Here is a 251,790-nt window from a genome sequence, read left to right as displayed (position 1 = left end):
GTTCTCCTGCTTTCTCCCAGTAGCCTTGCACATGCTTCCTCTCAGATGGGAGCCTAACTCCCTTTCAGATGTCTCCATTGCACCTGCTTCCACCACCCTCTGACTCAGTGCGTCCCAATTCCCCGCAAACAGCTCCACACCTCTTTCTCATCTTTGAGACGCCACGAGCACCTTGACCCAGGTGTCACCGCTATCTTCTATCTCCCTGTGGGGCTTAAGACCGTAAGACATAGGAGCAGAAATTAGGTCATTCGGCTCACTGAGTCTGCTCTGCCATTCATTTATGGCTGATAAGTTCCTCAACCCCATTCTCCCGCTGTCTCTCCATAACTCTTGATCCCCTTGATAATCAAGAACCTACCTATCTCAGTCTTAAATGTACTCAATGACCTGGCCTTCACAGCCTTCTGTGATAGTGAATTCCATGGGTCAAGGTGCTGACGGCATCTCTGGCCGCAGAAGTTTCTCCTTATCTTTGTTCTAAAAGATCTTCCCTTAACTCTAAGGCTGTACCTCAGGTCCTAATCTCTCCTACTTATGGAAGCATCTTTCCAACAGCCATTTTGTCCAGGCCATTCAGTATTCTGAAAGTTTCATTTAGATTCCACCCCCGTCATCCGTCTAAACTCCAACAAGTATAGTCCCAGAGTCCTCAAACATTCCTCATATGTTAAGCCATGGGACCATTCTCGTGACCTTTGATGCTGATAGCTGTATGATTACACTCTGGTGGATCTGATCTTGGATCTGATTTTCACTTTGAGTGAATTTTTTTTCTTTTGATCTTGTCAGGGTTGGCTTTCTGAAAGGACAGTGTGGATTTTCTGCCGTCCTGCTGAAGGAGATTAGGAGTTAGCACAGGGACCACATTTGGAAAACAGCATCAGATCAGCCACTCATACCCCAGCCGCCCTGACCAGAAGCAGGGTCAATTTGGCAGTGCCTAGGTGCCCAGCTCTGGAAACTAGCCACTGGTAGCTGTGGGGTTGGGGGGGTGGTGGTATTGGGGATATGGGTTGCTGGTGGGGGTGAGGGGGAGGCATTAGATGGGACGCCTGGGATCTTCCTAATGACAGACACACCCTTTCCTTGCTGGCGCTGGAATCTCTCATTAAACGGGATTAGAGTTGGCCACCTACTTGCAGATTGGAACAAAAAACACTACAGCACAGGAACAGACCCTTCAGCCCATCAAGACTGTGCTGACTCATGACTCTTCACTAAACTGAAAACCTTTTGCATCTATACAGTCCATATCCCTCCAGTAAAGTTGCCTCTTAATCATTGCCATTTTAACCACCTCCACTGGCAACGCATTCCAGCCTACCTACTACCCTCTCACAGCTTAGCACCTTTTACCGTAAACCTGTGCCCTCTAGTAATTGATATTTCTACTCAGAGAAAAACATTCTGACTATCCATTATATCCATGCCTGTCATCATCTATTAGGTTGCCCTTCAGCCTCCAAAATTCAAATGAAAATGAACCATCTTTGTCCAATCTCTCCTCATTGCTGTTACCCTCTAAGCCAGGCATAGAATTGCTACAGTGCAAAAAAGAAAGGCCTTTCGGCCCATTACATCTGTACCAATTGTCTGTAGAGCATCGCACCCAGACCCATACTCTATCCCTGTAATTCTGTATTTCCCATTGCTACAACCCCTAGCCTACATATCTTTGGACATTTTGGTGCAATTTAGCATGGCCAATCCACCTAGCCTGCACGTCTTTGGACTGTAGGAGGAACCAGAACACTCCCACACACACACAGGGCAATATGCAAACTCCAAACAGACAGTCTCCCAAGGCCGGGATTGAACCCAGTCACTAGTGTTATGAGGCAACAGTGCTAACCACTGAGTCACCACGCTGCTCAGATAGGTTCCTGGTCAATGTTTTCCGTACCTTCTCCAAAGCCTCCACATTCTTCTGGTCCTGTGTTGACCAGAACTGTACACAATATTCCACAAGTGGCCTAACTGAAGGTTGGAGAGCGATAAAGTCTCCTCAAGCTCACAACTGCATGGGTCTGTTTAGATACCAGGGCATTCCCCCTCAACAGTGGCCATGTTGGCAGAGTCTTGGATAGAGTCTGGGATACATGATTGGTGCATAAGACTGAAGGATCCACTACAACTGCCATTTGATAGAAATGAAAGTAAAGTCACCTGAGAGGCATACAGCTTTTTCTTCTTTAGAGAGAGAAGACCAGTGGTGGTTGAAACGGAGGATTGTTGTTTGGGACACTCGGCATGACGACTCGATATCACAGGAACTTCTGTGAAGACCACTTTATTTTGGATTGATCCAAGAATCTTTATGAACAAAAGCAGGAGAGGATTGGTGGGGAAACCACATCCCCCGTTACAGCAGTAAGTGACATTTTAGGGGGCTTGATGTGGATGTAGAAAGGCTGTTTCCCGTGTAGACCCAAAGGGTATAAACACAGAATAAGGGGTTGCAAGTTAAAACAAGGATGAAGAAGAATTTATTTTCTCAAAGGGTCATGAATTTGCGGAATTCTTTGCCACAGGCTTTTGAGGCATGGATCATTGGTTTTATTAAATCTGAGATAGTCAGATTTTCAATTAGTAACTCCATTTACAAATTTGTTGATGGCATCACTACAGTGGATCAAATCTCAAACAATGATGAGACAGAGTACAGAAAAGAAATAGAGAGCTTAGTGGCATGTTGTAAAGACAACAACCTCCCCTTTAATCTCAGGAAAACAAGAGAGATGCTCATCGACTTCAGGAAGTGGAGTGGAGGACACACCCCTATCTATATCAATGGTGCTGAGGTGGAGGCGGTTGAGATCGTCAAGATCCTAGGAGTAAATGTTACCAACAATCTGTCCTGATCCATCCACATCCATGGTACATTCAAGAAAGCACACGATTGCCTGTAGCGTTCAGGGGGGTGTGGGTTATAGGGGGGGATGGGTCTGGGTGGGATGCTCCAAGGGGCAGTATGGACTTGTTGGGCCAAAGGGCCTGTTTCCACACTGTAGGGAATCTAATCTCTACTTCCTTGGGAGGCTAAGGAAATTTAGCACGCCTGCAGTGATTCTTAACAATTTTTACAGGTGCACCGCGGAAAGCATCCTATCTGGATGTGTCACAGCTTGGCATAGCAACTGCTCTGCCTAAGAGCGCAAGCAATTACAGACAATTGTGAACACAGCCCAGTCCATCATGAAAACCGCTCCTTCCATTAGCTCTGTCTGCTCTTCTTGCTGCCTCAGGAGAGCAGTCTACAAATCACACACCCCTCCCACCCTGGTTATTCCGTCTTCCACCCTTTTCCATTGGACAGAAGATACACAAGTCTGAAAACATGGACCAACAGATTTAAGAACAGCTTGATCCCCGCTATTATCAGACTTTTTAATGTACCTCTCATGCATTAGAATTGATCTTTCTCTGCACCTCCTCTGTAGCTATAACACTGTATTCTGCATTCTATTCTATTACCCTGATGTACTTACGTAAGGTATAATTTGAATGGTTAGCACACAAAACAATACTTTTCAGTGTATCGTAGTACATGTGATAATAATAAATCAAATCAAATCGAATCAGCATGGAAAGTCAAGGGATTTAAGGAAAAAGGAAGGTAAATGGAGTTGATGCCAATGTGGAATGCATTTTTGGAATGACTGCAGTGACTATAACCAATTGGAATAGGAATTTCTTGGTCATTATATCTGACACCATGTCTTCCTAATATGATTACATATTTTTCTGGCTTAAAAAGCCTATATATTGCAGTAATAATTGTTCTGCTTCTGTTTGCTGTCTGACTGACAGATTTTCCTCTGCTGATAGTTAAATTGGTAGATTCCTGCCTTTTCTTGCAGTTTAGGTAACAAGGTGTAGAGCTGGATGAACACAGCAGGCTAAGCAGCATCAGAGGAGCAGGACGGCTGACATTTTGGGCCTAGACCCTTCTTCAGAAATGGGGGAGGGGAAGGGGGTTCTGAAATAAATAGGGAGAGACGGGGAGGCAGGTAGAGGATGGATAGAGGAGAAGATAGGTGGAGAGGAGACAGACAGGTCAAAGAGGCGGGGATGCAGCCAGTAAAGGTGAATGTAGCTGGGGAAGTAGGGAGGAGATAGATCAGTCCAGGGAGGGCGGACGGGTCGAGGGGGTGGAATGAGGTTAGTAAGTAGGACAAGGAGGTTGGGGCTTGAGGTGGGAGGAAGGACAGGTTAGGGAAGTGGAGAAAAACTGGGCTGGTTTTGGGATGCGGTGGGGGGTAGATTTTGAAGCTTGTGAAGTCCACATTGATACCATTGGGCTGCAGGGTTCCCAAGCGGAATATGGGTTGCTGTTTCGGCAACCTTTGGGTGGCATCATTGTGGCACTGCAGGAGGTCCTGGATGGACATGTCGTCTGTGGAATGGGAAGGGGATTTGAAATGGTTCGCAACTGGGAGGTGCAGTTGTTTGGTGCGAACCGAGCATAGGTGTTCTGCAAAGTGGTTCCCAAGCCTCCGCTTGGTTTCCCCAATGTGGGGGAGGCCATAGCGGGAACAGCGGATGCAGTATACCACATTGGCAAATGTGCAGGTGAACATCTGCTTGATGTGGAAAGTCTTTTTGGGGCCTGGGATGGGGGTGAGGGAGGAGGTGTGGGGGCAGGTGTAGCACTTCCTGCGGTTGCAGAGGAAGGTGCCGGGTGTGGTGGGGCTGGAGAGGAGTGTGGAGCGGACAAGGGAGTCACAGAGAGAGTGATCCCTCCAGAAAGCAGATAAGGGTGGGGAGGGAAAAATGTCATTGGTGGTGGGGTTGGATTGCAGATGCTGGAAGTGTCGGAGGATGATGTGTTAGATCTGAGGTTGGTGGGGTGGTACATGTGGATGAGGGGGATTCTGTTTTGGTTATTATTGCGGGGGGGGGGGGGGGGTGTGAGGGATGAGTTGCCGAAAATGCGGGAGACATGGTCGCATGGTCGAGGGTGTTCTCAACCACTGTGGTGGGGATATTGTGGTCCTTGAAAAACGAGGACACCTGAGATGTTTGAGAGTGGAATGCCTCATCCTGGGAACAGATGCGGCGGAGGCGAAGGAATTGGGAATGGGGATGGCATTTTTTCAGGAAGGTGGGTGGGAGGAGGTGTATTCTAGGCAGCTGTGGGAGTTGGCTGGTTTGAAATGGATATCGATTTCTAGGTGGCTGCCTGAGATGGAGACAGAGAGGCCCAGGAAGGTGAAGGATATGTTGGAGATAGCCCAGGTGAATTTAAGGTTGGTTTAGAAGGTGTTGGTGAAGTGGATGAACTGTTCAAGCTCCTCATGGGAGCACGAGGTGGCGCCGATACAGTCATCAATGTAACGGAGGAAGAGGTGGGGTTTAGAGGCCAGTGTAGGTGCGGAAGAGGGACTGTTCCACGTAACCTACAAAGAGGCAGGTATAGCTTGAGCCCATGCGGGTGCCCATGGCCACTCCCTTAGTCTGTAGGGAGTGGGAGGAATCGAAAGAGAAGTTGTTGAGGGTGTGAATGAGTTTGGCTAGCTGGATGAGGATGTCAGTGGAGGGGGATTGGTCCAGCCTGTGGGACAGGAAGAAGCAGAGGGCCTTTAGGCCATCTGTATGGGGAATGCAGTTGTATAGGGACTGGATGTCCATGGTGAAAATGAGGTGTTGGGAACCGAGGATTTGGAAGTTGTATAGGAGGTGGAGGGCATGGGTGGTGTCACAAGTGTAGGTAGGGAGGTCCTGGACCAAGGGGGAGAAAATGGAGTCCAGATAGGTGGAGATGAGTTCGGTGGGGCAGGAGCAGACAGAGACAATGGGTTGACCAGGGCAAAGATAATGGGAACTGCAGATGCTGGAGAATCCAAGATAACAAAGTGTGGAACTGGATGAACACAGCAGGCCAAGCAGCATCTCAGGAGCACAAAAGCTGACGTTTTGGGCCTAGATCCCTCATCAGAGAGGGGGATGGGGTGAGGGAACTGGAATAAATAGGGAGAGAGGGGGAGGCGGACCGAAGATGGAAAGAAAACAAGATAGGTAGAGAGGAGAGTATAGATGAGGAGGTAGGGAGGGGATAGGTCAGCCCAGGGAAGATGGACAGGTCAAGGAGGTGGGATGAGGTGGTAGGTGGGAAATGGAGGTGCGGCTCGAAGTGGGAGGAAGGGATGGGTGAGAGGAAGAACAGGTTAGGGAAGCAGAGACAGGCTGGGCTGGTTTTGGGATGCAGTGGGGGAAGGGGAGATTTTGAAGCTTGTGAAGTCCACATTGATGCCATTGGGCTGCAGGGTTCCCAAGCGGAATATGAGTTGCTGTTCCAGCAACCTTCGGGTGGCATCATTGTGGCACTGCAGGAGGCCCATGATGGACATGTCATCCAAAGAATGGGAGGGGGAGTGGAAATGGTTCACGACTGGGAGGTGCAGTTGTTTGTTGCGAACCGAGCGGAGGTGTTCTGCAAAGTGGTCCCCAAGCCTCCGCTTGGTTTCCCCAAAGTAGAGGAAGCCACACCGGGTGCAATGGATACAATACCCTCATTTCCCACAACACATCCTTCTCACCCCGCCCCCACCACAACCGCCCCCAGAGGATACCCCTCGTTCTCACATACCACCCCACCAACCTCCAGATACAACGTATCATCCTCCGACGCTTCCGCCATCTACAATCCGCCCCCACCACCCAAGACATTTTTCCATCCCCACCCCTGTCTGCTTTCCGGAGAGACCACTCTCTCCGTGACTCCCTTGTCCGCTCCACACTCCCCTCCAACCCCACCACACCCGGCACCTTTTTTCTGCAACCACAGGAAGTGCTACACTTGCCCCCACACCTCCTCCCTCACCCCTATCCCAGGCCCCAAGATGACTTTCCATATTAAGCAGAGGTTCACCTGCACATCTGCCAATGTGGTATATTGTATCCATTGCACCCGGTGTGGCTTCCTCTACATTGGGGAAACCAAGCGGAGGCTTGGGGACCGCTTTGCAGAACACCTCTGCTTGGTTCGCAACAAACAACTGCACCTCCCAGTCGCGAACCATTTCAACTCCCCCTCCCAATGCTCAGACGACATGTCCATCATGGGCCTCCTGCAGTGCCACAATGATGCCACCCGAAGGTTGCAGGAACAGCAACTCATATTCCGCTTGGGAACCCTGCAGCCCAATGTTATCAACGTGGACTTCACCAGCTTCAAAATCTCCCCTCCCCCCACTGCATCACAAAACCAGCCCAGCTCGTCCCCTGCCCCCACTGCATCCCAAAACCAGCCCAGCCTCTCACCCATCCCTTCCTCCCACCTCAAGCCGCACCTCCATTTCCTCCCTACTAACCTCATCCCACCTCTGTGACCTGTCCATCTTCCCTGGACTGACCTATCCCCTCCCTACCTCCTCACCTATACTCTCCTTTCTACCTATCTTGTTTTCTCTCCATCTTCAGTCCGCCTCCCCCTCTCTCCCTATTTATTCCAGTTCCCTCTCCCCATCCCCCTCTCTGATGAAGGGTCTAGGCCCGAAACGTCAGCTTTTGTGCTCCTGAGATGCTGCTTGGCCTGCTGTGTTCATCCAGTTCCACACTTTGTTATCTTGGGTTGACCAGGGCAGGCAGGTTTGTGGATTTTGGGAAGGAAATAGAAGCTGGCTGTGTGGGGGTTGGAGGTCACCTGAAGTGATAAGGTTGTGAATGGTTTGGTGGTCGAAGGTGGGGTCATGATCAAGGGGTCAGTAGCTGGAGGTGTCGGAGTGTTGGCACCTGGCCTCGGCAATGTAGAGGTCAGTGCACCTTTTCTTGCAGCTTCACTGTTTGAGTCTTGTTTTCAGCAGTTTTAACAAACAAATGTCATTTCTTCCCTGAGAAAATGTCTCCCAGATGTTCTATCCTGGTAAAATCAGGCAGACTCAGGCTTTTAACATGCCTCATTGTTGCTTCAGACTTTGGCCTCATGTAGTCTCGGTCTCTGTGGTCTCGGATTGATATTTCCTTTGAGGCCTTCTCTGCCATTTTTCTAGCCATGCTTTGTGGCATTGGCATTGAGCTGCAATGCTCAAACTGAGCTGCAAGTGAATTTTTAACTGATTGCTTTTCCCATCTATGGTATGAAGCTGTTCCAAAGTTTCTCCTCGCCTACCAGAGATTTTAGACTTTATTCGTGGAGCTTCAGAAGTCTGTTTGCTCAGTGCTGAACTCCAACTCAACACTGCTCGTACAGACCTCTGGCTGGCACTGCAGTCTGTACCCACTTTGGAGTTACTAATCCTCGCTATCCAAGGAGATACTAACTCTCCTGTTACAGCCTTTCTTTAGCCGGTCTGGAAAGCTTTTCGCATTCTTCCTTGTTTGTCATGAGGGCTTTTTCTTTAGAGTTCTTAAATCTCAGGTTTTGTTCGCCACTGCTAATGATGCTGTAGAGTGGGGTAACTTAAAGCTGGGTCTGAAAATCTCACAATGCTGCTCGCTGTATGATGTATAGGCAGTTAAATCAAATACACATAGCAGCTCACCATATTGTATTTCCCCGCCAGCTCACTACACCATGCGCACTGCTGCTCATGATGACGCTTGCTGCTGTCATCCTTTCTGTCAGAAGAGAGAAGCCCTCCTTGATCTAATGTGGACGTGGAAAAACCTCATCTTAGGAGTGTCCTAGTGGCTTAGTGGTTAGTACTGCTGCCTCGCATTGCCAGGAACCTGGCTTCCATTCCACCCTGAGGTGACATGCTGTGTGGAATTTGCATGTTCTCCCCCTGTCTGCATTGGTTTCCTCCGGGTGCTCCAGTTTCCTCCCTCATCCAAAGATGTGCAGGTTAGTGTGGATTGGCCATGCTGAATTGCCCATAGTGCCCAGGGATACGCAGACTAGTGGATTGCCCATGGGAAAGCAGTGTACTGGGATAGGGTGGGTCTGGGTGGGATGCTCTCTGTAAGGTTGGTGTGGACTTGATGAGCCAAATGACCCGTTTCCACACTGTAGGGATTCTGTGATTCAAATCTATTGAGAAGAGGTTCTTGTATTAAACAAGATATCTCTTAATGTGTGTAGCAACTCATTACGACTTGAACTGACATCATAGAGAGCCACAGAATTGTTGCTACATAGAAAGAAACCATTCGGCCCATCATACTTGCACCGGTTCTATTGTCCTGCTTTTTCCTAATATCTCTGCTCACCATTTCTATCCAAACTATTTTCCAATTCCCTCTTGAATGCCTCAGTTGTACCTGCCTCCACCACATTCCAAACCCTAACTCCTTGCTGTGTGAAAAAGATTTTTCTCACATCACATTTGCTTCATTTGCACAACACTAGAAATCTATAAATAGTTAAAACTGATTAGATAAGCGTTGTTACGGAGTGTTTCAGGACAACCAGTGTTGAGATGTCATTCCTTCGAGACCCCACAATGTTGTACCCTGAAGTAGGGGGAAGCAATGTCTTCGTGTTTGGATGTCTGGACTGTTAATCCAGAGACCCAGATAATGTTCTGGGGACGCGGGTTCAAATCCCGCCACTGCAGTTGGTGGAATTTGAATTCAATAAATACCTGGAAATAAAAGTCTGATGATGACCATGAATTGCCAATTGTTGGGAAAAACCCATCTGGTTCACTAATGCCCTTTAGGGAAGGAAACTGCCATCCTTAACCTGATCTGGCCTACATGTGACTCCAGACCCACAGCAATGTGGTTGGCTCTTAACTGCCCTCAGTGCAATTAAGGATGGGCAATAAATGCTGCCTGGCCAGCGATGCTCTTATCCCGTAAATGAATAAAAATAAGTCCATATTGTATCACCACAGTGGCAGCACCTTATGGCACTCCCAGTATTAATATAGTGTAAATACAACAACTTTTGGAAAGGAAATCTGCTGGCTTACACATGACTCCCAACCCACAGAAAATTAGGTTGACTCTTAACTGAAGTGACCTGACAAGCGACTCAGTCTAAGGGCAATTGGGGATGGGCAACAAGATTAAGTCACACCTGTGCTTTCATCAGGAAGGACCAAGGCAGCAGATTCATGGGGCCATCACCCATCCAAGTTAACCTTGAATTAAAAAGATAATCGCCATTCCTTCAGTGCCACTGGGTCATAACCCACATTCGGTGAGAGGATAAAGCTAAATGAAAGCAACAAAAACAAAACAAAGAACTGCAGATGCTGAACATCTGAAACACACAAAGACGTTGCTGGAGAAACTCTGCTATTCTGGCAGCATCTGTGGAGGGAAAACAGAGTTAATGTTTTGAGTCCAATGATTCTTCTTCAAAACTAGACCTGAAATGTTAACTCTGCTTTCTCTCCACATATGCTGCCAGAACCGATGAGTTTCTCCAACAATTTCTGTTTTAGTAAAAGAAACTAGAAAAGTTGATGAGGGTCGAGTTGTGGATGTGGTGTATATGGACTTCAGTAAGGCATTTGATAAGGTTCCCCATGGTAGGCTCATTCAGAAGGTCAGGAGGAATGGGATACAGGGGAACTTAGCTGCTTGGATACAGAATTGGCTGGCCAACAGAAGACAGCGAGTGGTAGTAGAAGGAAAATATTCTGCCTGGAAGTCAGTGGTGAGTGGTGTTCCACAGGGCTCTGTCCTTGGGCCTCTACTGTTTGTAATTTTTATTAATGACTTGGACGAGGGGATTGAAGGATGGGTCAGCAAGTTTGCAGACGACACAAAGGTCGGAGGTGTCGTTGACAGTGTAGAGGGCTGTTGTAGGCTGCAGCGGGACATTGACAGGATGCAGAGATGGGCTGAGAGGTGGCAGATGGAGTTCAACCTGGATAAATGCGAGGTGATGCATTTTGGAAGGTCGAATTTGAAAGCTGAGTACAGGATTAAGGATAGATCCCTTAAAATGGCCACCCAAGTGGACAGGGTTGTTAAGAAAGCATATGGTGTTTTGGCGTTCATTAACAGGGGGATTGAGTTTAAGAGTCGTGAGATCTTGTTGCAGCTCTATAAAACTTTGGTTAGACCGCACTTGGAATACTGCGTCCAGTTCTGGTCGCCCTATTATAGGAAAGATGTGGATGCTTTGGAGAGGGTTCAGAGGAGGTTTACCAGGATGCTGCCTGGACTGGAGGGCTTATCTTATGAAGAGAGGTTGGCTGAGCTCGGTCTCTTTTCATTGGAGAAAAGGAGGAGGAGAGGGGACCTAATTGAGGTATACAAGATAATGAGAGGCATAGATAGAGTTGATAGCCAGAGACTATTTCCCAGGGCAGAAAAGGCTAACACGAGGGGTCATTGTTTTAAGCTGGTTGGTGGAAAGTATAGAGGGGATGTCAGAGGCAGGTTCTTTACGCAGAGAGTTGTGAGAGCATGGAATGTGTTGCCAGCAGCAGTTGTGGAAGCAAGGTCATTGGGGTCATTTAAGAGACTGCTGGACATGTATATGGTCACAGAAATTTGAGGGTGCATACATGAGGATCAATGGTCGGCACAACATTGTGGGCTGAAGGGCCTGTTCTGTGCTGTACTGTTCTATGTTCTATGTTCTATGTAAACAAAAGGATGAGTCAAGAGGAGGTGTAGATGGCACGAGTGTAACTCTTGTAAGCTCCTGCTCTGTGAGAATTTATTTTAATAATAGAATCCCTGCAGTGTGGAAACAGACCCTTTGGTCCAACAAGTCCACACTGACTCTCAGAACATCCCACCCAGACCCATCCCCCTATAACCCACCTAATCTACACATCCCTGAACACTATGGGGCAATTTAGCACAGCCAATCTACCTAGCCTCAACATCTTTGGACTGTGGGAGGAACTGGAGCACCTGGAGGGACTCTGCGCAGACATGGGGAGAGAGTACAAACTCCACGCAGGCAGTTGCCTGAGGGTGGAATTGCACCCAGGTCCCTGGAGCTGTGAGGCAGCAGTGCTAACCACTGGGCTACTGTGCTGCCCCTAAGAGAGAGGAATTTATGACTCCTCGATTTTTGTTTGGAACGAATGCTCTTTCAATCCATCCCAATCTCTCCATCTCGTTCTAACTTCAAATGAAATAACAACAATGGCCTCTCATGTTGTCTGTAGAGCTTTAAATGTTTGCCTGGGTGTTTTTGTATCAGGTTGTACAGCATGTAAATGCTAGGCAATGGAAGTGAATACTTGCATTTTATCAAAAGGATTAAACATGTAATTTTGTCACTATAAATACGCACATCAATGGAACCAAGAAATACAAGTCCGACTGACAACGATTCCCTCGGTGCACTGTGTTGTAAGACATTATGAAGTGTAAAATGAAGGGTTTTCAAGAAGATTTGCAACCCAGCAGGATTGTTTTGGAGCTTCCAGGAATTAAAGATTAATCTCTCATGGAGAAAAATAATGTTTCAATATTTTCTTTGAATATTTTCAGCTATTTATAATGTTATAATACATAGATTAATTGAGCCGTACAGTGCAGAAAAGGCCCGTTGGCCAATCAAGTCTGCACTAACATAAAGAACAGAAAACATCGAACAGTACAGCATAGTACAGGTCCTTTGGCCCACGATGTTGTGCCAATCTGTTGTCCTACTCTAAGATCAATCTACCCTGCATACCTGACGTTATACTATCATCCATGTGTCTATCCAAGAGTCGCTTAAATGTCCCTAATGTACCTGACTCCACTATCACCACTAGCAGAGCATTCCACGCACCCACACATAACAACCACTAAGGGCAAACAAATCCCAATTTCCTGCATTTGTCTCATATCCTTGAAGTTTATGCTATTTTAAATGCTCGTCCAAATATTTTTTAAAGTTTGTAAAGTTTCCAGCCTCCACTACCTTCCCAGGCATTGCATTCCAGGCTCCCACCACCCTCAGAGTGACTAAACTTTTTTCTCCAATCCACTTTGACTTTCTTGCTCCTTCCATTAAACCAAGCAGAACACGTGCTCTCTGTTTACCCTGTACAAACCCCTCATAATCTTATACACCTCAGTCATGCCCACCCTACCCCCTCTTCAGCCTTCCCTTCTCTAGAGAAATCAATCCAAGTCTCTTTAGTCTCTCGTTACAGCTCAATTTCTCCATCTCAGGCAACATCCTGGTGAACGTGCTCTGTACCCCCTTGATTGCTATCACATTCTTCTGGTGGTCAGGTGATCAGCACCCTGTACCCCAACTGCAGGCTGACCAACAGTGTACAACTCCAACATTACCTCCTTGCTGTCATACTCGATGCCATGACTGGTGCAAGCAAGTTTTTCTCAAGAAGCGTCTAGCCACGAAACGTCAGCCTTCCTGCTCCTCTGATGCTGCTTGGCCTGCTGTGTTCATCCAGCTCTACACCTTGTTGTCTCAAGTTTTCCATGTGCCTTCTTAACCATCCTAGTCACGTACTCTGCCGTCTTCAGGGATCTGTGAATAATTACCCCATGATCCCCCTGTTCCTCTAATGGTGTCCCACCATTCATTAAATACCCTCACACCTTGCTTCTTGATCCAAAGTGTGTCACCTTGGTACTTGTCAGGGTTAAATACCATCTGCCACTGCTCTGCCCATCTGACCAATCCATCCGTATCTTCCTGCGACCTACAACCATTTTCTTCTCCATTAACCACCCTACCAATTTTGATGTCATCTGCAACTTTGCTTAACATGCCCCCCAGATATTCTCATCTATATGATCTATGTATATAATAAACAATAAGAGCTCCAGTACTGTTACACCGCTGGACACTGGCCTCCAGTCACTTGAACTTCTATCGCTACTATTTGTGTTCTATTACTAAGCCAATTTCTGATCCATTGATGCTGCTTGGCCTGCTGTGTTCATCCAGCCTCACATTTTATTATTCTGATCCATTTTGCCAGGTTTCCTGAATTCCACCTTCTCAATCAGTCTCCCATGTGGGACCTTCTCAAAAGCTGTGTTAAAATCCATATAAACTACATCAACAGAACTTCCCTCCTCCACACACTTGATCACATTTTGGTAAAATTTGAAAAAAATTGTTTGGCGTGACCTCCCTTGATAAAGCCATGCTGACTGTTCCTAATTAGTCCATACCTTTCCAAGTGGATATAAATTCTCTCCTTTAGAATTTTCTCCAACAGTTTGCCAATTACTGACATGAGACTCATCGATCTGTGATTTCCTGGTTCATCTCTACTGCCTTTCTTGACAAGTCGAACCACATTAGCCATCCTCCGGCACTCTGGCACTTCCCCGTGGTCAGGGAGGAATTAAAATTTGTGCCAGAGCCCTTGCAATTTCCTGCCTCACTTCCCACAGCAACCTGGGATTCAATTCATCTGGACAAGGGGATTAGTCTGTTTTTAAGCCTAACGGAGCCTTCAATACCTTTCCATTTCCTATATCAAATTGTGCAAGTTCCTCACAGTCCCTTTTCCTGAATACCATATCTACGTTCTCCTTTTCCAGAATGAAGACTGAAGAGGAGTATTCCTTTAACACCCTTCCCGTATCCCACTGGCTTCGCACACAGGTTTTCCCCTTGGTCCCTCATGAACCCTAAACTTTTCCCAGTCAACCTCTTCCCTTTAATGTATTTATAAAATATCTTAAGATTCTGCCTAATCCTGTTGTAAGTCCTTTCTCATGCCTCCTTTTTGCTCTTCTAATTGTTTTCTTAAGTTCCTTCCTGCACTTCCTATATTCCTCTGGGAATTTCTCCCTTTGGACTTGCTAAAATGCCCTACCTTTCTCCTCTTAATCAGTCCTGAATTTTCCTAGACATCCAGAGTTCTCTGAACTTATTGCTGCTACATTTCCCCCTAAAGGGTACCTGTACTCTCCCCAGCTCCTATTTGAATGCTTTCCATTGCTCTGACATACCTGCAAGGAGCTGTTCCCAGACCACCGTGGCCAGATCTCGTATTATTTTAATAAAACCTGCCTCCCCCAGTCCAAAGCTGTCTTTTGCCAACCATCTTTCTCCTTACCCATAGTAAATGTAAACAATTGCTGAAATAGTCCTCCAATTCCACATTGAACGCTTGCCCTACTTCTTTCCCCAGAACCAGATCCAGCACTGCACCAAATACAACAGATGGTAGAAAACATTTGGTTAATTCATGGTCAAGGATCGTCCAACTGAATAATGATCAGGGCTCAGCTGTGGCTGTCACACTTGCCACATGATCAGGAACATTGGCATTTGAAGTGGGAATAGGAAATTCAGCCCTTAGAAGGTCATGGGTTGAAATACCACTTTAGACACATGGACGCGCAGTTTCGGGACTGATTCCCGAGTGCGGTACGAGGGAGAGCTGTTCTGTTGGAGGTGCACAGTCTTTCAGAGATTGTTAAACTGATGACTTGTCGCCCCTTTCAGGTGAACATGATTTCGACTCGGATTTTATTGTCATGTACTCAAGTGCGGGAGTACCGTGAAAGATGTGTAATATCACCACACAGCATGGTGCAGCAGGGCAGCACAGGGGCACAGTGGCTGGAGCTGCTGCCTCACAGCGCCAGGGACCGGGGATCAATTCCACCCTCGGATGACTGTGTGGAGTTTGCACGTTCTCCCTGTGTCTGCATGGGTTTCCTCCATGTGCTCCAGTTTCCTCCCACAGTCCAAAGAATGTGCAGGTTAGGTGGATTGGCCATGCTAAATTGCCCATAATGCCCAGGGATGTTTAGGTTAGCTGGGTTAGACATGGGAAATGCAGGGGAATGGGTCTGGGTGGGATGCTCTTCGGAGGGGCAGTGTGGACTTGTTGGGCCAAATGGCCTGTCTCAAAACTGTAGAGATTCTACATAGCACCATCTCAGGTATTTAAGAGTTAGGAGCAGGAGTGGGCCATCCGGCCCATCGATCCTGCTCCACCATTCAATATGGCTAATGTTTTCATGGACTCAGCTCCACTTAACCCCCCCCCCGCCAACTCACCATAACCCTTAATACCTTTACTGTTCAAAAATCTGTCTACTTTTGCCTTGAAAACATTCAATGAAGTAGCCTCAACTGCTTCACTGGGTGGGGAATTCCACAGATTCGCAACCCTTTGGGTGAAGAAGTTCCTCCTGACCTCAGTCCTAAATCTGCTCCCACTTGTTTTGAGGCTATGCCCCCCAGTTCTATTTTCACCCACCAGTGGAAACAACCTCCCTGTTTCTATCTTGTCTATTTCCTTCATAATTTTATATGTTTCTGTAAGATTCCCCCTCATTCTAATGAGGATAGTCCCAGTTTACTCAATTGCTCCTCAAAAGGCAAACCTCTCAATTCTGGTATCAACCTAGTGAACCTTTTCTGGGCCCTGTCCAGTGCCTGCACATCCTTCCTTAAGTAAGGAGACCTAAACTGTACACAACACTCCAGGTGTGGCCGCACCAGCAACATAGACAGCTGTAGCATAACCTCCCTACTTTTAACTCCATTCCTCCAGTAATGTAGGACAATATTCCTTCTTAATTACCTACTGCACCTGCAAACCAACTTTTTGTGATTCATGCACAAGGACACCCAGGTCCCTCTGCACATTAGCATGCTGCAATTTTTGACCATTTAAATAATGGTCCATTTTGCTGTTATTCCTACAAAAATGGATGATCTCATTTATCAACATTGTACTCCATCGGCCAGACCCTTGCCCACTCACTTAACCTATCCATATCCCTCTGCAGACTTTCAGCGTTCTTTGGACAATTTGCTCAGCTTTCAATCTTAGTGTCGTCTGCAAATGTTGACACACTACACTTGGTCCCCGATTGTAAATAATCTATGTTAATTGTAAACATTTACAGTCCCAGTACTGATCCCTGAGGCATAGCACTGATCTAAAAACTGAAAAACACCCATTTATCCTCACTCTTTGCTTTCTGTTAGTTAACCAGTCTTCTACCCATGCTAATAAAAGTTCTGGTCACCACACTACCAGAAGAATGTGGATGCTTTGGAGAGGGTGCAGAAATGGTTTACCAGGATATTTCCTGGTATGGGGGATTTTAGCGATGAAGAAGGGATGGATAGATGGGAGGCTGGATGAACACAGCAGGCCAAGCAGCATCTCAGGAGCACAAAAGCTGACGTTTCGGGCCTAGACCCTTCATCTGAAGCTTGATACCATCCAGGACAAAGCAGCCGCTTGACTGGCACTACATCCACAAGCATCCACCACCAACCCTCAGTCACAGCAGCGTGTATTATTTACCGAAACGTCAGCTTTTGTGCTCCTGAGATGCTGCTTGGCCTGCTGTGTTCATCCAGCCTCACATTTTATTATCTTGGAATCTCCAGCATCTGCAGTTCCCATTATCTCTCATGGATAGATGGGGTTTGTTTTCACTGGAACACAGGAGGTGGTGGGGCGAAGATTGTGAATAGCATAGATAGAGTGGAAAGTATGAGGCTTTTCCCCAGGGTGAAGGGGTCAATTAGTAGGCGTACTCCTGTTCCTATTTCTTAATATCTAGAGGTCTGCTGAATCATCAACTTGAGGCATTAACTCTATTCCTCCTCACAGAGGCTATCTGGCCTGCTGAATATTTACAAATTTAACTCCAAAATATATTACCCAGTCAGTTCTGAAGAAAGGTAACTGAACCCAAAATGTTGATTCTGCTATCTCTTCAAAGGTGCTGCCAGACCTGCTCAGTTTCTGTAGTAATCCCTGATTTAGTGTGATATAAATGCATGTTCTGTTTTGCAATCAACTGAGTACATCATTTAGTCAAATTGTGCATCGTACTTAAATTCCAGCAAGTGTACCTTCTTTTAAAGTCACTCATGGGATGTAAGCATTGGTTTCTGGGCAAGTATTTATTGCCTGTCCCAAGTTGGAAATGGTCATGCGTTTAGAAGGTGCTGTCTAAGGATGTTTGATAAATTTCTACAGTGCATCTGGTAAATAATACACGCTGCTGTGACTGAGGGTTGGTGGTGGATGCTTGTGGATGTAGTGCCAGTCAAGCGGCTGCTTTGTCCTGGATGGTATCAAGCTTCTTGAGTGTTGTTGGAGCTGAACCAATCCAGGCAAGTGGACAGTGTTCCATCATGCTCGTGACCTATGTCTTGCAGATGATGGACAGGCTTCGGGGAGTCAGGAGGTGAGTTACTCCAGCACTACTCCTACCCTTTGACCTGCTCTTGTAGCCACTGTGTTTATGTGGTGTGTCCAGTTGAGTTTTTGGTCAATGGTAGCCCCCAAACTGTTTGGAGTGCGGGATTCAGTCATTGTAACATGATTGAATGTCAAGGGGTAATGATTAAATTGTCTCTTGTTTGACATATTCATTGCCTGGCATTTGTGTGGTGTGAATATTACTTGTAACTTTTCAGCCCAAGCCTGGATATTTTTCAGATTGGGTTGCATTTGAACATAGACTGTTTCAATATCTGAGGAGTTGCAAATGGGTACTGAACATATATAATGTCATTGTATCTCAAAGTGATGTCGAAGGAGGCCGGTCAGCTGCTCCTGCCTCTGCTTGCCCTTACTAAATGCCTCTCACCCACCTCTTCTTAAGGCCCTGAAAATGTTTCCTTTGCAGACACTGATCACATTTCCTTTCAGAAGTCTCCATTGACCAAACGTTTTATTCACATTCAGGCGGTATATTCCAGATGCGAATTATAGAAATCTTTAAGCCCAGAGAGTGAGTTTTGGAAAGATGTTTGAGCTTGCGGTTCCTCATAATGGACATTGTTACAAATTAATGATCGAGTATCTTCAAACTGGATAAACTCAGCAATGATCATGTCTCTTCCAGGCCCAGTTTAATTCCAATTGATGCCAGCAGCAGCTCGACATTTGCTGAGTTTGGTAACCAACTTTGAAAAGGCCTGCATTGATCAATTGATACTGTTTCAACATTCTACATGCAAGACAAGCCTTACTAGCTAAATGGAATTTACTAAAATGCCTTACGATATATTTTTTAAAAATTCAGTCACGTGATGAGGCCATTGCTGGCTGAGCCAGTATATTGCCCGTCCTTAATTGCAAATGAGAAGGTGATGATGGGCTGCCTCTTTGAACCACAGCAGCTCATTTGGTGTAGGTAGACTCAGAATGTCTTTGGAGGTGGAATTCCAGGCTTTTGACTCAGCGACACTGAAGGAATATCGATATATTTCCAAGTCAGGATGGTGAGTGGCTTTGTGGGGAACTTGCAGGTGATGGTGTTCCCATGCATCTGCTGCCCCTGTCCTTCTAGATGAAAGCACACCTCTGTCTTGGATCTCAAGCAAGGTGGCTCAGTGGTTAGCACTGCAGCCTCACAGCACCGGGGACCCGGGTTCGATTCCAGCCTTGGGCAACTGTCTATGTTGAGTTTGCACATTGTCAGCGTGGGATTCCTCCAGGTGTTCTGATTTGGTCCCACAGCCCAAAGATGGTTAGATCTATTACAAATTGCCCCTAGTTGGGGCAGGGATGTGTGGGATAGGCATATTAGCCATGGGAAACGCAGAGTTATGGGGATAGGATTGGGGGCTGCAGGTCTGGGTGGGATACTCTGAGTCAGTGTGGACTCATTGGCTGAGTGGCCTGTTTCCGCATGGTAGGGAGCCTATGAAGGTTGAACAGCTTTCTGTCACTTTTAGCACATTCTGTAGATGACCTGATGGTACAGCTGAAACAAAGAGAATATGCCAAAGCGGGAACATGGAAGATCTCAAATGGTTCTGAATTTGTAATGTTATATTTCTGACCTTACCAATCATGTTATAATGAGAATGGAGATCACATTCAGCAGTGTTGGTGGGAAGCCAATTTTCTGCAGCAACTTGTATAAACTGCTTCTTTCTCACTCTCGAATGCCTCAGTGAGATTGGTTAATGGCTGTATTTTATAATCTGATTTGTTCACAGCAGGTCTCTTGCAGCTGCTGGACTGAAGATCATATCAATTCTAGGGTGTGCACTCTAGCTTTATTTTTCATGGAGCTTAGAAGAATGTAAGGTGATCTCATTGAGACATATAGATTTCTTTGGGGTGTGACAAGTGTTGAGAGGTTGTTTCCCTGATTGGAATTCTTTACTGCCGACCACAGTTTAGGCTGTTAAGTACATTCAAGGCTGAGAGAGTTTTCTTTTAGAGCATTACAGCACAGTACAGGCCCTTCATCCCTCAATGTTGCTCCGCCCTGTGAAACCAAGATCAAGACTGAGAGGGAAAGGCAGAACATTTAAAGATTATCAGATAAGCCATGATCTCACTGAATGCTAGGACAGACTCAATGGGCTGAATGGCCTCCTTCTGCTCCTATCTCTTATTATATTATGGCTGGATGGTCGAGCACCTAGGGCTAGGTCTGTTAGGGGTCAGGTATGAGATTAAATTTCAACAATTAAAAGATCACGAAACCTCTTGTCATGGTGGAATTTGAAGCTGGATCCTGAGGACATTCCCTGGGTTCTAGATTAATCAGAGATAATGGGAACTGCAGATGCTGGAGAATCCAAGATAATAAAGTGTGAAGCTGGAGAATGTTGCTTGGCCTGTTGTGTTCATTCAGCTTCACACTTTGTTACCAGAGATAATGGGAACTGCAGATGCTGGAGATTCCAAGATAATAAAGTGTGAATCTGGAGAATGTTGCTTGGCCTGTTGTGTTCATTCAGCTTCACACTTTGTTATGTTGGCAGGAACCCGGAACCTTTGTCTGGGGGCAGCTGTTGAAGGCCGGACGCTCACAGTGCGCCGGCGCTGTTTCCGGTAAAGATGGCGGCACCCAGTGGCGGGTGGAGGCCGCCGCTTTCTCTCTGGAGCCTGGGGATTGTTTTGGTTCTGCTCGCCAGCCGCGGCGCTTCTGGGGCGGAAGGAGTGCAGGTAGAGGGGGAGGGCTGCGCTACGAGCTTCGGTTCCCGCCGAGAGGCCGGGTGAGAGTTTAGAAGCGTTTCCATGGGCCCTGTCCTTGGGTTGGGGGGTGCGGGTCAGCCCCGCGGGGCTCCTGCTCCTCTCAACTTGCCCGAGAGAGGGGCCGGACTATACTTTAAAGCCAAGCTTTCGAGAGTATTGACCCATGTTCACTCCGACTGGGGAGGGAACCTGTGGATGATGATGCACTCTACAGTCGAATAGTGAGAGCGCAAATTGCTGTAGATGCTGGGATGTGTATTGAAAGCAATAAAAGTTATTAAAGAATTTTACAGCACTAGGTTATTGCTCATACAAGCAGGGAGATCAATTCAATTGTGCTAGTCCTATATAGATGTAATTTTTGGAAATTCAGCAATCATGATCAGGAATTAAACAGTCCTTCCATAAGCATATGGATGATGATGGGATAGTGTAGAGGGATGAGTTCACAGGTCGGTGCAACATCGAGGGCCGAAGGGCCTGTTCTGCGCTGTATTGTTCTATGTTCTATGTTCTAAATGCTGGCGATCACAGCGGGTCAGGCAGCGTCCACGCAGGGAGAGCAGACTAACGTTTTGAGTCCAGATGACTGTTCATCAGAGCTTCACATCACTGATGAAGAGTTAACCAGACTCGAACTGTTAGCTTGCTTTCCCTCCATGGATGCTGTTTGACCCACCGGGATTCCCAGCATTTTCTTTCTTTTATGGAAGTGTGTATTGGTTAGCTCAGCAGGCTGGACAGCTGGTTTGTGCTGCCAGCAGCATAGGTTCAAATTCCCATACTGGCTGAGGGAGGACTTTCCTTCGCAACCTAGTTGTGATGATGCTCAGATTAGACCACCACCAGCTGTCTCTCTGAAGAGAACAGTCCTCTGGCCTGGTAAGGCAATATTGATAGTACCGTTAATGGATGTGGTTAACAATTCAATAGTGATTTGATGATCTGGTTTGTGATGTTGATTGAGGGATAAATGTTGACTGGGGTACTATTCTGGTTCCATTTTTATCTATTTAATTGGAGCAACAGAACCACTTACATTTGCTTCCCTTCCTGATCCCTCAGCATTACCTCTCATGTCTCCCAAGGACTTGCTGTTTCCATCTTAATTCCCATTTACTTGCTACCTCTCAGTAACATCTTCCAAATGGATGTTGATGCATCTAGCTCTGCCTCACTATCAAACCACACACACACACACACACACACACACACACACACACACACACACACACACACACACACACACACACACATTGAACCAAAGACAAACAGGCTGACAATTAAATGCTAGATATGTAGAAATTTCCTCCCAACTAACTATTGGAAAAGTGGTAACCATTGTCTTCTATCAATGCTACAAAATCTGCTGTCTAGCTGGGAGGTGCAAATTGCTGCAAACAAACATGCAGCATCCATGGAGCGAGCTCTCGCAAGTTACTTGGTTTCTTTCCCTCGTAACTACTTGAGCCAAAACCAGTCTGTTTGCAACCATGGTATTATTCTGATAAATGTTAAATGATCAATTTCCTCTCCTGATTTTCAAATTCTTCTGCTCCCTGTCCCATCGAGCCCCAACAACCATTCAGAATATCTGCACGTCAGCAACCATGTCCTCCTTCATCTTTGGCAGCATGCCTTCAGCTTCCTACATCTTGAACTCTGGAATTACCTTCCTAAACTTCTGTGCCTTGACTTTCTCCTAAAACAGACTCCTGAAAGCCTAGCTCATTCACTGTCATATCTGTGTAGGCTGGGTGTCTAATCAAGTTTTATAATGTGCAAGTGAAGCACTCAGCAGTGCTTTATTGTGTCAGATCCAAGGTACCTGCTGTACCAGTCCTTCTGACACTATGTTGTCCAAAGTAGAAAAGAATTTCTTGCATCCGTCACTCCATTTATTGAGGAGCAGAGAGAGAAAAAAAGTTCTGAATAGACTGTTCTGGAATTTGCCTAAAACATCAATCATACAATCGGTTGGAACTGAGTCAAAAGCATAAATATTGAACTACTTTTGAGAATCATAGAATCCCTACAGCATGGAAAGAGGCCATTCAGCCATTGAGTCTGCACTGACCCTCCAAAAAGCATCGTACTCAGACCCAGCCCATACGTCCCATTCCCAGGACTAGTGGACCTAGCCTGCACATCTTCAGACTGCAGGAAGAAACCAGGGTACACAGAAGAAACCCATGCAAACAGTCACCTGAGGCTGGAATTGAACCTGGGTCCCTGGTGCTCTGAGGCAGCAGTGTTAAACTCTGAGCCACTGTGTTGCCCTTCGCATAAGTGTACTAAAGAATAATTGTACTAAATACAGTTACAATCATTGAGTTACTGAGGCTGCAAGAAAACACAAAATGTGAATGTGACAGCACGTGCGTTCCGAGTGAATCAGTTCATGTAGTTCCGTAAGACATAGGAGTGGAAGTAAGGTCATTCGGCCCATCAAGTCCACTCCACCATTTAAATCATGGCTGTTGGGCATTTCAACTCCACTTCCCTGCACTCTCCCTGTAGCCCTTGATTCCTTGTGAGATCAAGAATTAGTTAATCTCTGCCTTGAAGGCATCCAACGTCCATCCTGGCTCCTACCTGTGTTCTGATATGATTGGATAATATAGGATCCTCCAAATACATGGAAAATGGTGAAAAGTTTATAAATAGTTTATTTTTTAAAGAGTGTTGTTCTGACAACACATTATAAAGGACCTCATTATAAAGGACAGAAGGATTAAGCAATCTGGGGTAACTACTCCAGAGAGCCCAGCTGGCTGAGGTTAATCAAGTTGGCACCATACTAATGAGGCTGTGGATCAACTGGGATATGAACATTGTGCTCAAATTAAATTCAGAATCTCATTTCTAGGAAAATGATGAGGCTTAATATGTGGAGGTGCAGTGGCTCTAATTTATTTTCAAAGTAGTTTCTCAATCACTTTGATGCACAATGTGACTGTACTCGATCTTCATGAACTGTGAAGTGTTTTGAGATCTGCTTGTCTTGAAAGCTGCTACATAAATGCGAGGTTTTATTCATTTTCATTATAGATTCTGGAGTAGAGTGAAAATGGGGTGGAGGAACTAAAAGGGGGTAGACAGATGGCATCTGCAGGGTTGTAACCGATAGTTGTTACACATTATTAATCCTGACCGTCGTAAAAAATATCTGTGGTATCCAGATGTACTGTGTTGATGCTGTTAGCGTGACTCAGTATTTCGGTCTCTGATTTGGAAGAATCAGCTTCAAGTCCTACTTGAGAGACTTGAGGCTGACCATGCCAGGGCAGTAATGAGGGAGTGCATTTTATTTGTTAGGATATATTTTGAGATGCCTGACCAAAAAACGTGCTATATAAATACAAACTTTTCTTCCTTTTCATTTGTAGAACATTTCACAAATGGAAATTTACATTTTAAAGCATGAGCTCGATTTGAATATTCAAGGCAAATCATGTTCGGTGGTTCTCTTCCTAAATCTTTCCATCGTATCATCCCTGTGCTCCCCTGCCCTTAAAGGTTGCCTCTTTAACCAGATTGTGGTCAATAATTGCTGTACTCAGCTTGTTCTGTGTAAGCAATGTGCCTCGATGAACAGGCCAGTTACAGCCATCAATACTGTGTTTATTTGAATGTATTTCTGAGCTGATTTTAACAGAATCACAGAAAAATTCTGGCAAATAGATGACTCAAAACATCAGCCTTCCTGCTGCTATGATGCTGCTTGGCTTCCTCAGAATATTACCTGGGTCTCTGGAATAATAGTCCAGCGATAATGCCACTAGGCCATTTGCCACCCCCCGCCTGCATTTAGCGATTTACTTGTGTTGCCCTAACCTCCAGGACTACAGGCAAAGAACAGGAATATGGGATGAATGTAGTCAGATATTTGTTGACTGCTATGGGCATGATGAGCCAAATGGCCACCTTCTAAGCTGTAAGTGTGTTTCTATCGTCTTGTGTCTGTCTGTGTCTCGCATTCTTTCTCTCTCTCTCTGTCTGCGTCACCGTCCCTGTCTGTCCATCCTTGCCTGTTTGCGTCATTCTCTCCATCTACCTGTCAATGTTACTCTCTCTGTCTGCCTGTTGGTGAACCACATGGATTTATACAGAAATTGATGATCCTGTCACAGTCAATATAATTGAGCTGAGCTTTATTTAACCAACTTATTTTTTCATTAATTGAATTTAAATTTCACCATCTATCATAGAGAGATCTGAACTCATGGCTCCCAGAGCATTAGCCTGGGATAACAAGGTCTAGAGCTGGATGAACACAGCAGGCCAAGCAGCACCAGAGGAGCAGGAAAGCTGACGTTTCGGGCTGAGACCCTTCTTCAGAAATGGGGGAGGGAAAGGGTGTTCTGACATAAATAGGGAGAGAGGGGGAGGTGGACAGAAGACAAGGAGAAGATAAGTGGAGAGGAGACAGACCGGTCAAAGAGGCGGGGATGGACCCAGTGAAGGTGAGTGTATGTGGGGAGTTAGGGAGGAGATAGGTCAGCCTGGAGATGACAGACAGGTCAAGGGGGTGGGATGAGGTTAGTCCGTCGGAGATGGGGGTGGTGCTTGAGGTGGGAAGAAGGGATAGGTGGGAGGAGGGACAGGTTAGGAGGCAGGGACAAACTGGGCTGGTTTTGGGATGCGGTAGGGGGAGGGGAGATTTTGAAGCTCATGAAGTTACATTGATACTATTGGATTGCAGGGTTCCCAAGTGGAATATGAGTTACTGTTCCTGCAACATTCAGGTAGCATCATTGTGGTACTGCGGGAGGCCCAGGATGGACATGGTGTCTAAGGATTGGCAGGGGAGTTGAAATAATTTGCGACTGGGAGGTGCAGTTGTTTAATGTGTAAACGAAGTGTAGGTGTTCTGCAAAGCGGTCCCCAAGCCTTCGCTTGGTTTCCCCAATGTAGAGGAGTACACAAGGGGAACAGCGGATGCAGTATACCACGTTGGCAGATGTGCAGGTGAACATCTGCTTGATGTGGAAAGTCATCTTGCCTGGGATGGGGGTGTGGGGGCAGGTGTAGCACTTCCTGCGGTTGCAGGGAAAAGTGCCAGGTGAGGTGGGGCTGGAGGGGTATGTGGCGCAGACAAGGGAGTCATGGAGAGAGTGATCCCTCCAGAAAGCAGATAAGGGTGGGGAGGGAAAGATGTCTTTAGTGGTGGGGTCGGATTGCAGGTGGTGGAAGTGTCGGAGGATGATGCATTGGATCTGGAGGTTGGTGGGGTGGTATGTGTAGACGAGGGGTATTCTGTTTTAGTTATTGCGGGGACAGGCTGTGAGGGATGAGTTGCGGAAAATGCGGAAGACACGGTTGAGGGTGTTCTCAACCACCGATGCTACCTGAAGGTTGCAGGAACAGTAACTCATATTCCGCTTGGGAACCCTGCAGTCCAATGGTACCAATGTAACTTCACAAGCTTCAAAATCTCCCCTCCCCTTACCGCATCCAAAACCAGGAGAAGTTGCGGTCCTTGAAAAACGAGGACATCTAAGATGTACAGGAGTGGAATACCTCATCCTGGGAGCAGATGCGGCAGAGGTGAAGGAATTGGGAATAGTGGATGGCATTCTTGCAGAAAGGTGGGTCGGAGGAGGTGTATTCTAGGTAGCTGTGGGAGTCGGTGGGCTTGAAATGGATACCAGTTTCTAGGTGCTTGCTGGAGATGGAGACAGAGAGATCCAGGAAGGAGAGAGAGGTATTAGAGATGGTCCAAGTGAACTGAAGGTTGGGGTAGAAGGTGTTGGTGAAGTGGATGAACTGGTCGTGCTTCTCGTGGGAGCAAGAGGCGGCGCCGATACAGTCATCAATGTAACGGAGGAAGAGGTGGGGTTTGGGGCTTGTGTAGGTGCGGAAGAGGGACTGTTCCACGTAACCTACAAAGAGGCAGGCATAGCTGGGGCCCATGGCCACCCTCTTTGTCTGTAGGAAGTGGGAGGAATCGAAAGAGAAGTCGTCGAGGGTGAGGACGAGTTCGGCTAGGCGGATGAGGGTGTCAGTGGAGGGGGACTGGTCGGGCCTGCAGGACAGGAAGAAGCGGAGGGCCTTTAGGCCGTCTGTATGGGGAATGCAGGTGTATCTGGTGTCCATGCTGGACATCCATGGTGAAAATGAGATGTTGGGGATCGGGTAATTGGAAGTTCTGGAGGAGGTGGAGGGTGTGGGTGGTGTCACAGATATAGGTAGGGAGTTCCTGGGCCAAGGGGAAGAAAATGGAGTCCAGATGAGCTCGGTGGGGCAGGAGCAGGTGGAGACAATGGGTTGACCAGGGCAGGCGGGTTTGTGAGAGGTCACCTGAGGTGATGAGGTTGTGGATGGTTTGGGAGATGATGGTTTGGTGCTCAGGGGTGGGGTCATGATCAGGGGGCAGTAGGAGGAGGTGATGGAGAGTTGGTGCCTGGCCTCGGCGATGTAGAGGTCAGTGTGCCATGCTACAACTGCTCCTCCCTTGTCCGTGGGTTTTATGGTGAGGTTGGGATTGCAGCGGAGGGCTGCACGTTCTGTGGGGGAGAGGTTGGAGTGGGTGAGAGGGATGGAGAGGTTGAAGTGATTGATGTCTCAGATTCTCCAGTATCTGCAGTTCCTACTATCTCATTAACCTGGGACTCTGGTTTACTTGTCTAGTGAAATCACCACAAAGTCACTGTTTATTTCAGTATCTCTAAATGTGCGTGCAGTCACACATGTCTTTCTCTTTGTGCCTATGTGTGTACTGACCTCTCTGTCTGCCTGTGTGTGTGTGTGCATCTCTCTATCTGTGTGTGTGCACATGTGTGCATCTCTCTGTCTGCCTGTGTACGTGTGTATGCATCTCTCTCTCTGTCTGTGTGTGCGTGTGTGTGCATCTCTCTCTCTCTGCCTGTGTGCATGTGTGTGCATCTCTCTCTCTGCCTGTGTGCGTGTGTGTGCATCTCTTTCTCTGCCTGTGTGTGCATCTCTCTGCCTGTGTGCGTGTGTATGCATCTCTCTCTCTCTGCCTGTGTGCGTGTGTGTGCATCTCTCTCTCTCTGCCTGTGTGCATGTGTGCGCATCTCTCTCTCTGCCTGTGTGCGTGTGTGCGCATCTCTCTCTGCCTGTGTGTATGCCTGTCCGTCTAGTGTACAGTTGATGCAGTAACAGTGTTTGTGCCATCTCCTCATTTTGCATTCCCCTTATTGTTGAATAGCCTGCTGATGCTTCCAATAAAGTCTTGCTCATGACGCTTACTATTTGAGACCAAGTAATGAAAGCCGCTCAGTTCCTGTGAAACCTGCAGGATTTTCTCAGTGCAGCCTGTTGTTCACTTTCTGAGAAATCACTTAACTATACACTTGAGGATCTCTGCAAAACCTGAATGAAAGTAACTTTTGAGGTTTGAAATGTTCTTGTTTAAATATGCATATTCTTTTGTGAGAAACAATTGCGAAAATAACCAGAAGCAAACACGTTGCAAGCAGTGTAATAAAATGTGAGCTGGATGAACACACTGTTGTGTTCATCCAGCCTCACATTTTATTATCTTGGATTCTCCAGCATCTGCAGTTCCCATCATCACATTGCAAGCGATGTTTGGCTTTCAGTTTGGAATTGAATTGTGAATGATTTCTTTTGATCATACAGGCTCGAGTAAAGCAGTTCTTCAGGAGCGGTCACACGAACAATTGGGCCGTACTGGTGAGATCTGATAAGTTATTGGAAAATTCTCTGTGGTTTTAAGCCTGTGGATAGTGCATGCCCCAACAGCTTGGCAGCTTTGTGTTTGTTTTCAAATTTCTTAAATTGCATGATTGAAGTTGCCTCCTCTCCAACATCCTGTAAGCTTACAGCTCCCCAATAACTCAGCATCGCTCCAGTTCTGGCCTTTTACACATTTCCAGTTCCTTGCTCCTGTTAGTAACAGCTGCCAAACACTGGAACCTGAGAATTCCTCTCCCAGCCCCACGCCATCCTGACTTATAATTGTATCAACATTCTGTACCTGGTGCATGGTGAAAAGTCTAGGATTCCCTCTCTGTCAGCTGTGCATACTTAGTACATGAGCTGCAGCTTTTCGAGATGGCAACTCACCATCACTTTCCTGAGCACAGTCAGGGATTGGGAATAAACCCTGGCTAAGTCGATGACGCCCACATCCTCTGAATGGACAATATCTACTCGTGTAGTGGGAGCTGCCGATGCTGAAGAACCTGAGATAATGAGGTGCAGAGCTGGATGAACACAGCAGGCCAGGCAGCATCAGAGGAGCAGGAAAGCTGACGTTTCGGGTCTGGACCTTTCTTGGTCCAGAAGGAAGGACAGGGTAGAAGGATCCAGACCCGAAATGTCAGCTTTCCTGCTCCTCTGATGCTGCCTGGCCTGTTGTGTTCATCCAGCTCCACACCTTGTTATCTTTAGTCAGGTGTATCTTGATGTCAGATGTTGTTTGGTAGCACTCCTGTAAAACTTAACTTTTTCTTTTCCTGTGGTCAAGGTGCTGTATGAATGCAGGTTGTCGTTGAATGAGACAACATGCTACTACTGGGGATTGGAGGGTTCTCTCAACTCCTCTCTGGCCAAGCATAGTAGTTTGATGCAGAGGGAACACCTCTTCCCAGCCCTACCCATTATGGTAGGGGACAGCACGGGGAGGTATAACGTGCCCTTTTATATTGAGTTGAGGTGTAATGCAGCAAGTTGAGGGTTAAAGCTCCTGGGCACCGTCTCATTCTCAGCTTCTGATGCCCTGATGTAGGGAGAGGTATTTGAACCAAAAAAAGATAGAGCTCTGGACTATAACTCTCAGTGACCTGACTAGGATGCCTCGTCCAGTGGGTTATTTGCAGTATCCCATGCTGTAAGCTCCTTGCCGGCAATTTCACTGTAGGAGAGGAATTTGCTGCAATCTGATTTTGCCCCTTGTCAGAGCTGGCTGGGCGCCTGTGTTGTGCTATTAATTGTTGTGTCCCTTTTTGCACCTCAGGTGTGCACATCTCGATTCTGGTTCAACTATCGCCATGTCGCCAATACACTGTCAATTTATAGAAGTGTCAAGAGACTAGGAATCCCAGACAGGTAAGGAAACCCAGAGGAATTCAAGCACTGCCTGCCTCATTGAAGCCCTGCAGAAAATGTGATCGGACAGAAACTTGACAGAGCTGTAAAACATACCGCGCTATCTGCTATTGCGGTGATTGTATTTCTGTTTGTTAATGAGACTTGCTTTGAGTTGGAGAAAAGAATGAAGTTGAATTTATATAGTGCCTTTAGGCACCTCTGGAAGTCCCAAAAGGGCTTTGCAGTTAACTAAGTAGGTTTGAAGCCTGGCCACTGCTATACTGTACAAAACAAGGTAGCAGATTCGTGTGCAACAAGTCAGAAAAACAAGTGGATAGTCCGTTTCTGTCACTTTGGTTTAGAGATGTATAATAACCAGGAGAATTGTACCGTGTGATTTTTATGTCTGTGTGAGAGGGGAGATGGATTCAGTTTAAAATGTCCTTTGAAAGATGCAGTATTAGTTTGCTGACTTAGACTTTGAGCTCCACTCTAAATGGACTGGGTGTTTCTGTACTACAGCAATGAGCTGCAGTGAACTGCAATCCACGTAGGTGCATTACTGGTACTGCCGTATTTCTTAACTTTTCTAATTTTGTTTTGTTTCCTTAAGAATTTGATCTGAAGTACCTGTACCTAGGTACTTTTGTACCAGAGATGATGCTGTAAACTTTTCACTATATCCATGTGACAATAAAGCTAATTCATTCATTCATTCATTCATTGATGTCTTGTGCAATGCATTATGTACTAAATAACTGCTTCCAGCATTTTTAGCCACGTCAGTTTTAATCCTGTCCCCCCTCTTGTGAGCTCCTCTGCATCTCTACCTTGAAGGATTTTGTTCAAGTGGGGCTCCCATCTCTCTCACAATGAACTTTATTCCATGTGTGCATCTTGATAGAAAATGTGAGCTTGACCTGCTATCCTCATCTTAACAATATTCCTGCATGTTCACTCAATGGCAGTGGATATTAGAAATGTAGTAAATAGGAGCAGGAGTAGGCTGTTCGGCCCTTTGAGCCTGCCTCACCGTTCGTGGCTGATCATCCAACTCCGTGCCCTGTCCTGCTTTCCCCTCACACCCTATGATCTCTTTAGCCCCAAGGACTATATCTAACTCCTTCTTGAAAACATTTAAAGTTTTGACCTTGACTTTCTATGACTGAGAATTCCAGAAGCCTGCCACTCTCTTGGTGAAGAAATTTCTCCTTATCTTAGTTCTAAATGGCATACCCTAGTTCCCAGTCATCAGGAACCTTCTTCCTGCGTTTTTCCTGTCTATTCCTATTACAGTTTTGTTGGTTTTTATGAAATTATGTTGATTCTTCTCAACTTCCCTTTATCCTTTGATCCATTCAACCTTAAGAACTATATCTAACTCCTCCTTGAAAATATTGTGTTTTGCCTCAGCCATTTTCTGTGACACAGAATTCTCCAGGGTTACAGTGTTACATCTTCTCTCCCACTTATCCGCCCCATCCATTCCACTGACCAATCCCCATCACTCCCTATCTATACTCCCCTGTTACCATCCCACCTACCTTCCCCAGCTTCACCTCTCCTCTTTCTATTTATTTCCAAACTCTGGTCCCCCTCCCCAATTTTGAAGAAGAGTCCTGGCCCAAAACTTCAGCTTTCCTGCCCCTCTGATGCTGCCTGGCCTGCTGTGTTCGTCCGGCTCCACACTGTGTTGCCTCTGACTCCAGCATCGGCAGTTCTTGCTCTCTCCAAGGAAAATCTCCCCCTAGGATATTCCAGTTGTATATGGTGACTGTAAATTGCTATAAGTTGATCTCAGAAACTGATGGTAATTTTTTTTTTGCCCTAGTCACATTGTGCTGATGCTTGCTGATGACATGGCATGTAACCCACGAAACCCCAAACCTGCCACTATCTTCAGTCATAAGAACATGGAGCTGAATGTCTATGGAGACAATGTTGAAGTGGACTACCGAGGCTACGAGGTGAGGGATCTCTTTCCCGCAGTGAAAATTTTAAATGCCTTTTTTAAGCTTCATTGAGTAATGTGAAAAACTCGTTTATTTATGGAGCTAGGTGTTTAGTGGGATGGACACTGGTCTTTGGGAGCTGGGTTGGAATCTGACCACCTCTGTGTGGGCCATTGTATGAAGTGGATTTGGGTGATTCACAAAATTCCTTTCAATTAGGCTTCCTCTGCTCAGGGCTGGTCACCAGATGAGCACCATTTGCAAAGTTCCCTCATCACAGTGGCCAACTCTGGTCTCTCAAAATATGATGGGATAAATCGAGGTCTACATTATGCTCGATGTCATAGAATCCCTACAGTACGAAAACAGGCCATTCGGTCCATGGAGTCTACACCGACCCTCCGAATAGCATCCCACCCAGACCCAGTCCTGACTCTGTCCCTGTCCCCCTGCATTCCCCATGGCTAACCCACCTAGCCTGCACATTCCTCGACACTACAGGGAAATTTAGCATGGCTAATCCACCTTAATCTGCACGTCTTTGGACTGTGGCATGAAACCCAATCAAACACGGGGAGAATGTCTGTGAGGAGTTTGCACAGTCACCCGACGCTGGAATTGAACCCAGGCCCCTGGTGCTATGAGACAGCAGTGCTAGCCACTGAGCTACCATTCCAGCCTATGTTGATTTGAAGGAGGGATGTTGGCCAGGTCTGTGGGGTGAATTGGGCTTCAGTTGTCTCTGCTTTATTCTCAGGTTACTGTTGAAAACTTCTTACGGGTGCTCACAGGCCGACTGCCTCCCAGCACTCCCCGATCCAAGCGCCTGCTTTCGGATGACAGGAGTAATGTTCTCATCTACATGACAGGTAGTAATGAAAGTTGAGCATGTGAGTGTGGAGGGGGAGGGAGAGAGAGAGAGGGAGAGGGAGATGATCTCTAAACATTGGACCAGCAAGAAAGAAAGAAAGAGTTTAAAATCTAGAGAAGTCCTAAACCACTTTACAACTGATGAAGTCCTTTTGAAGTTTAATCATTGTGGTCATGTAGGAAACATGTTGCCAGTTTGCATGCAGTAAGCTACCGCCTTCAGTAATCTCATAATGGCCTTGCAATCTCACTGAGTGGTCCAGATTTAGGAACAACCATTTTGGCAGGATCCCAGGAATGACCCATCAATTGTACTTCGAATTGTGCTATGGCAACTTTTACAGCCACCTTACAGAACGTTTTCACATAACGCCAGCATTTTTGACAAAGCAGCAATTCCTTAGTTCTGCACCGGAGTTGTTGACCTAGAGTTTCATGCTCAAGTCCCTGGAATGGGAATTGATATTGCAGCATTCTAACATGGATGAGGATGCTACCAACTGAGCCACATCCAACGCTGTTCGGAGGTGATTCGTTCAGTCCTCAGTGCATTTCTGAAGTCTGCACTAACAAGTCATAGTTATCCTTAGTTTGTTATTCCTTCAAAGAATGTGATCATCAAAGGTGCCTATCCCTAATAGTCATGGAGAAGGCGTGAGCTGCGTCCTTGAACCACTGTGGTCCATGTTACATAGATACATCCGCAATGCTTTTAAAGAGAGAGTTCCAGGACTTTGACCCAGTGACACTGAAGGACTGGTGATATATTTCCAAGTCTGGATGGTGATTGGCTTGAAGGGTAACCTGCAGCCGATGGTGTTCCCATGTACCTACTGTCCTGTCCTAAATGGTAGTGGTTGTGGATTTGGAAGAAGCCGTGGTCAGTTACTGTAGTGCATTTTATAGATGATAACAGCTGTCACTGAATGTTGATGATGGAGGGACAGAGTATTTGACTAGGATGTTGATAGCTGGTGATTCAGTGATGGTAATACCACTGAATATCAGGGACAATAGTTTGTTTCTCTCATTGGGCTTGGTCATTGCTTGACATTGTGTGAACGTGAACGTAATTTGCTACTTATCAGTCCGATGTTGTCCAGGTCTTGCTGCATTTCAACATGAGTTGTGAAAGGTGCTGAGTTTTGTAATCATGAGCAAATGCCCCACCTTATGTTGGAGTGAAAGCCATTGATGAAGCAGCTGAAGATGATTAAACCTAGGACACTGCGCTGAGAAACTCCTTCAGGGGTGTTCTGAAACTGAGAAGACTGATCTCCAACAGCCACCACCACCTTGCTTTTTGCTAGCCATGACTCCAGTCAGCGGAGAGTTTTCACCTTGATTCTCAATGACGTCAGTTTTGCTAGGACCCTTGTTACCATATATGTAACCTGGTCATTTTTAGAATCATAGAATCTCTACAGTATGGAAGCAGGACATTTGGCCCATTGAGTTCACACTAACCGACTGAAGAGCATCCCACCAAGACCCAACCCATACCCCATCCTATTCCTGTACTCTGCATTTTCCAAGGCTAACCCACCTAGCCTGTACACCCCTGGATGCTGAGTGCAGTTTAGCATGACCAATCCACCTAACCTGCACATCTTTGGATTGTGGGAAGAAAACAGGGCACCCAGAGGGGACCCACACAGACACAGGGAGACTATGCAAACTCCACACAGACAGTCACCCGAGGGTGGAATTGAACCTGAGTCCCTGGCGCTGTGAGGCAGCAGTGCTGACCACTGAGCCACCAGGCTGTCCTTTTGAGCCGTGCTTGGTTATCAATAGTAGAGGAATTTTCTGTCTTCTCGCACAGAGGTACAGTATTGTACAGACCTCTTTATAAACCTCATCTGTCCGCATTGTGAAGACTTTGGGTGACACCGAGATAATCCTTCATGTAAGAATGCAAAACTTTGCGTAACAGAGCCTGGACTCTGACTGTCGCAAACATTCAGGGGCTTTCCATTTAAAAAGCCTAACTCCAGTGGCTTTTGTATACAAATGCAATGTTGAGAAAAAGTCACACTGTCAAAAGCACTGCCTTTTGTTTGAGATATTAACCCTTCTCTTCCCCTGAAGATCTAAGTTAAAGATCCAAAGGTGCTGCTGTGAAGAAAAGCGGTGGAGTTTCTGCCAGTCTCCTAAACTTCTAAAACAGATGACCTGGTCATTATCTGATTGTTATTTGTGCCTGTTGCTGTGTGTAGATTAACTATGAAGTTTCCTTTATGACTAACAGTGACCACACTCAAAAAGTACTCCATTGGCTGTAAAGCTTCAGGGCAACATGATATTTGAAAGGTATGACATAAATTCATCCATAGGCCAGGTGGCATCCAAGGAGCAGGAAAGCTGACGTTTTGTGTGAGGACCCTTCAAAACGTCAGCTTTCCTGCTCCTCTGATGCTGCCTGGCCTGCTGTGTTCCTGCAGCTCCACACTGTTATCTCTGACTCCAGCATCAGTAGTTCTTATTACCTCTGATATAAATTCATCTTCTGTTTTGATGTCTTTTAAGCTATAGCTGTATAATAGCACATTGGCCCACTTAGTGGAGTCTGGTCCGGCTGCTCTTGGTAGTTAAACAATCTGAGATATGCAAATGGTTTCATTGTCACTGCACATTTTGAAAAAAAATCTGGAAAGACCATTCTATTATGAACGGATGAAAAAAAACAAAAGACAATTATTACCCGATCTCCTGTGAAAATGATGGATAGGTATGTCAAGTTACTTGGATGACCAGAGATGTTGTGACCTTGGTCAGAAAGAAAAAGGAAGCATACATAAGGTCTTGGACAACAAAGCCCTTATATAAGGAAAGTAGGAAAGAAGTTAAACAAGGAATGAAAGGGCTAAAAAGGTTCATGAAAAGTCATTAACAAACAGGACTAAGGAGAATTCCAAGGCTTTGTCAACAAATATAAAAAGCAGAGGATAGCCTGGAAAAGGGTTGGCCCATTAAAGGACGAAGGAGAGAATCTATGTGTGGAGCCAGAAGAGGTAGGTGATGTCCTAAAGGAATACTTTGTGTTTGTATTCACCAAAGAGAAGGAATTGGTGGAGGATGATCTCAGGGAAGGGAGTGTTCAGTTTCTATGCTAAGCTGCTATTTAAAAAGGAAAGAGGTGTTTTGTGTCTTAAAAAGTATTAAGATAAGTCCCCAGGTCCTGATGAGATCTATCCCAGAATATTGAGGGAGGCAAGAGAACAAATTGCTGGAGCATTGACAGACATCTTTGTATCCTCATGCTCACAGATCACTGAAGGTGGCAGCACAGGTAGGTAAGGCAGTTAAAAAAGGGCCTATGGCATGCTTGCATTCATTGGACGGGGCATTAAGTATAAGGCTAGACAAGTTATGCTGCAGCTTTACAGAACTTTAGTTCGGCCACTCTTGGAATATGATGTCACCACATCACCAGAAGAATGTGGATGCTTTGGAGAGGGTGCAGAAAAGGTTTACCAGGATGTTGCCTGATATGGGGGATTTTAGGTATGAAGAAAGTTTGGAGAGAGTGGGTTTGTGTTCTCTGGAGGGGCGACCTGAGAGATGTTTGTAAAATTGTGAATGGCGTGGATAGAGTGGAAAGTATGAGGCTTTTTCCCAGGGTGGAGGGGTCAATTGCTAGGGGACACAGGCTGAAGGTGTGACGGTGTTGGAATTTCAAAGAGATGTGCGAGGCAAGTTTTTCACACAAAGGGTGGTGAGTGCCTGGAACGTGCTGCCAGAGGAGGGGGTGAAAGCAGACACAGTAGCAGCTTTCAAGAAACACCTGGACAAATAAATGAATAGGAAGGGAATAGAGGGATATGGATCCTGTAGGTGAAGACCGTTTTAGTACGGAAGGAGACAAAATGTGTCAGCACAGGCTTGGAGGGCCGAAGGGCCTGTTCCTGTGCTTTGTTCTTTTGTTCTTTGTTCTTTTTGTATCCAGGTTAATTAATGGTCTGGGGCACAAGATCAAAACTTAGCATTGCAGCTGGTATAACTTGAATTCAATTTAAAAATGTCTGGAATCTCATTGTAAGCTCAGTATTGTGCCTAAGTAATGATTGCTGATATTCAGAAATACCCATCTGGTTCGCTGTTGTCCAAATGGGAAAGTCACTGGACCAGTAATCCAGAGGCCCAGGCTAATGTTCTGAGGACATAGGTTCAAATCCTACTCTTGCAGCTGGTGGAATTTAAGTTGGTTCTTAATTTAAAAATCTGGAAGTTAAAGCCAGTCTTTTAAGCATGAAACGATCGTCAATTATCGTGAAAATCCATCTGGTTCATTAACACCCTTGAAAGATGGACATTTGTCATGATTTTCTGGTTTGGCTTACATGTGACCCCAGGCCCATGGCACAAGGTTGACTCTTATCTGGTCTTGACAGATGAGAAACATGCAGGCCCTGTCAGCTGTGGTTACATCCTGTGAATGCTTAAGGTCAAACAAAGAACTGTGGATGCTGGAACTCTGAAATAAACAAAAAAAAACAGAGATTGCTAAGAGCAACTCAGCAGGTCTGGCCACATTTGTAGAGAGAGAGAGAGAGAGAGCAGAGTTAACATTGCAAGTGGTGTTCAGAGTTTTGAAGAAGGGTCACAGGAACTTGAAACTTCAACTCTGTTTTCTCTCCATGGATGCTGCCACACCCGCTGAATTTCTCCAGCAATTCCTGTATTTGTTTCTTACTGGGAAAGCCTTCCCATTAAATTTTCATTGTCAACATTTAGTACTTCTTGCCTATTCCTATTTGCCTGTGAGTATCAGGCCATTTCAGAGGGCAGCCAACCAGATTGCTGTGTGTCTGGAGCCATGGATGCCAGACAGGGTAGGGATTGGGTAGATTTCCTTCCCTAAAGGACAAGAGTGAACCAGACGAGTTTTTATCTCAGTGAGTGATAGCCTCATGGTCACCATCGTTGAGACTAGCTTTAAATTCCTGATTTATAAATTGAATCAAAATTTCACCACCTGCCACAGTGGGACTTGAACCTATTTTTAAAAATTCATTCACAGGAAGAGGGCTGTGCCTGGCCAGGCCAGCATTTATTGCCCATCCATAATTACCCAGCAGGCAGTTAAGAGTCAACCATGTTGCTGTGGGCCTGGAGTCACACGTAGGCCAGACCAGGTAAGGATAGCAGTTTCCTTCCCTAAAGGGCATTAGTGAACCTAGATGGGTTTTTCCTGGCAATCAACAATGGATTCATAGTTGTTGTTAGATTCTTAATTCTAGATATTTTTTGAATTCAAATTCTACCATGTACTGTGGTGGGATTTGAACCTGGGTGCACAGAACATTATCTGGGTCTGTGGATTAACAGTGCAATGATAATATCACTAAGGCCACTGCCTCCCCCTTGTCTCTAGCATGTTAACCTCTGGATTATCAATCCAGTAACATTGCCAGCATCTTCTTACAATCAGAAAGCATATGAACAGGTAGATGAAATTGTCGTGTAATGTCTCATCTGGGCACCTTGATGGGTATTGCAATTTGATTATCCTTAATGTTAGACTTGTTCTGAATTAAAGACAAGCGGATAGCCCAATGACGATTGTCTGTCTGCGTCATATCATTGTTTTGTGCTGTTTTTATATTATTAAATTAAAGGACATGGCGGCAATGGTTTTCTGAAATTCCAGGATTCCGAGGAAATCACAAACATTGAACTTGGTGATGCATTCGAGCAGATGTGGCAAAAACGAAGGTAAAGGATTGAGCAAACTGCTGTCTTAGTTCACTGGTTCAGACTGGAGTGATTCACAATCAGTTGCTCCTACAGGCCATGGTAGAGCTCCTGGAGCTGGTGCAGGCACGTAACCCATTATTCTTTGCTGATGTCAGTTGATTTAGATGTGTAGAAAGCTACTAATTGTCCATTTCTGGTTTTCACACATCTGTTCATTTGGCTGAGGCTCTGTGCTGTGAGATTTTCTGCACACTGTGCATTCTTTCTTCTCAGGTCCTGGCAAAAAGCAATCAGAATCCACTGTTTAAAAAGAGAAGTATTTCATCAGTAAGACCCTAGGGACCAGGAGCAACAGTAGCCCATTTGGCATCTTGAGCCTGCTCTGCTGTTCACTTCATTAATTCAGCTGTTCAGTGGTTGATCATTTGTTCATCATGTTCATTTTCCTGCCCTTTCCCCGTAACCCTTGATTCTTTGACTGATCAAGAGTCTATCCGTCTTAGCCTTAAGTATGGTGTGGAGGTGTTAGTGTTGGACTGGGGTTGGATCAGGCAGATGCATTGGGAGAGCTCAGAGCTTCAAGCGTTTGCTTCTCATCCATTTAAATTCAAGACAAAGGTGAGCTTCAGACTGTGATTTCTCCACCTAAACACCCTGAAAATACCACTCCTTGCTGAAGTGCCTGACCTGGAGCATTAGTTTCTTAGAAAATACTGGCAGTTCAGACACACATGGCCAGAATAATTTCAGTTGTCTGACTTCAGCCCGAATGTGTGCATGGTAGTTCGGCTTGGCTCTGTGACTGTACTCTTACCACTGAGCCAGAAATTAGAGTGCTCAACTCTCATTGCAGAAACCTGAGCGCCCAATCCAAACTGACACTTCAGTGCAGCATGAAAGAAAGCCCTGCATTTACATAGTGCCTTTCGTGACTGCTGAACCTCCCAAAGCATGTTACAGTACTTTTGCAAAATAGCTATATGTAATAGGAAAACGGTCACCGTTGTGTGCTCAGCAAGTTCCCCCAGACTGCTGTTTGACAGTGGCCAGATATCTGTTTTGTTGTAGTTCATTGAGGGATTGTATGTTCCATCTGAGAGGAGCAGGAGTGGCCTAGAATTAATGTGACATTCAAAAGCTGCCACCTCCAACGCTGCAGTACACGCCTCAGTACTGCTGTCAGCCTGGACTTGTCTGCTTGGGCCTTGAGTGTGACTTGAATCTCTGCCCTCGTGACTCAAACGAAAGAGCCACCATCTAAGCCCCTGAACTTCCTGCCTGACCTGAGTTTCCCCAGAGCGACAGGAGCATGTGATGATTGCGATAAATCATGCCCACTTACCCCTCAGTCAGTGTGATTACTGCACTCGTTACCTCATCAATTTTATAAAAGAAATTAATTCATGGGATGTGGGCGTCCCTGGCCAGGCCAGCATTTATTGCCCATCCCTAACTGTCCAGAGGACAGGTGAGAATTAGTCAGGCCAGTATGACAGTTTCACGAATGAACAAGATGGGGTCTTCCTGACAATTGACAATGGTTTCATTAGTCTCTTAATTCCAGATTTTTATTGAATTCAAATTCCACCATCTGCCATGGTAGGATTTGAACCCCAGAACATTTCCTGGATCCCTGGATTAACAGCCCAGCGATAATACCTCTTTGGGTATTGCCTCGACAAGCACCCAAAGTGTAAGCGAGGCAGGTGGTCCAACCTCCTGGAGTGTAAACAGGAGCATCGCGATTGGGATTATTACAAATTTGAAGTTTATGTGAAGCGTATTAAGGGGTACAAGAGGGAGATGCACCTGCTGCTGAGGAAGAAGGAAGTGAACAAGAAGCAGGCAGCATAACCAGAATTCCAGGAGCCACCGATTGCTGGTGGTTTGACTCTCCTCCTGAGACCAGCATCCCAATCTGGCCTGGTTGTTCTGCGGGTGATTTTTATTTTTGTGTATTATTCTCAAATCTCCTAACATCAATGAAACGTTCAGTTATCAACTCAAAAACAAAATGCTGCCAACGGAGAGTGCTATCATGTCAAAGGTGACGAACAAAGTTTGAACAAGTGTTAAATTGATGCTCCCTAAAGTTGCTGTGAAAGATCTCATGGCACTATGGCTGCTTGTAGGAGTTTACTGTGCATGAGTTTGGTCATCACATTTCCAATAATTGCTGTCCTAAAGTACCTCTGGTGTTAAGCTGTTTAGGTGTCTTGAGGTTGTGAACAGCACAATATAAATGCAACTTCTTTCCTTTATTAACTTTCCTGCTTTAATGGTCTCAGAGAAAGGGGACACTGCATAACCTGTTGGCACTGAATGAAAGGAAACTGATGTGTGTCTGCTTTCTTCAGGTACCATGAATTGCTTTTTATCATCGACACTTGCCAGGGGGCCTCCATGTATGAAAAATTTTACTCTCCAAACATTCTGGCTCTGGCCAGCAGCCAGATTGGGGAAGACTCGCTCTCAGTAAGTTTCCAGCTCTGTTGAATCTACTCTTGATGATCTTCTGTGTAGGAAAGGGATAATTGAGAAAATGTGGACCTGAGCTGAGATAAGGCAGACATTTCTGCTTCCTGCCATTGTAGAATCGGATGTTGCAGGAAAAGAGGTTGTTCAGCCCACAGCCTTCGCAGTAATTCTTGAAAAAGCCGTCCTGCTTTAGCCCATACCGTCGCATTTTGTCCTAATTCACCACCTTCAGCTGCCTGTCCAAGTCCTTTCAAAAATTATGAATGACAATAGACAATAGGTGCTGGAGTAGGCCATTTGGCCGTTCGAGCCAGCACCACCATTCATTATGATCATGGCTGATCATCCACAATCAGTATCCTGTTCCTGCCTTATCCCCATAACCCTTGATTCCGCTATCTTTAAGAGCTCTATCCATCTCTTTCTTGAAAGTATCCAGAGAGTTGGCCTCCACTGCCTTCTGGGGCAGAGCATGCCATATATCCACCACTCTCTGCGTGAAGAAGTTTCTCCTCAACTCTGTTCCAAATGGCCTACCCCTTATTTTTAAACTGTGTCCTCTGGTTCTGGACTCACCCATCAGCGGAAACATGCTTCCTGCCTCCAGAGTGTCCAATCCCTTAATAATCTTATACGTCTCAATCAGATCCCCTCTCATCCTTCTAAACTCAAGTGTATACAAGCCCAGTCACTCCAATCTTTCAACATATGATAGTCCCGCCATTGCGGAAATTGACCTCGTGAACCTACACTGCACTCCCTCAATAGCAAGCATGTCCTTCCTCAAATTTGGAGACCAAAACCCCACACAATACTCCAGTTGCGGTCTCACCAGGGCCCTGTACAGCTGCAGAACGACCTCTTTGCTCCTATTCTCAATTCCTCTAGTTATGAAGGCCAGCATGCTATTAGCTTTCTTCACTGCCTGCTGTAGCTGCATGCTTGCTTTCATTGACTGATGTACAAGAACACCCAGATCTCGTTGAACTTCCCCTTTACCAAACTTGACTCCATTGAGATAGTAATCTGCCTTCCTGTTCTTGCCACCAAAGTGGATAACCACACATTTATCCACATTAAGCTGCATCTGCCATGCATCTGTCCACTCACCTAGCCTGTCCAAGTCACCCTGTGTTCTCATAATATCCTCCTCACATTTCACACTGCCATCCAGCTTTGTGTCATCAGCAAATTTGCTAATATTACTTCTAATGCCTTCGTCTATATCATTAATGTATATTGTAAACAGCTGCGGTCCCAGCACTGGACCTTGTGGAACCCCAATGGTCACCGCCTGCCGTCCCAAAAGGGACCCATTTATCACTACTCTTAGCTTCCTGTCAGCCAGCCAATTTTCAATCCAACTCAGTATTTTTCCCCCAGTACCATGTGCCCTAATTTTGTTCACCAATCTCCTATGCGGGACTTTATCAAAGGCTTTCTGAAAGTCCTGGTACACTACGTCCACTGGTTCTCCCTTATCCATCTTCATAGATAAATCCTCAAAAAATTCCAGATTAGCCAAGCACGATTTCCCCTTCGTAAATCCATGCTGACTCTGACCTATCCTGTTACTGCTATCCAAATGAGTCGTAATTTCATCTTTTATAATTGACTCCAGCATCTTTCCCACTACTGACGTCAGGCTAACCGGTCTATAATTTCCTGTTTTCTCTCTCCCTCCTTTCTTGAAAAGTGGGACAACATTAGCCACCCTCCAATCCGCAGCAATTAGCCACCCTCCAGTCCGCAGGAAATCAGCTCACAACACCTCGAGCAGGGTCACAGTAACCCTGAGTGAATGTGCTTCTCCTTCTCTCCCCTCTAGATTTCTTGTCCATAATTTTAAATCTTTGCATTCGTTTGTTTACCCATTCAGCGGAAGAGAATGTCTTCCAGGACTAGGCCTTTTGAAACCTCTCATCTCGGCTGCATCTGTTCAGTTGCTTCTCATCCTCCTCCTCTGTTCCAAGGAGAACAGCCTTAGTTATTCAACTCTCCTCTCATAACCTGAAGCCATTTGTCATACAGCACAGAAACAGACCCTTCAGTTCAACCAGTCCATGCCGAACAATTCCAGACTGAGCTAGCCCCACCCTCCTGCTCCTGGCTCATATCCCTCCAAACCTTTCCTATCATGTACTTGCCTGAGTGTTTTGTAAAGGTTGTAACTGTGCCTGCATTGACCACTTCCTCAGGAAGTTTATTCACCATGTGAACCACCCTCAGTGACAACATCCCAGTAAAATTCCTCTATACTGTTTCTAAAGCCTTCATAACTTTGCAATATCCTCTCCAAACCCCTCGCTGTCTAGGCTTGGAACTGTATTGCAGTTCCTTCGCTGTTGCTCGGTCAAAACCCTGGTGCTCCCTTCCTTCCTGACAGCACTGAGAGTGCCCCTGCGCAAAGGCAACAGTGGGTCAAAAAGGCAGCTTCTGCCGGGCAGTTGGTGATGGGTAATAAATGTTGGCTAATTAAAGGAAAATGTTTGAGTAATATCAAAGTACATGTGGATGCTGGAAATCTGAAATGGAGGATCTCAGCAGGTCTCGCAACGTCTGTGGAGAGAACATTAATGTTTCAAGTCCAGTATGAACTACCTCCTTGAGTTCTGAAGAAGACACATCCTGAATTTGAAATGTTAACTTTGTTTTGCTGTCCATGCGTGCTGCCACACCTTCTGAGATTCTTCAGTATTCTCTCTGTTTGTTAAAGAAAAATAATTCTTGAGGGCTACAGCCACTGAACAACCTGAGGTGAGACTAGTTCTTCTTTGGTGAACAAAAACAGTTGTTGCTGGAAAATCTCAGTAGGCCTGGCAGCGACTGTGAAGAAAAGATCAGAGTTAACCTTTCAGGTCCCGTGACAAAGGGTGGCCCGAAACATTAACTGAGAGTTTTTCCTTCACAAGTGCTGCCATACCTGCTGAGTTTTTCCACCAACTTCTGTTTTAGTCCCTGATTTACAGCATTTGCAGTTCTTTGGTGAAGTTTGACTTCTTCTATGTCACAAGCTTTGAACTTGGTCCAAATCTCAGTTTTCTCAATGACCAATTAACATTTTAATCACCTTTCTGTTAGCATCAGCCAGATCTCGCTATTGGGGTCCACCTGATGGACAGATACACTTACTATCTCTTGGAGTTTCTGGAAGATATTCATCCAGCCAGCCAGAATAACATGAACGACTTGGTGAGTAGCCTTGATGCATTATTCCCATGAAGGAGTTAGCTGTGGCCAAATCAGTTGCGCTGTTGCCTCCCAGTCAGAATGTTGCAGGGACCAAGCTCCCCTAATAAACCAGCTGACCCTCAGATACAGGACTGAGGGAACTGGAGGCCCCCGTCTTTGGGTTGAGATGTCAAGTCCAGGTCATACCTGACCTCTCGGGTGGATCTGTGAAGTCCCATGCCATTATTTGGAGTAGGACAGAGCCACTCTCCTTGCTGCCCTGGGATTGGTTTAGTTTCGGAAAGTTGGTCGGCATGGACAGCTTGGACCGAAGGGTCTGTTTCCACGCTGTATGACTCTATGACTGTGTGATATAAGCAAATAATCTGGCCACTTATCTTGCTGCTATTTGTAGAATCTTGCAATGCTTCATCTGACTGTCTTGTTTCTTCCACCGCAACATAATTACATTTCAAAAGTACATCTTTGGCTGTAAAATTGATTGGGATTTCCTGCAGTATTGTGTTAACACAAACCTTCCCCAGAAATATATCCTCATGCTCTGTTGTGTTAGGGATTAGATAGGAAAACTAGGAGCAGAATTTTCCAATTGCTGACTCCGGTCCTGGAGTGAGAATGGACTCCCGAACTTGCGTGGAATACTGAGGATTCCGGCCTCTCGTCTAGAGTCAGACTGTAGAATCCTCAGGTCTGCAGCTACTCACGAGTCAGTGTTGTTGATTATAGTTGCATCTCAGAAAGAAAGGCAGCAAGAGTCAGGTTGGGTTTTGAGGCCTGCTGAGGACTGCAGTGTACAAAGACTCCTGCCTCTGAACAAAAGCTTCTTCAGGTTCAGGCCCACACGACAAGAACTGATGGCTTAGGAACGGAAATTGTGATATTGCAGTCAAACAGCTTGGTTGTCAACCTGCAAATCCTTCCAACACCTGCAAATAGTGGGTGGTGAGAGCAGGAGAGATTGCTGACCGGCCATGTGAGGGGAAGAATGCTAAACCTATACCGTCACTACCTGAAGCCTTTCAAAATGAAATCCCAATTTAATTCACAGCTAATGAAGCACTTTTGAGATGTAATGCTACCAGGACCTCAACTTGGAGCAGTACAGCATAGTACAGGACCTTCACTCCATGATGTTGTGCCCAACTTTTACCCTAATTCTAAGGTCTACCTAACCTCCACCCCTAACTTATGCTATCATCCATGTGCTAAACCAATAGCCGCTTAAAGGCCCCTAATGAGGCCGACTCCACTACCCTCTCAGGCAATGCAGTCCACGCCCCAACCGCACCCTGAGTAAAGAACCTACTGGATGTGAGTTTGCTCGCTGAGTTGGAAGGTTCGTTTTCAGACGTTTCGTCGGAGGCTCACTGATGATGTTACCTAGAATGGTGACGAAACGTCTGAAAACTAACCTTCCAGCTCAGCGAGCAAACTCACATCCAGAACCTCAACCTGAGCTACAAATCTTCTCAAAACTCGCTAAAGAACCTACCTCTGACGCCTCCCTTATATCTACCTCCACTCACTTTAAAACTATGCCCCCTCGTAATAGCTATCTCCACCCAAGCAAAAAGCCTCTGGCTGTCCACTAGATCTATACCTCTGATCATGTTGTACACTTCTGTGAAGTCACCTCTCATCCTTCATCGTTCGAAAGAGAAAAGCTCTAGCGCTCTCAACCTTTCCTTGGAAGATCCTCCCTCCATTCCAGGCAACATCCTGGTAAATCTCCTCTGCAGCTTTTCCAACACTTCCACATCTTTCCTGTAATGAGGCGGCCAGAACTGGACACAATACTCCAGATGTGGCCGAACCAGGCTTTTGTATAGCTGGAGCATAACTTCACGGCTCTTGATCTTTATCCCTGTATTAATGAAAGCTAACACACCATACGCCTTCTTAATAACTCTATCCATCTGGGTGGCAGCTTTTAGGGAACTGTGGACATGAACAATAAGATCCCTCTGCTCCTCCACACTGCCAAGAATATTTCCGTTAACCCTGTATTCTGCTTTCAAGTTTGTCCTTCCAAAATGAATCACCTGACACTTTTCAGGGTTAAACTCCATCTGCCACTTCTCAGCCCAGTGATGATGTCCCAACTTCTTTACTCAAATACCTGAGCAATGAAGGCTTGTGCCAAATACATTCTTAATCATACCGCAGACGTTCCGTTACCGTGCTTGGTAACATCCACAGTGCAGTCTCTGATGAAGCTTCGGTGTGTTTTCCCACCTGGCTTTTAAACCCTGGGGTCTATTGCGATGGATTGCCTCACTTTCGGGTTTCCTCCATAGTGGAATGGGGTCGAGTTCGATGTGTTTATTAATAGCCCGCTTCATGGAGTGCCATGCTTCCAGGAATTCTTGTGCTTGTCTTTGCCTAGCCTGTCCCGGGATCTTGGTGTTGTCCCAGTCGAAGTCATGGTTCTCCTTGTCCATGTGGATTGAGATGAGTGAGTATTGGTCGTGTTTTTTCGTAGCCAGTTGGTGTTCATGTACTCTTGTTAGTTTCCTTCCTGTTTGTCCGATTTAGTATTTCTCAGTCTCTGCAGGGGATCTTGTAGATGACGTTGGTCCTGTCCATGGCAGGGAGTGGGTCTTTAGTTCGGGTGAGCACTTGTTGTGGGGTTGATGTGGGTTTGTGTGCCACTCTGATACCCAGCGATCGTAGAAGTCTTGTGAGTTCTGATGTGTTCCTGATGTAGGGTAGCATGATGAGTGTGTCAGGGCGTGTAGAATCTTTCTGATGCTGTTCCTGTAGGCATCTCCTGACCCAGTTCTTTGGATATCTGTTATCCTTGAACACTTGGAAGAGGTATTCCTCCTTCTCTTGACATAATTCCATGTTGATGCAGTGTGTTGTTGCTCTTTTAAATAATGTTAGCATGCAGCTTTGTTTGTGTGTGCTGGGATGGTTACTATTGAAGTTCAATATGTGGTCTGTGTGTGTGGCTTTTCGGTGTACTTTCATTTGCAGTTCCCCACTTGTCATGCGCTCTACCTTAACGTCCAGGAATGGGAGCTGCTTGTTCTTCTCCTCCTCTCTGGTGAATTTTATTTCGGTGAGGGTGTTGTTTATGAGTTTGTGTGTTTCTTCTAATTTGATCCATTTAATGATGACACAGTTGTAGTCTACGTAGCCTGTCCGTAGTTTAGATTGGATTTGCGGAAGGGCAGCCCTTTCCAGCCTTTGTATCACTGCTTCTGATATGAGTCCGGATAAAGGCAATCCCGTAGGTGTCCTGTTGATTTGCTCGTACGTTTGGCCGTTGAAGTGGGTGGTCAGGCATAGGTCCAGTAGTTTTAAGCATGTTGTCCTTGGAGATGGTTTCACTGGGGTCGTGTTCTCGTTCAAATAGTGTTGTCATTGTTTCCCTTGCTAATGGTATGTCTATTGATGTGAAAAGGGCGGTGACATCAAGCGATATCATGGTCTCTTCATCCTCTATCTTTATGTCTTTGATGGAGTTGAGGAATTCTTGGGCTGAGTGGATGGAGTGTGGTGATTTGTTGACTTGGTGCTTGAGTCTTCTTTGTAGTTCTCCGGCTAATCTGTGTGATGGAGTGTCTGTTGGGAGACTAGGGTTTGAGGGGGCCTTCCGGTTTGTGCACTTTAGGGAGGCCGTAGAATCGGGGTGTGTTGTTTCCTTCGGGTTTCATTCTTAAGTCTGCTTTGTTGATCTGCCCTGTTTGTTGAAGTCTTTGTAGCGTGTATAAGATTTTGTTGCCTAGTTGTGGTGTCAGGTCAGTTTGTACTGGCCGGTATGTGTTCTCGTTGGCGAGCAGTGCTTGTGCTTTGGAGATGCCCTTTTTATTCATTATCACTGTCATGCGCCCTTTGTCTGCAGGTAGTGTAGTGATGTTCTTGTCATTCTTTAATCAGTCCAGGGCTTGTCTTTCCCTTGTCTTTCACCTACCATCTATAATGCAAATTTGAAAGAGTAATGTATCTGAGTCCCTAGGTCTGTCTCTCCTACAAAACTACACAGGGTTCTACCATTAACTGTGTAGGCACTGCCCTTGTTTGTTTAACCAAAATTCAACACCTCGCATTTATCCAAATTAAACTCCTTCTGCCGTTCCACAGCCAATTGACCCAAATGATCAAGACCCCTTTGTAATCTTAGGCAGTGATTAAAGACCAAAGGCAATGGCTTCGATCTTTCAAATATTTGATCGAATGAAATTTCTGTTGATCCCTTATTGGATTTTGGATTACCAGTCTGATATGAATTGTGAATGATGTCATATAAATGCTAGTTTTTCTCGAAGCATTTTCTTCTCCATCTTAAGCACCACATCCTTGTGTAATTAAGTTAGTCCTTAAATTTACATAAGTTTTTGAAAGCGAATAAATATGAAGCCTGAGTGATGAATAACTTTTTCAGTGGAATTTTACTGGTAAAGTTAGTGCCTTTAAAATTTTCTATCAGTGTTTGCAAATAAAAGGCGTTTTAAAAATTTGATGAAGTGACAACATTGACTTTGGATTAAAGTCAATATCTGAACTTTGGTTTAGTTAGCTGATTTCAATCCTTGTGTTAATAAGGCTGCAGACACATGTTGGATTTTAATCATCTTGTACTGAAGGTGAGAGATGTTCCTGCTGGGGATTTTCACACTTTCCACTTTGAGTGGCTGGTTTTGGCACTGAATACTGCCAGGTTGGATGCAGATAACTTTACTCTGCTGCTGTGAGGCCTCTTGGACCTGAGTTCTAAAATATCCCCTGCAGCAGGTGTGTGACATTTTCTCATTCCCAATTTTGCATCAGCTGTCAGGTGACTTCTTGAAGTGAGGGTGCCAGTAGCCATCATTTTGCAGCTCCCTTCCTATCTGCGGTGGTGACATATTGGACTCGATGTTAACTCTGTGTTGGCCTCCATAGATGCTGTCAATCCTGCTGAAGTTTCTCCAGCACTTTGTTTTTATTTATTCCAGTTTTCTGCCGAGCTGCAGCAATTTTGTGCAGGGCGTCCATAGCCCAGTGGAAGTAGGGTGGAAAATGCCTCTGTTTTTATTGTCCGTATTGTGAAGAAGCCGCAATGGGAAATTAAGTGCGAGAATTTGCATTTATATAGTGCCTTTCATGAGCTTGGGATGTCCCAAAGGGGTGCAAAATCAGTGAAGCGTTTTTTGTGGAGCTTTTTGGGAAACGTGGTAACCAGTTTGCAAAGAGCAAGATCTCTGAAGTTGCGGTGGGGCAGTGGTCTCATGACTCGTTGTTTTAACCATGTTTACAGAGGGATGACATGAATCAAGGGGCATTGAGGGAATAGGTAGGAAGTGGATTTGAAGTCACAATCTGACTAGCCATGGCCTTTTTAAACAGTGTGGAGGGTGTGAAGGCCTCAAATGACCTCCTCCTTTCCCTAATGTTGAAGTGAATTGAATTAGCTTTATTGTCACATGTACTCAGATGAGTACAGTGAAAAGCTTACAGCTTGCCACTTCCGGTACCAAGGTACAGATTCTTCAGCATAAGTTCTTTGGGGGAAAAACAAATAGAAGAATAAAACATTAAAGGTCCAGCATTGCAGATCATGGGAATAAGTTAGAAAATAGAAATAAAAGGTCCAGAACCCAGTCCCAGCCAGCACCTAGCCTTCAGTCTGCCAGGCTTCACCTCGAGGCTTTTGAAAAATGCATATGTTCTTATGAATTGACAGCCTGTATTATACACTTAGGTTGCTAGAGTGGGATTTGCATCTATAACCTTTTGATTCTGAGACTCAAGTGATGCCTGCTGAGCAATGGCTGACAGATGAAACGTTATGAACCGACATAACATTTTGTGACCCTAGAATTGAACAGTTTCCCAGGAATCAGCTGTGTGTTCATGCAGCAACATATCCTGCAGTCATTCTGAGTGTCACTTACACAGAACTCGCCATCAGTAAAAGGCTGTAATGTTTTGACAATCTTCATGCAGATCCATAAGAAAAGAAGTTATCCTCTCTGCAGGAAGCTCAAGAACTCATTTAGAATGTGGTGTCTTTCTTTGAAATTGTGTTTTTTATCATGAAGGAACACTTTACAAAGTAAAAGCCCATAAAGACTGATAAAAATCTATGGTTGAAAGAATTCAAACACAATCAGCCTCCTGAAGAATTGTGTAGTGAACTGAGAAATATGTTTCACATCAGGAGTGCTGTGCAGATGTGACTTGTTTTGTAGATGAGCGGTGAGCTTTAATCTTGTCCCGTTATCATATTTCTAATTCTGAGAAAGCCAGATGAAATATCTCGCTCACTTCTTTGAGCGGTAGACTTGAAGTTTAAGGTTTTTGCTGATTCAAAGTCTGTTCCCAAGTTCAGAGAGACTGATCTGGTGAAGGAGGTTCTTACTAGCATCAGCTCATCTCCTATCCAAGCCAGAGCTGGGCCTACGTATGAAAACAAACCAAATTTGCTGACTGAACGAAGCTAACTGTGAAGACTCAAGGTACCAGGACAGTAGTTTGGGGAAAACATAGGCATATCAAAGAATTTTTGTCAGCTCAAAGTTTCATGACAAAGCCTGACACTAAATCAACACACCCGGTGTGATTTCTGAATGTCATTCCATAATTCCTCACCAATTTTACAGATGCATGGTGGCATTAGTGTGCACTGCCCACAAGTTGCAATGCAGTAGTTCACCAAAGCACCTTCCAAACCCACAACCACTGCCATTTACAAGGACAAGGTCAGGTGATCACCACTGTTTCCAAGTTCCCCTCTAAGCTGTTACCATCCTGATTTAGAAATAAATCACCATTCTTTCACCTTCACTGGTTCAAAATCCTGGAATTCCTTCCTGATCAGCGCTGTGGGTATCCTTATACCACAAGAACCACAGTGCCTTGTTGCTCACCATGGCTCTTTTCAGCAGTTAGGAATGGACAATGAATACTGCCTGAGCTAGCGACTCTGACATCGCATGAATGAATTAAAAACAAAGAATCCTTAAGGAAGGTTAAAAAAATGTCCAGAAATTACAGGAAAAACTCAGGGCAGAATTTATATTTTGGGCCCAGTGATCCTTCTTCAGAGTAAAGTGGAGGCAGGGTTAGTGTGGGCATTGAGAAAGGCATTGGATGTTTATTTGGATAAAATGGTCTGCAGGGAATTGGGGACAAGGCAGAAAATTGGCACTAGGTAATAGATGGACCGAATGGCATCCTTCTGCACTTTTTTAAATTCTTAATTATTTTACTGTTCGTTGAGCCTTACCTTGTACAGTTTGGATCATAACTAACCTGTGAGATGCTTGTGCACAGTATAAATGGTGGAAATATACTGTGGCGCTATTAGAAATACAGCCTGAGAATGCGGCAAGAACAGATGCATGTGGCAAATATTTGGATAAAAGTTAATCTTGTGTGAAAGCTGACCCCAGTTTTCCAATGATCAATCAATCAGTGGTCAATTATTCATTACTTACTGGTGCTTTCTACAGTTTAACAAAAGCCACGCGTAGAACGTAGACCATAAAACAACAAGGAACAGGCCCTTCGGCCCACCATTCTAAACTAAATCCATCTGCCTGCTCGTGTGTCTGTCTAACCACTTCTTAAATATTGCTATTGCATCTGCTTCTACCACGTCCACTGGCGATGCTTTCCGGGCCACTCTCTGTTAAAACACAAACTTGCCTCGCACATCTCCTTTAAACTCCACCACCCCCAGGCTCCCCTTTTACAGTTTCCTTCTGCCAGCCAGTCAACACAAGTGATGTGTTGCTCATGACTTATCATTATGGCTTTGAAGAACAGTAGTAAATATACAGCTCAATTTAAATTGGAAAATAAGTGGCAGAACGAGTTAGTGAGCATTGACTAAATGGTTCTGCTATCAAACACTGAGCCAACAACTTAACTCCCTTAGAAAGGTGAAAAAGCCTCACAATACAGAGCGAATGTAGGTGCATTTCATGAAAAGAAATGATTTAGTACTCACTCAGAAAGCAAAATTTCCCAGTGCAGTAACTAATGAGTTCAGCCAGGTGAAACTTGCAGGATAAGTTGCCTGATTGGAACTGTTAACCTGGTCCAATCAGAGGGACTTGGTTGACAGGTAAGAACAGGAGTGTCCCTTCTTCTATGCCTATGTCTGTGCACTGATGTCCTTGGAGAAGGAGCACGCGATATCATTTGGCGCTCTTGATGCCTTTCGGGAGCGGTGGGCCCTATCACGTGTGGACAGCTTTGTTTCCTCCACAATCTTTACTTTGATTTGATCTCTACCGTTTTCCTTCACTTTCTTTCACATAGGTTTGCCCCCTACAGGAACTCTGCTTGATACTGATATTATGATCACATGGATGATTTTCGTGGTGGTGGTATGTTAATAAAATTATTTGCGTACCTGGTGTCTTTTCTTAAAAAAAACAAAAAGGAACAGGAGTGTCAGAGGCTCTGTTCACCCTGAGAGTTGGCTCTGACGGAACTAGATCAGTGTCACATGTAAATAAAAGGTGACTTGGTGACAGGATACCAGCCTCTGTAGACTTATTGCATACAGCATCTGCTACTGAACCCTGAGGTATAGTCATCAAATTCTATCATTTTGTCACACAGTGTTGTGGAATGAATATGTATCAGTTATCCTGCTTTGGAAATCTGGCAGAAACACCAATTAAATTTCAGTGTTCTAACAAATGAGACTCTTACCAAGACCGGTTTAGAAACTTGTAAATGCGAGTGGTCATGCAAGAACATTGTTCCATTACATGATGGATGGCACAAAACCTAAGGCAGGAGAAGATGGTCAGATGTAAAACTCTTCCCCACAGGGAAAACTTTCAGAAAGGCGTTATTGTCCTTGTCCATGTTCATGTGAGAGGCTGCATGGATGAAGGCGATTGTAACAAATGAATGAAAGAAGTGTGACTTCAGACCAGGAAGTCACACCTTATTGATCATGTCAGTGACATAAGGTCCATCAGCACCAATGTGGCAGCTTTGGTGTCGCTGGTTTTTTTACTTTTATTACGGTGTTCTTTTAAGGGGCCCAAATTGAGTGCAAATGCCGATCCCTCAGAAACATTACCAAATCTGTTTAAATGGTGTTCCTTGCTAAGTGTAAACACCCAATAAATCTGTATATCCTTGTCTGCTATGACCTGCCTGTACTGCTTACAAAACAAAACTTTTTCCTGTATCTTGGTACATGTGACTACAATAAATCAAATCAAAGGATCGTGTGTGACTTGGAGGGTATTGTGTAGGTAGTGGCGCTCACACAGAGTCTCCACTTTCTAGGAGGTAAAAGTTACGATTTGGAATATGTTTGAAGACTCTTCGATGAATTGTTGGGCGTATGTCTTAGGACTGTGCACATTGGAGCCACTCTACACCAGTGGTGGGAATATGACTTTGACAAAAATGTGCACTAATGCATTTGGAGTGATTGAAAAGAGGTCAGTCAGGTGGACCTCATAGAATTTGGGTTCCCTGACTGGACCGGGTTAACAGCTGTAATCAGAGAGCCCTGGCTGACAGATAGGAGCAGGAGTGCCAGGGATTCCGTTCACTGTAGGAGCCGACTCTGAGCTGTCTGGGTCAGTGTCATGCACTAGGCATGTGTAAATAAAAGGTTACGTGGTGACGGGATATTAGCTTCTGTGGAGTTATTTTAGCATTCTTCTAAAGGTATGATATTTACCCGTTATTTTAGATGAAAAGGATTGCGTAAGCATTTGGGCAAAATGTTTTGAATCATTTTTTTTTAATTTAAAAGTGGCTGTGAAATGGATCGTTTTAAGAACGGCTTGGTTTTGATATTTTTTTGAATCAGATGAAAGCAGTAACTTCTCTTCAGAAGAATGATGGGATGTTGATGCTTTATTGATCAGTAAATAAGATAAATGCAACGAGCTGGATTCTTAAAAGTTATGCAAGTGCAATATTTAAATAGAAGACATTACATTTATCTTACGACTGTCAGAAATGCTTCAAAAAGAATTTATATAAAATAAATTACTTTGAGGTTCATTGATTCATACAGGATATTCTGGTATTTATCAATTTAAAGATGACCTGAATAATCTGTTCCTTGTCATATTGCTTCATGAGAGAACTTTGGCTTAGATTTTTGAACTTTCTGCTCCTTAAGTATTATGCTGGCTTCCTTCACTTTCTGAGCCATTGGAAGAGCAAGACTGTACCTTGCTTTAACTTCTTCACAAAGTAAGGTTTCTGACAATGCAGTGTTCCAGGTATGAGCCTGGATTTTACATCGCAGTCCCAAGGTGAAATTTGAACCCAGCTCTTTCTGACTTGGAGGAAACAGCTACCTGACCTGATATGTCCAATTTATGCTGAATGCATTGGTGTAAAGCAACTTAATTAACAAGAACTGCATCGGTGGACACCAAGGCTTGGACATGTTGCACTATGTTCACATTTTGTCAGTCTTCCATACTGACTTAGCAAACACCCTGGCTGAATCCATCACTGCTCATTAACACAGCTGTACCCCACGTGAAAATGCTACTTGGCTACATTTCCTGAAGTTTTGCCAGTTTTGAGGGGTGTAAAATTCGCACACTAAATTTCAGGTGCAGTTGCATATAATTTTGTGGCTGCTTAGGGTAATTATTTTTCCACATTGCTGAGACCTGCACTGTAATTCTTGTGTCTGTGCAAACATCCATTGTGACTAAATGTATTCACACTAGCTTCTGCAACTGTGTGTACGTAAATGTGCAGAAATGAAGACTTCAGATTTCAATACTTAATGTTTTAAGGAATGATTTAAGGAAGGAATATGGCATACATTCAGAGCTTCCAGGAGAGTCTGACACAGTGGCTACTGGCTGAGCAATCATGAGAACTCGGAGCTTTGCTTTGTACTTGGAACGAGAACATGATTGTGATTACAGAGACTTGGCTGAAAGAGAGACTGGCTTGGCAACTGAATGTCCCAGGATTTAGATGTTTCAGGTGAGGAAGAAAGGGATGTAAAAGAGGTGTAGGAGTTGTATTACTGATAAAGGAGAATCTTGTAGCTGTTGAGAAGGAAGGATACAACAGAGGACTTGTGTAGTGAGGTAATATGGGTAAAAATCAGGAATAGGAAAGGTGAAATACCAATGCTGGGGGTATACCACAGCCTCCCAACAGCCACCTGGAGACAGAGGACTGAAGTAGAACAGTACAGCACACAACAGGCCTTTCGGGCCACGATATTGTGCCGAACTTTTACCCTATTCCTAAGGTCTATCTAACCTCCACCCATACCTTATACTATCATCCATATGCGTATCCAATAGCCGCTTAAATGCCCCTAATGAGGCCGACTCCACTACCCTCTCAGGCAATGCATTCCACACCCCGACCACTCTCAGTAAAGAACTTACCTCTAACGTCTCCCCAATATCTACCTCCACTCACTTTAAAACTATGTCCCCTCATAATAGCTACCTCCACCCGAGGAAAAAGTCTCTGGCTGTCCGCTCGATCTGTACCTCTGATCATTTTGTACTCTTCTGTGAAGTTACCTCTCATCCTTTGTCGTTCAAAAGAGAAAAGCTCTAGCGCTCTCAACCTTTCCTTGGAAGACCTTCCATCCATTCCAGGCAACATCTTGGTAAATCTCCTCTACGCCTTTTCCAACACTTCCACATCTTTCCTGTAATGAAGCGACCAGAACAGGATACGTACTCCATATGTGGCTAAACCAGGCTTTAGTATAGCTGGAGCATAACTTCATGGCTCTTGAACTCAATCCCTCTATTAATGAAAGCTAACACATATACGCCTTCTTAACAACTCTATCCACCTGGGTGGCAGCTTTCAGGGAACTGTGGACATGAACCCCAAGATCCCAATGCTCGTCCACAGTGCCACGAATCTTTCCGTTAACCCTGTATTCCGCTTTCAAGTTTGTCCTTCTAAAGTGAACCACCTCTCACTTTTCAGGGTTAAACTCATCTGCCACTTCTCAGCCCAGCTCTGCATCCTGTCAATGTCTTCTGGCACCATACTGGAGGACAGTGAGGAAGAAAAGATCATCGCCAAAGGCCCAGTGATCTCTTCCATCCCTTCCCGTAGAATCCTTGGATAAATCCCATCAGGCCCAGGGGATTTACCTATCTTCAACTTCCTCAGAATTCCTAGTACATCCTCCTTACTAACATCACTCTCCTCTAGCTTACCAGCTTGTTTCACACTGTCCTCCCCCTACAACTAGGTCCCTCTGAGTTGTGAATACTGAAGAAAACTATTCATTAAGGACCTCTCCTACCTCATTAGGCTCTGTGCACAAATTCCCTTTACAATCCTTGATCGGCTCTACCCTTCCTCTGGCCATTCTCTTATTCCTCACGTACGTGTAAAAAGCCTTGGAGTTTTCCTTGATCCAATCTGCCAAGGTTTTCACAAAGCCTCCTTATAGCTCTCCTAAGCCCTTTCTTCAGCTCTTTCCTGGTTAACTTGTATCCCTCTAGAGTCTTTTTCAATCCCTGTTTCCTAAACCTTCTATAAGCATCCATCTTCCTCCTAACTAGTCGTTTGACCTCTCCTGAGAACCAAGGCTCCCTCACTCGACCGCATCTTCCCTGGCTGCTAGGGACAAGCATATCGATCATACGCAGTATGCATTTGTTAAACAATCTCCACATTTCTGTAGTGCTGTTCCCTGACAGCATCTGTTCCCATTTTATGTTGCCCAGTTCTTGCCGAACAGCATTGTAATTACCCTTCCCCCAATTATAAAACCTTAGCCTGATGTATGTACCTTTCCTTTTCCATGACTATTGTAAAAGTAACAGAGTAATGATTGCCGCCGCCAAAATGCTGTCCTACCAACAGGTCTAACATTTGGCCTGGTTCATTGCCAAGCACCAATTACAAAGTGGCCTCTCTTCGTGTTGGTCTCTAGACATACTGTGTCAGGAATCCTCCCTGAATGCACTGGACAAAATCCGCTCCATCTAAACTCTTACAAATAAGAAGTTTCAATATCAATATTTGGAAAGTTGAAGTCACCCATGACTACCACCCTGTGACTTCTGCACCTTTCCAGTATCTGCTTCCAAGCCGCTCCTCTACTTCTCTGCAACTATTAGGGGGGCTGTTTTAAAAAAAAACCCAAAAAAGTGACTGCTCCTTTGTTGTTCCTGACCTCAACCCAGACTATCTCTGTAGACAACACAGTGTAAAGTTCGATGAACACAGCAGGCCAAGCAGCATCAGAGGAGCAGGGATGCTGACGTTTTGGGTCGAGACCCTTCTTCAGAAATGGAGGAGGGGAAGGGGATTCTGAAATAAATAGGGAGAGAGGGGGAGGTGGATAGAAGATGGATAAAGGAGAAGATAGGGTAAGAGAAGACAGACAGGTCAAATAGGCAGGGTTAGAGTCAGCGAAGGTGACTGTAGGTGGGGAGTTAGGGAGGGGATAGGTCAGTCCAGGGAGGATGGACAGGCCAAGGAGGCGGGATGAGGATAGTGGGTAGGAGATGGGGTGGGGCTTGAGGTGGGAGGAATGGTTAGGGAGGCAGGGACTAGCTGGGCTGGTCAAGTTTCCTGCTGCTCTGATGGTGCTTGGCCCGCTGAGTTCATCCAACTTCACACGGTGTTATCTCAGATTCTCCAGCATTGGCAGTTTCTACTACCTCTGACTCTGTAGACATATCATTCTCGAACTGCCTTTCAGTAGCTGCTACACTAGCCCTGACTAGCAATGCCCACTCCCCCACCTCTTTTTCCACCCTCCCTATTTCTTTTAAAGCACCTAAATCCCGGAACTTCCAACAGCCATTCCTGTCCCTGAGTTACCCAAATTTCTGTAATGGCCAAAACACCGTAGTTCCATGTACTGACCCATGCACTAAGTTCACCCGCCTTATTTCTGATACTTCTTCAAACTATCCCTGTGTCCACAATTACGCTCCATTGACCGCATTTCTTTATCAACTACCTCACTCCCTGTTGTGTCTGTTGGAAGGCTGAATATCTCATCCTCTGAATTATAAATTTGGTTCCCCACCCCCTGACAGTCTAGTTTAAACCGTTCTGTACAGCTCGAGCAAACTTCCTGCCCATGATATTTGTGCCCTTCTGGTTCAGGTGCAACCAGTCCTTACTGTACAGGATAATAAAATGTGAGGCTGGATGAACACAGCAGGCCAAGCAGCATCTCAGGAGCACAAAAGCTGATGTTTCGGGCCCAGCTCTTCCCCCCCACCCACTGCATCCCAAAACCAGTCCAACCTGTCTCTGCCTCCCTAACCGGTTCTTCCTCTCACCCATCCCTTCCTCCCACCCCAAGCCGCACCCCCAGCTACCTACTAACCTCATCCCACCTCCTTGACCTGTCCGTCTTCCCTGGACTGACCTATCCCCTCCCTACCTCCCCACCTACACTCTCTCCACCTATCTTCTTTACTCTCCATCTTTGGTTCGCCTCCCCCTCTCTCCCTATTTATTCCAGTTCCCTCCCCCCATCCCCCTCTCTGATGAAGGGTCTAGGCCCGAAACGTCAGCTTTTGTGCTCCTGAGATGCTGCTTGGCCTGCTGTGTTCATCCAGCCTCACATTTTATTATCTTGGAATCTCCAGCATCTACAGTTCCCATTATCTCTCTCTCTCCCTTACTGTACAGGTCCCACCTTCCCCAGAATGTGCTCCAATTATCCACATAATGGAAAATCTCCCTCCTACACCACCCCTGTAGCCACGTGTTTAGCTGCACTCTGTCACTATTTCTTACCTCGTTATCACGTGGCACTCAGAGTAATGCAGAGATAACTACCCTGTTCGTCCTGGACTTCATCTTCCACCTAACTTCCTGTGCTCGTTTTTCACATTCTCAGTCCTTTTTCTACCTGTGTTATTGGTGCCAATTTGTACCATGACTGCTGGTTGCTCACTATCTCCCTTAAGGATCTTGAAGACATGATCCAAAACGTCATGGACCCCGGCACCTGGGAGGCAACATACCATCCATTTGTTTCGTTGGCGTCCACAGAACACCTGTCTGTGCCTCTTACTATTGAATCCCCCACTACAATTGCTCTCCTATTCTCCCCCTTTCCCTCTGTGCCACAGAGCCAGGCTCGGTGTCAGAGACCTGTTCGCTATGGCCTTCTCCTGGAAGGCCTCGTTCCCCCAACAGTATCCAAAATGGTGTACTTATTATTGAGGGGAACGGCCACAGGGGATCCCTGCACCGTCAGCCTATCCCCTTTCCTCCTCCTGACAGTCAACCAGCTACCTTTTTCCTGTACCTTGGGTGTGACCACCTCCTTCTAACTCCTCTCTATCACCCCCTCAGTCTCCCAAATGATCTGGAGTTCATTCACCTCCAGTTCACTAATGGGGTTTGTGAGGAGCTGGAGTTGGGTGCACTTCTCGGAGGTCAACTCAGACGGGATACCAGCAGTGACCCTGACCTCCCACATCCTGCAAAAGGAGCATGCAATTGCTCTTGCTTCCATTCCCTCTAGTCTAGATTTCCAGAAGAATAAAAAACAGAAGCCTTACCTTACCAACCTTCCACACCAACTTCTGTTTTGGTTAGAGGTTTTGGGTTTGGCCAGTGCCTGAATATATTAGTTCACTTGTTCTCTCCACTCCCGCTTCTGAGAGCAAGATTTTGGAAAGATGTAAGAACATCACGGTTGTTGTGGTGGGTGATTTTAACTTCACCTATATTTATTCGGACTCACTGTGGACTCAAGTGCGAGGGGCTTGGATGGGGCAGAATTTGTAAGAACCACTGCAGAGGAATTCTTGACCCAGTATGTAAACGGGGAGGGGTTATACTGGACCTGGCTTTGGAAAATGAGCCCAGTCAGGTGAATGAAGTTTCAGTGTGGGAGCATTTCGGGAATAGTGACCATAAAACTGTGAGTTATGACCTTGGTCAGAAAGAAAAAGAAAGCATATGTATTAGGTTTAGGAGGATGGGAACTGACAAAGCCCTTGAAGTATATAAGGAAAGTAGGAAAGATCTTAGGCAAGGCATTAGAAGGGCTAAAAAGGGTCACAAAAAGTCATTAACAAACAGGACTAAGGAGAATCCTAAGGCTTTTTATACATATAAAAAGCAAGAGAGTAACGAGGGAAGAAGTTGGCCCACTCAAGGTCGAAGGAGAGAATCTATGTGTGGAGCCAGAAGAGGTAGGTGATGTCCTAAAGGAATACTTTGTGTTTGTATTCACCAAAGAGAAGGAATTGGTGGAGGATGATCTCAGGTAAGGAAGTGTTCAGTTTCTAAGCCAAGCTGCTATTGAAAAGGAAAGAGATGTTGTGTGGTGTGTTTAAAAAGTATTAAGATAAGTCCCCAGGTCCTGTTGGGATCCATCCCAGAATATTGAGGGAGGCAAGAGAACAAATTGCTGGAGCATTGACAGACATCTTTGTATCCTCTGTGGCCACAGGTGATGTCACAAAAGACTGGAGAATGGCCAGTTTTGTCCCATTTTTTAAAAAGGGCAGTAGGGATAATCCTGGAAATTACAGAGTTGAGAGTCTTGCGTCGGCAGTAGGGAGTTTATTGGAAAAGATACTCAGAGTCTAGATGCATTTAGAAGCAAATAGACTTGTTAGCAATAAACAGCATGGTTTTGTGGGAGAGATCATGCCTCACTAATGAGATGGCGTTTTTGAGGAGGTGATGATGATGATTGAAGGAAAAGTTGTTGAACTTGTCTATATGGACTTCAGTCAAGCCTTTGATAAGGCTCCTCGTGGCAGACTGGTGCAGAAGGTGAAGTCACATGGTATTGAGGTGAGCTGGTAAATTGGAAACAGAACTGGCTTCGTCATGGGAGACAGAGGGTAGTGGTGGAAGGATATTTTTCAGAATGGAGGGTTGTGACCACTGGTACTCCACAGTGATCAGTGCTGGTACCCTCTGCTGTTTGTAGTTACATAAATGATTTGGAGGAAAATGTAGCTGATCTAATTCGTAAGTTCACAGATACAAAGGTTGGTGGAATTGTGGATGGTGAGGAGGATTGTCAGAGGAATCAACAGGATATAGATTGGTTGGAGGCATGGGCAGAAAAATAGGCAGATGGAGCTTAATCCAGACAAATGTGAGGCGATGCATTTTGGAAGGTCAAATACAGTTGGAAATTATACAGTGAATGTCAGAACCCTTAGGGGTATTGATATGCAGAGGGATCTGGGCGTGCAGGTCCACAGATCACTGAAGGTGGCGGCGCAGGTAGATAGGCCTTGTTCACCACCTTGCCTTCATTGGAAGGGGGACTGAGCATGATGTTGGTAAAATATTACCAAGTACAACAAGTATAAGGATAGACCAATTACTCTGCCGGCTTATAAAACTTTACTCAGGCCACACTTGGAATATTATGCAGTTCTGGTCACCATACTACTAGAAGGATGTGGATGCTTTGGACAAGATACCGAAAAGGTTTACCAGGATATTGCCTGGTATAGGGGATTTTAGCTCTGAAGAAAGTTTATATGGACTGGGTTTGTTTTCACTGGAACGCAGGAGGTTGAGGGGTGAACTAATACAAGTTTATAAGATTATGAATGGTATGGATAGGGTAGAAAGTATGAGGCTCTTTCCCCAGATTGGAGGGGTCAATTGCTAGGGGGCACAGGCTGAAGGTGCAGTGTGTGGGAAGTTTAAAAGAGATGTGTGAGGCAGGTTTTTCACACAAAGGGCGGTGAGTGCCTCGAATGTGCCATCAGAGGAGGGGGTGAAAGCAGACACAGTAGCCGCTTTCAAGAAACACCTGGACAAATACATGAATAGGAAGGGAATAGAGGGATATGGATCCTGTAAGAGAAGACCGTTTTAGGATGGAAGGGCAAAATGTGTCAGCACAAGCTTGGAGGGCCGAAGGGCCTGTTCCTGTGTTGTAATGTTCTTTGTTCTTTTTGTATCCAGGTTAATTAATGGTCTGGGGCACAAGATCAAAACTTAGCATTGCAGCTGGTATAACTTGAATTCAATATAAAAATGTCTGGAATCTCATTGTAAGCTCAGTATTGTGCCTAAGTAACGATTGCTGATATTCAGAAATACCCATCTGGTTCACTCAGATCCTTTAGGGAAGGAATTCTTACCTGGTCTGGCCTACATGTGACTCCAGACCCCCAACAATGTGATTGACCATTACCTACGCCCTGAAAATGGAGCAGTAGGTCACATCAGTACCAGGACTGTGAAGAATAAAGTAAACAGACGCTGGCTGTGCCAGTGATAACCACATCCCATGAAACAGAATAAATTTCCTCATAGTGCAGTTGCTTACACTGATTTAGCAGAATTGTAAAGTTGCAGAAGGAGGCTATTTGGCCCACCTTGTCTGCGCCTGTTCTCCAAAGGAGAATTATGACTTAATGTCACTCTCCTGACTTTTATCTGGTACCCATACAGATAGTTTCTATTCAGACCACAGTCTCATACCCTCTTGAATGTTTTGATTAAATCTGCCTTTACCACACTTTGCAGTAATGTGGTCCAGAGTTGAACCATGCGCTGCATGAACGCATCAAATTTTCGTTTTTTTGCAAATCATTTTAAACCTATTCCCATTTCCGTTAAATGAAAAACAGAAGGACTGCGGATGCTGGAAGTCAGAAATAAAAACAAGAATTGCTGGAAAAGTTCAGCAGGTGTGGCAGCATCTGTGGAGACAAAGCAGAGTTAACGTTTTGGGTCCAGTGACCCTTCTTTTGAAACGTTAACTTAGCCTTCTCTCCACAGATGCTGCAGAATTGCTGAATTTTTCTACTTTTGTTTTTTTGTTCCCATTCCAATAGTTCTGTGTTAGTTTTAAAGTTGTGGTGCTTTCCAGTAGTAATGTGGTCTAGTAGTGAATTGCATTGGTTTTAATTTGAGGGATTTGGAATTCAAAAGTATAGAATTAATGGTTCAGTTACAGTCTTGTCTAGACCTCGAGTGGACTGCTGCATGCTATCTTTGGCACCGCAATTTCAAAAATGAGATTCGGTGTTAGAAAGAAACAATGTACAGATTCACTAGTGTTACACCAGCCTTACAGGCAGTTTGATTTAACTTTGCTTGCATTCCCTTGAGCTGAGAGATTGAGTTATTTAATTGAAGTTATCGAATCATACATCATTCAAACAGGCCTTTTGGCCGACCTATCCGTGCCAACCAACAAACATCGAACTATACCAACCACATTTACTGGGGAGGTGATGGCCTAGTTGTATAATCATTAGACAGTTAATCCAGAGACCCAGATAATGTTCTGGAGACCTGGGTTCGAATCCAGCCATGGCAGATAGTGGAATTTGTCTCTAATAAAATATCTGGAATTAAGAATCTAATGATGATCATGAATCCATTGTCGATCGTCAGAAAAACTCATCTGGTTCATTAATGTCCCTGAGGGAAGGAAGCTGCCAGCCTTACCTGGTTTAGCCTACATGTGACTCCAGACCCACAGTAATGTGGTTGATTCTGAACTGCCCTCTGGGCAATTAGGGATGGGCAATGAATGTTGCCTAGCCAGCGGCACCCTCATTCCCTGAATGAAAAAGAAAAAAAAATTTATGTGCTCTGGGTCTATAGCCTACTTTGCCCTAGCATTTTAAGTGGTCATCCAGATGCTTCTTAAATGTTGAGAATCCCTGACTCCAATCCCCTTGGGGAGGACGTTCCATATTTCTGCTACCCTCCGGGTAAAACGTTTTTCCGCAGATCCCTCTAAACTACTTGCTCCTTATCTTAAAGTTATGCCCTCTGGTCTTAGAAACGTCTGCTATGGGAAAAGATTAATCTGATCTACTCTATTCATCTCAGAATTTTGTATAACTCAATCAGATTCTCCCACCCCTCCAAAGCCTCCTCTGCTTCAAGGAAAACAAACCCAGTCTCTCCTAATAACAGAGCTTTTCCATCCCAGGTAACATCCTGGTGAATCTCCTCTGCACCCTCTCCAGTGTAATTTCCTTCTTCCAATAGTGTGGTGACCAGAACTGCACGCAAATCATGAAACCACGAAAGAAATTGATATCAGGGCAGCATTTGAGCAAGTATGGCATCAGAGAGTCCCAGCAAAACTGAAGTCAGTGGGAACAGTGGATGGGTGACGTGGTTTGAGGGAGAAATATCCTCATTGATTTGAGCCATACCTAGCTTAAGGCAAGATGGCTGTGGTTGGAAGAGGCAAATACCTCAGTCCCATGACAGGAGTTCATTGGCATACTGTCCAAGACCCAGCCATCTTCAGCCACTTCATCAATTTGGAAAAGAATTAATTTATTAGGGATAGTCAGCATGGCTTTGTGCAGTGGAGGTCTTGCCTCTCAAATTTGATTGAGTCTTCTGAGGAAGTGATGAAGATAAGTGATGAGGATGAGGCAGTGAATGTTGTCTATATGAACTTTGCTAGAGCAAGATATCAAAGGCAGTCACTCCCACCTCACTTCAGGAGCTCAGCTCTGACTCGCTTGGTCAGAGCAAGGCTGTAATGAGATCAGAAGCCAACTGGCCCTTACAAAGTCCCTCATGGTAGGCTTGTCCGGAAGATTAAGTCACATCGGATTGTTGGTGAGTTGGTAAATTGGATTCAGAATTGTCTTGTTCATGGAGTAGTTGTGGAGATGTGCTTTTCTGATAAAGAATGTGGATGGCGTACTTGCCTTCGGGTGGGCCGTTGACTATAAAAGTTGGCAAGTCATATTGCAGCTGTCTAAATCTTTAGGCCACATTTTAAGTATTGTGTGCAGTTCTGGTCCCCATGCTGTAAGAAGGGAGCCCTTGAAGAGGATGCAGCTGGTTTACCTGGATGTTGCTTCGACTGGAGTGTATTAGCGACAGGGAGCGAATAGACAAACTTGCATTGTTTTTGCTAGACCTTTGGAGGCTGAGGAGGTCCCTGGTAGAAGTAAATAAAATTTTGAGGGGCATGGATAGGGTGGATAGTCACAGTCATTTTCCCAGGATGCAAATGTTAAATACTAGGGGACATGGGTTTAAGGTGAGGGGGCAATGTTTAAAGGAGATGTGCAAGGCAAGTATTTTACACAGATGCCTGGAATGTGATTCCGGGGGAGGTGGTAGAAGCAGGTACAACAGCAATGTTTAGGAGACATTTAGACAGATACCTGGACAGGTAGAGTACGGAAGGATATGGACCATGCGCAGGCAGCTGGGATTAGTTTAGAATGGCATCATTGTCAACACAGACGTGATGGGCTGAAGGCCCTGTTCCTGTAATGTTCTTTGTTCATTGTAACATTTGAAATGGAGCTGTATATTGATGATTGCAGTGTTCAGTACTATTCAAAACTCTTCAGATAATGAAGCATTGCAACACCACATGCCACAAAAATCAGTGTTACAAAAGTGTAAGACAGTGGCAGTCGAAGGGAATTGTGCTCAGTACCTCTTGCAGTTCCTCAGACGCTGAAGCTGTGTCCAAATGTAGCAAGACCTGCGCAGTATTCTGGTGTAGGCAGGCAAATGGCAAGTGACCATGCCCTACAAGAGAACCTAACCATCTCGGCTTGCAATTCAATGGCATTTCTGTCACTGAACTCCCCGGCTGTCAGCATCATGGGAGTTGCAATCGACCAGAAACTGAAGTGGACTGGCCTTTTAATACTGTGGCCAATATTGTAGCTCATTATGCTGATTCAGGAAATTGCTGGACCTGTACTGAGCTCTGTGCTCTTTTGTGCTTGTAAGCTTGTTACAAACTTGTTTATGTTCCAATGTCTATGTGATGATCACCTTGCTTCTGTTTTCTCTTGTCCTGCAGTTCAAAGTTTGCCCTCCAAGTCTGTGTGTTTCTACCCCAGGGCACAGGACTGATCTCTTTCAGAGAGACCCCAAAAGTGTTCTCATTACAGACTTCTTTGGCAGTGTGCGCAAGGTGGAAGTAACAAGTGATATCATCCGACTCACCCCGAATGACACTGAAACTGAACAAAGGTAAGCGTGTGAATTGGATACCTGCAAATGCTTGTGTCTGTGAGCATCAAGTGTTAGCATGGGATCTGGAGGCTTATTTGAATTGCTTTTGAAAAATACATCGTAAGTCTTTTTTTCTGTAAAACCACAGCAGCATGACTTGCAAAATGTTAATGATAGGGCAGCATGCAGTGATGTAGGCGTATGAAGACATTTTTATTCTTTCATGGGATGTGGGCATTGCTGACTAGGCTGGGATTTATTGGCTAGATGCCCCTGAGAAGTTGGTGGTGAGCTGCCTTCTTGAAATGCTGCAGCACGTTTGGTGTAGGTACACCCATCTGCACTTAGGGAGGATTTTGACTCAGCAACACTGAAGGAATGGCGATATATTTCCAAGTCTGCATGGTGATTGGGTTGGAAAGGAACTTTCAGGTGGTATTCCAATCCAGCAGCATTGCCCTTCTCGTAGATTTAAGTGGCCGTGGATTTGGAGGATGCTGTCTAAGAATTTTTGGTGAATTTCTGCAGTGCCTCTTGTAGATTGTACCTACTGAGCACCAGTGGTGGAGGGAATGGATGCTTGTGGATGTGGTGCCAATCAAGTGGGCTGCTTTGTCCTGGATGATGTCCAGCATCTTGAGTGTTGTTAGAGCTGCACCCATCTCGGCAGGTGGGGAGTGTTCCATCACACTCTTGACTTGTGCCTTGTAGTTGGTGGACAGGCTTTGGGGAATTAGGAGGTGAGCTACTTTCTGCAGGATTTCTAGCTTCTGAACCGAAATTTCCAACTTGAGACAAAAACATCTGGACCAAACTGTACTATTTTTGACTTTATCAACTGTTGACTTTATCAATTGCCAGGAAAGTATTCTGACAGATGTGGGCAATGAACATTAGTTGACTGTTCTGTAATAGAAAACTTGATTTAGACAACAGAACAGATATTGGTCAGGTGGTATCTCGGCTTTGCTGAGTGGTCTGGGAATATGCTGTTTTAAAGCTTTTAATTCACATTAAAACCTTGATAATTTGTGAATTGTAAAATGCACAAATGTGAACTTATATGGTCAATGCAGTTGCAGACATAGCTCAGCTCTTAGACACCTGACGAAAAGGAGGTTACATCTGAACATAGCTGGATGTCTCTTGCATGTTGAGGTAATAACATGGGTGAACAAATTCATGAAAGATATAAAGCAAGCCCAGGGGTCACTGAGGAATAGAATAAATAAAAGAAGTTGTTTTTTGATTTCCGTGAAATAGTAATCTGAAGTGTTGACATTTTCATGTCCAAATCTTTTATACTGAGTGACAGGCTCCCAGCATGGATTTCTGTGAAACTGCATTCCTACTGCCATTTTGAGTAATTAAGTTTGACCCCTGCACTCTCGTTTCAGTTTTTGGAGGATGTTTGCTATCAGTTCTTCTGCAGATGAACTGATTCTTTTCTGATCCTGAATACTATGGTACATTTGGCAGTGTCTGCTTTAGCAGTGTTTTTGCCAACTGACAGAGAGTGCATGGACAATTTTATTTGAATGGAGAGAGGCTTTATACATACCTTATATGTTGGTATTTAGTGATAGATTTTCAGATACAGCCAAATGCAGCATAAAAGTTTTCTTTATTAATATGTCGCACTAAGTTACAACCCCCTCTAGTGTGTTCTTCCTGTAAATATTTAAACACAGATTTCAATTTGTTAGCATTCCAGGTGAGAATATTTCTGCCACTCTTGTTTTCGACTATGTTGTTCAACATTCACTTTACCTCATTGCTCCATGTTTGGCATCGATTCTTCCACGACCCCAGAGGATCTTGCAACTTCATCCTTTGCAGTTTTAGCAGCATTTACAGAGTACATTTGTCCCGATAACTGTGCTATTTTTCTGCCCACTTAAATATTTTGTCTCATGTACCCTGTATTCTTGAGCTGTTTCCTGCAAATTGACTATGTTAGCATCAGCTGTGAATGTTACCAATTTACATTGAGCTTTTACTTCTATAATTAATGTTTGTTTCTCTAGTTTGTCAGTTTCACTCTTATTTATTTCAGTCAGAGATGTTACATATTGTTGCAATCATATTGGTATTGACCCATTGTCTAGTGTCTCTCGTAAATGGTACTTATTGTTTCAAATTCCCGTGTCCTTTCCCTCTTGGTGCCCTGCCATACAATTTATCTATCTCTAATAAGTTTGTTGAGTTTGAGCTGGTTTCACTTGTCCAAAGCTTGGATTCTGCCTAAGGCAGGGTATAGTACGCTGTTCAAGCCTTTCTCTGTAAATATTGTTACCATTGAGGCTGGAGAAATGCACCTATTCCTTTTCAGTCCTCTTGTTTCACCAGTCAAAACAGATATTTAGTTCAACCAGGTTGTTGATATTGTCAATTTATATTTGTCTCAATGTATTTGAATCGTACTAAATGGAATAGAATTAAGCTGGCCATTTCTTTAAGCCAAAAAAAGAATAATGACGTTATTAAAAATAAACCTTAATTATAGAAACAAGTAAAGTTATTGATTGATAGAAAGGTTTAGACTATACAAAGGTAGCTACAAGTTCTCTTCTAATATCCCCAACTTAATATGAAGCAAATATGAGTCTCAAACTATGGTTGGATACTCTTTAGAACACATCATTTGGCTGGATGGCTGGTTTGCAATGCTGAGTAACATGAACAGTGTGGATTCAGTTCATGCATTGACTGAAGTTACTGTGAAGGACTCTCTCTCAACCTTTCCCCTCTCCTGAGGCATGGTTGCCCTCCAGTTAAACTCGCCATCAGTCAATGAGAGAGCAGCCCTTCTTCACTGAGATAGCAAGATATAGCTCTCTGATGAAGGGTCTAGGCCCGAAACGTCAGCTTTTGTGCTCCTGAGATGCTGCTGGGCCTGCTGTGTTCATCCAGCCTCACATTTTAGCAAGATATAGAGTTGGATGAACACAGCAGACCCCCCCCCCCCCCCTCGTTCTCACACACCACCCTACCAACCTCCGGATACAACGCATTATCCTCCGACACTTCCGCCATTTACAATCCGACCCCACCACCCAAGACATTTTTCCATCCCCTCCCCTGCCTGCTTTCCGGAGAGACCACTCTCTCTCCGTGACTCCCTTGTTCGCTCCACACTGCCCTCCAACCCCACCACACCCGGCACCTTCCCCTGCAACCGCAGGAAATGCTACACTTGTCCCCACACCTCCTCCCTCACCCCCATCCCAGGCCCCAAGATGACATTCCACATCAAGCAGAGGTTCACCTGCACATCTGCCAATGTGGTATACTGCATCCACTGTACCCGGTGCGGCTTCCTCTACATTGGGGAAACCAAGCGGAGGCTTGGGGACCGCTTTGCAGAACACCTCCGCTCAGTTCGCAACAAACAACTGCACCTCCCAGTCGCAAACCATTTCCACTCCCCCTCCCATTCTCTTGATGACATGTCCATCATGGGCCTCCTGCACTGCCACAATGATGCCACCCGAAGGTTGCAGGAACAGCAACTCATATTCCGCCTGGGAACCCTGCAGCCATATGGTATCAATGTGGACTTCACCAGTTTCAAAATCTCCCCTTCCCCTACTGCATCCCTAAACCAGCCCAGTTCATCCCCTCCCCCCACTGCACCACACAACCAGCCCAGCTCTTCCCCCCCACCCACTGCATCCCAAAACCAGTCCAACCTGTCTCTGCCTCCCTAACCGGTTCTTCCTCTCACCCATCCCTTCCTCCCACCCCAAGCCGCACCCCCCGCTACCTACTAACCTCATCCCACCTCCTTGACCTGTCCGTCTTCCCTGGACTGACCTATCCCCTCCCTACCTCCCCACCTACACTCTCTCCACCTATCTTCTTTACTCTCCATCTTCGGTCTGCCTCCCCCTCTCTCCCTATTTATTCCAGTTCCCTCCCCCCATCCCCCTCTCTGATGAAGGGTCTAGGCCCGAAACGTCAGCCTTTGTGCTCCTGAGATGCTGCTTGGCCTGCTGTGTTCATCCAGCCTCACATTTTATTATCTTGGAATCTCCAGCATCTGCAGTTCCCATTATCTCTGATAACAAGGCCTGGTGTGTGGGGTAGGGAGCTGGGACATGGGAGAGTTTAGGCCCTAAAATTACTTGTTTCAACGCTCTTTAAAAAAAATTGACCAGTTTAATTCTGAAGCAATCTAAAGATGCCAAATTTATCTGTATCTGTAATCTCAGAGGAGCAGGAAAGTTTGACGTATTGGGCCGAGACCCTTCTTCAGGAACAGGGGAGGGGAAGGGGATTCTGAAATAAATAGGGAGACAGGTGGAGGTGAATAGAAGATGGTTTTTTCGATCTGAAATGTCAAACTTTCCTGGTTCTCTGCTGCTTGGCCTGCTGTGTTCATCCAGCTTCACACCATGTTATCTCAGATGCTCCAGCATCAGCAATTCCTACTGTCTCTGTATCTGTAGTCTGTTTGCCTGACTGTAATGTGTGTCCTTTTAATGTTATTTATTATTTTCTAACTATACGATGAATCACTAGGGTAATGTCACTATTTTCTTTATTTCTCTATTTGTATCTAAGATTGGTACCTGGATACTTTATGCCTAGGATGAGGGGGTGAATTGCAAACTTTTTACTATACTCTTGTATTTCTGAATACATGTGATAATAAACCTAATGCTAATTCTAAAAGTAGTTTGGAATTTAAACTGCTGGAAGACATAATAAAAGAAGTAAGATAACAAGGTGTAGAGCTGGATGAACACAGCAGGCCAAGCAGCATCACAGCAGCAGGAAAGCTGACGTTTTGGGCTAGACCCTTCTTTACCCTTTGAAGAAGTGTCTAGGCCCGAAATGTCAGATTTTCTGTTCCTAAGATGCTGCTCGGCCTGCTGTGTTCATCCAGCTCTACACCTTGTTATTTCAGATTCTCCAGCATCTGCAGTTCCTGCTGTCTCTGCTGCATTAATTTCTGGATTGCAGTGAAGATGCAGGATATTTTCTGCTTCAGATTTTGTCATGTGATTTTATGTTACATAAAGCGTTTAATACACAGAGGCGATCGTTACCATACCAAGATTTACTATAGAACACATTTGCTGCGGGGTACCAAGTCACAACTCTTATCCAGCAGGTGGCCTCAGCTCCCCTTTTATCGGGCACTGAGAGATTTTCGGACAATTTTGTTTGTAGTGATTCCTCGCTGTGCAAGCCATTGAAGCAGGATCCACTACATCACAGGATTGCAAGACAATGATGTGAAGAAGCCATTTAGCCCACTGTAGGTCATCTGCCTCGGATTAACAATAACCTGTATTTGCATAAAGCCTTTAACATAGCAAAACATGCAGAAATTGATACCTTGTGGAGTCATTATGGCACAGGAGGAGGTCACTTTGCCCATCGAATCCAACACGAGTTGTTCGGGCATGATTAAAACCTTTTTTGGATGAAATCAAGGTTCCATTGCCTTTTTAGGGAGAGAAATCTGCCATCCATGCCTGATCTGGCTTGCTTGTGACTCTGGACCTGTAAATGTTAGTCGCCATAGTCCTAATAAAACATAAGGCTGCCCTCTGATTAGGGAGAGAGAATGTGTGGTGCTGATTTAACCTGAGGGTCACCACAGCTGAGATATGCAAAGAGTTTGGGAAGGCAAGTCCTTCGCAGTAACCTTAACCAGTGCAGGGATTGAACCTACACTTCTGGTGATGCTGTGCATTGCAAACCAGCTGACCAGCCAGCTGAGCCAATTGAACCCTGATAATCAGCAGAATGATTGACTCTTAACTACTCACTAGTCAGTTAGGAATGGGCAATAAAAACGCTGCCGAGCCAGCAACACCACATCCTCTGAATGAATTAAAAAGAAAACAAAGTTTAAAGTGGTCGAGTAAGCTTTAGGGGGAATTCCTAAAGGCATAGCTGCCAGTGTTGGATTGACAGAAGTTGGAGATGCACAGGGGACTGGTTTTGAAAGATGGCAGAGATTCTGGAGAGCTATATGACTGCAGAAGGATACAGAGGCCAGGACAGATCGTGACAGCATCTACTTGTACTTTGGCTGACCCCAGTATTTCTCTCTCCACCAGCCTGCCTTATTCCGAGCGTTTACTAGCATTTACATATCTGATATTATATTAACTTTTCGTTCCCCTAAAACATTGCCTCTCGTTCCCTCCTGCTTGTAGAAATGTGCCGATTAAAAAAAAAACCTTTTCATACATATTAAAAACAAAATAATTTTTTTTCAGCGCAGCAAGTTGCCTCCAATCCTGTCACATTAATAACCTGAGAGTGCCCATTGCCCCCTGGGTGGCAAACACTAAGGGGTTAAAGAGGTAGGTGGGAGGTGGTGGATGAGGGAGTAGGTGGAGGAGAGGTGAGTCTTTTTTTAACAGGTCTGAGGGCTTGACTGTAGCCACTTGAGCTCTTAATGATGCCTCGCCACAAATAACTGTTGAGGTAGAGGCCATGCTTACGGTTAACATGGAATTGGATAAGGATTAGAAATGCATAGCACGGTGGCTCAGCGGTTACCCCTGCTGCAGATCTAGGTTCGATTCTATCCTCAGGTGACTGTCAGTGTGGAGTTTGCACATTCTTCCTGTGTGTGTGTAGGTTTCCTCCCGCAGTCCAAAAATGTGTAGGTTAGAGTGGATTAGCCATGCTAAATTGCCCATAGTGTCCAGGGATGTGCAGGCTCAGTGGGTTAGCCATTGGAAATTCCACGAATGGTCTGGGTATGATGTTCTTCGGAGGGTCGGTATGGAGTCAGTAGGTCAAATGGCCTGCTTTTGCACTGTTGGGACGAAATGGAACCGGAACGTTTAGACTGGGGAGGGAGGTTGCTGGAGGGAATTGCTTCAGTTGTGGAGATTTATTTAATTTCAGAATTTGATTCAGTTCAGGTTTCACTATTTACCATGTTGGGACTCAAAGCCTTCATGCCAGATCAGTCTTGGCCTCCCTGCTCTCAGAAAGATATTATTAAGCTGGAGAGTGTTCAGAAGAGATTTACCAGGATGTTGCCAGGAATGGAGGGTTTGACTTGTAAGGAGAGGCTGGATAGGCTGGGACTTTCTTTCACTGGAGTGTAGGAGTGATCTATAGAGATTTCTAAAATCATGAGGGTTATATGTGGGGTGAATGGCCAGTGGCCTTTCTCTAGAGTCAGGGATTTCAAGACTAGGGGGTAATAAAGTGTGAAGCTGGATGAATACAGCAGGCCAAGCAGCATCTCAGGAGCACAAAAGCTGACGTTTCGGACCTAGACCCTTCTTCAGAGAGGGTCTAAGCCCGAAACGTCAGCTTTTGTGCTCCTAAGATGCTGCTTGGCCTGCTGTGTTCATCCAGCTTCACACTTTATTATCTTGGATTCTCCAGCATCTGCAGTTTCCATTATCTCAAGACTAGGGGGCAGTTTTTAAGGTGTGAGGAGGCTGATTTTTAAAAGAAACATAAAATCATAGAAATGCACAGCATGGAAACAGACCCTTCGTTCCAACTCGTCTATGCTGACCAGATATCTTAAATTAATCTGGTTCTATTTGCCAGCATTTGGCCCATAACCCTCTAAACTCTTCCTGTCCAGATGCCTTTTAAATGTTGTAATTGTACCAGCTTTCACCACTTCCCCTGGCAGCTCATTCCAAACATGCACCACCCTCTGTGTGGAAAAAGTTGTTCCTTTTAAATCTTACCCTCTCACTTAAACCTAAGCCTTCTAGTTTTGGACTCGACCACTCAGGAGAAAAGACCTTGTCTATCTACCCTCTCCGTACTCCTCATGATTTCATAAACTTCTGTAAGGTCACTCCTCAGCCACATTCGCTCCAGGGGAAGTAGCCCCAGCCTATCCTGCCTCTCCCTATAGCTGAAAGTCTCCAATCCTGGCAACATCCTTGTAAGTCCTTGTAAATCTTTTCTGAACCCTTTCAAGTTTCGCAACATATTTCCTGTAGCAGGGAGACCAGAACTGAATGCAGTTACTGACAGTGACCTAACCAATGTCCTGTACAGCTGCAACATAACCTCCCAACTTCTCTACTCAATGCACTGACCAATAAAGGCAAGAACCGCCTTTACTATCCTACCTACCTGTGACTCCACTTTCAAGCAACTATGAACCTGCAGTCCAAGGTCACTTTGATCAGCAACACTTCCCAGGGCCCTACCATTGAGTGTGTAAGTCCCAGGTCAGTGTTTTTTTTACATATAGGGAGGTTTGTGTGTGGAATGACACAAAGATGGAGCTGTGGGTACAGTTACAATGTTTAAAAGATATTGAGATAAGTACATGAATAAGAAATGTTTGCGGGGGTTGGGGGGAGGGGGGGGCGGTTATAGGCCAAGCCCAGGCAGGTGGGGACTAGTTTAGTTTGGAGGCATGGTTTGCATGCTCTGGTTGTACTGAAGGGTCTGTTTCTGTGACGAATAACTCTGTCTCTATAATATTATCACATTGTTTTAAGATGCTAGCTTATGAAACTCATACTAGTTTTGGAGTAGTAGTCCAGTGATACTGTCATTGTCCCACTGCTTTACCCCAAAAGCAAATTCTCCAGGGACTGGAAATTTGAAATAAAAGTCAAAGGTGCTTTGGGACCATGATGGTCTATGATATCAACACTGGATTGTTAATCTAGAGATCCAGGTAATGTTCTGGGCATTCAGTTTCAAATCTTGCCACGTCAAAGGGTAGAATTTTACTTCGATTTAAAAAAAGGAAGTCTTGAAATTAACAGTTTAATGATGACTCTGAATCCATTGTCAATTGTCAGAATAAGCCCATCTGGTTCACTGTCCTTTAGGGAAGAAAACTGCCATTTTACCCACTGCCTACATGTGACTGCAGACCCACAGCAGTGTGTTTGGCTTGTATCTAATCTCTGGGCAATTAGAAATAAGCAATAAATGCTGGTCTAGCCCGCAATGCCTGTGAATGAATAAAAAGAAAATGCTCAGCAGGTCAGGCTCATGCTCATAGTCAGTGATCCTTTATCAGAGGATTTCGACTGTCTTCTGTTTTATTTCAGCATACTCCAGAAGCTGCCTGGCCGGAGCTTTGGGCAGCTGTAATGTAAAACTTGCAGCGCTTTCTACCTCTCTACATTAAACAACTTTTCTGTGGGAAGATTGACTCTCATCTCCTAAAGTGATCTGTTAATATGATTTATCATGATCATATGTACCTCAGTGCAGCGAAGCTTTGTTTTGTGTGCAGTCCAGGAAGATCATACCATATTCCGCACATAAGGGTAATAGAACAGAGCGAGGACTACAATGTTATGGCTGCAGAGAGGGTGCACAGAGAGCAAGATCAACATTTAAACGCAAAATTTCAGAGGTCCATTCAGAAGACTAATAACGGTGGAGTTGGGGGGAGAAGCTGTTCTTGAATCTATTTGTAGGTGTATACAAACATTTCTCTTCTGCCTGACACGACAGGGTAGAAGTGAGTATAACTGGGTTGGGAGGGGTCTTTATGTTGGCTGCTTTCCCAAGGCAGAGGGAGCTATAAGAGATTTTGTTGGACTGATGTCCACCACCCAAGTATTATTTTGGAACGCCCATTTTTCTGGATGGTGAGTGATAGTGATCCAGTGTTGAGAAACTTTCATGATGTTTTTGTTCCCTGTAACCAAGGGGCACAGATGGTGACTATCGCACCTCGCAACTAAATGCCTCTGTTTGGGTAACTTTGTGCAGGCAGTAAGAGTGTAAGGCACTTCAGCCTAAAGGTTGACCTTCCGATTAGGATGAGGCCAGCATTTATTTTCTACCCCGGAGGGCAGTTAAGAGTCAACCGTGTTGCGTGGGTCTGGAGTCACATGTAGTCTTCAGGTAAATACAGCATTTTCCTTCCCTAAAGGACATTAGTGATTTGGGTGAATTTTCCAGCAATTGATAACGGTCATCATTAATTTCGGTTTTTTAAAAACTTAATTCAAATTTCACCATCTTCCATGGCAGGATTTGAAGTCAGATCCCTGGAACACTCCTGGGTCTCTGGATTAACAGTCTAGTGATAGTACCACTGGACCATTGCGCCTCCGATTTATTCTGTCCCTTTTCCCATTATGATATGAATTTCTCCTTTTTTTAATGTTATTATCCAGTTCTCTTTTAAAATTAGTATTGTATCTGCTTCTACCACCTTTTCAGGCAGAATGTTACAGGTCAGAAAACATTTCTCCTTCACTATGTTGGTTCTTTTGCCCGTGATCTTAAATCTGATTTTGTTTTGTAATTTGCTGACCCTCCTGCCTGTAGGAGTTTTGTTCACTTCATGAAAGTCCCCATAATATTTAACATCTCTATAAAATCTTCCCTTCACCGTTTCTGCTTGTAGGTGAATAACCCCAGCTTCTCTCAAATCTCTCCAGAAGAAAAAGCCCTCAGTCCTGGTGCTGTTTTGTGCATTTTCCTTGACATTTTTTCGAAGTATGGCTTCCCAGAATTTGCCACAGTACACGCACTGATGCTGAACCAGTGCTTCATAAAAGTTTAACTTACATCCTTTTGTACTCTGTACCTTTGTTTCCTGGCCAATTCCTGTTCTCAATGTTGATACTGATCGAGTATTGTTGTTCAAAGCTCCACTCGTCATTGCAATAGATATGGCAGGACCTGTGGCAGTTTGGAGCATAAATCCATTTGTTTCTGTTCGCTCCCTTGTGCACCCGTATTAGTGGCAAACGATTTTCAATGTGCAGTAAAATTCCAGCGCACATTAGGAATAAGTGGTGCCAATTAACCAAAAATTGTTTAAGGAGATGGCCAATTCAGATCAAATGCTCCCTTTAATGGGTGGAGGAGAAAGTCGAATGGTCTGGTTAAACCCCTTCTAACCCATTTCAATGAAAAGTGATTTCCGAACTCCCCAGGCTTTTTGGGAAGTTTCAAAAAACTGTTACTGCCTCTGTTTCTCAACATTTTCCATTTTTATAAACTCGACTGTTACTATATTCACTGTCCTGTGATCTTAAGAGGTCTGTAATTTCAGGATTAATTCAATGATTGATGCCTGGCAACCTTGCTCCAGTCAAACTGCCTCATTTTGTTGGTTCTCCATTCTCGGGATGAACTGGTGCTTTTGGGAGTTGGGCTATGTTGGAACAGCTGGTACAGAGTGAGCTCTTGACTGGAGCATGGGGTGACTGCATTCAACCATTTAATCATCATTTCCATTTTGTTATCAAGTTAAATAACAGTATTCTTCACTGAAATCTAGATAGAGTTTGCATTACTTGTACATACTTCACTTTACAAGCACTGCTTTATTGGTAAAGAGACAAAATTGAGCAGTCTGAGTCTGGGAATTCTAGTTGCTGGGGAATTCTGGTTGGTGCAGTGCTGGGTAGCACAGATTTTGCCATAGTTAAGTATAAGGTGCCGGATTTTGGTGTGAGAAATAAGGTGGTGAGCTATTCTTTAGACAATTAAAAGTTCAAATGGGTAGACAAGCAAAGGATCCCCAAGCGTATCAATTTACTAATCATTAAAAGTAGCAGCTCAGGTTATCACAGCCCAAATAAGTCCAACTGAAGCCCAGGATTCATTTCTATAGAGATAGACTGAAAAGTTACATTAAACTCATATACATTGGTTTGACAGCACTAAGGGAGTGCAGGACACAGTTCATATTTTACAAAGAGTATGGAGATAGTAGCAAGGTGCAAAATAAGACTCTCAGTTACAGCATTGGGGTGGAGAGGACATACCCATCTGAAAAGGCTGAGATATTATTGTGTGGTTGGAGGGGGGAGAGGGTAGTGATCTTTTCTGTTTTGGGGAAAAAAAAGAAAGCTGACAGGCGGCCTGATAACAGTTTTAAATGATATGGCCTGACCTGGGTAAATCTGGAGAAAATTACATCAATAAGAACAGAAGGGAATGCTATGTTATTGTGGTTGAATGATGTGGGATGCAATGAGGTGTCATGAAGTATAAAAACCAGAATAGACTGGACAAAGTGCACTGTTTCAGTGCGATTCTTATCTAGTTAACCATCTCAGCCACTTCACGTGATCACAAGTTGTGCATTCTAACCACACTCTGGCTAAGGAGTTTCTCCTGAACTCCCGGCTGGATTTATCAGTGACTGTCGCATACTTGTGGTCCCTAGTTGTGGTCTCAATCACAAATGGAGATGAGGTAAACACAGAGATGTTATTGAACAAGTTCATAATCTTTGCATAATTGTAAGTAGCATTAGCTTCTGGATGACTCGATGATTTATATTTTTAAGGAAATATATTTTCATTTAAAATGAGCTGGCATTACATTGCTGTTTATAATGCATAATAGAAGCAGTGGTTTCCCAGGAAACGGGCCATTTTATGAGTCAGTTCTGTAACTCTGTTTTCCACAGAGGAGATGATTTATTAGGTTTGATGGTGGCCTGTTTATCAAAATCATTACTTTCTTTTGTATCCTTTATGGAGAGGATGATGACATTTTCCTTGATGGCGTTGTGAATGAGAAATTCAAGCAGATTTATCTTGCTATACCCAGTATTTGAGGCAACGCCCTAAGCAATTTTAATAACATGAACAATAGTGGGTCACCCAGGGTATTGCCTCTGACTCATTTTGTGGCTGTAATGTTTATCTTTTAGGGACATAACCTGAGATTGTGTTGTGAATCTCTGTTCCTGATGCCGCCATTACTGAGGCATATCCTACAGGGAAATTATCTGGCTGAAAGAATATCTACATAAGTGCTTTTACAAAATCCTGTTAATCCGTGGGCAGGGTAGCTTCTCCAGTACCAGTGTCTTCTCTCAGACTGAGCATCTCTAGTATTGTAGCACTGGGTACAGTCAATTAGCTGTGATGACCAGGCCACATTGTCTGCATGTCAGATGCAAAGCGAGCTCTGTGTCTCCTGACAAACTATTGTCACGGGAGCGGGTTAGCGGGAGAGCAGGAGAAGAACATTAAGGATGTTCGTAGTGCCTCCCTGAGAGAATTGCAACGTTCCCACCGGCCCATGGGAATCTCTCACCTGAGATTACCCAAATTGGAAAGGAAACATTTCTACAAAGTGTCAGCCATTTCGGGCATCTCCAGATAGAGGCCAAGTGAAACAGCAGGTGGAAGCAGAGCATCCTTCCCAGCTGTCCACCAATCCAAACATAAGACCATAAGGCATTGGAGCAGAAATTAGGCCATTTGGCCCTTTAGGTCTTCCCTGCTGTTCAATTGTGGCTGATCTGTTCCTTAACCCCATTCTCCTGCTTTCTCCCCATAACCCTTGATCCCCTCGATAATCAAGAACCTGTCTATCTCAGTCTAAAATGTACTCAATGACCTGGCCTCCACAGCCTTCTGTGGCAGTGATTTCCATAGATTGACCAGCTCGGGCTGAAGAAGTTTCTCCTTATCTCTGTTCTAAAAGGTCTTCCCTTTACTCTAAGGCTGTGCCCTTGGGTCCTAGACTCTCCTACCAATGGAAGCATCTTCCCAACATCCACTTTGTCCAGGCCATTCAGTATTCTGAAAATTTAAATTAGATCCCACTTCATCCTTCTAAATTCCAATGAGTATAGTCCCAGTGTCCTCAAATGTTCTTCATATGTTAAGCTTTCCATTCCTTGGACCATTCTAGTAAACCTCCTCAGAACCCGCTCCAGGGCCAGTACATCCATCCTGTGATATAGGCCCAAAAACTGCACTCCAAATGTGGCCTGACCAGCTCCTTATCCAGCCTCAGTAGTGCATCCCTGCTTTTATATTCATGTCCTCTCAAAATAAATGCCAACATTGCATATGCCTTCCTGACTACTGACTCAACCTGCAAGTTTACCTTGAGAGACTCCTGGACGAGAACTCCTAAATCTCTTTGCATTTCAGACTTCTGAATTTTCTGCCCATTTAGAAAGCAGTCCATGCTTTTATTCTTTTTACCAAAGTGCATGACCTCACACTTTCCCAAGTTGTACTCCATCTGCCACTTTTTTGCCCACTCTCCTAACCTGTCCAAATCCTTCTGAAGCCTCACCGCCTCCTCAATGCTACCTGTCCTTCCACCTGCCTTTGTATCATCTGCCAACTTAGCCAGAATGTCCACAGTTCCTTCATCTACATCATTAATGTACAAAGTGAAAAGTTGTGGTCTTAACACTGACCCTTGTGGAATTCCACTTGTCACTGGCTACCATCCTGAGAAAGACCCCTTTATCCCTACCCTCTGCTTTCTGCTAGATAGCCAGTCTTCTATCCATGCTAGTACCTTGCTTCTAACACCATGTGCCCTTATATAACTTAGCAGCCTCCTGTGTGGCACCCTATCAAAAGTCTTCTTGAAGTCCAGGTAGAAAACATCCATTGGCTCTCCTTGGTCTACCCTGCTTGTTACTTCCTCAAAGAATTCTAGATTTGTCAGGCATGACCTCCCTTTGATGAAACCATGCTGACTTTGCCCAATATTATTATACATTTCCAAATATTCAGAAATCTCATCCTTTACAATGGACACCAAAATCTTACCCACAACCAAGGTTAGGCTAATTGGCCTGTAATTTTCCATCTTTTGCCTTACTCCCTTTTTAAACAGGGGTGCCATATTAGTGATTTTCCAGTCGTCTATGACATTCACTGACTCTAGTGATTCCTGAAAGATCACCACTGACACCACCACTATCTGTTCACTATCTCCTTTAGAACTTTGGGGTGTAGTCCGTATCCACCTTAGGCCAATCAGTTTTACGAGCACCTTTTCCTCGGTGATAGCCACCATACTCAGCTTCGCCCCCTGACTCTCTTGAATTTTTGGATTTTACTCATGTCTTCTACCGTGAAGACTGACGCGAAGTCATTATTCAGTTCCCTAGCCATTTCCTTGTTCCCCATTACCATCTCTCCACCGTCATTTTCCAGTGGCCCAATGTCCACTTTTACTTCTCTTTTGCCCTTATATACCTAATTAAACTCTTACAGTCTCCATTTCTCTTACTGGCTAGCTTACCCCCATATTTAATCTTCTCCCTCCTTATTTCTTTTTTTGCCTCCTATTGGCCTTTGTAAGCTTCCCAGTCCTCTGGTATCCCACTGCCCTTTGCCACATTATATGCTTTTTCTTTTGCTTTTCTGCTATCCCTTTCTTCCTCAGGCAGCCATGGTTGCCTCATCCTCCCTGTACCATGCTTCTTTTCCTAGGGATGAATTTTTGCTGTGTCTCCTGAATTACTCTCGGAAACTCCTGCCATTGCTTTTCCACGGTCTTTCCTGCTGGGCTCCTCTTCCAGTCAATTCTGCCCAGTTCCTCCCTCATACCTCTGTAGTTACCTTTATTCAGCTGTAATACTGTTACCTCTGAGTAAATTCTATCATCTTATGATCACTGTCTCCTAAGGGTTCCTTTATCTTCAGCTCCCTGATCAAGTCTGCCTCATTGCACTGCACCAAATCCAGTATTGCCTGTTCCCTTATGGGCTCCACCACGAGCTGCTCCAAAAAGCCATCACAAAGACATTCCACAAACTCCTTTTCTTGCAATCCACGACCAACCTGATATTCCCAGCCCACCTGAATGTTGAAATCCCCCATAATCACCATAACTTTGCCTTTCTTACACCCCTTTTCTATCTCCTGGTGTATTTTGCGTCCCAGCTCCTGATTACTGTTTGGAGGCCTGTACATAATTCCAACTGTGGTTCTTTTTTAACCTCTGCGGTTTTTATAAACCCTCACAGATTCTACACCATCTGACTCTGCTTTGTTTCTTCCTATTGATTTAATTTCATTTCTTACTAATAAAGCAACCTCAATGCTTCGGCCCACCTGCCTATCTTTTCCATAGGATGTATACCCTTGGATATTCAGTTCCCAATCCTGATCCCCTTGCAGCCACATCGAATTGGTGCCTACCGTATCATACCTGCCAGTTTTGATCTGTGCCACAGGCTAATTTACTTTATTCTGTATACTGTGTGCATTTAGATATAACACCTTCATAGAACATAGAACATTACAGTACAGCCATATTAGTGATTTTCCAGTCATCTATGACATTCACTGACTCTAGTGATTCCTGAAAGATCACCACTGACACTACCACTATCTGTTCACCATCTCCTTTAGAACTTTGGGGTGTAGTCCATCGATGTTGTGCTGAACTGTTGTACCGATCTGAAGCCCATCTAACCTACACTATTCCATGTACGTACATATGCTTATCCAATGACGACTTAAATGTACCTAAAGTTGGCGAATCTACTACCGTTGCAGGCAAAGTGTTCCATTCCCTTACGACTCTCTGAGTAAAGAAACTACCTCTGACATCTGTCCTATATCTTTCACCCCTCAATTTAAAGCTGTGTCCCCTCGTGCTCGCCGTCACCATCCTAGGAAAAAGGCTCTCCCTATCCACCCTATCTAACCCTCTGATTATTTTATATGTTTCAATTAAGTCACCTCTCAACCTTCTTCTCTCTACTGAAAACAGCCTCAAGTCCCTCAGCCTTTCCTCGTAAGACCTTCCCTCCATAACAGGCAACATTCTAGTAAATCTCCTCTGCACCCTTTCCAAAGCTTCCACATCCCCCTTGTAATGCGGTGACCAGAACTGTAGACAATACTCCCAAGTGCGGCCGCACCAGAGTTTTGTACAGCTGCAGCATAACCTCTTGGTTCCGGAACTCGATCCCTCTACTAATAAAAGCTAAAACACTGTTATGCCTTCTTAACAGCCCTGTCAACCTGGGTGACAACTTTCAAGGATCTGTGCACATGGACACCGAGATCTTTCTGCTCGTCTACACTACTAAGAATCTTACCATTAGCCCAGTACTTTGCCTTCCGGTTACTCCTACCAAAGTGCATCACCTCACACTTGTCTGCATTAAACTCCATTTGTCACCTCTCAGCCCAGCTCTGCAGCTTATCTATGTCTCTCTGCAACCTACAGCATCCTTCGTCACTATCCACAACTCCACCGACCTTAGTGTCGTCTGCAAATTTACTAACCCATCCTTCTACGCCCTCATCCAGGTCATTTACAAAAATGACAAACAGCAGTGGATCCAACACTGACCCTTGCGGTACACCACTAATAACTCGTCTCCAGTATGAACATTTCCCATCAACTACCACCCCCTGTCTTCTTTCAGCAAGCCAATTTCCGATCCAAACTGCTATATCTCCCTCAATTCCATTCCTCCGCATTTTGTACAATAGCCTATTGTGGGGAACCTTATCGAACACCTTGCTGAAATCCAGATACACCACATCAACTGGTTTACTCTCATCTACCTGTTTGGTCACCTTCTCAAAGAACTCAATAAGGTTTGTGAGGCACGACCTTCCCTTCACAAAACCGTGCTGACTATCCCTAATCAATTTATTCTTTTCTAGATGATTATAAATCCTATCCCTTATAACCTTTTCCAACACTTTAGCAACAACTGAGGTAAGGCTCACTGGCCTATAATTACCAAGGTTGTCTCTACTCCCCTTCTTGAACAGGGGAACCACATTTGCTATCCTCCAGTCATCTGGCACTATTCCTGTAGACAATGATGAGTTAAGGATCAATGCCAAAGGCTCGTCAATCTACTCCCTGGCTTCCCAGAGGATCCTAGGATAAATCCCATCCGGCCCAGGGGACTTATCTATCTTCACCTTCTGAAGGATTTCTAATACCTCTTCTGTGTGAACCTCAATCCCACCTAGTCTAGTAGCCTGTATCTCAGTATTCTCCTCGACAACATTGTCATTTTCTAGAGTGAATACTGTTGAAAAATCTTCATTTAGCGCTTTCCCTATCTCCTCTGACTCCACACACAACTTACCACTACTATCCTTGATTGTCCCTAATCTTGCTTTCGTCATTCTTTTATTCCTTAAATACCTATAGAAAGCCTTAGGGTTTACCCTGATCCTATCCGCCAACAACTTCTCATGTCTCCTCCTGGCTCTTCTGAGCTCTCTCTTTAGGTCTTGCCTGGCTACTTCGTAGCCCTCAAGTGCCCTAACTGAGCCTTCACATCTCATCCCAACATAAGCCTTCTTCTTCCTCTTGACCAGAGATTCCACCTCCTTCGTAAACTCCGGCTCCCGCACTCTACAGCTTCCTCCCTGCCTGACAGGTACATGTTTATCTAGGACACCCAGGAGCTTTTCCTTGAATAAGCTCCACATTTCTAATGTGCCCATCCCCTGCAGTTTCCTTCCCCATTCTATGCTCCCTAAATCTTGCCTAATCTCATTGTAATTGCCTTTCCCCCAGCTATAACTCTTGCCCAGTGGTATACACCTATCCCTTTCCATCACTAAAGTAAACATAACAGAATTGTGATCGTTATCACCAAAGTGCTCACCTACTTCCAAATCTAACACCTGGCCGGGCTCATTACCCAGTACCAAATCTAATGTGGCTTTGCCCCTTGTTGGCCTATCTACATACTGTGTCAGGAAGCCCTCCTGCACACTCTGGACAAAAACTGACCCATCTATAGTACTCGAACTATAGTGTTCCCAGTCAATATCTGGAAAGTTGAAGTCCCCCATGACATCTACCCTGTCTCTGTCACTCCTATCGAGAATCATCTTTGCTATCCTTTCCTCTACATCTCTGGAACTGTTCGGAGGCCTGTAGAAAACTCCCAACAGGGTGACCTCTCCTTTCCTGTTTCTAACCTCAGCCCATACTACCGCAGTTGACGAGTCCCCAAACATCCGTTCTGCAACTGTAATACTGTCCTTGACCAACAATGCCACACCTCCACCCCTTTTACCATCTTCTCTATTCTTGCTGAGACATCTAAATCCCGGAACCTGCAACAACCATTCCTGTCCCTGCTCTACCCATGTGTCCGAAATGGCCACAACATCGAAATCCCAGGTGCCAACCCATGCTGCTAGTTCACCCATCTTATTCCGGATGCTCGTGGCGTTGAAGTAGACGCACTTCAATCCAACTTCTTGCTTGCCGGTGCCATTTTGCTTCCCTGAAACTTTATTTTGGAGCACCCTACTCTCAACCTTTTCTATACGCGAACTACAATTTTGGTGCCCATCCCCCTGCTGAATTAGTTTAAACCCACCCGAACAGCCTTAGCAAATCTCCCCCCCAGGATATCGGTACCCCTCTGGTTCAGGTGAAGACCATCTTTCTTGTAGAGGTTCCACCTACCCCAGAAAGAGCCCCAATTATCCAAGAATCCAAAACCCTCCCTCCTGCACCATCCCTGTAGCCACATGTTCAACTCCTCTCTCTCCCTATTCCTCGCCTCACTAGCACGTGGCACGGGCAACAAACCAGAGACAACAACTCTATTCATCCTAGCTCTCAGCTTCCATCTGAGCTCCCTGAATTTCTGCCTTAAATCCCCATCTCTCTTCCTACCTATGTCGTTGGTGCCAATGTGGACCACGACTTGGGGCTGCTCCCCCTCCCTCTTAAGGATCCCAAAAACATGATCAGAGACATCACGCACCCTGGCACCTGTATTAACCCTCCCTCTTCTCATTTTCATTCGTTTTGTCCAGTGTTTGATTACCAGCCTGTCCCAAACACTCTGTCCTGTTTGTGTCTGTGCTGGAGACCTTAATAACCTCTCCTGAACTCTCCTTCCCGGCCATTTCCTTCCTATTGTTCCACCACTACAGATGTTAACCTGCTGCTTTGAATCCCGCTGAAGCAAGTCTTCCCCCCCACCACTTTCTACTTTAAAGTTCTGTTGATCAGCCTATTTTCCAATGGCACCTGCATGGCCGAGTTGGAGTGAAGGATATGTTTCCATGCTTCTGACAATATGTGCAGGTCCATTGTTAGACTGTTTAGCTACCTCAAGGCCCACAGCACCGGAATCCATCCTGAGGAGTTGTCTCAGAAGAACTGTCTAACCAGGCAAATTGTGCTGAAAAGTGAAGCAAGTGCTTTTCATGACCTAAGGGCATCTCAAAAAAAGTGTGCTTTTCAACCAATGAAGCAGCCAATTTGAGTGCAGCCAGTTCCCAAAAACTGCAGTGATTTTCTTTAAAAAGAGATTATTGATCAAAGCATCCCCTGGCCTGTGTCGAAAGATTCAAAGAATATTAGTTTAGACAGTGAAACGTTCTCTTATAACTGAATTGAAAAGTCCCCCACGTCTTGTGCTCAAGCCTCTGACTCTATGAACCCACAACCTTCTAATGTGAAGTTGTGAGTAATACCAACTGAGCTAATGCTGGCAGCAGTGTTTTACTGCGACCTCCAGGACAGTGCACTCAAATGCTATTGATGTTCTGTGAACTGGTGCTATCTGTGCGAAGACAGTGCATAGCTGAGCTACACAAACCAGAAGATCACCAGTCTGCGTAAGTGGTCATGGGAATATTAATTTGGTTTTAAGAGTCATGGTTTTAGTTAGAGATGATCCTATCTGTTACTGAGACTGCCACTTTCTACCACTGTAACACTGCCCACCAAAACCCATCAACTGCTCTCTCTTGTATCTAATTGAAGGTTCTTTCTACCTTCCTGTTTCATTACAACCCGATATATGATCCTGCCTCCCCCATCCCTTGAGAAATGACCCCTTGGGGCCCTTGACTCACTAGGGTTACTGAGGATTTATTGATTGTTCAGTAATGTACGTTATTACTTTATTTCTTTGTAATGACGTATTAAACATCAGAGACCTGTTTAAGCGGCCAGTTGATTCAGACAACGAGTCGATGAGCCGATTGGGTTTGTGTTCTCATGCTGTGGGAAATGGCAATGTAGTGGTAATGTCACTGGACTAGTAATTCAGAATCCCAGCTTCATGTTCTGGGGCTATGTGTTCAAATACCACCAGAGCAAATCGTGAAATTTGAATTAAGTAAAAACCTGAAATTGAAATCTAGTTTAATGGTGGCCATACAATTGTCATGACAAAATATCTGGTTCAATAAATTTGGAGAAAGAGATCAACCGTCCTTTCCTGGTCTGGTCTCTGTATGACTCCAGACCCATCTCAATGTGATTGACTCGTAACTGCCCCCTGGATAATTCAGAATGGGCAATAAATATCAACTTATCCAGCAATACCCACATCTCATGAATGAATGAATTAAAAGAAAAATGATCTCAGCCTGAGTTAGCTGAATGCATGATTTGCTTGGATCACCACCTCTGTGCTAATGAAGGAAACATTCTCCAGACATTACTCATGACAGGGACCGTATCACTCCCTCTATGAGGGAGCTTTGTTTTATGCTTGGTGAGACGGTGCTGAAGTGCTGATATTGATAATCCAGAGGCCTTGGCTCCAGCTCTGGAAGCACTGGTTCAGATCTCACCGCAGCAGCTGATGGAATCTAAATCCAATGGATAAGTCTGGAATTGTAATCTAATCTGATTAATGGTTGCCATGGCAGTTATCATTGTTGCAAAAGTCTGTCTGGTTCATGATGCCCTTTAAGGAAATCTGGAACCTTACATGATTTGCCCTGTTTTTGACTCCAGACCCACAACAATGTGAGAAATCACACGATACCAGGTTTATTTGAAAACACAAGCATAAGCCTGTTGGACTATAACCTGGAGGTTGTGATTTCTGACCTTGTCCACCCCAGTCCGAAGTCAGCATCTCCTCCTCACAGCATAGTTGATTCTTAACTGTTTTGTGAAATGGTCTATTGAGATACTTGGTTAGGAATAGATAACAAATGCTGGCCTTGCTGGTGATGCCCGCATCTCGTAGAAGGATAAATTTAACAAGTGCCATCACTGGGTGCAGTTGTATTTGTTCAGTGTGCGATGGCCCCAGTGGTTGAATTACTTTCTTGTACGTTTTGTTTGGCCTCATGCACAAAGCCAGGAGGACAAATGAGGATCTGCAGGTGAATCTGGATTTAAAAGAGTTGGCATCTTTGAGAGAGAGAGGATGAAGAAAGGAGCATTAATAGCTCATAAATAACGGAATATGATTGATATTCTGTCCATGCCTGGAAATGCAGACACGTTTCAGAAACAAAATGGTGTGGTAAATGACATGCCAGATGCTCTTCATTTAATTCTAATTACGATAATGTAGGGCTTATATGAAGATTAGTCGTTACGTCTGCTCGGGTTCATCTGTCTTCCGAGAGTGCTGTTTGCGTTTGGAACTTCATTAATGGCAATACCTTGTAGAGCCCTAATGAGCTGCAGCCATTTGCTGCCAACCACTTCCTGGCTCTCCTCCAGAGTGTGGACCCCCTTCCATGGTTGCAAAGTGGAAGAGACAGTAAGTAGTCACAGTTAAGAAGTTAAGTAATGGATTGTTCTTGGCAGATCTGGGGGGAACTGGGGGGAAGAGCAGAGTATTTGTGGGGAAAGAAAGAAAGACTTGCATTTCTTAAATATCTTTCTCCACCTTTTGGAGCCACTAAAGTACTTTCGAAACACACTTCTTTTGTTATAGGAAGGTAAGCAATAGGAATAACTTATGTGGCCCCTCAGTTCTGTTCTGCCATTGAATACAATCATGGCTGATCGTCTGCTTCAGCTTCACCAATCCACCCTCTCCCCATACCACTTAAAACTTTGAGAGATCAAAAATCTGTGCCTCAGTCTTGACTACACTGAATGATAGCACGTCTGCAGTGCTGTTGGGTGGAAACTTCTGAAGGTTCAATGACCTTTCAATAAAGAAGTTTCTCCTTATCTCAGTTGCAAGTGATTGTCTCCTTACCCTGGGACTTTTCTTCCATGTTCCAGGTTCCCCAGCCAGGGGAAATGACCTCTGTGCCTCTACTGTGAAACACTTTCAGTTTGGGTACACAATACTAATTCATATAAAGCAACATTCTACACTATTACACTGTTTGACCATCTGTTTTTAAGTCTTGGTTGAGGGATAAATATTTGCCAGGGCTCATCTTCATTTCAATTTAATATATACAGTAATTCACCACTGGAAACCATTGTTTGCCTGAGAGGATGAGGTGGAACGGTGTAGTGCAGACTAGCCTTGGTACATTAACTGAAAGACAGGTGAAAGTCAGATTAATGAACAGCTTCTGCAGAGACCATTTGGTTTGTGATTGTAATCTGTGCTTGGAGTTGCCGGGTCAACTGAAGAGTTGTTTGGATCGCCGATTCAATTACTCCCTCAGAAACACCACATGGCGCCGAACACAGAAACTCCTGATTTTCATTGTTAGGTTGTGAAGCAGCAAGTGAAATGTGTGGTTCACGGATGCTCTTTATTCCTTAACCTGAGATCTCTGTAATATCAATGTGATTTTTATGAGCCATTGAAGATCGTCGGTTGCTGTTGGCAATCACTTTTGTCACTGGTTTCTCCTGATTTGTCACCTCTGCATTTTAATCCATTAATCACAACTGTGCCACTAGTTTTGAGCATTTGCTAATTTATGAGCTTGCCTGATTAGATTTGTGCCTTACAATTGGACCTAACATTATTTGTTTTTCTCTGTCCGAAGACCATAACATTTATTGATAGCTTAGAACTAAATCAAAAACACCAGTAAGCCAGCTTCATAATAGCCACTGTGAACGGTTCAGAAAATCCTATAAGAGGAAGGATGGGTATGGAGGGCTGTCGGTTTGGTTCTCTATGAGCAAGCAGTCCAATTATGACCTGTAGGCTGGAGGCACTTCTTTATTAATCAGTTGTACATTCAAACTGAATATTTTTTTGTGTACAGATCCGTAAATGGTCACACAGCCTGTCCTTTATCTGTCATCAGATACGACTGTTTTCACCCTTCTTTTGGTGGTGGCCATGCCTCAATTCACTAGGCCCCAAGCTCTAAATTTCTGATGTTCTGTTCATCATTCGCTCTTTCCCTTTAAGATTTCCCCTTAAATCCTGTCTCTTTGACCATATCCCTATTATCGTCGAATATGGCTCAGTTTCTAAATTTTATATCGAATCAGATATTGCTGGAACTACTCTGCAGGTCTGGCATCATCGGTGCAGAGTGAGCAGTGACCCTTCTTCAGAACTTTTGTTTAGTGTCTAACTGTTGCCTGATCACACTCCTGTGATGTGGCTCAGGACACTGAAGCTGTTGAATAAATGTACAGGGCTGAGCGGTTAGTCACCATGGACCCATGATGACAGTTGGGCTTTTGGGCATTGAGAGATTTTCTGAGACTGACACACAGGGAGCTCCAGTGGTGTTCATTGCTTTGGGTCTGTCTGGCAAGTGGGAAAATTCACTGTGCCAGAGACCAGCTCCCACATTGAAACCTGAACTTGAGACAGAATATTATGGCATTTTATCTTCTAGCAAAACTTTTTTATAAAAAAGGTTCGGCTCATGTGATTCATAATTGCGGGCCCAAAGTAAACGAAAATTATCAGGGGAGGTGATGGGCCTAGCGGTATTATCGCTGAACTATTAATCCAGAAATTTAGCTAAGTTCTGAGGACCTGGGTTGGAATCCTGGCATGATAGACAGTGGGAATTGAATTCAATAAAAATCTGGAACCTAGGGACTAACGACCATGAATTCAATGTCAATTGTTGGAAAAACCCATCAGGTTCACTAATGCCCTTTAGGGAAGGAAACTGCCATCCTAACCTGGTATGGCCTATGTGTGACTCCAGACCTACAGCAATGTGGTTGACTCTTAACTGCCCTCTGGGCAATTAGGGATGGGTAATAAGTGCTGGCCTGGGCAATAACACCCTTATCCTATAAATGTTTGTTTTTATTTGATGGTGTGATGGTCTTTGTCTGTGTGTGAAAGTTGAGAGATTTTAATATAGAATGCACCATTCTCCCCTCAGATATGCTAACAAAATAATGTCTGAGCTTGTGAGGAAAGGTAGTGGGCCTTCCCGCTGGATAGATCTCAAATAATATGGACTCACTTAGTGGTTTATAAAGCTTCAGGTTGAATGCTGCATGCAACAAGAGGGTGATTTACTTATTTTCAGTGATTTCCTACTAGGCATCTGTTTGCTTTCTGAAAAGAAAAAAGTAAATTCAAAGGTGGAATGAAATGATAGGAATTCGGGAATATGCCCCTGGAATAAACTGCTTTCTCGTGTTTAGCAGGTGACAACAGCACCACAACAGCATCAGACACCTGAAGGGAATTGATTCTCTGAGTCCTGGGTTTACACATGCATTTAGGAGCTGGCTGTGGTTTGTGATGGTGGATATTATAGAAAGCTCGTTTTCAACGATCAGTGTTGGGTGGGCAGCAGTTGCACTGATCTCCTCCCTCTCTATCGTTGCAGATTTAGCAGTGCAAGCTGGCCAGAAACTAAACAGTCAAAAAATATTAGAATCACTGGTTTCTCCTGATTTGTCACCTCTGCATTTTAATCCATTAATCACTCGCATTGGATCATCAGAATTACTTTCCTGCCAGCTTATTTGTCTCAACTTTGAGAATGTCAGACAGTTTTTGCATGACACAAATGTAATTATATCCTTTCCATTCAGAATTTTATACAAATAGACACAGCCCACACATTTGCATTTTGATTTCTAATGTTCTAATTCTAATGTTATTTTGTGAAGTTCCCATTGGAAAAAAACATGCTGCTTCAGGAGGGCTATGCTTGTATTGAAAGCAGATCAGAAGAAGCTTCCTTGGCTGAGGTTCGTTTGTTGGGTGGTACAGTATTTGTGTGGAGTTTGTACATTCTCTCTGTGTCTGCTTCGGTTTCCTCCAGGTGCTGCGGTTATTTTCCCTCTCAGTTCAAAGATGTGCAGGTTAGGGTGGATTGGCCATGTAAGTTGCCCATAGTGTCCCCGGATGTGCAGACTAGGTGGGTTAGCCATGAGAAAATGCAGGCCAATGAGGCTAAGGTAAGGGAGTGGGTCTGGGTGGCATGGTGGTGGAGTGGATTCAATGGGCCAAATGGCCTGCTTCCGTGCGGTAGGGATTCTATGATTCCTGGAACGAAGGGATAGTCTTATAGGACGAGATTGAGGGGGTTGAACCTACATTCATCAGTGTTTGGAAGAACAAGAGGCTATCTTTTGACACCTCTATGATTCTGAAGGGGTTTTGACAGGGTAGGTGCTGAGAGGATGTTCCCATTTCATGGGCACAGTTTCAAAATTACATAGTTTCACATTTAAGCAAGAATTTCTCCTCCGACGATGGTTAGTATTTGGATTCTTCCCCATTGGAGAATGGATCGTTGAATCCATACTGGGGGAGTAGGGGTTGGTGAGTGTGATGGTTCCAGACATGAATGTAAAGTTAAGGCTGCAGTCAGATCAGCTGTCCTCTTATTAACTCAAAAGACTGAACGGCCTACATCTGTTCTTAATGTTGCATTTATTATTTGTGTTGGTCAATGTAGTTTGTTTTGGTGGGGTGGAAATAATGTTTGTTACATGCGAAACAGCAGGCCAACCATACTTCCTGTGCAAACCCCTGCTCCCAAAGAAAAGTTAGTAAACACTTCCGTCCAAACACGTACTCAGCAAGAACTGGCCTGTTGTTTGGATTCCGAACCGCCCCACCTCCAGGATTTTAGCACGTGTTTGGCTCAGCCGACCTGAGCAGCTGTCTCCGAAATGGAGTGAGAAGGGAAATACGTTTAATTCCTTTCGTCACTATTTCCTTGTGAGCCACATGAGTTCTGTACCAGCTACCAGAACAAAACATTGGCCCTCCCCTTGTCCAAGGTTCCCTTCGCACCACACTCCTTCGTCCTGCTTCTCTGAATCCTGGGGACAACTTTGTAAAATCATAGAATTCCTACGGTATGGAAGCAGTCCATTTGGCCTAGCAAGTTCACACCGCCCCTCCAAAGACCAGTCCACCCAGATCCCCCCCCCATCCTATAACCCTGCATTTCCCGTGGTTAATCCACCCCAGCCTGCACGCCCCTTGACACAATGGGCAATTTAACATGGCCAGTCCACCTAACCTGCATACCCTTGGACTGTGAGTGGGGTGCCTGGAGGCAACCCACGCTGACACAGGGAGAATGTGCAAATCCCATGCAGGCAGTCCCGAGGATGGAATCGGCTCCCTAGCGCTGTGAGGCAGCAGTGCTAACCACTGAGCTACCTCTTTATCAGAAAAAGAGGGCATGGCCATGTACCCCACCTGAAACTTCTAGATGCAGAGTAAAGATCCCACTTTGCTCCACAAAATTGTGCCTGTACCGCAATTTTCCTATCCCACTTTGTATTGCTCTGCTTGAGCTTCAATCCTGATTTTGACTGTTTTGTGTTTGGGCAGTGCTGACTGGGGACTGATGAGATTGTTCAAAATGAGACTCCGTTTAGGATGGTTTATGTTTTAAAACTTTGGGCTTTTGGTTGCTGCAGCAATTTGCTAACAAATGGTTTGTAACATTCCTGTGTTTATTTTCAGCCACTTAACGGAAAGCCAGACAGCTCCAGTGCTGAAATATGTGGATCAACTTGCTGTGGCACAGATAATTCATCAGGTATGATTCAGCCTTCACTGTTTGAATGTTGTAGCAGTTGATTTAACTCCAGGGCCCATCTATTTTGCAAGCAAATTCTATTTCAGCACATCATGCATTCACTTGCCCTGGATGTTTTTGACACTGAGTTCAAAATACCATATTTATACGTGATTCTCTTTTCTTTTTGCACGTTGGATGCAGAGATGGACCTGAACAGTGGGTCTTGTCTTTGCTTTCCACTGGTCTGGGCGAACTTTTAAAAATCGACTCCCATTCCTCCATCTCCAACCTCTCTTTCTTCTGTAGAGTGTAGATTGTGATTAACCTACCAAAACTGACCCTATCTTTTCCTGCAATTGGAGTCCGTCCAATCAGATTTCTGCTGCAGCAGTGAAGCAGTGCCTTAAACGACGTCATTGAAGACTTCATGTGTGACTGATGAGTTATCCCATCTCGTCCCTCTCGATCTGCCTGTAGTCGTTGATACATTTGTGTCGACTGGCCTTTTCCAGCACTTTGCTCTGTTTCCTACCTGAAAATGAACCTGCCACCAGGGCATTGGTGATAACTCCCTGGTTCTCCTTCCAGAAAGGGCCAGGGGATGGTGTCCATCTACTTTGAATATCTTGTGTATGTGCCTGACTCAGGAAGCCATTGGAAAGTCACCCTGAGGTGATGTGCTCAGGTGTCTGAGAGTGGGGCTTGAACCTCTGACTTGCTGTGACCTGCAGAGATGGTATTTCATCGCTGACACCAAGATGTTGTGGCTGCTGTTTGAGGCAGAGCCAGAATTCATCCCGGTTCCATGACCCAATGTTCCTGCCCTCCATTAACACAGATAGTGTGTTTGTTCACCCAGTCACTGTTTGCGGGCATCTGCTTCTGAGGAATTTTTGCCACCTGTACTGTCAGCGCAGTCACTGTTAAATACGATTGGAACATATTGGGCAATGCGTTAGTGTAAGATCCACCTCCAATGTATAAAGTGATTGTTAGGTCGGGGGGGAAAATGATGTCAGCTTTAAATGCAGTTTAAGATTGTTAGGTCATGGGGCATTGTCTAAGGTCATATAAATTGCACGCATGCTGCTGACCAAAGGCTCAAAGATCTGTTTAATAAGCAGCTTCCAGTCAAATTAATAGAGTGCTTCCTGCTGATTCCTTTTAACCTGTAGCCAGTCAGCAGCCCCAAACAGGTGCAGCATTTGCTGGCTGCACTTAAAGCTTCCAAAAGCAAGGTTGCAAGTTTGACACAGGGTTCCCCTGGCATACAGTTTACTATTGTCAACTAAATTACCAAATAGAAATTGACTAGCTGCAGATCAATCAGAATGTATTTTTAAAGAAACAGTTACCAGTGAGTGCAATATTGCTTCTGCAGGTTAGGGGACCAAAGGATGGCAGGCTCATAGTTAAATTGAGCAAGGTGTAGAAAAGATTTACCAGGATGCTACCGGGATGCTAGGATTTTACTTATAAGTTTAGGCTGGATGGGCTGGGACTTCTTGCTCTGGAGTGTAGGAGATGACCTTGTAGAGGTTTATAAAACCATGAGGCACACAGATAAGGTGAATCACCAAGGTCTTTTTTTCCTCTTAGGGCAGGTGAGCTCAAAACTAGAGGACCTGCTTTAAAAGTGAGAGAAAAAAGATTTAAAAGGGACCAGACGGGCAACTTTTTCACCCAGAGGGTGGTTCATATGTGGAATGAACAGGCAGGGAAAGTGGTAGGTGCAGGTACAGTTACAATATTTAAAAGCCATTTGGACAGGTACATGAATAGGAAAGGTTTAGAGGGAAATGGCCTACATGCAGGCAAATGGGACTAGTTTAGTTTAGGACACTTGGTCAGCATGGATGTGTTGGACCAAAGGGTCTGTTTCCATGCTGTATGACTCTGACTCTATCTGACAAGTGTTGCAGAATAAGGGTAGGAAAGAATTGCAAGGATTTTTGTGGAGAATCGAGGGATTTGATCCCATAAGAGCAGTCTCTGCACTTTGCAGTAATTCACTGTAGTTGAAGTTGCTCTGAGCTATTGCTGAGAGATTTGTCAAGGTGCTGTCTTTCTTTTGAGACAGTGGTGTCAACGACAGATAAAGGTTCTAATTGCCCACAAAATTGGTATAGTTTGATGTAAAGTATGTGTTGAATCTTTTGTTTTGGCTTGAAGCTGATGATTCCAGCCTTCTCCAGGTCTTTGATTGACTGTTTCACCCCCAGGAAAATAATTTATGTGCCCAGCCAGTGGATGATTGAAAATCTGATACATCTTGCGTGACAGGAAGTCCCAGAGGTTTTCAGAGATTCCGATGACCCAACCCCCTCCAAAATGCCACTTGCTTAAAATTCACTGTTCACGGCTGGATCATCTGGTAAATGAAATGAACAGCAGACCAGACAAGTTGTCAATATATTTTCAAAGCAGGAATGAAGACAGTAATGAATTGCACCACCACGCAGTATAGTATTTTCACTGCTACTGTTGCAGTGTCACACAGGGAATTGGAGGTGGCATTAAACAGTGTTACGGCAACCCAGTGTCAAAGATGCAACTTCGCGTCCGCAATCTTAAAAAGCAGCCAGGGAATCTGCACCTCACTGGGGCTTTCTAATACACAAGCTGGTTAAAGTGGGTTTGACTGGAAGCTGCTTACGAAACAGGTCGACGGAACTTCTTGCAATTAATATTATCCTTAAACATTGTCCCGCTATCTCATTAGCTTAATAGTGCAGCTGACAACCATTTGTATAGACCACTACAAGATAACCGTCTGCATGAACAACAAAAATCAAAGTTGCTGGTTGTCGTGGGCAGAAATGGCCATCTCTGCAGTCTGGCATCAGGATTTCATAAGTCAGCCAGAATGGATCAGATTCACCAAGTTTAGAGCTTGTATGATAGTCAGTGCTACCGCATGTAGTAACTGCAGAGCTTAATTGTTCCGATGTAGCATTTTTCTTTGAAAAGGAGAGAATGTTTGCAGCATGTTTCATTTTACAAAGTCTAGTCCACCATCTATTAGGCACAAAGTCAGGAGTGCAATGTAATACCATCACTGAATCCCGTATTATCAACATCCGGGGGGGGGGTTACCATTGACCAGAAACTCAACTGGACTCGCCACATCAGCACAGTGGCCATAACAGGCCAGTGGCTAGGAATCCTGTAGCAAGTTACCAACCTCCTGACGCCAAGCCCCCTCCCCCCAGAGCAAGTCAGGAGACTGAGAGAATACTCCAGGACAAAGCAGACTGCTTGATTGGCATCACATCCACAAACATGCAAACCTTCCACCACTGGCAGTATACATTATCTACAAGATGCATTGCAGAATTTCATCAACAATCATTGGACAGCACCTTCCAAACCCACGGCCACTTGCATCTAGAAAGAGAAGGGCAGCAGATACGTGGGAACATCACCCCTTGCAAGTTCCCCTCCAAGCCACTCACCATTTGAACTTGGAAATCTATCATGGTCCTTCTATGACACTGGGTCAAAATCCTTGAATTCCCTCCCTAAGGACATTATGGGTCAACCACAAGGTAGTCTGCAGTGGTTAAAGAAGGCAGCTCACCACCACCTTGTCAAGGGCAACTAGAGACAGGCAATAAAAGTGACACCCACATCCACAAGTGATAAAGAAATGAAACAAGAATATAGGATATCCCAAAATCTTTTACAGCCAATCAAATGCTAGAACATAGAACAGTACATCACAGCACATCCCCTTTGGTCCACAATGTTGTGCTGACCCATTATTCTACTAAGATTAATCTACCCTGCAGACCCTACATTTTACTATCCTCCATGTGCCTGTCCAAGAGTTGCTTAAAAGTCTCTAAAGTTTCTGACTCCACTAGCACTGCTGGCAGCACATTGCACACGCCCACCACTCTCTGTGTGTAGAACCTACCTCTGACATCACCCCTATACCTTCCTCCAATCATCTTAAAATTATGCCCCGTCATAATAGTCATTTCCACCCTGGGAAAATGTCTTTGACTATCCACTCTATCTATGCCTCTCATCATCTTGTACATCTCTTTCAAGTCACCTCTCGTACCTTCTTTGTTCCAATGGAAAAAGCCCAAGCTCCCTCAACCTTTCCTCATAAAACCTGTCCCCCAGTCCAGGCAGCATCCTGGTAAATTTCCTCTGCACCCTCGCTATAGCTTACACATCCTTCCTATAATGAGGTGACCAGAACTGGACACAATATTCCAAATGTGGTCGAGCCAGACTTTTACAGGGCTGCAGCATAATCTCACGGCTCTTCAACTCGGTTCCCCTGCTGATGAAAGCCAACACACCGTACACCTTCTTTACAACCCTGTCAATTTGGGATGCTTTGGAATGTTAGCTGCTTTTTCATTGTCATCTCACAGCAGCTAACTCAAATATTTCTTAAGCATTCACTCCTTCCACCACGGGGACACAGTGGCAACAGTGCGTGCCGTTTACAAGATGTACCACAGCAACTCTCCAAAGATCTTTCGACAGTGCCTTCCAAATCCTTGCCCCTCCACCATCTTCAAGGACACGGGCAGAAAATTGAATTCCAAGAGGAAAGTTTCCTGTTTTTCCTGCCAGTAAAGCTTGTACCATAACCCGGTGATGCTAACATTGTCATATAGCATTAACCCATTTTATCAGCCAACAATTGTATCTGGTAATTTGTACAGCATGCCTGCTATAAATAGAGTGATCTGTATTGTGTTGGAATTCTCTTACAGTGAATCACAAAGACGAGGCTAGCATCCAGTAATCTGGAGATGCTGCACTGTCAGAAATGCTGTTTTTCAGCTGATGTATTAGACTGAGACTATTTTTAAATTGTGTGTGAAAGACCCTGTGACACTATTTCAAAGAAAAGCAAAGACATTTACCACAGTGGTTTAGAAACATAGAAAATAGATGCAGGAGTAGGGCCCTCAAGCCTGCACCACCATTCAATATGATCATGACTGATCATGCAATTTTAGTATCCCACGCCTGTTTTATCTCCGTACTCCTAGATCCCTTTAGCCGCAAGGGTCACATCCAGCTCTCTCTCGAGTATATTTAACGAACTGGCTTGACTGGTACTTATCCCACATCCAACACTAAAAACACACTCATAAAAGCAGAATTTACAGGGAATACTCAGCTGCTCTGGCAGTGCTTTTGAATTCCAGTGAAATGTCATGGACTCGAAACATTAATTCTGCTTCCCTGCCTGCAGATATTGCCTGATCTAGCATTTTATGTTTCTCTTTCGAATCCGCAGTTGTTCTGACTAAAAACAGGTTATCTGATTGTTTTCACATTGTGTGAGATTGCTCTGCACAAATTGGTGGCCTGGCCTGACCCATATTTTACAGCAAACTGAGTTTTTGAACTAGTAGCAGAAAGTATAGTTGAAATAAAAGTCTGCCAAGTATAGTAGAATTACTAAACAATTGTCACCACTTGCATGTTTCTCATGGTTCCTGTGGCCTAGTGATATTATTTCTGGACTGTTAATCCAGAGATCCAGGTAATGTATTGGTGGGATTTGAGTTCAGTTAAAAAAAAAAGAAAATCTGGAATGAAAAGTTTGATGATGACTGTGAATCCATTGTCAATTGTGAGGAAAAAACCCACCTGGTTCACTAATATCCTCTAGGGAAGGAAGCTGCCATCCTAATGCAGGGTCTAGGCCCGAAACATCAGCTTTTGTGCTCCTGAGATGCTGCTTGGCCTGCTGTGTTCATCCAGCTTCACACTTTGTTATCTTGGATTCTCCAGCATCTGCAGTTCCCATTATCAGCTGCCATCCTTACCTGGTCTAGCCTACATGTGACTCCAGACCCGCAGCACTGTGACTCTTAACCCTTGGTATTCCGGGATGGGCAATAAGTGCTAGCCTAGCCAGCAACACCCTTATCCCAGTAATGAATAAAAAAAATCCAAAGACTAAGGGGTAAGCAGTGTGTGCCATCTGTAAGGTGAACTGCAGCAGCTCAGCCAGGCTCCTGCAACAGCACCATCCAAACTGTGACCTCTGGCACCTCGAAATATGAGAGCATTTGATGAATTGAATTGCCACCTGTAAGTCCCCATCCAGGTGACACACCATTCTGATTCTGAGCCATATCACTGCCTTCACTGTCATTGGGCCAAAGTGTTGGAAGCCTCTTCCGAACAGCACCGTGGGTGTACCTATGGCCTGGGAACTGCAGTGGTTCAAGAAGGTGGCTTGCCACCATCTTGTCAGGGATTGACCAGTCAGTAATGCCTGCATTCCATGATAAATGTTTAAAACAAAAATCACCTTCTCTCTATCTGAGACCTGTGGAGTTGCTGAGAGAACCTTTCACCTCCTTACTTTGGAGGGTGTTATAGGATACAAGTACTTGGGAAACCATGGGAAATGTAGTAAATTCTTTGTGCGCTCCTGTGATAGTTGATCACATTTAATCATCCAGACTGTGTTTTAGGGATGTCAGGTGCCCTCCCCCAAGAGTTATTTGACTTTCCCCAAGTTCCTAATTCTGCTAATCCTTTCCTGTCTTCTGCTGCTAAAAATAATTTTAATATTAAGAGAAGGCAGCCTTTCCTTCAGTAATGGTTGGGTAACAGTCTGAAATTATGCCTTCAGAGAATTCTGTCTGTATAAATCGGAAGGGGTGAATGAATTTAATAAGATTTGGGGACTGTTTTGACAGTTGAATATAATTGCATTCCGTACACCTCAGGGCTGAAAGTTTTCTTCAATCTTACTTTCAGTTCACTGCGTTAATGTGAATTCATCAATAATAGAAACTGATGGAGCTGTGTGACATTTTCTATGGCTGCTGTGTTTCCTGCATTATAACGGTGAATACACTTCAAAGGCACCTCATTGACTGCCTGAAGATTTCTGGGACATCTTGGGGTGCTCCAGGTGCTTTGGAAGTGCAGGATCTTTCATGCAATCATAAGAGTCCAACAGCACAGAATCAGACCCTCTGTCCAACCTAACCATGCTGACCAGACATTGCAATCTGACCTAGTCCCATTTGACAGCATTTGGCCCATATCTACCTAAACCCCTCATGTTCATATATCTATCCAGATGTCTCCTAAGTGTTGTAACTGTGCCAGCCTCTGCCACTTCATCTGGCAGCTCATCCCATACACGCACCACCCCATGCATGAAAAATCTGCCCCTCAGGTCCCTTTTTAAATCTTCCCCCTCCCACATTAAACCTATGCCATTTAGTTTTGGGCTCCGCCATCCAAGGAAAAAGACTTTGTCTCTTCACCCTATCCATGCCCCTCATGATTTTGTAAACCTTTAAAAGGCCAACCCTCAGCCTTTGATGCAGCAGGGCAATTAGCCCCAGGCTTTTCAGCGTCTCCTTGGAGGCCAAACCCTGCAAACCCAGCAACATACTTGTAAGTCTTTTCTGCACCTTCTGAAGTTTAACGACATCCTTCTCATAAAAGGACGACCAGAATTGTATGCAGTAGTCTAAAAGCAGCCTAGCCAATGCCCTGTACAGCCGCAACATGACATTCCAACTCCTATACCCGATGCACTGACCAATAAAGGTAAGCTTACCAAACATCACCTTCACCACCCTGTCAACCTGTGACTCCACTTTCAAGGAGCCATGCACCTGCACCCCTAGCTCTCACTGTTTGCCAATACACCCTTACCATTAAGTGTATAAGTCCTGCCTTGGTTTGCCTTGCCAAAATGCAGCACCTCACATCGTTGTAAATTAAGAACAAAAACAAAGTTGCTGGAAAAGCTCAGAGGTAATGGGAACTGCAGATGCTGGAGAATCCAAGATAATAAAATGTGAGGCTGGATGAACACGTCAGGCCAAGCAGCATCTCAGGAGCACAAAAGCTGACGTTTCGGGCCTAGACCCTTCATCAGAGAGGGGGATGGGGTGAGGGTTCTGGAATAAATAGGGAGAGAGGGGGAGGCGGACCGAAGATGGAGAGAAAAGAAGATAGGTGGAGAGGAGAGTATAGGTGGGGAGGTAGGGAGCGGATAGGTCAGCCCAGGGAAGACGGACAGGTCAAGGAGGTGGGATGAGGTTAGTAGGTAGATGGGGGTGCGGCTTGGGGTGGGAGGAAGGGATGGGTGAGAGGAAGAACAGGTTAGGGAGGCAGAGACAGGTTGAACTGGTTTTGGGATGCAGTGGGTGGAGGGGAAGAGCTGGGCTGGTTGTGTGGTGCAGTGGGGGAGGGGACGAACTGGGCTGGTTTTGGGATGCGGTGGGGGAAGGGGAGATTTTGAAACTGGTGAAGTCCACATTGATACCATTGGGCTGCAGGGTTCCCAGGCGGAATATGAGTTGCTGTTCCTGCAACCTTCAGGTGGCATCATTGTGGCACTGCAGGAGGCCCATGATGGACATGTCATCTAAAGAATGGGAGGGGGAGTGGAAATGGTTTGCGACTGGGAGGTGCAGTTGTTTGTTGCGAACTGAGCGGAGGTGTTCTGCAAAGCGGTCCCCAAGCCTCCGCTTGGTTTCCCCAATGTAGAGGAAGCCACACCGGGTACAGTGGATGCAGTATACCACATTGGCAGATGTGCAGGTGAACCTCTGCTTAATGTGGAATGTCACCTTGGGGCCTGGGATAGGGGTGAGGGAGGAGGTGCGGGGGCAAGTGTAGCATTTCCTGCGGTTGCAGGGGAAGGTGCCGGGTGTGGTGGGGTTGGAGGGCAGTGTGGAGCGAACAAGGGAGTCACGGAGAGAGTGGTCTGTCCGGAAAGCAGACAGGGGTGGGGATGGAAAAATGTCTTGGGTGGTGGGGTCGGATTGTAAATGGCGGAAGTGTCGGAGGATGATGCGTTGTATCCGGAGGTTGGTGGGGTGGTGTGTGAGAACGAGGGGGATCCTCTTTGGGCGGTTGTGGCGGGGGCGGGGTGTGAGGGATGTGTTGTGGGAAATACGGGAGACGCGGTCAAGGGCGTTCTCGATCACTGTGGGGGGGAAAGTTGCGGTCCTTGAAGAACAGTGATCGAGAATGCCCTTGACCGCGTCTCCCGTATTTCCCACAACACATCCCTCACACCCCGCCCCCGCCACAACCGCCCAAAGAGGATCCCCCTCTTTCTCTCACACCACCCCACCAACCTCCGGATACAACGCATCATCCTCCGACACTTCCGCCATCTACAATCCGACCCCACCACCCAAGGCATTTTTCCATCCCCACCCCTGTCTGCTTTCCGGAGAGACCACTCTCTCCGTGACTCCCTTGTTCGCTCCACACTGCCCTCCAACCCCACCACACCCGGCACCTTCCCCTGCAACCGCAGGAAATGCTACACTTGCCCCCGCACCTCCTCCCTCACCCCTATCCCAGGCCCCAAGGTGACATTCCACATTAAGCAGAGGTTCACCTGCACATCTGCCAATGTGGTATACTGCATCCACTGTACCCGGTGTGGCTTCCTCTACATTGGGGAAACCAAGCGGAGGCTTGGGGACCGCTTTGCAGAACACCTCCGCTCAGTTCGCAACAAACAACTGCACCTCCCAGTCGCAAACCATTTCCACTCACCCTCCCATTCTTTAGATGACATGTTCATCATGGGCTTCCTGCAGTGCCACAATGATGCCACCTGAAGGTTGCAGGAACAGCAACTCATATTCCGCCTGGGAACCCTGTAGCCTAATGGTATCAATGTGGACTTCACCAGTTTCAAAATCTCCCCTTCCCCCACCGTATCCCAAAACCAGCCCAGTTCGTCCCCTCCCCCCACTGCACCACTCAACCAGCCCAGCTCTTCCCCTCCACCCACTGCATCCCAAAACCAGTCCAACCTGTCTCTGCCTCCCTAACCGGTTCCTCCTCTCACCCATCCCTTCTTCCCACCCCAAGCCGCACCCCCATCTACCTACTAACCTCATCCCACCTCCTTGACCTGTCCGTCTTCCCTGGACTGACCTATCCCCTCCCTACCTCCCCACCTATACTCTCCTCTCCACCTATCTTCTTTTCTCTCCATCTTCGGTCTGCCTCCCCCACTCTCCCTATTTATTCCAGAACCCTCACCCCATCCCCCTCTCTGATGAAGGGTCTAGGCCCGAAACGTCAGCTTTTTTGCTGGAAAAGCTCAGCAGGTCTGGCAGCATCTGTGAAGGAAAAAGAGAGTTAAAGTTTCGAGTCAAGTTTTTTTTAATCTAAATTAACCTCTATCTGCCCCTCCTTGCCCTATTGCTCCATTGTCCCATCTAATCAAGGGCCCATTGTACTTTGCAATAATCTTCTTCACTGTCCACCACACTAACTATTTTGGTGTCATCTGCAAACTTACTAACCATATTTTCTATATTCACATCCAAATCATTCATGTAAAAGACAAAAAACAGCAGTGCTGATCCTTGTGGCACACCGCTGGTCACAGGCCTGCAGTCTGAAAAGCAGCCCTCCACCACCACCCTCTGTCTCCTACCTTCAAGCCAATTTTATATCCCATTGGCTAGGTCCACCTGAATCCCATGTGATCTAACCTTACTCGTGCGGAAACTTTGTTGAATGCTTTGCAAAAGTCAATATAGACAACATCAACGGCTCTGCCTTCATCAACCTTTTTTGACACTTCTTCAAATGATTCAATCAAGTTAGTGAGACACAATTTCCCACACACAAAGCCATGTTGACTGTCCTTGATCAATTTTTGCCTTTCCAAATGCATGTAAATGCTGTCCCTTGGAATCCCCTCTAACAACTTAGCCAGCACTGATGTCAGATTCACTGGTCTATGGCTCTCTGTTCCTTGCAGCCTTTCTCAAATAATGGCACCACATTAACCAACCTCCAGTCTTCTCGCACCTCAGCAGGGGCTGTTGATACAATCGCTCAACAAGGGGCCCAGCAATCACTTCGCTGGCTTCCTGTAGAGTTGTAGAAAACACCTGATCAGGTCCTCTTTACCAACATTTTCTAGTGTGTTGCATTTGAAATGAATTCAGCTTTTCAGTTCTTCCCACCAAAGTGCGTGAGCCCATATTTACTCCACAGCCACCTTTCATTCACTCATTTAACCTGCTTCTATCTCTTAGAGGTCTCTTTGTGCTGTCCTCTCAGTTGACTTTCCCACTTAGATTTGTAGTGTCAACAAACTTGATTGCTTTACCCCTCTTCTCATAAATTGTTGATATATTTTCTAAATAGCTGAGACACTAGCACTAGTTAGAGAGCCTGGAAACTTGAAAATGATGCACTTATTTCTAATCCTGTTTTTCTATCCATGCTAATATGTTATCACCAATCCCATAAGCCCTCATTTACTGCAGGTAGACTTTAAGACTTAAAGGAGGAGGGATCCAAAGATAGAGGTATAGGGAGGGACTTCCAAACCTTTAGCACTGCAGACAGCTGAACGTACAGTCTCCAATGGTCAGGCAATGGAAATCGGGGATGCTGCCGAGAAATATAAGAAAGACATGCGCAATAAGCATATCCTTTTGTTTACTTAAAGACATAGAGATATAGAGCATGGTAATAGACCTGTTGGTCCAACTCATCCATGCCGACCAGATATCTTGAATTAATCTGGTCCTATTTGCTAGCATTTGGTCCATTTCCATCTAAACCCTTCCTTTTCATGTACCTGTCTGGACACCTTTTAAATGTTGTAATTGTACCAACTTGCACCACTTCTGGCAGTTCATCCATACGCACACCACCCTCTGCATGAAAAATTGCCCCTTAGGTCCTTTTTAAATCTTTCCCCTCTCACTGTTAAACCTCTGTCCTCTAGTTTTGGACTCCGCTATCATGGGGAAAAGAGTTTGGCTGTGCATCCTATTCATGCCCACATGATTTTATTAACCTTTATAAGTTTACCCGTTAGCCTCTGACGCTCCAGGGAAAATATCTGTAGCCTGTTCAGTCTCTCCCTATATCTCAAACCCTGGCAACTTCCTTGTAAATTTTTCTGAACCCCTTTTGAGTTTCAGAACATTGTTCTTAAAGCAGGGAGACCAGAATCGACTGCAGTATTCAAAAAGTGGCCTAACTTTTATCCTGTATAACTTCAAATTCATGTAAACCCTTGTCCTACACCCACGGTCTATTGGATCATGTGGGCTTCATTCATATTAAGGGCACAGTTAGGACTGGAATAGCTGCAGAAGATGACACCAAGTTCAGCCTCTTCATTTATACCTCGATAGTGTGCAGATTTCAATTGAAGTTGTCAGCAGGTTAAAAAGAATGGCGTTTACCGTGTCAGAATGTAGCTTTCGTCTAAATAGCTAATTACATTGCAATTAACTGCCAATTTCTAACACTGCCATGGGCAGTAGTAGCTTAACAAGAGAAAAAAAGATAATTACTATTAAATTGTCAACTGTGAAATAATACCTTTTCTCTTTCTTAATGATAGACTAGGATCGCATCTTTGGTTTCATATCGCTTTCGGATTTTAGCAGCAAATTACATTCACATTTGTCATTAGCGTAGCTTGGGGCTAGTTTTAAAAGTTATTATGCATAAAAGCCTGTGCAGTTAGATATCACTGACAGTGAAAAGATTTATAAGTATTCAACTATGTATGAAATCACCTCGGGCTTTGTTTTGTCTCAGTTGAAAATGCACCCTGCAGGCACTTTGCGGAACGAAAGGCTTGTGATGTAGTTTCCCTCTATTGTGAGTATCAGAATTGGAGATATTGGCTCTCCAGAATCATAAATTGTACAAATATACAGCACACAGGGAGACCGTTTGACCCATCATAATTGTGCCAGCTCTTTGAAAGAACATTGGTGCTTATTTGCCCATTCCTGCATTCTCTGATCCAGAAGGTTTCTCAGCTTCAAGTGCCTGTCAGTATTTATGGAATCAGCTCCAACTTTTTGGTATAATGTTCCGGATGCCCTTGTAATTTCTTTCCAATGATTCTGAATCGATGATTTCTGGCTATCCATGCACTCGACAGAGAGAGTGTTTGTCCTTTATTTACTATATCAGTACCTCTCATCACGTTGAAAGCTTCTATTTAGTTTGCCATTAGCATCTCTTCTCAGAACTTAACCTCTTCCATATACATAGTGGTTACATCTTTCCCGAAATGTGGTGCCCAGTAGTGCCCGTGATACTAATGCCATTAGACATAGGTATAGAATTAGACCATTTGGCCCATCAGATCTTCTCTGCCATTCAGTGAGATCATGACAGATCTGATAAAGCTGAACTCCACTTTCCTGCCATTACCTTCATTGCTTTTGATTCCCTTAGTGATTATAGAACCAGAAGAAGCACTTTCTAGATGGCAAGTGGTAACAAGTCGGGTACCAGAGGGTTTGGTTATCAGTAACCTTAAAGTACTAGTGTGGTCTCTTTACACTTTTATTCTGTGTCTCTATTTATAAACCGAGCACCTTGTACACTTGGCAACTTAGTTCATCAAAGTGTCCTGCCACTTTCAAGGATTTATTTTTATGGAACCAAGGTCCTTTTTCTGATCTGTACTTTTAAAAAACCTGGTATTCATGTTTCCTTTCTTCTGGGCTGGCTTGGTTGACAAATCATGAATTAGATGTACCTAGAATGTCAGCATTTTCTCTTGGAAGGTGTTGAATCATCACGTCCCACCTCTTTCAATTGAAACTTTTTTCTCCTTTATTCATTCACGGGATGAGGGCGTCACTGGCCAGGCAGCATTTATTGCCAGTCTCTAATTGCCCACAGAGCAGTTAAGAGTAAACCACATTGTGGTCTGGAGTCACATGTAGGCCAGACCAGGTAAGGATGGCAGTTTCCTTCCTTGAAGGACATGAGTGAACCAGACGGAGTTTTCTAACAATCATCATTGGATTCACGGTCATCATTAGACTCTTAATCCAGATATCTTTTGAATGAAAATTCTGCTGTGGCGGGATTCAAACCCAGGTCCCCAGATCTATGTTCTATATTCTAACATTAGAGATGACACGGTGTAGAGCTGGATGAACACAGCAGGCCAAGCAGCATCAAAGGAACAGGAAGACTGACGTTTTGGGTCTGGACCCTTCGTCAGAAATAGGGGCAGGGAAGAGGGATCTGAAATAAATAGGGAGAGAGGGGGAGGCGGATAGAAGTTGGATAGAGGAGAAGATAGGTGTACAGGAAACAGACCAGAGAAAGAGGCAGGGAGGGAGCCAGTGAAGGTGAGTGTAGGTGAGGAGGTAGGGAGGAGATGGGTCAGTCCAGGGAGGACGGACAGGTCAAGGAGCCAGGGTGAGGTTAGTAGGTAGGAGATGGGGGTGCGGCTTGAGGGTGGGAGGAGGGGATAGGGTGGGAGGATGGACAGGTTAGGGAGGCGGGGACGAGCTGGGCTGGTTTTGGGATGCGTTAGGGATAGGGGAGGTTTTGAAGTTTGTGAAGTCCACATTGATACCATTGAGTTGCAGGTTCCCAAGCGGAATATGAGACACTGTTCCTGCAACTTTCGGGTAGCATCATTGTGGCACTGCAGGAGGCCCAGAATGGACGTATCATCTAAGGAATGGGAGGCGGGAATTGAAATGGTTCACGACTGGGAAGTGCAGTTGGTTAGTGCAAAGTGAGCATAGCTGTTCGGCAAAGTGGTCCCCAAGCCTCCACTTGGTTTCCCCAATGTAGAGGAGGCCACAACGGGAACAGCGGATGCAGTATACCACATTGGCAGATGTGCAGGTGAACATCTGCTTGATGTGGAAAGTCTTTTTGGGGCCTGGGTTGGGGGTGAGGGGGGAGGTGTGGGGGCAGGTGTAGCACTTCCTGCAGTTGCAGGGAAAGGTGCTGGGTGCGGTGGGGCTGGAAGGGAGTATGGAGCGGACCTGGGAGTCACGGAGAAGTGGGATTGGAGATGGCAGAAGTGTCGGCGGATGATACATTTGATCTGGAGGTTGGTGGGGTGGTACGTGAGGACAAAGGGGATTCTATTTTGGTTGTTATTGCAGGGAGGGGGTGTGAGGGATGAGTTGCGGGAAATGCGGGAGACGTGGCCGAGGGCGTTCTCGACCACTGAGCGGGGGCGGTTGTGGTCCTTGAAAATTGAGGACATTTGAGATGTACGGGAGTGGAATGCCTATCCTGGGAACAGATGTGGCGATGGCGAAGGATTTGGGAATAGGGGATGGCATTTTTGCAGAAAGGTGGGTGGGAGGAGGTGTATTCTAGGTAGCTGTGGGAGTTGGTGGGCTTGAAATGGATATCGATTTCTAGGTGGTTGCCGGAGATAGAAACAGAGAGGTCCAGGAAGGAGAGAGAGGTATTAGAGATGGTCCAGGTGAACTTAAGGTCAGGGTGGAAGGTGTTGGTGAAGTGGATGAACTGTTTGAGCTCCTCGTGGGTGCACGATCAAAGTAACAGAGAAAGAGATGGGGTTTCGGGTCAGTGTAGGTACAGAAGAGGGATTGTTCCACATAACCTACAAAGAGGCAGGCACAGCTTGCGTCCATGTGGGTACCCATGGCCACTCCCTTTGTCTGTAGGAGGTGGGAGGAATTGATAGAGAAGTTGTTGAGGGTGAGGATGAGTTCGGATAAGTGGATGATGGTGTCATTGGAGGGGGATTGGTCGGGCCTGCGGGACAGGAAGAAGCAGAGGGCCTTTAGGCCATCTGCGTGGGGAATGCATGTGTGTAGCGACTAGACGTCCATAGTAAAGATGAGGTGTTGGGGACCAGGAAGTTAGAAGTTCTCGAGGAGTTGGAGGCCGTGCGTGGTGTAGGGTGTTCCTGGACCAAGGGGGAGAAAATGGAGTCCAGATAGGTGGAGATGAGCTCGGTTGGGCAGGAGCAGGCGGAGACAATGGGTTGACCAGGGCAGGCGGGTTTGTGGATTTTGGGAAGGAGATAGAAGCGGGCAGTGTGGGGTTGGGGAATGATGAGGTTGGAGGCTGTGGGTGGGTGATCACCTGAAGTGATGAGGTTGTGGATGGTTTGGGAGATGATGGTTTGGTGGTCGGGGTGGGGTCATGATTAAGGGGGCAGTAGGAGGAGGAGTCGGAGAGTTGGTGCCTGGCCTCAGTGATGTAGAGGTCATTGCGCCATACTACAACTGTGCCTCCCTTGTCCGCGGGTTTTATGGCGAGGCTCGGATTGGAGCGGAGGGTGCGGAGGGCTGCACGTTCTGCAGGGTGAGATTGGAGTAGGTGACAGGAGTGGAGCGATTGAGGCGATTGATGTCACGATGTCAGTTGGAGATGAAGAGGTCGAGGGAGAGTAGGAGGCCTTGGGGTGGTGTCCAGGAAGAGGAGGTGTGTTGGAGGTGGGAGAAGGGGCCAGTAGAGGGAGGGTTAGGCTCACGGTTAAAGAAGTAAGCACAGAGGCGGAGGCGGTGGAAAAACTGTTCTGTGTCCAAGTGTGACTGGTATTTGTTGATATGTGAGTGGAGGGGGACAAAGGTGAGCCCCCTACTGAAGACTGACCAGTCGTCCTCAGTAAGGAGCAGGTCTGGGGTGATGGTGAAGACTTGGCAGGGCTGTTTGCTGCTGTCTCCTCAGGAGCTGCTGGCTGTGGAGGTGGTGGGCAGTGTGACGTCAGTGTCGGCTGTGGGTGGCATGACATTGGCGTCGGCTGTGGGCGGCGTTACATCCAGAACATTATCTGGGTCGCTGGATTTACAGTCCAGCGATAATACCACTAGGCCATCGCCTCCCCTAAAATTCTTCAGTGGTGGTGAGATTTTAGGGGGTAGAAGAGGAACAGTAGGAGAGAAAACGTGGGAGACATTGGAGAGAGAAAAGGTCAGCAAAGTCCAACTCGTCATGTGACACCATGACAGTGCGTAAGACCAGAGGAAAAGAATTCGGCTAATGAGCCCATTGAATCTGCTTCGCCATTCATTGATGAAGGTCATGGCTAATCTAATAACCTTCAACTTTACTTTGCTGCAGAGATATGCTGTGCACAAGTGAGTGGCTTGAACAAGGAGCATCCATGATTTAAATAGCACAATGTTCATACAGTCCTTTACAAGAACTTTACAGGAACTCCGGTCAAGTTAGAAAATGCCGCAAAATGCTATACAGAGAGAGGAGAGAAAAGAAAAGCAATAAAAGAAATGGACATTGAAGTGAGAGAATAATGAGAGATGATTGCCCAGCTGAAGGGCTAATAACAGTTTTAAGGATAAAGAGCCAGATAGGAAATGGAGGAACTTCGGGAATTCTAACATAAGGGACTGTGGCTTAGCTGCAGGTAGTTGATGCTACAGGAGGTTTTGTATACCTTAATAGCACTCTGCTGACTCACAGCGTCCAGCTGTCTTTGAATATCTTTAATTACTTTGCCTCAGTTACTCACTTCTGGTAAACTGTTCCAAATGTTTCCCATTCTTTGAATAAAATGAATCTCGCCTGATAGCTAATGCTGCCCTGTTTGGGTATGTTTCCTTGGCTTAACATTCTTGCTTTTCCTCCTGTATACCATTTATCGTTTGAACTGCTGGCAGGTTTTGTCTGCTGGGAGCTCCATTGGAATCTTTATTTAAAGAATTGTTTAATTGTTTTTGACTGTACAGCTCTCGAATGCACAAAACAATTTATACTTTTGCCCAGAAAGCAATAAGAATCTTGCTTTTATATGGTATCTTTTGTGTCCTCTCACTGATTGACCAATTTACTTATGCTTGACATTCATTGGTGTTACCATCACTGAATGCCCTGCTATCAGCATCCCAAGGGTTACCATTGACCAGAAACTCAACTGGACCCTCATATAAGTATAGCGACTACAAGAGCAAGTCAAAGGCTAGCAATCCTGCACTTGAATCTCTAAATCATTGCTAATACTTACAAGGCACAAGTCAGGAGTGTGATGGAGTACTCTCCACTTTTCCGGATGAATGCAGCTCTGACAACACTGGAGGTTTGATGCTATCCAGCCAAAGCAGTCTGCTTGATTGGCACCACATCTACAAGATTTCAAACACTCCACCACTGACACTCAGTCACGGCAGCGTGCACTATCTACAAGATGCACTACAGAAATTCACCAAAGATCCTTAGCCAGCACCTTCTAAACTTAGGACCACACTTCCATCTAGAAGGACAGGATTTGCAGATGCATGGGAATGCCACCACCTGCAAGTTCCTCATCAAGCCACCCACCATCCTGACTTGGAAATATCTTGCTGTTCCTTCAGTGTTGCTGAATCAGAATCCTGGAATTCTCTTCCTCAGGGAATTGTGGGTCAACCTACAGCCCATGGACTGCAGCAGTTCAAGAAGACAGCTCACCAACACCTTCTCAAGGGCAACTAAGGGCAGTAAATGCTGGCCTAGCCAGAGACACGCATATCCCGCTCTCAAGGTTTTTTTGTTAATACTGGTTCTCTTGGATGCATGTTCAGTTACTGTACATTTGATAAAATTGTAATATTCAATATGCTGACATCTAATGATTTGAGTAATTTACCGGAAAGAACACACACAGTTAACCCTTCTGCAGCATTCAAGATGTCTCCAATGTTCACAGTGATTGAATTACTTATTGAACTCATTATACAGACAGAAACAGTGACCATTTTGTACACATCAAGTCCTACAATTGAGATAAATCGCCCAGTAACCTGTTTCTCGTAATGGTGACTGAGTAATAAATGATGGCCAGGATTTGGGCAGAATTCACTCTTTTTCTGAAATAGTGCCTTGGGATCTTTTAATATAGAGTACATGTATAATTCAGATGAGATATATCTCTAGTAAGATATATATCGTGCTTGAACTAACAAGCCACAGGAGAGGATAGTCCTTCCAATGTTTGGCTTTAAAGGATTTTGAAAAGGCAAGGTGACTAAAGGAAATATGAAATGAAGTGATGTTTATTTTTAATTGTAGAAGTTTGACCATTGATTAGTTCAGAAACATGAAGCTCTGGCTCAGTGGGCTGAGAGAAGTATGTTAACTAATGTTTACAGTTGTGGTCAGATTGCATTTAAGAAAAAACATGATGAGAAGGAGTTGGTTCTTGACATGTCTTGCCTTGAGTACTTAGTATATGTAATTAGTTTCACTGCACTGGTTGATCAAAGTGGAAATAACTAAACAGTGATGACCTAAATTCTGTTCCTGGTCTATTAATGCTGCTGATTTAAAAACTCTCATCCTTCTATTCGTATCTGTCTTAAGGTCTCTGTCCTGAATAAATCCTGTGACCTCTTTCAGCGCTGTGGCCCTCTGATTCCTGCATTTTTCGACGTCTAGCCTTGCATACACCCCAGGATTTTCTCCTGAAGAAGAGTTATATGGGACTGAAAACATTAACTGTGTTTCTGCCTCCACAGATGCTGCCAGAGCTGCTGAGTTTCTCCAGCACTTTGTTTTAATCTAGATTTCCAGTGTCCACAGTATTTCACTTTTATCCAATATTTTTCTTTTGCTCTTTCATGAGTTGTGAACCTCACTGGTTCAACCAGCATTTAGTTGCCCTTGAGATTTGATTTGATTTGATTTATTATTGTCACATGTACTTAGATACAGTAAAAAGTTTTATGTTGCCTGCAGTACAGGCAGATTGTACGATACAACGTGCATAAGGGTTATAGAACAGAACGAGGAATACAATATTACAGATGCAGAGAAGTTACACAAAGCAATATCAACACCAAGTTTAAAATTTTAGAGATCCATTCAGAAGGTTGATAACAGCAGGGAAGAAGCTGTTCTTGAATCTGTTGGTACATGTTTAAGCTTTGCCTCACAGATGAGGTTGGAAGAGATTATAATTGGGCTGGGAGGGGTCTTTGATGTTGGCTGCCTTCCCGAGGCAGTGAGAAATAGAGATTGAATCAATGGATGGAAGGCTGACTTGCGTGATGGAATGGGATGTATTCACAACTCTGCATTTCCTTACTGTCCTGGGCGGAGCTGTTGTCATACGAAGCTGTGCACTTTCTATGGTGCATCTGTAAAGTCGACAAGAGTCTTCATGGACATGCCGAATTTCCTTAGCCTCCTCAGGAAGTACAGGCATTGTGTTTTCTTGACTGTAGCGTCAACATGGGTGGACCAGGAGAAGAAAGTGTGAACTGCCTTCTTAAATCACTGTAGTCCATTTGGTTTAAATAGCCCCACAATGCTGTTAGGGAGAGCATTCCAGGATTTTGACCCACTGACAATGAAAGAACTGCGATTATATCTTCAAGTCAGGATGGTGAGTGGCATGGAGGAGACTTTGGAGGGGATGGTGTTCCCATGTATCTGCTGTCTTTGTCCTTCTCAGTGGAAGTGGTTGTTGGTTTGGAAGATGCTATCTGAGGAGCCTTGGTAAATTTCTGTAGTGCATGTTGTAGATGGTACAAACTGCTGCTACTGAGTGTCGGTGCTTGCGTCCTCCTTAGAAACACTCTTTAAAACACAGATGTGTACTTTTATAATGAAGGAGAATATCATTCAGCTCAAAATGTTAGTGACACCTGATAGGGTTACATGTAGGTTTAGGACAAGTAACTCTATCAGTTGCTGTAGATCAAGTCCTTATCCAAATGTTACGTGAGTGGGATGAAATTTTGTGCCTCTGTCATCTTTCAGTAATGAGTTCCAGACCCACCATCCTCTAATCCTTCTACCAATTATTTTATCTTTATTTTCTATGATTAATAATCTCTCTGCTAAGGGAAATACGTTCTTCCTATCCACTCTATTGGGGCCATTTATAACTTTATAAACCTCCATTAAATTTCCCACAGCCTACCCTTCTTGTAAAGAAATCAACTGCAGTGTAGCCAACCTTTTCTTGTAGCTAAAATTCCCCATTCCTAACGGCGTTTACGAATCTAGAAGTGAGGCTCGCTGTTTAAAAATCAGGGGGTTTTGTTTTGAAGCAGAAATGAGGTGAAATGTTTCCTGGGGGTCATGGAGCTCTCTTTCTGAAAGGATGGTGAAAGCAGAGTCTTTAAGTTTTTCTGAGCCAGTGGTGGGTAGACTTCTGCTAAACAAGGGTTTGAAAGGTTGTCAGGATTAGGCAGGAATGTGGATTTGAATTGACAATCAGATCAGCCATTATTGAATGGAGCAGGCTTGGGGGTCTGTTTGGCCCATCTCTGCTACTGATTTAGAACAAAGAACAATACAGCACAGACAGGCCCTTCGATCCCCCATCCTGTGCTGGCTCATTTTGCCCTTCCGTACTAAAACGGTCTTCACTTACAGGATCCATATCCCTCTATGCTCTTCCTGTTCATGTATTTGTCCAGGTGCTTCTTCAATGCGGCCATCGTGCCTGCTTTCACCCCGTCCTCTGGCAGGCACTCACTACCCTTTGTGTGAAAAACTTGTCTCACACATCTCTTTTAAACTTCTCTCCCCTGCACCTTGAACCTATGTCACCTAGTAATTCATCCCCCACCCTGGGAAAAAGTATCATACTTTCCACTCTAACCATGCTATTCACAATCTTATAAAGTTATATCAGGTTGCTTCTCGGCCTCCTGAGTCCCATTGAAAACAAACCCAGTCTACCTAACCTTTCTTCTGATTTAAAATCCCCCATACTAGTCAAAATCCTGGTAAACCTTTCTTGTATCCTGTCCAAAGCATCTACATCCTTCTGGTAGCGTGGTGACCAGAACTCTACACAATATTCCAAGTGTGGCCCAACTAAAGGTCTGTAAAGCTGCAGTGTAACTTTCTATCAGTGATAATGGGAACTGCAGATGCTGGAGAATCCAAGATAACAAAGTGTGGGGCTGGATGACCACAGCAGGCCAAGCAGCATCTCAGGAGCACAAAAGCTGATGTTTCGGGCCTAGACCCTTCATCCTCTCTGATGAAGGGTCTTAGATACCTGTCTGACATAAGCAATCCTGAGATGCTGCTTGGCCTGCTGTGTTCATCCAGCTCCACACTTTGTTATCATAGTAACTTTCTATCCTTATTCTCAATGGCCCTTCCAATGAAGGCAAGCATGCCATAGGCCTTTTTCACTACCTTATCCAGCTGCACTGTCTCCTTCAATGATCTGCACACCCAGATTCCTCTGCATATCAATACGCCTGTAAGGGTTTTGCCATTCACTGTATAATTTCCAACTGTACTTGACCTTCCAAAATGTATCATCTCACATTCGCCTGGGTTAAACTCCATCTGCCATTTTTCTGCCCATGCTCTATCCTGCTGTATCCTCTGACAATCATCGTCGCTACCCACAACTCCACCAATTTTTGTATTGTGTGCAAACTTACTAAATAGACCAGCTACATTTTCTTCTGAATCATTTACGTAGATCACAAACAATAGAGGTGACAGCTCTGATATCTGTGGAACACCACTAGCCCTAGCCCTCCATTCCGAAAAGCATCCTTCCACTGCCTTCCTCTGTCTCATATGACTAAGATGTTTTTCATTCACCCCTTCCAATTTATACAGAGAGGGTGCAGCTGGCTAAGCAGCATTTATTGCTCAGAAGGGTAGTTAAGAGCCAACCTTGTTACTGTCGGTCTGAAGTCATATGTAGGCCAAAAAAAGAGGTAAGGATGGCAGCTTCCTTCCCTAAAGGGAATTAATGAGCCAGCTGGGTTTTTCCTGACAATCGACAATGGATTCCAAGGCCATCGTTAGCTTCGTAATTCCAGATATTTATTGAATTCAAGCCCCACCTCTGCCTTGGGATTTGAACCCTAGTCCCCAGAATGTTATGTGTATCTGGATTAGTGGTCCAGTGATAATACCACTAGGCTATTGTCTCCTCATACCCATCTTGCCAGCTCATACCTGATACCATGTGACTTCACCTTTTGTACCAGTCTGCTGTGAGGGACTTTGCCAAAGGCTTTACTGAAGTCCATGTAGACAACATCAACCGCTTTTTCCTCATCAATCATCTTTGTCACCTCCTAAAAAACTCATTCAAGTTGGTGAGGCATGACCTCCTCTGCACAAAACCATGGCGTTTATCACCGGATAAGTCCTTCTGCTTCTAAAAACATGTAGATCTTGTCCCTGAGAATCTTTTCCAATAATTACCCTAACACTGACATGAGGCTCATAGGTATGTCATTTCCTGGATTATCCCAGCTACTCTCCTTAACTAATGGAATAACACATGGACCATTCTCCAGTCATCTGGAACCTTACCTGTGACAAAATAGGACACAAAGATGTCTGTCAAAGCAGATTTTTTGAGCCAGATTTAGGTAGACTTCCGTTAAGCATGGAGTGAAAGGTTATCAAGGATAGGCAGGAATGTGGATTTGAGGTTACAATCAGATCAGCCATTAGTGAATGGAGCAGGCTTGAGGGGTTGATTGACCTAACTCTGCTTCTTGTTTGCAAGTTTGTAATATCTTCTCAAATCTCCCTTGTACCATCTCTTGTTCACATCCTTCGTGTAATACAGTTTGCAGAATCAGAATTAGATACAGTGCTCTAGCAGTGTTCTATCTAGTGTTTTTACACAGTTCTAGCTGTAGATTTATGGATAAGATTTTTCCATCAAATGGCGGATTTCTGACATTGTGGTTTTGGAATTTTGCCATTGGCATCACCTTTTCAAATCTTCAGATTTTGAGAATGGGAGCTGGGCACACAGCAGTGATTGGAGAGTCAGCAAACACGGGAAGGCAGAGCTGCTCCTTCCATCACGGTCTGCCCCTCTCTCCTGATCTTACTTTACCTGCAGAGGCAGAATCTTGGGCTGGGGTTTGTGACAGGCCAGGGGTGGGAGTATCTACCAGGTGAATAAGAGCTGGGATTTCTGTCAGGCAACGTTAGGATGGGGGTCTGCACTAGGCAGGGAGCTGGTGGGTGAGGTCTGTACCAGTGGGCAGTCAGGCCTAGTGGCTTGGTACTGGGATGCTGTCACTGTGGAAGTTTGGACCTCCCGGTGGTTGAAAGTTGGAACATGTCAAGAATTGCTTTGGCAACCCCTGGGAGCCCTCCCTGTGCTTCAGAGGATTTTGCGTCTTTTGAAAGCAATGGGTCAGTGAAGGGATGATGATAGTTACAGTTGTTACTGAGGGATGACACACTGTTGGAGATTGTAGCTGCCCTCATTCCCAAAGTTGTACCATCTGATGCTGCAGCATAGTTCAAGTAAGTTTGTGAAGCTAACGGGAATAAGCAATTAAACCTGGGAACGAACATGCTGACTTGAGGCTTGTGGGCAAGTTGCTGGGCCTGTGCGATCTCGACTGCTGCTTTCATTCCAAACAAACCAGTAGTGTCAATGGCAAATGAGAAGAATTATGCGGTCGCTCTTTTCTTATGTGTTCATTTCTTGGACTTAATAGCCTGAATGCTTTGCTGAGCTATTTCTGAAGTCTGGAGTCACATATTGGCTAGACCAGGCGAGGGTGGCAAATTTCCTTCCCTGCAGTGTATTGGAACAGTTGAGACTTGGTCACCACTAAGTTAACCTTTAACCAGATTTTAGTGAACTGATCTGCTGTATTGCAAATAGAACTCACAACACCACGTTTTTAGCCTGGGATTTGAGGATGATCCTGTCCTAATTGACAGGAAGTGTCAAACAGTCATTAGGTGTGATAGTTGCTTCTCATGCCTGCCTGATTCCCGATTCCGTTGCATCAAGCAGTTTAAATCTGAGCTGAATCCAGTGAGTTTTGAGAAGATTTGTAGCTCAGGTTGAGGTTCTGGATGTGAGTTTGCTCGCTGAGTTGGAAGGTTAGTTTTCAGACGTTTCGTCACCATTCTAGGTAACATCATCAGTGAGCCTCCGACGAAGCGCTGGTGTTATGTCCCACTTTCTATTTGTCTGGTTAGGTTTCCTTGGGTTGGTGATGTCATTTCCTGCATTGGTGATGTCATTTCCTGTTCTTTTTCTCAGGGGTTGGTAGATTGGCTCCAAATCAATGTGTTTGCTGATGGAGTTCCGGTTGGAATGTCATGCTTCTAGGAATTCTCGTGCGTGTCTCTGTTTGGCTTGTCCTAGGATGGATGTGTTGTCCCAATCAAAGTGGTGTCCTTCCTCATCTGTATGTAAGGATACTAGTGATAGTGGGTCACCACGCTTCTACAGACTACCAAAAATTCACAAACCAGGAGCCCCCCTCAGACCCATAGTGTCACTACCTGGAACACCAACCTACAGATTAGCCAAGGAACTACACCAAAGACTAAAACACCTAGTAGAAGACTCCCACCACTCCATTCGCTCCACCCAAGAATTCCTGAACACCATCAAAGACACCAGGATAGAAGAGGATGAAATAATGGTCTCCTTTGACGTAACAGCCCTGTTCACATCCATCAACATCAACCTGGCCAAAGAAACACTGACTACACTATTAGAAGAACCGAAGACACATACACCAGACACCACCAACCTCATCAGCAAGGACAACATCATCAAGCTAGTGGACCTATGCCTCACCACCCACTTCACTTTCAATAACAAAACCGACAGACAAACCAACGGTACACCCGTGGGATCTCCGATATCAGGGTTCTTAGCAGAGGCAGTAATGCAGAGACTCCAACAAACAGCTCTGCCAATCATCCAACCCAAACTTTGGGTCCGCTATGTGGATGACACCTTTGTCATCACTAAACAAAACAAATTAGAGGAAACTTTCAAGACCATCAATAATACCCTTACTGGCATAACATTCACAAAAGAGGAGGAAAACTACAACAAACTGCCATTCCTAGATGTCACAGTAGAGCGAACAGTCAATGGGGAACTTCAAACCAGCGTCTACAGGAAAACAACACGTACGGACCAAATACTGAACTACAGGAGCAACCATCCCAACACCCACAAACGAAGCTGCATTAGAACATTATTCCAACGAGCCACCACACACTGCAGCACAGAGGAACTACGCAGAGCAGAGGAAAATCACGTATACAGCGTATTCAAAAAGAACGGGTACCCAATGAACACAGTCCGCCGATTTCTCAGCAATAAACCCGAACAAACAGACAAAACGGGCTCAGAAACCATAACCACTCTCCCCGACATCAAAGACATTTCGGAAATGACTGCCAGACTACTTGGACCTCTTGGCATCAGGGTAGCCCACAAACCCACCAACACACTAAAACGGCAGCTAATGAACTTAAAAGACCCTATACAGACAACAAACAAAACGAACGTCATGTACAAAATACCTTGCAAGAACTGTGACAAACACTACATTGGACAAACTGGCAGAAAGCTAGCCACCAGGGTACATGAACATCAACTAGCCACAAAACGACATGACCCTCTATCACTCGTATCCTTACATACAGATGAGGAAGGACACCACTTTGATTGGGACAACACATCCATCCTAGGACAAGCCAAACAGAGACACGCACGAGAATTCCTAGAAGCATGGCATTCCAACCGGAACTCCATCAACAAATACATTGATTGGGAGCCCATCTACCACCCCCTGAGAAAAAGAACAGGAAATGACATCACCAACGCAGGAAATGAAATCACCAACCCAAGGAAACCTAACCAGATAAATAGAAAGCGGGACATAACACCAGCGCTTCGTCGGAGGCTCACTGATGATGTTACCTAGAATGGTGACGAAACGTCTGAAAACTAACCTTCCAGCTCAGCGAGCAAACTCACATCCATGAATCCAGTCTTAGGCTATTGTCGTAAATTGGGAGCTGCATTTAGAATCCAAATTTAGGAGAAAATCGTGAGGACCTAAGGTAGGATGGCATCATGAGCCGCTTTAAATGATGGCCGCTGAATCACCTTCCCTTCATCAGTGATGAAAGGAGACCTTTCACATGGCAGTTTTAGCTCCTGGGTGTTGCTACCTTACCCCCTAACTGAATCTTCCCTGCTTCTGATGTACATAAATCAGCAAGGTCATGTCTGTTCTTGGTGTGAACTTTGTCCAGTATTACATGCATTAGTTGCATGAAAATCTGACATTTTGAAATGCTGAGGACGCCTCGGTGATTTTACCCAAGTGCAGTGATTCACAGCCTTGTCAGCGATAGAAGGTAAACAATGGGGATACTAATGCTTCTACCCAGTTGTAATCTGATAATTTCATCCATTTGAAGTGGCTTTGAAGCATTTGTATTTCACATAAAAAGTGCTATAATTTCCAGCTCATCTCACTGGAGTGACTTTGCTGCTTTGCATTCTCATCTTTACATGACTGTCATCACAAAGACTTTTCAGAGCTTTTTGATGCCGGCTACTCTCACCTCTGTATATTTTGGACCTTGACAAGCAAAGGAGTATACTTTACATGCTTTCTAAAGCTTAGTGTTCTGTGGTTGTACATTCTCAAGATCTCTGTGTTCCTCCACAGTTCTCAGTATCTTATGATTTACTCTTCCCAAATGTATTGCATTGCTTTTCCCCGGAATGGATTACATCTGCCACTTCTCCATCTATTGGCCAACCCATTGATACCTTCCTGCTTTCTTCCCAGCTCTGAATCACTTCTTTGACTGAACTTTTGTTCACCTGTCTTCCTACGTGGTTCTATGTGGTTTATTATCACCTTGAGACAATTTACTCTGTTACAGGAGCTATATAAATGCAAACTGATGTTGATGGGGAGGTTCATTAATGTTCTAAACAAATTCTGTTGAAGTACATGGTGTACATTGTGCCTCTTCTGTAAGTTGAGAGTATTGCAGTCTGTGCTTTGGTGACCTTATTGAAATATACAAGATTCTCAGGCGCTTGACAGGATATGTGCACAAAGGTTGTTTCCCCTTATGGGAGATTCTTGGAACAGAATAAGGGATCACCTGTTTAGGAAGAGATAAGGAGGAGGAATTTCTTCTCAGAGGGTGTTGAATCTCTGGAATTCTTTCCCTCAGAGGGCTGTTGAGGTTAAGTTGTTAAGTACGTTAGAGGCTGAGATAGAGAGAGCTTTAGTCCGTAGGAAAGGAAAGACAGGAAAGTGGAGTTGAGGATTGCCTGTTGAAGAGTGGAGCAGACTCGATGGGCTGAATGGACTGCTGCTCCGATGTCTTACGCTGGCTGTTTGTGATATACTTAGCCTAGTAGATTGATAAGAATGGGGGTGGACCATTCAACCACTGAACTCTTTCTCCGCAAGTCAGTTGGATCCTGGGTCTCAGTACCTTGATTCCATTTACCTATCTTCACTGTGTAACCCTCAGTCAATAAAATCCTATCAGTTTCATTGGATTGGACATTCCTAGAAAGAATGGCTTGGCCTCTGAGTAAAGCTGCAAATGGGTTGATTAAGATCTACAGAATTTTTAAAATTTGTTTTTTATTCTACTATTCAGCAGCACAGGCTGCAGCAGTTCAATACATCTCTCACTCAATTTCTCTATTAACCAGGGCTATAAATTCTAGTAAATCTTTGTTTGTAGTTGAAAGAAATATTGTTTGGATCCACACATTATTGTGAGTAAGAAGATACTGAAGCAAGAGATTTGACGATCCAGTTGTTGTCGTCCATGTTGGGACAAACAACGCAGGCAAGGCTGGGAAGGAAGGACTTGTTTGGGATTTATCAAGCATTAGGAGCAAAATTAAGGAACAGGCCCTCAAGAGTTATAATCTCTAGATTACTATCGAAGCCACATGCAAATTGGCTTAGGGATAAGAAAATTAGGGAAGTAAACACGTGGCTAAGGGAATGGTATGGGAAAGAGGGGTTCCATTTCATGGGGCATTGGCATCAGTTTTGGAGCAGGACGGTTCAGTACTGTTGGGATTGTCTCGACCTGAACAGATCTGAGCCAGTGTTCTAGTGAAAAAGATAAATGGGGTGATCACTGGGATTGTGAACCAGTGAAATGTGGGGGAAGGGAATGAGGAAGAAAAAACAGGAAGTATAATGGTAAATTGAAAAGAAAGCAGCAGGTTAATGTGTGTGCAGTTGGGTTTACCTACATCGAAGACTTTGAAAGAAATTAAAAGGAAGGAAAACTCAGGAGATATTATTAATGGAGATGTTAGAATTCAAAAAAAGGTTTAAAAACTAGCATAAAGGCACTTTACCTGAACGCTCATAGCATTCAAAACAAGGTTAGATAAGTTAGCAGCACAAATCATGGTGAATGAGTATGATTTAATAACCGTTACGGAGACACAGTTGCAGTGTGGTCATGACTGGGAATTAAATATGCAGGGGTATCAGACTATACCAAAGGACAGATAGAAAGGTAAGGGGGATGGTATAGCTCTGATATTTTAAGGATGACATCAGAGCAATAGTGGGAGATGATACAGATTCTGTGGAGAATAAGGTTGAATCTATTTGGGTGGAAATGATTAATTCTATGAAGAAAAAGTCACTGACGGGCCACCAATTAATAACATCACATTGGGCAGGCAGTAAACAAAGGAATAACTATTGACCGTAAAAATGGTACAGCAATTATCATGGGGGATTTTAATCTGCCTGCGATTCACCGAACCATGTCGGTCAAGGCAGCCTTGAGGAGGAGTTCATTGAATGTATCGATGATAGTTTTCTAGAACTGGTCCTAGATCTGGTCCTGTGTAATGAAACAGGAATAATTAATGATTGCACAGTTAGGGATCCTCTTGGAAGGAGCAATCAGAGTGTGGTTGATCTTAGAAGACAAATGGAAAGTGAGAAGATAAATTAAATGCCAGGGTCCTGTGCTTAAACAAGGCAGACTGCAATAGGGTGAAAGAGGAGATGGCTAACGTAGACTGGAAGCAAGGACTTTGTGGTGGGACAGTGGAGGACTTTCGGAGCAGTTTTTCAAAGTGCTGAGCAAAGATGTGTACCAGTGAAAAGGCAGGACTGTAGAAAAGCCATGGATGTCTAAGGAAATAAGGGAGGCTATCACATTCAAAGAGAAGGCATAGAAAGTGGCAAAGACCAGTGGGAAGCCAGAAGATTGGGAAAACTTTAAAGGTCAGCAGAAAGAAATGAAAGATAGATTATGAGCGTGAACTGGTTCAGAATGTAAATGCAGCTGGCAAGAGTTTCTACAAATATACAAAATGAACAAGAATGGCTAAGGTAAACGTTGGCCCCTTAGAGGATGAGAAGGGGTGATTTAATAAAGGGAAATGAGGAAATAGCTGAGGTATTGATCAGATATTTTATGTCGATCTTCACAGTGGAGAATTCAAATAACATACCAGTAATTGATTACAAGGAGACAAAGGTAGGTGAGGACCTAGAAACAATCATTATCACGAAAGTTAGCGTTGGGAAGCTAATGCAGCTAAAGGTAGACAAGTCTCCTGGCCCTGATGGCATCCCAAGGTATGAAAAGAGATGGCGGGAGAAATAGCAAATGGGCACAAGGTAATTTTCCAAAATTTGCTGGATTCTAGGGCAGTTCCAGCAGATTGGAAAACAGCAAATGTGACAATAGACAATAGGTGCAGGAGTAGGCCATTCGGCCTCTCGAGCCAGCACCGCCATTCATTATGATCATGGCTGATCATCCATAATCAATGACGTCACTGTTTTAAAAAAAAGGAGGCAGACAAAAGACGGGGATTTATAGGCCGATTAGCTTAACTTCTGTAGTGGGGAGAATGTTTGAATCTATCATCAAGGGAGAAATAGCAAGACATCTAGATAGAAATTGCCCCATTGGGCAGACGCAGCTGGGTTGATGAAGGGCAGGTCATGTTTAACCAATTTACTGGAATTCTTTGAAGACATTACAAGTGCATTGGGTAGCCGGGACCCAGTGGATGCCGTGTATTTTGATTTCGAAAAGGCATATGACAAAATGCAGCATAAAAGGCTGCTGCATAAGATAAAGGTGCATGGCATCCTGGTCAAGGTATTAGCATGGATAGAGGATTGGTTAATTAACAGGAAGCAAAGGGTGGGATAAATGATTGCATTTCTGGTCAGTGGTCAGTGACTTGTGGTGTGCCTCAGGGATCAGTCATAGAGTAATACAGCATGAAAACAGGCCCTTCAGCCCAAACAGGTCCACGCTGACCATGGTGCCCGCTCAGCTAATTCCACTTACCTGTATTTGGTCCATATCCCTCTAAAACCTTCCATTCATGTACTTATCCAAATGTTTTTTATAATGTTGCTATTGTACCTGCCTCAACCACTTTCTCTGGCAGCCCATTCCATATATGCAGCACTCTCTGTGTGAAGAAGTTGCCTTCAGGTCCTTCTTAAACCTTTCCCCTCCCACCTTAAACCTGTGTCCTCTAGTTTTCAATTCCCTATCTCTGGGAATCCTATCTGTGCCCCTCATGATTTTATATACCTCAAGGTCACCCCTCATTCTTCTACGTTCCAAGAAATAAAGCCCTATCCTGACCAACCTGTCCCTATCACTCAGGCCTTATAGTCCCGGCAATGTTCTCGTAAATCTTCTTTGCACACTTTCCAGTTTAACTATGTCTTTCCTATAACAAAGGTGACCAAAACTGTCAGTACCTCAACCAATGAAGGTTGGCATGCGAAATGCCTTCTTCCCTACCCTGTCCACCTGTGACCCCACTTTGAACAAACTACATACTTGTACTTCTAGGTCCCTCTGTTCCACAACACTCCTCAGGACCTTACAGTTTATTGTATAAGCCCTTACCTTGCTTTGACTTTCCAAAGTGCAACTCTTCACACTTAGCTGTATTGAGTTGCATTTGCCAATCCTCAGCTCACTTCCCTACCTGATCACGATCCCTCTGTAACTTTTGATAATCTTCTTTGCCATCAGTGATACCTCCTAATTTTGTATCATCTGCAAACTTATTAATCATGCCTTGTACATTCACATCCAGATCATTTTTGTAAATATCAAGTACTAAGAGACCCAGCACCGACCCCTGTGGCACACCAGTAGTTGACAGAATCAACCTTCAACCAACATCTTCTGCTTCCTACCATTGAGCCATTTTGAATCCAATTAGCTGGATCCCATGTGACCTTACCACCATGACTAGCTTGCTGTGCAGGACCTTGTCAAAGGCCTTACTAAAGTCCATATAGACAACATCCACTGCCCTACGTTCACCATCCTCTTAGTTACCTCTTTGAGAAACTCTAAAAGGTTTGTCAGACATGACTTCCCGCCCACAAATCCATGCGGACTATCCCTAATCAAACATTGATTATGCAAATATTGGTTGATCCTGTCCCTCAGTATCTTCTCCAATAATTTGATGTCAGGCTCACTGGCCTACAGTTCCCTGGCTTGTCTTTGCTGCCTTTCTTAAACAATGGACAAACATTAGCCACACTCCAGTCTTCCAGACTTCACCAGTGGCTAAAGATGAAGCAAAAATCTCTGCAAGGGCCCCTGCAGTTTCTCCCTTAGCCATGCACAACATCTGCAGATGGACTTGATCAGGCCCAGGGGATTAATGCGATCTGAGGCAGCTAACACCACCTCTCTGGTAATGTGTATGTTGTCCAAAACATCCTGACTTTCTTCCCTTATTTCCTTAGCATCCATGAGTCTCTCCTCAGTAAATACAGAGGAGAAATATTCATTAAAAATCTCCCCCATTTCCTGTGGCTCTGCACAGAGATGACCATGCTGATCTTTAAGGACATCTATTTTCTTCCCAGCCACCTTTTACTCCCAAGAGAGCTATAGACCCTCTTGGGATTATCTTTGATCTTATCAGCCAGATTCATCTCATACCCTCTTTTTTTTCTCTTCTGGTTTCCCTCTTAAGTGTGCTTCTACACTCTTTATAGTTATCTAAGGATTCACTTGAGCCCGTTAGCTTAAACCCAATGAATGCCTCCTTGTTTTTCCTGACCACCGCCTCAATATCCCTCATCAGCCAGGGATCCCTAAACCTGCCAGCTTTTCCCTTCACCCTAACAGGGACACACTGTCTCTGGACTCTTGATATCACACTTTAAAAACCCTCCCACTTGCCAGTCATTCCTTTTCCTTCAAACAGACTCACCCAATCAACTGCTGCTAGATCCGGCCTAATGACCCCAAAATTGGCCCTGCTCCAGTTCAGCACCTTAACCTGTGGACCTGTCCTCTCTTTTTCCATAACTATGTTAAAACTAAAAGAGTTATGGTCACTACACTCAAAGTGCCCTCCGACTGACACTTCAGTCACTTGTCCGACCTCAATGAACATAATCCCAGTCTGCTCAGTCTCTCCTCATAAACCAACTCTCTCAACTCCCGAATCAACCTAGTGAATCTCCTCTGCACCCCGTCCAGAACCAGGACATCCTTTCTCTAGTAAGGACACCAAAACTGTACACAGTCCTCCACGTGTAGCCTTACCAGCATCTTGTACAGCTGCAGCATAACGTCCCTGTTTTTAAACTCAATCCCTCTAGCAAAGAAGGACAAAATTCCATTTGCCTTCTTAATTACCTGCCTAAGTTGAGCTCATATCTGAGATGGCAAAATTCTGATTGATGGTGACATCTTTCTGTAGCATCTATAAAATCTCACAAATCATAGAGCATAGAACATAGAACAGTTCAGGCCCTTCGGCCCATGATGTTGTGCTGACCTTTTATCCTACTCTAAGATCAATCTACCCTGCATACCCTATGTTTTACTATCCTCCATGTATTTATCCAAGAGTCGCTAAGTCTCTAAAGTCTCTGACTATCCACTCTATCTATGCCTCTCATCATCTTGTACACCTTTCCAGAGGACAAGAGAGGAGTCCACAGTATTGTTGCAAGAAAAATAGAGGGTGTTTGCCTGGTGTCCTGGTCTCCCAATTAATGCTACAAAAACAAATTTGTTGTTTATTGATCTCAGTCTTCACATTTCCCTCCAAAGTAACTGTGGGACAGACTTCTGAAGTACCTTGGCACGGTGGCTCAGTGATTAGCACTGCAGCCTCACAGCGCCAGGGACCCAGGTTCAATTCCAGCCTCGGGCGACTGTCTGTGTGGAGTTTGCACATTCTCCCCGTGTCTGCGTGGGTTTCCTCCGGGTGCTCCGGTTTCCTCCCACAGTCCAAAGATGTGCAGGCTAGGTGGATTGGCCATGCTAAGTTGCCTGTTGTGTTCAGGGGTGTGTGGGTTATAGGGGGGTGGGTCTGGGTGGGATGCTTCAAGAGGTGGTGTGGACTTGGGCCGAAGGGCCTGTTTCCACACAGTAGGGAATCTAATCTAATCCCGAGGTTAAAGGTGCTATATAAATGCAACTGCTTTTTTTGTTTCTTTCTGCGTCTGATGTGATGGGAATCTTGAGTGGGGTGGGCGCTCGATGAAATGAACCAGTCACTCTCTATCCAGCCTTTGATGGGTGTGGGTGTATCGCACAAAACGATCCCAAATCCTGCAATAAATCAATAAACTTGCAAAGTGGGAAATGGAGGGGGGGGTGCAAGAAGAGACACATAGAAAATAGGAATGGGGTGGGTATTTGGCCTTTTGAGCCTGCTGAGTTTTTAAATATGATGTTTATTGGGGATGAATAATGAAGGAGCCTCACTGTGCATCCAGTGGCATAGTTCCTATCCTGATGACACTTTGAGATCAATAATGGGTGCCTGAAATGGAATATGTTCTGTTCCCCAGAACTAACAATTCCTGCTTCGATGAGCACAGAAATACGTTTCTGTTGAGACTTTGCAATCCTGGCGGATTGCCACTCGCAAAATTGAATTTGAATGGTTTGCAGATAGAGTGAAAGATCAAAGAACCTGCTGGTAGACATCTTGAGTCTCATCTAGTTGTGGCCAATTTCATGCTCGGTAGTTGCATCAGCAAGTTAGTGAGGTTTGATTTAACAGTTTGAAGCTATTGCAGTCAAAAGAAAATTAGTGTTGCCATGTTGGTAGATGGCTCCAGTGTTATGTCAGTACATCAAAAATAAATGTATTTGTTGGACTGTAAAATGTTCTGGCAGCTGTGGCTCACTGAGTGTCCCTCTTGCTTCTGAGTCAGAAGGTTAGGAGTTCAGAGCCTGCTGCAAAGGGCTAGAATGCAAAAACGTGACTGTCATGTCCATTGCAGAGGTGAGGGAGTACTGCAATATCAGAGGTGCTGTTTATTTCAACTCAGATGTTGAACTGAGATGTTGTAGTGATGAAGAGAGATTGGATAAACTGTGACTGTTTTCCTTTGAGCAGCAGAGACAGAGGGGTGGGCATAATTGAGGCGTATAAAATAATAAGGGGGCCAGAGACAGGAAGGAACTTTTCCCCTTGGTGGAGGGACCAGGAGCATGAAGTTAAGGTAAGGGCAGGAGGTTTAGAGGGGATGTGAGGAATTCTTTTCCTCACCCAGAGGGTGGTGGGGTTCACTGCTTGTAAGGGTGGTATGGGCAGAAACCCTCGTAACATAGAAGATAGAACTTTACAGTACGGTACAGGCCCTTCAGCCTTCGATGTTGTGCCGACCTGTCATACTGATCTGAAGCCCATCTAACCGACACTATTCCATGTACGTCCATATGCTTATCCAATGACGACAAATGTACCTAAAGTTGGCGAATCTACTACATTTAAAATGTACTTGAGTATGGCTGAAAAGAAAGAGGCTGTGACAGTGTTTTGCCCTGCATTCATCAGGACAGATGCACGAATACTGTATCTCAGATGGAGCAGCTATTTAAACTGCATTGGAGCAGAGAGTTGATTGGCTCACAAGTTGATTCTGTCAAACCAGTCAGCACCCTTTTCTGATGCAGTGTAAACTCTGTTGAGTGTGGGGCAGAGTTTCGAGAGCCTGCCTCTCCTTTCTCAGTAGCACGTCAGTAATGCTTAATTGACTGTAAAATACTTTGGGGGCATTCTGAAAGGTAATGCAAGAATCTGAGAGTCCCCTTTTGTTTTGCTGACAAGGGAGAAGTGAAAATGCTGTTATGTTGCAGTGCTAACCCAACAGTTGTCACCTCCAATCCAGGCCTCACTGATGCACTCCACATCCCCATTCCTGAGTTCTGTTATCCCTGCGTTGTCTTCCAACCTTGTATCCAGGACTCTGTTTGCTTTACAAACCTGGGAAGGCCTACGTGTCACATGTCAAATGACCAGATAAGGAAAATACTGAATAAACTTCACAGTTTGAGCAGCATCTGTCAGGAGAAACTGAAGTAGAGTCTTATTTTGAAATGTTAACTCTTTCTCTCTGCACAGATGAGTTTCTCCAGCATTTTCTGCTTTTATTTCAGACTTCCAGCAAGTGCTGTATATCAGGGAACAACTGTGGTAAAGTGGATTGGGGTGAGTTGGAAATAGGAAATCACATGATACTCCCTCCTGGAATCTGTCCAGTTAAAAGTCAGTGATCCTGTCTGGGCCGATTGTGGTGCTTTAGTTCAATCATGATTGTAGGCATTGCTGGGTAGGCCAGCATTTATTGCTCAGTGGGCAGTTAAGACTTAACCACATTGCTGTGGGTCTGGATCAAATGTAGACCATAGAACATAAAACATTACAGCGCAGTACAGGCCGTTTGGCCCTCAATGTTGCGCTGACCTGTGAAACCAATCTGAAGCCCATCTAACCTACACTGTTTCATTATTATCCAATGACCATTTAAATGCCCTTAAACTTGGTGAGTCTACTATGGTTGCAGGCAGGGCATTCTACACCCTTACTACTCTCCGAGTAAAGAACCTACCTCTGACATCTGTCCTGTATCTATCACCCTTAACCATGTATAGATTGCAGTTTTCTTCCTGAAAGGAGTTGAGGAACCAGACAGGGGTCTAGGCCCGAAACGTCAGCTTTTGTGCTCCTGAGATGCTGCTTGGCCTGCTGTGTTCATCCAGCCTCACATTTTATTATCTTGGATTCTCCAGCATCTGCAGTTCCCATTATCACAGGATTTTAATGAGAACTGACACACCACCAGGCCAGAATTTTCTGGAATTCAGATTTCATAATTGGCATAATCCCCAGAATATTAGCTTGGGGTCCTGGGTTACTCATCCAGTGATATTGCCATTACACTACCATCCACTTTTTTTAAACAGTTCTGTTGGATCTTGGAGCTTCAAGTTCCTAGGAGTAAACATCACCAGTAATCTGTCCATGACAACACTACAGTCAAGAAAACACAACACCTCTACTTTCTCAGAAGGTTAAGGAAATGCAACATTGCCACAATGACTCTTAGCAATTTTTACAGCTGCACCATAGAAAGCATCCTATCACAGCTTGGTATGGCAACTGCTCTGCCCAAGACTGCAGGACATTACAGAAAGTTGCCCAGTCTATCACGAAAGTGAGCCTTCCTTACATTGACTCCACCTACACTTTCTGCTGCTTCTGGAAAACAGCCAACATAATCAAAGATCCCTCCTACCCAGGTTATACTCTGTCCCCCTCCCTCCCCTTTCCATTGGGCGGAAGATACAATCAGCTGTATGTACCAACCTCTCGTATTTTAGAGTTAATCTTTCCCTGAACCTCCCCTGTAGCTGTAACACTATATTCTGCATTCTGTTCTATTACCCTGATGCACTTATGCAAGGTATGAGTTGTTTGGTTAGCATGCAAAACAATACTTTTCGTTGTATCTCCGTACATGTGACAATAATAAATTAAATCAAATCATCCCAAATGGGAAAATGGGGCAGTAGGGTTTACTGTTTCATCCAAATGGCAGCAGTTTTGACAGGGCAGCTGATCCTTGCTGGTGCACTGGAGTGTCATCCTAGCAGGAGTGGGGACAGAAATCATAAACACAGTGCAGTTCCTGATCCAGGAATCCAGCCACTAGCTGGACACTGACCCTCCAAGGACCCCTGCTGTTGAGCTCTGATCTAGCTCCCTACCCCAATCCCTGGAACCCAGACCTTTTGACTCCAAGTGCTACCTACTGAGTCACTTTGTTGGTGGGAACTAGACAGAGTATTGCAAATCTCTGGAATATTGTATTCGATCGCCACTTTAAAAAGAGGCATTTGGATGGCAGGAAGCACGGTGAGTTAAACTAGAAATAATGAGGAATATACAATTATACAAATGGTGTCAGAATACCATTTCTCTAATTTGTATGTCCGTAGATCTGACCATCGAAGGCAGAGTTAAATCCCAGCAGAGTTCAGGAGCTGTAGGCAGGTTTTTGGGACCCCCTATAATGTAAGCCATTTGACATTTCAGAAGATAGATGTGGAAATGGCTGGGATTTGATGGCTTGCTGTGCTGGTTCAGTAAACTTTCTGGTAGGCTTGTTGTTGAAATGTTGATGGTGATTATTGCCTCAGAAAGGGCAGCACGGATGATAAAAGGTTTTTTTTCTCCACCCCTCATCCCCATGCTCATTATTGCTGATCTCAGTACAAGGTCACTCGCCCAATCTGCAGTGTTCACAAAGGGACCTGAATGTTGTTCAGATTCAGAGCCTTTGACACTTTTCTCTGACGCTGTGTGATGCAGAGCCGGATAACCGGATTAATAGACAGAAAAACCCAGGGCTGAGTTGGAAGAGTAACTAATGAGGGATATCACAGCTGGAGTCTTATTCGTTTGGGTTTGATCATTTTTAATGTTAGGATTGCACTCTTGGAGGCGAACAGAGTGGAAATCTACTAAGTCCAGCCAGTTCCTACCTTGTATCCCTTCATCCAAGGACATACCTCAGGAATAAAAGCCAGAGTTTGCATTTATATAGGGCTTCTCAAGATCTTAGGATGCCGCAAGGCACTTTGCAGCCAATAAATACTTTTGAAACACAGTCTCCAGTGTAATGTGGAAAGCCGGCAACAATTTGTGAATGGATAGATCCCACATTTAAAGTAAAACAAATGTCTTGGGGATACTGCAGTTAGCACACTGTCTGCAATGGGGAAATGCATTACGCCAAAAGGACATTATAACCACCCTCCTTCATTTAAGCTAAGGTTGTTGGCAGGGGTATTGGATTTATTGACTGACAGCCACTTGCTCCCTTAGAGGGATCGCCCCTCAATTCAAACCGATGTCCCCTCGTGCTAGCCATCTCTATCCGAGGAAGTCCACCCTATCTAATCCTCTGATCATCTTGTATGTCTGTATTAAGTCACCTCTTAACCTTCTTCTCTCTAACGAAAACAGCCTCAAGTCCCTCAGCCTTTCCTCATGAGACCTTCCCTCCATACCAGGCAACATCCTGGGAACTCTCCTCTGCACCCTTTCCAATGCTTCCACATCCTTCCTATACTGCGGTGACCAGAACTGTACGCAATACTCCAAGTGCAGCTGCACCAGAGTCTTGTACAGCTGCAACATGACCTCATAGCTCCAAAACTCAATCCCTGTACCAATAAAACCTAACACACTGTACACCCTTCTTAACAACCCAATCAACCTGGTGGCAACTTTCAGGGATCTATGCTACTTCCCCGTTCTTTCATTCACACTCTCTTGCTTCAGTTAGTCTCTCTCCTCCAAGCCTTTTATGTAAAGGAATTGATCCTGGATTACCTCTAAGCTGTGATTCTGAAATCTCCATGTCCTGAAAGTACTAGAAGTGCCATCTTTGCAATTGCGAAGTGATTGTATGTGTGTATAAAGCAGTGATGGCAATCTGTACTACCCAGCTTGCCACTATTACTGTCCTTTGAGATGTGCAGGAGTCGTCCTCATCGCTAATCCACTATAGGCATCAGGGGTTTCTTTGCGATCTTGAAGAGCAATGAGAGCCTAGATGAGAGAGAATAAGAGAAATGTGCTGCTGATGCAAAACTTGATTTGCATCTGACTGTGCCTTTTAAAAGAAAAACAGATAGTTAGTAGACAGTAGGACACACAATTTGGTTGAGATCGCTTGGTTTAAAGAATGATGTGATACTCCATTTAGTGCCATTAGGCATTCTGCTCAATTTTGTGCTGGCGGATTTCTGTCGGGGAGTAGAATGCATAATATGGTGGGATGATTAACTGCGCCTTTCACTGTCATCACAGCCAGGGGATATTTAAAGTAGCACTGGGACCTATAAGACAGTTTCATGTCAGAGCTGTCTGCCACTGTGAGGACAGACCAGACTGCTTCCAATCTTTGCTGTGATGATTGGCTTGGCAGCAAATGTTATTTATGCAAGGCAGATAATCCCATGTGTTTTCTCACACGAGCGTATCACTCCATACCATTAAAGTGGCTGTTTGTAAAAGCACAGCTACTGAGAATGGCTGCATAGAAACCCTAGGCTATTCAGCCCAACTGATCTGTACTAGTTTGTGGTCACTGTGCATGACTTTTCACATCATTTCATCAAACCCTATCAACCTACACTTCACTTTCTCATTACTTATGGACCGGAAGATGTAGGAGCAGAAATGGACCACTGAGCCCATCAAGTGTGCTCCACCATTTGTTGAGATTGTCGCTGATCAGATAATCCTCAAATCTGCTTTCCTTCTAACCCTAGATTCTGTCACTCATGTTTATCTTAGCCTTGATGGTAGCACACAACCCAGCCCGACAACAGTAAAGAATTCCTCATATTCACTACCTTCTGTGAAATTCCTCCTCATCTCTGCCATAAATTCCTCATTCTGAGATTGTGTCCTGTGATCCAAGACTGTCTCAGAAAGGTTAACAACCTCTCCGCATCTACCCCTAAGAATCTTGCATATTTCGCTATTTGCCTGAGCAGTTCCTTGTGGCATTAGCTACCACATTTGAGCTACTCTGTAGAAAACAGGATATTTCTGAATTTCTTATTGGGTTTTCTTGTAGTTATGTGGAAGCATTGTCTCTATATCTACCCTTTATTAAACCCCTTTCCTTTTATTCTGTCATGGGATGTAGGCATAACTGCCTAGACCAGCAGTTATTGTTTGTCCCTAGTTGCCCTTGAAGGTGGTAGTATGATGCCTTCCTGAATTGTACCTGAGTGCATACCAGTACACTTCTGACTTGTATCCCGAAGATGATGGACAGATTTGGCGAGTCAAGAGGTAAGTTACTTCAGGATTACTAGCTTCTAAACTATTCTTGTAGCCACAGTATTTAACAGACTGTTCCAGTTTCAGTTTCTGAATTAGTGGTAACCCCCAAGATATTGATAGTGGGTTATTCAGTAATGATAATCCCATTGAACGTCAGTTAGGTTCCTTCTCAGTGGGAGATGACCATTGTTGGATCTTCAGTGAATGACTGTTAGTTGCCACCTGTCAGCCCAATCCTGAATGTTGTCTAAGTCAGAGATAACAAGGTGTAGAGCTGCATGAACACAGCAGGCCAAGCAGCATCAGGGGAGCCGGAAAGCTGACGTTTCAGGCCTGGACGCTTCTTCAGGAAAAAAAGGAGTCATGCTAAGTCTAAGTCTTGCTGCATATAAACACGGACTGATCGAGAATCTAAGGAGCTCGGAATGGTGCCGAATATTGTGCTGTCGTCAGTGAGCATGAATTTAGACCTTTATTGGGCAAAAGAGCTGCAGTGTGTTCAGATATGTTGGTTCTGGTATCATTCTTGAAAGTCCTTTCTTGCATTTTCTACATAGTTTTTATATCATTTTTGTACTGTGGAGGCCTCAACTGTGCACAGCACTCTCGCACAGCTCTGTGTGGTCTATCAAATTTTAACATAATCTGTTTGCTTTTGAATTCTGTTCTTATTAAAGAGAAAATGAAAGCAAAGGCAGAACATATTAAGTTTGAAGCTGAAGTTTGGTGAGAACTCTCTTAGCAGGCTGTCTGTTTTAATCCTATTGTCTTTATTGTTTGCTATATTGTATTTTCAAAATGTCCATTAACAAAGAATCTTTTCTTTGCATAGTGCCTTTTGCTGCCTCTGCACATCAAAAAAAGTCTTTTCAGCTATTGTATTATTTTTAGACTGCAGTAATATGGGGAAAGCAGCTGCCAATTCCTGTGCAGCAATCTCCCATTATTAGTCCCACGTTATGGTACGGATAATGCTTCATTAGAATTTCAGAGCGAAGGCAGCTGAAGACACAAGTGCGTGTTGGCGGAAATTGGAGATGTGCAAAGGGGAGCAGCGCACATATCTCCAAAGATGATACAGTTTGGAGCTGGAGGAACACAGCAAGTCGGGCAGCATCGGAGGAGCAGGAAAGTCGACGTTTCGGGTTTACGCCTTTCATCAGGACTGGGGAGAGGGAAGGGAGCTGGGATATAAATAGAGGGGCGTTGGGGCTGGGGGAAGGTAGGTGGGATGGCGATAGGTGGATACAGCTAGGGGGTAGTGGATATAGGTCAATGGGGAAGGTGGGGTGGATAGGTGAGAAACAAGATGGACAGATTGTGTCAGGTTGAAGGAGGCGGGAATGAGAGGGAGGGTTGGGCCGGGGGTGAGGCTGAAGGTGGGGAGATTTTGAAACTGTTAAATTCTATGTTCAGACCATCGGGCTGTAGACTTCCCAGGCGGAGTATGAAGTATTGCTCTTCCAGTGCAGGTGGTGTCATTGTGACACTGGAGGAGGCCCAGGATGGACATGTCACCCAGGGGCTGGGAGGGGGTGTTAAAATGGTTGGCAACCGGAAGATGTTGTCGATTACAACATACAGAGCATAGATGCTCCACAAATTGGTCCCCAAGTCTATGCTTGGTCTCACCGATGCAGAGGAGACCATATTGGGAGCAACGGATATAGTAGACCAGGTTGGAGGATGTACAGGTGAACCTCTGTCGGATTTGGAAAGGTTGTTTGGGGCCTTGGATGGAGGTGAGGGGTGGTGTGTAAGGCCAGGTGTAGCACTTCCTGCAGTTGCAGGGAAAGGTGCTAGGGGTGGTGGGTTTAGTGGGGACTGTGGAGCAGGTGGGGGAGTCATGAAGAGAGCTGTCCCTACAAAAGGCAGATAGAGGTGCGGAGGCAAGCATCTGTTTGAAGGTGGGGTCGGATTGCAGGTGGCAGAGGATGATACACTGGGTGTGGAAGTTGGTGGAGTAATATGTGAGGACAAGGGGTATTCTGGTGGAAAGTGGAAGCGGAGGAATTGGGAGTAGGGGATCACATTCTTGCTGGAAGTTGGGTGAGAGGAGGTGTAGTTTAGGTAGCTGTGGGAGTTGGTTGGTTTGAAATAGATGTCGGTGCTGAGACAGCTCCAAGAGATGGAGACAGAAAGGTCCAGGAAGGGGAGGGAGGTATTGGAGATGGTCTAGGTGAATTTGAGATTGGGGGTGAAAGGTGCTGGTAAAGTTGATGAACTGTCCAAGCTCCTCATGGAAGCATGAGGCAATGCTGATACAGTCATACATGCAATGGAAGAAGAGGTGAGGGATGGTGCAGGTGTAATTTAGGAAGAAGGACTGTTCCACATATTCTGTGAAGAGGCAGGCGTTGCTCGGAGCCACATAGGCACCCCTTTAGTTTGCTCTCTCCTATCGCCAATGATTCTGGAACTACAGGAGGCTGCAGAATGAGGAATGGGGTGAGTCCGTGGAGGACAATGAAAACAAGCGTGAGAATGTTAAAATCCTGGTATTGTCAGGCAAGGCACACGTGTGGGTCAGCAAGCAAGAGGTGGTGAATAAGTGATTGAGAGTAAGGATAGTGAGCTCAAGATTAAAACGGACTGAAGGTTGGGATGCCATTCGGGAGAACACAGCATAGGAATCCAGCTTTGCGCTGGCAAAGCCGTAGATACTTAACCAGAAGATGAGCTGAGTAAAAGGCTGAGATGGGGAATGTTACAAGGTGGACATGAATGGTCTTGGAGATGGGGTAGCTAAGGGATTGGAAGCTCAGGTTTGGGTTCATTAAGACCTCAGTATTGTTAATGATCTGGGTCAGCCTCAAGGCAGTGGTCAGGCTGCTGGCTGGAGTCAGTGGCGAGGGAATGGCATTTACAGTAGGTTCAAGAACAATGGCTTTAATCTTCACAATATTTAGTTGAATGAAAATTCCTGCAATTGACAAGCAACTACCACCAGCAGTATGTTAACTCTTTCCCTGCTAGATCCATGTCCACATGGAAATCGCTGTCTTACTTTGGCACCCTGAAAATGGCCAGATTTTATCTATCACATAAAAATAGCATTAATTTTTGTGTGTTTGACAGAGATAATTATCAGCACTTTTCTGAGGGAATTGATTGTACCCCAAAAATGGGAGCTCACTCACCATCTGATTCAGTGTGAGGTTTGTGAGATCAGCTGGAACTATCAGGGTCCCTTGTGTGGTAGATAATGGAATCTTTGGGAATTGTGTTTCAGACTTTGAAAAGGCATTTGGTAAAGCTCTGCATCAAAAAGTAGGAGTGCCCAGCAATGAAGGGGTTGATGTAGGTTGGCAGTTAATCATGGGGTTTCTAATCTTGACATGATGTGACAGACATGTTCCACAGGTAGTTGAGTCAGCAATTTCTGTTTTTGTTTCAGATTTCTAGCATCCACTAGTTCTTTATTTTCTGACGGCTGTGTTAATGTTGTATCAATTACATTAAGGTAAAGATAAAACAGTCGGTGACTGTTGGTTGTCTTAATATCTTATCGCAAACAAAAAGACTACTTGTGGCACAGTCCCTACCTCAAGTTAGAGGTTCAAGTCCCATGTATTCTAGAAGTCTGTAATAACATTGCTGAGCAGGTTGATTAAAATATCTCCTCGTGGGGCATGTGATTGGTCTACCCAATTCCCTGTGGTTGTATCCATGTCGAGTGCTCCTTGCGAAGGAGAACAAGTACCCATTTATGTATTTGAGACCATCCATGACCAATGGGTATACAGAAATTAGAATAGACCATCCCCTCCCCTGACAAACACAAAGCCATTATTTTGTTTAAATGTGCTAAGCTTCCTTTCACAATTTGTCTTTCTAGAGTTGTCGCTAGTACAGTTTGTTTTGATTTTTTTTCCCCAAAAGGCCCAACAGTGTACTTTCAGCCTCCCATGACTGGTGGAACCACGGGGATTTGAGTGCACCAATCCTGGGAATGCTACTTAATATAGATGTTGGGAAGTCATGTTGAGATTGTGCAGGACATTGGTGAGGCCTCTCCTGGAATATTGTGCACAGTTTTGGTCACCCTGTTACAGAGGGATATTATTAAGCTTGAGAGGGTTCAGAAGAGATTTACTAGGATGTAAAAACCAAAAGAATTGTGGATGCAGGAACAAAAACAGAAGTTGCTGGAAAAGCTCAGCAGCTCTGGCAGCATCTGTGAAGGAAAGAAACAGAGTTAACGTTTTGGGCCCGGTCCCCTCTAGAGTTCTGAGGAAGGGTCACCAGACCTGAAATGTTAACGCTGATTTTTTTCTTCACATTTATCAGGATGTTGCTGGGTATGGAAGGCTTGAGTTATAAAGAAAGGCTAGATACACTGGGATCTTTTTTCACAGGTGTATAGGAGATTGAGAGGTGACTTTATAGAAATTTATAAAATAATGAGGGGTATAGATAGAGTTATCATTCCTTAGGTTGTGGGATTTCAAGACTAGAGGGTGGAGAAAGATCTATAAAGGACGAGGGCAAATTTTTGACAGTGGTTTTTCGCATGTGGAATGAACTTCCCGAGGAAGTGGTGGATATATGTACAATTAATATTGTTTAAAAGACATTTGGACCAATACATGGACAGGAAATGTTTGGACGGATATAGGCCTGGAGCAGGCAGGTGGGACTGGTTTAGTTTGGGATTATGGTCAGCATGGACTGGTAGGACTGAAAAGTCTGTCCCCATGCTGTACGACTCCATGATAAACTTCCTTTCAAGTTTTTATGTATTGATATAGAACTCCAAGGAGCTGTTAAAAACTCTCTTCTAATCAACCTGTTCAGAAGTATTATTACACACTTATGGAACAGGTACGACTTGAGCCCCTGTCTCTTAGGTCATTTTGTTCCTCATCAGTTTGAAAAAAAAAGCAGCTTCGGGAGCACTTCCCGTTTGAATGATTGTCATTCCTTAATTTCTTAATTTGCATGAAAGAGTATGGAGCGAGACAGGGGTGCTTGTAATGTTGTGTTAATGTCCCTCCCTCTGGGCCAGGAGGCCTGGATTCAAGCCCCAACTGCTCCAGAAGTGTATCTCAATATCCCTGAACAGGTTGACTAAAAATAGTTATAAAGAGAGACAGCTGGGGCACGGAACCATTGGTTGGTCGGAAGCAAAGAGGCGTAATAATATATCCGTAAATAAGCCTATCAGGAAAAGGATCTGTGCCTAGTTTCATGTTTCACTATCTGGTTTGGATCCATTTGACATCTGACTGGGATAGCAGCTTTTCACCTTGTGTATTCATGACTTGGACATAAGAATAATGTGTTGCGTATTCATGTTTGCAGATCATAGTAAGCTGTGTTGATAGGAGCAGGGTTACAAAGGCTAGTTGCCAGATTCTGAGTTGATTGCACAGAAGTGTCAAGTCATTTAGTTGCAGTCGAACAGAGACAGACTGGAATGTTATCTCCATATTTAGAGACTAAGAGCTGTGGACAAACAAAGGGAATTAGGCTTCCTTGTGTTGAAAGGAAACCAGTGCAAAATACAGAATATAAGCTCCCAGGCAAGTGAAATGTTGGCTTTTATCCTGTTATAGAAAACAAAAGTGAGATAGCAATGGTCCATATCAAACTCTTTCTGAAGTACTACCTTCATTTCTGAATATCGAACCCCAGGAAGGATATATTGGCCATTGAAGTGTTACAGCACAGATGAAGCAAAATTATTGAGAGCCTAAGGGTTATATTGTGAGGTGATGTAGCAAATTGATTTGTGTTCCTTTGAGTGTAGAAGATTGATGGGGAAGTGGTGATCTCATTGAGATGTTAAAGGTGATGATAGGATTTGATTGCAATTTTATTTTGTTCCATTCAGTCCCATTTTGTAAGAGTCACTGGTACAGCCAGCATTTATTCCAAATTCAAAAGTGCCTATTAGCAGGTGACATTGGGCTGCCTTCTGGACAATAGAGTGTCTCGCTGGCCATTTCAGAGGACTGTTCAAGCCCACAGCAATGTTGGGTTGCTCAGTGTGGACGAGCTAAAGACTGCATCTCTGAAGGATTTTAGTGAGCCATTCCTCAGGTAGATAAGGGGAATTCTAACTGGGAAATCCTAAACAAGGAGGCAAACTTGTAAATTTAAGCAAGACCCTTTTTTTCACTATGTGAAGAGCAATGGAAATCTACAGTCTTCTGGTCCCAAAGGCTGGGCCACTGAAACTCTCAGGACTGAGCTTTTGGTGAGGTTAGGCTGTCAAGACTTTTAGAACAGATGGAGATAAATGAATCCACCGTGATCAATAAAATATTGCAACAGGCCAGAAGGGGCTGAATGTCCTCCTCTTGTTCCCAGTTTCCTGATATCCTGAAGCCTAGTGAGTGGAGGAATGGGGCAGATTTGTGGCAGAGCATAAGTTGGTTCCAAATGGAAGAAGTGTAGGAGGAGTGTGAAGACTAATTGCAATTTTAATATCATGTCAATTATTTTGAGAATTATCACTTTGCCAAAGGTGATATTATTTGACATTCAGTGATGTTACCATAACGGAATCCACTGCTATCAACATCCTGAGGATTACCATTGACCAGATCAGAAACTCAACTGGACCTGCCATTATAAATACATTAGCTATCAAGAGCAGATCAGAGGTTAGGAATACTGCAGCAAGTAACTCACCTCCTGACTCCCCAGAGCCTGTCATGATCTACAAGACACAAGTGAGGAGTGTGATGGAATAGCCTCCACTCGCCTGAGGTGGGTGCAGCTCCAGGAACACTCAAGGAGCTTGACACCATCCACGTGTTTGATACCACATCCACAAACGTCCACTCCCTCCACCACTGACACTCAATAGCAGCAGTGTGTATTATCTACAAGATGCACTGCAGAACTTCTCCAAGGATCCTCAAAGCACTTTCCAAACCCCAACTGCTTCCATCTAGAAGGACAGGGGCAGCAGATACATGGGAACACCAACCCCTGCAAATCCCCCTCCAAGTCACTCACCATCCTGACTTGGAAATATATCGCCGTCCTTCACTGTCACTGGGTCAAAAACCTCCCTAACGGCATTGCGGGTCAACCTACAGCATGTGGATTGTAGCAGTTCAAGAAGATACCTCACCACCGTCTTGGGGGGCAATAAATGCTGGCCCGACCAGTGAACTCATCCCATGAGTGAACGGATTAAAAAAAGCCCTGGATAGGTGGTGGTGCATTGGTAATATCACTGGGCTACTATTGCGGAGCCTTATGCAAATGTTCTGCTATGGGTTCAAGTCATGCCATGGCAGATGTCAGAATTTGAATTCAACAAAAAAAGTCTGGCATCTAAAGCCAGCCTATTGGCAAGCAAGTCAATTGTTGTAAAAATCTATTATTCAACTAATGTCCTTTGGAGAAGGGAATCCGATGTCCTTACCTGGTCTGACCTACACGTGACTCCAGACCCACAGCAATTCGGCTGTCTCACCTCTGTCCTTTCGATTGGTCCTTGGTTGTTTGTCTCATTCTTAGGCAAGCTAGGAAATAGATTACCGTGTGTTATAAATTAGTGAAAAGAAAGCTTACCCGTCGATTGTAACTTTGTGTAATAGCCACTTTCGTATTGTGTTAATTCCTAGATATATCTGATAAAGACAATTGATTGGAAAGCTGGGCTGGCTTCCTGCTGTCTCCGAGCCAATTTTGATTTATTTCTTGGAAGCGATAAGGATAAAACTTGCTGAGCAAACAAATCAGGCACTTTACCCTTACTGCCAGTGCTGTGTGGGACATGCTGTGAGAAATTGACTGCACGCACAATTTGAGAGAATAGTCATCGGTGCTATTCTGCCAAGGTGGTTAAAGCTTCACCCTCTACACAGAATTAGGTGGAGTTCAGAATTGTAGCATGGCTTTTGGCCAAAGATTCTGGACAAAGATTTTAACCCCAAGGAAAGAACTTAGATTTTATGAGTTAGGACAATGATGTAATAATTAGTTTTACAGAGATATTGAGAAATAGTTGTGAAGGTGGGGGACAAGTTACAGCTGTCTCCTTGCACTTGCATTAGTGTGAATTTATCTTTTCAGCTTTGAGCGCAGGGACGGCTCCTGTTTAATGGCTCATTAGACAGATGGCACCTCTGCCAATACAGTATTCCTTCCAGTCAGTACTGCCTGAGTCGATATTTAAACTTTAATCTCCAAAGAAGAACTTGAATCAAAAGTCTTTTGACTCAAAGGCAAGAGTTGGCACTCTTTGAACCACAGCTGACACTTACTTAAGTTTAGACCTTGTCGGTAGAAATGGACAGTTAATGCGGCAGAGATGTCTCTCAGTTGGAGATAACAAGGCATAGAGCTGGATGAATGGAGCAGGAAGGCTGACGTTTCAGGCCTAGACCCTCCTTCAGGAAATGTTTCCTAGGCCCGAAACATCAGCCTTCCTGCTTCCTTGGTGTTTTTGAGGATGGTCCTGTCAGACAGAGCAGTAGGCTGGGATGGCAGGGCTGGATGGGGCAGGGTCTGGTGGTTTTTGGGAGCAGGGAGTAACTTGCCATCTCCGCAGGCAAGAGAGGGGTGTTCGGGAGAAGGAAGCCAGGCCAGGGAGGGCCGATAATGTTCCTTGAAAAGCCAGGACAAGAAACTCCAGCCTACACAAAAATATCGAAACTCAGCAGGTAGGGCAGGAATGATCTGTAGCTTACACGTATTCAGTGCCCACACCTGACAGAAATCTGCGTATAGTTAGTTTGTATCATGTTGAAAAGATTTGCCAATGGCCATAAGAAATAGGAGCGGGAATAGGCTGTTCGGCTGATCTAACACTCCCCAAATCCATTTATCTGCCCTTTTCTCCATTCTTTCAAGATTCCATCTATCTCAGCCTTAAATATACTCAAGGACTCTGCCCCCACAGCTCTCTGTGGCAAGGAGTCCCAAAGACTGTCAACCCTCTGAGAGAAGAAATTTCTCCTCATCTCAGTCTTAGATTGGTGCCGCTTCATTCTGAGACTATGCCCTCTTGTCCTAACCTCTCCCATGAGGGGAAATATCCAAGCTGGCCACTTCATCAACCTCCAACCACAAACTCATAGAAACCTTGAAAATTCTAACAGGACTAGACAGGGTAAGTGCAGAAAGGCTCCACAACCAGTTTAAGGATGTGGCATAGGCCTTTCGGGACTGAGATGAGGAGAGATTTCTTCACCCAGAGAGTGGTGAGCCAGAGAAATTCTCCGTCAGAGAAAACTGTTGAGGCCAAAATATCGAATGTTTTCAAGAAGGGGTTAGATATAGTTCTTGGGGCTAAAGGCATCATAAGGTATAGGGGGAAAGCAAGAGCAGGGGCCTGAGTTGAATGATCAGCCATGGTCATATTGAATGGCAGAGTGGATTGAAGGGCCGAATGGCCTGTCCTTTGTTTATGTTTCTGTGTAAATCAGAACAACAGACACATGGTTGGCCTCCCATCCACTGCCTTTTGTAAACTCAAGTCTGTCCAAAATTCTGGTGCCTGTATCCTGGATTGCAGTTCCCACAGATCCTCTTACTTCAAATCCTCAAACCCTTACTTGCTGTGAGGCCCCTTGTCTCCACCTGCCCAACTGCGTCAGCCAGAGCCCAGTGGTCAGCTCCCTTGCCTCTGAGTCACCGGTTTGGGAGTTCATGTCCCTCTCCAGAGCTTTGAGCATAGAAAAACATGGTGTATATTTCAGTGTAACTCTGAGGGAGCGCTCCACCATCTGAGGTGGCGTCTACCAGATGCTATTGTTCGCTTGTCTGTGAGACGCTGTGGAGCAGCCTGCAGCTTGTTTACACACAAGCTCCTCCGTCTTTAATCGAGAATCAGCATCACCTCGGCTCTGATGCCCGAAGTGACCAAACTCATTAAAAATGTGTGCCTGCTGAATCAAAACAAAAATATTTGAATTCTTCCAGGCGAGCGGCTAAAAGACTGGGATGGACACAAGGTCATCGATCAGATTGTTTAGGCCGCACTGTGTGAAGGTGCTTCACAGCAAAATGGCCAAGGGTAGAGGCAATTTGTCAGAGAGGTCAGGTGCCACTTATAGGGGAGCACACATCTGATGCTAATAAATGGAATGATTGATGAGACAAAGTGGATGATGAAAAGTGCAAAGCACCCTCTACAATGGACTTGCATGTTAATTGGAAGATTTTAAATGCAGCAACCGCACAATATAGATTACTGTTCGAGACTGGCTATCCCAACAGAATGTTAATAGGCTGTGATTTCCAATTTCTCTCTTTCCCTCCATGTGTATGCACCGTTTTCCAAAGTATTTGAAGTGTGAAGCATTGCAATGAAAGCAGGTGGCTGCTGCCACATAATTGGAGCTGAAGTTCAATTTAATCCCACAACAGGATTTGAAATGCGTTTGCCAAAAAAAAATCTGCGCACCTCACCGAGCACATAGGATATTTTAAAGAGCAATCTCCCGTTGAATATGGTCAAATTGTGCGTTGTAACTGGCTCAGATTGAACTCTGACGGGTTCAGTGCTATCTGTTTCAATGGCAAACACGGACGACAGTGGCTGAACTAACACAACGCTGCATGCATAAAACAATTTCATCTCGTCTTTGTTTTTTTTCTGCCTGAACTCTGCGCAGCTTTTATTTTGTTCAATGTTTTAACTCTTTAAAGGCCAGAATCTGTCTTGCATACAAGTGCAATAATGGGTTTCAATACCAATAAGACCTGACAGTCATACCCACAACCTTCAACAGAGGCACAACCAACATGCATCTAAATACTGCCTTCAACCTGCTGAAACCTTCAGAGGGCTTTCCTACCTGACTGAACACTTTACCTAATAGGGCAAGTGGCTGAACGCTGAGTCAAAGAGGTACTTGAGTTAAAGGATAGGGGCTTAGTGGGTGGTATGCTAGAGCCTAGGACCTAAACTGGAACAGACGAGTGATGGAAATTGATGCTGCACAAGACGAAGAGAATGGAGTTCTGAAGGAGGTGACAATTGAGCCAAAAAGGTGCTCACTGCTTCCGATCGGGGAGAGAGAGATTATGTGATTTAGAACGTAGAACATAGAACATTACAGCACAGTACATGCCCTTCGGCCCTCGATGTTGTGCTGACCTGCCATACCAATCTGAAGCCCATCTAACCTACACTATTCCATGTACGTCCATATGCTTGTCCAATGATGACTTAAATGTACTTAAGGTGGGCGAATCTACTACCATTGCAGGCAAAGCAATCTATATCCTTACTACTGTCTGAGTAAAGAAACTACCTCTGACATCTGTCCTATATCTTTCACCCCTCAGTTTAAAGCTATGCCCCCTCGTGCTCGCCGTCACCATCCTAGGACAAAGGCTCTCCCTATCCACCCTATCTAACCCTCTGATGATCTTATATGTCTCAATTAAGTCACCTCTCAACCTTCTCTCTAACGAAGACAGCCTCAAGTCCCTCAGCCTTTCCTCATAAGACCTTCCCTCCATACCAGGCAATATTCTAGTAAATCTCCTCTGCACCCTTTCCAAAGCTTCCACATCCTTCTTATAATGCGGTGACCAGAACTGTACACAGTACTCCAAGTGCAGCCGCACCAGAGTTTTGTACAGCTGCAGCATAACCTCTTGGTTCCGGAACACGATCCCTCTATTAATAAAAGCTAAAACACTCTATGTCTTCTTAACAGCCCTGTCAACCAAGGTGGCAACTTTCAAGGATCTGTGTACATGGACACTGAGATCTCTCTCTCATCTACACTACCAAGAATCTTACCATTAGCTCAATACTTTGCCTTCCGGTTACTCCTACCAAAGTGCATCACCTCACACATGTCTGCATTAAACTCCATTTGCCACCTCTCAGCCCAGCTCTGCAGCTTCTCTATGTCTCTCTGCGACCTATAGCATCCTTCGTCACGATCCACAACTCCACCGACCTTAGTGTCGTCTGCAAATTTGCTAACCCATCCTTCTATGCCCTCATCCAGGTCATTTATAAAAATGACAAACAGCAGTGGACCCAACACCGACCCTTGCAGTACACCACTAGTAACTGGTCTCCAGGATGAACATTTCCCATCAACTCCCACCCTCTGCCTTCTTTCAGCAAGCCAGTTTCCGATCCAAAATGCTATATTTCCCACAATCCCATTCCTCCGCGTTTTGTACAATAGCCTACTGTGGGGAACCTTATCGAACGCCTTGCTGAAATCCAATTCCACCACATCAACTGGTTTACTCTCATCTACCTGTTTGGTCACCTTTTCAAAGAACTCAAGAAGGTTTGTGAGGCACGACCTACCCTTCACAAAACAGTGCTGACGATCCCTAATCAATTTATTCTTTTCTAGATGATTATAAACCCTATCCCTTATAAACTTTTCCAACACTTTACCAACAACTGAGGTAAGGCTCATTGGTCTATAATTACCAGGGTTGTCTCTACTCCCCTTCTTGAACAGGGGAACCACATTTGCTATCCTCCAGTCATCTGGCACTATTCCTGTAGACAACGACGAGTTAAAGTTCAATGCCAAAGGCTTGGCAATCTCCTCCCTGGCCTCCCAGAGGATCCTAGGATAAATCCCATCCCGCCCGGGGGACTTATCTATCTTCACCCTCTGAAAGATTTCTAATACCTCTTCCTTGTGAACCTCAATCCCACCTAGTCTAGTAGCCTGTATCTCAGTATTCTCCTCGACAACATTGTCATTTTCTACAGTCTATACTGTTGAAAAATATTCATTTAGTGCTTCCCCTATGTCCTCTGACTCCACACACAATTTCCCACTACTATCCTTGATTGGCCCAATTCTTGCTCTTGACATTCTTTTAATCCTTAAATACCTATAGAAAGCCTTACGGTTTACCCTGATCCTATCCGCCAACAACTTCTCATGTCTCCTCCTGGCTCTTCTGACCTCTCTCTTTAGGTCTTTCCTGGCTTCCTTGAAACTCTCAAGCGCCCTAATTTAGCCTTCACATCTCATCGTAACATAAGCCTTCTTCTTCCTCTTGACAAGAGATTCCACCCTGCCTGACAGGTACTTATCTAGGACACCCAGGAGCTTTTCCTTGAATAAGCTCCACATTTCTAATGTGCCCATCCCCTGCATTTTCCTTCTCCATCCTATGCTCCCTAAACCTTGCCTAATCTCATCGTAATTGCCTTTCCCCCAGCTATAACTCTTGCCCAGTGGTATACACCTATCCCTTTCCATCACTAAAGTAAACATAACAGAATTGTGATCGCTATCACCAAAGTGCTCACCTACTTCCAAATCTAACACCTGGCCGGGCTCATTACCCAGTACCAAATCTAATGTGGCTTCGCCCCTTGTCGGCCTATCTACGTACTGTGTCAGGAAGTCCTCCTGCACACACTGGACAAAAACTGACCCATCTATAGTACTCAAACTATAGTGCTCCCAGTGAATATTTGGAAAGTTGAAGTCCCCCATGACAACTACCCTGTCTCTCTCACTCCTATCGAGAATCATCTTTGCTATCCTTTCCTCTATATATCTGGAACTATTCGGAGGCCTATAGAAAACTCCCAACAGGGTGACCTCTCCTTTCCTGTTTCTAACCTCAGCCCATACTACCTCAGTTGACGAGTCCCCAAACATCTTTTCTGCAACTGTAATACTGTCCTTGACCAACTATGCCACACCTCCACCCCTTTTACCATCTCCTCTGTCTTACGGAAGCATCTAAATCCTGGAACCTGCAACAACCATTCCTGTCCCTGCGCTATCCATGATTTCATTTGATTTGATGTATTGTTGTTACATGTATCTGAGTACAGTGAAAAGCTTTGTTTTGCAAGCAGTACAGGCAGATCATAACGTACAAGGACATACAGATCATAGGGTATTTAGACAGAGAGCGATTTTTACAGACCTAAAATTGAGGTTTAAAAGTACGGAACGGCTGTAAGAAATGTGAGAGTAACATCTGTTGTAGAGAGTTTCCAATGAGTCGCTCAGTGTCGGTGCCATCTCATTGGCTCCTCCTTTAATCTGCTACTTTTACTCCATCTCCTCCATGATGCTTTAAAACCATGGCCACCTGTATGCTGCTGCTGCTGCATTCCAGCCTTTAGTGTATGTGACAGATTGTATGCTGTCCATTCAGACTGCTGTCTCCCTACGCACGGTGGCTCAGTGGTTAGCACTGCCACCTCACAGAGCCAGGGACCCGGATCAATCACCCTCGGGCGACTTTCTGTGTGGAGTTTGCACGTTCTCCCTATATCTGTGAGGGTTTCCTCCCATAGTCCAGTAATGTGCAGGTTAAGTGGATTGGCCATGCTAAATTGCCCGTAGTGTTCAGGGATGTGTAGCTTAGGTGGGTTATAGGAGGATGGGTCTGGGTGGGGTGCTCTCAGGGTCAGTGTGGACTTGTTGGGCTGAAGGGCCTGTTTCCACACTGTAGGGATTCTATGATTCTAAACTTTGGTTTTATCTCTATTCAAGTCTGGCAATGGTGGCTAGTTATCTCCAGCAGTCCGAAACAATAACCATGATTCCTTTACAACCTGAATTCTCTGATTTGAAAAATAACATTAATGGGATAAGTCATCATTGGCCATGCCAGTATTTATCGTCCATCCCTAATTGCCCTCAGGGTAGTTTAGAGTCAGTCATATTGCTGTGGGTCTGCAATCAGACCAGGTGAGGTGTCTTTCCCTGAAGGACATCAGTGAACTATATATGTTTTATAGCTCTTTGCTCCAGATTTTATTCAGTTTAAATCATGCCATCTGCCCTGGTGGGATTTCAGTCAGGTTTAACACTGCTGTACACTAACCCATGTCACCTGTGAATTCACCATAGTCCTAGAGGAGGATAGAGCTGCTGTTTCTTTAGACAGAGAGACAGAGAGAGACAGAGATGATTGGTGGTCATTTAGTCTGAGACTGTGAATTCCTCAGAGTGATGGGAGAGATTGAGAAGGACAGCCCTTCATGATAACCTCAGCCAGAGCAGGAATTGTACCCATGTTGTTGGCATCACTCTGCATGACAAACCAGCTGCCCAGCCAAATAAGCTAACCCACTTAAGTGCACAAAAGCTGACGTTTCGGGACTAGACCCTTCATCAGAGAGGAGCCTCTCTGATGAAGGGTCTAGGCCTGAAACATCAGCTTTTGTGCTCCTGAGATGCTGCTTGGCCTGCTGTGTTCATCCAGCCCCACACTTTGTTATCTTGGATTCTCCAGCATCTGCAGTTCCCATTATCTCTGAAGCCAACCCACTTCCCACTTATCGCCTTAACCCAACCCTGGTCTTTCAGCAAATAATCCAGTGTTTTCGGTTTCCTTTCTACTGGTATGCTTGTTTCAAAAAAACACTTGGTGTTAAAAGTCCATGCAGAAAAGCTTCAAATACCTTCTGAAATGTGGTTTTTAAAGGCTGGCTGGTTGACTGTTTCTGTTGAATTGTTTTACAGAAGCCGAAGCAAAAAGACTGGCACCCGCCAGACGGCTTTATCCTGGGCCTTTGGATGCTGATCCTGCTCGTTTTCTTCAAAAGCTACGGGCTGAAGCACCTCAAGCACGTATTTTGAGAGACGTAACAGAACTGGCAATGAGAGGGGCTGATTTCCTTGCCCCAGCCCTTCAAGAAAAGATCAAACACTGAAGCCTTTTGACATGATGCACTGCTGTAAATTATTCTTACTTGGTTTTCATGGAGATTTTTTGTATCTATTTTGGGGTGTGGTTTGAGGGTGGCCCGATGGAAAATGGGGTGGGTATGAGGCTACCATGTGTACCAGTTGGTTGTTGTGTAAACATTTGACTGTAGGTTGGTGCAGAGTAAAGATTCTCCTCGAAACAGAGAGGGTCCTACTCCATTTGCATCTAGTGCTAAGTCACACTGTGGTGTTGGATTCAGATTCCATGACCTCCCACCACTGGTGCAAAAAATGCGATTGCACAGAGACTGCATCTATTCCAATGAAGGTGACCAAAAAATAAATGCTTTGAACTGCAGGTTACATAGGAATAGGAGTAGGCCATTCAGCCCCTTGAGTTCTTTCCTCCATTCAGTGACATCATGGCTGATCTGTGGGCTCGCTCCATGTACCTGCCTTTGGTCCATATCCTTTGCTTGACAAAAGATTATCTATCCCCGATGTAAAATTAACAACTGACCCTGTGCCCATTGCCATTTGTGGAAGAGATTTCCACACATCTACCACCTATAATTGCTTGAGATATTAAACTATATTCTGTAATGCTTGATAAATGATGTAGCAATGTTACCCATGAAGTTTAATTCTTCTGTCTCGACCTCTGGCAGTAAGTTTTCAAAAATAAACAAAAACAGGAAAAGGAATCAAATAACGGCTGAAAGGAGTCTTTTTTTTTGTTGCTTTGGAAGGTGAATGAGACCTTACTTGTGCCTGCGCAATCATGTCACCCGGAACAGTTTTCCCCGTGCTCCCCAGCTCACAGCCACAAAAGCATTGACTTTGAGGGACAGCAACAATGCCAGAGGACCTGTCTTTCAGACCACAAATTAAGGCTCCTCCTGCCATCCGAGATTCATGGTAAAGATTCCCTGGCACTACTTTGAGGCGATGAGCCATTCTTTCAAGTGTTCTGGTCAATATTTATCCCTTGAATAAGCCACCAAAATCCTTGACAGATCATTTGTACACCTATCTTTTTGTTCCTGTGACCTTTGTACCTGGAGATTCACTGTTGTATTTGCATGCATAACAGCTGTTGCTGCACTTTGAGAGTAATTAATGCTTTTGATGTGGTGAGACAATATATGAGTAGTTCAATCTGTCTTGATCTGTAAATTTGTTTAAGTCGCATTAACCTATATTTTTTAGAATAATAAAGTCATGCTGAACAGTGTGTACCCACTGGTGCTATGAAAGCACTGTTCAATTCGTTCTACTTTCCCTGTAGCTCTGTATACTTTTGCTTTATAGCTATCTAACTCCCTTTTGAAAATTGCAATTGAATCTGCTTCCATCACCCTTCCAGGCAGTGCTTTCCAGATCACAACAACATGCCTTGCTTTTTAAAATAAAAAGACCCTCCAGCTCCCCTCTGGTTCTTTTGCCAATTGCCTTAAGGCTCTGTACTCTTGTTACCATTGCCAGCGGAAAGAGTCTGTCGTTGTATCAAAGCCCCTAATAACTTTGATTAAATCTCTCCTTGAACAAATAAGTCTGAGTGCCAAGATTATGGGATCAAGTCACCTCATCAGGCTTGAGCTCTGAATACTGAGAAAGTACAGAAATCAGAAATAAGAATAAAAGCAGGTACAATTCAGCAAGTCATGCAGCATTTGTGGAGAAAAAATTCAAACACGGAATGCTGGGGAAGCTCAGAGGGTCTGGCAGCACCTGTGGAGAGAGAAGCAGAATTAATGTTTCGAGACTCCTGTTCAGAACTCAACTGTGAAGCAGAGTCATTACCAGACTTGAAACATTAACTCATCCAGCCTCTTCTGCTCCGACATCACCAAGTCAGAAACAATGCTATTCTTCCCAATATGTTTGATGAACGTCTCTGGTGGCAAGTGGGATATGACTAGCAAATGATTCTTTGCTATGTCTAAGTGGCCTGTGAGGAAGCAGGTTTGTGAATCACTGGTCTAACTGAGGGGCAAAACAGGTTCAGGGATCTGAATTGTACCAGTGATAGTGGGAACTGCAGATGCTGTAGAATCCGAGATAGCAAAGTGTGAAGCTGGATGAACACAGCAGGCCAAGCAGCATCTCAGGAGCACAAAAGCTGATGAAGGTTCTAGGCCCAAAACGTCAGCTTTTGTGCTCCTGAGATGCTGCTTGGCCTGCTGTGTTCATCCAGCTCCACACTTTGTTACCATGGATCTGAATGGCCTTCTTCCAAAGGAGACCACTTGGCCCATCGCCTCTTGGCTAGAGCAAATGAACTGAATTCCAATCAGTGGTCCCATTGTAAATTCCTGTACTTTAGTATCTTCCTGAGAAAGCGTGACGTTGTCCCCCTATTTCACACTGCAAGAACTCCAAATTCAGACACATTTCCTAATCCCGATCGAATCTAATCCCGTCCTTGTCTGTCTTTCACTCAAACTAACTGACTTAAGGTAACATACTTCACTCCTCCTCAGTTGTTAGGAATAGCCGTATGTCCGGATCAAAGTATTTTTGTGAATTCTTTTTAACACCTGATCTGGGGCACAGCTGCTGACTGAATTAAAATTCTATTGACTAATTTGTTGTTATTTTACCTTCAAGGATTTCTTGAGGCCCTGAGCATTGTGATTGTTTTTAAAATCTGCGTTTTTCAAGATATGTTTCTGACTCCAGTCTTTGAGGAATAAGTGGAGGGGAATGTGGTTGAGGTCAGATGTTCTGGGAAATCAAAACTGAACGCTTTAAAGGGGGAGCTGGCACAATTGATATTCTGGGTGGATGCAATCATTGAGGCCAAAAAGCTACTCCTTCTCACCCATCTCGTGAGATAAAGCATCGGGAGGTTTTTTGTTAGATAAGGATATTGAGGGCAAGTGGATGAATGGATTTGAGGCACAGCTCAACGATAATCCTATAGAACATCTGAATAAACTCAAGGGATTAACTGGCCAACTCTTGTTCCTAAGAGATTTGCAACTCTATCTGCCTTGATTTTTCAACCGTTGCCTCAATAAACACGCATCAGTAGCTTTTGTACAATTGGCTAAGTTTATGAAAGTTTGATTCAGTTGCAGTGTTTACTGATGTGCAACTATTATCCCCCTCAGATCTAAACCACGTTTACTTGCAAATAAAACTGTTGTACCATATCTTGTCAATAATAAAAGCAATTGCTTCTATGCAAATTGTTTCTAGATTAATTTACTTAACAAGCGACACTTTAATTAACCCGTCATTTATGTACAAATGATTTATTTGTTCGATACTGAAAGATGATGATGCTGTCAAATCTTTTTATTTGCAGCAAATTAAAACCTTTTGATGGTTATAGCAAGACAAGCTGCCACTGAGCTTTGCAGACGAACCTGGCAGCCTTCCATGCCATCATTGCAGTGACTGGTTAATGTTGTTCCTGTAAACAGTGGCCACTGGCAATGCCATCCCTGAATTATAAAAAAAAGGAATGGAACTGGTGATTACAGTCTGATCTTTACAGTGCAACACTGCCTTGGTGCTGCACCTCAAAGTGCACTAAAGAGCTTTAACCACCCATCTCAAACATTTATTCAATCAAATTTATCACCTTGTTCATCCCAATTAGACTGGTGACCATGTTACTTTCAGATTAGTGACACTGCAGTCAGACCGGTCACTGTCTGTTCTTCTCTAAGAAGCTTCTTAAGAACAACTACTTTGGCCAGGCTTTTAGGCAGCTGCCCCACTATTTCTCTGTGGAGCTTAGAGTCCAAAAGACCAAAATGTTTCTTTCAATACTCTCTTGTGCAATGCTGCGTCTACACTTAAGGTGCTGTGGAAATGCAAGTTGCGATTGCTGTGCAGCTAAACTCCAAACTTGTTTCATTGATCTGAAATGTAGGCAATATATAATCTGACATAAATTCAAAGTGTGACAACTCAGCATATCTTAGGATGCATTATAACGTCCCTAAAGCGGTGTCTGAAAATCCTGTTATGGTTTCTAACTTGGCAGTACTTGGTTTGTATAAAATTTGTACATCGACTTGTGATGTAGAGTAATACCTTCTAGTGCCCCACAGAGACAAAATCAAACACAAATGAAAATAAAAATGGACTTGGAGGCAGAAGTGTTGAGAGCAGTAAAAGATCGGTGAGCAGAGAGAGCATTTTCAGGAAGGGTACATGCACGGGGAGCCAGGTGTGGCAGGTGGCAGCAGGAAGGCAAACACACAAGGTAACAGTGAGAGAATCAGCGACCTGATAGGTGGGAAGGGAGAGGGGCTGTCCATGACACTCACTGTAGAAATGAATGTTGCTAATCTAAGCAGTTTTTTGATGATACAGAACTTGAATATTATTGAAAAGAGAGACCTGTTACTGAAGCTTTATATCTTGCACTCATCAGGAAACATGCAAGGCCCATTGGGACATGCTATTTAATCTCCCCATTGAGCATGGGTTCCCTTGATAACGGACAATGACCTGGCGAGCTGGAACTCATCACCTGAGACCTCTATACAGCAGACTCCAGGGGCTTTTGCGGTGCACTGCTAGTGTCTCCACCTTGGAGCCAGAAGGCCCAGGTTCAGGTCTCAGAGGTGTGTAGTAACATCTTTGAGCAGTTTGAGGGGGAAAAAATGCAGCAGATCCCAGGACGTCTTGTGGTAAAGTGGTAAACTTACTGAGAGGCCCAGATTTGAGACCTGGGTTCAAGTCCCACATGTTCCTGAGGTGTGTAAGGACATCTCTGAGCAGGTTGACTAGAAAATACATTAAGCAGACCTGGTCTGCCTCTCTTCCATGGTTATGTTTGAGCTTGGGTGTTGCTGAAGTGGGAGCGTGTGAGGTCAATCATAGCTACAGCGGAGATATTTCACCATGAAATGCACTTTGGAGAGTCGGTGTAGATTCGATGGGCCGAATGGCGTCTTTCAGTCAGGATTCTATGAGTATCATTGTGGCAACACAGCCATCCCTAAAAAGCTACATTACTTAGAAGCCACCACAGTTTTTGTGCTCTGTAAATCTCAGAGAGACTGAGTTTTGGTCTAAGATAATAAAATGTGAGGCTGGATGAACATAGCAGGCCAAGCAGCATCTCAGGAGCACAAAAGCTGACGTTTCGGGCCTAGACCCTTCATCAGAGAGGGGGATGGGGTGAGGGTTCTGGAATAAATAGGGAGAGAGGGGGAGGCGGACCGAAGATGGAGAGAAAAGAAGATAGGTGGAGAGAGTATAGGTGGGGAGGTAGGGAGGGGATAGGTCAGTCCAGGGAAGACGGACAGGTCAAGGAGGTGGGATGAGGTTAGTAGGTAGATGGGGGTGCGGCTTGGGGTGGGAGGAAGGGATGGGTGAGAGGAAGAACAGGTTAGGGAGGCAGAGACAGGTTGGACTGGTTTTGGGATGCAGTGGGTGGAGGGGAAGAGCTGGGCTGGTTGTGTGGTGCAGTGGGGGGAGGGGACGAACTGGGCTGGTTTAGGGATGCAGTTGGGGAAGTCCACATTGATACCATTAGGCTGCAGGGTTCTCAGGCAGAATATGAGTTGCTGTTCCTGCAACCTTCGGGTGGCATCATTGTGGCACTGCAGGAGGCCCATGATGGACATGTCATCTAAAGAATGGGAGGGGGAGTGGAAATGGTTTGCGACTGGGAGGTGCAGTTGTTTGTTGCGAACTGAGCGGAGGTGTTCTGCAAAGCGGTCTCCAAGCCTCCACTTGGTTTCCCCAATGTAGAGGAAGCCACACCGGGTACAGTGGATGCAGTATACCACATTGGCAGATGTGCAGGTGAACCTCTGCTTAATGTGGAAAGTCATCTTGGGGCCTGGGATAGGGGTGAGGGAGGAGGTGTGGGGGCAAGTGTAGCATTTCCTGCGGTTGCAGGGAAAGGTGCTGGGTGTGGTGGGGTTGGAGGGCAGTGTGGAGCGAACAGGGGAGTCACGGAGAGAGTGGTCTCTCCGGAAAGCAGACAGGGGTGGGGATGGAAAAATCTCTTGGGTGGTGGGGTCGGATTGTAGATGGCGGAAGTGTCGGAGGATGATGCGTTGTATCCGGAGGTTGGTGGGGTGGTGTGTGAGAACGAGGGGGATCCTCTTTGGGCGGTTGTGGCGGGGGCGGGGTGTGAGGGATGCTACTTTTTCGTAACCTATTCCCATTCTACTTTTTCTGGAGCTCCAGGTATTATTGATCAGCAAAAGCCATGATTATTCTGCATTCTTTTAATGGCAATTAGTTCCAGGTTGTACAGTATGTAAATCCATGACAGAGGACAGAGCTTTTAGGTACCTCTTCAGTGATTGTGGAGTGCCTGGACAAGTGCTCAATTGCTTTGAGCAGTTGCTAAGAGCAACCTTCAGCTGTTGGAGTATGGAGTCCTCCACAGAGAGGGATGTGATCACTCACATCTATCTGAGAGGCCAGAGGGGTGAGTTGGTTTATCCTCCTAAGACAGTACCTCCATCAGCACTGCATTGAAATGTCAACCTGGAATATTCCATCAAATCGCTGGGGAGGGTGATTCAACTCAGAAGCATCTGATTCTGGGGTAAGAATGTTATAAACTGAGCTAAAGTGTTGTGCTACTGGAGTCTTACAATTCAGTATTGGAAGTCTTCCCTTAGCCCTTGTTAAATCCTCTGTATTATAACATCCTAATTTATGTATTTTGAAAAATTGTGTTTTCCCTCTGTGATTTCTTCCCTAATCTCTTACAATGGTACTATGTTTGCTGAGCAGATTAGCAGGGAGTGACTTATCTAAAGCGATGCCATACAAGCCACTGTCAAAACTGCAGTCAAATACGAGATTAATATGGTTCGACTCCTTGATTTATTGGCTTCCATCAGCTGTTGCAGTGTTTGCTGAGATTCTCGAGCTGCCATTACAGGATAAGTATTGATCAAATAGAGTGCCGACATTTGAACTAATTTCTTCATTGACTGGATTCTATTAGCATCCTCCAGTTTCAGTCAAAAGGTAGGATTTAGCTTTTGAGTCAGACTGGAATAATACAGGACACTCAGCACAAAGAAACTGGGCTCTGCACCCAGCTTGGGGGCTTATGTTGCACATGAGCCTCCTCCAACCTTTTACATCTCATCAGTATATCCTCTCTCTCTCTCTCTCTCGTGCTTATCTAGCTTCTCTTAAAATGCGTCATTGCTGTTCTATCCAACCCACTCATTGTGCTACAAATTCCACGCTCCTGCCATGTTATGGGTGAAGGCACATCTCTTGAATTCCGGACTGGTTTCGGTTGTGACTGTTCCACATCGAAGGCCCCTCCCCCGCCATTGACTTTGAATTCTGGTCGCCAGCCCACCCCCGCTGGCTGTAAGACCACAAAAAATAGGAAGAGGAGTAGGCCATTTGGCCCTTTCAAGCCTGCTGTGCTGTTCAATAGAATCGTGGCTGATCCATCACTCCCCACGCCCACGTTCCTGGCCTTTCCCCGTAACCCTCAACTCCCCAACTGATAATCTATCTATCTCAGCCCTAAATATAGACAAGAACTCTGACTCCACCAGCAGCAACCCCCCTCCCCCCGCCGACAGCTCTCTTTGGCAAGGGGATCCAAAGACTCACAATCCTCTGAGCGAAGAATTACCTCCACATCTGAGTCTTAGATAGGTGCCTCTTTCACCCGTGTTATGCTCCTCTTGCTCAATGTGGGAGCTCAGGGACACGGCTGATGTCCCTGCCTCCTTCATGTGCAGGAAGTGTGTCCAGCTGCAGCTCTTGTTAGACCACATGACGGCTCTGGAGCTGCGGATGGACTCACTGTGGAGCATATGCGATGCTGAGGGGGTCGTGGATAGCACATTTAGCAAGTTGGTCACACCGCAGATTAGGATTGCTGAGGGAGAAAGGGAATGGGTGACCAAAAGGCAGAGGAAGGGCAGGAAGGCAGTGCAGGTGTCCCCTGCGGTCATCTCCCTCCAAGACAGGTATTCCGTTTTGGATACTGTTGGGGGAGATGGCTCACCAGGGGAAGGCAGCAGTAGCCAGGTTCATGGCACCATGGCTGGCTCTGCTGTACAGAAGGGCGGGAAAAAGAGTGGACGGGCGATAGTCATTCGGGATTCAATTGTAAGGGGAGTAGATAGGCGGCTCTGTGGTCGAAAACGAGACTCCCGAATGGTATGTTGCCTCCCAGGTGCACAGTTCAGGGATGTCTCAGATCGGCTGCAGAACATTCTGAAGGGGGAGGGCGAACAGCCAGTTGTCGTGGTGCAAATAGGCACCAATGATATAGGTAGAAAACAGGATGAGGTCCTACAACCAGAATTTAGGGAGTTAGGAGCCAAGTTTAAAAAGTTGGACCTCAAAAGGTAGTAATCTCAGGATTGCTACCAGTGCCACGTGCTAGTCAGTGCAGAAGTGAAAGAATAGCCAGGATGAATGCGTGGCTTCAGAGATGGTGCAGGAGGGAGGGGTTCAGATTTTTGGGACATTGGAACTGGTTCTGGGGAAAGTGGGACTATTACAAATTGGACGGTCTACACCTGGGCCGGACTGGAACCAATGTCCTTGGGGGTGCTTTTGCTAATGCTGTGGGGGAGGGTTTAAACTAATGTGGCAGGGGGATGGGAACCAAATATTGGACAGAAATGAGGGAGTAACAAAAGCCTGGAGGGAATGAGATAATGAAGACAGCATGACTAAAGGGAAGAGTAGGCAGGGAGCAGATGATGAACACAAAGAGACAGGTGGTCTGAGGCGCATTTGTTTTATCGTGTGAAGTGTAGTAGATGAGGCAGATGAACTTAGGGCTTGGATCGGTACCTGGGAGTATGATATTATTGCAATTACTGAGACTTGGTTGAGGGAAGGGCATGATTGGCAACTAGATGTCCCAGAATATTGATGCTTCAGGAGGGATAGAGGGGGAGGTAAAAGGGGTGGAGGAGTAGCATTACTGGTCAAAGATGATGTCACAGCCGCACTGAAGGAGGGCCCCATGGAGGACTCAAGCAGTGAGGCAATATGGGTCAAAATGGAGCAGAATTCGTAAGGAGAATCCAGCAGGGTTTTCTAGAGCAGTATGTATGTAGTCCAACTTGGGAAAGGGCCATACTGGACCTGGTGCTGGGGAATGAGCCCGGCTAGGTGGCTGAAATTACAGTAGGGGACTACTTTTGAAATAATGACCACAATTCCATAAGTTTTACAGTACTCATGGACAAAGATGAAAGTGGTCCTAAAGGAAGAAATCTAAACTGAGGGAAGGTCCACCATGCCAAAATTCGGCAGGATCTGGGGAATGTAGATTGGGAGAAACTGTTTGAAGGTAAATCCACATTTGATATGTGAGAGGCTTTTAAAGAGAGTTTGATTAGTGTGCAGGAGAGACATGTTCCTGTGAAAATGAGGAATAGAAAGGCAAGATTAGGGAACCATGGATGACAGGTGAAATTGAGAGACTAACAAAGAGGAAAAAGGAAGTGTACAGAAGGTCTAGGCGACTGAAGACAGACGAAGCTTTGGAAGAATATGGGGAATGTAGAGCGAATCTGAAACAAGGAATTAAGAGGGCTGAGGGAACATGAGATACCTTTAGCTCATTGTTAAGGAAAATCCCAAAGCCTTTTATTCAGAAATAAAGAGCAAGGGGGTAACTGGAGAAAGGATTGGCCCACTTAAGGACAAAGAAGGAAAGTTATGCATTGAGTCAGAGAAAATGAGTGACATTATTAACGAGTACTTTGCATCGGTATTCACCAAGGAGAGGGACATGACAGATGTTGAGGTCAGGGATAGATGTGTGCTTACTCTAGGTCAAGTTGACATAAGGAAGGAAGAAGTGTTGGGTATCCTAAAAGGCATTAAGGTGGACAAGTCCCCGGGTCCGGATGGGATCTATCCCAGGTTATTGAGAGAAGCGAGATAGGAAATAGCCAGGGCCTTAACAGATATATTTGCAGCATCCTTAGACACGGGTGAGATCCCAGAGGACTGGAGACTTGCTAATGTTGTCCCCTTATTTAAGAAGTGTTGTAGGGATAATCCAGGTAATTATCGACCGGTGAGCCTGACGTCAGCGGCTGGGAAGCTGCTAGAGAAGATACTGAGGGATAGGATCTATTCCCATTTGGAAGAAAATGGGCTTATCAGTGACAGGCAACATGGTTTTATGCAGGGAAGGTCATGTCTTACCAACTTAATAGAACTCTTTGAAGACGTGACAAAGTTGATTGAGGAGGGAAAGGCTGTAGATGTCATATACATGGATTTCAGTAAGGTGTTTGATAAGGTTCCCCATGGCAGGCTGATGGAGAAAGTGAAGTTACATGGGGTCCAGGGTGTGCTAGCTAGATGGATAAAAAACTGGCTAGGCAACAGGAGACACAGAGTAGTAGTAGAAGGGAGTTTCTCAAATTGGAGACCTGTAACCAGTGGTGTTCCACAGGGATCTGTGCTGGGACCACTGTTGTTTGTGATATATGTAAATGATCTGGAGGAAGGTGTAGGTGGTCTGATCAGCAAGTTTGCAGATGACATGAAGATTGGTGGAGTAGCAGATAGTGAAGGGGACTGTCAGAAATTACAGCAAAATATAGATAGACTGGAGAGTTGGGCAGATAAATAGCAGATGGAGTGCAATCCGGGCAAATGCGAGGTGATGCATTTTGGAAGATCTAATTCATGTGCAAACTTCACAGTAAATGGAAAAGTCATAGGGAAAATTGATGAACAGAGAGATCTGGGTGTTCAGGTCCATTGTTCCCTGAAGGTGGCAACGCAAGTCAATAGGGTGGTCAAGAAGGCTTACGGCATGCTTTCCTTCATCGGATGGAGGGCTACGAGGAGACATGAGAAGTTGTTGGTGGATAGGATCAGGGTAAACCCTAAGGCTTTCTATCGGTATTTAAGGAATAAAAGAATGACGAAAGTAAGATTTGGGCCAATCAAGGATAGTAGTGGGAAGTTGTGTGTGGAGTCAGAGGAGATAGGGTAGCGCTAAATGAATATTTTTCAACAGTATTCACTCTAGAAAACGACAATGTTGTCGAGGAGAATACTGAGATACAGGCTACTAGAGTAGGTGAGATTGAGGTTCACAAGGAAGAGGTATCAGAAATCCTACAGAGGGTGAAGATAGATAAGTCCCCTGGGCCGGATGGAATTTATCCTAGGATCCTCTGGGAAGCCAGGGAGGAGATTGCTGAGCCTTTGGCATTGATCTTTAACTTGTCATTTTCTACAGGAATAGTGCCAGATGACTGGAGGATAGCAAATGTGGTTCCCCTGTTCAAGAAGGGGAGTAGAGACAACCCTGGTAATTATAGACCAGTGAGCCTTACCTCAGTTGTTGGTAAACTGTTGGAAATGGTTATAAGGGATAGGATTTATAATCATGTAGAAAGGAATAAATTGATTAGGGATAGTCAGCACGGCTTTGTGAAGGGAAGGTCATGCCTCACAAACCTTCTTGAGTTCTTTGAGAAGGTGACCAAACAGGTAGATGACAGTAAACCAGTTGATGTGGTGGATATGGATTTCAGCAAGGCGTTCGATAAGGTTCCCCACAATAGGCTATTGTACAAAATGCGGAGGAATGGAATTGTAGGAGATATAGCAGTTTGGATCGGAAATTGGCTTGCTGAAAGAAGACAGAGGGTGGTAGTTGATGGGAAATGTTCATCCTGGAGACCAGTTACTAGTGGTGTACCACAAGGTTCGGTGTTGGGTCCACTGCAGTTTGTCATTTTTATAAATGACCTGGATGAGGACGTAGAAGGATGGGTTAGTAAATTTGCAGACGACACTAAGGTCGGTGGAGTTGTGGACAGTGACGAAGGATGCTATAGGTTGCAGAGAGACATAGAGAAGCTGCAGAGCTAGGCTGAGAGGTGGCAAATGGAGTTTAATGCAGACAAGTGTGAGGTGATGCACTTTGGTAGGAGTAACCGGAAGGCAAAGTACTGGGCTAATGGTAAGATTCTTAGTAGTGTAGATGAGCAGAGAGATCTCGGTGTCCATGTACACAGATCCTTGAAAGTGCCACCCAGGTTGACAGAGCTGTTAAGAAGGCATACAGTGTTTTAACTTTTATTAATAGAGGGATCGAGTTCCGGAACAAAGAAGTTATGGTGAAGCTGTACAAAACTCTGGTGCGGCTGCACTTGGAGTATTATGTACAGTTCCGGTCACTGCATTATAAGAAGGATGTGGAAGCTTTGGAAAGGGTGCACAGGAGATTTACTAGGATGTTGCCTGGTATGGAGGGAAGGTCTTACGAGGAAAGGCTGAGGGACTTGAGGCTGTTTTCAGTTGAGAGAGGAAGGTTGAGAGGTGACTTAATTGAAACATATGAAATAATCAGCGGGTTAGATAGTGTGGATCGGGAGAGCCTTTTTCCTAGGATGGTGACGGCGAGCACGAGGGGTATAGCTTTAAATTGAGGGGTGAAAGATATAGGACAGATGTCAGAGGTAGTTTCTTTACTCAGAGAGTAGTAAGGGAATGGAACGCTTTGCCTGCAACGGTAGTAGATTCGCCAACTTTAGGTACATTTAAGTCGTCATTGGACAAGCATATGGACGTACATGGAATAGTGTAGGTTAGATGGGCTTGAGATCGGTATGACAGGTCAGCACAACATCGAGGGCCGAAGGGCCTGTACTGTGCTGTAATGTTCTGTGTTCTATGTTAATGTTGAATAAGTATTGTGTCCAAGAGTTGGCAGGCCATATTACAGTTGTATAAGACTTTGGTTCGGCCACATTTTGAGTACTGCGTACAGTTCTGGTCGCCACATTACCAAAAGGATGTGGATGCTTTGGAGATGGTGCAGAGGAGGCTCACCAGGATGTTGCCTGGAATGGAGGGTGCTAGCTATGAAGAAAGGTTGAGTAGATTAGGATTATTTTCATTAGAAAGACGGAGATTGAGGGAGGGACCTCATTAAGGTCTACAAAATCATGAGCAGTATATACAAGGTGGATAGCAAGAAGCTTTTTCCCAGAGTGGGGGACTCAATTACTAGGGGTCATGAGTTCAAAGTGAGAGGAGGAAAGTTTATGGGAGATATGTGTGGAAAGTTCTTTACACAGAGGGTGGTGGGCGCCTGGAACGCGTTGCCAGCGGAGGTGGTAGACACAGACACGTTAGCGTCTTTTAAGATGTATCTGGGCAGGTATATGGATGGGCAGGGAGCAAAGGGATACAGACCCTTAGAAAATAGATGACAGGTTAGACAGAGGATCTGGATCGGCGCAGGCTTGGAGGGCCGAAGGGCCTGTTCCTGTGCTGTAATTTTCTTTGTTCTTTCTTTCTTCTTTATTCTGAGACCATACTGTCTGGTCGTAGATTCTCCCATGAAGGGAAACATCCACTCTGTGTTCACCCTTTCAGAATCCTTCATGTTTCACTGAGATTAACTCTCTTTCTTCTAAACTCCAGTGGCTAGAGCCCTGACCTGTTTTGTCTGCTTACCAGACAATCCCTCTGTGCCAGGGTCATCCTTCTCTGAGCTGCCTCTGACATAATGATGTCTTTCCTTAAATAAGGTGATCAAAACTGTTCCAGATGTGGTCTCAACAGCACCTTGTACAGTTGTAGTAAGAGACTTATACCGTTATATACTTCCTCAATCCTCTGGAGAAGCATATTTAGGCTTTGCACGCAGTTGCAGTTTCTCAATTCTGTTCTCATCTCTGCGCATTTACTTCACACCTTCCCCACGACCTATCGGTGTTTCCAAGTGCAAGGTGTTTTTTCTTATTTCGCAGTGCGAGAGGAGCCTTGTCTAGATTGTCACAGATGGTGTGAGGATAAGCACCTGCTGAACATTTAATTTGGGAATTTACTGTGAGCCAGCTAGAGGAAGCTGCCCAGCCCACAGTGGGAGAGCTGCCTTCTTTTGCAATGTGTTGATCAGATTGAGAGATAGAAGACAAGAACAGGTCAGCACAGAGCCAGCCAGGGTCCTGAAGTTAAAATCCGTCCAATCCACTTCTTGGGATAATAGTTGTGCACTGCATTCACCTGTCTGTCATCTACAACAACAACTTGAATTTAAGTAGGGCAGGAGGTGGATACATAATTAGTGGGGAACATGGCCACGGGAGGTATTTGAACAAAAGGTTGAGAATTTTAAAAGCAAGGCCTCAACGGGTTGGATGTCATGCTCTTCCAGTGAGGCCTCAAATGCTCAGATAAAACCAAATTCTTGCACTTCCTGTTTTGGTTTCAGATTTCCAGTCTCCACCACAGATTACCTTCACTGGAATGTTTAATTTGCTGCCACTTCTCTCCCAGGTACGTTGGCCTCGAAGAAGCTCAGCTGTTCTCTCTGAAAGGATTTCCCGTTTGATCTCTCAGCTTGTTCACCTTCATAGTTCCGTTCGCTTCTCCTCTCTGCTCTCTCCATAACACAAAAGCAACCATTTTCCAGTCTCTTGCAGTTTGGAAGAAAAGTCATGCTGGATTCGAAACATTAACTCTGTTTCTCTCTCCACAGAAACTGCCGGAACTGCTGAGATTCTCCAGAACTTGCTTATTTTTGTTTCAGATTTCTAGTATTTGCAGTATTTTTCATTTACCCAAGAAACCAATGCTGTGGACTTGACCAGCCCTGCTTGAAACATATTAAAGAGATAGCCTAGGCTGTAACTCTTTCTTATTTTAAATGTAAATGTCAGGTGCTGTCTTGTAGATGGAATTCGATTGATCAAACTACTCAATGATAAGCAAAACACAATTTATTCAAGCACTATAGTTAAAATGCAACAAAAGAAAGATGAACTTGGAATAACTCCAACTCTCTCAGAAAACTTAACAGAGTAATACATACTAACTATTACTAATGATCTGTTCCAATATAGTAACATCCCATAAACACACCTTTGGTAAAAGGCAAATTCAGAAAATAGATTTTATCTCACATGCAATCCCCCAGCTTTTGGGATTAATTGAGGGAGGGAAAACCAGCTTCCGCTACTTCAAGACCCCAAAAGCAACTGCTGAAAGCTACACCTAAAATCCCTGTTCCTGTGGGAACTTGACCACACTCATTCAGGCTGCTTCTATTATTCTAACATTTTAAGAAAGGCTTCAGCAGTTGTTTATCTCTCAAATACTGTTCGTCACCTGATTCCCAGCCCACCATCTCTCTTTGAAACAAACCAGCATAAAACACACCTGATCACACTAATCCCCCTTTCTCATTCTCTATTTCCTTCCCTCTCTAACCCCACTCTTCTCCACACTGTCTTTGTCTCATTACCCTACACTATTCCCTATCCATCAGTTTGCATTTAATATCACCTCAAACAATTAACTCTCAAGAAGTTTGATCTCATTCAGATTAAAGGAAGCCCCTTGATTGGCAGGTCATCCACCAACCAAAATCTCTACCTGGGTGAACAGTGGCTAGAGTGTGGGCAACCTGTAAACTAAGGCTCCTTCAACAATATCTCCTGAACTCATGATGTCTTATTATCTAGAAGGACAGGGGCAATGGGGAAGAGCCTTCAGGTTCCCCTCCAAGTCATCTGCAGATAGCACAAAGCTCGGTGGGAGGGTGAACTGTGAGGAAGATGCAGAGATGCTTCAATGTGATTTGGACACGTTGAAAGAGCGGGCAGCTTAGAGGCAGATGAATTATAATGTAGATAAATGTAAGGTTTCCCACATCGGTGGTAAAAATAGGAAGGCTATATATTACCGGAATGGTGATAGATTGACAGAGGGAAGAGAACAGTGACATAGCAAGAGCTGCTGACGCTGGAGTCAGAGGTAACACAGTGTGAAGCTAAAGGAGCACAGCACGTCAGGCAGCATCAGAGGAGCAGGAAAGTTGACGTTATAGGTTGGGACCCTTCTTCAGAACAATGAGACCTGTGTGTCTTTGCAGGCCAGTCATTGAAATTAAGTATTGCAAGTACAGCAGGCAGTGAAGAAGGCAGATAGTAGGTTGACCTTCATAGTGAGAAGCGCAGGAATCAGGAGTCACAGTCCAAGGATACAGGGGTGGGGGAAGGGAGAGGGGTGGTGGGGGTACACATTTTAGGATTGCGATGAGGAGAAATTTCTTCATCCAGAGAGTGGTGAGCCTGTGGAATTCTTTGCTACAGAAAGTGGTTAGGCCAAAACATTGAATATTTTCAAGAAGGAATTAGATATAATTCTTAGGACTAAAGGAATTCAAACGGGATGGAATGAAAGTGGGAGCAGGATATCGAGTTGGATGACCAGCCATGGTCATGTTGAAAGGCAGATCAGACTTGAAGGGCCGAATGGCCTATTCTTGCTGCTATTTTCTTATTTTTTTATGTCATGAAGGCAATTGTATTTAGGATGAGCGACAAGTGCTGGCCTATCGATTGATGGCCCCATCCCATGAAGGTGAAAATAAAATCTTGTATCAATGATTTAGAAGAGACGACCAGGTGAAATGTTTTCAGGTTTGCTGAAGACACAGTGCAAAGTGAGAAAACAAACAAGGAAGGGGTATAAAGAAGCTGCCCAGGGATATGGAGCAGTTGGGTGATCGACGAAGTATCATGTAGCATCATAGAATCCCTCCAAAGATCACCCAACCCAGACCCAACCCCCTGCACTCTCCCTGTAATTCTGCATTTCCCATGGCTAATCCACCTAGCCTGAACACAACGGGACAATTTAAAAGGCTCTAATGGACACAGTAACTGCACCCACCCCCAAAGAATGTTCTGTCTAACCAGATAGCAGAAGTTGGTAATTAATGAGGTTAATAGATGTGAATTGGTTCTAGCAAGTCTGGAAGGGAGTCTATATTCCAGCAGCTGACAGTGTTGAATGGTAATTGACGCCTAACCTGCACATTGGCAGAATGTGCAAACTATACAACACAGTTGCCTGAGGCTGCAATCAAACCTGAATCCCTGGTGTTGTGAGGCAGTAGTGCTAACCCACTGTGCTGCCCATGTGGGTCGTGTAAAATGATCTACTTTACTGGGAAGAACAGAAAAGCAGAATAGCTTTTGGGGGCTGTAAATGAGTAAATGTTGGTGTTAGAGGGTTTTGAGGTTTGTTGTGTAAAGAATCTCAGAATGTCATTACAATACAGAGGCAGAAATCCGAATCAAGTCAGGCTTTTCATGTTTGTATTCACAACATGGCAACATTAAACTGTTGAAGACTCCTAGATCTAACCAGACTTTTGAATAAGCAATCTCAGACATTACAAATAATTAATTTCCTCACACTGGTTTTGTATCTTAAACGAAAGGCTTAACCATTTATCAGGCACACAATAACTTTAGCAGAGAGAAAACTAAACAACACCGAATGTTAATTAATGTCTGTGCTTTAAACCTAAAATATTTGTTTTCAATCTCTTTCACATAAAAGACAGGCAAGCAAGCTCCATTGGGGGGAGTAAAGGAAAATTACTTCTAACTCAGCTCTCTACACTTCTGGACTTCTGGCAGAAAGTGTATCAGATTGGGCTGGGAGATTTCAAAGCTTTATGCTATCTCAGCAGCAGCCCAGAACCACCTCAGAGAATATAGTTCAAAAAAGCTTTAATTCTGGTTCCTCCTTAATAGAGTGATCAGCTCTTCTTGAGGCCTCACTTACCATTCACACTGCCATCTGCTGAAACAGGGTGTCTCTTCCAGACTTGCCAGAACCAATTCCCATCTACTAACCCCATTAATGACCAACTTCTGCTATCTGTTTAGACATAATGCTTTTCGGGGGCAGGGGAGGTGGGTGTGATTACTATGTCCATTAGAGTCTTTTTAACAATGGCTCAGCCAACAATTAGCCTCAAGGCCTGGTTTCACAAACAAACAAGGCTTGTTTGGTCTGTTCTTTAACATTTAAAACTGTCCCAGTCATTTCCTGCTCACTATTCATAATTGATAAAAAAAGAAAAATAGAACTAATGAAAAATCAGTGAGGGTTCTAACAATGTTAACCAATGAGTATGGCACACAGTTAGGAAGGCAAGAGGGATGTTTACTTTTTTTGCATGGAGTTACAGCAGAGAAGCAAGGAAGCCTTGCTGAAGTTAGTGATAATGGGAACTGCAGATGCTGGAGAATCCGAGATAACAAAGTGTGGAGACAAAGTGTGGATGAACACAGCAGGCCAAGCAGTATCTTAGGAGCACAAAAGCTGACGTTTCAGGCCTAGAGACTGTGGTGCAGTCACCGGGAGCTAATCACTGGGTCCCTTGGGCAGCACTGCCCCTCTCTCAAGTGACGGTCCCACACCCTAGGGGTAATGAGTGCTGCAAAATCCCAGGATGCCCACTGCCCCAGGCATTGCAGCCTTTGTATTATGAACATCTTCACCCCAAAGGGTTGTGAATTGGTGGAATTCCCTGCCCAGTGAAGCGGATGAGGCTACCTGGTTGAATGTTTTTAAGGCAAAGGTAGATAAATTTTTGAACAGTAAAGGAATTAAGGGTGGTGAGTGGGTGAGTAAGTGGCGCTAAGTCCGTGAAAAGATCATCTATGATCTTATTGAATGGTGGAGCAGGCTCAAAGAGCCAGATGGCCTAATCCTGCTCCTGGTTCTAATGTTCCTAAGTAGAGTACACTGTCCCTGTGTGTAGGAGGCAGACTGTTAGGTTGCCAAGCTGAATGACCTTGTTTTGTAACTAGGCGACTATCCCTGATTCAACAGAGCTACTGGGTACAGTGCCTGGATCGTCAGTCACCAAGGGGCAACTACAGGCACAGCAATGTTTTCCCCACTCCCTCACACCCACAGCTCTCAATGTCTTGACCAACCCCTTGGCCTGTTCAGAACCCACGGGCAGCACAATATGACAAAGATGCAGCTCTGAGATTGGCTCTGTCTCATGTTACAGCTACAAAAATGAAGTAGCACGTTGAAATTGGACAATCTTCTCGACCTCAGTGGGTCCTGGTTGGAGCAAGGATTCACAAATAGCGAGCCTCACACCCAAAATCTCGAGAAGACCGCCCGAACCCTGTCTTCAATCCAATTTGCTGTCAGGATGAAAATCCGTAACAGTTGAAAACGCTGAAAACTCATTCTGAACTTCCCAAAATAGTGTAGATTAATGAGGTGCCAAAAACAGGAAGCAGTTGAAAGGAAAGCATTGCTTCATTATTCAAAAGTTATTTACAAAGATTTAGCTTTGTGCTTAAACTGGAAGCTTTTTAATTAGATTGCACTGCAATAATATTTGCAAGACTATAAAATACCGATAAGCTGATGTGTGTAAATAATAATATAAAAAGCACAGACATTAATCAGTTTACAGCATTTAATCTTCTCCCTGCTAAAGTTATTGTGGGGCTAATAAATAGTTAAGTCTTTTGTTTAAGATACAAATAATACTATAATGAAGGGCAGGAACAATGTCCTGAGACTGAGAAACAAAATTAACCTTTAAGCAGGTTCATGCAGAAGCCACAGGAGACAAAGACCCCATTTTCTCTCAAAGCTTGGTCCATGTTGCATTTCAGGTACTTTCTAATTCCTGCGAGATAAAGTCATGTTTATCCTACTGAGCCATAGGGCTGCTCTCTCGTTAGACAGTGATGACTGGCAGTGGTTTAAGCTGAAGGTCGTCATGCCTCAGGCAAGGGCAGAAGTTGAGAAGGAGAGTTCTTCATGGTAACCTCGTGAGAGGAGGGTAGATGGAAGCAGTCGCGGCTCACAAATAGTTTATAAACCTGGCATTGAGGCAGCACTCAAGGTGACCTGCTGCTTACGCCCTCTTCTGTAAGAGTTCTGCTGTGCCCAGTTGGAGAGAATACTCCCAGAGATTACACAAAAGCAGTGTTAATTAAGCCTTAAGCAAAACCAGAAATTGCTGGAGAAACTCAATAGGTCTGGTAGCATCTGTGGAGAGAGAAACAGAGTTGGAGTGTCAGGCTCAGTGACACTTCATCAGAATTTTAGTTCAATTCACTTTACACTTTAACTCCTTGGCTCAGTTCCTGCCCCCATCTTGTGGGTCAACCCACAGCAGGTTGACTGCAGCAGTTCAAGAAGACAGCTCGCCACTACCTTCTCAAGGGACAACTACGGATGGGCAAGAATTGCTGGACCAGCATGCTACGCCCACAGCCCACAAATTAACTTTAGGCAAAAAAACTTTTATTAGTTAGCTCAGCTGCTTGATACCTTTTAATTCATTATTCATTTTCAACTTATTGGTTTATAGTTTTCATATGGGTTTTTTTTGGCTAACAAGTTATTCATGTTTTCTTCATTCGCATTTTTTGAAGTTTGTATTTACTGTTGTGCCAACCTAGATCTTGTGTAGATGCTGCTGTGTTTCTTGCTGAACAGGAACTTGACAGAGGTCTGACTACATTTTGGAAGGCTTGCAAAGCGTTCTATTCTTTGTTTCCATCGGCAGTGGGATGTGCTGGAAATGCTCAGTGCTTTGGGTGACATCTGTGCAAACAGCGACAGGAGTCAGTTACTTTCTGGAAGAAAAAGCGAAAGAACTGCAGATGTTGTGAATCAGGAACAAAAACAGATGTTGCTGGGAAAGTTCAGCAGGTCTGGCAGCATCTGTGAAGAAAAAAATCAGAGTTAACCTTTAGGGTCCGGTGACCCTTCTTCAGAACTGAGGGGCCTTGGAGTTCAGTTCTGAGGAAGGGTCACCGGACCCGAAACGTTAACTCTGATTTTTGTCTTTACAGATGCTGCCAGACCTGCTGAACTTTCCCAGCAACATCTGCAAGGACTACTGCTGATCAAACATACATTCTCTTTACTAATTCTGGGGTCTAGGCTCGAAACGTCAGCTTTTGTGCTCCTAAGATGTTCCTTGGCCTGCTGTGTTCATCCAGCTCCACACTTTGTTATCTCGTTACTAATTCTCCCTGCTTTGCTGAGTGTTTCCAGCATTTTCTATTAATATTTCAGAATTTCAAAATCTGTAGTACTTAGCCCTATTTTAAATGCTCGATGCTGGGCATGTTTGAGTAGTTAGTTTTAATTTAAATGAGAAAATATTTATCAATCAATGCAAACTGACAATTTTCTGTTAACAAAGCTCACTTGTCTGGATAGAAATAGCATATTAATGCAGGTGAGTGCTGATTTGCTGAATGGTTTTGTCATTTTTAAACTTGAAATGAAACTAGGGGTTGTGCCACAATTGTATGTCACTGAGACTTTGCTATATTCTCATTTGGAAAATAGCACCGTGTGAGATTCGGGTCTGTTGGATGTTTTCAAAGTGGAGTTGGTTCTATAATATGAATGACTGAGATGTGTGTATGTGCCTGACAAGGTGATGGCTGCACAGTGTAGCACAATGAAACCTGTGTTTTCAGTGAGCTTTACAATGAAAGGCCTGGCATAGTGTTTATTTCATTTTGCCATGTGTCTGTCTGTGCTCTTAGCTCACCAGTTTTATTTGCTACACTCCTTTTGTTTACTGCCTATTTGCTGGGCTGTACATTGTTGACCCTGCTTTTTCTGTATCTCAGTCACTTAATAAGTTTCAGCTTCCCCTTCCCTTGCTCTGAATATGCTTCTTGTACAGATCCCACCTTCCCCAGATTTGGTCCTGATGCCACAGAAACCTGATGCCCTCCCTCAGACGCTAGCTTTCTGGCACGTGTTCAATTGCTCCATTCTCCTGTTTCAATGCTCATTAGTATAAGAGGGTTGGGAGTAAAGTTGAATTAGAGGGTCTTGTCTTTCAGTCTCCTTCAAATCTGTTTCCTGAAATCCATCTCCATTCCTGTTTTTGTTATTTCGACCAATCTGGACCATGATCTCTAGCTGAATGCATTCCCCTGCAGCTGCTCTACCCATCCTGCCAGTCCGCTCCCCGATTATGAAATCCTCCAACATCACTGCTTTTCTCGGTAGACAGACAGGAGGCTGGAAGGACACAACAAGCCAGGCAGCATCTGGACGAAAGGAGCAGCCAACGTTTTGGATGTTACCCTTCTTCAGGACTGGATGTGGGGGTAGGGTGAGCGGCAGATAAAGGCGGGGGGGGGGGGGGTTAGCAGAATGGTGACACCATGGTACGACCTAGTTGGTCGATGGGAGAGATGAATCCGGTTGGTAACTGGAAGGGGAGGGTCAATGGGTGGAATGGAAGGGAGGAAGTGGGGCTGGAAAGGGAGCCAGGGAATGGGTGAAAAGGTTATTTGAAATTGGAGAATTGGTGTTAAGTCCTCCAGGCTATAGGGTGTGCAGGTGGAAGATACGGTGTTAACAAAAACAAAGTTGGTGGAAAAGCTCAGCAGAGCTGCCAGACCTGCTGAGCTTTTCCAGCAACTTTGCTTTTGTACCTGATTTATAGCATTTGCAGTTCTTCTGTTTTTTATCTGGAAGATATGGTGTTGTTCTTCAAATTTGTGTTGCCAGTCACTGTAACACTGGAGGAGGCTGAGGATGGACATGCCGGAGGGGGAATGGGGCGAGGGTTTGAGTTGAAATGGGTGATGACCGGGAGGTTAGGTAGGCTGTTATAGGCCAGGCATAGATGCTTTTCTATTCTTCTTTCTCATCCTGCTCCTACAGTGCAACTGAGCTGTCCATGATGCTTCTCTCTGGCTGCACTCTTGCTGACGAATCATTGCCCTCTCTGTATCTATCGCAAGATAGGCTCAGAGCAGCCCCCTGCCTGGTTTCCATTCCCTGGTTGCTTGTTCATTGCTAACTTACTGTGTGACCACCTCTCTAAACATGCTGCGTACATAGTCCCCTTGCCCTGCAGATGCACAACTGGGATTCAAGCTCCGTTACATGAAGTTCATGCCTGGGCAGTTGGTGACACATCTTGTGGATGTGTCCATCTGGGACACAGTGTGTCCATGATGTCACACATTCCAATCTGCACTCTACTTTGCTGAACAGACCTGCCATCCCCTAACTTTAAAAATGATTTATTACAAATGTTCAAAAACTTATCAGTCTACACCAATCAGCTTCTTCATGTGTGCTGAAGAGCCAGCCACAACGAGCTGTTTCCAGCGTGGACTGCCCTCTTGTACTGTTTGCAGTCTCTCAAATTGCTCCTCTCTCTACAGAGGGGCTTCCAAATCAGGATGGTGTGTGAGACTTGGAGGGCAACTTACAGGTCAGCATTTCCCCATGCTTCTGCTGCCCCTGCCCTTCTAGATAGTACAGGTGTCAAAGATCATTGTCACAGAGGACTGTGGAGGCCAAGTCATTGAGTGTACGAAGACAGGCCTTTAAGTATAAGAGTTGGGAAGTCATGTTGCGGCTGTACAGGACATTATTTAGGCCACTTTTGGAGTATTGCACTCAATTCTGGACTCCCCGCTACAAGAAAGATCTTGTGAAACTTACAAGGGTTCAGAAAGATTTACAAGGCTGTTGCCAGGGCTGGAGGGTTTGAGCTGCAGGGAGAGGTTGAATAGGCTGGGGCTATTTGCCCTGGAGCATTGGAGGTTGAGGGGGGACCTTATGGAGATTTCTAAAATCATGAGAGGCACGGATAGGGTTAATAATCGCGGTTGTTTCTTCAGGGAAGGATGGTCCGAAGTTAGAGGGCACAAGTTTAAGGTGAGAGGAAAGGTTTAAAAGGGACCTGAGGGGCAACAGTTTCACGCAGAGGGTGGGGCGTGTATGGAGTGAGCTGCCAGAAGAAGTGGTGGAGGCTGGTACAATTACAACATTTAAAAGGTATCTGTATGGGTATATGAACAGGGAGGGTTCATGGGCCTCCTGCAGTGCCACAATGATGCCACCCGAAGGTTGCAGGAACAGCAACTCATATTCTGCCTGGGAACCCTGCAGCCCAATGGTATCAATGTGGACTTCACCAGTTTCAAAATTTCCCCTTCCCTAACTGCATCTCTAAACCAGCCCAGTTCGTCCCCTCCCCCCACTGCACCACACAACCAGCCCAGCTCTTCCCCCCCACCCACTGCATCCCAAAACCAGTCCAACCTGTCTCTGCCTCCCTAACCAGTTCTTCCTCTCACCCATCCCTTCCTCCCATCCCAAGCTGCACCCCCATCTACCTACTAACCTCATCCCACCTCCTTGACCTGTCCGTCTTCCCTGGACTGATCTATCCCCTCCCTACCTCCCCACCTATACTCTCCTCCCCACCTATCTTCTTTTCTCTCCATCTTCGGTCCGCCTCCCCCTCTCTCCCTATTTATTCCAGAACCCTCACACCATCCCCCTCTCTGATGAAGGGTCTAGGCCCAAAACGTCAGCTTTTGTGCTCCTGAGATGCTGCTTGGCCTGCTGTGTTCATCCAGCCTCACATTTTGTTGTCCAGGGCTTAGAAGGATATGGGCCAAACGCTGGCTAATGAAAACTAGATTAACTTAGGTTATGTGGTTGGCATGGATGAATTGAAGGGCCTGTACCTGTGTTGTACATCTCTACAACTCTAAGAAACATAGGTTTTTTTTAGGTAAGGGGATTGAAAGTTACAGGGAGAAGACTGGAGCATGAGGTTGAGAAACATAGCCACAATGAAATTGTAGTGCAGACTCGACGGACTGAATGGCTTCATACTGCTGCTCTATCTTATGCTCTTAAAGTTGTAAGTTTGGGAGATTCTAATGGGGCAGCATAGTGGCTCAGTGGTTAACACTTCTGTCTTACAGCACCTGCAACACAGGTTCAATTCCACCCTCAGGCAACTATCTGTGTGCAGCTTGTACATTCTCCCTGTGTCTGCGTGGGTTTCCTCCCACAGCCCAAAGATGTGCAGGTTAGGGTGGGTTGGCCGTGCTGTGCAGGGCAGGTGAGCTGCCCATGGGAAATGCATGGAGATGGGCCTGGGTGGAATGCTGTTCAGAGGGTCGATGTGGACTGAATGGCTTGCTTCCACACTTTACGGATTCTATAATGAAGAAAGCACTTAATGGTGTCTTTTTGCCTCGTGCACTTGATACTACCAACCCTAATTTCTTTTCTGTTTGCTGAAATTTATTTCTCCGGAATGCCTGAGTGGACACATTGGTAGCTATCTTATCTTGATGGTGCCTTGTTTTCAGTGCTCCCTACAAGTGAAGATCTCGCACATACGCGGTTCATCTCTTGGGCTGCACATTATGACTGCAAAGCTATTGATAGCGGAAGGTGCTGCTGATTTATCAGAGTGTGTCTCACCAGCTGATACAGAGGATATTTTATTGATGAGGCTGTGTTGGTGTTCAGCAGAACTGGCAGACTGTGAACTAAAGTAGGGCCCTGAAAGTCAATGGGATGACATGAGCTACATTATTGCAACAATTAGTGCCTTGTGATGATCTATGTTCGTACACATGGACGGAGCTGTGATTTCATTGCTGCAGAAGTCCATTAATTGCGGAATATAAATGGCAGCAAGCAGTTGTGATCTGTCAAACAAACAAGGAGCTTCAGTTGTTGTTTATTACCATTTTAATATCAGAAGACAATTCAGAATGAAAACACAGCTTATTTGTGGGATTTTTTTTGTGCATATATTTTGTTGTACTCCGCTCTGGGTGAAGTCACCCAACCCTTTCTGCAATGTAGATTCCACTTTCATTAGCTGCCCCCTTAGACCTTACACTGCACCGCAGTACATCCCGAGGTGTGGCAACGTGGGATCAACTGGATGGATTCCATCCCTAACACCTCTCCTTCCTCCAAGTTCAGGACAGCTTACGGGCCCTCTCTCTCTAGCTCACCAACCTTTAGAAGTTCTTCCAGCCCATGTCCACCTTTGGGCCACTCTCCAGACCTTTCCCTTTTCACGCTGCATCATATTCCCAGCTACCACAAGATTGTTACGGTGCAGGAAGCCATTCAGCCCATTGTGCCTGCACTCACTCTATTTCCTGGGGCCAATTTCCTGCCCTTTCTCCATACCTCGGCTCTCCATTTCTATCCATATGACTGTCCAATGCCGCTCCTGAATGCCTCAATTGCACCGGCCCCCACTACATTTCCAGGCAGTGATTTCCAGGCCCTAACATAGGACCATAAGAAGTGACAGCAGCAGGAGGCAATTCAGCCCCTCAGATCAGCTCCACTATTGGATGTGATCATGGCTGATATCATCTTGGCCTCAACTCCACTTTCCTGCCTGCTCCCCGTAACAATTCAATCCACTACTCATTAAAAATTGATCTATCTCATGGAGTCATTTCTCCTCATCTCACCTTTGCTTTGTTTGCACATCAGCCCCAGGGCCCATATATTTCATGGTTTCCCTCTGCAGATGTTGTGCCAACTTTGCAGCCGTTCCAGGGCTCCCAGTGGGCACTGCATGCAGGATCACAGCCTCCACCAACTTTGTTACTACTACTACTTTGACTCAACTCTCACTAGTTTGAGCACCGCTTTACCTGAGGGCCTGTACCATGCTGGAGAGAAATTTACAAGTAATTAGCATTTACTGTTTAATGGTACATTAGCCTTTATCTGAAAAACTGTGTGGTAGAAATTATGCTGCAGTATTTAGGGGTCCAGTCTGAAATACGCATTCATTTTTGCTGAAGACACACTGGCCTTGGAGTGGATACAGTACAGATTTGCCAGAATAATTTCTTGGCTTAATGTTAAATTATGGTGTTTGTATATGCTGTGCTTCTATTTGTGTGAATGTAGCAGCTTTAGGAGCAATCTATTTGAGGATTTTAAGATAATTAAAGGATTTGAACAGTGTGGATAGAGACAAATGATTTCCTCTGTTGGACACAAGGGAGCATAAAATTAGAGATGGCTGTTTTCAGAATTCTACATCGAATCTCTACAATATGGAAGAAGGCCATTCAGCCCATCAAGTTCACAGAGACCCTCAGAAAAGCATCCCACTCACGACCACCCCTTACTCTATCCCTGTAACCTGCATTTCCCATGGCTAATTCAGCTGGCCTGCACGTGCCTGGGCACTAGGGCAATTTCCCATTGCCAATCCAAACTAACCTGGACATTTCTGTACTGTGGGAGGACACAGGAGCACCCAGAGACAGGGAGAATATGGAAGTTCCACACAGTTACCCAAGGCTGGAATCAACCCCAGCTCCTTGGTGCTGTGAGGCAGCAGTGTTAAGCACTGAGCCACTGTGCTATTCCATGAACGGTAAAGTGTAGACTTCTCTCCCTCAAAGAAACGTTGAAGGTGGACGGCAGGGATGCAAAATTTCAACACAGATGCCTGTTTGTTACGTACCACTGTGAAGGATTACAGAACCAGGTTGAAGAGATGCAGTTACATACAGATCACTAGACACAGCGGTATGAAACGCTGATTGATGGTCCTTTAATCCTTAAAACAGCAGAAGTCGGATCTGAGTCTTACCCCACACACTTTTATTCTTCCACACAGTAATTTCTCACAATGCAAGGCGTCCTTGGCAGTCAGGAAGATTAATTAGAGGCTATAATTCTGAGCTGCCTGTGGTATTTGGTTAAAATGTCAGCAAAAGTTCAAAAGTGACATGTTGGAGCCCAATGAGGTAATAAATTCCTACTGATACAAATAACATTACAGGTCAGTGATTGGAAAGGAACCATCAGAAGTATATAAAGACAAAACACTTGTGAGGGTCGCAAAGGCTGCAGCATTAATTAAACTAAAGTCAATAAATCAAACAAAGTTCCTTCTGGGTTCCCTATATTAAAAAAAAGGATTATTTTGCTCCTACATTGGGCCTCATGAGCTTTCAGAATTGAGAGATCTGCAGGAGCGGCCGTCATGTCATCTCCTAACAAAAACAAAGTTGCTGGAAAAACTCAGCGGGTCTGGCAGCATCCGTGAAGGGAAAAAAACAGGGTTAACGTTTTGGGTCCTGTGACCCTTCCTCAGAAGGGTCATCTCTTAACGTTGCAACTGTCCTTCCACAGCGTTTCACCAGCCACACAAGCCGGTTATTGTGGTCTTTTTTCTCTGGCAGGAAGCCAATTTGAAAGAGGATGAGGAAACTGTCCTTTGGGTCTGGCAGCTCCTGCTGATTGGTCAGGTGCGCGCCCATGTTTGGGTCTCCTTGCCTTCAGCCCTGCCTCACCTCCTCCCCGCCTCACGCTCTGTGTGATTGGAAGTCAAGGATGCGAGCTCCCATTCCGGTTGGTGGAAGTGGATGTTGTATTTCCTTGCCCACCTGGTGAACGCATGCTTTTCCGTGATGAACCGGTGATGGCTCCCCTTGCGGCCCAGCTCGTGCGAGATGTACATCGTGCACTCATCGATTCCTGAAGGCTCGTAGTAATGGTATGGCACGGAGCGGTGAGCGGGGTCCCTGAATAACAGAATACCATGTTACTGTGCAGGTTCACATATTCTCCCTCACGATGGCAGTGATTAGCTCGCAGAAATATTTCAACGGTTACAAAAAATTTGGGCTTATCCTGAACCTGCGAAAAATACCTCCTTCCTTCATCCAACTGTCTTTGTTGTCTGTATACAATTGAAAATTGTTGAACCCAATACTGAGTCTACAAGACTGTAAACAGCCAGTCAAACATAAATTAGAAATTAAATACTGTTCTAGAGTGAGTATTTCAAATCTTGCAACTTGCTCAAAGACAGTTACCATGGATTGTTGAAAGGAAATGCTAAAATTAATATTGAAAATATGAATGTGTGGCAGAAACCTGTTGGGGTGAATGCGTGCTTCTATGCTATACTTTCTATGGAATGTATATGGACTTGCAGAAAATATTTGATAAGAAGGTCTCTTAAGAGGCTTGTAATGAAAATGCAGGCCTCTTGTTATAAGTGCAAAGGGAATGAAAGTTGGCTGATTTGACAGGAAGTAAAGATTTGGAATAAATGAGTGTAACACAGGAAAAAAAAGGATTAAGGGTCTAGGCCCGAAACGTCAGCTTTTGTGCTCCTGAGATGCTGCTTGGCCTGCTGTGTTCATCCAGCCTCACATTTTATTATCTTGGAATCTCCAGCATCTGCAGTTCCCATTATCTCTGTCTTTGTTGTCTGTTGTTAATCCATTTTGGAGCTGGAGAATTCGGTGAGCCTTCCCTCCAAAGGCCACCATCAACTGGTTGCCCCACAGTCATAGAGATCTACAGAGAATAAGGCCCTTCAGCCCATCAAACCTGTGTCAGTCCACAACAACCACGAAACTATCCTAATCCTATTTCTCAGCACTTGATCCACAACCCTGTGTGCCTTGGCATCGCAAGTGAACATCTATACACTTTGTAAATGGTATGAGGGCGTCTGCCTTCATCATCCTTACAGGCAGTGAGTCACACAGCATAGAAACAGACCCTTCGGTCCAACTTGTCCATGCTGACCAAGTTTCCTAAACTAAATTAAACATGATCGGCATTCTTCTACAGGGACCTGCTCTCTGCAAATAAATATGTTTCAGCCTGTCCCAATGTTTTGGATAAAATAAAAACTGAAAAAACTGCAGATGCTGTAAATCAGAAACAAAAAACAGAAATCACTGGAAAAGCTTAGCAGGTCTGTTAGCATCTGTGGAGAGAAATCACAATTAATGTTTCAGGTCGAGTGACTGTTCTTCAGAACTGAGGAGCTCTGAGGAAGGGTCACTCTTCCTGAAACGTTAACTTTGATTTCTCCCCACAGATGCTGCCAGACCTATTGAGTTTCTACAGCAATTTCTGTTTTAATTCCCAATGTTTTTGAATTAACTGCAAACTTCGGGCATCTCTAGTTCCATTGTTGTGATCATTGGAAGTTAACCAAAGAACAGTCAAACTGGACTTAAAGTGTTAACTCTCCACAGATGTTGCCAATCCTGCATTTTCTGTTTTTAATTGGCATTTTTGTGTTTATCCTAATCAGTGCAAGGCATAAAGCTTTGGTAAAATGTCTGTGTTTTCAGAAAACTCCAACCTTTTTATTTATAAGATGTAAATCCTGAGTGACATTGGTGTCAAATCAGTTATCATAGTCGAGTTTCAAATTTACGGATTTCTTGCCTTAAATAAATTTAAATCCCCAAACTGCAGATGTAGGATTTGAATTCAAAGCTGTGGGTTGTTAGCCCAGGCTTCAGGTTCACTAATCTACTTAACAAAACCATTCAACAGTCCACCTCCACTACTGTTCTGAGCTATTCGTTCATGCATCTTCAGTCCCACGCCTATGGGGTTGATTCAGAAATCTTACAAAACTTCTCAGACGTATCTAGATCAAAGACACAAGTGCAATACTGCTGCCAATGTATGTATCTTGCAAACAAATAAAAGACCCCTTCAGATTCTGTAGATCCTGCGATGTAGTTTCGATGTCCTGCACAATGAATCTCTAATTTGTCCTGTTCTAGGTCACAATTTATGAAAGTTGCAAAAGGAGGTATTCAGTCCATCATTGACTGTGCTAGCTCTCTATACGAACAACACAACTAGTCTCACTACTCAGTTCTCCCTGCAATCCTGCAATTTATTTTCCTCCGGGTGTTTATCCAACTGAAAGCTATGATTGGTATTATCTCCATCAGAACCACCAGCATTTCAGACGTTATCACTCTGTGGATTAAACAGCTTTTCCTCATCTTGCTGTTGCTTCTTTTGCCAAGCATACTGTCCTGTGCATAATGGCCTGGAATGCAACTGCTCTGCCCAGGACCATAAGGAACTAAAAGGTGGTGTGCACAGCCCATACCATCACAGAAGCCAACCTTCCATCCATGGACTGTATTTACACAGCTCGCTGCCACGGAAAGTCAGCCAAAATCATCAATGACCCATCGCACCCGAGTGACGATCTCCTACAACCTCTTCTGTCAGGCAGAAGATCAAAAGCCTGAACAGACTCACCATCAGGTTCAAGAACAACTTCTTCCCTGCCATTATTAGACTGATGAATGGCCCTCTCTAACTTCAAATAATGTTGGTCTTGTTAATGGCAACTGAAAGAACTGCGGATGTTGGTAATCAGGAGCAAAGACAGAAGTTGCTGGAAAAGCTCAGCAGGTCTGGCAGCACCTGTGAAGAGAAATCAGAGTTAATGTTTCGGGTCCGGTGATCCTTCCTCAGAAGGGGTTCTGAGGAAGGGGCACTTGATTTTGTTAATAGCGATCTTGCTTTGCACACCTCCTACGTGGTGTAACCTATAAGCCTTACTCAGTCCAAGTACCCTATACTCTGTATGGCCTTGCTTACTATGATCTGCCTGTACTGCTCACAAACAAAACTCTTCATAATACTTACGTAGACATGACAATAAATGAAATGAAATCAAATCAATCACTGCCAATGGAGACTCTCTCAATTTTGAATACCTCCATCAAATCACCACTATTTTATGGAGAGCAGTCCCAGCATCTCCAACTTATTCATGTTCTTGAAATCCCTAGAACCATTCTCACTAATCCTTTCTGCAACCCCTTCTCATTTTTTTTTCAGAACTGTGATGCCACGATTGCAATGTTAAGCTAATCCAGCAGTGTGAACCACACGATTTCCAAATCCAAAGTCCTCTCATATTCTGTGTGCTAATCTTCCAGAAATTCCAGTGCAGTCCAGCTCCAGGGTCTCCTTCTTCCTGACCAGAACCATGTACAGTATGCCTGCTGCGTTCACACTAAAGCACTGTCCAAGCAAGTCATCAAGTCATACGATCACCCAGCACAGAAACTGCTCCTTTAGTCCAGCCCACCCATTCCAACCTTGTTTCCAAGGTAAACTAGACCCACCTGCCCGCATTTGGCCCATATCCTTCCATACCTTTCCTATTTATGAACTTATCCAAATGTCTTCTAAATGATGTGACTATACCTGCATCCACCACTACCTCTGGCAGTTCATTCCACACACGGACCACTCACTGTGTTAAAAAAAATTTATCCCTTATGTCCTTTCTAAAAAATTCTCCTCTCACCTTAAAAATATGCTCCCTAACTCCCCCACCTTATGGATAAAACTCGTGTCATTCATCCTACCCAAGCTCCTCATGATTTCATAAACCTCAACAAGGTCACCCCTTAACCTCGTACACTGCAGTGAAAGAAGTCCCAATCTTTCCAGTCTATTTCTATAACTCAACCCCTCCATTCCTGGTAACGTCCTGGTAATTCTTTTCTGAACCCTTTCCAGTTTAATAACATCCTTCATGTAGCAGGATGGCCGGGACTGCACATATTACACCAGAAGAGGCCTCACCAACATTCTGTACAAACTCAATGTGACGTCCCAACTCCTACTGTCAAAGGTCTGAGCAATGAAGGCAGGCATGCTAATTCTTCTTTGTTCTTATTCACCAATCCCCTTGCAATAAAAACAAAACTAAGGAGGCTGGAATGAAAGCAAGGAAAAGAAAACAGCTGGGAAAACTCAGGAAGCGTCCATTCTTAAAGCAGGAAAGAGATAACTGCCATAGAGGGAGTGCGCGGAACAGTCATCAGACTGATTCCTGGGAGGCAGATTTATTGTATTGGCTTGACTGGGCCACTTCACAGAAGAGATTCCTGGATTTAGGGATCAGACCATAGAACAGATTCCTGGATACAGGGATCACCCCACAAAAGAGATCCTTGGATATAGGGATCACCTTATAAAACAATTCCTGAGATAGTACACTCCCACTTATGGAAAAGATATCAACAGAAGATCATTTCTGTGCTGCTGCCTCTCAGTCACTTCCTGGACCATCAAGGTCATTTCAAGGCTCAGCGACTCGACCTCAAGGTACTACAGGGGAGACAGAGGAAGGAGAAAGTGATTCAGTTGGGGCAGCCCACTGGCCAGATGTAGCACAAGATACCTGCCTGTGGATTTTTAGTTGGCAGAAATAAAGCAAAGATTTACAGGTGCAGTAACAGAACTAGCTTGCTGAGTTCAGAAATAAAGTGAGATCATAAGTTAAGATAACTCTGATTCTCACCCTCTGATTCTTGCACTCTGATTCTCGCACTCTGTTTCAGCCACTCTGTTTCAGCCTATCTGATTCTCGCCCTCTGATTCTCGCCCTCTGATGCTCCAACTCTGATTCAGCCACTCTGTTTCAGCCACTCTGTTTCAGCCACTCTGATTTTCGCCCTCTGAGTCTCGCCCTCTGATTCTCGCCTTCTTATTCTCGCACACTGTTTCAGCGACTCTGTTTCAGACTTTCTGATTCTCACCCGCTAATTCTTGCCCTCAGATTCTCGCACTCTGTTCCAGCCACTCTGTTTCAGCGATATTGTTTCAGCAATTCTGTTTGAGCCACTCTGATTCTCGCCCTCTGATTCTCGCACTCTGATTCTCCCACTCTGTTTCAGCCACTTTGTTCCAGCCACTCTGATACAGCCACTCTGTTTCAGCCACTCTGTTTCAGCAACTCTGTTTCAGCCACTCTGTTTCAGCCACTCTGTTTCAGGCACTCTGATTCTCGCTCTCTGTTTCAGCCACTCTGATTCAGCCACTCTGTTTCAGCCACTCTGTTTCAGCCACTCTGATTCTCGCCCTGTGATTCTTGCCCTCTGATTCTCGCACCCTGTTTCAGCCACTCTGTTTCAGCCACTCTGATTCTCGCCCTCTGATTCTCACTCTCTGTTTCAGCCACTCTGATTCAGCCACTCTGTTTCAGCCACTCTGTTTCAGCCACTCTGTTTCAGCCACTCTGATTCTCGCCCTCTGATTCTCGCCCTCTGATTCTTGCCCTCTGATTCTCGCACACTGTTTCAGCCACTCTGTTTCAGCCACTCTGTTTCAGCCACTCTGATTCTCGCCCTCTGATTCTCGCACTCTGTTTCAGCCACTCTGTTTCAGGCACTCTGAATAAGATAAATCCCAGGTAATAGGGTCCAGACAGAATGAAGAATCTTACAAATGAATATACCGGGAGTTCTGTACAAAGCCGCAGCTACAGATGTCAGTAAAAGGCAGTCTGATAAGAGACGTCTGGGAACAGGCTGCCTGCAGTTTGTAGTTTAGCAAGAATTGTAAGAAAAGTATGATCCCACAATAACAGAGATAAATGATAAGGTAAACAGAGAACAAGATTATATTTTGTAAAACCTTCGGAGTTCGGGCAACCCCACTGAGCAGGGAAAGTGATTGAGTTTCAGTTTTATTAATGGAATTCAATTAGATGTTGTCTTATTAAATAGAAGAGTTAGTCTACACTAGAATAGGGTCAGTAAATTTCATCTTCGATGTAATCTCCTGTTAAAAACACACTTACAGACAGCATGTGAATGGAAGGAGATATACTTGCAGTGGCAAGACAGAGGGACTGTGTTTACAAGACCTTCTGAGGTCAGGCGGGACAGAAGCTTCTCACAACTTATTGGCTAAAGAGTTCTAACATTAGGTGTGACCATATAACTTTTAATCTAATTCACTTAATGTTAGAACTGACATTATGAATTACATAGCAATTGGCAGTAATTAGTATCTTTTTGTATCAACTGTGATTAAGATAGTAGGAAATATGAGTGACAGAATTTGATAAGGATAGCAAGGAACACTGAATAACATAATTCAAACAGTTAAACCAAGCGGAGGCTTGGGGACCGCTTTGCAGAACACCTCCGCTCGGTTCGCAATAAACAACTGCACCTCCCAGTTGCAAACCATTTCCACTCCCCCTCCCATTCTTTAGATGACATGTCCATCATGGGCCTCCTGCAGTGCCACAATGATGCCACCCGAAGGTTGCAGGAACAGCAACTCATATTCCGCTTGGGAACCCTGCAGCCCAATGGTATCAATGTGGACTTCACCAGCTTCAAAATCTCCCCTTCCCCCACCGCATCCCAAAACCAGCCCAATTCGTCTCCACCCCCCACTGCACCACACAACCAGCCCAGCTCTTCCCCTCCACCCAATGCATCCCAAAAGTAGTCCAACCTGTCTCTGCCTCCCTAACCTGTTCTTCCTCTCACCCATCCCTTCCTCCCACCCCAAGCTGCACCTCCATCTCCTACCTACTAACCTCATCCCACCTCCTTGACCTGTCCGTCTTCCCTGGACTGACCTATCCCCTCCCTACCTCCCCACCTATACTCTCCTCTCCACCTATCTTCTTTTCTCTCCATCTTCGGTCCGCCTCCCCCTCTCTCCCTATTTATTCCAGAACCCTCACCCCATCCCCCTCTCTGATGAAGGGTCTAAGCCCGAAACGTCAGCTTTTGTGCTCCTGAGATGCGGCTGGGCCTGCTGTGTTCATCCTGCCTCACATTTTATTATCTTGGATTCTCCAGCAGCTGCAGTTCCCATTATCACAGTCCTTAGAGATAAGCAAGTCTGGTAAATGTCTTAGAAAGAGTATAACAATTAACTTTGGAACGTGAGTTAAAGGGGTATGTTGTAAGATCCCAAGGCCAGATGATAACAATGCCTGGTAAATATCATGAGATCATGGGGAACCTAGGGGTGTCCACAGTGGGGTCCATCATTATACAGGATTGGATGTATACATTAGGGGAGTGGAACAATGGCATCAATAGAACACAGAACAGTACAGCATAGTACAGGCCCTTTGGCCCACGATGTTGTGCTGAACTTTTACCCTAATCCTAAGGTCTATCTAACCTCCAACCCTACCTTATACTATCATCCATATGCCTATCTAACAGCCACTTAAATGCCCCTAATGAGGCCGACTCCACTACCCTCTCCGGCAATGCATTCCACACCCCTACCACTCGGGCCCAGGTTCAAGTCCTGCCTGCTCCATGGCTGAGTAAGGACTTCTCCAAAAAATATGTTGAAACAGTTGTATGAATAAGTGCATTTTTGTAAATCTCTGTTTTATGATGTGCACAGGGGAGAAACATAACCATTATTCAATGAAACACTTCTGCCTTTGGTACAAGCAATGGCAAAACACTCCCTGCTTCTGCTAAAGAGTTCATCCATGATTTACCAAAAAAAAATTCTTGCAAGGCTCCTGATGACAGGGTAAAACCTGAAACAGTGGATTAATGCAGAAGCTGTCACAACAGGAAGGCGTTATGACTTGTCCTCATTTTTTTGACAATTAAGGATGAAAACTGCAAATTAGAGCCCACATAAACCGGAGCTTCTGTGTGTAACACCTTCCTGCCAGTCAATCAAGCTGTGGAACGCATTAATAAAATACGTTAAATTTTCAGAATTGCACTGGAGACAGACTTCATTTTAGATAGTGTTGTTAATGAGTCTGTAGTTTATTTGTGGTTAATGACAGACATTCAGGAAGATGTTATTTTATGAAAACGACCTTTATTTAAGTGTAATAAGTTTGATTATACCTTCTAATCTCAGTATTGTATATATCTTTGACAGACCTGGCTCAGTAGTATTGAGGATTGTGGGCTCAGAGACGTGAGCACATAATCCAAATTGCTAGTTCAGTGCAGCGTCGAGGAAGATTGGCACTGGCCCAGATGCCATTCTGATGTTAAGCCTTTAACACAAAATGATGTGAGTGCAGGGGCACTGAACTCTTCCTCCAATTATATGTGAGTTTAATTAGACCACACCTGGAATGCTTTGTGCAGTTTTGGTCTCCTTAGAACATAGAACAGTACAGCACAGTAGAGGGCCTTTGGTCCATGATGTTGTGCCGGACTTTTACCCTAATTCAAAGGTCGATCTAACCTCCACCCATACCTTATAATATCATCCATATGCCTATCTAATAGCTGCTTAAATGCCCCTAATGAGGCCGACTCCACTACCCTCTCCGGCAATGCATTCCACGCCCCGACCACTCTCTGAATAAAGAACCTACCTCTGATGTCTCCCCTATATCAACCTCCACTCACTTTAAAACTATGCCCCCTCATAATTGCTACCCCCACCCTAGGAAAAAGTCTCTGGCTGTCCACTCTATCTGTACCTCTGATCATTTTGTACACCTCTATCAAGTCACCTCCCATCCTTCGTTGTTCTAAAGAGAAAAGCCCTGGCTCTCTCAACCTTTCCTCAGGAAACCTTCCCTCCATTCCAGGCAACATCCTGGTAAATCTCCTCTGCACCTTTTCCAACACTTCCACATCTTATCTCTTTTCTTAAGAGAATACAAGAGATCCCATGATGATGATAAAGGGAGTGGAGGCGCTTTCCCCAGTACTCCTGTAATGATTTACTTCTCACTACTAAAACATGAGAGATGGAGTTTAATCTTGGTAAATGCGAGATATTGTATTTTGGTATAAAAAAAACAGGCGGCAGGGCTTATACAGTTAACGGTAGGGCCCTGGGTAGTGTTGTAGAACAGAAAGATCTACGGATTCAGGTACATGTTTCTTTGATGTTTCAGCCATATATGGACAGGGTGGTTAAGAGGGTTTGTAGCATGCTTGCCTTTATTGCTCAATTCTTTGAGTACAGGAGCTGGGATGTCATGTTGAGGTTGTACAGGATGTTGGTCAGTCCTCTTCTGGACTACTGTGTGCAGTTCTTGTTGTCCAGATGTAGGAAGGATATTATTAAGCTGGAGAGGGTTCAGAAGAGACTTACCAGGATGTTGCCAGGTATGGAAGGTTTGAGTTATAAAGAAAGGCTGGACTGGCTGGGACTTTTTTCACTGGAGTGTAGGCGGTTGAGAGGTGACGTTACGGAGGTTTATAAAATCATGAGGGATATAGATAGGGTTAATGGTGGGTGTCTTTTCCTTAGATTGAGGGATTTCAAGACTAGAAGGCATATTTTTAAGGTGAGAGGAAGGAGGTTTAACAAAGACATGAGGGGTAAATGTTTACACAGGGAGTGGTTCCTGTGTGGAATGAAGTTCTTGTGGAAATGTTGGATGCAGGTACTTTCAATGTTTAAAAGACATTTGGATAACACATGAATAATGAAGGTTTGGAGGGACGTGGGCCAAGAGCAGGTGGGTGTGACTAGTTTAATTTGGCATTCTGGGTGATATGGACGGTCGGACCGAAGGGTCTGTTACCATGCCTGATGAGTCTGTGATCACATTTTCATTTGTGTGACCTTGCTGTATGCAAATTGGCTATTGTGTTTCTTTAATTCTGACAGCTGCAGCCTTTTAGACGTTCCTTAAATAGCTGCAACAATGGAATTCATGCTCATATTCTGTTGGATGCAGTCACAGGTGAACGTAAGCCTAAACGATTTCCCTTCAGTTTAGTATCTTGACTGAGCCATGGTGTGTACTATACCCACAGTGCGATACAACAACTCCCCTAGGCTTCTTCAACAGCGCCTTCTAAATCCGCAACGTCCTCAATATACAACGACACAGGCAGCAGGGGTATGAGGACTCCGTCAGTTTGAAGTTCCCCTCCTAGAAATATCAACATGCCTTGCCTAACACTGGGTGAGAATACTGCAACATTATGAATAGGACCAGACCATTCAGCCCATCAAGCCTGATCCACCATTTATTACAATGATGATTGATTGAGCATTTTAATGCCTTTTACACAACTATCCCGCATAACACTTTATGCCACTGACAAAATAAAATTCCATTAACCTCTACTTTAAACATACTCGGCATCTACCAGCTCTCTGGGGTATGGAATTCCAAAAATTCTGAGTAAAACAATTTCTCCTCAATGTGATCCTAAAAGGCACGCCCTCATTTTTAAATTGTGCCCCCTTGTTGTAGACTCCCCAGCCAGGGAAATATCTTACTTGCATTTACCTGGCTTATCAAGTATCTTGTGGGTTTCAAAGAGATCGGCTCTCATTAGTCGAAACTTTAGAGAAACGTTTGCAAAATCTCTCTTCATAGGCCAGTCCTGGTATCCTGGGAACAAATCTAGTGACTGCCTGTTGCATTTCCTCTATTTCAATAATATCTTTGCTGAGATAAGGAGACCAAAACTGCATAAAGCCCTGAAGGTGTGGTCTAACCAAATTCCTGTATAATTGGAGCAAAGGTTCACTGCTTCTGCACTCACATTGTTTTGTGATAAAGGCTAACATTCTGTTCAACTTTCCAAAAGCTTGATGCACCTGCAAGTTCACCTTCAGTGGCTAATTGAGAAGGATACCTTTGTACATCAACGCTTTCTAACCTCTCACCATTTAAAGACATACTTCAAGAATCAGTTCTTCCTGCCAAAATGGATGATGTTCTATCTTTCCACATTGTTTTCGAAAACCCGCAGAATCCACATCTTAATGTCCCAGACGGTGTACCTACTCCCTGTGGCTATCAGAGTTTTACCATTGCCTTCTCAAGGGCATTTAAGAATAAGCATTAAAGCTAGCCTTATCAAAGGCTCTCAAATCCCTCGAATTGTTAAAGAAAGCACCAGCAGACCAGAAGGTTGTACTATTGATTGGCAGTCTATGCTGGAGCAACTGGGGGCGTGACATCCACAATAGTCCGAGTCTTCATCTTGAGTGTTGGAATCACTTTGGTACAATCGCTTTGGTGAAATTTGCTGAGATTGAGGAATTAAAACATCCTGCTTAATAGTAATGTTCTTCAGGGCTTGCACACTGTGTTACAGAGTGAGAGAGTCACGGATAAAGGGCCTTTGGCCCATCATGTCTGTGCTTGTCAAAAACAACCACCTAACTATACTAATTTCAAATTCCAGTTTGTGGTCCAATAGCCTTGACATTGCAAATGCCCATCTAATACTTCTTAAACATAACAAGGGTTTCTGCCCATACCACCCCCAAAGGCAGTGAATTCCAGATTCCCACATCCTCTGGGTGAAAGAGTGTTTTCCTCACATTCCCTCTAAACCTGATGCTCCTTACCTTAAATCTTTTCCTGGGTCATTGATCCCTCCATCAGGGGCAAAATCCCTTCCTGTTGGCCCTACCTCTGCTCAGGATCAGGCTATGATGTGCACTGGCCAGTTTGTTGGATATTTTATAAATTTCAAATCAGTCATGACCTCATTTATAAAGGTGCAACTTTTTTTAAACACAGTTTTAAAATATCCCTGCAATCACTAACTACCAGCATTCTCACTTTCACCTCAGCTCCTACCCACTTTTGAGGCGTCTGTTCATTTTGCTCTGAGTCAACACCCAAGCTTCACCAATCCAGTACAGTTCAGTTACCGCGCTCACCTTACTGAATGCAGAAAAATTAAAACAATGAACACTGCAGGCTGCCCAGAAAGAGGAAGTCACCTTAAAAGCCTCATGCTATGACACCAATGTCAGTTGGTACTGACCTGCAGTGGTTCGGTGGGACCATGCCATAGACATCAATTCTGTCGCAGATTTCAAGGGCGATGATCATGGTGAACCAGCCAGTACTCAACCAGGAATTGGAGGCTTTCCTAGAAAAGAAACACCTTGTTTTTTTTTTGGATCACCACACATTTCGCAGCAGACAATCGGCTGGCTATGATGGACACCAAAGCAGCTGCTGTACAGAGTAGGGGAATCTGCCAGACTCAAGTCTTGGACATCCAAAAGTATTGGATATGGCTGAGGGGACAGCACTGCTCCCCCTTTCCCCTGCATCCTCTGAATCACAGGGCTGTGAGTTTAAATCCTAAAGACTGGAACACAGGTTCCCCTTGACTCTCCAGCGCAGTACTGAGGGGGTGCAGTCTTGTCGCAAATATTGCCTTTCTGGTGAGACATTAAACTCACGGCCTCATCTGTACTGTCAGTTGGATGTAAAAGATCTGACAATGCTATTCAGACACGAGCAGAGGAGACCTGCCCGCTGTCTGGCCTATATTTACCAAGATACACTGGGTACCCCAAAACTCCAAGATGGCGGTGGATTTGCAGTGGGGCGTGCGGGGTCCTGCTCCGGGCTTGTCTACGAATACTTTCCTTTCTTTCAGGGTTTTTTTTTCTTCTTTTGCTACTCCTGTTTCTTAGCTTGATCTATTTTACCTTAAGTGAGGTGTGAGTTTGTGTAGCGCGGAGGAGATCAGACCAGCGCAAGGGAGGGTGGGAGCAACATGGCGGCGAGAGACGTTCCTGATGCTGACGGCGGTCCTCCCGAGTGGTGGTGACAGCGAGAACAGGCTGCCTGGCGGGGCTGGTGGTTAACAGTGGCAGCAGGCAGGCTGTGGCACTGGCAGTAGCAGGAACAAGCTGCAAGATGGCAACAGCATGCAGGCCTGGGTGGCAGCAGGGGATGAGCTCAAACCTACAGCAGGGGGCTGGAGGGGTTTTTGACAGGCCTTATGAGGAGTGTGAGCACAGCATGGCCAGGGCCTTATGGACTGTTAACTGTGTTTCTTTGCTTTTCTACTTTTTAGCATGAAATGTTGAACTTCTTAAACTTAGTTTTTTCTGCTTTGTTTCTAAGATTCCTTTGATGTGATTCAGAGGTTGCGTTTTGAGAGTCTGATGAATGAACACAGTGTTACTTGAAATTTCTTGTTTTTACTTCGAACACACTAATTGAAAAGCTGTAGACAGACTGTAGATGACAGCATTAAGTGGCAGCAGCTGATCACACCAACATTGAGAGAGAAAAATCTTGTATTTTGGTCACGTCTATCACATCCTCAGGATGTTCCAGTGCACTTCATGTGCCAAGGGCTTTCAGACTGCATTCACAGTCATTGTGGAGGTGCTTAAAAAAAGATATATAAGGTTTTCATTTATTTATACATTAAAATTGGAGGTGTAGTGGACAGCGAAGAAGGATACCTCAGAGATACAATAGGACCTTGATCTGATGGGCCAATGGGTGGCAGATGGAGTTTAACATAGATAAATGTGAGGCGCTACCTTTTGGAAAGACAAAACTGGGCAAGACTAACACACTTAATGGTAAGGTCCTGGGGAGTGTTGCTAAACAAAGAGACCCTGGGGTGCAGGTTCATAGTTTCTTGAAAGTGGAGTTGCAGGTAGACAGGATAGTGAAGAAGGTATTTGGTACACTGGCCTTTATCGGTCAGTACACTGAGTACAGGAGTGTTTTTGTAGCTGTACAGGAGAGGCCACTTCTGGAATACTGTGTGCAATTCTGGTCTCCCTGCTATAGGAAAGTTGTTGTGAAAGTTGAAAGGGATCAGAAAAGATTTCCAAGGATGGTGCCAGGTTTGGAGGGTTGGAGCTAGAGGGAGAGGCTGAATAGACTGCAGCTATTTTCCTCGGAGCACTGGAGGCGGAGGGATTACCTTACAGAGGTTCATAAAATCATGAGGGGTATGGATAGGGTAAACAGACAAGGAGTTATCCCAACTCATCCCTCTTGATCTGAAATCTGAAAGAAAAAGAGGAATTGCTGGAAAATCCCAGCAGGTCTGGCAGGATCTGTGGAGAGAAATCAGAGTTAACATTTTGGGTCTGGTGACCTTTCTTCAGAATGTCGAATGAGTTGGAGGATGAAGTGGAACGTAATCAGTGGGGGAGGAAACATTAGGACAGCTCTGAGCCAATGTGCAGTGCTGCTGTTGGAGTGCGAGGTTGAGAGCAGGCATACAGCACTGAGCGTGGATCTCAGAATGCAGCAAAAGCAGCTCTCTGAGGAGCTCCGACCATCACAGAGATACCCATGACCTCAGGTTGATACAAAACATGAAGGATAAAAGCTGAGTCGGGAGCGTTGCTTTTTGTTTGTTCAGTATTTTCCTCTCTTTGTTTAATATTCCTGAATTCAATTCCTTCATGATGTTAGCCACTGGTGTACAGATTACTTCTTGTCTTTGCACATCAGGCAGCTAAGTACATTTTGGGTGGATTTTCTGGTGTTGAAGGTGATTAGGAGATTTTAAATTGTCAGTCGAGAGACACTATGTTCTCTGATGTGGGTTAGAAGGGAGAGGCAGCCCACAAAAAGCCTAGTCTTGAAATTTGACCACTCAGGGATGATATTAGGAGGCATTTCTTCGCACTGAGTGTACTGTAAACGTGAAACATTCTCCCCAAAATGCTGCTGAGGTTCAGGGGTAAATTACAATCTCCAAACCGAGATGGCTACATTTTTGTCAGCAGGGTTACTGAGGAATGTAAAACCAAGTGGTTGGATGGAGTACAAATCAATCAGGAATTAAATGATGTTGAGATTAAGCTCAAGGGGCTAATTAGATGAGACTTGTTCCTTTGCTGAAGCTCCCCTCTCTTTCTTGTCCATATACAAGCGCATGAACTTACAAATCAGGAGCAGGGATTTGCCACTAGACCCGTGCATCTGCTCTACCATTCATTGACTGTAAGCTCAATTCAACATCCCAAGTACCCCGATAACCCTTCACCCCTTTGCTTAACAGAAATCTCTTCATCTTTGGCGCCAAACATTCAAGGAACACTGCGTTCAGTTCTGGTCTCCCTGCTGTAGGAAAGATGTTGTGAAACTTAAAAGGGTTCAGAAAAGATTTATAAGGATTGAACTCCATCTGCCATTTATCTGCCCAACTCTCCAGTCTATCTATATTCTGCTGTAATTTCTGACAGTCCCCTTCACTATCTGCTACTCCTCCAATCTTATTGTCATCAGCAAATTTGCTGATCAGACCACCTACACCTTCCTCCAGATCATTTACATACATCACAAACAACAGTGGTCCCGGCACAGATCCCTGTGGAGAGGTCTCCAATTTGGGAAACTCCCTTCTACTACTACCCTCAGTCTCCTGTTGCCCAGCCAGTTTTTTATCCGTCTAGCTAGCACACCCTGGACCCCATGTGACTTCACTTTCTCCATCAGCCTGCCATGGGGAACCTTATCAAACGCCTTACTGAAGTCCATGTATATGACATCTACAGCCTTTCCCTCATCAATCAACTTTGTCACGTCCTCAAAGAATTCTATTAAGTTGGTAAGACATGACCTTCCCTGTACAAAACCATGTTGCCTATCACTGATAAGCCCATTTTCTTCCAAATGGGAATAGATCCTATCCCTCAGTATCTTCTCCAGTAGCTTCCCTACCACTGACGTCAGGCTCATCGGTCGATAATTACCTGGATTATCCTTGCTACCCTTTTTAAATTAGGGAACAACATTAGCAAGTCTCCAGTCCTCTGGGACCTCACCCGTGTCTAAGGACACTGCAAAGATATCTGTTAGGGTCCCGGCTATTTCCTCTCTCGCTTCCCTCAGTAACCTGGGATAGATCCCATCCAGACCTGGGGACTTGTCCACCTTAATGTCTTTTAGGATACCTAACACTTCCTCCTTCCTTATGTCAACTTGACCTAGACTAAGCAAACATCTATCCCTAACCTCAACATCCGTCACGTCCCTCTCCTTGGTGAATACCAATGCAAAGTACTCATTAAGAATGTCACCCATTTTCTCTGATTCAACGGATAACTTTCCTTCTTTGTCCTTAAGTGGGCCAATCCTTTCTCTAGTTGCCCTCTTGCTCTTTATATATGAATAAAAGGCTTTGGCATTTTCCTTAACCATGTTTGCCAGCAATATCTCATGTCCTCTCTTACCCTCTTAATCCCTTTTTTCAGATTCGCTCTACGTTCCCGATATTCTTGCAAAGCTTCGTCTGTCTTCAGTTGCCTAGACCTCTCGGTATGCTTCCTTTTTTCTCTTGGCTAGTCTCACAATTTCACCTGTCTTCCATGGCTCCCTAATCTTGCCTTTTCTATTCCTCATTTTCACAGGAACATGTCTCTCATGCATGCTAATCAACCTCTCTTTAAAAGCCTCCCACATATCAAATGTGGATTTACCTTCAAACAGTTTCTCCCAATCTACATTCCCCAGATCCTGCCGAATCCTGGTATAGTTGGCCTTCCCCCAGTTTAGAACTTTTCCTTTAGGACCACTCCCATCCTTGTCCATGAGTATTGTAAAACTTACGGAATTGTGGTCGCTATTTCCAAAGTAGTCCCCTACTGTAATATCAACCACCTGGCCGGGTTCATTCCCCAGCACCAGGTCCAGTATGGCCCCTTCCCGAGTTGGACTACATACATACTGCTCTAGAAAACCCGCCTGGACACACCTTACAAATTCTGCTCCGTCTTGACCCCTAACACTGAGTGAATCCCAGTCAATGTTGGGAAAATTAAAATCTCCCGTCACCACCACCCTGTTTCTCCTACACCTTTCCATTATCTGTTTACATATTTGTACCTCTATCTCACGCTCGCTGTTGGGAGGCCTGTGGTGCAGCCCCAACATTGTTACTGCATCGTTCCTATTTCTGAGTTCTACCCATATTGCCTCACTGCTTGAGTCCTCCATGGAGGCCTCCTTCAGTGTGGCTGTGATATCGTCTTTGACCATTAGTGCAACTCCTCCACCCCTTTTACCTCCCTCTCTATCCCGCCTGAAGCATCGATATCCTGGGACAACTAGTTGCCAGCCATGCCCTTCCATTAACCAAGTCTCAGTAATAGCAATAACATCATACTTCCAGGTACCGATCCAAGCCCTAAGCTCATCTGCCTTATCTACTACACTTCTCGCATTAAAACAAATGCACCTCAGACCACCTGTCTCTTTGTGTTCATCATCTGCTCCCCGACTACTATTCCCTGTAGTCACACTGACTCCATTATCTAGTTCCCTACAGGCTTTCGTTACTATCTCTTTTCTGTCCAATATTTGGTTCCCATCCCCCTGTCACATTAGTTTAAACCCTCCCCCACAGCATAAGCAAAAGCACCCCCAAGGACATTGGTTCCAGTGACCTTATGGAGGGTTATGAAATCATGAGGGGGATCGCCAGGGTGAATAGTTGAGGTCATTTCCCTGAGGTAGGAAAGTTGAAAATTAGATGGGCACAGGTTTAAGCTGAGGGGGAGATGATTTAAAAGGGACCTAAGGAGCAATTTTTTCACACAGAGGGTGGTGCGTGTATAGAATGAGCTGCCAGAGGAAGTGGCTGAAACTGGTACAATTACAACATTTAAAAGGCATCTAAATGTGTACACAAATAGGAAGAGTTTTGCAGGATATCAGCCAAATGCTGGCAAATGGGATTAATTTAGAATATTTGCCTGGCATGGACTGAAGGGTTTGTTTCTCTGTTGTTGTATTTGTTTTAATATAGAATCTTACAATGTGGAAACAGACCCTTTGGCCCAACAAGACCACACTGACCCTTGGAGCACCCCACCCAGACCCATCCCCCTATTACCCACCTAAGCCACACCTCCCTGAATACTACAAGCAATTCAGCACGGCCAATCCACCTCGCGAGCACATGTTTGGGCTGTGGGAGGAAACCAGAGCTCCCAGAGGAAACGCACCCAGAGACAGGGAGAATGTGCAAACTCCACACGGACAGTCAGCTTAGGGTGGAATTGAAGCCAGATCCGTGGTGCTGTGAGGAGGCAGTGCTAACCGCTGAGCCACCGTGCTGTCCCATGACTCTGCTTTCGCCTTTACTGAAATCAGTTCCAAATGGCCATTGAACAGGGGGAGATAAATCATCTTGTCTCTGTCTTAATCGGGTAATCCCTGTTCTTTTAAAACAGGCCCCCTAGTTCTAGATTCTTCTATAAGAGGAATCTCTCTTTCCACATTTCCTTAGTCAAGAACCCCTCAGGCTTGTATTTTTCAAACGGTTGCTTCTTGTTTTGCTAAACTTCTTCAGATGGGGACCTAGCCTGTCCACCCACACCTCACAAGACAATCCATCCATTCCAAATATTAGCACAAAGATGTCTGACTCCAGCCGTGGACGTACTCTGATTGTGACTGCCCAACATAAAGAGATCCCTATTGAAGTGACCTTGATAGATGGCATGGTGGCTCGGTGGTTAGCACTGCTGCTTCATAGCACTAGCAATCTGGGTTCGATTCCACCCTCAGGCAATTGTCTGCGTGGAGGTTGCACATTCTCCCCGTGTCTGCGTGGGTTTCCTCCAGGTGCTCCGGTTTCCTCCCATAGTCCAAAGATGTGCAGGCTAGGTGGATTGACCATGCTAAATTGCCTGTAGCGTTCAGGGGTGTGTAGATTTGGTGGGTAACAGGGGGATGAGTCTGGGTGGGATGCTCTGAGGGTCAGTGTGGACATGTTGGGCCCAAGGGCCTGTTTTCACATAGCAGGGATTCTATGATATTCAGACATGAGCCTTGACAACAAAAGTCAATTTATGGAGAGGGTGAAGAGGACACCTTGGCTGAGGCCAATCATCTTCACTGTCCATTCTCCACAGATGCTCCAACATTCAGGAATGCTTGGAGCATTTTCCTGAGCCCAATCCTTACATTTCTTTAAAAGCAAGTGCCTGACAAGAAAGCCAAATCATAATTTCAACATGCCTTGAGAATTTCTGAAGCAGTAAGATTGACTGGTTGGCAGTCTTCCTGCATTTCACAACATTCCTTGATGTAAACATTGGCACACATCATCACTTCCAACACAAAACACTCTCTTCTTGAAGTAAAGATTTCTCAGTTGTCATGGGAACTTCGAAACAGTGCCAATATGCTGCAAAAAACCAAAAAATGCAGGGCAATGTTGCTTCCACGATCTTTATTAAAGACCATAGATAATGGGAACTGCAGATGCTGGAGAATCCGAGATAACAAAGTGTGGAGCTGGATGAACACAGCAGGCCAAGCAGCATCTTAGGAGCACAAAAGCTGATGTTTCGGGCCTAGACCCTTCATTAGAAAAGGATGATGAAAGGTCTTTTCTGATGAAGCTTTTGTGCTCCTAAGACGCTGCTTGGCCTGCTGTGTTTATCTAGCTCCACAGCTTGTTATCTCTTTGTTAAAGATCATGATGTGTTTGCCCTAGAAAACTGGCTTCTGACTGATACCTGCCAAGTCTTGTTCCCTAGTTATTTCCAGGCCCAGTGCATTATTCTTATCACCTCTTATTCCCATCAAATGAGGCTTCTGTGCCGGTTAAGGCTCAGTTAGTAACACTTCTGTCTCCAGGTCAGGAGGTTATGCTTTGAACTCTCATTCCAAGACTGGAGAACAAAATTCACAGTTGATGTTCCGATAGAATTTTGCACTGTTGGAAGCGATATCTTTTGGATAAGATTCTAAAGTGAGGCCCACACTGTTAGAAAGAAAAGATCCCACAGCAGTATTCTGATGTACAGCAGGGGGGTTATCCCTGGTACTTAGTCTAATAGATTACCAACCATCGCCACATTGCCAACAAAGCAAAATACCGCTGATGCTTAAAATCTGAAACTGAAACAGCGAATGCTGGAGAAACTCAGCAGGTCTGGCAGCACCAGTGGAGAGAGAAACAGAGTTAATGTTTCAGCTCAATTTCCTTTCATCAAATGGCAGAGGATGATCTGTTGAATAAGGAAGCTGCTGAGTTATTTTTATTCACTTGTGGGGTGTGGGTGTTGTGTTGGGCCATCATTTCTTGCCCATCTCTAATTGCCCCTTAAGAAGGTGGTGATGAGCAGCCTTCTTGAAGTGCTGTAGTCCACCTGCTGTGGGTTGACCCAGAATGTCCTTAGGGAGGGATTTCCAAGATTTTGACACATTTATAGTGAAGGAACGGTGAAATGTTTCCAAGTTAGGCTGGTGAGTGGCTTGGAGGGGCACTTGGAGGCGATGGGGTTCCCATGTATCTGCTGCCCTTATCCTTCTAGACGCAAGTGGTTGTAGGTTTGGAAGGTGCTGCCTGAGGATCTTTGGTGAATTTCTGCAGTGCATCTTGTAGACAGTACACACTGCTGCTCCTCCCTTTAAGGTACTCCCTCAAATTCATTTTCTTGGTCAGACTTTTGATCAATTATCTGCAAAATCTTCTCATTTGGCTCAGCGCCAAATTCTGTCTAATTAACCCATAACTAATCAGGAAAGATGTGGAAGCATTAGAAAAGGTGCAGAGGAGATTTACCAGGATGTTGCCTGAAATGCAGGGAAGGTCTTACGAGGAAAGGTTGAGAGAGCTAGGGCTGTTCTCTTTAGAATAACGAAGGATGAGCGGTTTCTTGATGGAGGTGTACAAAATGATTGGAGGTGTAGATAGAGTAGACAGCCAGAGACTTGTTCCTCGGGTGGAGGTAGCTTTTACGAGGGGGCATAGTTTTAAAGTGAAAGGAGGTAGATATAGGGGAGAAATCAGACAGTGGTAGGGGTGTGGAACGCATTGCCGGAGAGGATAGTGGAGTCGGCCTCACTAGGGGCATTTAAGTGGCTATTAGATAGGCATATGGATGATAGTATAAGGTAGGGGTGGAGGTTAGATAGACCTTAGGCTTAGGGTAAAAGTTCGGCACAACATTGTGGGCCGAAGGGCCTCTACTGTGCTGTACTGGTCTATGTTCGATGTCCTAACCCCAGTCCCATGAGCAGCTTTTTAAGAATTCAGAGGCACCATATAAATGCAAGCTGTTGGTGTCCTTGTTTCAAGGAAAGATGGTTTAAATCAGATAGCAGCTTCACGTGGTGCAGCTGACTGAAAGCTGGACATTGAATTAACGCAGTGTCTATAACTGGCACCTGTAATTTCCTGTTCGATTGCCTCACTCATCAATTCCTCGGAAAAAGGTGATTTCACCAACATCAAAAACAAATGAAGGTCTACTTACTTTGTCCTCTGTTATTGTGATGGTTGTATGATACAAGAAAATACAGCAATGCAGGAGACAAATTTGCTCTGTAAGTCAGCTTTGTGTTACACTGAGATCTTGGTTGAACTACAACCTAATTCCTCTGTCCCAGATCTTTTTAATATCTTTGCAAGACTGTCCCCTACCAGTGGAAAATTTATAATTAGCAATTGATCCAGCATTAATTACCGTTTGCAGAAGGCAGTCCCTAATGTCTACCACACTGTGTAAAAAAAAGTTTCCTAATTTCACTTTTGAAACATCTGCCACCAGAAATTACACTGCACCCCCGGGCCCTAGGCTACCTATCCAGCAGAAATAATTACTCCCAGTTTGCCCTATGCATCTTCCTTCGCATCTTGTAACATTGCTCAAAAGTTTCCTCTCAATTCCAGCAATATAAAACTGGGTTGGTGTAAACTCTCCCTGTAATTTAACCCTTGGTGTCTGTAAGAGCATCAGACATAGTTGCAGAATTAGGTCATTTAGCCCGTCAAGTGTGCTCTGCAATGGTCGGTCCTGGCTGAAATGTTTCTCAACCCCAGTCTCCTGCCTTCTCCCCATAACAATTGATCCCTTCAACAATTGAGAACCTCTCTATCTGCGTATTAAATACACTCACTGACTTGACCTCTATAGCCTTCTGTGGCAAGGAGTCCTACAGATTTACCACCCTCAGGCTGAAGAAATTCCTCCTCATCTCAGTTCTAAAGGGTTGTGCGTTCACTCTGAGGCTGTGCCCTTGAGTCCTAGTTTCCCCTATGAGTGGAAACATCTTCTCCATGTCCACTCTATCCCGGGGTCTCAGTATTCTGCAAGTTTCCATCAGATTTTCCATCATCCTACTAAAAGCCATCACTTACAGACCCAGAGTCTTCAGCTGCTCCTCACTGATAAGCCCTTCATTCCTGGGATCATTCCTGTAAACCTCCTCTGGAACCCCTCCAAGACCAGCACCTCCTTCCTTAGATATGGACTTCAAAGTTGCCCACAATATTCCAATTGCAGTCTGACCAGAGCCTTATACAGTTTCAGCCTCTCTGCTCTTGTATTCTAGTCCTCTTGAAGTGAATGTGTATAATAAGACCATAAGACATAGGAGCAGAAATTAGGCCATTCGACCCAACGAGTCTGCTCCACCATTCAATCATGGCTGATAAGTTCCTCAATCCCATTCTCCCACTTTCTCCTCATAACACTTGATAATCAAGAACCTATCTATCTCAGTCTTAAATGTACTCAATGACCTGGTCTCCACAGCCTTCTGTGGCTGTGAATTCCATAGATTCAACGCTCTATGGTTGAAGAAATTTCTCCTTATCTCCATTCTAAAAGGTCTTCCCTTTACTCTAAGGCTGTGCCCTCGAGTCCTAGTCTCTCCTACCAATGGAAGCATCTTCTCAACATCCACCTAGTCCAGGCCATTCAGTATTCTGAAAACTTCAATTAGATCCCCCCCCCCATCCATCTAAACTCCAATGAGTATTGACCCAGAGTCCTCAAACGTTCCTCATATGTTGCCTTCTTAACTGCCAACTGAACCTGCATGTTAGCTTTCAGAAAATCTTGAACTAAGATTCCTAAGTCCTTATGTGTTTCAGATTTCTGAAGTCATTTCCTATTTAGAAAATAGTCTACATCTCTGTTCTTCCTACCAAAGTGCATAACCTCATACTTTCCCAAATTGAACTCCATCTGCCACTTCTTTGCCCACTCTCCTAGCCTGCCCAAGTCCTCACCACTTCACAAAACTATCTGTCTCTCCATCTATCTTTGCACCATCTGTAAATTTAGCAACAGTGCCCTCAGTTCCTTCATCCAGATCATTAATGTTTAACATGAATAGTTAATGTTGTGGTCCCAACAGTGATCCCTGTAGAACTTCACCAGTCACTGGCTGCAATCTTGACAAAGATCTTTTATCCTTAATCTCTACCTCTGCCAGTTGGCCAATCCTCTATCCATTTAGGGGTGTTACATTAGTAATCTTCCAGTCTTCTGGCGCTCTGTCTGAATCTACTGATTCCTGAAACATCACCACCAAATACCTTTACAATCCCCTTAGCTATCTCCTTCAGAATTCTCAGTATAGTCCATCTGGTCTGAGAAATCTATTCACCTTCAGACATTCCCTGGCATCTTCTCCTTAGCGATGGACACTACACTAATCGCTGCCCCCTGACTCTCTTAAAGTACTGGTATACTAATGGTGTCTTTCACCACGATAAGTCCAGGTATTGTGATGGTAAATCTATACTACCTCCAAAGGCCATGTGTCGTTCTAATACCTGGATGTCATAGTTAGGATGTGTGCCTGAATGTCGCAGCTGAGGTGCAGATATTAAAATGTGAGGCTGGATGAACACAGCAGGTCCAGCAGCATCTCAGGAGTACAAAAGCTGACGTTTCGGGCCTAGACCCTTCATCAGAGAGGGGGATGGGGTGATGACAGCCGCAGCTAAGATGCAGCTTTGGCTGTGAAGTTGCATGTTGTTAGACTGGAGCTATGTACCTGAGAACAGAGTTGGAGATATGACCATTGACAGCACATTGGGAAGCCATTCAGCCCAACATGCTTATCCCATTATATTGAAGATAACTATTCAACATCCTCCCCAATATTATGCCACTGAAAAAAGAGTTGCACAGTGTCTTCTACATCATAAAACATCCCAATGTGATTCACATGACAGTCATTCAGCAAATATTTGACACAGAACCACATCAGGCTTCATTGCAAAAGACACTAAAATGTTGGATCAGAGAAGGTATCGGTTAACGTGGGTCTTGTTGCAGGGAGGGAAATCCAGAGCTTAATGACTCAATAGCTAAAAGGGACAAGCACTAATGTTGCAGAAATGAGGATCGAGGAGATCAGAGAAGTCAGATTCGGAGGAGTGCAGAGATTTTGGAGGATTGAGGGGCTGAAGGAGGCCAACACCATGGAGGGAGCTGAAGTCAAGGGTGTGAATATTTTTTAAAAATATTCAGGACCTCACCAGACTGGGAGCCATCTTAGTTTCAGCGAGTACAGCGGGTATGTCGGAGCAGAGTATGTTATTTCAGCATGGGACTGGGACACAGCCTTCATTTAGCTATGATCGAATGACCTAATTCTGTCCCATATGAGTGGAATAGTGGCTCAGTGGCTAGCACTGCTGCCTCACAGCGTCAGGGGCCCGGGTTTCGTTCCAGCTTTGGGCCGCTGTCTGTGTGGAGTTTGCATGTTCTCCCCGTGTCTACGTGAGCTTCCTCTGGGTGGTCCAGTTTCCTCCCCCAGTCCAATGATGCGCAGGTTAGGGTGGATTGGACGTGCTGAACTGCCCCATATTATCCAGGGATGTGCAGGCTAGGCGGGTTAGCCACAGTGAATGTAGTACAACGGGGACAGGGTGAGAAGCTCTTCAGTGGCTCGATGGGTTGACTGGCCTGCTCCCACACTGTCGGGATACTGTGCGCGATGGTGTTCGTACCTGTCTTTCCCCGTCTCCCTCTTGAAGAGTTCATCGAAATGTAGCATCTTCTGCCGCGTGATGGTGTGCAGCTTGAGGTGGGGCCGAATGCGGTGGAGGAGTTGCAGGTGATTATAAAGCCGGCCCTTGCCATCTCTCCTCATGCAGCTGCTCGGGCCCCAGAAGATGAAGACTGGGTCGCAGCTGGCATTGAGCAGCTCGCCTCCTTTCTGCAGCAGCCGTTGGATGCTGGAGTGAGCGACCACCCGTAGGCTCGTCCTGCGGCCCACGTCCTCCTGGTAACCCCACGTCGGCGCATCGTTCATCCTAATGACACACTCGGCGCCGTCGATCTCTGCTCCCTGCCCGCTCCCAATGAGCTGCCCGGAGCTGGTGACCAGAGCGCAGTCCTTACAGTGGAGCCTCAGACCCTGAAATAACAGCAACAGCCAAACCAGGCCTGAGTCAACTCTTTGCTTATACAATGAAGGCAGGCAAACATCCAAAATACTCCACAAGACACTCCCTGCTCAGGGGTCACCTGAAGGAAAAATGGACAGGAAACCTCACAACATTTGACATCATTGGAAGGGCCAAAGTAGCTAAGAATGATGATGTCCTGGTAACGTCACTGGGCTAGTAATGTAGAAGCCCAAGCTTCTGTCCCAGCGAGGCAGAATCAAATCCTACCACAGCTCCTGGCAAAAGATAAACTCAATTACTAAAATCTGGAACTGCAAGTTATTCTCGGTAATAGTGACCGATCGTTGCTGTAAAAGCCCATCTGAGTCACCAATGTCCTTCAGGGAGGGAAACTGCCATCTCTTACCTGGTTTACCCGACATATGGCTCCAGACCCACAGTGATGGGCTTGATTTTTAACCCTCTGGGCAAAGAGAGCAATAAGTGCTGGTCTGGCCAGTGATGCCCACATCCAATGAATGAATTAAAAACAAACCCTGCCCCAAAGATGTGTCATAACATCTCTGAGCAGGGTGCTTAGAGATAGCTAAAGGCCAAGTACTGAAAAATGGCATTGCACTGGTCAAACACATGCATCAAATCCCTTTTCTCATCCTATTTTTCAACACTTAGACCCATGGCCTTGTATATTTTGGCACTGCAAGTGCGTATACCCAAATATTTCACAATGATACTTTGTAAGTCTACTTCAGCCAATAACAGGAATTGAACCCATACTGTTAGCATCAGCCCGAAACCATTGTCTCCTCCAGACCCATTAATTTACCATTCAACCTCAATGTGACTTTTCATTGAGACATAACCCCTCAGTGATGTGGTCTGCCTCTGATTACAGCTCGAGGCTTGCAACTGAATCTCAATTGCAATTTCACATAACAGCCTAGCCATTGACACTGTGATTTGACCTGGGGTTGTTTGGAGCTTGGGGCCAAACCACTGAGAGGCCCAGGGAAGGAAACTGGGATTGTGGAAGACATTATTTGATGGAATAGTTGGGGGGGGGGGGGGGGGGGGGGGGAAAGAGCGCTTAGATTAGTTCACAGGTCGGTGCAACATCGAGGACCGAAGGGCCTGTTCTGCACTGCATTGTTCTACGTTCTATGTTAAGATTGATCTTCAAGTTGGAAGCTTGTAGGTTAAAATTGAGGAGAAATGTATAATTCTGAAGAGATATTGGTGGATTAAAAGATGAAAAGATATCACAGGTGATTTGGAGACGTAAAACAAATAGTTTTGTGTAAGAGCACTTCTGGATTTATGAAAATACACTGTAATTCTGAAAAGTCAAGGCCATGGGACAGTGCAGCAATTTGGCTAAAGGTAAGCAGAGTGATGGATCAAGAAGTTTAATGGTATAGTGCATCAGAGAATGAGATCAGCTGGGGAAATGACAAAAATAGACAAAATTAAAGGCACTTCATCTGAATGCATAAAGCATTTGTAACAAGGCAGAAAAGTTAATGGTGCAAATACAGATAAATGGGTTTGATCTAATAGATATTACAGAGATAGGGCATTGGTTGCATGGTGACTAGAGTTAGGAACTAAATATTTTAGGCTACGCAACAGTTTAAAAAAAGCAGAGAAAAGATAATATAGTGGCAAGGAAAAATGATATGAGGGTCATAGTGAGGAAGGATTTTGACGCGGAAGTTCAGGAATTAGAAAGAGCATGCACAGAGATAGCAAACCCACTAACATGAACACCTGACAATCACCATCTTCCCCCAACAGAGAATTTAACCATCTTCCCTTGGCATTCACTCACAGAAACATTATAATTGGGAAGAGATAAACCACTCATCCCCACAATTCAATAAAATCTGATTACTCTGCATGCCTGTCTACCCATTATAACCTTTCATCCCTTTGTTTATCAAGAATCTATCTACCTCTGCTTTAAAAAGATTTAAGGACTCTGCTTTCACTATCTTTTGAGGAAGAGAGTTCTAAAAATTCACCACAGCGCTAGGGACCCAGGTTTTTTTAACCACCCTCTGTGGTATTCAGTGGCATTACCACAGCTGAATCGTATCATCATCAACATCCTAGGGATTACCACTGACCAGACACTGAACTGGGCTAGCCATATAAATACAGTGGCTACAAGAGCTGCTCAGGGGCTGGGAATACTGCAGTGAGTAACTCACTTCCTGATTCCCCAAAGCCCTTTTGTCTTCTACAAGACACAAGTCAGTGGTGTGATGGAATACTCTCCCAGAACTAAAGGACGATTAAACTGCTAATCATCGGGAACATGCAGGAATCCATCATTAGGCAGTGATAGCAGAAAATTGCAATGTGACTAGCCAGAGGTGACATTTTTACAAATGGAAAATCATGTTTGACAAACTCATTTGTAGGTGTAACAAATAGGATAAATTTAACCAAAGCGATTTGTATTTGCATAGTGCTTTCCATGATCACTTTATGTATCAAAAGCCATGTTACAATGGACTACTCTCAAAGTGTGGTCACTGGTATATTAAAGGAAACATGACAGCTAATCTGGGTGGCACAGTGGCTCAGTGGTCAGTACTGCTGCCTCAGAGCGCCAGGGACTGGAGTTCAATTCGAGCTTTGGGTGACTCTCTGTGTGGAGGTTACAGGTTCTCCCTGTGTTTGCATGGGTTTCCTTCAAGTGCTCCAGTCTCCCCCCACAATCCAAAAATATGCAGGTTAGGTGGATTAGGTCTGGAAAATGCAAGGTTGGGTGATAGGATAGGGCTGGGTGGGATGTTTTTTGGAAGGTCAGTATGGGCAAAATGGCCTGCTTCCAGACTGTTGGGATTCCATGAATCTGTGCATTGCAATCTCTCTCCAATAATGGCCAGATAATCTATGCTATTGTGATCCTGATTGAGAAACTAATGGCCAAGACAGAAGGAATAATGCCTCCAGATCGTCTTCAAAATAGTACCATGGGTTCTTTTGCATTCATCCAAGGCTCTCAGTTGACATCTCCAACAGTGCAGCATCCTCACAATGGTGCATTAATCTTGAATTTTGTGCTTAAGCACTGGAGTGGAGCTTGAATCCAGAATCTTGTGGCTCAGGGACACAGCATTACCGACAAAGCCACAGCTGACTCTGTAAGAGGATATTATCAAATGTAATATGTTTGGGTTTTCAAAAGATATTTACAAAGGAACACACTAGGGACGCACCAGACCGCTTCATTACTTCTTCTCATTCTTGCTGATGAGTATCCCTCTACATATTGGAACCATCATTGAAAAAACGTCCACCTCTTTAAAGCAACTCAATCTGTTCATGGCTCTTCTCATCCATTGCTGAAACTATCATCAGTTCCTGTGTTTCTGCTACACTTCTTATTGCCAGGCACACCTGGCCGAGCTTGCTATTTTTTACTGGAGTTAAAGAGAAAAACTATTCATTATTTCAATATTTACATTCACTTTTCTCTTAACAGTCTCAAATAAATCTGATGCACCACATCCATCAGGGAGAAATGGCTAAACAGAGACAATTCTTCCTGTGACATTTCACACACACCAAAGGGTGACAAAGCAGTTTGGTGAATGAATTGCAATCCACACATCTGAGGGTGGTTAACAGATCTCTGAACAGAATTTCACACAGCTTGTTAAAATTAACTGTAACAAGTTAGTTCTGTTACTGGAATAACAGCTGTTGACAGCATTATCTGAAATTTATTAAGCCTCTGTGAAACATTCCCAGAGTCTTCAATTGCCCTGAATTTGAGAAATATCTCAATTTACAATCGGTGGAATATAACTACTTGTAACAATAATGTTTTTATCATCACACCTTCGCTATTAACTCTCTTTATACAAACGCCTGGCATTAACTCCCTTGCTCTGTACAACACCACCATTAACTCCACTTTTCTATTCGTCACCCTGCCATTAACTTGCTTACTCTATAAAATCCCCCAACGTTAAGTCCCCTACTCTATACAATGCCCCACCATTAACTCCCCCAATTTATAAACCCCCCCAACTATTAATTCCCACACTATACAATATCTAGCCATTAACTCCCTATTCTATGCAACACCTACCACTAACTGCCTACTGTATGCATTACCCACCACTAACTACCCTACTCTATACAATCCCCCGCCATTAACAACCCTGATTTAAGCAATTGCCCACCATTGCCAATTCTGTACAGCTCCCCCACTATTAACTCCCCTGTCCTATACAGCACCCCACCGTTAATTCCCCTATTCAACACAACCATCCACTTCTATCACCCTTACTCTATAAAGCCACCCACCACTAACTCACCTTCTCGATGCAACCCCTGCCATTAATATCCCTACTTTACACAAACCCCCATCAACTAACTCTATACAACGTCCTGTCATTAACTCCCCTACTCTAAACAACTGCCTGTCATTAACCTCCCTACTCTAAACAACACCTCAAACTTAAGTCCCCCACCATTCACTCCTCTATTCTATACAACATCCGCCATTGACTCCCCTACTCCAAACAACTACCCACCATGTACTCCCCTACCCTATTCAAGCCCCTGCCATTAACTCCCTTACTTGAAACAACCCCAGAGAAGTAACACCCCCTTTTCCATACATGCTGCAACTAAGCCTCCTGCTGTAAACAACCTCACACCATTAACCCCTTTACTCTTGTACAATCCCTTCCATTACCTATACTTTATGGGATCCCCTGCCATTAGCTCCCCTACTCTATATGACCCATACTGTCACAGCATCATACAGTGTACAGCATGGAAACAGACCCTTTGGTCGAGCCAGTCCATACTGAATGTAATCCCAAACTAAATTAGTGTCACCTGCCTGCTCCTGGCCTATATTCCTTCAAACCATTCCTGTTCATAAGCCCATCGAAATGTCGTTGAAATGTTGTAACTACACTTGCATCCACTGCTTTATCAGGAAGTTCATTCCACATGTGACCCACTCTCCGCGTAAACAATTCGCCTCTTATGTCGTTTGATAAATCTCTCCTCTCACCTTACAAATGTGTCCCCTAATTTTGACATTCCACATCTTAGAGAAAAGACAACTCCCATCAACTTTATCTATGCTTCTCATTATTTTATAACCTTCTATCAGGTCGCCTCTCAACCTCCTGTGGTTTCCAGTGAAAAAACTCCCAGCCTATCCAGCCTTTCCTTCTAACTCAAACCTTCCGCACCCGACAGCATCCCGGTAAAACTCTTCTGAATCCTCTCCAACTTGATAATATCTTTTCTGTAACTGGGCGACTAGAACTGGACACAGTATTCCAGAAGAGACCCGACCAACATCCTGTACAACCTCAACATAACATCCCAACTCCTCTACTCAAAGGACTGAGCAATGAAGGCAATAGTACCAAATGCCATTTTAACAATCCCCTGTCTATATGTGACACAAACTTTAAAGAATTATGTAACTCCCCTACTCTCTATTACCTCCTGCCATGAACTCCTCTACTCTATACAAACCTTGACATGAACTCCCATACTCTATACAACTCTCCATTAACTCCCATACTCTATACTACAGCCCGCTATTAACTCCCCTACATCTTCCCATTATTAGCTCACTTACCCATGTAAGAGTTGTAAGACATTCAGACCTGACACTGTCTGGCTGCGATAAATCTCTTTTATTGTCATGCAGCAGATATTAACACATTGGAGTGTAATTCACAGCTCCAAACTTATCATATATCACCAGTTGGATTCTGGACAGCATAGCACGCACCATCTTGTTCTTTATCTAGTCAGGTGTTAGGTTCCTGCTAGCATTGCAAACATGCGCGCATTTAGATGCCTTCTCTGTCACTTCCAATTCTGCACTCGATCGTTGAAATCCTCTGTCCACTATGCACCAAAATGCTGATCATCTGGCTCAACAAATCCAACTATTTACATCTGCAACAGCTTAAACACTGCATACCCTGATCCTGAATTAGTTGCGCATCGCTATTTCCTGTTTCCTTCCTGAAGCTTGTGGATAGATCCTCTTTAATTTGGACCATTGTAACACTCACTACCTCTTTGTTCATTCAGTGGATTTACACAAACAACAGTAATTGCAAAAGTTTCACTTCTTTACTAATGATACACACTTACCAAATACTACTGACCTGTTTTTGTTTAGAGATTTGTTAAACATGCAGTTTACAATTCAGAATTACTCAAACTGCTGCACTGCCAAAGACTAAATCCTATTCCTAGCACATCAATGAACTGATCAATAAAACAAATATTAGTTAATTAATCCATGATAATTTAATATTCCACATAAGAGAAGGGCCCTATGCAAACCCAATGTTTTGTGCTCCTGAGATGCTGCTTGGCCTGCTGTGTTCATCCAGCCTCATATTTTGTTATCAACACACGTTGTCTATGCACGAAGATACAGACACATCAATTAAGTGCAGGAGTGAGGCCATCTGATCCATTGAACCAACACCATTCAATGAAAATCAAAAGAACTGTGGATGCTGTAAATCAGGAACAAAAACAAAGTTGCTGGAAAGGCTCAGCAGGTCTGGCAGCATCTGTGGAGGAGAAAATAGAGCCAGCGTTTCAGGTCCAGTGACTGGGAATGGTGGCTGGGAAAACGTCAGTTTATATGCAGATAATTAATCCATGGCAATTTTATATTCCACACAAGTGAAGGAGCGTATGCAACATCCACTGTTATAATGCATCCACTGCATACAAAGTGATGTTTTCCCAGCCACTATCAGTTCTGAGGAAGGGTCACCGGACCTGAAACATCAACTCAGTTTTCTCCTTCACACATGCTGCCAGACCTGCTGAGCTTTTCCAGCAACTTCTGTTTTTGTTCCTGATTTACAGCATCCGTAGTTCTTTCGGCTTTTATCCCTTTGGGTGAGTCTGCATGGCTGTTGGAAGGAATTGAAACCAGTTCAGCAGAACAGGGGACACAGACTGTTAGCACAATAGGGACACAGTATACTGGAGTAAAGGAACCAGGGCAGATGGAGAACAAAGTGTGGAGCTGGATGAACACAGCAGGTCAAGCAGCATCTTAGGAGCAGGAAAGCTGATGTTTCGGGCCTAGACCCTTCATCAGAAAAGGGGGATGGGAGGCGGTTCTGAAATAAATAGGGAGGAGGGGAGGCGGAGAAGATAGGTGGAGCGGAGACAGGCAGGTCAAAGAGGCGGGGATAGAGCCTGTAGAGGTGAGAGTAGGTGGGGAGGTAGGGAGGAGATAGGTCAGTCCGGGGAGGATGGACAAGTCAAGGGGCGGGATGAGGTTACTAGGTAGTAAATGGAGGTGCGGTCTGAGGTGGGAGGAGGGGATAGGTGAGAGGAAGAACAGGTTAGGGAGGTGGGGACGAGCTGGGCTGGTTTTGGGATGCAGTGGGGGAGGGGAGATTTTGAAACTGGTGAAGTCCACATTGATACCATTGGGCTGCAGGGTTCCCAAGCGGAATATGAGTTGGTATTCCTGCAACCTTCGGGTGGCATCATTGTGGCACTGCAGGAGGCCGATGATGGACATGTCGTTTAAGGAATGGGAGGGGGAGTTGAAATGGTTCGCGACTGGGAGGTGTAGTTGTTTATTGCGAACCGAGCGTAGGTGTTCTGCAAAGCGGTCCCCAAGCCTTTGCTTGGTTTCCCCGATGTAGAGGAGGCCACAACGGGTACAGCAGATGCAGGATACCGCTGACCCCTTCACCCACCTCCAAAACAAGCCCACCTCCTGGACACCACCCCAAGGCCTCTTATCCTCCCTCAACCTCTTCATCTCCAACTGCTATTGAGACATCAATCGCCTCAACCTTTCCACCCCTCTCACCCACTCCAGCCTCTCCACCGCAGAACGTGCAGCCCTCCGCTCCCTCCACTCCAATCCCAACTGCACCATAAAACCCACGGACAAGGGAGGCACAGTTGTAGTATGGCATACTGACCCCTACATCGCTGAGGCCAGACACCAACTCTCTGACACCTCCTCCTACCACCCCCTGGATCATGACCCCAACCCCCAGCACCAAACCAGCCACAACCTCATCACCTCAGGTGACCTCCCACCCACAGCCTCCAACCTCATTGTTCCCCAACACCACACTGCCCGCTTCTATCTCCTTCCCAAAATCCACAAACCTGCTTGCCCTGGTCGATCCATTGTCTCTGCCTGCTCTAGACCCTCCAAACTCATCTCCGCCCAACTGGACTCCATTTTCTCTCCCTTGGCCCAGGAACTCCCTACCTATGTCTGTGACACCACCCACACCCTCCACCTCCTCCAGAACTTCCAATTCCCCAGCCCCAACACCTCATTTTCACCATGGATGTCCAGTCCCTATACATCCCCCTATACACCTGCATTCCCCATGCAGATGGCCTAAAGGCCCTCCGCTTTTTCCTGTCCCGCAGGCCCGACCAGTCTCCCTCCACCGACACCCTCATCTGCCTCGCTGAACTCGTCCTCATCCTCAACAATTTCTCTTTCAATTCCTCCCACTTCCGACAAAGGGGGTGGCCATGGGTACCTGCATGGGCCCAAGCTATGCCTGCCTTTTTGTAGGTTACGTGGAACAATCCCTCTTCCGTACCTACCCTGGCCCTAAAGCCCACCTCTTCCTCCGTTACATTGATGACTGTATTGGCGCTGCCTCGTGCTCCTCAGAGGAGCTTGAACTTCATCCACTTCACCGAAACCTTCCACCCCAACCTCAAGGGCTATCTCTAACACATCCCTCACCTTCCTGGACCTCTCTGTCTCCATCTCAGGCAACCACCTAGAAACAGATATCCATTTCAAGTTCACCGACTCCCACAGCTACCTCGAATATGCCTCCTCCCACCTTCCTGCAAAAATGCCATCCCCCATTCCCAATTCCTTCGCCTCCGCCGCATCTGCTCCCAGGATGAGGCATTCCATTCCCATACATCTCAGATGTCCTTGTTTGTCAAGGATCGCCACGTTCCCTCCCGCAGTGGTCGAGAACACACTCAACTATGTCTTCCACATTTTCCTGCAACTCATCCCTCACATCCCCTCCCCGCAATAACAACCAAAAGAGAATCCCCTTCCTCCTCACATACCACCCCAGCAACCTCCAGATCCAACGCATCATCCTCCGACACTTCCGCCATCTACAATGCGACCCCACCACCCAAGACATTCTTCTATCCCCACCCTTGTCTGCTTTCCGGAGGGATCACTCTCTCTGGGACTCCCTTGTTCGCTCCACACTGCCCTCCAGCCCCACCACACCCGGCACCTTCCCCTGCAACCGCAGGAAGTGCTACACTTGCCCCCACACCTCCTCCCTCACCCCTATCCCAGGCCCCAAGATGACTTTCCATATCAAGCAGATGTTCACCTGCACATCTGCCAATATGGTATACTGTATCCATTGTACCTGGTGTGGCTTCCTCTACATTGGGGAAACCAAGCGGAGGCTTGGGGACCGCTTTGCAGAACACCTCCGCTCGGTTCGCAATAAACAACTGCACCTCCTAGTCGCAAACCATTTCAGCTCCCCCTCCCATTCCTTAGATGACATGTCCATCATGGGCCTCCTGCAGCCCAATGGTATCAATGTGGATTTCACAACCTTTAAAATCTCCCCCTCCCCCACTGCATTCCAAAACCAGCCCAGCTCATCCCCACCTCCCTAACCTGTTCTTCCTCTCACCTATCCCCTCCTCCCTCCTCAAACCGCACCCTCTTTTCCTACCTACTAACCTCATCCCGCCCCCTTGGCCTGTCCATCCTCCGCGGACTGACATATCTCCTCCCTACCTCCCCATCTACGCTCACCTCTACAGGCTCCATCCCTGTCTCTTTAACTTGTCTGTCTCCTCTCCACCTATCTTGTCCTCTATCCATCTTCAATCCGCCTCCCCGTCTCTGCCTATATATTTCAGAACCCTCTCCCCATTCCCCTTTGCTGATGAAGGGTCTAGGCCCGAAACGTCAGCTTTTGTGCTCCTGAGATGCTGCTTGGCCTGCTGTGTTCATCCAGCTCCACACTTTGTTATCTCGGATTCTCCAGCATCTGCGGTTCCTATTATCTCTGGGCAGAGGGAGTTCAATTATGTTGAGTTGCAAGGAAGTGATGTGAAGCTCTACTTTATGCTGGGAGTATTAGAAGGAAGACAGTGCGTTAAGGATGTGGATTGATGTGTGGAATTGCCATGTTACTGCCATCGCAGAGATGTGATTGAAGGAGAGGCAGGACTGGAAAGTCAACATGCCAGACTGTAGGATCTTCAGGCCAAAGAGGAGAAGGGGGTAAAAGAGAAGGTACTGCTGCGTTAAGAAGCCAGTAACTGCAGTAAGGAGGAAAAATATCCAGGAAAGGTCTTTAAATCAAGCTTTGTGGATAGAATGTAGGAATAAAAAGGGGGCAGGCACACTACTGGGAGTATATTGTAGGCCTCCAAACAGTCATCGGGCAATCCAGGAACACATATGTAGACAATTCACTGAGGTATGTAACAACAAAAAATATATTACAGGATTTCAATGCCCCAGATATTAACTGGTATAATTGGTAGTGTAATAACATTCAAGACTATGAACAAGCGCTGGAAATTGGGACTAGCGCAGATTTTAAAGTAATTTTAGTCAGTTTAGACCTGATGAGCCAAAGGATCTCTTTTGTACTGTGTGAATGTATGACAATTTTGATCGCTGCTGTGATGTAGAGAGATGAAACAGATCATTTATGCTGGGCAGGGTGCCACAGAACAATGAGATAAGTCACGAGCTTTTCTTTTGAGCTATTTTGGTTGTGCAACAACTATTGGTGCAGACACCGAGCACAGTGAGGTCGGCTGTAGCAGTGGCTCAGCTGGTTCCCTCAGACATCAGTAAGTTTCCAGTCCAGGAGCATAAAAAGCATGGCTGATAACACAGTGCAGACCGTGACAGTGTGCACCGTCAGATAAGTGAACATTATAAGTCTGTGTTTGAGTGTTGAGCATATTCTAGGCTGAGATAGGCAGATTTTTAATCACTGAAGGGATCGAGGTTTGTAGGACTGGGGCAGGGTGGAAATTGGAACCAAAATCGATAAACCTTTCCAATTGTGAACAAGAAAAGGAAGCAGCGCTGATGACATCATCAATAAACCGAAGAAAGATTTGTGGTAGGGGGCCAGAATAGGACTGGAACAAGGAATGTTCCATGAACCCCCACAAAGTTGCGGCATATCTGGGTCCCATTGTGGTTAACCATGGCCAGCCCTTTGACCTGAAGAACGTGAGGGGAGTTAAAAGAGAAATTGCTCGGAATGGGGATGAGCTCAGCCAGGAAGAGGAGGAGGCTGGTGGTGCACGGGGTCACTTCACGCTTTTTGTCCAGGAAGAAGCAGGGAACCCTGAGACCATCCTGATTGGGAAGGAGGTGTAAAGGGATTGCACAACCATGGCGAAGGGGAGCTGGTTGGAGTCCACAAACAGAAATTTTGAAACTTATGTAAAGTGCCAGAGGAATTGTTGATGTAAGCGGGAAGGTCTGGACAAACGTTTCCTGCTGCTTCAACACATCATCACGGTCCCATGCCAACATCTGTGCTTCAGGCTACTGCATTGCTCCAGCTCAAAAAGAAACATCTCATTTTCCACTTGGGGACCCTGCAGCCTCTAGGACACAACATCAAGTTCAACAACTTCTCAGCCTGATTCCATCCTTTATGTTTTTTTAACGACCCCCACATCCTAGTCCCTTTATCTCATTCATTCGCAGGATGTGGCACGTCGCTGGCTGGGTCAGTATTTATCCCCATCCCTAATTACCCAGAGGGCAGCTGAGAGTCAACCAGATTGCTGTGGGCCTGGAGTCACATGTAGGCCAGACCAGGTAATCATAGCAGAATTCTTTCCCTCAACGAAATTAGTGAACCAAATGGATTTGTCTAGCAATCGACAATGGATTCACGGTCATCATTAGGCACTTGATTCCAGGTTTTTATTGAATTGAATTCAAATTCCACCATCTGCCATGGCAGAATTGGAACCTGGATTCCCAGAACATTACCAGGGTCTCCGATTAACAAACCAGTGACAACACCATGAGACCATCCCCTCCCCTTTCATAGCTCTCTCTCTCTCTCTCTCTCTCTCCTCCCACCCCCTCCAGTAATTCCCACCTTGCCTTTAGCATAAATACCACTGCTTTCTGGCTGATATCAGTTCAGAAGAAGGGGCATAACAGGGAGACAACGGCTTTGTAGTATTATTGCTGGACTGTAAATCCAGAGACCCCAGGCAATGTTCTGGGACCCAGCTTCAAATTCCAAAATGGCAGCTGGTGGAATTTGAATACAATGGATATCTAGAATTAAGAATCTAATGGTGACCGTGAATCGATTGTCAGGAAAAACCCATCTGGTTCACTAATGTCCTTTGGGGAAGGAAACTGCCATCCTTACCTGGTCTGGCCTACATGTGACTCCAGACACACAGCAATGTGTTTGACTCTTAACAGCTCTCTGGGCAATTAGGGATGGGCAATAAATGCTGCCTGGCCAGCAACACCCTCATCCTGTGAATGAATAGCGAAAAAAAAATTAGACTCAAAATATTGATTCTGTTTTTCGTTTCTCCACAGACCTGCTGAGTTTTTACAGCAATTTCTGCATCAGATCTCCATAATCGGCAGCTCTTTATTTTACATAAATGCTGATTGTTCTTTTCCTTCTATTCTGCTTGATATAGCACCATGGGGTATGGAACATCATCAGAAATGAGGGAGAGCATGTCGTTGGAAAGACGGTGCCTCTGTTAGCGTCACTGTGAAGCTCAGGATAGCGTTTTTGTGCTCAGCTTTCTGACTCAAGTATGAGTGGCTACCCACGAGCTAAGCTCAAGTGATTAAACATTCATCTTTGGCAAAAACCCTGCGAAAACCAGAAGCAGGAGGGATTTTATTCAATTCCAAGGCAAGGATAAAAAGCAAAATCTCAAATCAATCAAAGGGAGGGATGATTGCTAAGTAAAAATCAGTCACATGAAAAAAACAATGGGGTGAGACATGGAGAGAATAACAGAGGAAAAGCAAACATATCATCGTAATGTACTGCTGCTGGGATGGTTGTCAAAGAATGATATTAAGATAGAGAATACAGTCTATTGACCAAACTACAACTGCAGTGGGAAATTGGTTGCCTAATGGCCCTGCAACAAAACCAATACTGGCACAGCCTTCCAGCTAATTTTAAAAGTTTTACTATTGTCTCCCGACCTCAGCACTTCTGTCGTCTTTTGTATGTAGCCTTCAGAAGAAATTGATCTCAAGGAGTCAAGTTTCCAAAATCACACACCCAAAAGCCCTGTCGCCTTCCTGTTCTTCTGGACAGGAGCCCAATTTGATTGAGTGATCCTCCCTCCCTCTGTTCAGTCAACGAACATCGAGTATGTTCTAAAAAATGTCACCACCTTTAGCTTGCTGCCTTTTTCTTATCCCTCACCTTTTCAGAATGCCCACTGCCTCTCCTCAAGTCTCTTTCAAATTTAAAGGGCAGCTCCAATATCAAGCTCAAAGTGGCTGGGAAAGCCCAGTAGGTTGAAAAGCTGAACAGTTGGGGTGGGATTGGGGAGAGGTAGAAGGGAAGAAGGTATCGTCCCTCAGTTCAGATTGCTGAATGATTCCTTTGTCAGCTTTATGTTTCAAGAAGCTGTCGTCTTCACCCTGTTGAGCAAAATGTGAGAGATAGAAGCAGGAGGAGGGAATTCAGCCCCTCCAGCCCGCTCCATTATTTAAAATGATCATGATTGATTTCACCTCAGTTTCAACTTCATTCTTCTGCCTGCTCTCCATGGCCATTCTATTAGCATTGATAATTTTTTAAAAATCTGTTTATCTCTTCTTTAAATTGATTCACTGTGACGCACACCAATCTGTGATTACAACCTTTTAAAGTCGTCATTCTTTTTCAGAAGGATTCTCTGTGTTAGCACTTGAAACTCAGCCATGCATTCCTAATAATCACAACCTGCTGTCCACGCTGTGGGAGTGAATTCCATTGATTCATGACTGTTTGAGAGAAGCCATTCCTCCTTATTTCAGTTTTAAATCTGCCAATACTTTGGCTGAACTATAACGAAATAAATTAGACTCCCTACCGCAAGTTACAGTTGATACTAAGGAACATGGGAACACAAGGAGTCCATTCAGCCCCTCAAAACTGTTCTGCTGCTTTTCATAGATAACAAGGTGTAGAGCTGGATGAACACAGCAGGCCAAGCAGCATCAGAGGAGCAGGGAGGCTGACGTTTCGGGCCTCTAAGGCCCTACACCTTGTTATCTCAGATTCTCCAGCATCTGTAGTTCCTACTACCTGCTGTTCTTTATGCTTGTTCTGCAATCTGACCCATCTTAGTCTCATTTCCCTGATAATGTTTGATTGCTATTTATTGACCAATCTTAGATTTAAAATGGACAAATGATGGCCATTTCTGGAAGTTCACTGTAAAGTCCCAGTCCCTATTAGTGTTGAAGGAGGTGGCAGGAAAGACAAGTAATCAGATGAGTTGGCATTGGTGAGATATCACTCCCTTTCCTGTTATGTCAATGATTAAACTCTGGTTGGGGAAGGTCTGTGCTTGACATTCTCAACCTGTCAACCGGTAAAGTCTTTAATTAATTAAGCCAATTAATCTGCAAAGGCTATAGGCCCTGACAACATTCCAGCAATAGTACTGAAGACCTATGCTCTAGAACTTGCCGCTCCCCTCGCCAAGCTGTTCCAGTACAGTTACAACACTGACATCTACCCGACAATGTGGGCACAGCTAGACAAATTCATCCCGGCCAATTATCAGCCCATCAGTCTCCTCTTGATCATCAGTAAAGTGATGGAAGGTGTCATTAACAGTGCTATCAAACAGCACCTGCTCAGCAGTAACCTGCTCAGTGTTGCACAGTTTGGGTTTTGCCAGGGCCACTCAGCTTCTAACCGCAGTGGGTTCAAACTAGACAAAAGTGCTGAATTCTAAAGGCGAGGTGAGAGTGACTACCATGGGTCATCTACAAGAAGCTCTGCAGAAATTCACCAAGGCTCCTTAGACATCACTTTCTAATCCCATGATCACTTATATCCAGAAGGGCGAGGGCAGCAGATACATGGGAACACCACAGCACAAAAGTTCCTCTCCAAGCCATTCACCATCCTGACCTGGAAATATGTCACCATTCCTTTACTGCTGCTGGGTCAAAGTCCTGAAATTCTCTCCCTCATGGCATGGCTTACAGAGTTCAAGATGGCAGCTCACCATTGCTTCTCAATGATACCTAGGCAACAAGTGCTGACCCACTCAGTGACACCTACATACCACTTAAGAGTCTTACCCAGACACCAGTTCGATTATCCAACTGCCTCGGGGACAGGAACAGAGATTGCTGTCCCTGTAAGGTTATCAGGGTAGTCTGCATGCAGGAGTGGCATGAACAGAGCATTATTTACCCCAATTTAGGCAGTCACTAAAAGATGACCTCCTGCCCTGTTTCTAAATCCCCAGCCCCATCCCCAATGTCCCTCTGGCCCATGGTCCCCACCACACAAATCTCCCCATAAGAAAGCTTCTCAATGGTGATGGTCTTCATGGCTGAACAATCTAGGCTTCCAATGATTCACCAGATACCACAGTAGCTGCTGGTCTGTGATTGGCTGGCAAATGGGGTGGAACATCTCGGCCACAGCATTTGATAGGCTAAGAGGAACACTGGTTGGTACCGAATTACCCAATCGGTACTTGATTTGGCAGACTTTCTCACTGTTGGGTATATGCATTATTTTTCATTAAAGGCTCTATTAGTCTCTGTCAACCAATCAGAATTCGCACCAAAGGTGTAATCTGTTATAATAACCTCTTAAAGCTGTCAGCGGTTCTCAGAAAACGTTTCCATACTAAAGCCCATTAGCATTTGAAACTCAGCCATGTGTTTATAATATTCACAGCTGTCCAAACAACAAACTCCTCCTTGAGATAGAAAGAACAGAAAATGTTTAATTTCAAAGCAGAGTGTTTCTCAATCAATATAAGCAGATAATTGGATAATTTTCAAGTGGCAGCAATCAGTATTTTCAAAAACAAAGTATCAGTCAGAGCTAACACTGTTTAAAGTATAAAAGCTGGTAGACAGGCTGAGAGAAAATAATTAGAGAAGTATGGTACTTTCTTCATTGGAAAAACACATTGAATACAAGAACTGATGTAAGAATTAATTTATACTTTCCCATTAGACCTATGCGTTGAATAACTGTGTTAATAACACATTTACATTTATGTTGCAACATGGCACATAATGGTGATATGTGATGGTGTGGTGACATTTTACACCTACAGTCAGACTGTTCCTGATTCACACAGTCATACAGTATGGAAACAGACCCTTTGGCCCAACACGTCCATGCTGATCAAGCTTCCCAAACCAAACCTGCATTTGGCCCGTATCTTTTCAAATCTTTCCTATCCACATACCTTGTCAAATGTCTTAAATGTTGTAACTGCATCTGCATCTACCATTTCCTCTGGAAGTTTATTCTACGTACGAACCACCCTCCATGTGAAAACATAGCCCCTCACAACCCTTTTAAATAGTTCTCCTCTCACCATAAAAATATGGCCACTAGTTTTGAACTCCCCCACCCAAGGAAAAGACCTTTGCTATTCATGTTATCTACGGCTCTCATATTTTAATAAACCTCTATAAGGTCATCCCTTAACCATCTACACTCTACTAAAAAATATCCCAGCCTATCTTTAAAACTCAAACCCTCCATTCCTGGCAACATTCTGGTAAATCTTTTTTGATCCCTCTCCAATTTAACAATATCCTTTCTATAACAGGGTGCCAAGAACTGCAAACAGTATTCCAAAAGAGGCCTCACCATCACACAACCAGCCCAGCTCATCCCCTCCCCCCACTGCATCCCAAAACCAGCCCAGCCTGTCTCTGCCTCCCTAACCTGTTCTTCCTCTCACCCATCCTTTCCTCCCACCTCTAGCCGCATCTCCATTTCCTACCTACTAACCTCAACCCACCTCCTTGACCTGTCCGTCTTCCCTGGACTGACCTATCCCCTCCCTACCTCCCAACCTGTACTCTCATCTCCACCTATCTTCTTTTCTCTCCATCTTCGGTCCGCCTCCCCCTCTCTCCCTATTTATTCCAGAACCCTCTCCCCATCCCCCTCTCTGATGAAGGGTCTAGGCCCGAAACGTCAGCTTTTGTGCTCCTGAGATGCTGCTTGGCCTGCTGTGTTCATCCAGCTCCACACTTTGTTATCTCGGATTCTCCAGCATCTGCAGTTCCCATTATCTCTGAGGCCTCACCAATGTCCTGGACAACCTCAACATGACATCTCAACTCTGATACTCAATGGTCTGAGCAATGAAGGCAAACATGCTACATGCTTTCTTGACCACCCTGTTGAACTTTTAACTTATCCATTTATTTTCCTAATTTAATCTATGAAAGACTTTAATGAAAACTATTACCTATTTCTTTATTTTTCCACTATTCTATGAAGTAATGCTTAACGTTTTAACTCTTGTTTCTCTTGCTACTTTGTACCTAAGCTTTTTTCTGTGCCTGGGTACCTTGTTATCTAAGATGGTGCCATGTGTTGCGACCATAAGATATAGGAGCAGAAATTAGGACATTTGGCCCACTGAATCTGCTCTGCCATTCAATCATGGCTGATTAAGTTCCTCAACCCCATTCTCCCACCTTCTCCCTGTAACCCTTGATCCCCTTGACAATCAAGAACCTATCTATCTCTGTTTTAAATGTACTCAATGACCCGGCCTCCACAGCCTTCTGTGGCAGTGAATTCCATAGATTCATCACCCTCTAGCTGAAGAGGTTTCTCCTTAGCTCTGTTCTAAAAAGTCTTCCCTTTACTCTGAGGCTGTGCCTTGGGTCCTAGTCTCTCCTACCAATGGAAGCATCTTCCCGACATCCACTCGCTCCAGGCCATTGAGTATTCTCTAAGGCTGTCTCGACATTATACACTTTTTATTGTATTCCTGTACTTCTGAGCTGGAGTTCATGTGACAATAAAATCTAAATGTAATGTCTGCAGTTACTGTAAAGTTACAGTTGTATAAGACTTTGATTCGGCCTCATTTAGAGTACTGCGTACAGTTCTGGTCGTCACATTACCAAAAGGATGTGGATGCTTTGGAGTCGGTGCAGAGCAGGTTCACCAGGATGTTGCCTGGTATGGAGGGTGCCAGCTATGAAGAGAGGTTGAGTAGATTAGGATTATTTTCATTAGAAAGACGGAGATTGAGGGGGGACCTGATTGAGGTCTACAAAATCATGAGGGGTAGAGACAGGGTGGATAGCAAGAAGCTTTTTCCCAGAGTGGGGGACTCAATTACTAGGGGTCATGAGTTCAAAGTGAGAGGAGGAAAGTTTAAGGGAGATATGCGTGGAAAGTTCTTTACACAGAGGGTGGTGGGTGCCTGGAACGTGTTGCCAGCGGAGGTGGTAGACGCAGACACGTTAGTGTCTTTTAAGATATATCTGGACAGGTACATGGATGGGCAGGGAGCAAATGGACACAGTCCGTTAGAAAATAGATGACAGGTTAGACAGAGGATCTCGATCGGCGCAGGCTTGGAGGGCCGAAGGGCCTGTTCCTGTGCTGTAATTTTCTTTGTTGTTCTAAAAATCTAAATCCAGACAACTTTCAGAGGACTATTTACCCGAACCCCTACGTCTCTCTGCTCAGCAGACTTTCCATTTTCTTCACAAACTCTCAAACCTTGTCATTGGTTTCCAAATCCTGTACAACCAACTAGAAGGGGCATTTGATTTTCGATCCCCCTTTAAAGTGAGGAACTAAGCCTCAGCGGGGCCTGGTTGCTCGCTTTGCACAGTAAGCATTCCTCTAGCTGCAAAAAAGGCAGAGGAAAATAGTACAGGGTCAGGAATGCTGAGGAAAATCTATCTTCCAATGAAGAAAAATGGGTAGTGTGGCCATTCCTGCATGGGAGCCTAGCTCTGGGTCCCAAATGTTCTGCTCGTAGGAAGGCCAAGAACATTGGGAGAAGACATATAGGGTAGCTGCATAAAAATGGAGAAGTCAGGTGAGGTGAGCATTCTTATTCATCTTGTTATGATCTGGAATCTGCTGCCTGAAAGGGTGTTGGATGCAATAACAACTGAAGGGCGAAAGGGAAACAGTGCAGGGGAATAGGACTAATAAAGTTTTAGGCCAGTACAGGTACAATGGGCCAAATGGCTTCTTTGTGTGCTGTCAGATGCTGTAATTTAAATGAACGCATCACTAAAATTGGTTCCTGAGGTTTTCCAAAGATAAATGAGGATCCACACTATGATGCTTGCTCCATTAGGCACCTTGGAAAATATTGCAAAGAAAGATGTCATTTTGCTCATCACACCTTTGTCAGTTCTTGCACTGGAGCCAGTTAATGTAATCCTATTTCCTTGGTCCTTCTCTCTCCGTGTATCTTTTCAGGTTTTTCCTTTACAAATCTGTAACTGGCTTCTTTGAAAGTGTACTTTTCGCAGTTTCAATAACCCTAATGGCGAAGCATTACAAAAGCCAAACATGTGAAAGAAAATCTCTAAATTGTTCTTTCATTATTTTGGTGATTATCTTGAGCCAATGTTCTGGTCTACTGATTTTATAAAACATATTTATCCCATCTCTCAAGACTTTCCATTCTTTTGAACTTTCACTATAGATTTTCTGATCGCTAGAGTACATTAGGATGCCCAGCACTCTTAGGTAGGGCTCCTCTTGAGTGTCCTAACCAATGTTTTGTGTTTTTATATTTGAAGTCAGTATTTTTTTGTAAGTCTTTCTTTTATTTTGCTGCAGTGGTTCCTCAGGTTCCTGGGCCCATCCATCTTCAGCTGCTTCATCAATGACGTTCCCACATCATAAGGTGAAGAATGGGGGCATTCACCAATGTTTAGCACCATTCACAACTCCTCAGATAGTGAAGCAATCCATGTTCAGATGCAGTAAAAACTGGGCAACACCCAGGCTTGGGCTGTCATGTGTCATGTGTCATTCTAACTACACAAGTGACAGGCAGTGAGAGTCAACAACATGTGAGGCTTTGTTTTTCTTTATTCATTCATGAGATGAGGGCGTCACTGGCTGGGCAGCATTTATCCCTAATTGCCGCAGAGGGCAGTTACGAGCCAACCACACTGCTGTGGGTCTGGAGTCACATGTAGGGCAGACCAGATAAGGATGGTAGTTTCCTTCCCCAAAGGACCTTAAGAAAACGGTCAATCCAAGCATCTTCCCTTGATGTTCAAGGGTTTTAGAGGATTCTCTGAAATGAGCACCCGGGGGAAACCATTGACCAGTAACTAGGACAACCACATAAACGCAGTGGGTGCATATGCAGGCCAAAGGCTTTGAACTCTTATAGTGACTACCAGCTCACAGGACACAGGCCTAGGACGTGGGGAGAAGAGTAGGCCATTCAACCCTCTGAGCTTCAATAAGGTCACAAATGATCCTGCTATGGCCTGATTATCACTTTCCTGTCTGCTCCTCATTAAGTCTCTATGGAACATGTACACAACTCAGCTCTGGAAAAGCCCAGCAGGTCTGGGAGCATCTGTGAAGGAAAGAACAGAACTCTGAGGAACGATCACCGGTCCCGAAATGTTAACTCTTGTTTTTTACCTTCACAGATGCTGCCAGGCCTGCAGGGCTTTCCCAGCAACTTCTGCTTCTGTTCCTGATTTACAGCAACCACAGTTCTTTCAGTTTTCATTCTGCTTTGAATAAATTCAGTCACCCAGCCCTCCAGTGCTTTGTGGGGAGGAGAACACACTTACAATGCTCTGAAAGGAAAAAAATTCTCTACTTCTCCATTTTAAAATGGAGGCCTCTGCTTTTGAAACTGTGTCCCAAGTTCTAACTTCCTGCACAAGGGGAAACACCTTCCTGGTATCCAGCTGATCAAACTAAGATCACCGCTCACTGTACTAAACTCTGATGAGTATTGATCAATCCCACTCACCCTTTCTAGAGGGGCAGCGGTAATGTCCGTACCATAAGGTCTGGATTCAAATCCCACGTTCCCCAGACATGTATCATAGGATGTCCTAACAGGAAGTTTAAAAACATCTACTCACCTCTGTTTGATAACTCCCATCATCTCGGGAATGAGTTAAGTGAACTTCCTCTGAACTGCTTCTATTACAATTAAATCCTTGTTCAAATAAGGAGACCAAAGCGGCCCACAGTACTCTTGATAACAAGGTGTAGAGTTGGATGAACACAGCAGGCCAAGCAGCATCAGAGGAGCAGGAAAGCTGACATTTCGGGCCAAGACCCTTCCTCAGAAAATCAAGAAGGCACAACGATAATTCTGTATCAGAGATAATGGGAACGGCAGATGCTGGAGAATCCAAGATAATAAAGTGTGAAGCTGGATGGACACAGCAGGCCAAGCAGCATCTCAGGAGCACAAAAGCTGACGTTTCGGGCCTGCCCGAAACGTCAGCTTTTGTGGTCCTGAGATGCTGCTTGGCCTGCTGTGTTCATCCAGCTGCTTCACACTTTATTAACAACGATAACTCTTCTTTCTCAGGTGGCTAAGAAAATTCAGCATGTCCATAAGGACATTCACCAACTTTGACAGAAAGCATACAGTCCAGGTACATTACGGCCTGTCACAGCAACTGTTTCTGCCCAGGGCCGTAAGAAACTACAGAAAGTTGTGTGCCGGTTGTCATGGAAGCCAACCTCCCATCCATGGACTTTACCTACACTTCTCATTGTCATGGATATGCTGCCAACAATAAAAATCCTTTCCACACCGGTAATGCTCTTTTCCAACCTCTTCTGTCAGGCAGAAGATCAAAGCTTGAACAGACTCACCATCAGGTTCAAGAACAGCTTCTTCCCTGCAGTTATTAGACTGATGAATGGCCCTCTCTAACTTCAAATAATGTTGATCTTGTTTTGTGCACCCCCTTGTCAGCTATAACCTTATATGCCTCGCTCTGTATAAGTACCCAATGATTGATTTTTTCTTAGATTAGATTCCCTACAGTGTGGAAACAGGCCCTTCAGCCCAACAAGTCCACACTGCCCCTTGGAACATCCTACTCAGACCCATCCTCCTATCCCCCACACACCCCTGAGCACTACAGGCAATTTAGCATGGTCGATCCACCTAGCCTGCACATCTTTGGACTGTGGGAGGAAACCGGTGCACCTGGAGGAAACCCATGCAGACACGGGGAGAATGTGCAAACTCCACACATGGTGTGTCCTTGTTTGTTATGATCTGCCTGTACTGCTCACAAAACAAAGCTTCTCACTGTACTTAGGTACATGTGACCGCAATAGATCAAATTGCTGAGTACAAAATCACCCCCACAGTCTGTTTCCACGCACCTCCCCCCCCCAACCCCCCAACGATCCTCCCAATGCCTGCCCCATTCTCCAGGCCCTCAAGATATTTTTTCACTGTGCAACCTATACAGGTATTTAGCGTGAAAAACTTCAATCCGATCACCCCTTGATCTTCCATATTGAAGGGAAAACAAACTAGTCCACACTGCTACACCCTCAAAAGTGAACATTTTTAACCCTGCTGGTGAATCTGTGTAGCAGCCCATCCAAAATCAACATGTTTGTCCTGTAGAGCAGTGCCCACAAATGGATAATGTACTTTGGCTGCAGTCTAACCACAGCTATATAAATCACCAGCATGACTTTCAACTTTTTCTACCTCAGCTTTCCCAAGATAAAGGCTAATGTTTCATTAGCTTTTTAATTACTTTTTGTACCTGTCTATGCGCTCTTAGTGATTTCTCTACATGGGTACATAAATCTCTCTGCCCTCCACAGCTTCTACTTTCTTATTATTTAGAAAATGCTTCAATAAATGTTTTTTGGTCCAACGTGGATGATTCACATGGAATTCCACCTGCAAAAGGCTGACCCACTCTCTTAATCTATTAATGTTCTTTCTGCAACTTTCTGTTCCCACTTACACTATTTACCGTGTGGACTAACTTCTTTGTCATTTATGTAAATTAATAGGATGTGTATATATTAGGGATCGTTAGCAAATTGGAGGTGTAGTGGACAGTGAAGAAGGTTACCTCAGAGTGCAACGGGACCTTGATCAGGTGGGGCAACGGGCCAAGGAATGGCAGATGGAGTTTAATTTAGAAAAATGTGAGATGTTGCATTTTGATAAGGTAAATCAGGGCAGGAATTAGGCACTTTATGGTACAGTCCTGCGGAGTGTTGCACAGGCTCATAGTTTCTTGAAGGTGGAGTCACAGGTAGACAAGGTAACTAGCAAGGTGATTGGGACTGTTGCCTTTATTGATCAGTGCATTGAGTAAGGGGTGTGGGAGGTCATGTTGTGGCTGTAAGGGCATTGGTAAGGCCACCTTTCGAATAATGCATTCAATTCTGGACGCCCTGCTATAAGTAAGAAGTTGATAAGCTTGAAAAAATTTACAAGGATGTTGCCAGGGATCGGAGGGTTTGAGCTATACGGTGAAGCTGAATAGACTGGGGCTATTTTCCCTGGAGTGTTGGCTGAGGGGTGATCTTAGAGAGGTTATAAAATCATGAGGGGCATGGATAGGGTGAATAACTGAGGTCATTTTCCCAGGGAAGGGGAGTCCAAAACGAAAGGGCATAGGTGTAAGGTGAGAGGGGCAAGATTTAAAAGGCACCTAAGAGGCAACATTTTCACACAGAGGGTAGTGTGTGTATGGAATGAGCTGCCAGGGGAAGTGGTGGAGGCTGGTACAGTTACAACATTTAAAAGGCATCTGGATGGGTATATGAATAGGAAGGGTTTACAAGGATATGGGCTAAATGCTGGCAAATGGGGATAGATTAATTTGGGAAATCTGGTCGGCATGGACTAGTTGGGTCAAAGATAACAAGATGTGCAGACCTGGATGAACACAGCAGGCCAGGCAGCATCAGAGGAGCAGGAAAGCTGACGTTTTGGGCCGACACCCTTCTTCAGAAAAGGGTGTGATTCCACACCGTATAGCTTCATGACTGGATGCATCACCGAGTTTGGATATAGAGTTTCCTACTGATTCATCAAAGTCATCTGTCCACACAACGCAAGGTTGATGTCTCAGTATAAATGACAGGACATCGCTGCTAGTCACATCCTGCTAGCTGGAGCTTGCATCATTTATTTTTACCCTCTGCCTCCCAATGCCGAGCAATTACCTGCCACTGTTAACAGGTTGCTTTCCAATTCCAACCACTTCCACTTATCAGTAGATGATGCAAGGATGTTTTGCGCCTCAGGCAACAAAGATGCAAAATAACCAGTCTCCCAATTAAGGCAAGGATGAACAAAAATTTCCTCTTTCAGAGGGTGGGTAGTTTTGGGAATTTGCTTCCATTGAGAGCAGTTGAGACTAGTTTATTGAACAAATTCAAGGCTGAATTAGATAGACTTTCCAATTATAAATTGGAACGGTGGCTCAGTGGTTAGCACTGCTACCCTCAGCACCAGGGACCCCGGTTCAGTTCCACCCTGGGTGACTGTCTGTAGGAGTTTCCTCCCACACTCTCCCTGTGCCTGTGTGGGTTTCCTCCTACATTCCAAAATTTACATAGATGATCTGGAGAAGGGGACCATGTGTGGTGTGTCAAAGTTTGCAGACGACACTAAGGTGAGTGGTAGAGCAAAGTGTGCAGAAGACACTGAAAGTCTGCAGAGCGATATAGATAGTCTAAGTGTGTGGGCAAAGGTCTGGTAGAGGGGGTGCAATGTTGATACATGTGAGGTCATCCATTTTGGTAGGAATAACAGCAAAATGGACTATGTTTTAAATGGTAAAAAATTGCAGCGCGCTGCTGTGCAGAGGGACTTGGGTGTCCTTGTGCATGAATCGCTGAAGGTGGGGTTGCAGGCACAGCAGGTGATTAAAAAGGCAAATGAAATTTTGTCTGCCATTGCTAGTGGGATGGAGTTTAAAAACAGGGAGGTTATGCTGCAGCTGTATAGGGTCCTGGTGAGGCCACACCTGGAGTACTGTGTGCAGTTTTGGTCTCCGTACTTGAGAAGAGATATACTAGCACTGGAGGAGGTGCAGAGGAGATTCACTCGGTTGATTCCAGGGTTGGATTATGAGGAGGGACTGAATAGACTGGGATCATACTCATTGGAATTCAGAAGAACGAGGGCAGATCTTATAGAAACATATAAGATTATGAAGGGTAAAGAAAAGGTGGACGTAGGGAGGTTGTTTCCGCTAGCAGGGAGTAGAGGGCATTGCCTCATAATAAAGGGAAGCAGAAGTAGGACTGAGGTCAGGGGGAACTTCTTCACCCAATGGGTTGTGAATCTGTGGAATTCTCTGCCCATTGAAGTGGTTGAAGCTACCTCACTGAATGTTTTTAAGGCAAGACTAGATAAATTTTTGAACAGTAAAGAAATTAAGGGTTATGGTGTACGGGCAGGTAAGTGGAGCTGAGTCTGAAAAAGATCAGCCATGATCTTGTTAAATGGTGGGGCAGGCTTGAGGGGCCAGACAGCCTACTTATGCTCCTAGCGCTTTTGTTCTTATGTTATGTGTGGTTAGGTAGATGGACAATGCTGAATTGTCGCATAACATCCAGGGATGTGTAGGTTGGATGGATTAGTATCTTGGGAAAGGCTAGGTTATGAGGATAGGGTTTGGGGGTGGATCTGGGTGGGATGGTCTTCAGAAGGTCAGTGTGGATTTAAAGGGCTGAATGGCCTGCTTCCACACTGTAGGGATCCTATTCCAAGGAAGTCAAGGTTCATTGGAGGCAGGGAGGAAAGTGGAGTTAAGGACACAATTTGATTCACACTGGCCATCACTGAATGGTAGAACACACTCAAGAGACTAATGGCATAATCCTGCTCCTTTCTCTAATGTTCTAATGTTTTATTAACAATTGCTTGGTTGATCCTTATTGAATGACTTCTGGGAGTCCAAATAGGATCCACAGATATCTCCATATCAGCCAAAACAGGTACCTCCATTAAGAGCTGCTCAAACAAATTAGTTAGGTAAGACTCAATGGCAAGAAGCCACGGTGGCTTTCACCTCTTAAATACGCTGCCTGACTACAGCCTCACCCCTTCTAATCTGACAATCATTTACAATAAGGGGGACACATAAACCACTTGCTGATGTAGAGAGACAATCTGAAGGAGTCCAGTCCATTATTATACTTTAAACAAAAATTGTTTCAATTTGCGAAATCTAGCAAAAATTATTGCCTCACACCCAGCCAAATAGTGTGAGTTGAAAATATTCTGTTAGGTTAGCGCTGTGTTAAAATACATGGACATGATCTGAATTGCCTGGAACTAAACAAATCCTTTAACAGACCTTGATGAATATGGTAATGATAACTCCTCTAACAAGATTCTCTCGTATCAATTAGCATTGGACTCCATCGGGAACGCAGAATCCAGTAATGACCCTGGTACTGCAAATTGCTGGGTACATTCTTCATTCTATATCACATATACCCATGTACCTTTGATGCATTGGTCCCAGGCGTAGAGACAGGTTACAAGTGGCAGTGATACAAAACAGAATTTTATTTGCTGGTGATGTGGTTGCTAAAGGGAGAAAATGACATTTATGACAAGCTGTTTCACCTTGCCAATGCAATGCAACTAGCCGATAAAATAACCGGCAATTTCTGGAAAGAGCAAGTGGCCAAGTTAGGGGTTGATTCCTCAGGGAGGTGGGGGTAGTTTGTATCGAGTCATTAAAATAAGAACTAGATCAGATTTCTTTCAGAAAATAACAACCTGGGACACAGCAAGTGAGTGATTTGAGGCATGTTGCATCGTTGGTGTTAGCATATGCCTGGGATGGTCTGGTGATCTGGATTTGTGGTTTCTCAAAACTCACACCAGTGGGGGCTTTGTTCACTGTGTCTGTGTCTCGATGTAGACTCAGTGATAAGAGTTCAGTCGCTGTGGCTAGTCAGCAGGTCTATTATCACTATAGACAATCACCCAGCTGGTAAAAGGTGAACTATGGGGTGCCCAGCAATTTCGGTGTTCCCCAATCCAGGTGAGTGGACTGTTTATATCCCCATCCTGACCCAATCCTTGGGTCCTGATTATATTTGTAATAATGTTATTATAATTATCACAGTATTTCAGCTGAGAAGTGAAGTTGGATAAGTTCAGGGCACAGAAAGATAAGGGGAGATCAGAGAGCGGTGACGGGGATGGACAGCGTAAATAGAAACAGCTGTTCATTTTGGTCGAAGGGTCAATAACAGGGGTCTTAATTGTAAAGTGAAAGGCAGGAGGGTTAGAATGGAGTCGAGGAAAACCTTTTTCATCTGGAGGCTATTAGGGCTCTAAAATGCACTACCTGGGAGGGTAGTTGAGGCAGGAAACTGCACAATATCTGGAAAGTACTTGGATGAATACCTGAAGTGTCATAACATTCAAGGCCAAGGGCCTAATATGGGAAAGTGAGATGGCTGTAAGTAGGAGCATGATTTTGGCAGGATAGACTCAATGGGCTGAAAGGCCTCCTGTACTGTATGACTCTACGTTCCATCACTACAATCCCTGCAAAGTAGGCAGAATACAATGACAAAAAGAAATGAAATATCCCATTGAAACAAATTCTGATATTAAACTGCAGTGTCACTGTAAGGTCAGATTTTGCTTAGTTCACTAGGACTGGTTTAAGAAAACCAGGGATCTTCCATTTAAAACGGAGAGGGGAAGAATTTTCAGCGCGAGTCCTCGGGGAGGCTTCCCTAGGGACGGATGGAGGAAGGGCTTACAGAGTTTTTTTTAGGGCAGAGGTAGATGGGATCTTCATTATTGTGGGTGACCCTGGCTATTGGGAATGGACACCTATGACCTTATTAAATGGTGGCTCAGGGAAGGGGGGAACTGCGGCTCCTAGAAGGTATTTTTCTACATGGTCCGGGTTGTGGGGTGGTGTTCGACATTGGCCTGAGGTTGAATCCATTTGAGGTTCCACAGGAGTAAACCTTGTGGTTTAAGTGTGGTTTTGAGTTCAATAATTTCAGGGCCTACACTCTCACATGTCCCAGCCACACACATCAGGCCTTATTATCACACTGCCTGCCATTAAACGTCCCCTGTTGTTAGCCACTAACAGTCCCCATTAACAACTATTCACCCTCTTAGCCTGATCGTTAGCAACTCCTTAGTCTGTCAAACTGTCTTTCTCTCTCTTTGGGCTCCATCCTATTGTTTACTCCCTACCGCACCCACTTCCTATTTTCTGAGTATAAACTGACGTTTTACCAGCCACCATCAGTTCTGAGAAAAGATCACCGGACACGAAATATTAACTCTGTTTTTACCTCAGATGCTGCCAGACCTGCTGGGCTTTTCTAGCAACTTTGTTTCTGTTCCTGATTTACAGCGTCCGCAGTTCTTTTGTTTTTTAAACCCAGTCATGTCTGTTCACTGTGGGAAAAACGTGAATGTTCTCCACTAAGTGTCCACTGGTTATGAGGCTCTGATGCGTGAGCCTGCCGCAGTGACTGACAGGATGGCACTCATCAAAAGACAGCATTACAAGCATGCTGCTGGGTGTAGGGTGCAGTTCTGTCAGCCCAGTGGGGAGATCTGACATCATCCTGAGTTCAGAGGCTGTTAGCTCATCTCATGATGTACTTCAGGCTGACAGGTGCAGTGCTGCACAGTCCAAGGTACTGTCTCTTGCTTAAGATCTTAAACCCGAGTCTCCCCTCTCAAGTGGGCAGGACAGATTGTTTTTCTAAAATCCTCTGACTGCCCTACTCACAGAATCACAGGAATAAAGGCAAAATTGTATGAATGTTGGAAATCTGAAACAAACATAGAGGATGCTGGAGAAACTCAGCAGAGGTCTGGTAGCATCTGCGGAGAAAGAAATAGAATTAACATTTCGTGTCTGGTTCTGAAGAAGGGTCATACCAGACTTGAGATGTTACCTCTGTTTCTCTCTTCACAGATGCTGCCAGGCCTGCTGAGATTCTCCAGCATTCTCTGTATCTCTCACAGAATCACATTTCTTAGGGAAGATCATTCAGCCCATCGTGTCTGTGTCAGCTGTTCAAATGAACATTTCACCTTCCCTCACTTTCCTGCTTTCTCCTGGTAATCCTGCACATTCTTCCTTTTCAAACAACTGAACCAGCCTCTGCCACACTTTCAGGCAGCACATTCCAAACCACAAACATTCACTTCTTACAAAAATGTTTCCCCTTTGTTACTTTTACCAATTATTTTAAATCTATATCCAGTCATTCTCAATCCTTTTACAAGTGGGAACATTTTATCCAAGAGACTCTTCCAGATTTCGTATGATTTTGAAAACTTCAAACAGATTTCCTCTCAGCCTTGCCATTTCCAAGGGGAACAGTTCCCCCTTCCCCAGTCTCTCTTCATAACTGAACTGTCACACCCCTGGAATTATTTTTGTCAGCTTCTTCGCTCTCTCCAATTCCTTCACATCCTTCCGAAAGAGTGGCTCCCAAAACTGGACACAGTACTCCAGCTCAGAATGTGTCTTGTACAAGTTCAAACAGCATCTTGCTACTTTTGTGTTCCATTCCACAATTAATAAAGCCAAGGATACTGCATGTTTTATTAACTGCCCTCTCATCTCTTATTATTTATGTGCATTTACACCCACTCACTCTGCTCCTACATCCCCTTTTTTAACTCATTGATGGATGTAGGCATTATTGCCCGGGCCAGCATTTATTGCCCATCCCTAATTGCCCAGAGGGCAGTTAAGAGTCAACTACATTGCTGTGGGTCTGGAGTTACATGTAGGCCAGACAAGGTAAGGATGGCAATTTCTTTCCCAAAGGGCATTAGTGAACCAGTTGGGATTTTCTCCAAAAATTCAACTTTTAATTCCAGATATTTTTGATGAATTATAATTCCACTAACTGCTATGGTGGGACTATGAATTCAGGTTCCCAGTACCTTAGCTGGGTCTCTAGATTAGCAGTTCAACAATAATACCACTTGGCCATCCACACCCCTCAAGCATACTCATCTATTGCCGACTTTAGGTACATTTAAGTCGTCATTGGATAAGCATATGGGCGTACATGGAATAGTGTAGGTTAGATGGGCTTGAGATCGGTATGACAGGTCAGCACAACATTGAGGGCCGAAGGGCCTGTACTGTGCTGTAATATTCTATGTTCTATTGTATGGCTGTTGGATCTTAAGCATTTGCTTCTTATTTGGGACCACACTAAATGCCTTGTTCTCTCCGTACTATCTACCAGGTCTCTCATGTCATAGAATCCTTACAGTGTGGAAACAGGCCTTCAGCCCAAAAAAATCCAGACCAACACACAGAGCATCCCACCCAGACCTATCCTCCTGACCTACACATCCCTGAATGCAATGGGCAATTTAGCACAGCCAATCCACCTAACCTGCACATCTTTGGATTGCGGGAGGAAACCAGAGCACACCAAAGCAAACACAGGGAGAATGTGCAAACTCCACACAGACAGTTGCCTGAGGGTGGAATTGAACCTGGGTCCCTGGCGCTGTGAGGCTGCAGTGCTAACCACTGAGCCACAAGTCACACAGGACCTTTTCCCATTCACTTGTCAGACGTGGGCATCTTTGGCTGGCTAGCATTTATTATCTAAGAATCTTTGGTGAATTTCTGCAGTGCATCTTGTACATAGTACACATTGCAGCTACTGAGCATTGGTGATAGAGGGTGTGGGTGTTCTGTTGGATGCGGTGCCAATCAAACGGGCTGTTTTGTCCTGGAGTGCTGTTGGGAGCTACACTCTTCCAAGCATTTGGTTAGTATCCCATCACACTTTGAACTTGTGCCTTGTAGATGGTGGACAGGCTTTAGGGAGTCAGGAGGTGAGTTACTCACCACAGTATTCCCGGCTTCTGGCCTGCTCTTGTAGCCACTGAGTTTACACAGTGAGTCCAGCTGAGTTTCTGGTAAATGATAACCCCCAACATATTAACAATGGGGCCATTCAGTGATGATAACATCACTGGACGTCATGGGACAGTGGTTAGATTGTCTCATTAGTATTGGTCATTGCCTGACATTTGCGTGGTATGAATGTCACTTGCCACTTGTCAGCCCAAGCCTGGATATTGTCCCAATCTTGCTACATTTGAACATGGACTGCTTCAGTATCTCAGGAATCAAGAATAGTGCTGAACACTGTGCAATCATTGGTGAACATCCCCACTTGTGACCTTATGACGTTGGGAAGGTCATTGATGAAGCAGCTGAAGATGGTTGGGCCTAGGACACTACCCTGAGGAACTTCTGCAGAGATGTTCTAGAGCTGAGATAACTGACCTCCAACAACCATGACCGTCTTCCTATGCATCACCTATGTCTCCAACCACCAGAGCATCTGCCTCCTGATACCCATTAATTCCAATTATGCTGGGCTTTTTGATGCCACACATGGTCGAATGCAGCCTTGATATCAAGGACTGTCACTCCCACCTCACCCCTGGAATTCAGCTCTTTTGTCCATGTTGAACCAAGGCTGTAATGGGATCAGGAGCTGAGTGGCCCTGGCAGAACTCAAACTGGGCATCACTGAGCAGGTTATTTCTGAGCAGATGCTGTTTGAAAGCACTCTTAATGATACCTTCCATCACTTTCCTGATGATCGAGAGTAGACTAATGGGGCAGTAATTGGCCGGGTTGGATCTGTTCTGCTTTTTATATACGGGACATACCCTGTCAATTTTCTACATTTGTGGGTAGATACCAGTGTTGTAGTTGTACTGGACAAGATTAGCTAGAGGAGCAGCAAGTTCTGGAGCACAAGTCTTCAGTACTATTGTTGGAATGTTGTCAGGGCCCATTGCTTTTGCATTATCCAGTATCTCCGACTGTTTCTTGATATCAGGCGGAGTGAATCGAATTGGCTGAAGACTTGTATCTGTAATTGTGGGATCACTGCAGGAGACCTCTCTCTTCTGAAACCGTACTCACTGCATTTGGTTAGCTCACGTGTCCTTTGAACATGTGCCATCCATTTTCCTCATCATTCTTTCAATCACTTTCTCCTGTTATGTAGGAACACAGGACATAGAAGCAGGAGGAGGCCATCTGGCCCCTCGAGCCTGCTCCACCATTTAGTAAGACAATGACTAACTTGGCTGTGGGCTTCAGTCCACTTTCCTGTCTCAGAACCCCCCCGGCCCAATAGCCCGTGACTGCCTTGTCAATCAAACAAGGTGGAAGGACAGCTTAAAGAACTGTAATGTGACCGTTGATCTGTTGTCTCTTTTTATTTTTCTGAAGGTGCAGTAGCCTTTGCCACTTCCTCATTCTGTGTTGGTAGGTCAAAATCCGGGAATTCCCTTTCTTATGGCATGTGGGTCTACGTAGAGCATATGTGCTGCAGTGGTTCAAGAAGGCAGCTCACCACCATCACTTTTTCAAGGGCAGCCAGGGATGGGCAATAAATACTGGCTCAGCCAGGGATGCCCACGTCCCCTCAATGAATAAATCATGTCCCAAGTTTTCGGCCCAAGTCCAATGGTCTCCAAACAATGTCCAGAAGTAGTTGGCATTCCCTTTGTTCTTTGCAAAACGAAACAGCCACTAAATCCCTTGAACCCATTCTGACATTCAGTTAGATTGAGATTAATTTCTGCCTCAATGCAGTTTACCCATCTTCGATTCATAATCCCTTATTCCCTTACCAAACAGCAATCTATCACACTCAGATTTTAAAGTCTCTGTTATCCCAGTACCCACAACCATTTTGAGAATGAGTTCCATATTTCTGAAACTCATCTGTTTCAGGCACTTTCCGATTGTCTCTCAAATGGCCATGTTCCAAATTTAGTATTTTATCACCTTGCTATGGAGGAAGTAATTTCTCTGTTGTCTGTAACTTTATCATTTTCAACAGTTAAATCATACTCCAAATGCAAATGAACAAAGAGATTATGCTACTTGTTGTCAATTTCATGTTTTGGCGTCATCTAGATGTTACCCTAATGCCAGTATAGAGTCATTGAGATGTACAGCATCGAAACAGATTCTTCAGTCCAACTTGTCCATGCCATCCACATAGCCTAAATTAATCCAGTCCCATTTGCCATCATTTGGCCCATATCCCTCCAATCTTTCCTATTCATGAACCCATCCACATGCCTTTTAAATGTTGTAATTGTACCAGCCTCCATCACTTCCTCTGGCAGCTCATTCCATACACACAACACCCTCTGCATGAAAGTGTTGCCTGCTCAGGTCCATTTTAAATCTTTCTTCTCACATTAAACCAATGCCCTCTAGTTCAGGACTCCCCTACCCCGAGGAAAATGCCTTGTCTATTTACCCTATCCATGCCCCTCATGATTTCATAAACCTCTATAAGGTCACTCCTCAGTCTCTGATGCTCCAGGGAAAATAGACCCAGCCCATTCAACCTCTCCGTGTAGATCAGAACTTCCAGTCCCAACAACAGCCTGTCTGACACTGGAGATGCAATCCTTCACCGGAGATGTTGAACTGAGGCCCTAGCTACTCTCTCAAATGAGCACCAAAAATGCGTTTCCAGTGTTTTGGCCAATATTCATTCCTCGACAAACATCACAAAAAGCAAGCTGGCCAGATGCCTCATTGTATCTCATTACTGGGGAATGAGCCACAATTTTGTGCCCAGAAGTGTGACCTGGACAGAGTAGATGCAGCAAGTGAGAGGGGAGGTTGAGATAGAGAGTGTAGACTGGGAAAGGCAACATGAACCCACTAAGAAATGGGCCAAGAAACCACCACCTAAGAGAAACGATCCCTCTCAGCATTCTCATTAAAGGATCACTCACTGTATGCACAATAAACTTTGATATCTGTAGCACCTCAGCAGAAGAGAATGAATAGTGCTGCCAGCTTAGAATCCCTACAGTGTGGGCACACATCAAGTTCAAAGAGCATCCCACCGAGACAACACCCCCCCTACCCCGACATTTTCCCATAGCTAACCCACCGAGCCTGCACATCCCTGGACACAATTTAGCATGGCCAATCCACCTAGCCTGCACAGCTTTGGACTGTGAGGGGAAGCCCACACAGACACAGGGATAACATGTAAACTCCACACAGATAGTCACCTAAGGCTGGCATTGAACCCAGGTTCCTGGTACCATGAGGGTGGCAATGCTAGCCATTGTGCCGCCCTGATTTAGGTAGAACACTAATACGTCCTACTTTCCCGTCCCTTGCAGGCTCAAGCGAGTTTCAACTGAGTCAACTGCAGCTCTCCACCACTTTCTGTGTGAAGAAATGCTGCCTGACATTGTATCTGAGCAACCCAGCTCTGGTGATGACACGGGGTGTCCCTATAAACACCTACCCCCTTCCTGGGCACCTGGTCACACCGAGGTCTTGTAACAGAATCCAGCCCCACTTACAATTAGCTCCTTGTGCCTTGTCTTGCTGCCCTGTAAAAGAATGTTTCATTTTCAACTTTACAAGTTCCCACTGAATCTGCGTCTACTGCCCTTTTATGCAGCGCGTTCACATCACAGCCAACTGGAATCATCTCTCCTTAGCCATTCTGCATTCACTCCTCTCCCTAAAACTCTCCATATCAGCCTTCCTTGCTCCAACTTCACTATTGCCCAGGAACTGCAATTTGGACTAACCCAATTATTAACTATATATATTGTGACTGGTCATGACAAAGAGAGAGGGAGGCCAGTGGCCAGCTGCTGATCTGCAACCTCTTACCTTATGGTCTCTGAAATTGATATATCCCTTCAGCAGTGGCAGTGAGGAGGGCTCCGGGCTCCTGTCTGTATCTCTCCTCCTCCTGGTCTCTGCACTGAACGACACCCAAGGACCAGCTCTGAGATCGCTGGAGGAAGCATAGAGAACCAGCAGGGTTCCACAAGTGGAAATACCCACAAACACTCCGAGCAGATGCCTCTGCACAAAACGGGCACACACACACACAATAAGAGGATCATCGCAAGAGGATAAAAGACAGAAATTGCACAGTTTGTCACACGTGCGGGAACAACAAAAAGAAACAGACATGCAAAGTGAGTTTCAAGATCGAGGTCTATTTGTTGCACAACGTTGTAACGGTTATCGAAAGTTTAATTTGCATTTCTCAATATAACGCCGTCTGCATGCTGCAATGTGTACAGTTTAACTAGCCGTTCAAATGCAAGTAACAAGCAATCAACAGCGAGATATATATTTGTAAAATCTCCATATGCAAATTACATATTACCACCAGCTTCTTCATTCTGCTGCTCTCCTCTGGGATTGTAATCTCATCTCTTCTCTCTACTTAGACCCTTCCATTGGGCTCTTTCTTCCTCAGGCAGGGGATTCTGCAAAGGTTGTATTCAGAGAACATGCTACTTCGTGCGCTCACTGAAAATCTCGCACTGCTCTTTCTGTCTCTCTCAGCCTCAGTGTCTCTCTCTCTCTCTCTCTCGCCAGCATCATCTCCACGCTTCATGCTACAGACCCCACCTCCTGCACTGATAAGAGTCCACGGGAATCCGCAGGGTCCCAGTGCCCATTTTACCACACGCATCGATTTACTCCCCGTTCCATACTCCCACAAAAAATATATTTGTAGCATCTGTCTCCTCTCCTTGACAAACTTGCAGAGATCAGGGGCGAACGAAATTGAAGATGGTTCTGAACAGAGGGCTCAGAAAGCTGGCAGTCGGACCTGTTGATCTATCCCCCACCCTGTTTCAATATTGCATATCTTGCTTTAGTGACCGTGTAAAATAAAGCAACACAATATTTTGACCTTTGCAAAGGTGGAACATTTGATTTGAGTTTCAAAGGACGTCCAAAGCTGGTACCTTTAAAAAGACCAGTGCCCGAACCCTCTGAATTGCAAAATATCTTATTACACCTGATACGATGGAAACGTTACGGAGAGAGGTGATAAGGAGCTGTACGAATGTAATTAAAAGAGAAAATGTTGGAAACGCATGATGAAGGATCATAGTCCCTGAGCGTTAATTCTGCACCTCCTCGTGAGCGCTGAAGTCTTCTAATATTTTCTGGTTTTAATTTCAGATTTCCAACGTCGCCAGTATTTTTCTCACGTGTATATGCAAATATATTAATTGTCAAAAGCAAGGGCACGTCAAGCCTTTCACATGTACAATCATCCCGTTCCCTCTCCACATTCAAATTGTCTTTAATAAATTAGGACCAGTGTGGACGAAATGCCTGGCTTCACTGACAAGGCCCATGTAAATATTTTCAGTTGACTGTTTGCTTTAGAAATAAAATGCCCCGTTTGGATGTGACAGGTGGATGGGAAAGATTTCATGCCCCTATTTTGAAAGCAGGGTGGCTCACCCTGGACATCTGATGGGACAACATTGGGTGGCACAATGGCTCAGTGGTTAGCATTGCTCCCTCATGGCACAAGGGACCCGCGTACGATTCTAGCCTTGGGCAACTGTCTGTATGTAGTTTGCATATTCTCCCTGTGTCTGGGTGGGCCAGTGCAAAGATGTGCATGTCAGGTGGATTAGCCATGGGAAATTGCACATAGTGTCAAGGGATGTACAGGGAAATGCAAAGTTATCAGGTATGGGGATGGGTCTGGGCAGTGTAACATCTGCCCATTTACCTCCTCCCTCCCCAGTATCCAAGGGCCCAAACATTGCTTCCAGGTGAAGTGATACTTCACCTGCACTTCCCACAATCTAATTTACTACATTCACTGCTCACAATGTGGTCTCCTCTACATTGGGGAAAACAAAGCATAGATTGGTGACCACTTTGCAGAACATCTAAGTTCTGCTCACAAAAAAGACCCTGAACTACCTGAGATAACAATATGTAGAGCTGTATGAACACAGCAGGCCAAGCAGCATCAGAGGAGCAGGAAGGCTGATGTTTCGGGCCTAGACCCTGAACTACCTGTTGCCTGCCACTTTAACACGCCACCCTGCTCCCCGGCCAACATCTCTGTCTCTGGCTTGCTGCAGTGTTCCAGCGAAGCTCAATGCAAGCTGGAGGAACAAGACCTCATTTTCCACTTGGGGACTTTGCAGCCCTCCGGACCCAATATCAATAATTTTAGGGCTTAAACTCTCCCATGTCCTAGTTATCACACAGCCTGACATTACACACTACCTATTGTTAGTCACTACAGTCCCATTACCAACTATTCACCCCCTAGCCAGATCTCTTTGGGTTTTATCCTATCATTTACTCCTTACTCCATCTCCCTCCCTATTTTCTGCATATAAACCAACCTTTGCCCAGCTACTATCAGTTCTGAGGAAGGGCCACTGGACCTGAAACGTTAACTCTGATTGATTTCTTCTTCACAATTGCTGGCAGACCTGCTGAGCTTTTCCAGCAGCTTCTGTTTTTGTTCATGGGTCTGGGTGGGATGCTTTTCAGAAGATTGGTACGGGCTGAATAGCCTGCTTCCCCACCTTCGAGATTCTATTCTATACCCCATACGCAGCATTACTAAAACCAGTTCGAAAGAAGAGCCTGTTATTCTCTCCACAGCTGCTGCCAAACCGGTTGGCTTTCTGTGGCGTCCTCTGTTTTTATCCTGTTGCGATCGCATTTCTGTGTGTAGGAGCATACCATGCAAAATCAGCTGCAACATTCCCCAACTTTGTACCTGTGGCCATTACCACAGGATAGCCACATGAAGACTATTAAGTTAGTTTAGTGATGAGAGAGTTAACAGTTACCTCATTTCATGGTAGAACTGAAGATAGAAACACAGAGGAATGCACAAACATTGCAGTTTTAACAAAGCTACCACTATAAATTTAAGTGTTCTACTGGTACAAAGATTTCAGTAATATTACCACTTGAGGGAAAAATGTGTATTTGCATAATGGTATCTTGACCAGCAATAGGACAATCGAACGATGATTTTCCACTTCGATGACAACATTGGAAGAATTTATTAGACTACATAAACTGTACAAGGTTATGAGGCACACATTCATTTATGGTCATAGGGCTCTGGCAATGCATAGGACCAGGGATGTTGAAGAATTATCACCTTGCATCTCCAGAATTATCGTTTGTGAATTTGGTTTTGAAATCCTTCCCATAGAACTGCGCAAGATCTTGGCTATCAATCACCAAAATAAAACCCTGAGGTTGTGAAAGGTGCTATCTAAATGCAAGTGCTTCTTGCAGTCTCATCTTCTAACTGTGGCCTCCTTAATAGTTTAAAAGTTGGTTTAGGATGACCTCTTTTGTTTTAGTTCTCTATGCCTGTACTTACACAAGCTATGATCGTACACTATAGCTTCATTTATTTGTCATCCTACATTTACTTATATATCTTCATCCCAAACTCTCCCTGCCCATTGAGTCTTTTTACTGTTTCAGTTTGTATATTCCTCACATTTCTCTCATTCACAACAACTCTATTCATTAAACCCTCCCTTCCTTTCTGGGGTGGAAGTACAAAGAGGAGGAAACATGCTTCCCTCTGGATGAGCCCCATCCAAGTGCAGGATGTGGGCATTTAACTCAGGAGCCGTATATTGGGTTTGGGCCCAAGATGTGTGATGCAGCCTCACCTGGATGATCCTCTGACCTAAAAATTTAAGAGGATAGGTTTCATAAACATGGCTCGTGTTCCACCTCCTCCCAAATCTACTGAATATATAAAATTAAGGGGTAATGTGATCAGAGTGAATAAATTGTTGAAAGAATTCACTAGAGAAACAATTACCTTCTTCTGACGGTAATGAAACATGAGGGATGCCATCTGATAACTGGGCCATTTAACGTAGAAAGCACAGCTTCACACCAGGGGATCATTGATTTTCTTTCTATCATGGATTGTGGGTATCAATGGCAAGTCCAGCATTCTCTCTCTATTCCTAATTGCCTTTGAACTGAGCAGTTGGCCAGGGCCAGTTCAGAAGAAACGGGTATGGGAGTGCAAAACTAAATGCCGCATGTTTATAAAGAACAAAGAACAAAGAAAATTACAGCACAGAAACAGGCCCTTCGGCCCTCCAAGCCTGCACCGATTGAGATCCTCTGTCTAACCTGTCATCTATTTTCTAAGGGTCTGTGTCCATTTTCTCCCTGCCCATCCATGTACCTGTACAGATACATCTTAAAAGACGCTAACATGTCTGTGTCTACCACCTCCGCTGGCAACACGTTCCAGGCACCCACCACCCTCTGTGTAAAGAACTTTCCACGCATATCTCCCATAAACTTTCCTCCTCTCACTTTGAACTCATGACCCCGAGTAATTGAGTCCCCTACTCTGGGAAAAAGCTTCTTGCTATCCACCCAGTCTATACCTCTCATGATTTTGTAGACATACGCCTCATGATTTTAAGGTAAAAAGGGAAAGATTTAAAAAGGAACAAGAACAGAAATTGCTGGAAAAGCTCAGCAGGTCTGGCAGCACCTGTGAAGGAAAAAAAATCCCCAGTATCCAAGGGCCATATAAACCTTCCAGATGAAGCAACACTTCACCTGCACTTCCCAGAATCCAGTCTACTGCATTCGCTGCTCACTATGTGGTCTCCTCTACACTGGGGGAAACAAAGTGTAGACTGGGTGACCGCTCTGCAGAATGTCCAGCTCTGCTCGCAAAAAAGACCCTGAGCTTCCTGTTGCCTGCCACTTCAATGCACCACCCTGCTCCCTGGCCAACCTCTCTGTCTCTGGCTTACTGCAGTGTTCCAGTGAAGCCCAGCACAAGCTGGAGGAACAACACCTCATTTTCCACTTGGAGATCCCACAGCCCTCCGACTCAATACTGAGTTCAATAATTTTAGGGCCGAAACTCTCCCATGTCCCAGCCCCCCAACCCCACACACCAGGCCTTGTTATCACATAGCCTGCCATTACACACCCCCTGTTGTTAGTCACTAACAGTCCCCATTAACAACTATTCCCCCTCCCAGCCTGATCGTTAGCAACTCCTTTGTTTGTCCAACTTCTTACACTCTCTTTGGGCTCTATCCTTTATCCCATTGTTTACTCCCTACCCTAACCCCTTCCCCGTTTTCTGCATATAAACCAATGCTCTCCCAGCTGCCATCAGTTCCAAGGAAGGGTCACTGGATCCAAAATGTTAACTTCAATTTTTTTCTCCATGGATGCACCAGGCCTGCTGAGCTTTTCCAGAAACTTCTGTTTTTGTTCCTGATTGACAGCGTCTGCATTCCATTCAATGGACAATATGCAGTAGGTGCAGGAGTAGGCCATTCGGCCCTTCGAGCCAGCACCATCATTCATTATGATCATGGCTGATCATCCACAATCAGTATCCTGTTCCTGCCTTATCCCGATAACCCACCCACCAGCAGAAGCATGCTTCCTGCCTCCAGAGTGTCCAATCCCTTAATAATCTTCTTCGTCTCAATCAGATCCCCTCTCATCCTTCTAAACTCAAGTGTATACAAGCCCAGTTGCTCCAATCTTTCAACATATGATAGTCCCGCCATTCCGGGAATTGACCTCATGAACCTACGCTGCACTCCCTCAATAGCAAGCATGTCCTTCCTCAAATTTGGAGACCAAAACTGCGCACAATACTCCAGGTGCAGTCTCACCAGGGCCCTGTACAGCTGCAGCAGGACCTCTTTGCTCCTGTACTCAATTCCTCTTGTTATGAAGGCCAGCATGCTATTAGCTTTCTTCACTGCCTGCTGTACCTGCATGCTTGCTTTCATTGACTGATGTACAAGAACACCTAGATCTTATTGTTCTTCCCCTAACTTGACTCCATTGAGATAGTAATCTGCCTTCCTGTTCTTGCCACCAAAGTGGATAACCACACATTTATCCACATTAAACTGCATCTGCCATGCATCCGTCCACTCACCTAGCCTGTCCAAGCCACCCTGTGTTCTCATAACATCCTCCTCACATTTCACTCTGCCATCCAGCTTTGTATCATCAGCAAATTTGCTAATATTAGTTTTAATGCCTTCATCTATATCATTAATGTAAATTGTAAACAGCTGCGGTCCCAGCACTGAACCTTGCGGTACCCCAATGGTCACCGTCTGCCATTCCAAAAGGGAGCCGTTTATCACTACTCTTTGCTTCCTGTCAGCCAGCCAATTTTCAATCCAACTCAGTATTTTGCCCCCAATGCCATGTGCCCTAATTTTGCTCACCAATCTCCCATGCGGGTCTTTATCAAAGGCTTTCTGAAAGTCCAGGTATACTACATCCACTGGTTCTCCCTTGTCCATCTTCATAGATACATCCTCAAAAAATTCCAAAAGATTAGTCAAGCACGATTTCCCCTTCGTAAATCCATGCTGACTCTGACCTATTCTGTTACTGCTATCCAAATGATTCGTAATTTCATATTTTATAATTGACTCCAGCATCTTTCCCATCACTGACGTCAGGCTAACAGGTCTATAATTCCCTGTTTTCTCTCTCCCCGCTTTCTTGAAAAGTGGGACAACATTAGCCACCCTCCAATCCACAGGAACTGATGCTGAATCTGTACAGCATTGAACATAGAACATAGCATCATAGGAGCAGGAAAGCTGACGTTTTGGGCCTAGATCCTTCTTCAGAACCATTTCCTGCTCCTATGACCCTGCTTGGCGTGCTGTGTTCATTCAGCTCTGCACGGTGTTATCTCAGATTCTTCAGCATCTGCAGTTCCTACTCACTAATAGAACATAGAACATAGAACGTTACAGCACAGTACAGGTCCTTCAGCCCTCGATGTTGTGCCGACCTGCCATACCAATCTGAAGCCCATCTAACCTACACTATTCCATGTACGTCCATATGCTTATCCAAAGACAACTTAAATGTACCTAAAGTTGGCGCATCTACTACCGTTGCAGGTAAAGCATTCCATTCCCTTACTACTCTCTGAGTAAAGAAACTACCTCTGACATCTGTCCTATATCTTTCACCCCTCAATTTAAAGCTATGCCCCCTCATGCTCGCCGTCACCATCCTAGGAAAAAGGCTCTCCCTATCCACCCTATCTAACCCTCTGATTATTTTATATGTTTCAATTAAGTCACCTCTCAACCTTCTTCTCTCTAGTGAAAACAGCCTCAAGTCCCTCAGCCTTTCCGACACCGACCCTTGCGGTACACCACTTGTGACTGGACTCCAGGATGAACATTTCCCATCAACTACCACCCTCTGTCTTCTTTCAGCAAGCCAATTTCCGATCCAAACTGCTATATCTCCCACAATCCCATTCCTCTGCATTTTGTACAATAGCTGACTGTGGGGAACCTTATCGAATGCCGTGCTGAAATCCATATACACCACATCAACTGGTTTACTCTCATCTACCTGTTTGGTCATCTCTATCTCTAGATTAATTTACGATATCTTATCAGCATAAACGAGTTGCATCAAAGGGTTTGCTTCTGTGCTGTACGTCTCTATGACTCTGAGAATATTACAGTGCAGTACAGGCCCTTTGGCCCTCAAGAGTCAACCTGTGCTGTGGGTTTGGAGTCATATACAGGCCAGATATTCAGCAGGGGGATGGGAACCAAAATTTTAGTTCAACTATAGAAAAGGTTGAGAGTAGGGTGGTCCGAAATAAAGTTTCAGGGACGCAAGATGGCACCGGCAAGCAAGAAGTTGGTTTGAAGTGTGTCCACTTCAATGCCAGGAGCATCCGGAATAAGGTGGGTGAACTTACAGCATGAGTCGGTACCTGGGACTTCGACATTGTGGCCATTTCACAGACATGGATAGAGCAGGGACAGGAATGGTTGTTGCAGGTTCCGGGATTTAGATGTTTCAGTAAGAATAGAGAAGATGGTAAAAGGGGTGGAGGTGTGGCATTGTTGGTCAAGGACAGTATTACAGTTGCAGAAAGGAAATTTGGGGACTCATCAACTGAGGTAGTATGGGCTGAGGTTAGAAACAGGAAAGGAGAGGTCACCCTGTTGGGAGTTTTCTATAGGCCTCCGAATAGTTCCAAAGATGTAGAGGAAAGGATAGCAAAGATGATTCTCGACAGCAGTGAGAGAGACAGGGTAGTTGTCATGGGGGCTTCAACTTTCCAAATATTGACTGGGAACACTATAGTTCGAGTACTATAGATGGGTGAGTTTTTGTCCAGTGTGTGCAGGAGGGCTTCCTGACACAGTATGTAGACAGGCCGACAAGGGGCGAAGCCACATTAGATTTGGTACGGGGTAATGAGCCCGGCCGGGTGTTAGATTTGGAAGTAGGTGAGCACTTTGGTGATAGCGATCACAATTCTGTTATGTTTACTTTAGTGATGGAAAGGGATAGGTGTATACCACTGGGCAAGTGTTATAGCTGGGGGAAAGGCAATTACGATGAGATTAGGCAAGATTTAGGGAGCATTGGATGGGGAAGGAAACTGCAGGGGATGGGCACATTAGAAATGTGGAGCTTATTCAAGGAAAAGCTCCTGTGTGTCCTAGATAAGTATGTACCTATCAGGCAGGGAGGAAGCTGTAGAGCGCGGGAGCCATGGTTTACGAAGGAGGTGGAATCTCTGGTCAAGAGGAAGAAGAATGCTTATGTTAGGATGAGATGTGAAGGCTCAGTTAGAGCGCTTGAGGGCTACGAGGTAGCCAGGAAAGACCTAAAGAGAGAGCTCAGAAGAGCCAGGAGGAGACATGAGAAGTTGTTGGCGGATAGGATCAGGGTAAACCCTAAGGCTTTCTATAGGTATTTAAGGAATAAAAGAATGATGAAACTAAGATTAGGGCCAATCAAGGATAGTAGTGGTAAGTTGTGTGTGGAGTCAGAGGAGATAGGGGAAGCGCTAAATGAATACTTTTCAACAGTATTCACTCTAGAAAATGACAATGTTGTCGAGGAGAATACTGAGATACAGGCTACTAGACTAGGTGGGATTGAAGTTCACAAGGAAGAGGTATTAGAAATCCTTCAGAAGGTGATGATAGATAAGTCCCCTGGGCCAGATGGGGTTTATCCTAGGATCCTCTGGGAAGCCAGGGAGGAGATTACCGAGCCTTTGGCATTGATCTTTAACTTGTCATTGTCGACAGGAATAGTGCCAGATGACTGGAGGGTAGCAAATGTGGTTCCCCTGTTCAAGAAGGGGAGTAGAGACAACCCTGGTAATTATAGACCAGTGAGCCTTACCTCAGTTGTTGGTAAAGTGTTGGAAAAGGTTATAAAGGGATAGGATTTATAATCATCTAGAAAAGAATAAATTGATTAGGCTTAGTCAGCACGGTTTTGTGAAGGGTAGGTCGTGCCTCACAAACCTTATTGAGTTGTTTGCGAAGGTGACCAAACAGGTAAATGAGAGTAAACCGGTTGATGTGGTGGATATGGATTTCAGCAAGGCGTTCGATAAGGTTCCCCACAATAGGCTATTGTACAAAATGCGGAGGAATGGAATTGTAGGAGATATAGCAGTTTGGATCAGAAATTGGCTTGCTGAAAGAAGACAGAGGGTGGTAGTTGATGGGAAATGTTCATCCTGGAGACCAGTTACTAGTGGTGTATCGCAAGGGTCAGTGTTGGGTCCACTGCTGTTTGTCATTTTTATAAATGACCTGGATGAGGACGTAGAAGGATGGGTTATTAAATTTGCAGACTACACTAGGGTCGGTGGAGTTGTGGATAGTGACGAAAGATGCTGTAGGTTGCAGAGAGACATAGATAAGCTGCAGAGCTGGGCTGAGAGGTGGCAAATGGAGTTTAATGCAGACTCTGGTGCGGCCACACTTGGAGTATTGCATACAGTTCTGGTCACCGCATTATAAGAAGGATGTGGAAGCTTTGGAAAAGGTGCACAGGAGATTTACTAGGATGTTGCCTGGTATGGAGGGAAGGTCTTACGAGGAAAGGCTGAGGGACTTGAGGCTGTTTTCGTTAGAGAGAAGGTTGAGAGGTGACTTAATTGAAACATATAAAATAATCAGAGGGTTAGTTAGGGTGGATAGGGAGAGCCTTTTTCCTAGGATGGTGACGGTGAGCACGAGGGGGCATAGCTTTAAATTGAGGGGTGAAAGATATAGGACAGATGTCAGAGGTAGTTTCTTTACTCAGAGAGTAGTAAGGGAATGGAATGCTTTGCCGGCAACGGTTGTGGATTCGCCAACTCTCGGTACATTTCAGTTGTCATTGGATAACATATGGATGTACATGGAATAGTGTAGGTTAGATGGGCTTGAGATCGGTATGACAGGTCGGCACAACATTGAGGGCTGAAGGCCCTGTACGGTGCTGTAATGTTCTATGTTCTATGTTATGTTCAGACCTGGTAAGGATGGCAGATTTCCCTTCTCTAAGGACATCAGAGAACCAAAAGGATTTAGGCAACAATTCACAGCAGTTGTCATGGTCACCAGCACGGATTTCACTTCCAGGTGAATCAGATGAATATAAATTACAAAAGCTCTTATGTTTCTATTTGAACTGACATTCCCCAGAACATTAACCATTGGTACTCTCTGGAGTACCATTGCCACTTTGTTACCATCTCCCCAACTCACTTTGAACTTTCAATACCGTCAGCAATTTGTTTATATTGACTCCGTGTGACAGGACATGGGGCTAAAGCAGGTGAGGTAGAAACTAGCCATGATCTAACTGAATGAATGGGCAGAGCTGATGGGCTGAACTGCCCGTACGTGTTCCTGTGATCTAATCGCATGTGTTTAAGTGTTTGTAATGGAGCTTGAACATGTCACTGCCTGACTCAGCGCGGAGAGAACTACCGACTGAGCTGGGGCTGACACATCAAACACCAGAAATGCCGAGAACTTCGACTTGGCACGTTAGTGATTAATAGGAAAAATGTTCCAAGAGATTGATGACGGAGCTCCATCGTCACCCTGAAGAGAAAGACGTACAGCAACTCGGGTAAAGGTCCAGGTGTGTTCCTAAATTTATACATTCCTGTGGAATGTGAATAGAAAGTCTGTAAGTTTGAGTGACCAAAAGGTTTTGGTCTCCTTGTTTAAGGAAGGATGTACGTGTGTTGGAGACAGTTCAGAAAAGGTTTACTGGACTCATACCTGGAATGAGCAGGTTGTCTTGGGATAATCTGGCCTTGCTTTCATAGAAGTGTAAAGGATGAATGGGGGATTGATGGAAATGTGGCATATCCTGAATGGATCAAACTGGACAAATCCAGAACTAGGGGTCACACTTTAAGGACAAAGATGAGGAGAATTTTTTATCTCATAGAGAACTTTGGAATTCTCTGCCTCAGGAAGAGGCGTAGACTAGGCTATTGAATATTTTAAAGGCAGAGTTTGACGGATTCTTGTGAAACGGGGAATCAAAGATCATTAGGGGTGGGTGGGAATGTGGAGTTTGAAACACAAATAGATCAGTAATGACCTTATTGAATAGCTGACCAGATTGCTCTGAATGGTCTGCCACTTTTATTTCATATAATGGTGTTAGTCTTGCAGTTATATCCATCATGGCACCAATCTGCACACCTTTGATGTAACAAAATGGCTCAAGATGCTTCCCATTATCAATGGAATTTGACACCGGATGCCTAGCAAACATGAGAGTGTATAAAATAGGAGCTGAAGTAGGCCATTCAGCCCTTCAAGCCTGCTCTGCCACTCAAACTAATCATGGCTAACCATCCAATTCGGCATCCTGCTCCCATTTTCTCCCCATACCCTTTCATCCTTTTAGCCCGAAGAACTGTATCTAACTCCTTCTTGGAAACATTCAGTGATTTAGCCTCACCGCTTTCTGAGGCAGAGAATTCCACAGGCTCACCACCTTCTGGGTGAAGAAATCTCTCCTCATCTTTGTCCAAAATGGCCTTACCCTGTGTCCTAACACTGTAATTTATCCTGATTCTGGATTCTCCAGTCATCAGTAACATCTTTTATGCGTTTACCTACAGTGCGGACACAGGCCATTCAGCCCATCAAGTCCACATGGTCCCTCCAGAGAGCATACCACTCAGACCCACTCCCCTGCATTTCCCATGTCTAGCCCACCTAACTTAAACATCCCTGAGCACTATGATCAATTTAGCATGGCCAATCCACCTAACCTGCACATCTTTGGACTGTGGGAGGAAATCGGAGCACCCGGAGGAAACCCACGCAGACACGGGGAGAACATGCAAACTCCACACAGACAGTCGCCTGAGGCTGGAATTGATCCTGGGTCCCTGGTGCTGTGAGACTGAGTCACCACTGAGTCACCGTGCCATCCCAATCTTGTTAGCATTTTGTAGATTTATAGGGGATCCCTCTCATTCTTCTAAACTCCAGTGAATGTAGTCTAAACTATGTCAGTCCTACCAGGAATCAGTCTGATAGACATTAGTTGCACTTCATCTGTATCCTTGTATAAAGATATTAGGGAAGGTGTGCAAGATTTTTTGGTGGATTAAGGGGAAAAGTGGAAAGTTTTGAGGAAGGAATTCTAGAAGAGAACTGCAATCCCAGGAGACCCTCCTAGGATGGAGCGGTGAAATGTTGGGGTTAGGGAAAAGGCGAAGTGCAAGCCTCTCAGAGTTATTGAGCTGGAGGGGATTACAGAGCCGGGGAGGGGCAAGGTCGTAGCGATTCCAAAAACAAAGGATGAGAATTTCCAACATGGTTAGAACAGACACCATTGGGAGTCAGGGTGTTGGTTGGATGGGATTTAATGCATGTTTAGGACAGAAGCAGCATAAACTCAGCTCTGTGGAGGAAGCGTTAGACTGATCAGTATTGGAATTATAGCCTGATTCATCAAATGAAATTGATAATTAGATCCATCTTTCGGAAAAGATGAATGATGAGAAAGCCTTGTATTTCTTTACCGCATTTCCTGACCTCCGCCTGATCCATATGATTTCACAGGCAAGAAAATATGTTGTTGAAGCGAAGTTACAGTCACAGTATACTTAGCCAATTTATGCATTAGATGATCCACAAGTAGTGATGAGCTAAAGATTTGTCTGCCTGCTTTCAGTGATATGGTTTGAAGGACAAATATTGGCCTCAGCACCTGGCAGAATTCCCTCCCCTTGTCTTCGGACAATGCCCTGGGATCTTTTCTACCTACCTGAGAGGGCCTGGCCTGCACTCCTTATTCAAGGTTGGTGTCTGCAACTGTGTACACAACAGTCCATGTTACATGTTCAAATCTCTGGAGTGTTACTCGTTGAGCCGGGACTGACACTTTGGTAAAGTTAATTATCACATTCTGAAGCTGCAAATTTATCAATAACAGTCGCCAAAGACTAATTTATTTCATGCGATAGCTAATTCCCTCAAATGATAGCGGTAACTCTGTTACTGACTTGTGGGCTGCTGCAACTGGGAAGGTTAAATTTCTTATCGTTTGTCAAGAAATCATTTTTCATTGTCTCCTGAAAGTCCTGTTTCCTGGAGAGGAGGTGGTTGCTCCAGGAAACGCTGGTTGTATGTGGGCGGCCATCAACTGAAAACATACTGGAATGTGTTTAACCTCCAGGTGTAACATGGGGGAAGCTGTAAGCTATAAGCAAGAGTGACTGGGTAATCATTAACAGCAAGAAACTGATTGATCTTTCCCTGAAAGCAACTGCTCTGTAAAGAGACAATCAGTCAGCTCAGAAGCAGCCCGTTCAATTGTCATAGCTGGGTCAGCTTTCTGAAAGAATGCTCTTAATTCATTGCACTGTCTTTGCAAATTCTTTCCGTGAACAGGTATCCATCCGATTCCCTTCGGAGAGCTGCTGGCAATTGCTCCGCGTTGTTACCCACTCCACCCCACCTTTCAGGCAGCACATTCCAGGTCATAATGGCTCACAGCATGAAAAGGACATTCTCCATGCCTCCCTCCCTCATTTCCCCATCCACCACAGCCCAGATTCCCAGAGAATGGGCTCACATTGGAAACTGCACAGGGGAACAGTGCAGGAGTCCCGATAAACTCAGAGTCGAGTTCGCCTTTTATTATCATGTGCACTTGAATCAGTGCAGTGAAAAGATTGTAATGTCGCTGCTTTGGTGCCATCTTAGAGACAGGGCACCAAGGTACAGCTACTTAAGTATGTGTTACAGACTCTAAAGAATCACAAATAAAAGTTCAGCATAAGAATGAAGAAGTTTTCTTTTTTAAAAAGTACTCAAATTTTAGTCTTTACGCCAAGTCCATACCAGCACCAAGCCTTCAGACCACCTGGGCTAAGTCTCTTGACTGCACTGAGCTTCAAATATTGGGGCTTTGCTTCCAGACCCCCAGGGCCTGGCCTCTGGTCTGGAGCTCTTAACTCGTGTTGGCCTCCATTCTGTGATTCACTGCCCCCACGTAGGCCTGGGACTCACCTCCAGGACTCATCATCCTCAAGCTGGCCTGAGACTCACTTCCAGGACTCACCGCCCACACGCTGGCCTGGGACTCAGCTCGAGGACTCACCGTCCCCATGCT

The 251,790-nt window shown here is 44.8% G+C and overlaps 2 protein-coding genes across 2 annotated transcripts; one reads left to right on the top strand and one right to left on the bottom strand.

Annotated features, from left to right (window-relative positions):
* Positions 1–20,613: 20,613 nt before the first annotated feature.
* pigk (phosphatidylinositol glycan anchor biosynthesis, class K) lies at positions 20,614–150,103 on the top strand. Its single transcript, XM_048539193.2, has 11 exons — positions 20,614–20,735; positions 28,374–28,427; positions 29,713–29,804; positions 31,618–31,753; positions 32,496–32,607; positions 38,230–38,326; positions 40,666–40,783; positions 43,868–43,978; positions 65,685–65,857; positions 93,105–93,180; positions 149,206–150,103. Exons 1-11 carry the CDS (start codon positions 20,628–20,630, stop codon positions 149,320–149,322), a joined length of 1,194 nt encoding a protein of 397 aa, XP_048395150.1. The 5' UTR covers positions 20,614–20,627; the 3' UTR covers positions 149,323–150,103.
* Positions 150,104–173,979: 23,876 nt separating this feature from the next.
* On the bottom strand, positions 173,980–237,928 carry st6galnac5a (ST6 (alpha-N-acetyl-neuraminyl-2,3-beta-galactosyl-1,3)-N-acetylgalactosaminide alpha-2,6-sialyltransferase 5a). Its single transcript, XM_048538656.2, has 5 exons — positions 237,689–237,928; positions 237,181–237,378; positions 202,020–202,429; positions 189,300–189,407; positions 173,980–177,524 (listed from the first exon to the last, which is right to left on the bottom strand). The coding sequence occupies exons 1-5, from the start codon at positions 237,701–237,703 to the stop codon at positions 177,290–177,292; spliced, it is 966 nt and encodes a 321-aa protein (XP_048394613.1). The 5' UTR covers positions 237,704–237,928; the 3' UTR covers positions 173,980–177,289.
* Positions 237,929–251,790: the final 13,862 nt, after the last annotated feature.

This window comes from Stegostoma tigrinum, chromosome 8, assembly GCF_030684315.1.
Source record: "Stegostoma tigrinum isolate sSteTig4 chromosome 8, sSteTig4.hap1, whole genome shotgun sequence".
In the NCBI taxonomy this organism is placed as follows: domain Eukaryota; kingdom Metazoa; phylum Chordata; class Chondrichthyes; order Orectolobiformes; family Stegostomatidae; genus Stegostoma; species Stegostoma tigrinum.
Note: the sequence above shows the minus strand (reverse complement) of the source record. Positions and strands in the feature narration are given on the sequence as shown.

What these genes read in the sequence shown, in the direction of transcription:
- pigk (XM_048539193.2), top strand. Translation starts at nt 20,628, where the DNA reads ATGGCGGCACCCAGTGGCGGGTGGAGGCCGCCGCTTTCTCTCTGGAGC. An exon ending in TTGGGGAAGACTCGCTCTCA is followed by an intron (nt 40,784 to 43,867) that starts GTAAGTTTCCAG and finishes CCTTTCTGTTAG; the next exon opens with CATCAGCCAGATCTCGCTAT. An exon ending in AGAATAACATGAACGACTTG is followed by an intron (nt 43,979 to 65,684) that starts GTGAGTAGCCTT and finishes CTTGTCCTGCAG; the next exon opens with TTCAAAGTTTGCCCTCCAAG.
- st6galnac5a (XM_048538656.2), bottom strand. An exon ending in TCAATTTCAGAGACCATAAG is followed by an intron (nt 202,430 to 237,180) that starts GTAAGAGGTTGC and finishes CTGTTATTTCAG; the next exon opens with GGTCTGAGGCTCCACTGTAA. An exon ending in AGGGAGACGGGGAAAGACAG is followed by an intron (nt 189,408 to 202,019) that starts GTACGAACACCA and finishes TTTCTTTTCTAG; the next exon opens with GAAAGCCTCCAATTCCTGGT.